The sequence below is a fragment of the Diabrotica undecimpunctata genome, chromosome 3 (genome assembly GCF_040954645.1).
Source record: "Diabrotica undecimpunctata isolate CICGRU chromosome 3, icDiaUnde3, whole genome shotgun sequence".
Lineage (NCBI taxonomy): Eukaryota > Metazoa > Arthropoda > Insecta > Coleoptera > Chrysomelidae > Diabrotica > Diabrotica undecimpunctata.
The window spans coordinates 48,081,509-48,369,866 of record NC_092805.1 but is presented as its reverse complement, the minus strand read 5'-3'; the positions used below and the strand labels follow the sequence as shown (position 1 = coordinate 48,369,866).

Below are 288,358 nucleotides of genomic sequence, written 5' to 3'. Positions count from 1 at the left end.
ATGGCAAAGGAAGATTTTGCATAAAATCGAACGTGAGAACAACTAAGTCCTCTTGATTTTCACAAATATCTCTCACAAAATTTATCTTGGAGAACGATTTGAACCTTTGGCGAGGTTGGATGTATTTAATTACCAGTCTAATCGCACCTAGTTTTTGTGCTTTTATTTATATCCACTTAATAATTAAAGTGTTGTGTTATTATAAATAAAAATTAGTGAACTTATTGGAGAAAATCTGTAAGTAATTTTAATCTAATTAGATACTTACTTCACAACAAGTTCATATTGTTTATATTACCTGATGTTATTAACAAACGAAAATGGATGATGTTAATAGTCCAGGGCCGTCGAGGCCCCAAATGTTATTGACATCACATAAAACTTCTTCATATTCTGCAGCGTTAATTAATTCAACTCCAAAATTCCCATCCAAGAAACAAGCTATTTTATATAATGCTCTGGAAAATGCCAAACTTGAGGAATATCTACTTGCACTGGGAAAAATTATAGAACCAAGATATATTATTTTTTCATCACGAATTTCAAATCACCGTATTTGTATTTACCTAGCTAGTGAAGAATTAGTAGAAACTGTCATGAATGCTGACAACGGAAGAATAACCATCAATCAACAAATAATTTATGCTCGACGCTTAATTACACCAAATGAAAGATTACTAAACTCTAATGTTTGCCCTAGTATTCCTCACACTTTCATAGAATCTGAACTTAAAAAGTTAGGCCTCAATTTATTAACTCCAATTAATTTTTTACGAATAGGTACAACAAACCCAGAATATAGACATATACTGAGCTTTCGAAGACATACATTTATCTCTCCTTTAGAAGGTACATTAATTCCTCCCTCAATTGTCATAAACCACGAACAAACATCTTATCGTATTTTCTTATCTTTAGAAAAACAGATGTGTTACTATTGTAAACAATCTGACAATTTTGTAGCAAATTGTCCATTCTGTACAAATCCAAATCAAAACTTAACAACAACAGTGCCAACTACTACTATAAATACAGTAGTTAATACTCTTCCACATGACGTCCCGACCACATCAGCCTCTTCAGCGAATACCTTATCCTTACAATCCTCGACTATACCTTCTTCATTAACTACACCAATATTAACTGCATCCCAAATATCACCCTCAACATCACTCCCAAGTTCTCAAACTACATGCACAGATACAAATATAACAACTACCCAATTATCAACAACACCTAATGTTTCACAACCTCATACATCAATCCCAAACTCTTCTTCAACACTAGCATGCCCTATCAATAGCATATCAATAGATACAACTGATACACTTGAAATAACTAATACACCTATTAAAGAAGTAAACACAGCTAAGCGCAGCCTTGATGAAATTTTATCCCCACCTTTACAAGAACCTAAAGAAAATTTCACAAAACCAATACAAAAACTTAAAAAATCCAAAACTATTGATAATTCTGAGACTATTGCTAACAGTATGGAACCCGTAAAAGATTTTATTACTAATAAACTTATAACACCGATATTAAATTTTGAACAACTAACTGATTTTTTTGAAAATGCTTTAGGATCTCCAGATAAATTGAGTCTATCTAAAACTTATACAGACGACACGTTAGGCTTACTTAATCTGTATAAAGAGATCTATCCTCACATTATATCAAAAAAAATGAAATCGCGATGTACTAAAATAATTAATTCAATTACTCGACAACTAAAACCTCAGCTCGATAGCGACTCCTCCATAGAACCTTCTACATAAGCTCACGTTCAAGTCTATTTTACAGTGGAATTTGAACGGTTATTATACCCGTTTAGAAATGTTACAATTAATAATTGCTCAAAATTCACCTTCTATAATTTGTCTACAAGAAACTCATTTTAAAAATAACAAAATTCATAATTTGAGAAATTATACAAGCGTATCTAAAATTAGGCAAAATCAAGAACATGCCAGTGGTGGAGTTTCAATTTTTATCGAGAATTCCTATGAATATTGCAGTATTCCTCTAATAACAAATCTAGAGGCTGTAGCGGTGTGCTTAGTAGGTCAACTAAAAGTTAACATCTGCAGTCTTTACATCGCACCTAATTCTGATCCAAGTATAGCAGATATTTCTAATCTTTTATGTCAGATTCCTACACCTCGAATTATACTGGGAGATTTTAATGCACATAATTCATTATGGGGCTCAAAAAAATTGACAAAAATGGGAAGAAAAATAGAAAATATCCTAAATAATCTTAATTTAAACCTACTTAATGACGGCAGGAATACTCGATATAATGCTGCAATAGGAGAGTTTTCAGCAATTGATTTGTCAATTTGTGAACCAAACTTGCAACCTAGTTTATCGTGGGACACTTTACCTGATCTATATGGAAGTGATCACTTTCCCATCTTAGTTAACAATCTGTTGTACCATAAGCACAATACACACATCACCAAATGGTCCTTAAATAAAGCCAACTGGACACTGTTCTCAACATTGATCTCTTCATCAGCTATGAATCTTAGAAAAATGTTAGACTCAGAACAAGATATTGACGAAAAAACATTATTTTTCAATGAAGTCATCATTGATGCAGCGAATAAATCCATTGGAAAAACAGCTTTTCATCCAAAACATTCACCTGTACCGTGGTGGAACGATGCGTGCAAACAGGCAATAAGGGAATCTAAATCGACTTTTAATAGATATAAACGATATAAAACTACTGAAAATCATTTAGAATTTAAAAGAATAAGAGCTAAATGTAGATTTATTATTAAAAAAAGCAAGCAAGAGTCATGGCAAAAGTTTGTTTCAGAAATCAATAGATCTACTCCAATTGGTCAAATCTGGAACATGATTAGAAGTATATCTGGAAAAAATTCACAACACTCTATAAAGTACTTAATAAAAGACAATCAGACATTTACGTCCGAATGCAATATATCTGAAATAATGGCAAATCAATATTGTACCGCTTCTAGTGATGAAAACTATTCAGTAGAATTCTTAAATAAAAAACGATTTGAAGAAAATAAAGGAATACCAATAATCAATGACACTTCACCAATAAACAATCCTATAAGCTTGACTGAACTTATTGAAACTCTTAACTCCGTTAGAAATACTAGTCCAGGACCAGATAATATACCTGTGCTTTTTCTACAGAACCTACCACTAGTAGGCCAAGAACTATTATTGCAACTATTCAATTTTATATGGATCAATAAGGTATTCCCACACATATGGCACTCATCAATCATAGTTCCAATACACAAACCAGGTAAACCTAAATTTGAAGCAGAATCCTATAGACCAATCTCTCTCACGAATGCAATGTGTAAGTTGTTAGAAAAGATCATTGCTAATCGACTCATGTGGTATATTGAACATAAACATCTTATTATACCCGAACAAAGTGGATTTAGGAAAAATAGATCAACATTAGATAACTTAATATCATTGGAATCAGAAATTCATGAAGCATTTATATGTAATCAAGAATGTTTAGCCATATTCTTTGATGTAAAAAAGGTTTTTGATACAGTATGGCGCTACGATATTTTAACCACACTCCACAATTGGAAGATTCACGGTAACATGTTTGCTTTTATTTCAAACTTTCTACGGGAACGATATTTCCAAGTTCGAATCAATAACCATTTGTTTGAATCTAAATTACAGAAAAATGGAATTCCACAGGGCTCGAATCTAAGCGTAGCACTATTTTTAATTGCTATTAACAATGTTGTGTCGGACTGCAATCGCACAATTAAAACTTTTTTGTATGCTGATGATCTGGTAATTCTAGCAAGAAATAAAAACATATTATCGGCTCATAATCGTATTTCTGCAGCTCTTAAGTCGATAGAATCGTGGTCTAACAATATTGGGCTCCAGTTCTCCAACACAAAAACAAAAGCTAAACAATTTTTACGAAAATCAAATCCACAAAAGCTCCCAAATCTATTTTTAAACAATTCTCCTATAGAATATACAAAAGAAATAAAATTCCTAGGGATGCAACTGGACTCAAAATTAAGTTGGACAAGTCATATACACTCGCTAAGAGTATCGTGCCAAGCTGGACTAAACATTATGAAATCTGTGTCACATAAAAATTGGGGAGCAGATTTTCCAACTCTAATAAATTTATATAGAGCTTTAATTAGATCAAAACTGGACTACGGATGTGTTGTGTATAACACCGCAAACCAAGCATTGCTTAAAACTTTGGATACTCTTCAGAGTTCAGCCGTTAGACTTGCTCTAGGAGCATATCGCACCAGTCCTGTGGACAGTCTACTCTGTGAAGCTGGAGAGCCACCCTTAAACCTAAGAAGAAAATACTTAACTCTATCGTATGTCTCGAGTATAAAATCTAACCCAAAAAATCCAGCTCTTCATCATGCTGTTGCTAACAGGTTCCAGGAGGTCTATCGAAAAATAAATAGGGGTCCTGTACCTTTCTATAAACGAGCTAATAGATACTTATTCGATTTTAATATTGAACTACCTCCCATTTATCCTATCTGTGAAATAAATTTATGTTTTCCTTGGGTTGTTCCCTCTCCGCTTTGTAACCTTAAACTTACAGCATATAACAAAAATAACGTGATACCAAATTTTTTTAAAACTCACTTTCTCCATGTTCTCACACAGTACAAAAATTACCATTTTATATACACAGACGCATCTAAGACCATAAATGGAGTAGGAGCATGCTTTGTGACATCCCATGAACATTCCATCTATAAATTGTCTCCTAAGACAAGTATTTTTACAGCAGAACTATTTGCCATCAATAAGGCCCTAACCTATATTCTAGAAAAAAAACTTCCCAAATCTCTTATAATATCTGATTCACTTAGTTGTCTGACATCAATTTCTCAGATTTATCCCTCTCATCCAACATTGCAGCAGATTAAGTTAATGTTATACCGTATATACCAAAACAATTTGACAGTAGAGTTCCTCTGGGTACCGTCACACGTTGGAATAGATGGTAACGAAAAGGCAGATAGTCTAGCTAGGTCCGCAGTAACCAATACAACCGCATCAGTGGAAAATCTAACGGTGCATTTGGATTTAAAACCTTACTTAAAATCAAAATTGTACGATGTTTGGCAAAACCAATGGAATAGAAGCACCACTAAATTGATAGAAATAAAATCTTCCGTCCTTCCATGGAACTCCTGGCCTTCAAAGCGACAACATCAAGTCCTATTAACACGTCTCAGATTAGGACACACTTCTACTACACATGAATACTTGTTGAAGAAAGAAGAGGACCCAGTGTGTTTTGTTTGTGAATGTAAAGTGACAGTGAAGCACATTTTAATTGAGTGTCCAATATACTCAGTGGAAAGACTATATCATCATTTTCCAAAAACATTAAAAGAACTTTTAGGAGAATCTAAATACGTAGCTGACTTGATAGAATTCTTGAAAACTATAAATCTTTTCAATAAAATTTAATACAATACATTAATAATTAAAATATATACTGTATACATTATTATGTAATTGATATTTTGTATATGCCTATGTATGTCTTTATCACTTTTGTATTTTTCTTATGCTAATAACCCTAAGTGGTTGAAGCAAAATAAATAAAAAAAAAAAAAAATTTATCTTGTGAAATGTCTTGGACCTTCTTTTATGAACCGCTAGCTCAGCTTGTGCGGTACGTTTGGCATGTGCTTCTAGGGACTGGCTGTTGATTTTTGTAACCAATTCTTCGCACTTAATACAGGTATCAACTTGGGGTCTACTAAGACGCAAAGATAACTGTTCTTTAAAATATTTTGCGTAGTATTTATAATTAACATCCACATTTGGATGTTTTTCTTTAAAAAGACTATGCATGGTTTTGACATATAGGTTTATATCAAGATATTTTATTTTTTTTTACTTGCATAGTGTTTCTTTTTTCTGAGAAATGACAAAATATGATCATAAATAAGCTTATAAACTTCAGGGGATTTGGTATTCCATTTTGGGTATTGTCCTCGCTTAACACGGGGGATCAAAGACTTGAGAAGCAAGCTGCAAATGCTTCTTACACCTTCCTGATATCCCATAAATCGAAGTGAAAGCCTTTTTACAGACCTTTTCATTCTTCTTTCGATTTGAAACATGATCGGTGAATTGAAATTCTTTCAACACTGCTCCTTCTTTTCGGGACGGTGTCTCTGAACAGGCAACTTTTCGATATTTTGCTGCAAGAATATATCTTGCTTATTTTTTGGTGGAAAAGTTGTTTAGTGTGTCAACACAAAAAGCCAATAATTCTTCTTCAGAAAATTTTTGGAAAAATTTTGCTCTGCATCTTAAAAGAAAATAGATTTTTAAGGAATGGTAAAATTTCTAGCACACTAGTACATAAAATAAGTTTGTAGCTAATAAATTCCAGTATAGTGAATGATTAAACCTCTTATTAATATTACAAAAAACGCCGATTTTTATTCTTGGAACAAGTGTTCATTGAACTGACACTAAGTTTATATTTTTAAAATTTGTAAAACAAGAACCTTAACGACAATAATACATTACTGTAGTTTGTTTATTTATTGCGGAAAAAATATGGTTTTATTAATTAAATAAAACAATAAAACATCAGAATACCCATAACCTATCTTGGATGTGGCTTGCTTTTTTACGTTGTCCCCTTGTAATAATTATATGTAAGAGTATTCAGGAAGGTAAACATCATTAGGGGGTGTTGTGGAATATACCAAAAATATATAAAAAAAACTATGCATGTGCAGAATCATGGTCAGCGCTCCATCTGAAGGGTTAATTGACTTTAAAATATTTAAAATCTCGTAATCTCGTTTAGCTGTAGGATTGCAATTTTAGATGTAATTTGTTACTTTCATTTTTTTTTTCAGCACACGAATACCCCGCCCCTCAGGGTGCCCAGCACGGTGCCCCACAAGCTGGCATCCCACAAAGCACCCCAAGCCCATTCCCTACAGGTGGAGTAGGAGGTGTACGAAGAACGTTATCTGGTTGGAGAGAGTGGAGAAGAGCAGATCCCACTCTAATCAACAGTCTTTGGAGAAGTAAGATGGGAAATGGTATTAGAAAACAATTGGGTAAGGAGTATCCTTTATTTTTTAATCTAGATTTTACGGTACAAATATTACATCTCGTAAATGTTTTGCTTTGCAGTGAATCTTTCGGTAAAACGAATTTAAAGATGCAATGTATGCAATACATAATAGCATACCACATCGCACAAGGCCATAATCTTGTTATTCTACCAGTACTATATATAGAGCATTTCTGATACAGACTATCATCTACCTCTGATTTAGCTAAAATATAAAAAAGCATGATACCAGGTTTATTTAGATTATTGTCTATCTTGTCATCATAAAGCATAAAAGACAGAAGTACATTCATATTTAAACTCGTTTCAGAAGAGACCATTGTTTCTGAAAAAGTTCTCTTATTTGGAATTACATATAAACAATAGAATCTCCCTATTATTTTTGTGTATCGTCCTAACGTAGGTTATTTTTGTGCGAATAATTGGTTCACCAGTTTAATTAAAATAAACCAGTTATTGATGGATTCAACCGTTACTTAATGGAAATTCATTTTATGTAACAATAAAACACTAAATTTTGTGGAAGTTTTGAAAACAAAGTTTTCAGTGTTTTATTGTTACATAAACCAGTTATCTTCAGTTATTTTTCCTTCAGTTTTCTTTACCACTTCAATAAGAAATAATACTGACAATTTTGGAACAAGAAGCTTCCAGAACTAAAGGAATTTAAAGTCTTAAAATCACAGAGAACATCACTTTTAGACCATTTGTTACTGTATTTTTTATGTAAACGTGGAAAGAATAATAACACTAAAGTCATGTCTTATCGATAATAATTAACCTTCGGGTAGTAGTGCTATAGCTTCTTACAAGTTTAGTTGCCTCGGTGTCGTAGACCATCTGGTTCTAAAAAATGGAAATAGAGGATTTTTCGTTTTTATTTTGTAGGAATTTAAATAGGTAAATATATTAAGACGTTTTGGTAAAAAAAAATAATATGAACTTTATTGACCTAAACAGAAGAAAGATTTGAATAGTTATTGAAAAAAAAATGTCGTTTGTATTCATTTTTCCTTACAAAATTAAAATAAAAAACGTATCGCAAAAAACATACTTGCAATGAACATAAATGCAACGAATAGCTACAAAAAACAGAACGATATACTTTAATTGTAGTCCCTACAGTTTTGGCTGGATGACTTCTAATTTAATAAATGAGGGAGATTTTATTAGAGACATTTTCAGATCTATAAAATATTCAGAAAGTCATGAGCTCAGAATACGGTATAACATTCTAAAAAAAATCATGAATACAAAGTTAAGTTAGCCAAGCAAACTTATTTTAATAATAAAGTGATAAATGCGCAGAATAGTACGGCTGAGGCTTGGCGCATCATAAATCGAAATAGTGTCGGAGGTAAAAATCGAAACTCTTCTAAATACCCAAGTAAATTTAAAAATAATTTGGGAATTTCTGTGGATGACCCTCTTGACATAGCAGATCTGTATTCTATGTTAACACATGTATCTCATAACATATATAAACAATTAACATTTCTAGTAAACCTTTCATTTCAGGAAGGGAGTTTTCCTCAAATTCTAAATACTGCTTTAGTTGTGCCTATACATAAAAAAGGTGACAAATCAAAATTTGATAACTATCGAGGCCTATCACTTTTATCTGTGTTTTCAAAAATATATGAGAAGGCATTTCATACACGTCTCCTCTCGTATATTAACAAGCACAACATTATAGAAAAGTCTCAATTTGGTTTCCGTGAAGGTATAAGTGTGCAAGATGCACTACTAGCGCTGTGCAATCATATTTTATCGAACTTTGATAAGGGTAATAAAGTTATCTGTTTGTTTTTTGACTTTGACGAGCTTTTGATACTGTAAATCATCCAATACTGCTGGAAAAACTTTATCGTAGTGGTGTTAGAGGAACTGCGTTAAAGTGGATCCACACTTGTTTATCGAAAAGGTTTCAAAAAATTAAGGTCAATGTAAATGGAAATATAATATTTTTTTCAGAAGAAAGTGTCCTCTCCGGAGTTCAACAGGGAAGTATCATTGGCCCTCTTTTATTTTTGATTTTCGTCAATGATTTAAATCAACTGATAAACGATAGCTTAACATGTTTGGTTCGGAATCCATTAGATAATGTTTTTACTAGAAAACATGGAACAGCAATTAGCCTGTTATGTCACTCAATTTGCTGACGATAACACGGTTGCGCTAAATTTTAATAATTTTTTTTATGTAGTACAAAAAGCAAACTGTCTGTAGCGTGCAAATCCGCTACTTTTTAGAATCAATTTTCAAATACCCACATTGCATTAGAGGTCCTCTCATTTAGCCGTGTTTATTTTCATTTTAGAAAATATTTGTTAGTTGGTCCATCTACATTTTGTGTCCGCCCGGTATAATACATTTTCAATTTTATAATGCACATAGTGAGACCCGATTCGGATTTCAAAAGGTATTTCCATTATCCCGATTTTTTTTTTTTCTTCGTGAGGCTTCAGTTGGTAGTTTTCATTTGTTGTCTCTGGAACTGTTGTTTGTGAAACTGCTGGGTTTTTTTAAAAGGATGGATCCATCTGGAGAACTGCTATTACATATTATATTAAATTTTCTTTTATTTTTGGGAACTGGTACCAATTACATATTTCCTTTATTTTTGGGCAACCGCTACTATGTATTATTTCTGGAAACGAAACATCTTAATATCAGGGCCACGCCCTTCTCCTGGGTGCCAACTAGGAACGCATTTTCGTTACACCTACTTGGCGACTGGAATCGATAGAAAAAAAAAATCGTAAAAAGTATGACTCATTACTGTTTAAATAATGCCCTAATCTTAAATGGATCAAAGGCCAATATGGTAACCTTTCACCTTCTACTATGCAGATGAGTCCATTAATAAAACTAGACATTGGGTCAATGGTAAATAGCCACTTTACTAAGTTGTTAGGTGTTTACCTGGATTCTAATTTGTCTTGGAGCTCTCACGTTGATTATGTAGTGGAAATATTGTCTGTGCACTGTTATAGTCTATGACAACTTAGGAATTTTGTCTCCCTAGATATCTTAAAACTTTACTATTTTGCTCATGTAGTCAATTTTGAAATATTGCTTAGTTTGTTGGAGAAATTGCTCGCGAATTAATGAGGTGCTTGTTCTTAAAAAAAAAAACTTATTCGTACCATGACGTTTAGAAGGCGCTTGGATTCCTGTAGACCAGTTTCTAAACAATTAAATATTTTAAATGTCATTTCGCTGTATATTTTCAGTTGTGTTGTTTATGTAAAGTCACATAGATGCAATTTTTTTTTCAGAAATGATGTTTCCTTAATGAATGGCTACAATTTTCGTTACAGAAATGATTTGGTGACCCCTGTTCGTCACTTGACCGTTGTGGACAAGGGTCTTTACCCAAGATGCGTTCGTTTGTATAATAAATTACCTAATTATGTTAAAGAGTCAAATATTTATGTATTTAAGAGAACAGATAAGGATTTACTTCTGGTTAACACTTTCTATTCGTTAGAGGAATACTTCCAGACATATTTTTAACAATTTGTATGTTTTTGTGTATATTTTACTGTTTTTATGTACTTATAGTTTTTACTGATCATAGATTGTATTTGACGCATTTCAATACTTGTAAAAGTCAGATGAAATAAAGAATATTGATTGATTGACAGACTCCTGCGATATGCTCTAAATAAATAAATGCATTGCGTTTGTAGCAGATAAAGAGAGTTTTTCTATTCTTTCTCCAGCCGCAGTAGATGCACCTTTCAGCAGGTAGTGGCATTTCTTGATTTTCCGGTGCAATCACACTTTTGGCTTTCGGCTTCAGCGTCTTCGGAATATTGCTAAGAGCGGCTTTACTTTTTAAATATAAATGAACCAATGCGTTTGCTAAATATCTTAAAAAATGTCGTCGCCATATATTTGGATCTCCGTTATTTCCTTCATATATTATCCGAGTATTGATTCCTTTAACATTTATTAATGTGTATAATATCACCAGGGGCCATCTTCTGCTATTTGGGATGCAATTGAGGACCTTGCTGCAAGAAGGGGGCAGCTCCATTTATAGTAACTTTTGGGAAAATAGAAAACATGTTTTATAAAAATTTACTTATGTATTAATTAAAATAAAGCAGTTTAGTTAAAAGATAATCATATCGGTACAGCTGCAAACTTTTTCCTTTATTTATAGAACTTCCTTTTTGCAGAAAAAATAAAAAAAAAATTGGAGCTGCCCCTCTCTTGCACCAAAATTACAAAAAAATGGTATCCATTGTAGTTATTATTGGAAAATAAAAAAAAGTTACTGCAAAATCTGTTTATTATTATTAAAAATTAACAAAAAAAAAACGTTTTTTCTTTTATATTCAAACAGAAAATCAGTCTATTCGTCTGCTTGGTCGTCGTCATCCGTGCCTGAAATCTGGGAATCATGGTTATCATTACCAACGTCATCACATTTGAGGGATTGGTAAAACTCCATTTCGTTGTCTAGAACGTAGTTGGTAGCTAACTGCATTACGTCTTTGTACTTGGCCTTTTTTACGGGTATTGATGACTCGTACACCATCAATTTAGTTTTAACTGAAAGATTATCTTTATTGTCCCTCAAAATGTAGTACGATTCAAAAATAGGAATACCAGTTGTAACAGACACATTAACTGTATCCATGTAACCCTTGCTGTATTCAAAAATCCGGTGTTGAGAAATCTTAAACCTCTGTTTCTGAGAATTTATGATAACTTTTTTAAAATGGTTCTCAAAATTACCACTAAAGTTAAAGATCATATCTTGATGAACCATAATGGGTATGAAATATTTGGATGTCTGTTGAATAAACTGACAGAATTATGTAGGAGAGAAAATATAATCTTTTTTTCGTAAAATCTTTTCTATAACACCAAAACAACGGTCACACGGTAGGAAACTGTGCCCTGGTTCAGGAAAACAATGTTGAATATTCTCCACAGACTTCTTATAAGAATATGCAGAAACTGCAGTATCGTTGATTTTTATTTTAAGCTGCAGTATTATCGGAAAAGAGGTACAGTTGTCTGACATTTCTTGAAAGAATATTTTTTATGTAGTGATAAAGAAAAGTAACAACTTCATTCGATGCTTTTCTAGTGGTTGTTTCATCGGAAATATAAAAATGAGCTTTGCCGGTTTTGCCTGAATGTATGCAAAAAGTGTAGACCCATAGTTGACCTTTGTAGAAGGCTTCGCCGGCCGGAATTTTTGGCAGAGGAAGATTCTGCTGAAAATCAAACGTTAAAATTTCTGTTATTTTGTTGGCTCAGTTTTGTCTTTTCTTTTAAGTCTGTAAAAAAACGACTTGCTTTAACCTCATGTACTTTCCTTTCAAGTCGTAAATTTTCCTTTTCAGTATTATCATTAGCTGGATCTTAAAGGCTATTGTGTATTATGTCACATATTTTGCAGGTGTCTAAACGAGGCTCCCTAAAAATACAATTAAAATTTACTTTAAAATATCTAAAATAAAAATCGCAGGTTACTTTAGGTTTATAGTTTTTATCAACAACACTTTCCAGTTCATTCAGTTACAAATAAAGTTCATGCATCTTTTTAACATTGAGATCAGAAGACAAATAAAAACGGGACGTTTTCACTCGGCTGTAGTGTGACTTACGTCGTGAAAAACTTTTTATGTGACTATCTACCTTTTGCAGTAAATCTTTTTGAAATACAGTTTTTTCCATTTATATGTTTACCTTGTTTGCTATTCGGGGGTATAATGTTGTTAATGTAAGTTCTAGCAATATTATCCACTCGTTTTTTGGATTGCTCCGAATGCACTACTACAAACTCGTATTTTTTCTATCCCCAGCTTAATATAGTATTTGTAAGTACAACTACGCCTCTTTCGCTCGCCAGTTTTAGCTCGAGTTCTGATTGCTTGTTGTTATTAAACCACCCAAGTAGATAGTTTGAATCTGTTTGTCTCCTATTTCATTAAAGTTTACTAAAATTGCTTGCCTCTGTTCTTCGTTCACCTTTTCAAAACATTTAAACTTACATTCACAATTAGGTCCACTTTGCCTAGGTCCCACATTACTAACTTTCCAGTTAACATAACTTTTTCCTTCTGCAATACACTTTTTCTTAATGTTCCGTTTACACTTAGCTGGATCAACACTTTTTCTATTCTTCGCAAACGAAACACTTTGAACCTCGTTTTGAACCGTATTGACTGAAAGCTTGTGTTTTTACACTCGTTCTTTTCACTGAAGGCCCTGCTTCATCAGGATCAGAGCTTTTTTCCGATTTGAATGAATTATACAGATCAGATAAACCTCTACTAAACAGACTAACATTGTCAAAATTGGATTTTGTACCACTCATAATACAAATAAATAATAAAAAACACCTAAAAGTACATAAACAGTTGTATAGAATCACACGTAGTCAACTTTCGTAAAATGCACTGCGAGAATACGTTAGACCGTTAGAGCAATGGACTTCAATCGACTGAATCATAGACTGAATACTAAACTTAAACTTCCGTTAGTTCTATTCGAGGCCAAGCTAACGGTTACAGCCGAAGTGTCTCGATGTTTGGCGAAAGAAGGGGGCAGCTCCGGAGCTGCATCCTTGTTGCAGCAAACAATTTCGGAGGCAGGTACATAAACAGTTATAGGTTTACCATTTATAAATGAATCTGCTTCTTTCTTGCACCAATCGATTCAACTAATTTTTTTACATAATATTCATCTATAAACTAAAATTTGACCAAAAATGGAGCTTACCCCTTCTTGCAGCAAGGTCTTCAATTGTAACAACTTATCTACAGCGCCAGCGTCGACACCCCCTTTTATATTATTATAAGTAGTGACTATTACTGGTTTAGATTTATCACCACTGATGTAAATATTATCATGATGGTTCATGCTTGATAATAAAATTACATTTTGCGTTGCTTTAGGATATAAGAAACGATTGTGATATCCTCTGTAAAGACAAACATGCTTGTATGGATCGGACGTTTAGTGGGATTTTAAAACTCTCCTGGCAGGTCTGTTTTATTCTTTTTTAGCGTTCGAATAGTAGTTATTTTGTAACCCCGAAGAAACTTTTCCACGAGAGGTGTAATTTAGTTATCTATTGTCAAGTTAACGCGTGAATTAGAAATATATGTTTGCACAATCTTAAAACTACATCACTAGGATTGTTAGAAAATTTATATGGTCTTGAGGGAATGTAATGACGGAACAAATATTTACCTCTGAAAGCAGGGAGCATCTCATTAATGATAACAAATTCTAAAAGACTAAAGCCATTTTGACAATTTCTTATGAACTAATCAAATATTACACGAATGAGAGCTAGCTTGTCAATTTTTGATTAATCTGCACGTATTTCCTTATCATCAAACCTAATGCAATGAAGAAGAAGTCGGAGCCTTTGTAGAGTCATTGTAAGATACAAAATTTCTATACGATAATCCTCTCCCTTCCAAATATCTTCAGCGCTGGCACGATTACAGTGACCTAGCCCAGATAAATACAAGAGTCCCATATAAGTACAGATTTACATTTCATCAGTGAGATTAGCATTTGGCTCTCGCGCATAGTTTTTGTTGAATAAAGGCTATGTATCTATTTGTATTTTCCACATTGATACCAATTATGGTAATATTCAAGAAATAATTCCAAATCTTAACAGCATCTTTTAAATTTTAATAATTTTTGTAGGCCCTGTGAAGCGAATTATTGGGAACTTGAAAATTGGTCCAGATAAACACAAGAGTCCTATAAAAGCATGGATTTCCATTTCATCCATGAGATTAGCATTTTGCTCTCACGAATAGTTTTTTTTAATGGAGGCTGTGTATTTATTTGTATTTGTCACAATGATACCAATTATCCTGCCATCCGAGAAATAATTCCAAATTTCGTCATCCTCCATTAAATTTTTGGTAATTTTTGTAGGCCCTGGTAAGCAAATTATTATGTTATCCTGTCTTGTTCTAGTGGTTCTTGGTTTAGGAGGATGCTTCTTCCAGCGAGTTGTACGGATCTTGCCTAGAACCTTAAAAATTTTGCATGACTTGCTTATACATATTCTAGTTTGTTAACAGACCTATATAGAAAAAAGAGCAGACCGACAAACCGCAATTGTCTTATCTGCATCTAATATCTCCTGTTTTGATTCACTTTCGTGATTTATAACATCCTTAATGTCCTGTTCCTCTTCCTCTGATTCATTTTTGCATAGTCCTACTTCTTCTAAAAGTTTCTGCAAGTAAGCTTGCCCGTGCTCGTAATCCCCCATTGCAAAAATCTAACAATATTTCAATTAAAATTAGAGAAATGCACAAATATCTAAGAGCTAACCTCGGAATATTTTTGTATCGATATTAGTGGCGCCGGTCTGACGAACCCGAAAGCTCGTTTACTATACCACACTATTAGACTGTGATGGTCACACAATGACTAACCGTCAGTCACAACGATAGATAAAGATACTAAAACGTTTAAAGTCTTACAATAACCGGTTTATTACCAACATAAAAAATACAGTCTACCCAGTCTCTCACACAGTGTCGCCACTATCCAAAAGTTAAACAGCCTCCTGGTATAAAACGCATTTTACAGTTTTCTATAATTGTAACAACTTCGTTGTACGAAATATGTAGCATTCCATGCCGTCACTTGCAAATGGTTCTTTAGTATCCTGATGATTTGATATAAAAACAGATGTGAGATATAAAGGTCCAAAAAGTGCTTTTTTTGTAATAAGTCGGTATACTCAACAAAGAGGCTTCCTTTCTTAGAGTGCCGTCCACCTACGGAGGTAGGCAATCATAATGACTAGACTTAAGCAAATATGCAAATTGCATATTTTGCATAAAATGCATAAAAAATGCAAAAATGTCAAATTTTGCATATTTTTATAAAAGTGAGCATAAAGTGCATATAATTTGAAGATTTGGTGTTAACTATATATTTTTATATTCAACCTTACAGATAGCATGAAAATGTCAATATTTAATTTTGTTTTATAATCACTTGGTATTCAAATTCTTGGTATAGTAACTAATAAAAGACAGCGGCTTATAGTTTTGCCATGTTTTGTCCTGGAATTAAGGGTTTGTGTTTGCCAGTTTATGTATCTAGGTAAAAATTTTTATTTTGACGGTCAGTTTCACTTGGTTTCACTTTTGTTGTAAAATTGGAGGCGTAAACAAGTGTATTTCTGATTGCGAATAATTATTGTGCTTTGAAAATGACGAAAATAAGCAATGTTTCAACTTGGATAAAACCTTACAAAGAACTATCTATGGATATGGATAAAGTTTATTGCTCATATTGTGGCAAAACCGTAAGTACATACGTATTATTTATTATTTTATTTTAAAAATGTACACGGTGGTACAAAGATTTTAAAATGGGAGATTATGTTTAAGAAAAGTACTGAAACAAGGCTAGTTCGCAATAAATCGATGTATTTTTTTTCAAGCATTTTTTAAACTCCTTGCGATAAAAAATGGGATACCTATTTAAAATTCAAATCATTCAATAGTCTACTGAAAGATCGCACATTTTTTTTCTAACAATAGCATAGTTTGCTTTTATTTTGCTAGAAACAAAAACATCATATATTGGACTTAAATAATTCAGTGCTTTTAATTTATGCTGACAGTATTTTTTCGGGCGGACGTAATTTCGGCCGGAAAAAGAGCAGGTACTAAAAGCCGGTAGGTAAATTCGGCCGGAGGTTTTAAGTTGCTTCCTTATCTCATAGGTATTTTCGGCCGCAAATCAAATAAAATAACAGAATGCTTTATATTAAAATATTTCTTTATTTCAATAAAATTATTACATCAACTTATTTCTATAAATTAAGTAAACTATAAATTTTTAAACAACGTTTTGATGTGATACAGATTTAACGAAATTAATTCTAGAAATATTGTCAGATCGAAGCATATTTACCATGTTTTCGATAAATTTTAGTTTGTTTTTTACTTGTTTGTCTTTAATTTTTGCTGGAATATTTAAATTTTTTATTTTTAAATATGCATCGATCTGACAATCTTTTAATTTTTCTATAAAAATAAATATAGAAGGGTGACTTGAATAAAAACTAGAATTAAAGTGCGAATGGAATGATTCGCAGGCATTTGTGGTTCTTTTAATTGATGGGTTTTCATATGCCCATATATTTGGTGGAAAATGAGATTCTGGCGCTATGTAGTTTTCTAATAAATAGTCTGCGTATTTATCTATAAGTTTATGGTCCGGTTTGTATGACATGAGATCAAATATGAAACAATCTTCAACTTCAGAGGGGTCTAAATAAGTTAGCCCAAAAGTATGAGTAAGCCATTTGCTTTCCTCGCAGTTTTTATCTTTATACATTTGGGTTAACCCTAATGATTGTATTTTCCTATACCACGCCTGGTGCAAGTGGAATCTACAACCATTTAGTTTGGTTTTGGGAAAGACAACTTTTAATGCGTTATGAATTGCGATTTCAAAATCCACAAATACCTCCTTCGGTTCAAAAACAATATTATAAAGTTCAAAAATTTTAGATTTTACCAACAGAAAAAGTCTCATATATGTGTCACTGGTCTTATTGGGCAACAGACAATACAAAAGAGGAACATAATGCCCATTTTCCAGTCCATGGATGGTAAATAACTGATAAAAATATTTTGTACAATAAGAAAATGTGCCATCCATGTAAAAATCTTTCATTTTACATAAACTTATTATATTTGTATGGCAAGAAAAAACAATGATATTATCAGCTGTGCTGTTAATAAACAAAAAATTTTCACCTGTTGTGGTTTTCGGTCCATAACTATCGAGTACAGAATGTACATCGTGAATATCCTTAGGCAGGGCTGGTAAGAGCTTACGGCGGCTGTTGTACAAATTTCTTCTTATTAGACTGACATCTATCGATGACAAATTCTCTGGCAAATGATTTGAAAGAACGCTTTTAATAATTTTTGAAGGTTTCTCCGATATGTCTTCCTCAGCTTTGCGCTTGCATGAAGTCGTCACTATTTTTCTCTCCAACGTAGTTTCATCGGACTCGTGGTTGTGGATTAATTCACTTCTAGTAACTGTGTATTCCGCACCAACAGTGTACAGTTTGGCTAAACATCTTAAATTTTTCTTTATACACCTCCAACGTACTTCACCACTTTTTAATACGTCCTGTTTACAAAACTGAAACTTTTCTACAACTAGTAAGTCACAACCGCGTGAACTCTTAATTACTGAAACAGATGCCATCGTATACAAATAATATATTTTATGCTTTCTATCGACTAGTAGCTTCAAGATATGTTATAATACTGACTAGCTATAATAATTTTATACCTGTTATTTGTGAATTTTATACATTTAAAGGAATAATCTTAAGTAGGTACAACATAGTTATTAGAATAAAGAGATAAGTAAATTAAAGGTATTTCCGACAGGTACACAGGATTAGGTATTTCCAAATAAATACACAATTAATATTTTACAGAAACTATGAAGCGTAATTACCAATATTTTAATCTCATCGTAAACATCAACCCCTCGGCCGAAATTACCCCTGTCATAAATGGTACCCCTTGATTTATGCAGGTAGGCCAAGGGATTACCGGCCGAAATTACGCCCGCCGATTTTTTCTTTAAATGTAAACAGAAAAGACCATGCGCCTCTTGTAAATATTTGGGGGTTTTTCCTTCTTGTACAGTCATTTCTTGACATTTTCAAGATTACTGCACCGATTTTTATTTGATTTAATTTAAATATTTTAATTGTTATGCAAAAACAGTTCATTTTTAGTTTATTTCTACAATCTTAGATTTTAAAAATGGGTACAATTATAGAATATTTATATTCTTTTTTGATTTCACCTGAAAAAAAAAATTCAAATAGATCAGCATGTCAGAACCGCGAAACATTTAGCTAAAAAAGTGAAAACCACATCCGGTGAAAAATGTCAACCTTTAGTGTCCAAGTGCTTACAGTCAAATTCCAAAGAACAAACCGAACAAGAAACTTTTAACGAAGACTTGTGTCGTGCATTAGTATCTTCTAATATACCGCTTTCAAAATTATCTAATGAAAACTTTAGTTCTTTTTTAAAAAAATATTGCAAAAAAAAACATTTCCAGTGAACGAACTCTAAAGAGAAATAATGTCAATTTGTTATATTCCTCAGTTATCCACAACATAAAAGCCGCAATAGGTAATAATTACTTTCACATATGTGTGGACGAGACCAATGACTCCAAAATCGTATTTAATTTCCTGTAAGCAAGAGGAAAAAACCAACGCTATAACAATATCTCGGTTTCTACAAGAAGCATTATCAAACTTTTTTCTTCCTGCTGCTGTGCCTAATAATAAATTATTGCTTATTTTATCTGATGCCGCACCATAATATGGTGAAAGCAGGACAAAATTTAAAAATATTTTATCCAAACTTAATACATGTCACTTGTTTAACGCATAGAATGAACAGAGTTGCTGAGGAAGTAAGAAAAAAACCCTTTCCACTAGTTATCAGTTTAACAGCGAGCGTCAAAAAGGTATTCCTGAAATCACCTGTAAGAATACAATGTTACAGAGATATGCTTCCTGCTGTTCCACGGCCACCGCAACCCATTTTAACACCTTTGGGATCATAGTTGAAAGCAGCTAATTTCTATGCTGATCATTTTGTTGAGTTAAAAAAAAATAATTAACCTTTTAACGGATGATAGATGCCAATCATTATTGAAAGCTAAGCAAGACTTCCAAAATAACATCCTCCAACAACAACTGTCATTCATAAAATCAAATTATAGTTTTGTCCAGAAAATTATAAATCAATTAGAATCCTCCAAATTATCATTGTTAGAGAGTACAGTTTTAATAAAAGAATTTGAGTCATTGTGTCAAAACGATAAAGGTACTATTGGAAAGAAAATTTTTCAAAAATTTAAAGTAATAGACTAGAGCAGTTCACATTGCAGTCTCGAGTATCACATTGTAATATTGTAATACAGCGCATTTGCCGTGTTTTACGTGTTTTGTATTTACATTAATTTAAGTAGTTTTTGCGAGATGAATTCAGATTTATAGAGACCGTGTACAACTTCTTAAGCCTGCTAGGCAAACAGTAATGAACAGTGCTATATTGTGTGCAATTTATTAAAATCTGAATTTTCAAATTTTAGTTTTTAAAAAAAGTGTAATATGTCTGTAGGCAAGACAAAACCATTCCTGGAAATTTAAACCAACTTGACAAAATGTACACGTTAGTTATTTTAACAAAAATATATACGATTCCTTTAAGTTGTTGACTGGGTATAAAACTGTCCCAAAAATTATTTTGTCGGCCTTGTTCACTATTTCATTTAAGTGAGAAAATTGTGTGGGTTACTCCGATTTAAATAATTTGTACAAATCTATAAAAAGGCATTTTAAGTAAAACACATATAGAAGCAATTATAAAAGAAAAAAAATTTGGGAAAAACACGAATTGATCACGCTTTAGCGTGATCGTGGCGTCAGCCGTCGCAGGCATAGGTAGGGGGAAAGTAAAAAAAATCGTGAAATATTAAAGAGATTGGCTCATGTTACATGTTTGCTTGGAGAACATAAACTTAGTACCCGAGGGTATAATGAAAGTTATGAATCTGTAAATAGTCAAAATTTTGTGGGTTTACAAATTTTTATCTGAATATGATAAACTATCAAAACATCATTAAGATCATTCTACCGTATTTTGAGGTAACTCGAATAGGAAACAAAATGATTTGATCAAGACTGTGGCAAATATTGTTCTGCAAAAAATCAAAGAAGAAATAATAGGAGCACAACTTATTTCCATTATTCTAGATGAAACTACTACCACTACGACTCTAATTTGAGTCAATTGTCGGTTGTTCCGAGTTACATCAAAAATAATGGGGAAATACAAGAACGATTTTGGGGATTTTTTGATATAATTGAAGATAGAATAGCAGAAAGTATATATAGACATGTTTGTAATATAATTGAGCAACTGAACTATGGCTCCAAACTTTTCGCTCAAAGTTATGATGGAGCGGACATAATGTCTGAATACTTGGGCACTTAACTTCAAACCAAAGTTAAGGAGACGTTTCAAAACGCAATTTTTGTGCACTGCTTTGCACACAGGCTAAATTTAGTTCTAGAGCAATTAGTCGCACTCAATAAGATTTGCAAAGTAGTTTATAAACCTTGGGAGGAATGGCTGCTTTTTTTTAAATTGCTAAAAGAGATACATGTTTAGATGTCATTCTTCAGAAAAGGTTTCCTCGAGCAGCTTCCACCAGCTGGAACTACAATGAGAGGTTAGTAAAAACAGTTTGCCAATATCGACAATTCCTAATAGAGTTATTTTAAAGCATTTTTAACGATAAAGACCGTTGGGACACTGAAGCTGTGAATTTCTCTAGAGGTTATAATTTAGAATTACTCAAACGAGATATTGATTTTAATTTTTTGCTTTAAGTATTTTCTTAAACAGATATTTAATTTGATGAGTTCTCCACTAAATGAAATCATATTGGAGTTTGTATTTAAAAAAAATAACGAATTCAAAGTCAAAATCAACAGAGAGAGGGAACAATTTGATATCATCTGGCAAAAAACTTGCGACCCCGAAGAGATAGAGCTCAAGCCAAAACACTAGAATTGACGATGTAGGTGCCAAAAAAATATCTTATCATTGACTCTTTTGTGAAATAATATATAACATTTTCCAGCAGCTTAAAGAGTTATGCAATTTCAATAAATATGTCAACTCTAGTTCCCAGGAAGAGGCTATTTATTATTCAAAAAAGCATTATGATAACTTTTTTGACATGCTTTCCCTGCATTCCCAACTGTGCTTTTAGTATGCTTCTAAACACTCTGTGCAAACTAACACTATTTCTAAAATACTGACAGTTCTTTAACAAACTAAACTGGATAAAGCATATGGTGAGGTTTCAAGTGCGTCTGTAGAATGAAGCTTTTATTTATTAAAGCGAATTAAAACCTTGTCAGAAATTCCAAGTGAGAAGAGGCTAGCTAACTTAGTGATGTTGTCAATTAATAAAGAACTTATTAAAGAAATGTCTAAAAATCTCAGTTTTTACGAGTCTGTCATAAATGAGTTTGCCTAGAAGACAGAAGAATAGAGCTGCAGTACAAGTAAAAAGCTTAGTAAGTCTTTTTATAATTTCATTTAATATGCATCCTTTTCTTTAAAGGCTACTGCAAGCCACTATTTTTCCTAAAATCATATTACGTTATTCAAAATTTACGTCATAATGCCAGAGAGTTACCAAAATATCAGAATAATAAATAAGTAAGGAATGTTCAAAAGTCAACCGTCAATTGGATTTTTAATAGTACAGTACATGTAAAGAATAGAAAGATTAGAATAGAAAGGACAAAAAAGGTCCGCCATAATTTAGTTCTTATTCAAAATAATCTATTAAATAAGCAACTAACTCTCTACACAATACACAACAATAATTAGTTTTCAAAGCTATTAAGCTATGTTTAATATGTATTCATATTGTAAATCAAATTACTAAAGAAATCAAAATAAAATAAATATATATATAAATATCTATCCTCTATGAATGTTGGCTACCACAATGGCCCATCGTATTTTATTAGCAGCTGTTCGAAATAGGTCTGTGGTGGTCATACCTGTCGACTGTCTCAAATTCTTAAGCCAGGATATTCGGCGGCGTCCTGGTCCTCTATTTCCTTCTATTTTCCCTTCTAATATCAATGGTAGGATTCTGTATTTATTTTCATTTCTTACTATATGTCAGAAGTAAGCTAACTTTCTTTCTTTAATGGATTTCAAGACTTTAGGTTCTTTTTTGTAAACGTTGCATTACTACGTCGTTAGTTATATGATGTACGTATGATATTCTGAGCATGCGACGATAGCACCACATCTCGAAAGACCGCAACCGTCTGCAAGACGTATCAGTGAGTATCCATGCCTCTGCTCCATACATAAGAACAGAAAACACATAACAATTACGGGTTTTGAGTCGGAGATGTAAGTTCAAGGTTAAATTGCAGAGAACTTTCTTCATCTTTTGGAAGGCACTCCTTGCTTTTTCGATCCTATATTATTTAATCTCGTGTAAGTGATCCCAGCTGTCTGTGATGTTGCATCCTAGGTATGTTATTTTTTCTGTTCTATCCAATACCTCATTGTCTGCCATAAACTTTGCATCTGTATCTTGGTTTTTGCTTATGATCATAATTTTCGTCTCCTTATTATTAAGTTTCATTCCATATTTTCTACTGATGTTAACTACTTGATCTATCGGTCTTTGTAATCCTTCAGCACTATCCACAACAAGGACAGTGTCGTCTGCATATCTTAGATTATTTATTACTTCACCGTTAAACAATCACGCCATCAGTCGTTTCTCCCTAAGCTTCTCGAAATACATGTTCAGAGTACGCATTAAACAGCAAAGGCGAGAGTATGTAACCTTATCGTACTCCTCTTTGTATTGCTTATGCTTACTATAAGATTGTAAATTATCGTCAGGGCTGTAAACATTCTTGCCAAATACTCAAATTCATTAAATTTTTATGTATACCCGTATTATTGGTGTACAATTGTCTAATATATTTTAAAAAATAAATTATTTTATGAAATATTGATCTTAAGCAATTGTTACATCAAATTTATATTATTAGTAATAAGAAATTTTTGTATATTTAAACAATATAGGTAATTCTAAAATTCTCAATGTAATTACGATTTTAGTTTTCTTCTTATTGTACCATGTTGACGCCTATGAAAGGTTGATGTTATGGAAATTTTAAATAAAAGTGACGTTAGTTTGTATAAATCGTGACGTAACATGATTTAAGTATAAAAATACTATAGAAGTAGCAGCTTTGCCACACTACTGAGGTATTAATATTTCTGAGTAAATAAGCAAATATATAAAATAACTTGTGATTTTCCTTTAACGCGTTTTAGTAATCAGAATCTTTAATCAGATTATGCATTTTTGGTATTACTTCATATTTCCAGAAATAGCCAATTGTGCTTAATGAAAACAGAAAATGTATAACAAATATGTTTTCTGTAATGATACGCTTTTATAATAACTTTTATCTGTTGTATTATATATGTCTATATTCCAATCGCTATACGATTGGAATAATTGTTCACGAACATCTCACGTTCTTCTTATTTATGTTATGTTACCTTTGGTTGTAATTAAATAATCCAGTCATGGTTTTGACTTATCCTATCAAATTATATCAAGCAAAACGAAATTACATTAGTGGCGAAATGCGGAGGCAAGCAGTAAGCAGCAAGCTGGCATACTATCTGAGTAAACAGACCAGAATTTTCCAATTGAGGAGAGCGTTAACAACTAAGCAAGCGAAACAGAGTAAATAGTGATAAATAGTGATTAAACTGAGCTCAGGGTAACCAGCGATGTGAAGTTAACCCGTTAAAATAAAAAGAATAATACGTTGTTCTATTTGTTTTAGCTGTAATTAATCCTAACTTCTTGAGATAAAGATATATTTTTTATGCTTTTCGTTGTTTTCAATGTTTTTATTTTGATATATTTAATACCGAAAGTAAAAAAACTACAATACAATTAAAAAAAAAATTGTTATTTCTCAAAGTACAGACATGACATCTAATTTTTAAGTTACTGAACAAACCCAAATTCTAAAAAAAAATAAATACTGCAACATTTATATCTTAATAATCATTTCTTTAATCTTTGTATGTAGATTATAGTCGTAAATTTCTTTTTATGGAATTTATTTTCTCCATTTTCGTCTTCATGGCCTTGTATTATATTTTATTTGTTTTTCTTCCGTTGAGAAAAAAATCTGTTTACATTTTTTATCTTTGAAAAGTTACTTTAAGAGTAATACAAAAGTATTTTAATAAGAATCAATATCGGTTATTGGGAATGTTTTAACAAATGTTACTGAATCCCTATATCTTTCATTTATTTCATAATAATTAATTCATTTGTTATTTGATGATAAGATTTCTAAAGTCTGCATAAATTACTTAATAATTCATCTTTTCTCTTCTGGAATTTAGACTTATGTTTTAGTTATTACAAAGGAACACTAAATTATACCATACTTTGTTGTAGGTACATTGTTTTGTATTTCCTTCATTTAGAGTGAATTATGTCTAACCTTTCACGTATAATGCATGCTGGTACATTTAAATTTATATTTCTAGCAATGCAGGAGGAAATATTTAATAAGAAAATAATGATATATTTATTGTGAGGTGTTTAAAATATTATACAGTAGAATCTTACTAAGGCGGTACAATAATTCAACACCTTTAATAATCCGGCACCCTACGCTCGCTGTCAAGCAAAGGAAAACACAAGACTCTAACTTTGAAAGATAAAATTAACATTTTAATAAAGTTAAATAGTGTAGAAAACATATTATGACGTTTAGCATGCTGCTATACACGGTCTTAAGAAAAAAAAACAAAAGGTTTTATTTTCCAGCTACACACCGGTCCTAGGACCGGTTAGGGACAGACAATTCCACACGGATTTCTTATATACAATCAAGTTTAATTTTCAAATTATTGCTCGTACTTTTTTCAGCTGAAAAATAGTGTCATATAGCCGATTTCATTTCTGTCTTAATAAGATCACATAAGAAGTTCTAGGTTATTTAACTCTTTGAGGCACAGAAGTCTGTTAATATTCTAGACCCTAGTTGCACACAAAATAAAGTTTTAAATAGGAAACATTTTTTTGTGTTTAGGTTGGAGTTGGTAATCAACAAAAATAAAAAATAAGAAATTTCATTAAAAACACCTGTCACTTTGACCTATAGAGGGTGGTACAACAGTTGTACCACTGTGCAGCACCACTATTTTCTTTGTGTATTAGAAATAATGAATATTGTTTTAAAAATCTTTATTTTCAGATAAAAATAAAACATAAATTTTAATGATATTGTTAGAAACAATCTTTTGTTTTGCTGAGGCATAAAGGAACCTTACAAATGGTACACGTCCATTCAGTACAGATTTTACTACAGCGGGCACACCTTCTTCTTGTTGACTGTATTGGCTGGTGGTCTGAAGACGTAAATCTTACTTCTTCAGGCAACCTTCTTTGTCGTTTATTTATTGGTACCCCACTACTTTCTTCCGAATTAGCTGCAGTTGAAGTAGAAAAAAATTCTCATCCACCATTTTTTGCTTTTCCTATCCAACCCATATGATGACTTCATTTCGTCAAACCTGTCTACAAAATTCATGTTAAGATTATAATCAACCAAAGCCGTATGATATAGAACAGACATTTTCAATCCATCTTTTTGCCTTCTTTGAACAGAAGTTGTCTGGGTGGGATCGTAAAAATTAGAAGGAATATAAACAGACCTCCTATCTTTCCATTTAATAAAAGTTATTCCATCACTACTTGCAAGATAATCGTACTCACCCTGCTTTAGTTGCTTATCTTGACGTAATTTTGGCAAATGCTGTCTGTTTAACATAACTGTTCCACATGAATAAAATTCGAGGTCTTTTAGTTTTATTTGTAAGTCATAGGAATTGAAGAAATTATCAAAGAATAAAATATGGTTTTTTTTGCGTCAAGTTCTCTGTCAACCTTAGAACTACTTTTTCGCCTAAAAAGTGTTCTACATAGTCGTTTGTTTTGCCTGTATAAACATCAAAATTATATACATGACCATTTTTATCAGCGAGTGTCCAAATATTGTAGCCTCTTTTTATTGGTTTTTTGGGCATATACTGTTTCAAAATATTTCTTTGTACTTTATCATAGACTCATCAATGGCTATATTAGCTGTTGATTTGTAGTGTTTTTGAAAATTATTCTCCACTTCATTGAGGAAAGGCCAGACTTTATACAGCATGTTATATTCATTCTCTCCTTTGGCATTAAGTTATTGTCATTTAGATGAAGAAGACTTAGCAGCCAACCAAATCTATTTACAGGCATGAATTTACAGATACAGTCATCATAAAGATCTTTACTTACACTAAAGTAATTTCTATAACTTGGCAGTGGTTTTATACCCATTAGCAGATTTAGACCAATAAATACTAAACTTTTATTTCCTTCACGGTTGTTGGAGTATATTTCTTTTAAAATTCCTGTTCTGCATTGTTTAAAAAGTAATTTTATCTAAAATATCATCAGATATAAATAGACTGAAAAAACTGTAAGGGGTAAGCAAGATGTTTTCTTTTTGTAACAATTCCTGACATATTCCTTGTTCATCAGTAAAATCTTTTACTGGTAGTATTTTTTAATATTCTGCGTAGACCATGAAATTGTCTTTTTTTTATTAGGAACTTTCGCAAAATTCGTCGGCAAGGGAACATCCACATCACTCAACACATTTTCCTCACTAGACACATCGTCATTATTTAGTACAAACTCATCACTCGGTGGTTCAAACGTCTCGTCTTCACCTGGTGGTTCAAACGTCTCGTCTTTAACCTGAATCATCACCAATTTCTGATTCTTGATCACTAGGAATTTCCTCAAACTCTCGGTACAATTTTTTCTCTGTCATCACTACTAACCTGAAAGATAACGGCTCCTTCCTATTATTACTGGACGCCATTTATTCCTACAAAGGAGAAACGTTAGCTGCACGTTGGTACATATTTTGGATTGCCGTATATATTCAAAAATACAAAGTTTGTATCAAAAATAGTATTGTTGTATGTTCCAGTGATTAAATAAATACACTACTAATCTAAAATAATATAATAAACAACACGCAATACTTACTTTTTAATAAGAAAATCACGATGTTAAAATTTGTTTTATAGATAAGTGCACTAGAAGTTATTAGAACTGCAACTGATATCTAAAGACACAAATTTTATGGAAAATATTTCTGCCACGTATTTTAAACATGTTTATTAGGTAGTTCAGTATAGTGGTACATTTTAGCCGTCGCTGTGCCGAACGATAAATCTATTTTGTTAGGTGGTACGTTTTATGGACCGTTGTGCAACATGGGACCAATTTTTAGTGGTTACAAAAAATATACCAGTGTACTTCAAAAACTTAATAGAACTCTGTGGATTAGTCAAAATTTTATTTCGCGCGTACAAACTATCGATTGGTTGTTTTATAACAATATCCGTTGTTAAATAACTAACGTAATAGTTTAATTGGTAGGACTTAGCAACGTGATGCTAAAACGTAAATACATGTGGGATTTGTAAGAGGATATTCGACTTAAGTAAGTGGTTATAGTGAATATTTAATTAAAAAAGTTACAAAACTTTAAGTAGAAATAATATATCTTAACGACATTCAGAACTTTTCAAAATATTAAAATATATATAATACTAAAAAGATTAACTCTTCTAGTTCATGATTGATACCCTGAAAGTTAAATCCATTACCAGAGTACAGCTTAAGAAGTTTCTTCTGCTTACAAAGCGCTTAAAAGCTGCTATAAATAAATGAGCACATAAATCGGATACAAGTTCTAAATGAACAGCACGAGTTGTGAAACACACAAATAAGGCTACATATACCTTTAAAAGTTTGCATCTACTCCCCTTTCGATCCGTGACCAAGAAATAACCCGCGTAATCTACTGTGATATAAAAAAAAGGGGATAGGCCAACACGATCCTTCGGTAAATCACCCATAATTGGAGACAGATTTTTAGGTGGATTTGCACGACAGCACCTAATACATTTATGGACGATACGCTTGGCTGCATTTTTGTCATGAATAAGCCAAAATTAATTTGCCATTGTAGATAAAAGAAGAAGAGGACCTGTATGACAGAGTTTAACGTACAGGTCTGAAAGAATTAAGTCAGTAAAGTAATTATTAGGTGGCAGCAAAATCAGATGTCTCTTCTCAAAAGAATAAGATGAATTTTTTAATCTACCAACAACACGCAGTATTCGATTTGAATCGAGAAATGGTTGCAACGAAATGAGTTTGATTTTTGAGCTTACAGGCCCCTTTTTGTCAAATTGCGAATTTTTTCTGAGAAACATTCATTCTGAACTATTCTTACTAGGTCAAACATAGCGTTCAAAACCTTATGAGAAGTTAAAGCAACTGAAACCCTCTTATAAAAGGAAGACTTGGATATTTTGCAATTATTAATGAATTTCAGAATGTAAGCATTTCAGATTTCCGAAGTGGAAATTGAAACGTCAATAAACGTATTTTAACTTTTAATTGTGGCTTATTCCCATTTAAATATAAATTAATTTAAAAGGCCACAAGAAAATAGCTTCAGAACAATAGTAAGCAATACATCTCTATAACTTAATCAAACTAGAGAATTGCTTTATTAATAAAAAGTCTAATGTGCCAGACAAAGTAATGACGTCGGCGGTATTTAACTCCGGAATGTCATCCGGAAGAGAAAATTGTGTAGGATAATTATTTGATTTCAGCCAGGAAGGTTCATGCCACCATAAGTCAAAAGACATAAGTAATTAAGGACTAATTCCACGAGAAGCAAGATCAGCAGGATTGTCCTTCGAAACTACGTGATGCCCACATTTCTCTTCCGTTTTGGTCTGAATTTCAGCGACAAGATTTCCTACAAACGTTTCTAATAGTTTTGACTGTGTGCGTATTCATGCCAGAGTGATAGTAGAATCAGACCAATGAAATACTTTATCGAAATTGATCTCTAAGGACTTGATTACCCTTTCAGAAATACGAGCAAGTAACAATGCTCCGCACAATTCCCAATGAGGTATGCTAATCACCTTTAGGGGTGCAACCTTGGATTTGCGCATAAAAGACGAACCAAAACATGTCCAACAAAATTAATACTCTTAACATAGATTGCAGCACCATATGCCTTGTTGCTGACATCAGAAAACCCATGTAGCTCACAAGAGATCGAATCCTTTAATTTTACGTACCTAGGTATTTCGACATTATTTAATCTAAGTAATTCGTTCTTGAAATGCTGCCACTGCGTAAAAATGATTTGGGGAACAGATTTATCCCAGCCTTACTTTTCTTGTCAAAGAATTTTCATTATAATGTTGGCCGTAATTGTGCAAGTGCTAAGCAGTCCAAGAGGATCATAGATCTTAGCAATACCAGAAAGAATTATTCTCTTCGTTACCTTATTAGGATTAGGAAATCAGCTACCTTAATATGTTAATGTGTCCCAATCACACATCCAGTTTAGACCAAGTACCTTTACCTTTTCTTCTCCACCGAATGATTTTAGATTTGATAGACACTTGGAACTTTGAATTTTATTAAGAACTACTAGATTATTCGATACCCACTTCTTCCTCAACTCAAAACATCCGCTATTTAAGATATTGTTGATATCCTTGCATACATTTGACAATGACTCTGCGCAATCTCCACCTGTTAGAAGATCATCAACATAGAAATTTCGCTTGATGATCTTGAAAGCAGTAGGGTGAAGATCTTTATTATCGGATTCTACCTGAAACAAGCAACTAATGACCTGAAACGAAGCTAAAGCTGTTTCATATGTGACCCTATTTAGCTGATATGTGCTCAGAGTGTCAAAAGGAGAAGAACTCCAGAAAATTTGACAAAGTGCTCGTTGTTCAGAATCCACGAGCATCTGACGATACATTTTTGTAATATCAGCAGATACAACAAACGCATGTTGTCGAAAACGCAATAAAATTAAGAATAAATCGTCCTGAATGGTAGGACCTGAAATTTAAATTTCATTTATTGATAGACCAGAAGAAGATGGAAAGAAACCGTCGAACACCACACGAAGGTTTGTGGTGAGACTGTCATCCTCTAAGACCCCGTGATGGGGAAGATAATACGAAAAGCTCTGTTGTCTATCATCAACCTTGGACATGTGACCACGTTGTATGTATTCTTCCATAAATTCGATATACATCATTTTAATGATGTCATTTTTATGAAGTTTTTTCTCCAAGTTGAGAAAACGTTTTGATGCCTGTCGCTTTAAATCATCTATATTTTTAACGAAACCCCTTTGAGGTGTGTTGATGATAAAGCGACCTTCGTTATTTCTCTTTACCATTGAGGAGAAGTGTTTTTTGCATATTTAATTTTTCTCGGAGAGTACAGGGTCCGTGTACTCTTCGAGTTTCCAGAATTTTTGTAGCTAAACATTTAACTCAGAATTTTAAAATCATTTCTACTGAAGTATGATAATATTAAATATGAAACTGATTCTCTTTTATCATTAAACTGACCGGAAACTATTCAAACAAAGCTTGTTTTTTGCATGACTGGAGCAGAAGGACCTAGACTGAATTGTCCTACACACAAGATTTTCCAGAAGGTATTAACACCTAAAGGAATGTCGATTTTTGAAGCAACATAAAAATCTGAATCTGCTAGCCTTAAATGACGTGGAATAGTTGAAAAATCAAAATTGAAAATTAATTTGAAAAATTCCTAAGTGATATGGCTGATCCACGACAATTGATATTACGACCAATTATTAGACCTACCTAATATACATGGCAAATTTCATAAAAATCAGTCTAACTGTGACACTAATATGGCTATTAAACAATAGGGGTTAGTGATAGAAGGGAGGACATTATGGAGTTGTATGTACTGTTTAATATCACATAATAAAGAAACAAAAATAAAAAATTTTGTCTGAAAATAAAAAAATATTCGGGTAGGTGTTTCATACACTTTTCTCTTAGGGGTATGAAAAAAAGATAACAATCTATTTTCAGACCTACAGAATACACATGTAAAATTGCATAAAAATCGGTTTAGCCATTTTGGAGAAGTATTGCAACTAACTGTGTGACACTAAGATGTCTATTAAAAAAAAGGGTCAATAATAGAGGAATGAAAATTAAGGGCTGCATTTTAATTGCCACATCACAAAAACAAAAATAAAAAAATTTGTTAAAAAAATAAAAAAAATGTTTGAGGTGAACCACCCTTACCCCTTAGGTTAGGGGTATGAAAAAGAGATAACAACCTATTCTTAGATCTGCAGAATATACATGTAAAATTTAAAAAAAATCGGTCCAGCTGTTTCGGAGAAGTGTTCCCAAGCGGTCACCTATCCAAGTTTTAACCGCAACTGCATAGTATATTGTGATTTACAATGAGAGAAAAAACTCCTATTCAAGTCTTTCCGTACAATTTTTTGAAAATTATCTTTTACACAATATATATAATAACGGATTTATTACGGCTGTCGCCGCTTCTCCGCCCCCAATTTCCATCTTTTTCTGTCATATGCAGTTGCCTCTTCTAAGTCTCTTGCCGCCATTGCTTCATCAATATCGTTGCGCTAACTTCTCCGTGGTCGTCCTCTCTTTCTTCTTTCAGGAGGGATCCATTCCAGTACTCTCCTAGGCCATCTGTACTCTGGCATTCTTTTAACATGTCCGAACCAGATTAATTGTTTTCTTTCTATGTCATCATTGATATTTCTCTCCATTTTCATTTCGTTTCTTATTTGTTCGTTTCTAACTCTCTCCAGTTTCGATCTACCGCAGCTTCGTCTCAGATAATCCATTTCTGTCGTCAAAAGTTTGTTTCAAAAGTCAAAAATTGTTTTTTGCCAGAGAAGAGAGTTTAAGGCACGGGTCGCTGCTCTGCCCTTGTTTATTCTTTCCCTGATTTCATCTGCGCTATTTCCCTTCTTGTTGAAAATGACCCCCAAATATTTGCAGGATTGCACGCCTTTGATTTTGTCGTCTTCCAAGACTAGGTCACATATTTCATCTGTTCCCACTAAGAGATATTCACATTTTGTCATATTCATGTTTAGACCTGCCACCTCATATTCTTCTTGCAGTTTTCTTACCATATAGCTAAGATTGTAGCTGTCTTCGACAATTACTACCTGGTCATCCGCAAAGAAAAGTGTATATAGCTTGTTTTCTTCCACCGTTATTCCCATGTTTCTACATTTTTTTACCCATTTCACTAAGGATCTGTCCAAATAGATTTTAAATAAGGTGGGTGACAGACAGCAGCCTTGTCTTAGTCATTTTGTTGTTTGAAAAGGAGAGGTGATTTCTTGTCCCATTTTAATTCTTGCAAAGTTTTGTTCGTAATATTTTTGAGTGGCGTTAATAAGAATTGGGTTTATTTTCAAGTTACCCATTTCTATCCATAGTTGGGAGATCGGTACACTGTCATATGCTTTTTCCAAATCTATTAAAGCTATATGAGTTTCTCTATTTTTCTGTACTCGTTTTTTCATTGCAATTTTTAATGTGAAAATATTATCCATAGTGGAGCGTCCGGCCCTAAATCCCGCTTGTTCTTCGGGTTGTTTGTCTTTGATATCATTTTCTATCAGGTTTCGTAGTACTTTTGAGTATAGTCGGCCTATAGTAGCAATCACTGCGATCCCTCTATAGTTTTTAGGATCCATCTTTGTGCCTTTCTTGTGTATTGGAGAGATATACGATTGTCTCCATTTTTCTGGAACTTCTTCTCCGTTTAAGCATCTTTCGAATAATTTTTGGATCATCTCAAACAGTTTTGATGATCCATACCTAATCAACTCTGGATGTATTCCGCCTGGGCTTGGAGATTTTATTAATTTCATTCCCTTAACTGCTTCATTCACTTGTTCTATTGATATTTCGATTCTTCCTTCTACTTCCACTTGTTCATTTGTCTGTTTAAACCTTTCTCTTCTCTCTGTTAATAAGTTCTCAAAATGCTCTACCCATGTGTTCTCTGGTATTCTATTTATTATGACTTGGTTTTTTGTCGTTGTTCTCATCGTTTTTATAGTTCTCCAGGCTTCAGAGCTCTTTGTCCCTCCTATATGGTTGTCTAGGTATTGGCATTTTTGTTCCCATGTACTATTTTTCTTTTTAACCACTTCTCGTTTGACTTCTTTATTCAAGTTTTTATATTGTTGTTTTGTATGTTCGTCTCCCTGTTGTAATAACTGTAGATATACTTCCTTCTTTCTTTTTATCTTTTCTTCCACTTCTTTATCCCACCAATATGGTTTATCTACTCTTCGTACCTGTGGCCCTAAGGCTTCTAGCGCTGCGTCTTTCATGCAGTTTTTTATATGTTCGTATTCATCCGTCGTTGATCTGTGTGTTTCCTGTAGTTTTTGTGTTAGTCTCCAGGAGTAAAGTAACTGTGTGCTCTCGTTATCTAGATTATCTAAGGTGTACGTAGTTCTCTCTATTTTTTCTCTGTGTTCTTTGTTGATGTCTGTGTGGTTCCTGTCTACGAATGGTGTATATATTTTTCCTATTATCAGGCAGTGGTCCGAGCCGCACTCTGCTCCTCTATTCACCTTTACGTCCTGTACTCTTAACTTAGTTTGTTGTCTTGTTATGAAATAATCTATTATTGATTTTAGACCTCTTGTGTGCTGATACCAGGTGTATTTATGTATGTTCTTGTGGGCGAAAAAACCATTCAAAATCTTTAACTCATATTGTTGGCATATATTTATGAGTCTTTCTCCATTGTTGTTAACAGTTTTTTCTCCATGCATGCCTACCACTTTACTTTGAACTTGTTTTCCTACTCTGGCATTCAGGTCTCCTCCGCATATAATCTCATGGCTGTTAGGAATTTCGTTCAGGATTTTTCTAAAGTCTTCTTCAAAAGCTTCCTTTTCTTGCACTGAGTAGTCATTATTTACGGCATATATCCCCAGAATTGTTATTTGTGTTCCTCTTAGGAGAACCGTCACTTTAATAAAACGTTCGTTGTATGCTTCCCAAGATTTAATATATTTTTCAAATTTCTTGTGTAAAAATATTGATATCCCTGCTCTTGCTCTTTGATCCTTTCCCACTCCTGAGAAGAAATGTAGATAGTCTTTTAATTTTTCGCTTCCATTTCCTTTTTTCTTGGTCTCAGAGAGAATGGCTATATCTAATTTTTGATTTACAAATTCCTGCATAATTTCTTGTTGTTTGTTCCGGATTCCCTGTATATTCCAGATTCCGTAATTCATGGTCCATTTTCGTTGCTGTTTTCGTCTACTGTAATTTCCGTCCGGTAACCGAGGCTCATTGGGTATTTTAGCACTGTAGAATTTTCACAAGTGTAAGGTCGCTGGCCTTACGACTTAACCCCCATCCTTGGAGGACCGAATTTTCTGTTGGGGTTTATTCCCCTAGCCGATATGTTCCAGTTTTTAGGCGCCAGAAACTCGCCTTTTACCCTCTCTCGTCTGCTACATAACGTACTCCCATTGTACGCCATGCACCCAGTGGTTACGCGACATGGTATGTCTTCGTGGACGTGAGAGTAGGATTTGCTGGCAGAGCTGAGTTTTATTCCTAAAACCTCCAACTCATTCGTTGGAAAACAGTGGGCATTTCTTAGCGTTTTGTTACGACAAAAGCATCGGCGGCTTCATGTCGCCCCCAAGACCCCTTACCAGCCTTTAACCACCAACCATCTTTACACAAACCTTCTAATAATAACAAACACAAAAATAAAAGAATTATCTAATTTGGTGCAGTCATTCTAAATGCCTCTACAAAAAATTTGGAGATTCATTTTTATTAATATAGTTATACACAATATATATATACATATATATATATATATATATATATATATATATATATATATATATATATATATATATATATATATATATATCTATATATGCATAACTATATTATTTCATAAAATATTTGTGATATTATACAAATAGAGACACGTCCTGTGTGTTTTTTAATGTTATTATATATTCGAATGTGTATAAACATAACAAAACAACAAGTAATAAAGACATATTTATACAAATGAATTTGAAAATAATTGTCAAATGCAAAGCATAACAAATGATATTTGAGCGAAAATTATTACCTGAAAGACTTCATCGTACCTATGTATTTAAGGAACTGTAAATTTCCGTTTCTCAAAATTAATGGTGACGGCTCATAATATGCATTTTCATACGTTGCTCATCATGTCTGTTGGGAAGTATAAACTTGCAGCAGCTGTTTGTAGGTTTCGACAATCATTATAAATTAATAATTGTTAAACACATGAGTGAATATATTAGGATTTGGAATAATAATAGAAATGAACTAATAATTTGCCCAGGGTAATTTGAAGGTTGAAAGTAGGCCAGTGAAAACAGTTCACTTTGATAATTGGTAATAATCATTCCATTTTCGGAAATGCTAAAACATATCGATTTTTGTTCTAAATGGAATATATATTTTAACGCTACATGCATCTGTCATTTCTCAACCCTCCTACCGTATCAGTTTTATAACTCTAATTAGGAAATATATATTATTTTTATCACATACTTATAGAGACATTTGAATGTAGTATATAGGCAATTATGAATTGTATTCCTAAATTCCATTTTTATAAAAAGAAAATGAATGCATTGAACACCTTAAAAATAAATGGCCCGCTTTTTCACCAAGGTATTTATTGTCCAGTTAACCTATTCTGAATTACCAAAATCTCCTGTAGAAGCAGATATGATACGGCAGTAAGATAGGAAAAATTATGAACAAAAAAAAAATAAAATTAGAGTAAAGATAAATTGGTGTGGACATTTTCAAATAATGCAAAAAGTAAAATTAGTCGAGCAAATATTGTAATAGACGCCACATCAAAAAAGAGAAGAATACTTACAAAGAAATGTGATCAAGGCATTAGACGACTAGAAAACAGAGAATATTGGGAATCACATCTGTACGACCACAAAACGCGATCAGGATGACCTAGGAATACAATAAAATTTTAAATAATTCAGTATTATCATTATGTGAAAGGTTTCTGGTGTTCTAAGGCAGATAAAAATATAACTATTTACAGGACTTGGGTTAAATTTTGTAAAAGGTTTTGTTTAATTTATATATTTTATTTTATATATTTTAAGATATATAAGCTTTAGTTGCCGGTTGTTTCCAATCCAGCTTCTTAGAAGGCTTAACTTTGTATAAGTATAGTATAGTTTCAAAATTGTAGGCACTAAATTCCAGGAAATATTGATGACATTTAACATTATTCTTAGTCTTCCAGTAGCGTGCACTATATTTTGTAAGATTTTGACGTAATGCTACTTTGATTGAAGAATTCTCACAAATTAAATATACTACTATTCTCTTATGATGTAATCATTCTCTAACTAACGGCTTCGATGATCTACTGTTTTTTTACTGATCAGCGTTGTCATACTTTAATAGATACTTTAACAAGTCCATTAGTGTATGACTATTTACATGATATGATCTAAATTATTAACCCAGATAACCCTGACATAAGAAATTGTATTAAAACTTTAATTTGTTGCTATTAATATCTTTTATTTAGAAGTACATTACTGAAATGATATTTTAAAAAATGGCAAGGTACACAAAAAAAATTACCGTCCTACATCTAGGACGTCAAGACCAAGCATTACCATTTATGTGGTAACTCACAAAGCAGCCTACATGGACACCAACATCACATTTTTGACACTTTGTAGTGGTTTTTTTCCGATTCAAAGAAAATCGGAATTTTCACTTTGACTTGACCGTCCACAAGCAGATGAAGTCGCTTTTGTATAAAGTTCAAGAAGAAGAATATCAACATAAATAAGTGTTGCGAATTAAAAGGGAAAAACAAAAACCAAAGTGTTAATCTTCTAAGGGGAAATTATATTTAACGAAGATAAACTGTAGTGAATAAAAATAGTAATGGTTCAAATAAATTGTCAAACAACAGGGAATGTAACCAATACAGAAGAAAATATGAAGCTTACTTAAAACACTACAAGAGAATCGGCATAGCTCAAGAGAATGAGAGTTGTGCTCAAAGAGAATGTCGGCACGTTTGCTTGCCTGTAGTAACTTAAGATAGTTAGATCAATCTTAAGATGATCGTGAGATGGGCGCCAGGGAGAATTTTGAATATCACACCAATTTGGGATATATGTAGTTATACATATCTTACTATATGGAATGAAAGCTTGGACATTGAAGAAACAACACATAAGAAAAATAGAAGCGTTCGAAATGTGGTGTTACAGAAGAATATTAAAAATTCAGTGGGTTCAAAGGATTACCAATGCTGAGGTACTACGACGTCTAAATAAGGAGTTAGAAGTTATAAACAGCATAAAAAGAAGAAAACTAGAATATTTGGGTCACATAACCAGAGGAGAAAAATATGAGCTGCTGAGAATTATTATGCAAGGAAGGATCCAAGGAAGAAGAAGCATAGGAAGAAGACGCATCTCCTGGCTGAAGAACCTTAGAGAATGGTTTAACTGTAGTTCACTACAACTTTTCAGAGCAGCAGCCAACAAAGTGACCATAGCCGTTATGATATCCAACCTCCGATAGGAGATGGAACTTTAAGAAGAAGTAGTTATACACTAACTGAAAATTAAAAGATTATAGGAAAACAAATAAAAATCTGTAATGCTCTATACACTATATTAAATATAATCTTAATTTACTTATATCCTTAAAACATATATGTATTATATACCAAACAATGTCTAAAATATATTCCCCAAAATATTTTTATACAAAAACAGTTATCTAAAAGTATGAAAAAAATAATATGACCCCAAAATATAAATATTTACAAAAAAATGTATCTACCCAGTCCTTTGACAATGAGGTAAATTGGTAAATATGTAAATTGGTATGAGTAAAGAGTATTTAAAATAGCACACAACAATTAAATAATTAGATAAATTAATAAAGGAGGCAGTTTTAAAGTATGACAATAGTCAGTTAAGTAACTAGACCAGTACACAACTTACATCAATTTAACAAAATAAAGGTACGTACTAGTAACCATAAAATGGGATAATGTATCCTGACAACTTATGTTGTTATGTAAAATATTAATAAATGAATAAATTAAAGATAAAGTAGAAATGTAAAAATAAAGGCAAGTAAAAGGATTCAGCAAGGTAAGAGTACTATCCAGGGATTGTGCACAAACCTGTTTTGTAACCCGCTTAGGCTGAAGGCCTAAGTATTCAAGGATATAATATATAATACAAAAAAAATTAAATTTAAATTATTAATAGTTTAGAAAAAATAAATAAATGTCCTTAGTAGCCTTGTTACTGGTAAGGAAGTTCCCTAAGCCGTGGTCTATTGTCCAGGTAGTGGATGGACTATAAGGTGGCTCTGCCTATGTTGGCTAATGTAACAGCTGACTAGGACTGGCAGACCAACCAGAAAATTCCAACTTAATATGGTTTCTTTGCCCAAAATCAACGTCCAACTCTTCCCAAATCCAAGTATTTCCCAACTTAAAAAAAATATTCTTCCCCAAAATTAAAGTCCCAAGATTGGAGCCGGCAGGCAGAACCTCGGAGGGTTTTTCCAATAAAAAAAAACAACGTAACTTTCTAACGAAAAACTGTACAAAGTAAATACTTATTCAAACTCAAATTTTTCACATTTTCCCAAAAATAATAACTTAAAAATTGTTCTATCCCTGCTCCTAAGTTCTGCCTGCCGTGATAACTTAACTTCTCTTCTCGAAGTTCCCTTCCAAAATGACCAGAATTCCCTTCAAGAAGGTTAAGTTTCCAATGACAAGGGTATCGATTATATTATCAATTGATATAACGATGTTCAAAAGTCATAAAATAAAATATTAGAGATCGTATTGTGGGTTGCACACTCCAACGGCGGCAAATTAGTAGCTAATGTAGGGATCCGGTTTGCTAACGTTCAAAATGTTAGATTATTAGCGATCGTATCGTTACATGAGGACCACATCTACACTAAAATCCTTGTATTTAGGCGATACGTGTATTGATGCTCCCTGATATGGTTCAAACCACGTCACGTATCCATTCATCAACGCTGTGGTTCTTTTCTATTGGATTTGACAACCAGTAAATCAAAAAGTCTTCATCAAATTCATGAACCAGTCTATGGGAGTATTTTCTGTATCAGTATTAAGATCATTACCCTTTAACCAATTATCAAGTATTTCTGCTTCCTCTGAGATGTTTGTTACTTCAGACCACTGGTACTGTCGTGGAACTTTCAAAACTTTCTCAGGTTTAACCAAATTTGATACTGGAATATCATCATCCGAGTCGGAGTCAACCGAACGAAGCACATGGATTTCAGCTACAGTTCTCAACATGTTTGAAGGCAAATTATCCAGAGACATGTTTTCTTCTTTACCAGAATCCTTATATGTTTCAGCGGCATCTTTCGGTGGTAACAGAACTATATCAGCTTGAGAATGGGGTAATTTATCTTCTTCCAACATATCCAAAGCCTCATGCAAAGAAAAACCCCTGAAACAATAAAATCGGTATTTTCATAACACTATTAAAAAGTAAAATAAGCAAAGAAAGCTATTGATTACTATATTTATTTAAATTTATTATTTTCGTGTCATAATAGTGCATAATCCTGACGGCCTACATGTAGGACGGTCAAATTTATCACCACCTGGCAGCCATGTGGCAAACATTTTGGTTGGATAAATGAACACTTGTGTACGTTTTTTGCAACCGCAACACAAGTAGACGTTTCAAGCGATACGCGATACGAACAAACTAAACGATAATGGGACAATTCGTCCTTGAGTAACAATTTGTGTTAGACGACGTTATCAGATTTTTTAATCCAGGGCCGCGTTCAGAAATTATTGAAATTAGCGTCCTCCAAGAAGAACGTCAGGGTTACTTGGGTTAAAATCGAACTTGATTAATTATCTATAATCGCAGCCTGATCTTAGTATTGCCGTTAAAACCCATCATATCTTTTTTCAAACCCATCAGAATTTAGTTCCTGGAATTTTAAAACTTCGTCGTATAATGGTATATTTAGTCCCGAACATTAACTGCTCCATTACTTCACTGCCTTATTTAGGAACATTTTAAAGAGTGTTGAAGATAGACTACCGCATTGACTTAGTCCCTCATTTACCATGACATTTTCGAACAACTGGTTGATAATTTTTATTTTTTTTTTTATTAGAAATTGTCGTAGAATCATCGTATTGCTTTTATAAGTGTATGATTATTAGATTAGCTTCCAATTTTCATAGCCTGCGTAGTTGTATTGTGTCATAAACTTTTATTAAGTCCACAAATATTAGATAAATCTAGCTATCTTTGGCTATTATTTTTCATCAGGCTTTTCAGAAATTTTTCATATCTTCTTCACTCCTTTTTTACACATATATGTACGAATTCAGTTAGATTTATATCGTGCAAGTAATGAAAAAACCTGTAGTTGGTAATGCAACTACTGCAGGACAGTACCCTAGGCCGTTGTAGAGTGTATTTCTGTAACTTACTCATAGATGGCAGCAGTAATCGTACAAAAAGTGTTCCATACCGTGTGATTTAAATTATCGTGGTAGGTAGTGTTATTATAACATAATTTTTAGTTGTAAATAGTACTTGGTCTTCTATTAATATTACTCTGTGTTGTCGAAGTTCCCAAATGTCTACAAAATTTGCAGTATCGGAAATTTGAAGACATAAAGAATATTTACAGATTTGTGTAATCAAAAACCCAACACCGTTTTAACTATAATTACTATGGCTAAGTGTTTGTACACTAGTTCCCTAGTGTATTATTGATTATTATAATTTACAGTGTAATTGTTTGGTTTAGATTAGAAACCCTAAAATATCTCCATTAAGTACTATTTAAGCAAAACACGCCAAGACAGGTCCATTTTTATTTTGGATAACTGCAACTACGACGACGTCATTCATCTGTTTTTTGTTTAAATGGTACTTACTTAATGGAGATATTTTAAAGTTTCAACCCAAACAATTACACTGTATGTATACACTAGTCGTAGTTAGTAGTAAATATTAATCAGCATCTAAAAACGCGATATTTTTCACAGACCGAAAAAACCTTTAAACCAAGAAGAACTTTTAGCTTTGCTTAATAAAAGTGACATAGACGAGTCTGATGACTCTATACCTATACACTATAAGTGACTTAAGCGATTACGAATCAGACAGTGATGGAGAGAATGAAAAGACAACTCAAAATTTTGAACAGAAGAAAACTCTTAATGCGAGTGAAAATGTAAGGGATTCTGAATTAAATGAATATTAAAAGGAGATTAGCCCAACAGAAAGTAGTTATGACAAACAGGAAACTTCTTCTTCTTCTTTTTACACAGACATAAACTCTGTCTGTTTTTTAATGTTCCTCCAGTAAGTTGTCGTTCTATCGTTTTCGTGGTCTTCCTACTGATCGTCTTTCTATTGAAGAGCCGTCTCTTGCCATTTTTACTACTCTATTTGTTGTCATTCGGCTTATTAAGATCGTTTCATTCTACTTTTCTGTTTCTGATCCAGTTCTTGACGTTCCCCACCTTGCATCTACGTCGTATATCCTGTACTTCTAGCTCTGTCCCATAGTGTCTTACCATCAATTTATCTAAGTGTTTTCATCTCTGCTGCTCTAACAGCATTTTAATCTTTCACTTCAGTTTTGAGCTTTCCGTAGCTAGATAATTTGATGCCTAGATATTTAAACTCTATCACTTGTTCTATTATCTGACCTTCCAGCTCCAATTTACATCCTAGTAGATTTGCTGTTGTAACCATATATTTTGTCTTTTTTGGGGAAATTAACATGTTAAATTTTCTGGCGGTTATATTAGATTGGTGCAGCATACGTTGTAAATCATCTTCACTTTGAGAGGGTAGTATTGCGTGGTCTGCATACCAGATTATTTTAAGTTCTTTTTCTCCCATTTGGTATCCTTTTTTAGTTCTTATGTTTTTATTATTTCATCCCCAATCAGGTTAAACAATAGAAGACAGGGAATCTCCCTGTCTTATCCTATCGCAAGCTTCAATAGGCTCGGTTAGTTCTTCTTCTACTTTTACTTTTATTGTGTTGTTTTGGTAGATATTTTCGATCGTTTTAATTATTCCTAGAACTATACAGAAGCGTACAGTAAGTGGATAACGTCTTTTAATTTGACCCAGTCAAATGCCTTCTTAAGGTCCACGAAACATAGATATGCCGGTTTGTTGTATTCTAATGATTTTTCTTGCCCTTGTCTCATTATAAATATAGCGTCCGTGCATGGTCTTCCTGAACGAAAACATTGTTGTTCTTCTGCTAGTGTTATAATTTCATTCGGTTTATTTATTATAACTTTGGTTGTTAATTTAGTGTTGTGTTTAATAAATTAATTCCTTTGTAATTTTCCGGGTCCGGGTTCATTATCGTCACCTTTAGCAAATGGGGATCGAAAGTAGTCTACCCATGTTTCTTTCTGAATGTGTTTCGTTTTTATTAGTTCGTTCATCTCTTTTCTTTGTCCTCTAATCATTCTCCATATTTCTTTTTTTTTTTCGTAGAAGTCGCGTTTTATCTGTTTTGAGAAGCTCTACCAGTGTTCCCTTTTTATTTGTCTAACTAAAGTATTCGTTTCATTTCTGATTCATTTATAGTGGTTGTATGCCTGTTGTGTTTGTTGTGTTCAGTATTGTAAAAAGGCTTTTTTCTTTTCTTCACATTTTGTCTTTACTTCCTCTCTACACCATGGTGTTTTCTTTTTTGATATGTTAGTCTTCGTTACTTTACTCTCTCCAAGTGATTCTGTTGCTGCGTTAATTATGTCATTTTTTTGTTTTTACCAGCTTTCCTTGATGTTATCGTTTTCTAATATTTCATTTCCAGCGATATTTTCTGATATTCTTTTCAGGTATAAGTATTGCGTGGATTCCGTATTTAGTCTTTCGACTTTGATTTTTGTTTGTGTTGGCGCCGCTCTTTTGGGTGGGAAGTATTTCAGGATAATTCTTATTTTACATAATACTAGGCTATGGTCGCTACCTCCATCTGTTGAGTTGAGGCATCTTACGTTGATTATTGTCGATGGATGTATATCTCTGTTGGTTATAACATAATCTATCATAGATCTTTGTCCACGGGTGTTATTAAATGTATATTTATGTTGGTCTTTGTGGTCAAAAAATGTGTTGTTTATTCTTAGTTCGTTATTCGTGCAGAAGTTTATCATTATTTCTCACACTGCCTGGACAGCCGGTCCCAAGCTCGGATAAAATGTGGAGGGTGATTGGCAAGGTTAGCAACCTACCAATCGTAAAAACAAATACTGCTCAAAGAAACAATGTACAGCTACGGAATAGGATTGATATATGGGATACATATGAGCAGGAAACTGAACATAAAGTGCACACACAGTTGAAGTTAAGACGAAGGGTAAAAACTCAGCAGAAAATGAAATTATTAATGGTGTCCAAAAAATACTAAAGAAGCTGCAAAAGCTTCTAAAAAACAGAAAACGAAAAAAATGAACTTTAAATGGGACAAAAAATTTAAACTGAAAATTAAATTTCCATAATTTAAAACTAACTTATCAGATTCAAGCAGCGAGTTTGAACCATTACCATTAAAAAACTTTGACAATTATTATAACAATGATTTTTTGAGTAAGTTGCTACAGAAACTAATTTTCAACAAGTTCCTTGGAAAAGTACTAAAAGTAGCGGTATGTTGTACTCTATTGTTTTTTCAATAACTTTCCGGATTGTGGTCAATAGTGCTAAAACCTTTACCTGCTTGCTCCACCGGTTGGTATGCATCTAGCTTAGCTGTCAATCTATTTGTTATTATTCGGGTTAGTAGTTTGTAAAGGTGTGACAATAAGCTTATCGGTCGGTAGTTTTCTATATTTGCGGCGTCCCCTTTTTTATGGAGTAGAATAACTTCCGCATTTTTCCATGCTTTTGTTATTTGTCACCCCAATAGGCATTTATTTAGTAATGCTCTCATTGCTTCTCCTAATGAAGTGCCTTCCATTTTTAGCATCTCTGAAGTAATTTTATCTTCTCCTGGTGTTTTCCCATTTTTCATTTGTTTTGGGGCGGCTCTAATTTCTGATGTTATTATTTCAGGGAGATCCTCTGAGCCCACATTTAAGATATGTTTTGTTGGTATACCGGGTTCGGAATAGTAGAAGTACATAGATTCTCATAAAATTTTCAGATTTTTTTAACGATCTCTTCCTTATGCGATCACAATGTTCCACATTTGTCTTTTATCTTTATGATTTTATTCCTGCCAGTGGATTTACATGTCTTTAGTTCATTCATGTTCTTATTGTTCTCTATGGTTTCAAGAATTTGGTTTGTTCTATAAGCTCTGAGGTCTTTTCAAATATTTTTCTTAACGCTTCTGTTGAGCGCTTTATAGTCTGAGTTATCTCTGTTCGTTCTTCTTCTTTTCTCTATGTGTTCTAGAGTCTCGGGTTTTAGTTAGCTTTTTTTTGTTTTCTTATTCTGCAACAAAGTTTCTTAGTGACTGTTTGTATGTCTTTAGTTATTTTATCAGCTAGTTCATCTATATTCTTGTGCTCAAAGGTATTTGCTACTAGTTTCCGTGCTAATTCCTCTTGGTATTTTTCTTTATTACTGGCTAAGATGTCTGCCGTCGGTAAAGGGTTTGCTGTTAACAGTTTTCGTCTTTCTCTCTTTACTTTAATACATATACTAGTCTATGGCCACTGCCGGTGTTAAATTTGGTTAGCACCCTGATGTTTTTACATATTTATCTATTACTGGAAAGGATAAAATATATTTCATTCTTAACCTGGCCCTCTGGGCTACGCCATGTCCACTTTCTTTGTATTTGTTTTTTATAGAACGTGTTCAGGCAAAACATTTTTTCGGTGCTTACGTAATTTGGTAATGTCTCTCCTCTGGTGTTTCTGTTGCCTAGACCGAAATTTCCTATGTAGTTTGAGTCGGCTAGTATTCGCCGCCCTATTTTTGCATTAAAATCTCCGGTGGTGATAACATAGTGTGTTTTTTCTAGGTCTTTAGCTCGCGTTATATCTTCGTAGAGTTGTTCTATTTGACTCGTTATCCGCAGTTGAAGTTAAACATAGAAATGTATTATCTGTAAGCTATATCGTTTATTCAGTTTTAATACAAGATATATTACTCTTTCCGACACTGCTGAGTATTATACAATCTGGTGTTCTATTCTTCGCTTGACCATGAAAGCCACTCCTCCTTGGCCGTGATTCTCTTCTGAATTATATTGGAATAGAGTGTGCCCAGATTTAAGGGTGGTCTTTTTCTCTCCTTGAAGTCTCGTCTTACATAAGCTTACAATATCCCATTTAATAGCCCCTAGTTCCTGCTCTAATTCCTCTACATGGTCGTTCGTTCTCATGGTTCTAATGTTTTATGTAGCAATTTTATATTTTTGAGAATTAATTTGTTTATTATTGTCATGTATTTTCGATCTTCAGCCTTCTTCAGAATCCGTGCGGCAGTCCATATTGTAGTGGGATTCTGAGTTATAAACTCTACCCATCTGGGGTACTATATTGTTGAATCTCGATTTATGTATGAATATATTGAAGAGAAAATGACAACTAAAACGCCACGTTGGCCGAGCGGGTTGGCGAGTTTAGATTTCAGCCGCTCCTAACTTGGAGTCAGACGCTGTTTGGAACCGTCCATTCTGAATCAGGCGCTGCTTGATTCTATACCAGCCCTAAAATCACGAGATTGCCACTTCCGCCATCTACACCGTACCGAAGGTTTGCTTCTTCGCCGTGGTCTGCCGTTGTGGTCTTCCGTTGTGGTTTTCGTCCATAACCCTGGACAAGGGACCCTAAACAGGTGCTAGTTTACCGGGTCAGGAAACTCCTGAAATCTGCGGAGGGCAGGGAACGATTCCTTTTCCCTGATAGGACTGTTCGAAGAGTTCCTATTCGCTACCCCATACCCTTGTCGGGATTAAAGAGAATATAATTTTTATGTGATAATAGATAAGTTAATCTATTTCTAGTAATTTTTTCTTTATCATGATGTTCATAATTTTTCATATAATTAACTGAGAGTACTGGTAACTGAGATGTAGCGGTAGTTCCTGCATTCTACGTTATTTTCTTTTTTTATTCTTTTTATCTTTCAGGTTAAATATATCCTGCTAAATATCTATTAAAAAATCAGCATATTAACAAGTCTTGATGTTGCATTATTTAAAAGTTTAGCAAAAACTCTGTATCCATATCCTCTCTTATTTTTTATGGTTTTCATATAGTCTACAGTTAGGTCATATATAATTTAAATTTGTGGTCCGTGGGTCTTATTTTAGTAAATTGTATTATATTACAATATGTATGTTGTAATGTATGCGTTCAAAAATTGCCTTTTACAAAGTAAAGTCAGCTTCGTTGCCTTAAAAAAAATTGCTTATCATATCTAAATGACTGCGGTAGATACATCACGTGACTACTAATTCTACAAAGAATTTAGGTCTATAATAAAAGTTCTCAGTTCTCGTTTCGCCTAGATTCAAACTCATGACGCCTGAGACTTTACACTTAGTAAGTTCATGCTCATGTACCATTGTGCCAACAAGGCAGTTTAACTCTGCGCGAGTGCACGATGTATTATATAATTAAATAAATATACGTAGACGGTTGCGTTTTGATTTAATTTGAGTCTTACCATTCTTTAACACGTGTTTCTGGGTCTACCCGTCATCAGAGAGACTCGTAAGAAGACTCAAACCAAATCAAAACGCACCGACTAGTATGGCAATTATAGGAAAAATAATTACCAGAGTATACTACTAGCGACGTCTAGTAAGGGAAGATGAAGTGAAATGTCGATAGAAATTAAAGTAAACCCAAGCTTAATCAAGCCATTATATAATTATTTGCTGTACAATATGCCTTAGTGAATCCGTAAATTTAGATTAGATTAGTAGTATTCATTTATGTTTAAACACAACTACTGGTTGATCATTTAAGTTAAATTGTAGTACTTTAAACAAACTGCTAAATATATATTAGGTAACGCAGAGATCCGAACAGTTATTATAAATTATTATATTTTAAAAATATTTTGTACAATTATATAGATAGGCACTTTAAGAAGAAGCAAAATAAACAAATGATGATAATTGAAATATTATTATAGTATTATTATAGTTATTATAGTAAAAATAACTAATCAGGGGATAATCAGGTGACTCGCTTTTAATTCGGTAATCTCATTCCATGTACTAATTATCTCCTTTCGAAGAGGTTTCAATGTTTAAGGAGGATGCTCTTAATTAAGAAGGTTTCGAACCATAATTTTCCACCAATGTTTAACTGTAAATAAATTAGAGGATCTCGCTAGCCAGGGCAAAATATTAACTCCAGCGTATTCAAATAAGTTTATGATGACTTCCGCAATGTGTGGCCTGGCTAAAAAATTGGATGTTATAATACCTGAAGGTAGGGTATGAGATGAGATTCCAGAATGTCTTCTACGTATCACTTAGTTGTTATGTTTCCTCTGACGAAGATTAATAGGGACCTTAAACCATAAACGGTGGCACACCATACGATAATCTAAACAATGTGGTGCTTGTGTCGTTTGACAAGATGTTGTGATGTTTGTCTTTCACCAGGTCGTCTTCTGATCCTGGGTAGACCATTATAGATCCCTAAAAAGATATTGGATTTATCTATATATATATATATATATATATATATATATATATATATATATATATATATATATATACATATATATATATATATATATATATATATATATATATATATATATATATTCTATATACATTCAGGGATTCTACAGTATTCACTGCCTTCCCTCGCTCAACCGTTTCCATCTTTCTCTGTTGTCCCATTCTCCATCGTTTAGGCCTCTCTTACTCATGGCGTCGTCTACTTCGTTCCTCCAGGATTTTCGGGGTCGTCCTCTTTTCCTCCTTCCTATGGGGCTCCATTCGATTATTCTCTTTATCCATCTGCTGTCACTAGTTCTTCTTACATGTCCATACCACTTTAGTCTTTTTTGTTCTATATATGTTAGTATGTCTGTTTCTATTGACGTTCTTTGCTTTATTTCGTCATTACTTCTCCTATCCATTCTTGTTACTCTGCAGCATCTTCGCAGGTGTTTCATCTCTGTTGCTATGGATTTATATCTATAGTCAATTATACATATAACAATCGTTCTTTGCAACATTTAAAATGGTTATGTCGATGTCCAGATGTAAAAGGTAGCAGCTAGTGAGGTCGAAATGACAAAGGCCAAAACTGTGAATTCGACGGTAAACTTTTTGTATTTTAATTGATCTTTATTGTTCTGCAAACTATTGATTTGCAATGTACCTGCTAGTAGAGAAGCAATCTCTGAGAGCCATCAACCAGAGGTTAATGATGAAGGCCACTATGCTGACACTCTGTTGTTCTTTGTGATGCCCTGTGTGCCTCGATCTTTGTGATAGGCCTTCTTGGTGTCACGTAATTTCCCAAATAAAAGGTCCGGCTTCCCTCTCATAGGCCAACTATCTGCCAGCAATTAAACTTTCTCAGCTCATGGAAATTTTTATATCTTTGTCCTTTAAGCATTGTATACGACTTTCAGAAAAAAACCAAAAACCGTACACCTCTAAATTTTGATCGATAATACATTTAAAAAATAAAATTTTTAATCTGCAGCAAATTTAGAAGAAAAAAAATATGAGGTGAATAGACAAATAACTAACTTGTTAGGCAGACATATTTACAAAACAATTTGCTTTGTACTTCCTCCACCTTGTTTATATCTACAATTGGACTGAGATTGCTTAAATTAAATCGTTGCGGTTTTATAATAGGAATACCTGTTTTTTATTCATTTTCTTGATTACTTTTAAAACTAACAATCCTTTTTTTATGAATGTTAAAGGTTTTAAATTAAATTCGGACTCTATTTTAATTTAAATATCCGCATCACTGAAATTGTAAAGCCGCAAAAAAACCAAAACGTGCTTCCCAATTATCTGTGCGTATTCTTTTAACTAAAAAGCTTTCGAAATTTATAACGACTTCCAAAGCAGACTGCCATTATCAGCTAACGGACGACCATTTATCTATTTGCACAATTCCTTAGTCGTTTTGACGACAATGCCTTTCCCAAATTCGGGAATTTCTATACTGTGGTAAGGGAATCATTAGTGAGTTTTATTTGTTTAGGTCGGAAAACTTAGGTGATCGTTAAAAAGATATAAAAAGTTTTGTCGAATTAAAAATAGATTAGGAAAATGTTTAAAATTTTTAAAAGGTTTTTTCTATTAGCTCAGTATTTAATTTTAAATTATTTAATTTGATTTAAATTTAGATTTATTATGAAAAATATTATTAAATATTATTGTTATTAATAAAAGTGGAAGATTTCTATAATTATTAACTAAATAATGTTATGAAATTTACAAATAAACACGAGACGACGAATATTATGGTAGACTTTAATGCAAACGTTAAAACAAGATGGATGAATTCACAAAATTCTGTGAACCACAAGAATTACCCACAAAGAAGTACTCAGAAGAACTTATTGTCACCAACTAACGCAAAATCATGGATTTTGCCAGCCTCCCAATCCCGGGAAAACCATTATCAAACGCCAAGCAATTCTACCTCCATCCTTTCCTCCTTTCACTTCCAAACCAACTCGTCAACATGCTCTAGCTAAGCGTGGTGTTTTATTGGCTTAAAACCCCAATAGGTATTTTATGATGGAATAACCTTCTTAACAGCCCTCAACAGTCTTCGGCGACTCCAATACCCCTAACGAAGATAGCGGTTAAAACAGGGTTGCACCTACAAAACAGTAGATATGCTAAGACAAGAATCCCTGCAAAAATCAGGTAATACAAAGAGTGACACATGTACATTACTTTATACAATGTTAGAACCCTCATAATATCGAACCAGAAGATGATGAAACTAAAGGAGGAGCTGAATACAATAAAATGGGACATGATCGGCCTTGACGAAATAAGACGTAAGGGAGAAGCCAACATTACTCTTAAATCCGGACACCTATTTAATTTTAGAGGAGAAGAAGACACTTCTAATTCACTTTACATATAAAGCATACAAAAAATAAAATTAAAATTGCCACCATAAGCTCGATGATTGTATATCTCATCTTTAAACTGAATGCAAGATATAACCTTTTATTTTTTATATAACAGATTTAATATAATAACGACCACTTACTCTAATAAAGAAATTAAAGAATTTTATGAGGTTCTAGAAACAGCATAATATGTTACACTAGCATATAACACAATAATTGTGGACGACTTTAGCGAAAATGGGCTTTAAACAAGATGGTATAGAAGTAGCAATGGTCAGATATAAATATGGCAAAATGAAATAGGACAAAAATTGCTGAACTTCTTACTACAAGAAAATTTATCCGCGATGAACTTTTTCTCGATAAAATACCTCTGCGTTTATGGACATGGATAACCCAGATGGTCATGTCAAAAATAAAATAGATTATATCTTTACGAACAGAAAAGAAATAATCAAAGACATCAATGTATAGTTTGCAACGAGGAACAGTGATCGGAATGAGAAATGAGGAATACGAAGTGATCACAGAATAATTCGAGCAAAGATTCGACTAAATGTCAAATTAGAATGACAGAAATAAAGAACCAGGATGATCCTATAAATGCAAAAAAAAATGTATTTCCCCAGAAAACAATGGCCTGTATCAAAATATACTTACCAGATATATACAAGATTTGGAAGACGAAATAGAATATGTAGAACATGCAAATGATTGCATAACGAGAACATTTAAAGAAATAGAAAGGCAGTGCTCCACGACCATCGCAACCCACCACGAAAAACTGAGCCAAAAGACCAAAGAAATAATAGGTAAAAGAAGACAGCTGATGAAAAAAATAAGACTTAATCTACACAAAAAAGAAATTAAATAAAGATATTCACCGATCAGTCCAAAAAGACGTAAGAGAAAACAAATTCAATAAAAATAACTATAATATTTCAAGAAAACAAAAGTTTAAGAGTTTTGAGGCAAAGCAACAAAAATATGTACAAAATAAGAAACAAAGATGGAAACATTAGCACGGATAAAACGGAAATCCTCGAGGTGTCAAATCCTTTTATCGCGAAATGTATGAGAGTACCGACGAAAGGCAAGATGAACTCTCTGCCCAAAATCACAAACCAGGGATTAGAATTTATGCCAGAATTAACACCATGCAAAGTCAAAACGGCTTTATTCGAAACGAATAATAATAAATTTCCTGGCGACGACGGAGTAGTGATTGAGGCGATCAAACTGGGTGAAAATAAAATCATCCAGGCTTTGGCCAAACTTTTCACCGAATAGATCTACCAAGGAAAGACCACTTTCCATTCCTTTCGCAAAAAACTACCATTCCTTTCAGTTTGATCTCATACATATAATAGACTTATATCAACCAAGAAAACAAGCTGGATTTAAATCGGAATACAGCACTAATGACTATAAAAAGTCTGCAGAATACAAAAAAACCATTATCACTGATATTCCTGGACTACGAGAAAGCATTTAATATCATAAGCTAGCAGAAAATATTAAAAGCATTAACATAATGTCGTATAGACCATCGCTACACTAACATAATCAAACATACCACAAGATGGAATTTGAGGAACGTTAGCGTCATGTAAGACCACTCAACTCGCTCTATATATTTCAACACCTGCAGCTTTTCGCATCACACGTAGTAACTAGTTGGCTTATTTGGGATGTACATATTAAATGGACAACGGTCTCCAAATCCTAAAAGCTTTTTATCAATTGTTACATATTATGATGAAGTGACCATTTGTCTACAGGATTTCTTGAACATATCTTAAATATCCCTAATAGCTGGAAATGTATCAATCTTTCTTATGTCTTCTCTTGTTTCCTTTTTATCAAACCTTAAGCAGTTGATCAGAAGTTCAAAACGGTTTTTGTTCATAATTGCCATAATGAGAACAAAAATTGGTAAACATAACTTACTTGGTGTGATATGCGCATTTTTTAAAACACTGCCCAACACTCGTATTTCGACATTATTGGTTGCTCCAAGATACCATAACTCGCTCTCATATTGAATTTTATTTCTTTCGATTTCCTAATTAGTATACTTCAGAGTTATATTCACCATTTCTTTGTTAAAAAATAAACTCCAAATTTTTTTTTGATCTATTACATTTTTTGCTAGTTCTTTTAATTCTGGCAAGTGAAGCAACAAGTTTTTCTTCGAAAGCCTAATATTTTGCTATGGAAACTATTTAGACCTCCATGACGCCCATTCTGAGCATATATCCCACTTTTTGTTTTGGGTTGATTTGTACTTGTACTTTGTACTGGTATTTACGGAGAGACATCAGGATTTCTTGAATTAAGGCATCAAATTTATTATTTTTTGTATCCTCCATCTACGTTCTCTCCGATTTCACTCTTATCGCTTTTTACAAACTCATCTGAGTGACTAAAACCTCCATTCTCCAATAAATTGTTCTTGCTTAAATTGCGCCAAAGGCCGTCTTCTCTAAGATCTATTGCTCCAATCGGGTGTAGCTACATCGAATTTAGCCCTCTTTGAATCCGTCTTTATTGTAAAAACTCTGCAAAAATTGTAAATAAATAGGTATGAGACGACAGGTATTGTAAACCTCATGACTGGCAAAAAATTGGTGCACTCACTCACTCGCCTATTAACTGATAACTAAAAATGCAAAAGGTACATAGACGCTTAGCCGCGCCCGCATAATGAAAACAATTTAAGAGCGGATAGTAGGATTCGCTGGTCGCGGGCGACGCCACCTTGTGGTTCTAGGGTTAAACTATGCATTTAAATTGGACCTACCCACATGACTCAAAAGAAAAATCTATGACCAATGTGTGTTACCTGTACTCACTTATTCAGCGGAAACATTAACACTCACAAAAAAGGTAGTGGATAAGATTCTTGTGACTCAGAATGCTATTGAGCGCTAAATGTGGGGTGTCTCTCTGAGAAACCGCATTCCAAACGATGAAATACGTCTCAGAGTAAAAACAATATACGCTCTAGAAAAAATTGCGTCGCTAAAATGGAATTGGCCAGGGCAAACAAATTATTAGACAACCGATAGAGAAAATGTATTGTCAAGTGGAGGCCAAGACAAAAAGCACTACGGAGCATGGGACGCCCACTAACTAGATGTACTAACGAGATGAAGCGTGTTAGTAGTAATTCGACGCAAGCCGCACAAGACAACAACAGATGGAAAGAGCTGGGGAAGACCTATGTCCAGCAGTGAACACTTACAGGTTGATGATGATAATGTGAGAATAAGGAAAATATGGGATAGCATTATACTTTAGAAAAAAAAAGGCAGAAGAGGTCCACTAAGAAGAAAAATTTCCTGGTTTGCAAATCTGCGGAAGTGGTTTGGAGTTACATCAATCGAGCTATTCTCCAGCGCAGTAAATAAAGTTCGCGTTGCCTTGAAGGTATTCAACCTTCCGAACGGATAGGGTACTTTAAGAAAAAGATAAACTATAATTTTATTTACGGGGTTAAACATGTAATTCTGGTTTAGCATAAATTACTATATGTTAGATAAAATAAGAAATTATTGCAATTGATGCTTAAACTTCCCAGTATTTTATAATTAGAAAAATAAAGTATGCCATACAGATATGTAGATATGAGAAAGCAAGAACTAATCAGACTTCCAGAATTGAATAAAAACTCTCAAATCTCTCAAATTAGCAAAAAATGAAAGACAGAACGTCAATATTAGTTAAAAGAAGTCAAGGCTACAAATCAACAAAGCCTACCAATTATAAATCTACATTAATTGCTCTTTTATGCATCTGCTACAAGATGTTTTAGAGAATAATTATACAAGACATTCTAGTTTACAAATGCAAATGAATCTCCGAAATAAGCTGTATTTATGCCAGAAAAAAACATCTGTCATCAAGTTCTCGTGCTAACAATATTTTTAAGAATGTATTCCAAAAGAAACTTAAGAGAGTAGTTATAATATTAAACTTGCGTTTATGACACAGAAAAGAAAGTGGGTGTTTTAATATAATCCTACCAGGTAATAGCTTGTCGATTATTCAATATACTAATAAACCAATTGCTAAGTGATAGACTTTTTTAACACGTTAATCGCCATGTGAACCAACATATGGTTTACAACCGAAAGAGCCGCCCAGTCTCCGTGACCCACCATATGGGCTTCAGGACTTGCTTTTACTTTCTGCTCTGTGAACCTACTTACGGTTCACTGATTACATTGTGATGTATGGAATACTAAAAGGTTGGGCCTGAGAGTATCAAACTAGTTATGAGCCCATAATTTTTTCGTTTTGTTATCAAGTATGAGGAAACTAGAAATTTTAATGTAAACATATCTTTATTAATAATGAAAGTACATTCTTATTAACAAAGTAAGTTATTGATGACATGTATAAACCTCAAAGAAACATTTTAAACAATAAAACTTTACGCATTTTTTACAAGAATACCTAGAAATTTATGTTTGCAACTGCGCCTTTTTTCGACCTTCCCTGTTACTTATTTTTTCGTAGCATGTAACACATCTACGACGGTCTTTGGATTGTACCTCCTCAAGAATGTGTTGTTCATCATTATTGACAGTTTGTTGTTTGATGCTATTCAATATGCTCTCAACTATTTTCTCTTGGAATGAGATAATAGATAATTTATCTTTGGTTATATTCTTATATGTATATAAAGTATATGCATTTAACACTGATTTGCTTAACAACAACTCGAACGCAAGTTTCCTATAAAATTGTATACCTTTTCTTAACGGTGACGGATAATCTTTTAGTTAATCGGACAGATGAATAAATGTATTGCTATTGTTTTAATCGCAAATAACAGTGTCTTTTGCAATTTTTTTACCTCGTCTTGTTTTCTTTGTACTAGTTTGTACTTGCCGTATGGTTTGTGCTCAGAAAAAGCACATCACGTTTGTCTTACCACTTTATAACAACTTCATTGTGTTCTCTTTTGATAATCTCTCGTAAAATGACAAAAGACTATATATCTGAGAGACCATATTATTTAGTGGAATAATTTCTTAACGAATAACTGAGAAATTACAGTACGTGTATGTTCAAGTAACTAAAGTATTTTTATATATATTTGGGTATCGCATACAGCAACTTAAACTTATTAGTTCGTAACCTTTTATTATGCAAATTTTGCATTGGATTGTGTGTTTTATTATCTTTTATTTTGTGATATTAACAATTTATGTAATTTCAGTAAATTTTAAATTGTTATTGTTATTTTCTTTTTGTAAGCTTTGTCCATAAAATTGTACAATTTTCAATGACAATCAAGCATATTTCTATTATATTCTATTCTATACTTGCTTGTTTTAAAATGTTAGCTTACATTTTATATAAATTGAATAATAATTGTCATATGGACTTTATTTATCATAAAAATATTTTTTTTTAGGTTTAAAATGTTTTTTTCGTCCAATATTAAAATCGGGAGTAAACTTAACGAACACAGCACTCCACTCTTCTGTTCCGTATATAAAGCATACAATTTCTGCAGACAAAACATAATAGAAACACCTCTTAATCATCGCACATTTTCTTGTAGTCTCAGTAAATGTTCACCCGAGCGGAAACTCTCAGAAACCGTCATAACGATCATTTTCATAATTGCACTTTTGTTTGGAAACGATAATGAACAGCTGGGACTTCTGAAAATCAAGAATGATCACTATTATTCATCAACACCCATTTTCGTTTGGGAAACTAGACGGGAGAAATCTTTTTACTTGCGCCAAATCGGAAAAAGCAGCAAAGATGAATCACCGGGGAATTAATATTGATTACCCGTTTAATCCTTGTATTTCAGGTAGATCATTAGGTTCGCTCTCGTTTTTATCAGCGGTTTTTATTCATATAACGTGCAAAAGCTCACTCTAAAAAGCTGACAGCTTCGTATAAAGTTTCCAATGGTTACTTAGCGAGTAACGAAGCGGTTCTAATGAGAGTCAACTTGCGAAATAAACTTTTCAGTACAGCTCTCATGTTTTTATAACTTTGTTAAGGTAAATTTTGAACATGAGTACTGTACATTAGTTTAATGTATCCTTCTCGCACATCCGTGAAGATGTAATATTATATTATACATGGAGTGTAAACAATATAATATTTGTGTATGTTAAAAAAAGACACTAAAGTTATTCATTTCATCGCTTCCCTTGTGCTTAATGAGAGTGTCAGAAACTACTTTGTTTGCAATGGACTGTTAGGCCAGAGAAATAAGCAAATAGGGGAGACTGGTACACAATGACACATTTTTTAGGAAATTTACTTTAACATCGGAATGCAATCTTCGAAAAAATCTCCATTTAGAGTTGTGTTATCTGTGTACATTTGTCTATAAAATTTGATAGTTATGATGAGTAAAGTAGAAATAGTAACATATAAATTTTCAGAAATAGGCAATACTGAATTTGTTTCAATGTGTACCACCGGTGGTACAGTTTGAAACATAAGATAGTATACTATGAAACATGTTAAAAACAGTAATGATTAAATATAAAAAATATTTATTATTTCTTTAAATTATAGTACAATAAAACTCTTAATCTCCAAATCAAATCTATAATAGCAAGATAGTCGTGTGTTTTCTGAATATACAGGTGCTGGCAATAACATAACAAAATCATATTTTAAACCCATATGAATATCAAGAACATCTGGAAAGTAAAATGAATTGAAAACTTACTTCTTCTCAAATATGAAATTTTAAATTTATGAGAGACAATTTTCAAAATTTTGGCTACATAATGGATGTTCCCAAATTTCACTAACACATACGAGTCTTTTAAAATTTTAGTATTTTCAGCAATTGCGTAAGATTCTGATTCATCCTTTTGTTTCATCATTGAAAGAGAATTTAATACATCATCTAAAGAGTCTACCAACTCCAAACTTTCGGAATCCGTTTTTTAATCACTTTCGCCTGGCTTGGTCTTTTTTCTGGGAGGGTTCTCATTACAGCCTTTTGTGCTTAGCTTTACAGATATTTCGTTTTATATTCTGGACTACTACTGTTGTGGAGGTTTCTTACCTTTCGTTTTATAAAAAAATTCCTTCGTTTTTGGTGTACTAGTTAAAATGACATTTTTCCTTGACTTCCGTCTAGGATTTGAATTTTTTCTGGGTGCGGCTTTAGGAAAACCTCGTACGTCGAATGGAGTAAAGGACTTCTTGATGTCGAAGGTATTTCAAGAGTTAGTGCGGTTCAGATTCTTGGGTTGTATTAGATGAAGTAGAAGCTATATTAAGTGAAAATAAAGATACATATACAATTTTTTCGTGATTGGTAAAATCTCTTAGTACAACTATAACTTTTTGTCCGTCATAGTTTTCAAAACCATCAATCTGTCTGTCAGTAACCTGTGATAATAGAAAATCAGTTTTACTAAAAATTTGTTTATTAAAAGGATATATACCTGTAGATTTAAAGCCGTTCATAATATTTTCAGGCGTCATTGATTTTGAGTGGGCAATACCAGCACATTCTTCTATTTGGTGTCATAGGAATGCCGAGGTGGTTCAGAAGCCATGAATCAATCGCACTTTTGTAATAGTTTTTAAAGGAAAAAAAAACTAATTTGTCCAAAGGCTGTATCTTATTCCTCGGTTGTGGAGTTAACGTTAAGATTATTATGCCATTAGATTTTGTTCGTGATTGTCATATATTAATAAACACGTTTTTTTTTCTATCACCAGTATGCTTATAAAATGATCGAATACTTGCGTGAATAGTTCGGTGGTCATCCATTTATTTAAATTAGTTAGTCCTAATGTTCGGGGTTGAAAGTCAAAGAATTGGCAGGACTAAGAAAACAAAATCCCACTTGTAAAATTCTGGATAGACACGGGACTGCTATAAAACATACGGACGAGAAAGTACAAAGATGGTCAGAATATATCGACAAATTGTTCGATAATAAAAAAGGAGATCTGGAGCACATAGAACTTACATCAGAAGAAATAGGTCCATATATTACAAAAGAAGAAATATTACACGCATTAAAAACAATGAAGAGTGGGAAAAGTCCTGGACCTGATATGCTTCCTATAGAAATCCTAAAAATTCTAGATGAGAAGTACATTGATGTTTTAGTGACACTCTTAAACCAAATTTATAGTTCAGGCGTATTACCCAAGAGTGGTTAACATCTATTTTTATTTGTCTCCCTAAAAAGAAAAACGCAAGAGAATGCAGCGATTACCGCACCATTAACTTAATGTCTCATATGCTAAAGTTACTACTTAAAGTCATCCATAACCGAATATATCACAAACTGGACAGAGACGTTAATAATACACAGTTTGGTTTTCGCAAAGGCCTAGGAACACGTGGAAGCCCTTTTTTTAACTTAATATACTAATACAAAGATGCCTGGACGTCAATCAAGATATATAAGCATGTTTTATTGACTATAATAAAGCATTCGATAAAGTACGACATAAACACTTAATGAATGTCCTGAAATCAAAGAAGATTGACTACAACGACCTTAGGATCATATCAAATTTATACTATAAACAGCGAGCAAAAGTACGTGTTAACGAACAGCTGTCAGAAGAAATTAAAATTAGATGTGGAGTGAGACAGGGATGCGTATTGTCGTCAATTCTTTTTAATGCCTACTCCGAAGAGGTCCTGAAAAAAGCTCTTGAGAGTGAAACAGCTGGAATAAAGGTAAATGGAGTTCCCATTAACAACATTAGATATGCGGACGACACTGTGATCTTAGCCGAAAACATTGAAGATCTTCGGAGACTGGTGACCAGAATAGCAGAGTATGGAAAAGAGTATGGTCTAACAATGAATGTAAAGAAGACGAAATATATGAGATTATAGAAAACAAAGAAATACCGAGAATCTTCTAATAAACGGAACCAACGTCGAACAAGTGGACAAATATGCATACCTGGGAACAATAATTAACTCCACAAATGATTACAATCAGAAGATCAAAATAATAATAGAAAAGGCTAGAGCAAATTTCAACAAAATGAGAAGAGTGCTATGTACCAGAGATTTAAAACTGGAACTAAGAGTTAGGTTGGCGAGGTGCTATGTTTTTCCGACTTTATTTTATGGAATGGAATTTTGGACCTTGAATGCGACATCAATGAAAAAACTGGAATCATTCGAGCAGTGGGTGTACAGAAGAATTCTGAAAATATCATGGACAGAACACGTTACAAACAAAGAGGTTCTGGGAAGGATGAACAAAGAAATGGAAATTTTAAATACAATAAAAACAAGAAAATTAGAATATCTCGGACATATTACACGTGGAGAGAAATACATCTTGCTCCAACTGATTATGCAGGGAAAGATCCAAGGAAAGAGAAGCATAGAGAGGCGTAAAATGTCATGGCTGCGCAACCTGAGAGAGTGGTACGGATGTACATCAAATGAACTTTTCAGAGCAGCCGTCTCAAAAGTCCGAATAGCTATGATGATTGCCGACCTCCGCCGTGGAGATGGCACTTGAAGAAGAAGAATGTTCGTGGCGGAGCACCACTTAGCATAATCGTATTAAACTTTTTACGAGGAAAAACAATGACCGGAGGTAGAAATGTTTCTTTTGCTCAAATTATTGCACAGGTAGTAGCAAGTATTCCTTTTTTTGCACTTGTGCACTGGTTCATCTCTTTAATATTTTTGTGCCACAACTTTATGTGGTCGTTGGACAGTCGCAGTAGCAGTTTCGTCTAAATTGTAGATGCGAATATCTTCAACAATTCATAAATGTTTTATCAAATTTATCCAAATAAGAAAGATTCTGGCCTAGTGACATTGTTTTTAGCAGCCATTATAAATGCCAATTCTCTGACTTTTAGAGTATTCAAACCAAGAACCAATTTGCTACAGTTCTTAATATAATCGCAATAGATATTGCAAAATTGAAATTTTTTATCATAGAAATCTTTTATCTACTACGGTATTATGCGTAAACTATAGACCCATTAACATATATATATATATATATATATATATATATATATATATATATATATATATATATATATATATATATATATATATATATATATAGGAAGTTAATTTTATTTATTCGAAATGTTGGCATTTTTACACGAATTTTAAAATAACATTTAATATCCTACGATTCTTAGAAACCGACTCGGCAACCATTTTTTGTTATTTCTCGATTATACTATTTTAAGAACTTCTGTCATAAATTCAAAATAAAACTCACAATATCTCTAGTCCTAATCAACGAAAATTGATATTTTTAATTTGAGGTACCCCGTTGCACATAATATAAAAATTTAATGGGTTAGTTTGTGAATTGTTTATTTAAACAATTAATTTGTAAACAATTTAAAATAAATAGTTATTATGAAAATTTTTACTTTTCTCTTATTATTAATATTATTAATAGAAAAGGTTATGAAAAGATAGGTAATTTAAATATTTATGTAAGTATTATAGTTATAAATAATATCCTTTAAAAATAACTTACAAAAAACATAAATTTTTTACTTGAAAATCAAATTTATAGATTTGTTATTGGTCCGATTGGAGCGTGTGATACGTTAAATAAAAGGGAAGGATATCACGAATATATTAAAATAGAAAAAAGAAACAAGGCAACTACCAAAAGGGGACCACACATTGTCTTCAATAATTATTAACGTATAGGTACATACCAGATATCATAGGGCATTATATATAAAAATAGATTTACTATAAGACACATTTTGATTTATCAACTTGAATAAGACCTCTGGCTGTATACAAAATAAAGAACTGATTTAGTTCTTACATGCGACATATCAAATAAAAGGGGCGGATATACATATAAGGATTTAATGATTCCCTTTTTAACATTAGTATTGTGATTTGATTTGAATTTTAAATATCTGTTGGTGCGTTTTCTATACACCTGAGTCTCATATCCAGTATCGTTCTTAGAGATTAAAACATCCAGGAAAGGTAGTGTGTTATTATATTCCTTTTCCATGGTAAATGTTATTGTCTCTTCTTTATCATTTATATCACTCAGGAATGTGTCCAAAAACCCTCATCCATGAGGCCATATCGAGAATACATCATCTAATCTCAGAGAATAATCTCAATATGGCCTCGCGGATCAGAGTTTTTGGACACATTCCTGAATGATATAAACGATAAAGAAGAGACAATAACATTTACCATGGAAAAGGAATATAATAACACACTACCTTTCCTGGACACGATAAGTAAGATACTGGATATGAGACTCAGGTGTATAGACAACCAACACACACAACAGATATTTAAATTTCAAATCAAATCACAATATTAATGTTAAAAAGGGAATTATTAAATCCATATATGATAGAGCCAAAGTTACTTGTTGTAACTAAAATTCGTTCTTGGAGGAAAAAAATTTGTTAACATCTGTTTTATTAAAAAATGATGATCCTTTATCATTTATAAATAAGGAATTTTTAATAATCGACCGAATAGAACAGAACATTTTAGAACGGGATCGTACAGCATACACAAGGACTAATACGAGGAAAATAACAATCGCATACATAAAAGGATTATCAGAAAGACTTAAAAGGATAGAAAATAAATTCAACGTTTCAACAACATTCAAAACAACAAACACATTGAGATCTATTTTGTCTAAAACCAAACCTAACAATGAACAAGAAAGGACAAAGAATTGCATTTATAAAATACCTTGTTAATACGATCAGCTGTATTTAGGTGAAACATCAAGGCCATTAAATGTTAGATTAAGTGAACATCAATCTTATATCAAAAATAAAGAATTTGATAGATCTCAAATATGTAAACACGCATGGGATAACGAACATAGGGTTCAATGGAATGATTCAAATATAGTCCTAAAAGAAACGGATGGTAAAAACACAAATATCAAAGAAGCGGCTCTAATTATGTTAAATGAGACCAATTGTGTCGCAAATTCCTCGGTCGAATGTAGTAGGATCTGGTTACCCATATTAAAAGAGGAAGTTACTAAAAGAAAAATACCAGTATTAGTAAGTTGGTAACATATAGAGGATACATTATTTATGTTTTTTAAATAACAAACATATAAAATCAGAATTTGGTATTTATTGAAAGTAAACTAAATGCACGACCAAATACTTACCATGTCGGGATAGTATTGTGAAGTTTTTTTTCCTGGTTTTTCCCTCATAATTGATTATGGAATCACTAACAGGAGATTCTTACTGTTATCATGGGATGTGTTTGTCTTTTTAAAGACGAATTAGAGATAATGCAAACACTCTTGACCATGGAGCTGCGCGAAGGCGTAGTCGAAATTCTCGTAAAGGCAGAAAGGTTCTATTGTAAACCAAATTGTAAGACCAATTGTGGTCAGGAGTGTGTGCACTATCTCTATATGCTATGATTTTTTCTGACGGATATTCTTAAGTTAAAGTTGATTTCGTGTAATCGAATGAACCATCTTACAAGTAAAGTCGTCCCAGGAACGCAACTCAACAATATTGGCAATATCATTTTAAAGTCGTCTACTTTAAAATGTATAATATATGTCTGAATAGTCAATATAAATGAGTCAGATAAAATTAAATTATTAAAAGAGTTTTTTTCACCAAGTAACCAAAAAACAATTTTTTTTTAATTTACTAATGTTTGTATTTTGAGAACGATTTCCGAAGTGGAACCTAAAACGTCAATAAACGTACTTTAACCTTTAGTTGTGGCTTATTTCCATGTAAATAGTAATTACATTCACTTACATTTTTGGTCATCTGGAATTTCTGCGTTTCTCCTCTGGGCCAAGAGGCCAGAGAAGTTTGTGTCTGTGTTGTTTTAGAACACTGTAAAGTATTATTTTTTAACTGTTCGTCACACAAAAACAAAATTAAAATTCAAATTCAAATACTAGTCAAACGTTGAAAGCCGTAGAAATAATTATTTCAATATTTAAATTTTTAAGAGAAAACTTATAAATGCGTCTAAACACTTTGACAGTTTTTGACGTGTGTTTATTACATTTATATCACCAAATTGATGAAAAGTAGTTGTTAGATATCGACGAATGTCACGGGAAAATCTTTGGTTCTCTGGTCTATGTATTATACTGGTAAAGAACTCCTCATGAAGTGTAAAATAACGAGACGTGTATTTTATCCAATATTTATTTTACAACTGTGCCTGACAGAAACAGACAGACTCTTTTAATGGTTGCTGATTACAATCGCGCTTGGCGACGTTAAACAGGGTTGCTGGCGCAATTTGACGAGTAATATGAATTAAAAATAATAAATAAAATTTAATCACGCTCCGCTTTGACAGGTCTTTTAACAAACAAATAAAAATCTATGCAATAAACGAAATAGTATTAGTTTGTGAGATTATTTTATTAGAATCAATCAATATTATTTGCACTTTCGTTGTGTTATTATATGATATAATAGATATTAACAACACCCCTACGACTCAAAGCTCGTACCTATATAAACTACTTACACTACATTATTGCCAGGATGCAGCTGATGAATATGTCCAAGACACCCTTTTGTAGTAGGGAGAGTCATTACTTTTAGAAGAACCAATGGGTTTAATTGGATGTTCAGACAATTTCGTTTCCATCTTTGACGCCTGTGCAATTTTAAGATATACTCAAAACTCCATCGTTTCTAGAAATGCTATTGGATAGATCAAAGTTATTTGTGCAATGAAAGTTTGTCTTTCATTTTCTTAGAGTGCAAATGTAGAGAGTGACCAGGATTGAAAAATGAGCAGGAGGTAAAGGATTTTGATCTGAAAAAGCATTAGGAAGAGGTGACAAAGGCCTCAAGTTTAATATTCCTCTATTTTTACCAAGAGAGTTTGAAAGTTTCTCATTTCTTAAATTAAAGCCACAGCTTTAAAGTATTTCAATAACTTCAGCGCTTAGACGAGAATGTTCTGAAGTTGAATAAAACCATTTAGCAAATCATCGACATAAAAATTAGATAAGACTATTTTGGAAGCTTTAAGATATTTTTTTAATTATTCTGTAAAAAGTTGGATTAAGCAGTCAAACAATTTTCTGAAGGATTGGTTAATTAAGATCTACTAGAGTTGGTCGGTATATCTTAGCTATGTCAGCAGAAACAACCTATGTATGCTGACAAAAGCGTAAAAGAATAGAAAGCAGATTACTTTGAACAATAGGACCCACCATTTAAAGATTATTGACTGATTTACCTGAAGTAGAAGAAAAGAACCGTATAAATTTAACAGTAAAACTTTTTTCCTTAAAACTGGGTGATGGGGTAAAAAATTATGACTTCTTTAACTGTATTATAAGGTAACTTAGACATATGATAATATAGATGAATTCTTGCATAAATTAAAAACATATTTTCTTAAAAAGAGGATTGGATCAAAATATTTGTTCAAGATTATAGATCTGCTTCGCAGCAGTATGTCCCAAGTCCTGCAGACCCTTCTTCTTCTTCACGTGCCATCTCCGCGACGAAGGTTGGCAATCATCATGGCTATTCTGATCTTAGATGCTGCTGCTCTGAATAGTTCAATTGATGTGCATCCGTACCATTCCCTCATGTTACGCAACCATGAGATTCTTCTTCTTCCTACACTTCTCTTGCCTTGGATTTTCCCTTGTATAATCAATTGAAGTAGGTTGTACCTCTCATTACGCATAACATGCCCCAGGTATTGCAGCTTTCGTGTCTTGATGGTTTCCAAAACTTCCATTCTTTTGTTGATTCTGCTCATGCCTTCGTTGTTTGTTACATGCTCGGTTCATGATATCTTCAGGATTCTTCTATACACCCACATTTCAAATGCTTCCAACTTTTTAGCAGTCGACGCGTTAAGTGTCCATGCTTCTATCCCATAAAGCAGAGTCAAGAAAATATAACACCTTGCCAGCCTAACTCTCAAGTCCAATTTTAGTTCTTTTGCACAAAGTACCTTTCTCATTTTATTGAAGTTTTTACGTGCTTTCTCTATTCGAATTTTGATTTCTTTGGAGTAATCGTTTGTGTGATTAATTATTGTGCCAAGATAGTGGTAGTTTTCAACTTGTTCTAAAGCACTACCGTTAATTGTCAGGCTTTCACCATTATTTTGGGTTTTTGAGATCCTCATAAATTTGGTTTTCTTGGTGTTTATTGATAATCCATATTCTTCTTTATACTCAACTATCTTGTTCATTAGCTTTTGGAAGTCTTGGAGGTTGTCTGTTATTATGATAGTATCGTCCGCATATCTAATGTTGTTAATTGGTGTTCCATTGACCTTGATTCCTGCTGTTTCTCCCTCAAGAGCTCTTTTCATAATTTCTTCAGAGTATGCATTGAATAGTAGTGGTGACAATACACACCCCTGTCGCACTCCTCTTTTAACTTCGAACTCTTCTGGTATGTGTTCATTAATGCGTACATGTTCCTGCTGTTTATAATATAGATTTGTTATAATTCGAAGGTCATTGTGTTGTAGTTGTTTTGCTTTGAGGATGTCCATTGGATCTTTGTGGCGGACTTTGTCGAAAGCTTTGCTGTAGTCTATGAAACAGACGTACATATCTTGGTTCACATCTAAGCATCTTTAGATTAGTACGTTGAATGCAAATAGAGCTTCACGGGTACCTACGCCATTATGAAATCCAAATTGAGTTTCTTCAATATCCATATCAAGTTTTTTGTAAATGCGTTTATGCGTTTATGCGCAGACCCTTAGGTGACTTTTTAAAGGGAATAAAAACAGTAAATCTAGCATTCTCAGAAAGAAAATTCTTAGTAATTTCTAGAAGAAGGACACTCTTCAATTTCCCAGAATTTAGAAAGGGCTTGACATTCAGAATTGCAAAAAAGATTGCACTGATCAGTATCTGTTTACCAGAAATTATTCAACCAAACCTTGTTTATTAAAGAACTGGCATTTCTTTACCCAATTGTATTTGCTCTACCAGAATACGATCCCAAAATGTAGCTGATCCGATAAGAATATAAATCTTAGATTGTTTGCAAACTAATGAATCGGCTAAACCTATAATGTGAGGAATGTGAATACTATTACTATTATCGGCTAATTAATACCAGAAACTAACATTTCTATAGATTCTTTCTTAAGTTCTAATTTCTTATACAACTTCCCAGAAACGAAATTAGATTAAATGCATATACAAACAAATGCATTGATTTTTAATTAATTTTTTGTTAATTTTAAATAGAAATTTAAATTTTTCAAACTTTTATTTCGAAATAGATTTACAAATAAGAGGCCGAAATTTCTCTATTAAAATAAAATACATGTTTTTTTAAAAGAAAAAAAAAAGATATGAAAATAATATTTCTATTGTAACTTATAGGTAATGCAGAAGTATATATCATGTTAGCCCTGTTGATTGGATTAGCAACAGTCGTTATTGGGTGCTGGCTATCAGACAACTGCTGGTCTCCCGAACCTGACAGTCAGATTATCACGGTGGCCTGACCCAAGCTAAAGCCGGCTTTAAAGCCGCTGCCGCCCTTACCTCCAGGAAGCGAATCGGCCTCTTCCACTTCGCCTTCTCCAGATTCGCCACAGTCACCAGGCTCACCAAGACAAATGAGTCTAGAGAGCAATTGGCCTCTAGTAGAGGTAAGTATAATTCTATAAGTACTTAAAAATCTACACACTTGAATAGCAAGTTCTACTAAGATATAAATAAAACTTAAATAATAAAACAAGAGTTATGACAATGCATGTCTTTATAAATAACGCAGTCTAGGTATTCATATTATTCGATATTGAGACCGTCGATAAAAACCAAAAAATTGAACTAAAAAAATTACTAAATTAGGTCTAAAACTGTTTTTGGATTGTCCCAAAACAGCAGAGTAAGGGCTGCACAGTTTTTCTAACGGCGTGAAGGCGCATTTAATTCAAACAAATAATAACCAACAGAATAACTCAACTCTATGTATGTTTGAACTAGTTTTACCAACCAATCGACAAACATTTTGTTGAATAATTTTTTTTTGTAATAAATAATTTATTAGTAACCTTTCAACAAAACGACAAATCAGGCAAAGATCAGGAGTTCAAGACGTCATCGAAAGAACCACGAGACTTAAGTGGAACTGGGCAGGACACTTAGCCAGAACACAAGATGGACGATGGACAAGACGAATTATGGAATGGAGGCCCAGAAATTATAAAAGAAGCCGAGGACGACCACCGACTAGATGGACCGACGACATAAAAAGAGTAGCGGGAAACTGGCTACAAGCGGCCCAGTGTAGAGAACACTGGAAAGAACTGAGGGAGGCCTATGTCCAGCAGTGGACGGGATTGGCTGATTGATGAACCTTTTAAATCTCCATGCTTTTATGTTCAATTCTTCATAGATTTATGAGCTTACAGATTAATTTTATTTATTTGAACCCACGAAATAAACAACTATACAGAGTTAAAAGTATTGATGTATTGTCAATAGTGCCATTACAGCTCGTTATTAGCCAAAGCCTTCTTCAGAACAATCTTCCATTCGCCCCTGTCTCTGGCAACTCTTCTCCATTCTTTAACTCCGATGGATTTCAGATCATTCTCTATGTTATCTTGATACCTAAGTTTTGGTCTTTCTCTGGCACGTCTTCCCACTGGTCCTCTTCAATTGAAAATTTTTCTGATCGTTGCATCTTCATCTCGCCTAATTACATGTCCTATCCATCGAAGGCGTGCTAATTTATTACATTTTACAAAGTCAGGTTCCCCAAAACTTCTGTATAACTCAAAGTTACGCCACAAACCCTGTTCTTAGACTCCTCCATATATTTTCCTTAGAATTTTTCTCTTAAAACGTTTAAGCAATTCTTGGTCGTTCTGTGTAAGTGACCACGTTTCTGACCCGTATGTAAAAACTGGCCTTATTAGTGTTTTATATATGGTAACTTTAATTTTTCTAGGTAGTTTTCGGGCCATCTGTTTCCTCAAACCATAATAGCACTTATTGGCAACCACTATTCATCTTTTAATTTCGTTGCTTACATTGTTGTCTTTGGTCACCAGCGAACCCAGGTAGACGAAGGTGTCCACCTTCCAGTTCCAGATCATCAATTTATAGTTTAGGTATATGGTTACCTGATCTAGTGCAATACATATACTTGGTACTCTGTGCGTTTATTTTTAATCCCATCTGTTCAGTGCGCTATGAAAATTAGTGTCGGGATGTTAGTAAAAATCTAATGCGGTATTGATTACGTAGTTACAAATTTTGAATTATATTAAAATATTTTTTGTGGGTTAGACTAAATTTGGACTTTGTTGTTATTTGTGATGACGTACGAGAGGGAACAGTAACGGTTACTAGCCATTTGGGAGGCTATAGAAGATGATATGCAACAGGATGAAGTCGATCAATCGGACACAGATGTTTCAGAGGCCGCTTTCTCAAATGACAAAATAGATAAAGAGAATGTACATGTAATTTAGAAAGATCTGAAAGAATTGGTTCCTATTATACTGGTAAAGATGGTACTAAATGGTTAGTGCCCCAAAATCAAAACAAAGTTGGACAAACCAGTCCTCAAGATATTGTTGCAAAACAATGTCGCAAAACAAGCCAAAACAATATTGGGTTGTTGGAAACTTTTTTTCTCGGATGAAATCATTCAATATGTTACAGATTGTATGAACAAGAAACTTTAAAAAATTAGACTCACCAGAAACGCAAAACATTACAGTTCTACAGATTTTGTCGAAATGAGTGCATTTGTCGGGCTTTTATATCTTGCTGGTGTAAAAAGAGCCCAACATTTAAATACTTTAGAACTTTGGAGCACGAACGGAACGGCCCCAGAATAATTTGCTGCTACTATTTCAGAACGTCGTTTTTACTCTTTGGTACAAGCTATTAGGTTTGATGATATTGAATCTAGAGTAAAAGGAGTCCCAGAAGAACTTTGTTGGGAAGTGTTTACAACATTACTCGGTGGGTAGTTACATAACAGTGGAGGAGATGGTTGTGGGTTTCAGAGGAAGATGCAAGTTCCGCCAGTATATTGCAAATAAATTTGCGAAATATGGCATAAAAATCTACGCTGTTGTAGATAAAGAGCATATTTCAGAAAGAGTTTTGACTTGCGCTGACTATATTAACAGAGGAGAAGATTCCTAAATTAATAACTTGTTATTTTTTGTTGTTAATTTTTTATGTTGTAAACAGTTCTTTAATAAAACCTTTAAAAAAATTGCATAAAGTTGTCATTTGCAACAGTATTATATTTTACAGTTACTAAATTATATTTTATCATACCAGTCGTTCAATTTTCCAATAAATATATTAAATACATAAATAAAATAACAATATAAGCTATGAAAAATACTTCCAAGCACCAAATACTTTAAAAAAGGGAACAACATTATTATGTTTGATAAAATCTAACACGGTACCTAGCGTACCAAGCGATACCGATCGCGGGTTAAATAGATTAATAATGTACCTAGAAGATAGAGTCAGTGATTAAGACTTGAATAAATAATAAAAGTATTAATTTAGCCAGATATTCCCTCACCGAAGCAAACTCTTAAATCATCTACCAAATCATGATTAGAAATAGACATGATTGATAGTAATTGGAGAAAGTTATAATACATAGAGAATTATACGGGTGCATATTTAATATTGTAAGGCAGTTTTAGTAAAGCCAAAAGGAAAAATATTCAAATACAAGAAAAGAAATTTATAAGAGATGACCCTGGTAAAATACTACAAAGCACTGTTCTCAAAAGAACCGTAAACTCTTAGGACGTACAACTTTATTCTTATATCTTTACTATATTATTTGAGCTTATAAAATTCATTAACCCATTTTTAAAATTGTATTAAATTTTTTTTTTTTTGTTTAGGTATCAGACAGAGACACGTTGGAACTCTGACACCACGCCATGTGCGACAAAAATGGTGGAATCCTGATCTCTTCCGAGAAGGAGGAATGTGAAGTACATTTTAAGAATAATATTCTAGAAAACGGTCATATCTGCCAACTTATTATCGACGATAAGTGCGAAGTACACGATACGAGATTTTTCGAGGAGAGCATCCAGAGCTGAGGAGAGACTTTTGTGCAAAGATAATAGACCTGTGAATTCTCGAAAAAAAGTTACGATATCGAAAACTGTGTGCCAAGACGTTTGTTTGCCAAACTGTGTAGACTGTAAGATCGATTAGTAAGTAAACCAAATATATAATTGTTTCCTATGTCTTCAATATAAGAAGATTTGTATATCTCGACAGTCTTTTTCACTTGAACAATAACTTTCGTATGTGTTTCCAATAAACATGACACTAACCCTTAAAACATTATCAACCAAATAAGACCTGTAGACCTTTCGATTTTATTTGGTTTTATCTTTTATTTTAATGATAATAAGAAAACACAAAAACTTTATCACCAAATTTAGATATTTACTTTAACATTGTCTATAAAATAATGACATAAAATTATAAATTATGTTATTAGGCATAACTTTGACCTTATTTTATATATATATATATATATATATATATATATATATATATATATATATATTATTTTTCACGAAAGAACTGAATGTTTTTCACTGTTTATAAGCCATTTCATCCAAGGTAATAACTATTTTCATTGTTCTAGTGGAGTTAATTAAAATCTAGATAAAATTACTTCATGCTATGAGTTAACAGAAAAACTTCTTATGAAAATCTCCCAATTTGTTTTATTATCAAACAAATGTAGCCGTCACTACCGCTTGCCTTTTCTTTTCAGAGCATGATGTATTAAATTCAACATGACTAAAGTTGTTTCTATTTGCAGTAAAGGATACTTCCAAACTGCTACACTAAAGTTTAACGCTGGTCAACACATGTTTCTGGAATTTTTTTAAATGTTCTTAAACAATTTGATTTCGGTTATTATTTTCCGAAATATTGGAGCACATATGTATTAGCTAACTATTATACTTGAGTATAAATTTAGGTTCGAATATAACCTAGAGAAAACACAAAAATAGTTTAATAGCCTATGTATTACATACATTAGAAAGAACTTAATTAGACGATTTCCCAATAGGAAGATGATCAATAGAAAGACTACGAAAACGATGGAACGACAACTTACTAAAGGCACATTAAAAAACAGAGCCATGTCTACATAAAAAGAAGAAGAAGAAGAAAAAGAGAGGACCTAAATTGTTACATGGGGCTTTATTGTCTCCTATGGTCGATATAATCACATTAAAAATGTAAACATGTAAAACTACACTCTGGTTCATAACGTAAAATAGTTTTAATGTTTACTTTATGTTTTCTTTTATAAAAAATTAGTCAGCATTGTATAACACCTTGCACTCACATCAAAAGCTTATTTTAATATTGAATATGCAATGATATTATAAATGCACTGGAAAAGGATGGATTGGATCTACAATTCTGTAGAAGTCAAGGCTATCATAATGAAATCCACTATGTGAGGCATACATAGGGCTATCCAAGCAAGGATCAAGGAAAAAGTAGCAAAATTATCTTTGAGTCTTACGCAAACCATTCTCTCAATTTGTGTGGAGTTCATGCATTTGCAATCAACCCTAGCTGTGCAAGTTTTTTTGCAACTTCAAAAAGTGTATATAATTTCTTCTCGTCCTCCTTACATAGATGGGGGATTTTAATGGAAGTTATAGGTGTATATGACAATAGATGGAATGCCAATTACGAAGTTGTAATACCTATTTCAAAACATTTTAATAAATTAGTTTAAGTTACAGCAAAATTGTGTGACGCCAAGGGAAATATTATAACACGGGCCTCTGCTGAAATTTTACTCTCGAATATTTGTAATTTCAGGTTATTTGGATTCCTTCATTAATGTACCACCATAAATCTCTCTAAAATATGAAGGCTCTCCAGTTTGCTTCAGAAAAATGTGATGGAAATCTTCCTTGAAAAAAAAGTAGCAGACGCTTAAAAAAGATAATGACTGCAGAAACAGCTGAAGATGCCAGACTATCTATCTATCTATCTATCTATACAGTCCTTGCTGTCCAATTTTGGACATAGGCCTTCTCTTCCTTCTTTCACGTCTCTCTATTGTAGGCAGTTTGTATCCACTTCGGGCCTGCGTGTTTCTTAAAGTCATCTGACCATCTCATTTGTGGCCTTCCTCTTTTCCGTTTGTAACTATATGGTCTCCAGTGTATAATCATCTTATTCCATCTGTCGTCCTTCTGTCTTATGGTATGTCCAGCGAACTTCCACTTAAGTTTTGCTATCTGCGTCAATACATCGGTCACTTTTGTTTTGTTGCGGATTCAAGTATTTCTTTTCTTTTCTGATAGCCTGATGTTCAGCATTTGCCTTTCCATAGCTCTTTGGGTCTTTGCTATTTTTTCCATGTTTTCCTTTGTAAACGTCCAAGTTTGAGAACCGTAGGTGAGAACAGGAAGTATGCATTGGTTATTTCTAAATATGGGGGTATTTTCTATTTTTTAGTATATAGGAAAGTTTTCCACAGGATACCCAAGCCGACCGTATCCTTCTCTTTATTTTTCCGGTCTGATTTTCTTTATTTAATTTAACTAGATGTTCCAAATTTACATATTCTTTTACTTGTTCTATAGTTGTTTGTGCAATTGTAATTATTAATTCTTCTGGTTGGTTGGCCATGATTTTCGCTTTATTATCATTCATTTGTAGACCTTTTTTTTGTTGATTCGCTATTTAATTCATCCATCATATTTTGTAATTCTTCCATTTTATCTGTTATTAATACAATGTCGTCTGCATATCTCAAGTGAGTCAAGTATTGGCCACTTATGTTAATACCCCGTTTTTCCCATTGTAGTTTCTTCATAACGTCTTCCAAAGCTTGAAGGGTTTGGGTGATATAGTATATACACTATATAAGATGCCGGACTATCTCTCAAAAATGAAACTAAAAGATGTATGCTTGAATGCATATAAAAGCTGCAAGAATAAATAAATAAGCAACAAATTGGACTACATTGAAGGCACAGTTTATTCTTGATATGAACCAGATGAAATATGTTCCAAATGTCTTTGGAACAGTATGTGTCTTTACTGCTTCTAATGAAAGGAGTTTTTCAAAATTAAAACTCATAAAAAGCTATTTACGATCCTCGGTGAGCCAGACCCGGCTTAATAGTTTGGCAACGCTCTCGATTAAACGTGAAGTAGTCAACAATATCAACTTCGACAACGTAATCACACAAATTTCAGAAATAAAAATAAGAAAAAAAATGTTAACAAGTAAAAATTTTCCATGATATCCTTGACTCTGTTTTTGAGGTATTTTTCGGTTCATAAGGGTACAACTGAGTCTTCCAAATCCTGCCCATACCAGTTCTGTTCTTCTAATAATTTAATAATTTCCGTATTTTCATTCTGTTTGTCAAAGAAAATTCTTAACAAAAATATTTGGAGTATGAAGAAGTATGGAGAATGAAGTCTAGATAATAAGACCAAATACAGAACTAGAAGAACAAACATAGAACAAAGATTGAAATGGTTGAGATCTATCCAAATAATGTAAAACACGGGACTATTCAGAAGTGTACTGAAGGAAGGAATAAAGGATAGGAAAAAAAAGGCAGTTTGAAAACCAGGTGGAAGTAGGTTGAAAAAGAAATCGAAAACCTTCAAATTACAAATTTAAAGATAAAGCAGCAAACAGGAATAAATGGAAATAAATAGTTCACCAAGCCATGGACCTTCTAAGCTTGGAGAGCTAAATTTTATGTAAGCTTCTGATTAGAAAGAAGCTTGGACAAATATAATTGTTTTATTTTTGTCTGTACATGGTATTGTTCTTAAATCTTCTTTCGACATTGAAACATTTTCTAACAAACACGGTAATACCAAAGGTTTCCATAAAGGTGTACACTTTTCTTACCTGTAGCGAGTACAACAGGAACCGAAGACAATAAAGAAAATCTTGAAATATTTCACGTGAATTAATAAAACTAAATTAGTAATCTCAAAAAAATTACTCTCCCTCTCAACATTTTTTTTATTTTTACATGCATATTTACAATCTACTCATAAAAAGCACATTGAGTAATTAGTAAATGTGATGACAATATTGACTTAATTTGGGTACCGTCCAGCGACGTGACGGTTCTCAATTTTCACCTATGTACCATGGTCTTGTAGCCAAGATCCCTTCAGTCTTCGTTCCTCTTTTGGCAGTTGACATAATTCACTGATAATTTGGCTGTGGTGCGTTGAATTACGAATTTTGGCCTTGTAGGCGTTGAATGATATGACATATTTTACGTTGTTGTTCCTATATTATTGTCGATGGTTGCATTGTTAACATACTAAGGGGCGTCATCTATCATACGCAATGTTTTTGATTGAAAGATCTGCAAAATTTTAGTCAAATTTTTAAAGATCATTGTGATTTAAGGAATTGAGTGCGTAATTGGCTTCACACCATATAAATTGTTAAAGATTACAAATCCAAACGGGCCACCGTTGCCCTTTGTGGCCTGTTAGTGGTCGTAATTGGTACAAATGATGATTTTTGTTTATATTTGTTTGTTTTTAATAGAGCAGTTTTCTTTTATATCCTATTATAAAGTAAAGTTTGTGTAACCTTCTGACTAAAAAAGTAAGTTTTATGGACCTACTATATTTAAAGCTACCATGAAGTTAAACTGATTCAAAAACTTGCTAAGATTTGTTCGATTTGACGATTATGCCACGAGGTCTGAACAAATAAGGAACGACAAATTAGCAGCAATAGGCAATGTGTGGAATCAAGTCAACCAAAACTTTCAGAAATACTATTTACCAGGAAAAAACATAACGGTAGATGAGCAACTTGTTCCGTATCGAGGTAGGTGTCCTTTTAAGCAGTATATTTCTTTAAAGCCACATAAGTATGGCATGAAAATATGGTCTGTGAGTCGGAAACATATTACCCTTTAGGTGGAATACCATATACAGGAAAAACGGAAATACAGTAGCTAAAGGTCTTGCATCTCAAGTTGTAAAGCAACTCGTTGAGCCTTATTATAATTCCAAGAGGAATTTGACTTACGATAACTATTTCACTGATCTGGCCCTTGCACATAAATTACTGGCAAGTTCGCTAACTCTTGTGGGCACAGTGAAAAAAAATAAGAGATTTGCTCACTGGTTTTTTCACAAAAAAAGACTCTGGTTTAAAGATTATCATCCTATTTTTCACAACTTCGTCGCAAATGTCGGTCAACTTTAACCGGTTGTATCTCAGCAACCACTGCTTGCAATTTAAATTTTTTTCTTCTATAAGAAATATAGTGCCCAGTCTTTTTCAACGCTGTTTCCTGAATTTAATTTAATAGCTACCTGGATATTTTATTTGTTGTTAAACAAAAAAATTGTTTATAATTTTAAAACATTTCTTAGGCCATCCAAATAATCCGATTTCAATTCTATAAAGTATGTTAGATAGGTTAGGCATGTTTTTATTATCTGCGATGGGGAGACGTGGTTGGTTATAGCTTGGGGGTCAGATAGGTACCACTTCATTACAGAGAGTGACCGGTTTGATCTTCGGACATGTGGGTTCCACTGTTGAATCGGAACACACATGTCACTAGGAGCTAGGGTTCTACAAAAATCGTTGTGTGTGTGTGTGTGTGTACGTTTCTATAAGTAAAATAATTGGCAAACTTCTATATAGACTAGTTTTTGTTGTGCAAGATCTAAAAAAACTTTTATTTTTTTTTTTTAATTTGGATTGCAAAATTATGCGAGATCTATAAAATCGATTTAATTGAAATTTGGTGGACTATTTTACTAGGTTATAGTTATTTTATAGATGAATAATGAAGGTCCTAACTGCAATTCATGTGGTTGAAAAACATCTACAGAACAATTATCACTATTTTATTTGATTACGACTTTGCTCCAAATTGAAATATTTTTATAAGTTATAAGCCAGGAAAGTCGTAAAAATATCGATGTTTTTAGTAATTTTTAAATATTTTAATTTTTTTACTGATGTTACCGACCTATTCGAGAGAGAGAATTATTATTACAGTAGTTATCACCTGACTATTTCTGCAAAATTCGAATGCCACCTCTCACATCCACCTCAAAACAGATCCACAACGATTCCTCTAATTGGTAGGTTTAGTACTTTGTTTCTTCGCCTACTAGTCGGTACAAAACCATTTAATGTGTGTGATTTTCGAATTATTATAATTTTATTGAATTTAATTAATTTTATATGATATAAAATGTTAACTGGAATATTACGAGAACTTAAAAAATAAAACTAAAGTAATATAGCGTTTAAATATTCTTATATACATAACATTTTTATCAATAAAATAAACAAACTACAGGTAGATGGAATATGGGAGATTAAAAATTAATATTTGTAGGAACACAGAAAAAAATTGCGACTTGGAGTTCAAACGAACCTAGGTCAGTCTGGGGTTCAACTAAGATCTGGTGATGCATTAGCATGGTACGATCTGATTAAAATTCTAAACAACTCATACTAATGAGATTGGAGAATGCTAAGAAAATTAAAATCAGAAAAACATTACATCTTGGACATCTAATACGCCACAGGCAGTAATATTAGAAGGAAACGGAGTATAGAAATAAAGAAAAGATAATAACTGCGTAACATTTTACACGATCCCGGCTTAACAACATGAAACCACTTAATTTATTAAGCTTAAGACAAGACAAATTTACCCAATTTGTCTCCAACCTCAATTGAAAAAGCACTTAGATAAGGATAACTTGGTTTAGCTAAACATATTACGTTAGCAAATAAATAAAGTGAAAATTTCCGAAATGGAGAGGTCCACAGGCACCTATTTACTTATTTATTATTTTTTCTAATAAACTAACGAAAAAATTTCTCTCACATAAAAGAAGTTTCCAAGTTAATCCCATTTGCTCTTTTTAATGATTTCTTAAACAATTTAGGTTTATTGTTTATTAATATTTTATTCGTTTTTACCAAGATATATCAGGACCGTGAAACTCGATATTGTTACTTTATTAAAATATGCTTTAGCATTAATAAAAAGCTTACACAACCATCTAATATTTGTTTTTATTTAAGTAGAGTGTAACATCAGGGGTATCTAGTGGCAACCTATTAAATATTTTCAAGGGACATTTGAGAAAATATTTAAATTAAACTACATTTTTATATTCAAGCAACTTTATTTAAAAATTAAGACCTTATGTTGCATTAAATCTATAGTAAATCATACTATATAATATACAATAAAAATTATACTACAATCAGTCTTTCTTAAATAAAAGATGCATGCATGGCTATCATAATATATATATATATATATATATATATATATATATATATATATATATATATATATATATATATATATTTAAATCAGGTATCTAATTTCTATTAAAATTTTATTTACTGTTTAATATGTCGTGTATTTATTTTTATGTTACCTTCTAAACTTTTTAATTGTATAATATCTCCCACGGGCCCATGGGAGATTTTTAATGGGTCGTTTAACTCATAAATTATATATAAAACAATACTACAATATATAATAACAAATTTAGAAACTATTCTGTCAATTCTTATCGGTACATGTAACTTACCACTCAATTATATTATATTATATTATATAAAACATTACCGCCTATTGTTCCGCCTACTATTCCACATTTTTTATTATAATTTATTACCATCTTATTTAGTTTATTTAATAAATAAATTTACTATCAAATGATATTTACTTAGTTATATTTTTATAATTTCAAAAATTCATATAAATACCTACAATTATTAAAACATTTTAAAAATTCTAAGTATTTATACATTTACAGCGGAAGAGTCCATTTGTGTACCTAAAGAGGCGATGGCCGTTAGGTATACAAAACGTCAAAACTGACCATAATTTGTTATTTTGATTTTTAAAATGTTTCGTAATTGTTTTAAAATTTGAAAATACAAAAAAAATATATGAAACTTCGCGCTAGTCTACATTCCCGCCTATGTACCAATTTTTTTAGTTATTTTCGGAAAACTTTTCCAAATTTTAGGTAATTTGACACAGTACTGTATTCATACGTAAAGTTTCGAATCGAAATGTAGATTAATTTTTTTACCGTACATTTTGGTGGGACAGGGATGAGAAATCTAAGGCGAACCAATAATTTGAACCCCAATGCTTTGCGTAACGATAATAATTGGCGTCATAGTTTCTAAAGTTGTTATTACATATTGTAGTATTAATTTATATGTGAATTATGCTGAGTCAAATGACCCAATAGAAATTTCCTTTTGGAAAAATGGGCTTTTGGTCTATTACTTTCAACTTTAGAGAATAGTTAAATTAGTTAGCTAAGCCAGAACTCCTCCATTATTAAAACAGGTTTATTTGATTGATAAGTTTTAAGGGAGGGACTAACCTCTCTCACATTGACTATATTGATTGTGTTTTTGGGTGTGGCATAAATAAAAAATTATTCTAAAGGAACTAAATGTCAAGTTTAGACTACTAATATATTAGATAGGTGACAAAAATGTACTGCATATGTCAATTACACCTTAGACTATTTGTGAAATGTAAATTGTATGTAGCTATTGATTTAAACTCGATACGACAAAATCAGTGATATGAAAAAATGTGCATTATGGATACATTTTTTGCAGTACAGTATTTAAAGCGTTGTTTTTACCAATGTTTTAGTAATGTTTGCTTTACTAAACAGCACAGCAAGCTATCTCCTGTATCAGAAAAATTCGGTTAACGTAAAAAAATGTTTTCCAATAAAAACGAAAGAGTTAAAGTTAAATTATTAACAGGGTTAAATGTTAGAGTTACTCATAATCTATTTTATTAAACTTAAGATGACAGCATCATAGCATAAATGAGCGTTCAATACGTGCCTACGTAGCTACATTCCTTGAATAGGCATGTAAGTACTTTTTAGGTATTCCTTCAAACCATGCAAATATGTAATATTGGCAATAATTATATCAGACACGATAAAACCATATTAGTTACAATTTGTAATTTTAGAATACTAACAATTAACGACTAATAACTAAGTACCAACTGGTTTACAAAAGATGGTTTGTCCAGAAGATATTTAAATTTGAACACCCGCGCACCTATAACTTATAAAAAAAAGTGTTCTATTTAGCCTTAATGACAGAGAAATTAAGCTACCTAAATTACAATACCATTCTAAAAATCTGAAACAAGCTAGAGGTTTTTTAGAAAATAATAATTATTTACCAGAATTTTACAACCGTCTTATTAAGAAGAGAAGTTGGATTATCAACAATCTGTCTAATTCCGATAACAATCCCAAACAACCTCAAACTATACCTAGCAAAAATGATAGTAATGGCACCAACTCCAACAAATACATACTAATTATATCCTTACCATATATTAATGGATTCTTTGAAAAAATTTCAAAAATGTTGGCAAAATATGACATCAACCTTGGACAGCAATCGTCAGAAACAACCGAAAAATATTTAAAAAAATTTAAATTCAATGTTACGAAAGTTCATTAGTCTAATGTTTATAAAATAAATTGTAAATACTGCGATTTAACATATATTGGGCAAACACACCAATATATATATGAAAGGTTTGCTGTACATAAATATAGTGTACAAACCAACAAATTAAACACTACATTATCTAGAAAATATTCTTTGATTTTGAAAATGTACAGATTTTGGAAACAGATCAGAATAATTACAACAAAATGTGTATATTGGAGATAATTCGCATAAAAAAGATCAACAGCTATCAATAATAGAACCAGTATAAAAGATGTCTCCAATATATATCACTAAATCTCCAATAATTTCAATAACTTAATAAATTGACTTTGTTCGTAAATGTACAATTGGCAGATATTTTAAATACGACCCTGAACCGGTAGTGGTTGCAAGTGCTGGCCATGTACCTTTAGAATACAATAATATTACTTTTGCATTCCATCGCAAACCAGCAAACAGTGCAGACATGTAAGGTTTGTATTATAATTAATGTGCTTATGAAACTGGCAAATAGACGAAACGTTTAAGCAGTAATTCACTATTTTATTTACAACAGATCGACAAACTCAGGAATTAAAAAGTTTTTATATATATATATATATATATATATATATATATATATATATATATATATATATATATACATATATTTAGTATGCTATTTTCACTATCACTGATTATGTTTAAATATCGTTTAGTGCTTTTTCTCTTATTTATACATCTCGCTTTTTAAAAAATCAAAATACTTTTTTGTTGTTTGATCATCGGAATATTATTATGTAAAAAAGTCATTCTTTATTTAAGTGCTGTAATAAGAGGAACAAAAATATGTTGCTGCTACATTAACTGCTGCACGAAAGATTTCTGCGGATGAGCGGTCGAACCATCTCCTCAGGTCTTTCAGCCACGAGTTCTGGCGTCTTTCTACTGATCTTTTGCTCTGTACTTTTCCTTCCAGTATAACCTGAAGTAATTCGTATCTTTCGCCTTTCAAAACATGACCCAAGTATTGCATTTTCCTCTCTTTGATTGTTCTTAGTAATTCTTTTTGTTTACACATGCGACGAAGTACCTCAACATTAGTAACTCTTTGTACCCATGAAATTCTCAGCATTCGTCTGTGTATATATATATATATATATATATATATATATATATATATATATATATATATATATATATATCTCAATATCTCAAAGGCATCTATTATTTTTTCTATTTCATAGTCCATTTTCCAACTTTCACAGCCATACAGTAAGACAGAAAAAACGTAACATCTGATCATTTGTATTCTAAGCTGCAAACTAAGGTCTGATCTTGTAAAAAAAATGTTTTCATCCTTATGAATGCTTTCCTTGCTTGTTCGATTCTTGATAGAATTTCTTTTTTTGGATATACTGACTATTGATATTTGCTCATAAATATTTTATGGAATTTACTTGTTCTATTATTTGACCCTTGACATACACATGTACGTTTATTGGTGTCTTTAAAAATACTAAAGTTTCAGTTTTGGAAACGTTTAGATGTAAAGTTAGTTCTTGTGCGTTGCTTGCTATTAAGACGGTATCATCAGCGTATCTGATGTTGTCTATGCTGATTCCGTTAGTCTTAATTCCGCCTTGGACCTCGTCTAATGCTTCTCTGAATATAGACTCCGAATATAAATTAAACAGTAGCGGTGATAAGACGCAACCCTGTCTCACTCCTCGTCGGATTTGTATATCTTCGGATGTTGTGTGTTCTATTTCAATTGTTGCCGTTTGGTGCCAGTATAGTTCTGAGATCATTCTGAGATAATAAGTCTTGTTTGTCAACTCCAGTTGTTCTCAGAATTTTGGCCAGAGGGACACAAAATCTCCAGGGAGGATTCGGGCAAGACAAAGAAATATATAGTGTATTGAAAAAAGATGCTATGCTTAGAATTCGTCAACAAGGCAAAAATTTACCCACGTTAATATCTCTGAATGTTTTTCACCAGTCTCTGATTCCGATTGATCGCGATCGGCCCAAAGAGAGTAGCGAGCGTGTTAACCGCTGCACCAATAAGTTTTGTTATGAAGGAGTCTAAGAGAACAGAATGATATAGTATTGCAAAACTCATCCAAAAACAGTTTTATTAATTTTTGAAATCGATAGATTTATGGGACCAAATGCTAAGGAAATAACCTAATTGTTTGGTGAATATTGTGTCAGAAATATATGTGTTAAAACATTAAAAACTAACGAAATAACTTTCAGTAAAAAAAGTGACAAAAAAATACTTTTACAACTACGTTTATTTGAATTTCGAAAACGATTTTCAAAGTGAAAAACGAAACATCAATAAAATGTAAAATTTTGATTAAAATTTTGTTTTATTCTTACAGAAATATCAATCAAGACAGATAAAATGTTTGTATACATTGGGATTTGAATGTCTGTATAGATTATAATACTTAAATAAAATTAAGGGACGCATCGAATATTCACATTTTTTATTCACATAGAACTTTCGTGATTCAGTCAGATACAAAATAGCTAAGGAAATATTCGTTAAAAAATGTTTAATAATGGTGTAAAAATTTGTAGTTACTGGGATAACAAAAATTTATTTTGTTGCGAAGAAAGATTTTGGAAGGATTTCTATTGTGATTTGATGATAAAAAATTAAAAACAATAAAATTATATTGCGCAAATTTTTGTTCCTTTTAAATTTGTGACATCAGAATATTCTACGTGTATAACACAATGCAGAATAAAAAATTACTTTATCATGTGATAACTCTTTTTAAGTTATTGGTTAAAAAGATAATAATTGTATTGAGCATGTAAATTGATCATTAATTAGGCTCGAAATATTATATTAATTTTAAGACCTTATCATATCAAGCATGCCTTTCCTAGTCTGTGCCTCTATCGTTATGACCGATAATTATTTAATTTTGTTAATCTCTTTTTTCCAAATTAAAAAAATCGTAACTGTAAAAAATGTAAAGTTCACATAAATATTGATAATTATAAACATTTTGGCCAAAACCACCATAATAATAATGTTAAAATTAAAAATCTGAAATTACTTCTGTAGGTTTTGGATGATGTTGATTTGAATTATAGTGTTATCCTGAATATGAAACTTCCAGTACTACCGGAAGTAGACGTCAACTTTGTTATTTTAAATTGAACCCAATATTTTTTATTATATTTTCTAATTTTAGATAAAACTTGTAAACAATATCCTTCAACAAAAAGTATTTTCGATATATTTCGATTTTTCCACATTGCATAACGATATCTCCAAATAATGAGGCCAGTGACATGGAATTGTAACCAATAAATAACAAGCTCTTGCCCGTTAACTACATAGGTCCATTTCATTGATATTAAATATAAGGTGTTTTAAATTTAGCCTCCAATATGCACAATTTAAATTATTTATTAAATATAACACCCTTTCTTTAAATAGAATACCCTGTATTTTATTACATTTTCCGCTGTATTTTTTAAGCGAATTCGTTTGGTATCGGTATTTTCTATATCAAAATTCAACCAGTTTGGAGATATTTCATGATCCAAGTTTCAAACTAAGTACCTATTTGTTTATAATAAAAGGGGCAGTAATGTTGATATTCTTGAACCTTATAGGGACTTAGAGCCCTAAAAAGCAACAATTTTAAGTTTAGTCCAGTTAAAGTAATTAAAAATTTTCTTCTAGAAGTATCGGAATGATAAATTAGCTTTTTTTTTTAATTTTTTATTGCTGAGAAAGATGGTTTGGTTACTCTTAAGATTCTATTTAAACAGTCATTAAGGCTACAGTTTAAGCAAATTTGGTTAAGCAAATAATTCGCAGTAAGTTCTTTTATAATGTTTATCCTGCAAATGTATAAATAACTGCTGAATATTTAAAACGATGGTGATTATTTTATGTACTTAGTGTCGTGCAGTGTTACTGTTTTTTTAAAGGGGTATACTCCGTAATCTTTTAAATATATATTTTGATGATTGTTTTATTTGTATTCTTTATACAACACTACATTTTTTATGTAGATTAAGAGCTAAAAACTACTTAATTTTTTTTAAAGTAACATTAAATTTTAAAATCATAATATGTTTGCCAGGTCATTGAGAGACATTTGTGTTAAACTTTATATAACGATGTACAAAAGTATTAATTTGTAATGACAATGCTGTTACCTACATCAATATGTCCAATTGTTTTATGTTTTTTATTAATAACAAATAATGCTTGTTTGTTACAAAAATTTTGTATTGTTTTTAATTTTTTTTAGTTCGTGGTCCAAGAGAAAAGAAGAGTCTTCTTTTCTCTTGGACCACGACAAATATTTGATAACATGTTTGCTTAACTAACATACATACTAGGTAAGTGTGATAAGTATTATTTATTTGTGTATGTATGTATGTATTTTGGTTATAGTTTATTGTATTTGTTTATGGGATATTTTGAGTTTGAGGTTTCTTTGTTTCTCAAAAAAAAAAAAACAAAGTGCTGCCCTACTTTTTGGCAAATTTTTGATAATCTTTTCTCTTTGTATTATTACCAATATCTCTGGTTTAGCTGGAGTAGCTTTTATCTTATAATTTTTTTTTCTTTTTCGTTTTTCTTTTGTGTCTAAGCAAATAAAAATCATCCAAAGGATCACGCCCACATCGCTGCCGATTTTGAGCGACGCTGCCTCGTTCATTTTGTGTGCCTCAAACATCGCCAACGTTAGTAGTGCTACAACATACCAACACTTAATATTTTAACATTAGTAAAGGATAAGCTATGATCTCAATTTGTATTTTAAAAGTGATATTTTAATATTTTTTCATATTATTATTTTATACCCATAATTAATAATTGTGGATATTAGCAAAAATATTGACTAGGAATTTTGTATTAATTTAATTACATAAATTACAAACTGAAGTAACTAAATGCAATAATAAATTATTAAAGTTTTATAAATTAGCGCCATCTACATCTAAATATTTACGAATAATTTTTATTAAGTTATGTCTGTAATTCTGGAAATATGGTCGGATGTCAGAAAATTAAAAGCAAATAAGACTTTTTGCATTATATCTTCCTTTGCCGTAACAAGTTTTTTAAAATACCTATTTTTATTGTAACCACAAATGTCAATATCTAAAGAACCCAAGTCAGGAGAGCGAACTGTACAATACAAAAGCGAGCAATACATATATCCTTTCAAAAAAGATCAAATATAAAAATTGTTTTCACTTTTGTTTTTCAAAAGTGCGATGAATTGTTTTCGTGGACAAAATCAGAACTCTTTCCCAATCTCTAACGAAGGTATTTGTAGAGGCCGTAAAATAACTCAAAACATTAATTTCGATTGTGTCATTGTCCATAATTGGTTTATTTGTATCTTAAATTGATCAAACTGACAGCTGTATATAAGCAATCGTCTTAGATTATCACCAGTTGCATTTGGTTGACTTGGATATATTTTTGGAAAACACCGGAAGTCCGTTCAACACTTTTATTACACTCACCGTAAATAATTTTTAAAAAGTTTTAAAAAATTATCATTAGTAAATCCTACATATTCCATTATTTAACACAAATTACAAACTGGTGAAGGAAACTGTCAAAACATTAAATATAAACAATTAATGTCCTAAATATCACATCTTTGACAGCCTTAGCCTACCCTTTACTAATATTGAAATAATTATGTGCTGTTATGTTTTAACTGTATTAAAATAACTACGTTTTTACGTTCATGTTTTACCGAAATATATCAAAAGTGATTTAATTAAGTTATAGGGAATACTGATACTAAACGAATTGTTTTATAAAAATGCAGCGGAAAATGTAATACAATACACGGTGTTATAAAATAAGCAACACATTTAATGATTTAAGTTGAAAGATAAGTTTAAAACATCCTGTAGAAAATATCAATGAGTTGGACACACAGAGTTAACGGACAAGCACTTATTCACAATGTTAAATATTTACAATTTCACGTCACTGTCCTTGTCATTAATGGAGATAAGTATCGTTATTCAATGTGGACTAAGATTTTTCAAAATTTTCAAAAAAAATAATTGCAATATCTCGAAAATACTTTATTTTTTAGTATAGGACACTGTACACAAATTTTATCTAAAATATGGAGTCAAATTTGAAAATAAAATACAAAATGTTTGGTTCTATTTAAAATAACACAGTTGACGTCTACTACCGGTATGACCGAAAGTGCCACATTCAGGACACCATTATATTTCAACTCGGCATCATCCAAAACCTACAGCTTCGTAATTTCAGGTTTTCAGCATAACTGTATCCGCTATTACTTTTAATCAAAACTTGTCGCGCCTCACCCTGTATATATTTCAGATTACATTATAATATTGTATTCATAGTAATGTTTCGCATGGCATATGTCTTCCAGTTTGTTTATTTGTTCCACCTCAGATGGAACTACGTAATCGATCGAACTAGTAGACATAATATCATCACGAAATTCTACTTTCTGAATGCATTGATTTATTTTTACAACTACCAATTATACTTGACTATGTATTTAATATAAAAATGTTGTATATTTTTATCTTAACAATGAAAATGCATAAAAATCTCACGGATTCCGTTAGGTATTTTTAATTAAAAATATTAATTATAAATGTACGTTTTACATTTTTTCGGAGCCGAAAAGAATCTAGCAGTATGCTCGCCGGGCTCATTTGATATTTTCTTTAATATACAATTTTTATAAAATTCATCTCATATTTACCTCCTAGGGACACGTCCGAAATTTTACTCTAAAATTTACATAATAATATCTAGTTACACGGGTGTAGCTAGGTGAAGGATTTTGGTGGTTCAACTCGCAACCCCTTCAAAAAGTTTAGATATTAATATTTATAAAACTAAACTAAGGGGATGCACGAGGCATATCTTACTCATCAGTATCATCATTACGGTGCTACAGCCTTCAAAGAGCTTCGACCATTCTCAAGATTTCTGCGCTATTTTGCTCAGTCCCTTGGTTGGATTTTCCAGTTGGCAACACCAGTCTTCTCAGCATCTTATAATACCCCGTGTTTTCATCTCAGCTTTGGTCTGCCTCATCTTCTTATTCCCTCCGGTTGCGCTGTTAAAATCTTTTTTAATATCTTCGATTCGGGGTTTTGTCTACATGTTCTGTTCACTGCAGACGGTTTCGATTATTGATAGTCTTAATATCTTTTCCACCAAACTTATGCTTTTAGATGTTCTTCAGTTTAAAGTTATATCTACGCCCATATAATATTCTGTTTTTACAGACCGCTCCGAATATTTTGTATAGTACCTTTCTTTCAAAAATCAATAAAAAGGATTGATCTGTTTTGGTTATGCCTCTACTTGGGTCCATGCCTCTAATCCATATGCGACAAAGGGACTATCTGTGTTGTATACAGATGTATCTTATATGAGTTTTTTGAGACCGACGTGTATCTGTCTCATTCATTACTATTACACAGGTTATGTAATATTTTCTTTTATTTCAAATTTTAAAACAGCCTTAGACACCACCTAAAGATTATTCTATAAATTTCTTATTTTTACAAAAACAAACTTCCGATTTTAATTAAAATGATTAAAAATATTTTCCTGGTTGTCATATTCTGAACAAAGAAGTAGAGCATACGTAAAGCATAAGTAGAAGAATGCACTAGAAATATTTGAAACTTATGCAAAATCAGGACATCACAAGCGTACTTCGGAACTCGCAGATAACTCCCTAAAATCTTCTCACGCTGGTTAAGTTGATGAGCAGTTGTCTTCTAACAGAAAGAGACAGCAACAGAAAAATCGAAAGAGAATAATTTCCATCGCAAAAGTAATATTTTTTGCGGCAAAGGAGAGCATCCCTTTAAAATGTAAAACTAAGTATGGACGATCCACGTTAGACCAGAATTTAAAAAACCACTTCACAATGATAGTAATTTTCGAGCACTGTTGCAGTACGTAGCTGAAGATGGGGATAAATATCTTTTTGAGCATTTAGTCATTTCTAAGAAGAATGCCCTTTATACGAGCCCACAAACCCAAAATAAAATAATTGACGTTTTTATAAAATGGTTCAACACAAGATTATCGGTAAAGTAAAGGATGCTAATTTTATTCTTCTCGGCAGCGTGTTTGCGATATATTGATTTAAAATATGTTAAATAACATAAAATGGTTACTTTATGATCATCTCTAGTTCCTTACAACTTCCTTACAACCTACAATTTTATTGAATATAATAGACCACTGATTCTTATTTTTGTTGACTTCACAAAACAGTTGACACAGTAAAAATAGCTAATAAAATGTAGAGTAGACCACAGGTGTACAAATATTATGTAAATATACCAAATGTGTACGAAAATGCAATAACAACTGTAAACCATCATTGCATGAATGGCAAAAAAAAATTGGCAGAGGAGTGCAGAAGTTTTCAATGTTTAAAATAAGCTTAACAAATAGACTACTGAGAACCAAGTAAGTTCGTATAAAAACCGGAGGGGAAGACATTGTCGAACATAATACGGCAAAATTAAAGATGGTCGGGATATTTTGCTAAAATAAAAGGCGACAGTTGGATAAAAAATTTGCTAGAGTAGAGACCAAGCGTATACAAGTAAAGCTGGGAAAGACCCATAATGCGATGGATTGACAACCTAATCAAAATGGTAATCAATATTGGACAGCATATGCGGAGAACAGAAATAGATGGAAATATCTAGAAGAGGCCTATGTTTAACATTGGACAAATCAGGGCTAATTAATGATGATAAAACAGCATAAAATTAAGGAGATGTTCTTAAAGTTGAAGTTGTCATTCAGTTTTGAAATTCTCATAAGTACATCTCGTAACAAGCATGTGCTTGACTGTTCTGATATGGTTGGTCAAAGTTACAATAGTTTGGAGCTATAACTGGGTATTTGCACGGTGTCCAACATATATTTAAAATAATGGGCAAACTGCTGCTTCTTCCTTCAGACATTTGGCTAAACCCACTGCCGTTCTGAAAGAAAAAATTCGGGATCTCGTACCATCTGATAATCCTGCTTGCGATATGCAAAACACAGTAAGTTCGCAAGCTTAAAGCAATAATAAAATATAAAGGAAATTTATTTGGCGATTTTGCATGCTCTCGAAGAACTTAAATCTAGTCATAGTAAAGAAAATTCGCAAAAAGCCGTTTAAATGCTTAACACACTTCGATTTTTTCTGATTTTTTTATGTGTCTAGTGATTCTTTAAAAAGTCATTAGGTGTATATTGTCATTATTAAAGCAAATGCAGACTATTAACACATATCTTGTAACAGTATTTAGCCACATGGATGATGTTATTATTGCTTTACAATTTTTGAGATCTCAAGTTAACGAAGAGTACATTAATCTCTACGAAGAAGCTAAGGTGTTGCTCTAGGAAAATACGTATACTGCTTATACTACGTATCGTCGGAAAGCAGTTGAATCATCGGTCTAACATTCTTGCGTCAAATATATTTACGTATTACAACACCGTAATTGCGATTGGTTCTGAAATTAAAGAGGCACTTTGTATATATGTGGCAGCACTGCGACATACAAAATACTGTCGTCAAAGCAGAATTTAAGCAGCTATAACTGTAACCTCCCCTACTCCAAAATAATGGATTACTTAGATATGTGCGACCAAAAACTATATCCAAATATTAACACATTGTTTAAAATCAATGGCTCAAAATCAACATAGTTTAAAATCAACAAATTTATTGGCTATCACACCTGCTTCCCAAGAAAGGACTTTTCTAAGTTGTTTAAGAAAACTTAAAAACTACTTGTGCAACAGAACGAGTGAAAATAGACTGAACAGATTGGCTCTCATAAATATTCACTATGAGATAGAAATTGATGCGACTAAAATAGTGAATAATTTAGTGAATATATTTAAAAAAAAACCATACGATTAATTTGTGTAATTCGCATATGTATATAACAAAAAGTTATTTGTTTATTTTACTATATTGTATGACTGTATTTCACCCAGTCCCTTTGAGTCTCTTCTCTTATAGAGATGTCTCCTTTTTACTGTTAACACATGCATAAGAACACAACCAGTGATATTACATAAGGTCGCCGCAGATACAGTTCTGTAGGCGCATGCTACTCGCAATAGACTCGTTCTGTCTACACGTCAACGTTCTGTCTAATTCTCCTTCAACGTGCTGACGCAGAGATGTTTGGATGTTAACCGTCCTCTTTAGGTCTGTTTTATAGACTTTAATAAAGCGTTTGATAAAGTAAAACATGACCGACTCATGGAAATTCTAAAAAATTAAAAACCTAGATGAAAGTGATTTAAGGCTAATAACAAACCTTTATTACAATCAGCGAGCAATAGTACGAATTAAAAAAGAGACATCTGAAGAAATGGAAATAAAGAGAGGAGTCAGGCAAGGCTGCATATTATCACCTCTATTATTTAACGATTATTCTGAAGAGGTAATTCGAGAAACTCTGGAAGATGAAACAGTCGACATAAGAGTAACTGGAGTCTTAGGTAACAACATCAGGTATGCAGATGATACAGTAATAATAGCCGATAGTTTACAAAACCTGGAAAGACTCATAAGTAAAATAGTAATGTGCAGTAGGGAGTACGGACTCTCGCTCAATATCAAAAAGACGAAGTTTATGAAAATTTGTAAAAATAACCATAATACTAACAAAATCTTGACAGTAGAAGGGCAGCAGATCGAAAGAGTAAAAAAGTACACTTACCTAGGAACACTTATAACAGAAAATAATGACTACACTGCAGAAATCAAAGTCAGAATCGAAAAAGCACGTTCTAATTTTATGAAAATTAAAAAGGTCCTATGTGGCAAATATTTAACATTAGCTCTTAAAGTACGCCTAACAAAATGTTACGTATACAGTGTACTATACTATGGAGTGGAATCATGGACGTTAAATCTAGACACAATGAGACGACTTAACACCTTTGAAATGTGGACCTATAGAAGATTTATGAGGGTTTCCTGGGTAGATAGAGTTAGGAAGAATGAAGTACTGAGAAGAATAGGTAAAGAGAAGAAAGTTGAACTAACAATTAAAGAAAGAAAGCTACAGTATCTCGGACATGTGATGCGTGGCGAGAAGTATGGCATCCTGCGACTCATAATGCAAGGAAAAATATATGGCAGAAGAAGCATCGGAAGAAGACGAATTTCATGGCTCAAAAACCTGAGAGAATGGTTTGGATGCAGCTCAAAACAACTTTTTAGAGCTACTGCCTCAAAAATTAAAATAGCTATATTGATTGCCAACCTCCGTAGCGGAGATGGTACCTGAAGAAAAAAAGTCTACTCGTATCATGAGCTCCTTGTAGGTCGGTATCTCCACCGCCTTACTTTGATTTTAGTCCCGCAATGTTACCCATCACCCTTCTCATCTCAGCCGCACTCTTCACTGCCTTCTGGGCTACCACTCATATATGCTCTCTTATTGGCCATATTGGTGTAGAGTCACTCCTAAATATTTTACGCATTTATTTGATACCCTCTTTCTCTGCATCCCGTCACATTGGACTTCCGTCCCCTGTCTTTTCCGTTATGATGGCTTCGGTCTTCTTTGCTGCAAGTTTCAGTCAGTGATCTGCTATCCAACCATTTACGACGTTGCCAATCCTAGTTGTTTCGGGGATAGGCTTCCCGATCTCTCAATCGTGTCGTCGATTCGTCCTCGCAGATCAAAACCTAGCTACGCCCGTGTCTAGTTATGTTGACAAACATGTTGAAAATAAAGTATTAAGAGTAAATTTAATCTTAAATATAGTTTTTATAGTAAACAACTGTATAATTGAATTGCGTTTGAGATTTAAAGATTATTTAAAGATTATATTATGATCTAAATGAATCATATTATGTAGAATCTTATATTCGGAGGAGGGGGGCAAGTGATTATTTTAATGAATCAAAAAGTTGAACTTTAATAGAAAAAATTTAATATTTTTTTAAATATATTTTTGCAGTTTTGTAACACAAAATGAATTGTCAGATTTTATTTAGTCTTAATTCTACTATATTCGAACTCATAATATTGTTGTGAAGCTACTTTTTGGTGACATCGTAATAAAATTTACTATTTTTACAGGAAATAAACCACAATATCGTACTTAAAGATAAGTTTATTTGAGGTTTCGATTATATCACGTAAGATTTCCATATAAGTTCGTGATATTTTTTTCTATTCAAATATTTATGTGAACTTTGAGAACTAAAAATTGTGTATATATGCATAAAGACTGATTTAATAATTATAATTAAAAAATATTGTAAGTTTTTTCCATAATATAAGAAGTACTATTGATTTTGAAGCTGATTTAACATCATTTACACTTGCCGGCTAATTACATAGGTATTAATAATATTAACTCACAATGGCGAAGTACGTTATTTAGTACACTGGAATTCTTTACATATACATATACAATCCAAAATGCACAATTGATAACTTGTAGTACCTATAGTAAGATGCGTTCAAGCAACTAAAAACGCATATAATTTTTTTTTTAAATAACTCATGCAATAAATTTTGTTTGTAACAGTGTACATAAGTAAATGATATTTTGTAACAGCTTTAATATCTACGGTATGTTTTTTTTATTATTCATAACCCATCTTTTGTAGTTAGATTTCAACAAACATAAAAACGTGCTCTGATTTTTCTTCTCCTTCAAAATGTACAAATAAAAAAGCATAGAAGAAATCAGATCAGAAGTATTCATATTGAGGGTGAAATTTTAATATTTAAATTAGTATTTAAACATGTTTTTGTTCATAATTGCTCATAATACAATATTTAATAAATAATCAATTTATTACACACTTTAAAATAATAATATTTGCCAAGAAAACAAAATATGCATAATATTTTTTTTAACAGAAATTATAAGTTTTTTCAACATGCTTAAGGTAAACCTAAATTAAATTGGAAATATGTGATATAAAACTTCAGCTACAGTTTCTTCAAATATAGTAACTCTTCAATGTCAACATGTAGTGGTCTAGTTGGTCTAGTTTTTATTGGGTTGAAACTTATACCGTCTAAATGTTCCCATGATTATCTATTATGTAACCTTGTCTCTTATTGTTTTCACATTTATAGACCGTTTTACCGTTTTAAAGTTCTGTAACAAAGCATATAATTATATGGCTATTATTCCAGAAACATTATAAATCTCACCCAATCTAGCTAGTTCTGTTACCTAGATGCTCCGGACCAAATACGTACGATGTTTGTCAAGGTTTAGATAAATGTTATGAACAGAAAGAAGTATATTAAAAACGATTTTTCCAAATTGTCTGATATTTTATTTAAATAATTCATTTAAATTAACTTAATATTTATTTCTTTTCTTGAAGTTTAAAATGTAGTTAAAAAACTAGCAAGAAACAAAAATCACCCGGAATAGATAATCTTCTAGCTGAACTATATAAAGCAGGTGGCCACAAGACCATATTGGCATTACAGCAGCTTATAAAAGAAATATGGACACATAAATCCCTCCCCAATAATTATTTAAATATTGGACAACTTTGCACCCTACACAAAAAAGGATATATCTTTGAATGCTCTAACGACAAAGGAATTACGCTTCTAAATGCAGCGTATAAAATATTTTCCACGGTAATATGTCACCGTATGGCACCATATGCAAAACGACTAGTAGGAAAATACAAGGATAATTCTTAAGATTGCAACCCTGTTACAAATTTTAGAAAAAACACTGGAATATGGCATAAATACTAATCACGTAAAATCCCTAAAAAAGGACTAAAAATGAGTTTCAGCAAAACTAAACTAATGTCAAACAAAGATGACAAACCTATGATAAACATCAAAGTGACAGAGATAGAACACGTAGATGAATATACATATATGGGTCAAAATGTCAAGGTAAGCAAAGAAAATAAGACTACCGAAATAAACAGACGTGTAAAAATGGGATGGGCAGCATTCGGAAGACTCTCGTACGTACTTAAAAATAAAAATATACCTCAAAGACTGTGAACCAAAGTGTTTATTTCCTGTATCCTACCTGTACTTACATATGGAGCTCAAACCTGAAAATCTACTAAAATAAACATGGAGAAGATCAGCAAAACTCAAAGAGCTATGGAACGACAGATGCTGGGTATCTCACTCAAAGACCATAAAACCAATGAAGACATTCGTAATAGAACAAAAGTAAAAGATGCTATCGAACGGGCAGCTAAACTGCAATGGAAATGGGCTGGACATAACGAACGTCTTAAGGATGGCTGATGGAATAAAGAAATCGGGAATTGGCGGCCATATGAAGCCAAAAGACTACGAGGAAGACCGCAGATGCACTAGAGTGACGATATTAAAAGAACTGCGAGGCCAATGTGGAAACGTCTTACAAACAACAGAGATGAATGGCGAGAATTAGGAAAGGCCTATATTCGGCAATCCGAATAGAGAGAAGGGCTTAAAAAAAACTCATCACATATTACTACAAAGCGACTCGACTTACGACTCTGTGAATAAAAGATAAATATTCAAAGCAATGATAGAGCTAGGAAGACCAAATCAAGTATGGTAAATTTAACAAAACTAACTCTTGAAAACGTTCAATGTAGAATATGAATTTAGGGGGAACTATCTGAAAGTTTGCGCCAGGGAGACTCTCTTCCCTGTATGCTGTTATATATGGCTCTGAAAATAGTAATACGTATCTCACAAATCACAACCATTGGTTTAATGTATAAGAAATTAGGGCAAATCCTTGCCTATGCTGATGATATCAATATTGTTGAAATAACGGAAAATGTTGTAAGAGAGGCGTATGTAGCATTAAAAGAATCAGCTACAAAAATGGATTTAATATAAAACGCCAACAAAACAACGTATATGACACTAAGCACGCAACCACAAATCCTACGACCACTTGTTATAGAAAACGAAGTCATCAAAGCAGTGAACTAATTTGTACCTTAACACTGAAAATAATACCACCGCAGAGATAAACCGCAGAATTTGCACGGCCAACAGATGCTATTTGGGGCTTAATCTCCTCCTTAAATCGACAATTATATTGAGAAATACAAAAATAAAACTCTACAAAATAATAATACGTCGACTCCTAACATATGGTTCAGAGACCTGGAATATAACAAAAAGTAATGAAAACATGTTATAATGTTTCGAAAGAAAAGTACTAAGGTGAATTTATTGAGCAGTGAATGACAATGGAGTGCGTAGATGCCGATACGTCTTCAAACTTTATAGAATATACCAGAAACCAGATATCATAAAACACATTAAGATAGGACATCTGAGGTAAATAGGTCACGTAATGCGGTAAAATAGACCCATTAGTCAGATAATAAGAGGAAGACGGAAGACCCAAAACAAGTTTTCTTGATAATATCGATAAATAGCTGAGAAATATGGGAATACGTGTTTGGCGAAGAAAGGCGATGGATAGGGATGACTGGAGAGAAATTTAGGAGGTTAGGACCGACACAGGGTTGGAAAGCTAGAACGATGATGAAATATTTATTTAGTATCATTCATATAGATTATAAATTGTAGAGCGCCACCATAGACATATAATACAAGATAAAATAATCGTTGCAATACCAACCCCTTTCCCCCAGTGCGAAAGAGAAAATTGACGGTAAGCAGTCTCTGAATTGCTTTCTAATTTTCCAGGTTTATCGGTCAAGTGAGTTAAATGACCGTTAGAAATTAGCATTAGAAGGGAAGGCAGGGACTGCTTTGAGTCTGTTTTCTCTATCGCACTGGGGGAAAGCGACTACATTGCAGTAGTCAGTCTGTCTTATATTATTTGTCTATAGGCCCCATAGGTCTTTGCACATTGGAACCTGAGAGGTCTTTTGGGTATACCCTACGTCTATGTTTACTTTTTATGTGGTTAATTTCTGTAAAGATTTAATCCAGTTTGGCTAAATTAAGGCAACTTTTCAGATAGTTTTGAGCACAATTATTGATTGCTAGTAAATTTGAGATATTTTAGTAGTAATATCAATGGGTATTCGCTATCGGACTATTGCTACAAAATCTAATAAATGTCTAAAAAGCCCTTGTTATTATAATGGTTATATTTGCAAGATGAGCATTCAAAGTTTTTTATCTAGGATAACTTAGAGATACTTAATCCCTCTTAAGAAAGATACTGTTATTCTATTCATGGTCGGAGATTACGCTGTTAATTCCTTCTATTTTCGAATAACAAAAAATTCATTTTAATAAAATCTACTGAGTCCTTCTTTAATAACAGCAAGTATTTACTTGGTTTAAGATACCTTGTATGCGATAGGCAATAATATCCTCATATTTGCCTCTATATACTAAAACTAGATCATCTGCAAAACCTGAGTAATAAATCCTTTTCTTTTGTGCTTTGTTTGTAGTTTGTAAACCGGTCTCTTCCTAAAAGACAATATTTTGCTGATCTTGTGTGTCTTGAGTGAACGTCTGATCTCGTTAAATTTTTTTGTGAAAAGAAAGTGGTAAATCTTAAAAGCACCATACCAAGCCCTGTTTCATTAGGGATGGCATAACGTGTATTGGATGCAGGATGAAAGGTCCATATGCACGCATTAAAGTCCCACAGATGAGTTATGATGACCGATCTACCCATAGCGTCATGTTTATCAACTAAAGTCCTTCCCCTCGACCGGACTCTTGCACACATACTTTACCTGTCCCTCTCTGAGATTGAATGAATGAACTTCAAAACAATCTAGATCACCCATGGGAGACACAAAATTAAGGCTGGACAAATCATGGACGAAATCAAATCAAATACCACAGTTGGACTTTAGATTCTCCTGGATGATAACCATATGTGATTTTTAAAACTCGGCCGCTTATTTTCCTATTAAAACCATGTCGGCTGACTTAGCCCTCATTACGCTGTTATCAAATCCCTTGCCACAGGATGCAGCTTACAACAAACGGTGATTAACTCACATTACAAAGATTGCCACATAGCATTTCGATCTCAAATTACCTTTTCACCAACTCTCATGGAATTAAGGGAGAACTTTACTGGTTTTTTAAAACTCTCCGTAAACAAAAATTACTACTCAGTCGCTGTCATTGCTTTTATACGGCTGTCAACATCGAAGTCCTGATGACCGATTCGGACTTGCACAATGAAAGCGTCTGCCTCTTAGGGCGCTTCACCGTGAAGTGTAATCATCCACCTAAATTGGTATATACATAACTGAAAAGATTCTTCTTTATTTCCTGGGCAAATATCTAGGCGGAATCGAGATTAATCTAAAGAACAATTTGTTTATTGTAAACAGACTCCAAAATGTGTTTAAATTATCAATTACGGAGACGCAAAAACATTAAGAATTGTCTCGGTATTATATAATTTACAGGGTAAAACGAAAATGCTACAACATCTCTCCTTAATTTTTTGTTGTATGATCACTACCTTCGATATACCACAGGACTAGACTTGCTCATACTTTTTCTCAATCTTCAAACGTATTAGTCTAAGATCCCTGATATTAGGCGTCATAAGAGACGTACACGTTCTGTATTGAGTTGATATTCAGTACCTCTTATCTAGTTCGAGTGATAAATGTAGGATTAGAATTTTGTTTATAGTTATAAAAAGTGACATATTCTAATAGTTACTTATCTTATTTATTTTGTATATGCTATCCCATATTAACATTGCAATAATTTGCTGCCAATCCAATGGATAAGTTGTGTTTTTTTATACCAACCAATAAGGTATTTAAATTTCTGTATCGCAGGGTTATTTCCGTCACCGAAAAACTAAATAATAAATTTTATATTCTGTATTTTACCTTTTTCGCCAAGAATTCTGCTTCTGCTGTGGTACGATACTTACGATATTTAGTGCTTGCGTTACTTACGATACTTACGATATTTACGATATTTAGTGCTGAATTTTGGAGTGGAATCAATTTGAAATGAGAAAAACAAGCTCTTGGTGTGTAATGCGTTGGTAAATAAATTTATTTATATGAGTTCTTTGGAAGTTTTTTAAAAAGTTCTTCGCATGTCAATGGCTCTTGAATGAATTCAATATCGGTTAGGTTTTAACAATATATATTTTTCAACCCATACTAGATCATCGACGACCACGTTGACATATAACGAAAGACTCCATATTTTTTAAAAGTCAATATTAAGTTAAATAGTACAACCAATTACTAATTTGGGGTAATTCCATGTCTGCCTCTAATTTATTTTAATTTCTTAATGCTTTTTTATCTGTCCTGTATATTAACAATAAATAAAAATGCTTTTAGTCGTCCATGGCTGCTTAAAGTACGTATATTAAAATGTGGGATAGTTCCTGCATAGAAAAACATTAAAGTTATTTTTAGTAAATGGTGCAGTCCTGTATTCAAAGTTTAAATAAATATAACGTGCTTGTTTAGACTGGAACCAAACATAGTAAAACTTAGCAGTTATATGATATAAGTATAATGACAATTTCAATCGTAGATATATTATTCCGGTTTATGATAAAGTTACAAAAAATCACAAGCACCTTTAAGTCTTATTGATGGGTAAATTTTTATTTATTTTTTAGTTTTGTGCAGATTTTAATTTTTTTATTATTAATTGGAAATTTTTACAGAACTCAAGTTGCAATTAAAATTTGTTTATAACGAAATAACAGTTACTGATCATTGATTCGGATACCAGGATTGGGCAGTGGAAGATAATAGGGCTTCCTTGGAGTTAATAAGCAAGAATTAAAATTATATTCGAAACACGAAGCTTAAAAACCTATTACATGAAACGGACAGCCCGATAACTCTGTGTAAGGAGCCTGCGAAACAAGGTGGCCAAACAGCAGATACTACAATTCTCAAAAAAATCAGATATATTCCTCTGTTACAAACGACGAGTGATATCAAAAGATATCACTAAATAACAATCATACTAAATAAATCGCTTGAACAATCTGTAAGAAACTTTATCCCATTATCAGATCGAACAATGCTAATACAATTAGCTCCATTTCCAATGGATATAAATATAAACCAAATATATGCATACACTGAAGACAAAGAAAATACTGTTATTGAAATATTTTACCAACTTTTACCCGAATCGTTAGCTATTACAAGAAAACACGAACTTGCTCTTATCATGGGTGACTTCAATGCAAAGGAGAGATCATAAGAGAAATAAGAAATAAGATTGATTACATAATAGTCAAAGATTGATTTAAAAACTATATAATATCGATAAAGACTTTGATGCTGACATTCGATCAGACCATACTCTACTGTAGTTAACCATCACAGTTAGGCAAAGAGAGTCTGTAAAAATTATACAACTTCCATAATATCACTGGATGAACTTCAGGACCCATGCACTCTAAGTAAGTTCTTCCATGAAATAAACAAGTTGTACAAAATTTGACTGGAAAATACTAACGATATAAACGAAATAGCACGTGCATTATTCGTTAGTCTTAAAAAGTTTATTTGTGGTCGGGAAATAAGGTTAGGACGATGCTTAGAAATGCTTCGGTGTTACGTATTAACCACTCTTCTTTATCTCTTAGATGCATAGACATTAAAACAAGTGCATCTAAATAAATTTGCTGCCTTTCAATTTTGGTGTTACAGAAGAAACCTACGAACATCATGACCTCAAAGAATGTCAAACGCAAAAAATACTAGAAGAATAGGAAGTGAAGATGAAATAATATTGACTATCAAAAGAAGAAAACTTGAGTACTTAGGCCATGTGACAAGAAGGCAAAGATACTCATTATTGCAGCTTATTTTGCAAATCCAAATTCAAGAAAAGCAAAATGTAGAAAGACGAAGAATATTGTGACTTAAAAACTTGAGGGAATGGTTTGAATTCAGTAGTACAGAACTATTAAGAGCGGCAGTCAACAGAGTCGGCATAGACATGATGATTTCTAACCTTTGATAGAAGAAGGAACTTAAAAAAGAAGATAAACGCTTACTGGAAACAAATGATAACCACAATAATCACTACAGCTCAAGAAAATCTTTTAATACAACTAACAGTTAAAAAAGACTGGATATCACAAGATATTATCTTATACCTAATGGATGTTCAAAGGCAATACAAATTCAGAAACAAAAAAATACAATTTAGTACCTTTTGAAAATCCGAAAAAGGATTACACTAGCACTTACAGACCGATGGCTTTAAGAATTTTGTCTAGAAATTGAAAAGCTGAAGCAACGACACCACAGCTTTTATTTGCATAAAAAACTAAAATAATTAACGGGTAAATGAAGAATTTACAGACATACATCATACAATACTCCAATGGTAGAATTTTAAGTGATATTAAAGAGCGCTGTGTCGAATTGGAAAATTACATTCTTCTTTTTGATGTGCCTATCCGTTACGAATGTTGGCGATCGTTATGGCAATCTTTATGTTATCTGCAGCAGCGCGAAAGAGCTGCATAGATGTTGTATTGAACCAGATTCTGAGGTTCTTTAACCAAGATGTTCTTCTTCTTCCTGGAACTTATTTTCCAAATATTTTTCCTTGCAGGATGGTTTGAAGTAGAGCATATCTGGATTCATTTTGCATAATATGTCCATATATATAATTTCGGTTTACAACGTTCTTCGACGTCTTTCGATTTCCAATCTCCATCTCATTCTATCGTTCCATAGATCGTCTTCCAGTTCTCTTTCTCTGATTTCTTTATCAACTCCTTCTCTCCAACTTCTTCTAGGCCTTCCTGGTCTTCGCCTACCTCTTGGTTGCCATTCAAGAATTTGTCTTGGTATTCTATTAGCCGGCATTCTCCTTACGTGTCCGTACCATCTAAGTTGTGTCGTTTTGATGTCATCAACAATATTATGTGTAACCCCCATGATTTCTCGGACTCTCTCGTTTGTTATTCTGTCGCGTCTGGAGATTCCCGCCGAGCGGCGCCAGAAGTCCATTTCTGTTGCTCTAAGCATTTTCTCTGATCTGTCTTTTAGGGGCCACACTTCGCATATGTTGTGATACTTTTTATTATGGTGTTGTATATTCTTCTTTTGTTGTCTTTAGAGATGTTTTTATCCCACAGTACACTGTTTAGTAAGGCTATGCCTTTCCTTCCCTGTGTATTTCGTTCCTTAATGGCTGCATCTAATTTTCCGTCTTGAGTGATTTTTACTCCTAGGTATTTGTAGTTATCACATAGTTTGATCTCTTGATTTTCCTCTACGAGAAGGTTATGTTGATCTCCTCCGATACTCATGTACTCAGTTTTTTCCATATTCACTTCCAAACCCCACTCTGTAAACTCTTCTAATAGTTTTCGCATCATGTAACTAAGGTCTTCAGAGTTCTGTGCGATGATATGTCCAAATAACTGTAAATTTCGAGATTTGATGGTGGTCAGTACCTCTCGGTTCTTATTCATTTACCTGAGGACCTCCTCATTTGCGACTCGGTCAGTCTACGGGATCTTAAGTATTCTCCGATATAGCCACATCTCAAATGCTTCCATTTTTCTCCAAATATCTTTGTTCAAGGTCCAGGATTGAACACCATAAAAAGGATAAAGAAGACATAGCATCGCAGCATTCTTACTTTTGTATCAAGAGAAAGGTTGTGAATCTTGAAAATTACATCAAAGCATTATTTAAAGATCAAAGAATCTACCAAAACATCTAACAGAGACACGAGCTCACCAGTTCTAGTCTCACAAGTCAAAAGGCCATTGACCAATTAAAAGAAAGGCTCTTGATCCTGACGAGATACATACAGAATTATTACAGTAGTCATATAATGAGAGTGTTACAATTATCACTTCTTGCTTTTACAAAATACACCAGATTTTATTAATACGCTACAAAATAAAAATGTTACATTTTAAACTGATTTATTAACATTAAAATTATAACAAGAAAGATTATCCCATATTAAAATAAAAACGGCTGGGGAAAATTATTTAATTTCGGCAGGAAGTTCCTCGGCAAGGCGATTTGGACACAAGGCCAATATAAGAGGGCAACCAACTTTAATCAGTCGAAGAAAGTTGGGAGTTACTAGAGGCTTAAAAAGATTACCATTTGGACGACCACCTAAAGATGAACCTCCTAAAAAAAGATTAAAAAGGCGTGACAATCTGTCATCCAACATCGCAGCAAATCAAACAAATGCAATTAAGGATGTCCAAGAACATCGAATTTCGCATAAATATTACATTTTAAACATTTAAAAAATTTTCTAATTTATTTAAATATATTTTGTTTTATTTTTTATTGCATTGTTATATTTTTTTAATCATACATTACAAATATTTTAAAACCAATCTTCTTTTAACTGATTTTAATAAAAAGTCATCTTTTTTAGTCTAAGAATATTTAACATTCCGTATATGAATTTCGCTGAATTTACTGAAAAAATAAAAGACAGAATCCAATCTGCAAACCGCTGTCTATTCGCACTGGATAAGCTCATAAAATTTTACAAGAAGTTCAAAGATCAAAATCTATAAATCCATCGTCAGACCTGTAATAACATACGGATGCGAAACGAGGACCATGACCAAAGCAAACGAAGAAAAGCTCAGACGCTTTGAACGAAAAATAGAAAAATTTTCTGATCTCTCCAGGACATCACCACAAACCAGTATAAGATCAGAACCAATATCGAATTAAAAGCATTAAAAGGCACAATGACGCCGATATTGTCCAAGAAATTAAATCACAGCGACTAAGATGAGCAGGCCACGTGCACAGACTGCATAACGATAGACTTGTAAAACTGGTATGGGAAGAGATTCCCAAAGGAAAAATACCACGGATGTGCGTCGGACGTCCCAGAATGCGATGGAGAGATAACATCCAAGCAGATCTCCGGAAAATGAACATTCCATTTGACCCTAGGTTGACGGAAGACCGAACAAATTGGAAAAAAGTTGTACATTCAGCCAAAACCCACCTAGGGTTGTAGCGCTACGTGATGATGATGATATGAATTTCGCACCAAAGTAACATTCCATATACCTGTTTGGCACCTCGCCGCCTATTGGTTGAAACATGGCCGCTAGCCGCAAAGGACCAATAGAAAAGTCCTAGGTGCTAGGTACATATACGGAATGGTTAGATGCGTGCGGTAAGCTGGACGTAAAATTTTCCACTTTGTTTATAACCTGGTCTTTCCAGTCATATAATTATAATTTAATACTAAACTAATGATAATGTGACATTCTAGAAAGTGATTTTTTGTAAAAGAGTCATTCTCCACTTTGTACATTATCTGTCATTATATTTAAAATCTCCTTGGTAGATAGATATGATACTATGGCTTCACTCATAGTACTTATATATAGCTACTATACGGCCTAAGAAATTTAAAATAAACTAGCTTCCAAGAAATATTATATTAGTTTATATTGTTGTTATTGCTTAGTATATTGGTTTGTATTAATTTGTATTAGAGTCAGGTAGAAGCATATTTTATGCCACATAAATTTTTTTAATTACAAAATTGACCCGTTTCAACAAGTGCATAACACATCACAGATGACTGAGGAACAATGCTTGAAACGACACAATAATAAAACTTTTTAAAAAAATGTTCACGGTCATATGGATATAAAAACTCTTTTACTTGAAATATAGAAAAAATGTATCTATGTGAAAACTTTTTACAGTTTATGATAGTGGTTACGTTTCTAAGGATTTGTTCAAATAAGTATCCATTGCTATTTCTGAAAAGTAAAATGCAACCTCCTGAAAACCGAAGACTGGAGATTCCTCAGATAATTATTTTAAGACAAGTTAACCCAATTCAACTAGTTAGAGAATGCTTTTTAAGGGAACTAGTTCTCTTTGAAGATGGCGCTTTGCAATTAGTTTTTTTTAAATACCTTAAAAAGGCTTCGAGTTAGAAAAACGAAAACTGGTAAGATTTTTTGTCATATAGAGTTGAATCGATTCCATCAATTAAGTCCAATGAATATACCATTTTCTAGAAAAATCGATTTAAATCTTTTTCGTTTTTTCGTCATAAAAGCTAATTATGATTAATTATTATTAATTTAATCAATTATTTTAGAAATTATCTTTAGTTTCTATAAATCCAGCACACAATTCGTAAAAAAAGTTTGGAAAAAGAAGCAAAACATTAAATTGAAACAAAATTTTATTTAAAGGGTTTTAAATACAAAATATTTATTACGATGAAACGAAACTAACACAAAAGAACAAGTATCACTTTTGCTTAGAGAATGCCAAATTCTTGCAAAAATTCCAAAGTGATTTCTAAATTCGTTGCAAGCATCTTATATCCTTAACCAGAGTTGTGCACGATTTTGTATTGGAACGGAATAGACAAATGCTTTTATGTATTATTAAACACAATAATCACAATAATTAAAATCTTATTATTGTAGTTATACTTCTATACGCGCGTTCGACGTTGAAAATTTGTACGGAAGTGAATCGGCAAAGTCATTACATATGTAAGATATAGGTAAGCCAGAGACAGAAGATATATATTTTCTCTCTTTCTTCCTCGAGAATAAAAATGTTCCTTTTGTAGATATATTTAATATTTATTAATATTATTAATATTATTTTATATTAATTCGATAGATATATACATTTGGCCAAAGTCTTTTACAAATACAATATTCTTCCTGGAACTTCTATGATTCGTAATAAGCTTTCCATTTTTGGAACACAATAAATAAATAAACACAAACACAAAATACAACCAAAAAACTGACATCCTAATAATGTTCTTGTCAAATAATTGTAATTGATTAGCCACCTTATTATTAACGAAACTGGTCGAAAGAGTTAAAGCGCGGTATTTAGAACAAGAAGTCGCGAGTTCGATCCCAATAAGGGAATATATTTTTTTAATTATTATGTTCTGATTTTTGTCATTTTGGTTTTAAAAATTAAAGAATGGAAAAATCATAATATCTTTTTTAATATTATTTCGATAATTGTTTACATTATTTAATTTTCCAAACTATTTTATTTTTTATCATTGAATATTAAGTACATATATAGTAGTCATGGGCGTAGAGGTGAAAGGGACAAATATAATGATTGTTATTTTAAATTTCTTTTATAATATGTTTATATGTATGGAGATAAATCTCAAAAAAGGTCGATTTTAATTTTAAATTAAGATTTTTTGGCATATATATGATACTAGTGACGTTATCTATCTGGGAAGGAAGAGTTATTCTTTCACCGAGAGTTAATTTAATAAGATTTTCCCAATTTAGTGTGGATTTTGAAACGGTGCCACAAAGAATCAAAAAAGTCAAGGGACCTAATGATTTATACAAGTGCTTTCAAATAATCAGCCCTAAATTGAATAGAGGTCAGCAAGTCGGATCGAAATTGTAGGAATCGGTATTCTGTAACTCATCTCGACCTCTACTATCGGAATGTTGTGTAGAAATTGATTTCGACTAGACAAGCTCTGTCGAGATCATGTTTCGACATCGAAATTGGTCTTGACGCTTGCGCATTGGTATCATTATTGTTTTGACATTTATTTGTTGACTTTTTTAGTCTGACATTTTTTAGTCTGTGGTGTTATTTATTTAGATTTATTTAGATAAAGTTTACTAAATAATTTAACTGCTCAGCAGATGTCTTTTATTTTGGTGTTCCGCTTGCCATTTTGTATTCTTGTAACGAACTTTTTAAACTTAACCAAAACAAATCAAAACTACTTAACGACAAGCTTGAAATATAGTCATCTTTTTTGATGAATTTTTCGCGCGCACTAGCCTTTTCAGTAACATAACGTCACAGAACACTTATTTCTCTTTTTATTGCGGGGTTGCCACTAACTTCTGAGCGCGTCAAATAGAAGTTGGCGTTTTCGATTTACACCACAGATCACCTATTTACACCGATTACGATGTGAGTTACAGAATGTCAATCCAAACACAAAAACGACGCGGTAGATATTCAACATTCCGATTTCAGGTAATTACGATTTGACTTGGTCATTTCTATTCGATTTGTTAAAAGTTACAGAATAGATCTGAATATATTAATTTCTCCATGGTGCCATTTAAAAGTATCTTACAAAATGGCGCCAAGACGCTGTTAATAAAACTGAGGCTTCGTTCAATTACCTAAAAATTTAGTAATTCCAGTTTTAAGGTTCAGAAAAATTTGGTTTTTTGGGTTATTTGGTTTTTTTTTCACGTTAGCATATTGAATAAATTCATTCATTTTCGCTAGAATATATGTTGAATATGTTATAATTATCTCCACAATTTATGAGAACAAATTATATATTAAAATTTTTGACCCTTTTATTATTTATTATTAAGGACTCAATAGTTATTGTGTGTCTGTTTTTGTGTCTTTATGTGCTATAACTATAAAGGAAAATCCTAAAAACTTGATACTTGATACATAGCTTGGTCCAAGGTCTAACCGTATTGAATTTCTTCTTCTTATTCTTATTCTTTGTACGCAATTCTGCTTGTTCATTGGCGAATTAATACATTTATGGAAGGTTGTAAATCCGTCTTTTGCCCTACCGTCCGATACTTCTGGTGACTTACCTCTTGCTATTTTGATGACACGGGTCTCCCCACTCTGCTTATGGGGCTATTCCATTTTATTTTTTTCTATTTATTGTCTATTCGCTTATACAGTGTACGGTACATTTTCTTCTAATGTCTTCGCTTCTCTCTCGATCTCTCAGCGTATTTTCTGTAACTCTTCTCAGTGCTCCCACTCTCATCTCTGCCGTTTCCAGTAGCTTTTGTGTTGTGGCTATGTCGGGTCTTGTTTTTGAGGGATATGTCATTATTGGTCTTACACTGACTTTATAAATTCTTGACTTCATCTCAGTGTTAATATGTCTGTTTCGCCATATAGTGTTAATAAATTATCCTGTCAGTCTATTTGCTTTTTGTACTTGATTTTTCACTTCTTTGTCCAAGACTCCATAGCTGCACAATGTAGCTGCACATTAGTAATAATGGTATTTTATTTCCATTACTTTTCATCAAAATATTGATTCAATCCTTCATTTACTATACTCCTATTACTGGTCAAATGTTGTTTATATACAGCATACGATGCACAATATACCTATATACCTAATTCTGTTTCTCTTTCTGCTCTCCATTACCTATAGCATTACATATGTAATGATTGTACATCTTCTACCGGCAGTCCCACTGGTTTACCTAATATTTAGGCACATAATCTAATGAATCAAGTAAAACATTTTGCAGGAAATGTAAGTAATTAGCACCATTTAAACGAGCAGGCAATTCCACAGGCCCAAGAAGATAATCGTTAACTACTCCTAAACCTTATGCTAAACCCATGCTGATGCTTAAATTCTTAAACAACGTGGCGATTGTAACCAACATACGAGTTATATTGTGCATTATGCACATTAAAGTTCAAATGTAATGTCAAAAATAAAATGTACCTTAAAAAGTACCATTTTATTTTTTTGATTTTGTAACCATCTAGCGAATTCTAGCAGGAATATCTTCTTGTAGCAGTACCTACTTGTATCTTTAAAAAATAAACTGGATATAAATTTTCGGAAGAAAGGTTTTAAAATTGTGGGATACATAGCAGATAGTTTTTGAACGCTAACTTCTGGATTTTCCTTAACTTCCATTAAAATAAAATCTTCATGTGCTGCTGTTACATAATTATTTTGTCCTCTTTCACTGTTGTCTGGTACCACTGAACTTGTTTCTCTTAAACATTGGTGAAGGGCTGTAAATATTGAGTTAGTGGGATCACGATTAAGAAATTTTTTAGGGTATGTACGTTGTGCTGATCGAGCGTTATTATACCTCATTTCGCCGTTAACTAAAGCATATCATTTTTTTTTAATTGAAATTGTTATATTTAAATGCCACAAAGTAAAACACTAAAAGATAAACTTCGCGAAACGACCACAACTTGACAATGAAAAACGTAGGTTAAACTTCTGTTGACATGTCAAAGCCAACTAGGGCAAAAAATACTTCATTTAACTTTCATGATTAAAAAACGAAAAATTTTCAAATCGATTTTTCTGAACAATGGTTTATCCTATCGACCTGAAGTAAGAGCATTTGTTAGTACTATATTACATGAATTTAATAATCTAGTATTACGAATGCTTTAAAGATAAAGACAAAAAAGTTATGCGTTAAAATAACCGTTGTCCTACCCAACACGGACGCCTATGATCGGTACTAGAAATTAGCAATTTATGCAATCCATTAAACTATGGAGGATATATAATCGTACCAGTTTTTGTTTTTTTAAATAGAAGCGTTCTGGAGGTAAAACTTATTACAAGGCGCCTTCTTCAAAGAGCTCTAGCTCGCTTAGGAAGCATTTTCGGTATAGATGAATTATGTTAAATTGTCTTAAAATTATTTGAGGAATCTTTGGTCTTCGTTTGTCAGGAGAGTTTCTGGAAACTTTGTATATCGCATATAGAAATTTGCAAGAATTTAAAATTATTTATTATAGAATAAAAATTCATCGTCATGTTGGACGATGGATTGAGTTATCAATGAAAAGATCTTGCGATGGGCTGGATTAACCAAATCTCTTCAATGTTGTAGAGCAGCAAAAGGTTTCTTATTTTAGTGACATTTTGGGTAGTCCTAAATATTTTTTTTAAAACCGAACAAAAATTATCCGTCTGGCTAACTTACACACGAAACTGATTTAAAGTAAAAGATGTTGAGATCGTTTTTTAGCTAGCGAAGACGTAATAATTTGTTATGACTAAAATTTAAACGTCTTTATACGACTAAAATAAAAATTTGCCAAAGCAAAACAGTATAAGTTAAGGTGTTTAGGAGCAATAGGAGCAATGACTAAATTTATAGATTTTTAGATAGCAAACTCCGTAATAGAGGTAGTGGAGGATAGCTGTCAAACAGTACATGTCTATAAAAATAATTATCCTTTCTTTAAGTAATTAAAGATATAAATAGCGTAATACAATTCAAAATAACTACCTCGCATAGATATAACGACGAATTAATATTACCAAAGATCTGGATTTCTTTCTTTATACATAATAAGGTCTATTCGTACTATTCCAAAAAAGAATAACATAAAGAAGCTTTTATGTATGAGAATAAGAAGTCGGGGTGGACCAAAGCTCAGGTGGATAGACGGCATAACACAGGAGAGTGAGAAGAACGGTGTTGCCAACTGGAAAATCCAAGCAAGGGACATAGTGGTGAAGTGATGAGACGGTCGAGGCCCTCTAAGGGCTTTAGGAGCAGGATGGTAAAAATGAAGATTATTATTATGGAAGTTCTGGGTGAGAGAAATTTAAATAAAATACATTGTTTTTAAGGAGAAACACTCCATGGTCCTGCACAATATTGGTGGAAAAAACCTAAAATACATATTTTATAAAAGATTGGTTCAAAATTAGGCTTAAAGACCATCAAAAATGTAGAAAGATAAAAAATAAATTAAGATGGCGTTCCCACTACCATTTAGAGCGTGAAAGGTAATGTAAAATTACAATTCGAAGGACCACCCAATAACATGGGAATAAAAGAATACAGGCATTAACAAATATGTAATTTAATGACTAACTTTATTACTATAACTAACTAACTATATGCTCAAAGTTTTTTCGTAAAGTTCTTCGATTATTGTCGATGGCTTTATGAAAGAAGAATAAGTTTACCGATTCAACTCTTCTAAACTTTTTCATATGGGGTTATTTAAAAATCAAGATTTATAATACCATTCTAGCTTCATTGGAAGAAATAATATAACGAATACTGCATTAATGTAGTATAGTAAACCGCAAATTATTCTTCGAAATTTCGAACAGCGGCTTTATAATTATATGGACGTTGGTGAATATAATTTTGAACATTTAAGAAAATAGTTATAGCCGATGAGTAAACTGTTTGGAATTATAAATTGAATAATTTAAAATTAAGTTTATTGTATTTACATTTAATAAAATAGTTATAGCCGATGAGTAAACTGTTTGGAATTATAAATTGAATAATTTAAAATTAAGTTTATTGTATTTACTTTACATTTATTAAAGTTTCCTGTTAATGTTTTAAATTTCGTTTTAATGCAGTTTTTGACAAGACCGGAAATCGACACTAGCAAAACACTTTCAATAAACGGATACTTTTTCACAAGAATAAAGTTATTATCGAAAGAAATATAGATGTGTGAATTCTGCAGACAAACACCTATCTAACAATGTGCCACACACGGTATATTCCTTATTTAAAATTTATGGGTTGAATACTGGAAGGGAGGGAGTTGACAATTGACAGATGTCTATATCGTTAAAAGATGAACCCTTTAGACTTAAAATCGACCTGTTTTAGCATTTTCACAAAATGCAATGAATATTGCCAAATTTCAGGGTTTTGAGTGACCAACCCTGTATAGTGATAGATTGAATAAATTTATTGGAACACGCGGCGAATTATCACAAAGAATGCCTAAGAGGAAAACTTAAAAATTAGTTTTAACCAAAAAATACAACATTTACTCTAAAAATAAATTAGTTGAACCAATATATTATAGCAAGAATTTATGTATATTGTAAAAAGTACTATCGGTACTTATTTCCTGTATTTGTCAGTGAAGGAATCGCCTTTGAAATTCCATAAAATGTGATGTAACTCTTTATTTTTAATGTTTTTGGAATGAGATTTGCTCAATATTATATTAAGTTAGATAATGAGAGTGTTTATGTTATTAAATAGAAATATTTAAAGAAAAGGCTAAAGTAAATAACTTATTAGATAATTATTGTGACATTTTGTTGTAAAGATAGCCATACAGATGCTTTAAAATATTGTGTAGTGGAAAAAATATATTGTGGTCTAAGCGGTAAGCGTTTTGTAAAATCAAAATTTCAAGTGGTTTTCAGTAATCAATATTTTTTGACAAATCATGATACAAATTAAAAGTAACCAAGCGAAATTTACCGACAAACACTCATGTTAACTTTGTTTAGCATTATTTAAAATGTTTCAGGTCATTTTTGTCTTAATTAAGCAGTCCATTGTTATTGCGCATTTTCACATTTATATGTATGGGTAGTATTTTCTGCAATTGTATTTATATTTAGTTTTAGTCCATTCTAAGTAGACTAACCATCATAATACCAGATTTTTTGTAACACGTAATACTAATAGGGTCAACAGTAACCCCAAAGATTTCCATAAAACAGTGGTAAAATAAAACAACAATAATAATAAATTTACAAATTGTTTATTCTACAGCCAAGGCTATTAGTTATGTGATGATCCTTACAATCAAATCGATTTTACTTCTGACATTTCTGGAAATTTTTTTTGTCCAAAATTCTGGGACATTTCCATCATCTATCACGTTTTAGTTCTTCAAGTTTTTGCGGATAACACCATATAGTATAAGAGTTCATTGCACTTATGTCAATCATATTATAAATAACTCACAGGCCATCTTCTTGTTTGCCCGTTAACTGTGTATGTCCGAACAAGTTTGTCCATGGTGTCTACAACTGATTTGTTTTATTGAAATCATGAATTATTTGCGGCTTTTTTTTTCACCTTTAGAAATTTCACCGCTATTATGCTTAGTAGCAATTTTGGCTTTTTTCGGACAGTAAAAGGCTAATATAGCTTTATGTTGGTGACCAAATTTTGTTGAATATGCATCCCTACTACGTGCATTTACTAATTCCTGGAGCAAATAAGGTTTATTTATTCAAATTATTCCAAACAATGTTAAGTTTGGCTTGTGAAGTTCTCTTACAAGATCAAGGCTTGTAAAAAATTGTTGGTAGTCACATTTCTTCATGACCTTTCTAGTCCATTTGCCGTCCCTAAGACTTGTTTGCAAATTCCTCGGCAGAATGTAGTAGGATCTGGTAACCCATATTGAAAGAGGAAGTTATTAAAATAAAATACCATTATTAGTAAGTCAGTAACATATAGATCATACATCATTTATGTTTTTTAAATCACAAACATATAAAATCAGAATTTGGTGTTTATTGAAGGTAAACTAAATGCACGACCAAATACTTACCATGTCGGGATAGTATTATGAGATTTTTTTTTCCTGGGTTTCCCCTCATAATTTACTATGGAATCACTAACAGGAGAATTTTACTGTCATCATGGCATGTGTTTGTCTTTTTAAAGACGAATTACATGCTATTATCTTTTCTGATGGATATTCTCAAGTTAAAGTTGATTTCATGTAATCTAATGAACTATCTTATAAGTAAAGTCGTCCCAGGAGCGCAACTCAACAATATTGGCAATATCATTTTAAAGTCGTCTACTTTAAAATGTATGATGTATGTCTGAATTGTCAATATAAATGAGTCAGATAAAATTAAATTATTAGAAGAATTTTTCACTAAGTAACAAAAAAACAAAAATTTGTTTAATTTACTAATGTTTGTGTTTTGAGAACGATTTCCGAAGTGGAATTTGAAACGTCAATAAACGTACTTTCTTTCTTTCTTTCTTTCTCCCCTTCCTTTTACCCTATCAGGGTGTCGGATTTGGGCTAGCTATTATAATTTCCATTTACCCACCTCTTTCATTCTTTTCTGTTTCCTGTCATTATTTTCAATTCCGCGAGTGATTTTTATTTTAGTTTTCCCGCCTCTACTACTTGCTTTATAAATTTTTTTCTTGGTCCGAATCTTTTTCTTTTTCCGATGTTTTTTGCTTCATAATTTTTTCTTGTTATTCTATTGGATTGCATCCTCATTAGATGCCCATACCAGTTCATTTGTCTCTTTGCTATTTTGTTCATTATCGGTCCCTGGTTGGCCATTCTCCTAATAGTCTCGTTGCTTAATCTACCCCACTTTGTCTTTCCAACTATCCTTCTTAGATGTCTCATCTCCATTGCGTTTATCCTGCTCTTATGTTTTTATAGAATTGTCCAGTTTTCCCTTGCATAGAGCACAGTCGGTATCACTATTGTGTTATATTTTTATTCTTGTTTCTCGTGCAAGTTCTCTTTTTCCCATTAATGGGGCTAACGCATAATATAACTTGTTTGATTTCTTTGCTCTATTTGTTATTTCCCAGTATATTTTTCTGTTATTAGTTATTATACTTGCCAGGTAATAAACGTACTTTAACCTTTAATTGTGGCTTATTCCCATTTAAATAGTGACAATTCTACATATATGAAGTTTAACTGTCGCATACTGTCCAGATATGTTTATCACTTATTTCCCTGGTTTTAAAAGTATGTATTGATTTAATACATGACAGGGCCCCTACCACAGAAAGTAAGCAGCTGCTCATCGACGGGTAAATTTTTGTATGGTATGTATAAATCTTGTAATGTGGATAACCATAATTCCAAAAAAATTCGAAATTATCTAAATCTGGATTTCTCCTTCTGGCTTCAGCATTATTCAACCTCAGACATTGGGAAAGTGTGGTGAATTTGTTTTTGCCCATCGTTTTATTAAATATTGGGTTATTTTGTTATGAGATTTCTAAACTCCTCCTGATCTCAATAAGCCAATAAAACGTAGATACTTCTTAGCATCCATATTTTTCGATAAATCTCCATGTTTTAGTTAAACTTATGCATAAGTTTATTAAACTACGTAGTTTACAATACTATCTCTAAAATATAGGCACCTATCTATTGAAAATTGTATCAATGTTTTGTTTAGCAGCTCCTCCTTTTTGATGCAAAACTTTTCGTTGTGCTTGGCGACCCGTTCTTTGTGTTTATGGCTCACAGTATTATTTTTCAAGTTTATTTTTCGACCTGCAGTACAATATAAATATTTCATATCTTGCCATTGAACATATGAACAAAAACTTGTAAAAATTATTTTGTTGGTCATTATTGCTAGATGTAGAATCTGCATCAGACGAATTTTAGAAGTCCTTTAGTAAAATCCTCTTCATTGCTACCATCTGAATACACAGTACCATCCTCGTCAACTTCATCATCACTACCACATTCTTCCAACCACTACAGCAAAATATTTCCTTAGTGAACTGAACTTCTTTCAGCCATAATTACTCAACGAATGTGCAAACCTAGTACGAACTAACTTAGCGCAGAATTTTTATTACTTAGAGAGAATTATGAGAAGCACCAGGCAGGCAGAGATAAGTTAGTAGCGAATTAAGCGATTTCTAGTAAAAAAAAAACACCTTTTTTTCTATGAGTAACACGGAAATCGGAGAACCACCTTACTAGCAGAGAATACGTTACAGAATACTTAATACGTTATAATCTCAAGAAACGTTTACACATTTAAGAAAATATTAAAATAAGCAACAGAAAATGGGCTCACTGTAAACCCCATGGTATTACGTAGCAAACATATGCAAGATACAAAAAATGTGCTCCAGCTAAACATAGAAAACAACATTAGAAAAAGAGATTTCTTTTTAGAGTTTTAAGTAAAACAATTTCAAGAGAAGAACACGTTTAAGTAACGTATGGGTCTCCAGTAACCTCGTGGTATTATAAGTGTTAAAAAAGCAAACTGCGAAAGCAAAGATATAAATAGATATAAACAACACTATAGCGCAATACGCATATTATATCGCACTCATTGCAAAAAATGCCTAAGCTCTTAGATATGATAATAAACGTATATGGGAGGAAAAGAAAAAAATTGAATATAAAAAAAGGGTTGGTAAAGGAAAAAGGTACACGTGAGCAAATCCTGAGCCTGAAACAACTCATTGAAAAGTCGAAAGAATTTGCAAACAAAGTACCTATGCTTTGTTAATTAACACAAGACATTCGATTGTGTGTGGTGGACTAGATCAGAAGTTCTTAAGCCAATTTAGAGCAAAGAGAGGGGTTAGACAAAAATACGTTTTATCACCTGACTTATTCAATATTCATGTTAAACATGTCGTGAGGATGACTTAAGAAAAAAGGTTCGGTGGAGTAACTATGGCTAGTAAAAAAAACTATAATTTAAAGTCTGCTGATGACACTACACTTATAACAGCAAGTAAACAAGCAATGCTAGACCTCATGCAAAGAGTTAAATGGTAAATTTGGTCTTAAAAATAACTCTGTCTGTTTTCAATGTGCCTCTAGCAAGTTCCATTATTTTCGTGGTCTTCCTACTGATCGTTTTCTTATTGGAGAACTGTCTATTGCCGTCTTTACTACTCTATTTGTTGTTATTCGGCTTATATGATCGTTCCATTCTACTTTTCTAGTTTTTGCAGTTTTTGCCAAGTTTTTGATGTTCTCGACCTTGCATGTATGTCGTATATCTATACTTCTAGCTCTGTCCCATAGTTGGGACATTTTTTTGCCATCAACTTTTCTAAGTGTTTTCAACTCTGCTGTTTCTAACATTTTTTTTGTCTTCTTTGCGTCAGGTCGTATTTCTGCCGCGTATATTATTATTGATCTGATGACTGTTTTGTAAATTCTGCCCTTAGTTTCTTTTCAGATATTTTTATTTCTCTATATTGTTTCATTCAGGCAGCCTGCGACTCTGTTTGTTCTATTCAATTGATGTTCCACTTAATATTTCGAGCTTTCCGTAGCTAGATTATGTAATCCGAAGATATTTATACTCCATCACTTGTTCTATTATCTGATCTTCGAGCTTCAATTTACATCTTAGTAAATTTGCTGTTGTAATCATGCATTTTATCTTTTTTGAAAAAATTAACATGTTAAATTTTGTGGTGGTTATATTAAATTGGTTGTAAATCGTCTTCACTTTGAGAGAGTAGTATTGCGTCTACATAACAGACTATTTTAAGTTGTTTTTTCCCATTTGGTATCCTTCTTTAGTTTTTTAGGAATAATTGTGATAGACTATTTGGCTGACTTACCATTTTTAGGTATTCCTAGAAAGTAGAAGTCAATATTTCTATACGAAACAGAAGCTTAGCGACACTTAACACAAGAATGGCGAAAAATTTACCTGCGCAAAGCATGCTGCGTACATTTACGTACACTATGACATTATTTTCTTCATTTCCATATTCTCGTCGACCTTATTTGTTACCAATATGTTTGTTATAGTATCATGATTTGTTACTGTATAGTAAGCGAGAACTGTAGTCATCCTTTTGTTTTTATTATAAATTATTCACTCTTCCCTTTACTTATGAGACTCTATAATGCTTAGTTACTGATTATATTTTTTTCAGCTCTATTTTAGTCTTGTGATTAACACAATATCGTCGGCAAAGCAATTCTTGTAAATAACGATTCCCTTAATGTCTGCTATATTTTGTAATGAAATAAATTTCAAGGTTGCGTTAAATAATGTTACAGAGAGAGGTTCTCTATTGCAGAGGTTCTTGGTAAATTTTCATGAACTTTTTCTTTGTTTCTAATTTTTTTACTTAATCAGTAGAACCCATTTGTACCTTTCGGTGTTGGGAATTTTACAATACAATTCATTAAATTACAATATTTTACAGTCTTCTGAGGTGTCCTAGCTCTTACGAACTTTCTCCATTCCTTCCTACTGGATGCCATCTGTGTTGCTTCCTGGCAAGTCTTACCCTTACTCTGCAGTATCTGCGAGATGTCACTGTTCCATTCTTTAATGGGTCTTCCTCTTCTGTTCTTCCCTATTGGTTTGGCGTCCCACACTCTTTTTACTTGTTTATTATTGTCCATCCGGGTTAGATGTCCGAACCATGCCAATTTTTTCTCTTTGATTGACTCGAGTATCGGTTTGATTTTGAGTCTTTCTCTTATTTCTTCATTTCTGATTCTATCAGTTCTTTTTACTCCTATCGTTCTTCTGAGGTATTTCATCTCTGCTGCCTGAATTCTGCTCTGATGTCTTTTGTTTAATATCCAATTTTCTGCTCCATATGTCACTGTAGGTCTATATATTGTTTTGTATATTGTCATCTTGGCCTTTGTTGATATTTCTTTGTTATTAAGGAATCCTTTATTTAGTGCTTGGAATAGTTTTCCTGTGTCTTCCATTTTGTTGTTAAGATCATCCTCGATGTCTCCTTTGTTGTTGATTACTGTTCCTTGTTTCTAATTAATCACTATTAAACTTATTATACAATATTACTCTAATGCCTCACTTAGAGTTATCTTGCATAATTTTGTTAGTTATATGGACATATTTTGTGAAATTATAGCTTCTTACAAGTTATCCATATCAACAGTCATCAGCTTGCTTACATTTTAAAAATTATATGCAGTACTAGATTTTGTTAACTTTTGAGTGAAAATATGATCGGTTTTTAATTAAACTTTCCAGAAACCTTATTATTAACAAGTTATTACATTTTCATAAATATTAAACATGTTTCTTATTAATCAATGTTATGTTATTTATGAGTATTTATGAGTACATTTTAAAATTTTGAGATCAACAATTTTGAAATGCAAATTAATTAATGAATTGATTAATTACTATAAACATTATATCGAAGGACAGATCAAACTAAATGTAAACCACTGGAAATGTTTAGAATCTTACAAACGAAACTTTGCTTATCATCTTGGACTAATAAAAATTGTATTAATTGAGTGGTAACATACTCTGAACTGGCAAATAGTAAATGTCTATATTTAGAAGGGATCAATATTAATGTAGCTACAGGATGTAATATGTAATTTAATCCGATACAACGTAATATGGAACCTTATACTGCAACGATATTTGTACCAAAGATGTATACCTTCCCCAATAAAGCAAATTGATAAAAGGTGTCTTTCTTATTTTTATGTTATATTAGATTTTACTTGATTAGACCTGTTTAATGGGATTATAGGTCGAGGTGATTAACAGAAAACACATTTGTGATAGTGGCTCCTGTTAAGTACATATTCCATATTATTCCGTATTATTAGAATTCAATATTTTAAATTAAATTCAGAGCGACATTTAAAGTACAGTATTTTTGTGGACGAAAACTCGATAAAAAGCTCAAAAGTTTAAATCTGCTAATGAAATTGGCCATTGATTTTATTGTCTTCAGTTGCACAAACAAACTTCACAGAGTTTAGAACTATTCAAATTTAGTCAGAAGTAGCAGGCAGACAATTGCGAAATTTAAAGTTTTAATTTAAAATCAGTTTACACGAGGAAAAATATAGAAAGGATAGACGAGAAAGGTTACGGGTAGATATAAGTCCAGCCCCGTAAATTGGTGGCGGGCTAAATCATAGTAGGTTCGCTACAACGGTGAAAGTATACTAGAGTTGGAACTATCGATTCCTACAGAAGGGAGAGATTAGATGGACTCCGATAACTACACATCTGAAAAATACAAAAAGAAACAGAGGAGAAGTTCTCCGTACAAGTTTATTTCATAGAAGCAAAAAACCAGCAAGAACTTACTATAATAACAAAAAAACGAAAAAATTCAATCAAATATTGAACATAATGCAGAAGCTTATAAAGAAAAACAAAAATTTATTACTGAAGTAAAATGATCAAAGAGAAATAAAGAGAATATATAGAACAGATAAGAGAATTGTGCAAGGAAATTGTCGAAATTAAAAAAAATCTAAGAATACTAACAAGAAATCCAAAAATTGAGAAATAAATGAAATAAGAGAGATAAGAGAAGAAGAAAAAAGCCAACAACGTAATTGTACAAGGTATAACGATATATGTACGCAACCAAAAAGAACTTTGGAATCTATTGTCTAGTCTATGAGAAAAGAAATGGGTATTTACGTAAAGACAGATGAAGAAATAAAACTTGAAAATAAAAAGTGTCTCGTGAAAATGGAAAGCAGCAAAGTAAAAGCTAAGGACATACAAAAAAAGTATTTAGTTTGCCACAAATGTCAGACAAATAAAAACTTTTATTCCACAAGGACCTGAACACATTTCTGAATATAGAAGAACAAAGAACAATGGTGACTGGGCCTATATAACTAAGCAACTTGCCTATAGATAATATTCTACTCACCTTTCTAGATATAGTACTCACCAAGAACCTGGGATTAAACAGAAATTTAGAAACTGACTGTAGGCGGATCATAACCATATTCTCCTAAAAATTGACATAGGGGAAGAAGTTCTGCTATATATAATAATAATAATGAAAAGTGTACTTAGATTAAGAAACTAGTAAGTGAAGTAGTGGTAAATACTTGTGGGTAGTAGGTAGACACTTTTCTACGATCTCAGTAGAGTATGGGTCTACTTCAGGGAAGCGACCCTGTCCACGCTAATTATGCTTTACTTTCAACTCCTCACTTAAACAAATCATGTCCCATTCCTCTATCGTTTCAAAAACTAGTTCCTTTTCCCTATCCCTCCGTGGCAGTAGCGATCATCGGTACCAGCTCAAGGCGCAGGGGAAATCGTCCTGGATCTGCTTGAAACTGGATTACCGCAAGTATGACTGCGGAGCAGTTATATGGTTGTGGTAATACAATGTAAAAGGCAACAGAAAATCACCCATTATGATTTCCTAGTTCATTTATAAGAGCACTGACATATGATAAAAAAAAGTATATTGATTACGGTCCTCGTACACCAAGATCTGGCAGGAGAAAACCAGCAGACAGGGCTTCCCAGGCCGTTATCCAGCAAAATCTCTGTGACCATAGAAAATAAAGTATGAATAGGCACATGAAATGTGAGAAGTCTCTACGAGTCTGGTAAGATACAAAACATGATACGTAAAATGTTAAAGGTAAATTACCAGTTCTTGGGGTAAGCGAGATGTGCTAGCCGGGAACTGGAAGTCTTTAGTTGTATTAAATCTGTAAGTTACATTGTGGACAGAGTCATATTCGGATATTAATCTAGTCAATGTCAGTTTCGGATATTAATCTTAGTCAGTTCTTATTAATCAAGTTCTTAACCTTAGTTCTTATTAATCAAGTTTATGCACCCACAGCGAACAGTAGTAAAGATAATATACAGAAATTTTATGATGATATAAAAATGATGATAATAAGTTATCTGCAAAATAAATTATTATTATAATAATGGTAGACTTCAATGTCAAAGTAGGAAAACGTAGACAAGAAAACATTATAGGCAATTTTAGACTTGGCCAATGTAATGACAGAGGAGATCTTCTTCTTGTAGAATTCTGCGTAAAGAAACAATTTAGGGCATACTATGGACTCCAATGCTGACCGAGTCACAAATGAGGAGGTCCTCAGAAGAATGAATAAGAATGCAAAAGTACTGATCACCATCAAATTCGAAAGATACAGTTCTTCGGACATATTATGTGAAATGAATCCAGATATGCTCTCCTACAAGCCATCCTGCAAGGAAAAATATTTGGAAAACGAGATCCAGGAAGAAGAAGAACATCTTGGTGAAAGAACCTCAGAATCTGGTTTAATACAACATCTGTGCAGCTTTTCCGCGCTGCTGCAGATAAGATAAAGATTGCCATGATGATCGCCAACATTCGTAACGGCACATCAAGAAGAAGAATGGACTCCAAAAACAATACCACCTAAAAGCTATCCAAAGAAAAACTGAAATTAATATATACAAAACACTGCTAAGGCCGGTTCTCATTAATGGGGCGGTCCTCACTTCTTTGAGTATTAGAGCATAAAATACTTCGCAAAATATTTGGAGCTATAAACTATTAAGGGCAATTGCGCAAAAGATATAATTTCGAATTATACCAACTCTTTTATGAACCAGATAACGTAACGTTCATTAAAACACAGCGACTTAGATAAGCTGGAGACATGATACGAATACCTGACAATGTGATGTCTAGGAACACCTACAGGAAGAAGAAACAGAGGCCGACCGCGAACAAGGTGGTTAGATGGAGTTAAGAGCGACGGAGGAATACTAGAGATTAAGGGTGGCAAGAAACTGAACTGAATGGAGACGAATCGTAGAGTAGATCAGGATCTACAAAGGATTGGCGAGCCAAAGATAATGATGATGATATTCTCTCTTCAAACTACTCAAGCGTCGTTTATACACTTGGAAACCACCAGCAAATACTAAATAGAAGATCATAAGAAATCAGATCAAATATATATCAATTACCTACTAAAAGATACCAAAATTCAATCACGATAACTTAAACACTACCTGGAGCAGATGCCCATTCAGATCAGAATAGTGACATCAAGTTTACACCTAAAAAAGTAAAACGCCAAAAATCAACTAAACAAATAAACACTGAGTGTATTCGAGATAATAGCCAGGAAATTATGCACCAGATAGAAAACAAATTCGAAAGATCAGAAGAAACACATAACATTCAAGACCACTGGAATCAGATCAAAACCATCATGCATGAAACAAACAAAAAGTATAAAACTATTAATAAACGCAAACAACAATGAATGACTAATAAAATATTAATAGTAATGAAAAACAGAAGAGAACAGAAAAATAAAAACACTGAAGAATACAACAAAATCAATAAAACAATCAGAAAAAAAAATCCAGGATGCAAGAGAAAAATGGTACAGCAGCAAATGTATTAAAATATTAGAACTGCAGAAAAATAATGACAAGTCTCTAAATATGTACAAAAAGGTGCAAGCAATAACTGGACCAAATAGATCAACTTTAATTAGTTTACTTGATAAAGAAGGAAATATTATAGTCAATGAGACATACTATCAAATAATATAGTCATGAGACTGTCAAATAGACAAACTAGAGAGGTAAAGGGAATATAGTGAGGAACTGTTTTATGACAAAAGACTAGAAACACAAGTCGAAATTATATTGACTGATCCAAACATATTCATAATGGAAATGCTACACAACTATCAAAGAATTAAAAAGTATCCGGTCCAAATGAAATTCCCAGCGAAATAATCAAATTACTCAACGATAAAGGCAAACATTCTCTCCTAAATCTCCTCAATAAAATATACGAAATAGCGCATATACCAAAAGAGTCGCTACTGTCAACATTTGTAATAATGCCGAAATAAATAAACGCTAAACAATGTAGCAATCATAGAACTATCAGTCTAATAAGCCATGTACTGAAAATTTTCTTAAGAATACTGGACTCGAAAATTTACAACAAAATAGAAGTACAACTAAGCGAAACACAGTTTGGTTTCAAAAACAACCTTGAAACCAGAGAAGCATTATTCAGTTTGCAGGTCATGGTTCAAAGATGTAGGGATATAGAACAACCAGTATGTATGTGTTTTATTAACTACGAAAAGACCTTTATCCGGATTACAACCGAAAAACTGATAGGTGTTTTAAAACAGGCGAGAACTGATGACTAAGAAGTTTGTATTATCAAAAATTTGTATTGGCATCCATGTACAAACATACGAATTAATATCAACATTATCAGATAGGCAGACAACTCGCTACTGATTGCTTCCAATAAAAAAGAGTTACAACGACTTATAAACATGGTGACCGAAAGATGTGTTGAATATGGGCTAAAGCTTAATACTTCTAAGATAAAACATGGTTGTCAGCAAAACAGGGTTACAACCAATTAACATTATAGCGTATGAAATAGGGTTAGACAGTATCACCTATTTGGGCACCAATGTTAACGATAACTTGGATATAAGCAAAGAATTAAGATATTGCATTAAACCTTAAAATCAGATTCATACGCTGCTACATATTCTCCACATTGTCGTAAGGCATGGAGAGCTACAGTCTTACAGCAACACTAATCAAAAAATTTGAGGATTTGAGATGTGGATTTACAAAAAAATATTGCGGATAAGTTGGGTTGATTGAATTACAAATAAAATAGTGTTACACCGAATGAAGAAGAGCACAGAAATATCAAAAAGAATAAATATTTGAAAGTTACAATATTTCGGCCATGTAATGAGACATCCCGAAAGTTATAACCTTTTACATTTCATAACACAGGGAAATATCCGGTGGTATTAAGAGACATCCTCTAATCTATTTTCGTAAACAAAGCTTTTATTATAATCGCCAACGTTCAATAATCGGTCAAAGTTCTACAAGAAGAAGAAAAAAAAGTAAGTGAGAAAACGGGAAAACTTTTAACTGTATACAGTCCAGAGAAAATAGAGGCAAAAGTTCTGGAAGAACAAAGTACAATGAAAAGAGCTCTAAATCACAGTACTAGAAAAGACAAACATACTTTACTCAGGGGCAGATTCCAAGAAGTAAGGTAAGTAAATAAGTAAAATAAGAAATTGAAGAAGGAGTCGGAAGAACACGAAACTAAAAGACAAAAACACGGTATATCAACTAAACCGACAAGTCAGAGAAAAGCTACAAAAATATGTAAGTGAAAGTGTAAATTAAATCAAACAGGAAGAAGAAGGAAACCTGAAAAATATTTAAAAAAATTCCAAAAAAATCCACAAATATAATAAAAAGCCAATATAAACTGCATGGAGAAAATAGCCTTCTATAGTTCGTACCGTAAGTCTACAAGTGATCCTAAAAGCCTAAATAAATTAGGCTTTAAACTACACAGAATTGTTACTCCCAAAGATTATATAGCAGAGGGTTTCAAAGACAAGCCTTACACAAGACAACCTTAGAGAAGCCTTGTATAAAAGAATTATGGATATAGAGGCACTATAATGAAACTAATATCTTTAAACCACGTTAACCAGTCGTTTAGAGTAAGGATAGAACAAGTCCTGTCCGAAGTAGACACAGGAAATCTGTCACCATTGCTAAGGTCCATTCGCTTAACTCGGGCATATTTTGACAGATTCATAGCTGGAAACCTACAACACAAAAGTTCCTAGCTCGCAGTATTAACTTAAAGCTTAAATAAACTTTTATTATAGACTTCTTTTATTGAAAAAAGAAAAATTATTATAAATAGTGGAAGTGTATATTAAACATACTAAACCCATAACATTTTGGGTAGTATATATTTAAAAAATATATTTGAGTTATTGTAATTTAACATACCTATTTATTATAAGGTGCAAATATATAAACATTGATTGTCGGTAATTCGTAAAGTTCCATTTTATTTACTATTTGGTTTGTTTACTATTAATATTGGCTATGAGTACGTGTATTGGGTTGTATGGTAATTTCCAGCCACTTTCCAGTAGTAATTTCCAGACACTAGTCTGTCAAAAAGTAACTAACTTCGCAAAAAAATAATTGCTAAATCCACTAGACAGTTCGGACTGGGAACAGCGAACCGAGTATATATAACATATTTATACAGCTGACGTTTCAGAACAGAGCAGGAACACTGCTTTACCTTTACGCAAAAGGTAACACACGTCAATACCGGCCGAATATAGAGACCCAAATATTTGAATCAACAAACACTACACGCACAAATATAGTAAATATTTTAAGCAATAAATAATTAAACATATCATTTTTTGTATATTTATTTATAATTTTAACATGCTGCATGTGAAGTAACTAGAAGAAAATATTATATAAGTGTTTTAGTTTTGTAACAAAAGTTGATTTAATATTCTAAATAGAATGCTATTCCAGATAGTAACCATTTATCTTTCTCATTCTTTTCACATGGTATTTGTAGAGATATAATTTTCATCTCCCTACTTGCTGATGAGTACAAAGGCACATCGATACTGTTTTCTTCCTGCAAAACTTGTCCCTAAAAATATTTTTATATTTTAATTAATTATTAATTTACTTACAACAATACGGCCGTCTAAATTCAAAACCGAGTAAGGGACATTTTTTCATAATCACTTTTTTTAGCTGTGTCCTATACTTGGAAAATTCTCTATCGAATGCGCTTATTCCGGTAGTCGTAGGAATCGTATTTTTAAAGATATACAATATCAAAACCTAGTAAGTACTCGACTGAAATGCATTTATAAAATATAAAACACCGTACAGCTCCATTGCAATTTAATAACCCAGTAAATACAAGGAGGTGCTAGGTTTTAAAGTAGCAAAATTCCCATACTTGGTTTTTCATTTTGTTATCGGATCTTACTAAGTATTTAAATTTGTAACTGCAAACGCATCCCACCCTAAATTAATTTTTCAACACACGTCTCGCCAAGTTAAAGGTCGGTACACATATACGAGCCAAACGGTATGCATACGGTATGCGAACGCTATATTCGTTAATGTGTACGGCAGAAAAAACAGCTTGCGTACTGTTTCGTCGTGACTCGTCGCGAACCAAATTGTTGCGGTTTATTCCACGACTTCAAAGGAAGCTCGTCTTTCAGTTTGGACGGCGCTTACTAGACGCAGCGAACATTTTTATTGTCTCATCAAATCGACATTGTGTGAATGACGTGTTCCTTCCTAGAGAGACGTGATAAAACAGTAAACTGATTATTGTACATATTTTTATCTTTGTTAAACAAGCAAAAACAGAAACATAAATCAGTACCCAAATTATAAATAAAATGAATCATTTCGAACATGTGTGTTCCTTGTTGGTTTGTCGCTTTCCATGGATCGAGATAAGTATGCGATCAGTACGATGTAGAATATTTTTCAAGGATCTGTACGCGTACTGTACGTATACCGTTTGGCTCGCATATGTGTACGGTACAAGACAAAAACTGTTTTGCTTTCTGCTTTGGTCAGTGTAATTTAGATAACGCGTGTGAGAAGTAGTATTACTCAGAGAAATTTAATACATCGTAAGTATATTTTTGTTTATCTATGTCTTTCAGGCTAAATTGTTATTTTAATTTTATTAAAATATACCAACTATTTTTAAGTTAAGTTTGTCGCAGGTTGGTTGAAATCGATTAGTAACATGTAATAAACAATTGATTTTCATTATTGTCACGGTGTTTGATTTGGCAAATAGGTAACTAGGGGAGATGGGGTAATGAGAGCCAGTACCCAATGGGAGCCACCTTATTATTACGGATTGGAATGCCTTAATATAATTGCTGAACGCACTCTACGGTTGATCTTGAGCTGTGATGGCTCATAGGTACTGCGATTATTTAAATCAGTTCGTATTAAACTGTTCACCGGAGTTAAGTGAAATTACGCAATGTTGTTCTAGTGATACGTGGTAACTATTGTCGCTGCTAGTACTGCTGGTTTTTCTCAGATCCATATTATTTTATCACCGTAGATTCTTAAGAGTATTAGTTCCATTGCATCAGATCTGATTTTCTGTTAAATTATGCTGTTTTTTATTTTATACATTTTAAATAAAAAATGCACCTTGGAAAAATGAGAGCCACTGTGGCCTCCATTACCCCAATGTGGTAAATACTATTGCTGTTAATGAATATTTCTTTCAGAAAGTCACTTATAAAAGCATAGATAGAAACAACGTGTTCGAATCTATTCAGTATAACAATGTCCCAATACCACCGTCGGACCCAATTAATGTTGGATGCTGTCAGGAGGTGCAAGAGTGGTTTAGATAAAGACGAAGAACCTGAGATATCTCCCCATATATCGTAAGTAATAATTATGTCTCGCTGATGATTTTATATGTTTTTATGAATATACAGAGTGGGTTTTATGTTTGGAGACACTCAATTATCTCAGAAAGGGCTTGCACGATTTTTATAAATTTTGGTGGGAAAAGGTTTTCTAATGAGGCCGATATTATAGTGCTAATTACATTGTCAGATTTTTCGTTTTTAGGAAGATCTAATGAACTTTCTTATTTCAAATGGAACACCCTGTATATCTTTTACGTTTTGAAGTCCTTAAAAAATACTGATTATTTTTCTTGTTATATTACCTATACCTAAATGCCATAATTTCGGAGATATTGCTACATTTATTTTACAAAAAAACTTTAAATAAATTATAAAAATCAATTCTTTGGGCCCGGGTAAATATTATTTTAGGTTGTTTGGATCATGGGTAACAAAAAACATTGTTTTTTAGTTGTTAATGCAGCCCGATGGCACGTCTCTTCATATGCACTTCATTAATAATTTAAAAAGCAATGTTTTAGAATAAGACGAACAACAAAATCTTATGACAAGCTTTTAGAAGAAGAGATAAGCTTGAATTTAGATACTTAGTAATTTCAAAAGTTATACTTTTTACTTGTGTTTTTGAACCTTGAGAATCGTCATTATTCGATTTTTTTTCAGTTTTAAATTGTTTATTACTCGAAAATGATTAACTTTAGAGAAAAATTACAAATCATTGTTCCCAATGATCCAAAAAACGTAAAATATTGTCCACCCAGGATGAAAAAATTGATTGTGTGGATAGTTTGGCCTTTTTATTATAGACTGTTTTGTTTATTTCAGAACATTGCCTACTAATGTTAATATATGCAGCACAAGCGCTGATACTTCCGATTTTATTGCTGCATATCCAGGCCCAATTTATGTAAATAATCCTAACTTTCGAAGCACTTCTACTAGCAAACAAAATAAAGAAAACAAGATCGTCAAACAAAAGTTAAAGCATCCCTTAATAGTTGATAGTTGCAAAGGAAGTTGCAAACGAAAATGTAGTTTATTTTCAATAGAAGAACGGCTTGCTCTATGGGAAAATTATTGGAGTATGGGGTATACTAGTAGACGTGTTTTTCTAAATAAATGTGTTCGTTTTACAAATGTTCAGCGGCGAAAAGTTAGAAATTATGGAAATTGGTATGCCAAAAATGAATCGCGAGCATATTTTCTTCCCAAAAATCAATCTGAAAATATTCAGGTTTGCCGTAAATTTTTCTTGGACACTTTAGGCTTTCGTAGTGATGGAGTAATTACAGAATTAAGTAAAGCTGTAAAGCGAAGCGCGATGTATGCATCGGTAAAAGAGAACAGAGGTGGTAAGAAACCAAAATTAGATAGATGTTCTATTGAGGAACATATTCTTAGTTTTAATCCCAATGTCAGCCACTACAGAAGGAAGCATGCTCCGCTTGCGCGATATTTACCAAGGACTTTGACATTTACTGCCATGTACAAGGATTTCAAAAGTAAACATACCACAACTAAATGCTCATCTGAAACATATAGAAAGACTATAAAAGAAATGAAAATTTCATTTTACGCTCCAAAGGGGGATAAATGCGTCGACTGCTTGTCATACGAAAATAAAGCAAAAAAAATTCAACCGCCACAAGTCTTATCAGAAAAGCTTATACATAAGCACGACGCACATAGATTGAAAGCAGACACTGCAATAGAAAAGTACCGCATGGACTCTGTGATCGCGAATTCGGAACAAATTAAGTATTTCTCGATGGATTTACAAAAAGTATTTTTATTGCCTGATATGCCAAACATCAAGGATTCTTTTTTTATTAGCAGGTTAGTAACTTTTAATTTAACTTTTAGGAAAAAACAGCAAAGAAAATCCAATTTGCGTTTTGTGGCACGAGGCACAAGCAGGCCGAACTGCCAGTGACATAGTTAATGCCATATGTGCAGTATTAAATCATGAAAGAGATTTACAACACCTCTACTTGTGGGCCGACAACTGTACGGCACAAAATAAAAATTGGACGCTGTACACTGCATTTACAACAATTGTGAATTCACCTTTATTCTCCACAAAGAGCATTACTATTAAATATCTTACAAAAGGACATACACATATGTCAGCAGATGGTTTACATGCACATATTGAAAAAAAAAAAAATAAACAAAATGATTTATATGATTTTACTGATTTTAAAGACATCGTTCATAAATCACGACCTAACGTAACAGTTTTAGAAATGAATAATTTTTATAAATGGGAGAAAAAAAGGAGACAGTCACGAAAAGATGATCTGCTAAAAAAATTTACATTAAATTCGGTGGTAGAGGTACACTTCGTCGAAGGAAGTAGAAATCTATTTTTTAAAAATTCTTTACTTGAGGACGAATATAAAGAATTAGATTTTCTACCAAAAAAGTTTAATATCAACGCTGAGCCAACGAGCACCGACCATCCACGGGGTATCAAGGACTCAAAAAAACAAACAATTATGACAAAACTTGTGCCCCTAATGCCAGAATCCAGAAAGCAGTTCTGAATCACTTTACCCATAAATAATAATTCAATTGATTTAGTCAATACTGGTGAATTGGTCGAAGATTACTAACTTTATTTACGACGTTTTAATTGTTACGGTTTATTTTGTTAGCCATTAGTAGCTGCAGCTGTTATTTAAAAAGAAGTTCATATTTTATTTGTTTTATATATTTTTTTATGTTGTAGAATCTAGATTTAAGTTGTAACTCAAAATGAAAGAATAAAGATTTTAATGTAATGTATGGAATTATGATTTTTCACACTTCGCCTTACTACCTTACGAGTAACCAAATAATATTACTGATTTACAAATGCATCACAATACAAAATCATAACCTAGTACGTGAACATACTAGGTTATCAATTTGTAAATAACTCCGAGTTATCATCATGTTTCAATTTTCCAATAAAGTATTGCTTGTAGAACTTGCTCCAAGCGAATATTTAGAGCAATTTATTCCTCAAGACAAAGAATACTTAATTGTTAACGAAATGTAACAGTCATATTCTAGAATATACTTCACCATCTTCTCCGGCTAAGTAAAAAGTGTTTTTTCGCTTTCCTCTAAACTTTTATCAAAAGCACATACTAGGTTTTGAATTTGGACGGCCGAATACTATAATACTGTAAAATGATATTTCATTTGCCGATGTCCTTAAGTAGCAGACGACGGAAGTACTAGATGCTAACATCGCCATGCATTAATTCAGTTTACAGATGGATCTACAATGTTAGCTTACAGGAAGAAAATACAAAGTGAAGGGAAAATACTACATTTCAAAACTACATTTAGAAAAATTATTTATTTTGGATTATTGTGTTGGTGTTTTGCGATACATTGCCTGTGCTGATCGCCCAAAAACCCCTTCGTCGAGTCGAAGATGGAATTTTAGGTAAACCTCACTCCCATTACTAGAGAAGAGTATTTAAATCAGAATGGTTACATTCGAGGGAAAAATTCTGTATAAGTATACGCAATGAAATTTTTACCCTAGCGAGCAAAGGCGTTAGCAATTTGAATAAATATACATTAGAGCATGAACTACACGTAAAATCAACCTGCAGGTGTGAGAGAACTGAGGAAGATATTAAAAAAAAAGATGAAACAAATGAAAAAAGAAGAAAATTTTACAAAATTGAACGTGGGATAGCGATACGAAAATCATACAAAGAGAAAATGTTTCAGAAACGTAAAATAATTACTGAGCTAATGAATTTAGGTTTAAAAAAAAAGCAGAACTGCAAAGAGAAAATATTTTAAAATTTTTAGAACTATTATATTTTTTTAACAAATAATACGTAACAGGTATTTTATTTCATAACACAAAAACAAAAACACTTTTTAAATGCGATAATCCTTAAAAATTTATTTAGAATAGTTTAGTTTAAGCTGGACTGTATCATGTATAACCAAGAATGGCCTAATTTAATTTGTATTAAATTTTCGTCCAAGGTTGACTTAAATGTCCACCACAGAACTCCACTGTCCAAAGTAAACTTTCCGTTTTCCATGCTTTTTATATGTATGTCCAGGATTCTATGCTAAAATCAGATCAATAGCAACGAATATACGATATATAGGTATGGTAATGGTAATGTCTATGTGTATTTGCTTTTGTCTTACCGTATTCGCTACCCCCTCCCCGTTCCAACGAGTCCTCTTACGCCACGACTGGACCAAAAACGGAGATATGACGTAATGCCCTTTTGGCAATGCGGCTATTTTTGTTTTTTTTTCTAAAAGTACTAGTTACCCCCTTATCTTCTCAACGAGCCATCATTAACCACGATCGGGCCAATAGAAACGAAGATATAACGTAATGACCATTTGGCATTGTTTTTGCAGTTGTTTTTTTTTGTTATCGTGTTCTTAGACCCCCCCCCCCCTTTTCAACGAGCCCTCACACGTCACGATATGACAAGCCGTCGCGCATCCACCACAAAACGAGACAAAAATGACCAGAATGGACCTTATCGTTTTCTTGTGGGATTTAACATGAGGAAATAGCCAGAAACCGTGCTGCCTTTTTACTGACTACTTACATATAATAATACAAAAGGGAGTGTCGACGTTGTAGATAAGTTGTACGCTAGTTACAACTACTCCCGGAATAGCAGAAGATGGTCCATGGTGATATTATACACATTATTAGATGTTGCAGGAATCAATACCTAGGTGATATATAAAGTAAACAACAAAGACCCAAGTATACATTAAGACATTAATTAATAGACATTAATTTGTTAAGAGATTTAGCAAACGCATTGGTTCATCCACATTTAAAAATGAAAGCAGCTTTTAGCAATCCTCCGAGGACGCTGAAGCTGATACTTATGGAAGTAACTTTAAGTAGTGCACCGGAAAATCAGGAAATGCCATTACCTGCTGGAAGGTGCGTCTACTGCGACTGGAGAAAGAATAGAAAAACTCGTTTTTTCTGCTACAAATGCAATGTATTTATTGGTTTAGAGCATATCACAAGTCAGAACTGTAGGAAACTAAAATAAAAGTATATATCGTTTTGTTTTTTGTAGCTTTTTGTTGCATTTATGTTTATTTACCATTTTTTTAACTATTTCTATTTTGTTACGTTTGCTTATTTTTATTTTATAAGGAAAAATGAATACACATGATATTTTTTTTTCAATAACTATTTAAATCATTCTTCTATTTAGTTTGATAAAGTTTAAATTATTTTTTTTAATAAAACGTAAATATATTATATTTATTTATTCTAAATTCCTACAAAATAAAAAAGAAAAATTCTCCATTTCTATTTTTTAGACCCACCTGGCCTATGACGCTGGGGCAGCTAAACTTGTAAGAAACCATAGCGCCACTACCCGAAAGTTAATATGTATGTAAAATCAACTAAATGATAATTAATTTACCTTTTTTACCCAGCCTAAATAGCAGTTAGGAATAGTTGTAACATTCTCTGTATTCGCTGTACATTGTCTTATGATACCATTTTCAAAAATACCTCCTTCAACCAGCAATTCAGATAGAATTAAACAATCTGGTTTAGGCTTCCAACTGGTATATAATTTAAGTTCATCCAACGGTACTTCATTGTTCCTACAAGTTTATAATATGTTTAGGTTTTTAGAGATACTGTAAAATTAACCATAGAATCACACCGGAAACTAGTTTTATAACATATTTCACATGCTGGCGTCATACACGACACACCCGGATATTGAAATTGTTCACTGCTGGAAATGACAAAAAAAAATCTTTTAGATGTTGTATATTACTTTATCTTCAAAGGTAACGTTAAAGTATAAAAACAATTTCTAGACTTAACTAATCTAATTTGTTATATGTATTGCATATGTCTTTTATTATGAAATATAAACAGTCCTCACATATTTCACGGCAATGTTCAGCACACATTTTTTTTGGTATGTGAACAAATATGACGTCCTTTTCGGTTAAGGCTTAAAGGATAATAGTGACACCTACATTATTCACGCTGCCTACTTTCAGAGGGTGATTCTTCGGAATATCCAAGATAATCTTTAATATTCGCTATTAATTTTCTTGATAATTGCTTATTTTTTTATCTTTTCATCATAATATATTTCTCCACAAATGAATGAGTCAAAAGTTTCAAGTATTGGCTTTAAAAATACTCACTGCTAACATTTTTTTGTATCAATAATAAATGCGTAACTTTAGCAATATCCATTATTCCTTAGAAAGTCCGTAATGGTCATATTTGAGTTTTTCTCGCCAGTCTTTTAGAATGACACAATTGATCTAATGTGTCAGTCAACGCTTTTTTTGAATTATAAAATAATACAATTGCTGGTTTACCAGGGTGTGTATTTACATCGTCGTGAAAATGCATAGTACCCAATAAAGGAACACATTTATTTTTTCTAGAACAGAAGGAGACAAGAGTTTCATCTTAAAAAAAAATGCAAAGGCTTAAGATGGTATTTCCTACCGGTTTTTAGGAGAAATTTTTCTCCTGACTTTACTATTACTAGTTTATTATTTTTTAGACTTTCTGAAAGATCTTTAAGACTCAACTATCTGTTTCTTAATTATATTAAACAAATTAGCTGCGAATTCAAAAAATCATTTCTCCTTTTTATCTAATCGTTCCAGAATAAGTTTCTATTTCTTTCAAATTTGTGTTAAAATTTTCAGCTTTTCAAGTGAGTAAAAATATTTTGTATAAGACACAGTTAAGACACACATGTAACAGTTTAAAGCTTATTGCTTGTAGTTACACAACAGTTTTTGGATATAAAAATGAATCTTTTTATTTTTTTTTGGAATTTATTAAAACTAAAAGTCCGATATAAATACCTAGCTATTGAAATGTCCTCAACCCTCTTAAATTTTATTTAGTTCCCTGGAGTATAGGCACTAAGCAGTCTATTATTATTTTGGTCTGTGTTAATAGTATTCTGATTTTTCTGTCTTTTTTTTGTTGTATCAAATTCAACTCAAAGGTAGGTATGCATAGAAACGATGTGTTTTATTTTTGTCTTTTTTAACAAAATATTTTCTAAAAGTAATTTTGTTTTTGGAATATTTTTTCCAGAATTAATTTTTATTAGGCTTACGTAGATACTTTGACATATTATGTTCAAGTGTATCCGTGTCATTTCCTAATACGAGTTGATTTTAATATTTTATTCATAATAAGCACAAATATTTTTTTCCACTTACCCCTCGCCATGTTTAATGTTATAAAATAGCATAACCTTACTTCATGTTTAAAAGATAAGTTCTATCAATTAGTCCTACATTATTAAATCTTATAGTACCAGATCCAACTGCAAGAGAGCTACGTTTATAAATCAAACTCAAATTACATACATTTAAAATTAAGAAAATACATTGACAATAGGTTGCCCAAAAATTGTATATCAATTTTTTTAAATCCCAAATTTAAAATAAAGATAATTTTTTTCTTAAGGCTGTTTTATCGGTGCACCAAAACCAAGGGACAGTGATTTCTCTGTTATTTACCAACAAAATGTCTCGAAATTTGGACACGTTATTCGAAATTATGTTGCCTTTAAACTGATGGTTTTACTTTTTTTATATTTTTTTGAAACTTCTGTTGAAAAATTGGATTATACTGTTTAACGTTTTATTATAACCAAACTTTTTACGCCCATCACTTCGAAGAGTTTTTTTTTTCTGTAATTGTTAATTTTTTTTTCACCTTTCTGTGTCCAATAATAATCGAGAAAAGCGTGTTTCAACTTTGAAGAAAATTGCTAAAAAATACTGAAATCTAATAGTGAAACTTGTTACTCATCATTGGCGCTTAGTTTCATCGTTATCGCCTTCGTGACGTCAAATCTCATGAACGTACGGTCAGTTAATTCACTTGAATCAGAATCCATTTTCAGTTATTTATTTTTATATTTTCTTCATCAACTTGCTTACTGTTTACAGTTACAGTATTCTTAGTTATTTTGAAAACATTGAAATTCTTTAGTTTACGGGTATGTTTAACTAATATATTATTAGTTTAATGGTATAAGTTACAAGTTCTTTAGTTTACGCGTATTTTTAAGTACTACATTAGTTTAGTGGTATAAGTTTTAAGTAACAATATAAGAAATGAGTCCCAGTAAACGTCCTACGCTAACAAAAAGGAGAGGAATTGCACTACAGTAAGTAGAACTAGCAATAGCTCAGAAAAAATATTGCTACTTTATTGTTTGGACACCTATGGGTTTCATTGTTTATAAGGTACATATTTTTATTAGTTTATAAACGTATTAGAAACTTTTTTTTCATGTCAGAATTTTTAGATTATTCAAAAAATATTTTTGTGATTACTATTATTATTATTTATGTATCATTATTTATCGTATACTTAATACTGATACCTACACATACTAAACTACACAAACTAATTTAAATATTTTCCAATTACAGATAGAAGTCAAGCCGGAATTTTGGTAGCAAATATTGCCAAAATTGAAAAAAAATTATATTGAAAATATGTTGCCACATATTTTAATTAGATAAATAATAAAAGTATTTTCAGATTACTTTCTTCTTTAGAATAAAACACAAAACAGGGTGTTTTAAAATAAGACAGAAAATTATACTACTATCCACGATTTGTGTTTTATTCATCCATTGGATACTTTTCTTATGTAACTGCAACCTATAAATTTATTAAAATAATGTATATTCCATTCAGAGAACTTTTTCCTCACAGTGCGTCGCCTGGAAATACTTGGCAGATACCTAAATACATTTACTATTATGATGGTTTGGCAGGTACCAATTTTTTATAGATAAATAATAATATTTTTTGTTTAATTTTTAGGCTAATATCAGTTTTTTTTAACAAATAAATAACTTCTTGAGATCATTTTCAAGCTATAACTGCAAAATCATTTATTTGTTTGTGACAACAAATTGTAATTTTTTTGATTATAATATTTTTATATTATTTTAAATTTATTATAAATTAACACCATGATGTTTTTTGCAGTCACGTTTCACAAATTTTTACTTAATACTATATTTAGCTAAGACATAAAAATTAAAAATGTGCTAATTCTTTTTAAAACATTATCTCCGATAATTAATCTAAAAAGGTATTCCCGACAAAACTAATTTGAAGGGAGAATAATGCATTTGTTGTCATTAAACTACCCGTCCGCCGGCGCCACTGAGTAAAGATCGAAACAACCTGTCTGGCGTAAGCAGTGTAGAAAAGTAAGTGATACACCCATTTCAAATCGCAGTGTGCTTTAACTGCTAAACCAGCCTTAATATGATGGTATAAGGTTGTTTGTGAAAAAAGGGTTGAAAATTAGGGTTGCTAACTGTTAAAAACACGGGGTACCAAAGATAAAGTAAAATAGAGTTAGCGCGCAATGGCGGTAGTTTGACAAGTGATAGTATGTATACAACTACACTATCTATCGACGCATGCTTTAAAAATATCACTCATACAATTGACATAGCGTTACGCTCTAGCTCTCTTTTACTTTATCTTTGATACCTCGCGTTTTAACAGCTAACAACCCTAATTTGCAACCCTTTTTTCTCAGGCAACCTTTTTCATCATTTTAAAATAAAAAAATAGCTTTAATTTGATATAGAAAACCATACATAGATTAACAGCGTATTTTATGTAAAAAATAAATGAACGAACTGAAATGTTTGTTCAAAATTAATTACTATTAACTAAATTAAAAATATTTGTGGCACTTTTTGATTGGCAACATGTTATCAATGTATTATTCTAATTTTAAATGTACTTATGTAAAAATTAGTTTGGTTAACTACAGCTTAATAGTGGGATCTTAGACTATTATTACAAAGGTGTCTATTGATGTAAGTAAGAAACTCATTGAATATAGAATTACCAGCTCCTCTTCTTCTAATATTTTTGCACATCTTTTTCTTAAAGAAGAAGTCCTAGAGTCCCAAACTTTTGTCTATGGGTTATGTCTATGGATAAGTAAGAATCCCATGGAATTTGTTAATATATATTTTTTCTTCTCATCTTGCGCGTTATATTTTTTTATCGTAAAAGCTGGAGAGTGCTCTATTATGGCACATAGGTTGTCATAGGTTCAGGAATTTAGTGAGATCCTTTGAAATTCACTTGTATTGTTTTATTTATATACCGTGCTTTTTAAAATATCTAAGTAATTAAAGTATTCCTCTAATTTTGTACAGCACTGTATTTAAGCTGGTAAATTAACAATACAATTGGGAAATCAATAGAAAATAACATAAGGTCAACAAAAAGATAAAGCCACGTTCAAAGCAAACCGTAAAAAAAATAATACTCAGTATAGCTATTGCAAACAAAAATAAATTAAAACGTTTATGTGGCCAGCCAGCTCACATAAAGCAGATACGTATAAAAGCACACGTTTAACCCTGCTGTCCTGTTAGGGTCTATTTGACCCAAAAAAAATTCTTAATTTGCAAATTATTACGCGGCGTAACGTTTTGGTCTTTCGTGACCATATTACCTAATATGAGGTCTTTCAATAATTGCATACGAGATAAAAAATCAACTTCCTGATTTTTTTGATAAAAATTAAATTGTTGCCTATAGTACGTTCGGATCAATATGACCCACGTCATATATCATATAATTTTTTAACCCTGATGAAAATATGGCATAAAAATTTGAGCTTTATGTGACAGTAAAAGTTTATATACTCTAAAATTGCAGATCTATACAGGAAAGGAAGCAGGTGCCATGCCGGAACGGAATCGGGGAATGCGTGTGGTGTGCGACTTGTGTAGTGATTTGAAAGGCCACAATAATACTTGTGGTAACTTTTTTACATCATACAATTTAGGACAAATTCTTCTAAAAAGAAAAAATACAATGCTGGGGACTATAAGAAAAAATAAGCCAAAGCTTCCAGTAAAAATTGCGAATAAAGAAGTTCATATTTCGTCTTTTTACTTCACGCAAGATACAACTGTTGTTAACTATATTCCAAAAAAGAATAAAAATGTTATTTTTATGAGTACTTTGCATCATGATAAGGCTATTAGTGATAAAAATGACAAAAAGCCGCAAATTATTTTAGATTACAACTCCAGTAAGTGGGCAGTGGATACTCCAGATCAGTTTGTTGGTACATGTACATCAAAGAGGAAGACAAATCGCTGGCCTGTGGTTGTTTTTTATAATATGCTGGACATTTCTGCCTACACTTCTTTATGAACATCAATAAATCTCCAATGGAATACCAACAAACTTACAAAACAGAGAATTTTTCTTGAGGAATTGGGAAAACACTGGTGAAACCACTTATCCTTTCCAGAAAAAAATTACAATGAACTAAAGACTTACAAGAACTGGTAAAAAGAACACGAACAGAAGCGAGTAGGTAAGATGAAAATTCTAGTGAACCATCTTTGGACAATCCAACTCCGTCTGCTAAACGAACACGCTGTAAATTTTGCTCTAAAGACGATCTTCTTCTTAAAGTGCCTATCCGTTCCGGATGTTGGTGATCATCACGGCTATATTTATTTTATTTATTGCAGCGCGGAACAGTTCAGTGGTAGTCGTGTTATACCACTTTCGTAAATTTTGAAGCCAGGAAATGCGTCTTCTTGGAGACAAAATACAGCCCTGTCGTACTCCACGTTCTATTGCAATTTTATCAGTTAACTGGTCTTCTATTTTGATTTTGGCCGTTTGATTGTAGTAAATGTTTCTGATAATTCTAAGATCTTTGTTGTCAATTCCAATTTCTTGCATTAGAGTCATTAATTTGTCATGATTTACTCTGTCAAATGCCTTCTGGTAATCTATAAAGCATACGTATATGTCACAATTCACATCCCTGCATCTCTGAAATAGCACCTGTACAGCAAAAAGGGCCTCCCGTGTTCCCAGAGCAATTGTATATATTCTTTTGTGAATGACCTTTAGAAATGTTTTAAGTAAATGGCTCATAAGGCTTATAATTCTATAGTCTTCGCACTTTCTCGCATTGGGTTTTTTTGGAAGATTTATAAAAGTTGACAATAACCATTGACACTAACCACTCTTGGGGAACCACGCCCGTATCATATATACTGTTAAATATATTTGTCAACCATTTTATGCCATCATAGTCCATAAGTTTTAAAAATTCTGAGTGAAAATTATCAGGGCCTACTGCTTTACCATCTTTGGTGCTTTTGATGGCATATTTTACTTCTTCGACTGTAAATGGTGGTCCAGATTCGCAATTGGTGTTTGTTGTAATACCAGTGTTACTTCGTATATCTTCAAAAGTTTTTTCTACGTATTTAATCCAAATATCTCTTTTATGCTCTATTTCCAGTACTATGTTTCCCTGATTATATGTCAGGAATCCAGTGTTCTTGTGTTTATATAAGCCTGCCGCTTCTTTAATCTTTTTATGGAGGTTAAATGAATCATGTTTTTGTTGTAATGACTCTATCTCTATTAGAGATGTGTAGTTCACCATCGAAATAGTTCAAATGAACGATTCTTTCAACTGAACTAATTGAACTAGTTCATTAATTTTCATAGAACTAGTTCACTGCGAACGATTTGCATTATAAATTGTGTCTTAACTTTATATATATATTTATTATTTTGAGAATGGGTTGTACTGACTAGTTTAAAAAAAGAAGTGTCGATTAGCCTCAGATAACAGATCATAATTCTTATGAACGTGACAATAACATAAACAGTCAACAGTCTTATCTTAATATCATAATGGTTTGGATCTTATGCCCATGCATTGGCTTGAACATTGACATGCTGTGTTGTTTCTCGTATTGTAATTTTGAAATAACAATTTTAAGTTGTGGTTAAAATGATTGATGCATCTACATAAAATATAATTTTTGAATGAATATGTGATATTTAATGTTCCTAGAAAATTCACTGATTTTTTTTGTAAGGTTCTTTTAGAAATAACCCAATATAGATACCTATGAGTTTAAATATACGTAAATATAAAAATAAATCATACGTGAACCATATTTATATTTAAAACGGTTAATAAAAAACAAATCTTAATAATTTTTTGCAAATAAAAAAAATGTTATTTGCAAAACATTTGAGAAATAAATTTAAAACATTTAAACCTAAACATACGATCGAAACAAATGGTTCCGAACCCGAACTACTTGTACGGTAGGGAAAGAGTGAAAGACTGACTGAAAACCGAAGAAAACGCGCGGCCGGCTCCGAGCTTGTGTGATAATAAGACGAGACATCTGGCAACCAGTTATGTTAGTGTTGGATTTCGATTTCGGTCCTACAAATAGTTCTTTCGCGAACTAGTTCACTGAACTAGTTCATTTTTGTGAAATAGTTCTCTTGAACTAGTTCGTCTAAAAGAACTAATAAGCACACCTCTAATCTCTATACACTTCGAGCTAAACTAATTTTCTTTTGCTATTTTAATAGCCCTTTTTATTTCGTTATTTATGTTGTTGTAGTAATTCTTATTATTTTTAGCGTTTCTTCTGTCTTCCATCATACATATGTGGTATTTGTGTTATTTGTTTCTGTACGGGCCCATGGTTTTTCTGTACGAGCCCACGTTTTTTCTTTTAGGCGTTTTTGTACCTTTTCCTTTACTGTTTTATTTTTCAGTTGGTTAATATCGTACTTCATAATTTTTGGTCTTTGAACTTTCTTTAAACTAAGTTTCATTTTGGCGATAAGTGGATTGTGGTCCGAATTTATGTCGTATCCCGGGTACGCTTTAACAGATGTTATAGAGTCTCTAAATCGTTTGTTAATAAGAATATAGTCTATTTAATTTCGTACTGTGTGACCTGGAGTATCCTGGGGAGATTTCCACGTAAATAGTCGTCTTGGAGGAAGATCATAAAAGGTGTTTGTCACTACGAGCTGTTCTTCAGTTGCAAATTCAATCAAACGGTCTCCGCGTTCATTACCTTCCCCTAGACCAAAGGATCCCACTAAATTTACACTTTGTCCTTTGCCAACTTTGGCATTAGAGTCTCCCATTATTAGTATTATTTCGTTTTTCCGAATCCTTTTGACAATATTAGTAAGGTCATTGTAAAATTCTTCTATGATTTGTTCTGGGGCGTCCGCTGTAGGAGCGTATACTTGAATAATGTTTGTTTTTATGGGAATTGTGTTTAGCTGAACTAAGAGCATCCTCCTAAAGACGATAACAAGACGAATATTTTATGTTGTATATGTCACAAACATATTTGTAAACCCCATTCTTTTTATTACTGTCCCAGTTGTATACTAAATTAAATTTTGTAGGTATTTGTTCTTAGGCTTTTCGGGGTAGAAAAAAATGCCTTTTATGTTTGTTAATAAGGTTTAATTTACACTAGCAACAGAATTTTTGTTTAACTAACTATAATGCTTTGTTAATAATGTTTTGTTTAGCACCATTAGCTTATTTTATTTCGATTAAGGACCGTAAAATATAGTTGGGTCATATTGACCCGAACAGTACATTTGCATAGTTGACTTGAACGTTACAGCAGGGTTAAACCAACAAATTAATGATTTATACAGGAGATCAAAAAGATACATAATATTTTTATCGTGTTAAGTCCAGTGTCCACAACAAATGGGAGTGACGACTAAATTAATAAATAGTATTGAAAAAATTAAGTAAAATTGAATTGTATCGTTAAACTAAGATAGTATAACAAATTAAATATTACTTTTATTTTATACCTTATAGGTTAAAACAACAATAATTAGAAGGTGAAATCCCAACAATGAGGTTTCAACAAATTTTGCTTACTTTGAAAAATCCTGTTTATATGAGGCAATAAAAGCTTCTGGATGAAATAACCCTGCTAGATTTATGGGTTTATCCAATAGTCGGTTAATATTTTCGTCTTTCCATTTTGACAAGGCAATTATCTTAGTCATACATATTCTCAAGTACTGTGTAGGTTCTTTGGGGCCGTTCCACAAGTCCAACCAAGGTTTTGGTGTCTGTGACATAAAAGAACAACGTGTTATAATTCAAATATGCATGTTATTTTGTTATAGCTAATTTGTTAAATTTATTTATTTGTTTGTTTCTATAATAAAAGCCCAAATATCTATTAAGTAGTTCAAAAAATTCAAAAAAATAGAAAGGTGTTTTTAATCTTTGGAAAATTACTTAACAATAAAAAAAGCAAGGCACAATTCAGTTAAAGTGTGTATTTCGTTCCAAAAAATTAAACAGTTAAAAAATACATAACGAAAATATTTCATTAAACGGTTAATACTTTGTATAATATATCTGAAGTTCTTTAACCTTCCGATGGGCGCGGCTGTTCAAATTGATCCAACGTAAATGTTTTATGCCAGTATATTTGTCTCGTAGGCAGTCGGGAATTGCCATCACAAGTAGCTTGCTATCTCTCATTATTTTACAGAACGTGACCAGCCATTAGTAAATATTCTTTACTAGAACGAAAATATTTGAATATTGTTCATTTTGATATACTGCGACCATTTGTGTAACAAAATTAATTTGGTTTCGACAATTAGAAATCTTCGGATTTCGTTTCGTGATTTATCATTAGATGTCACTATTGCGTCCATATCGAAGCCATTTTAGTGTTGCTGCTACTATGACAGGAAAGACTGATTTTACGTTCAGAGGGGTTGTGAATAACCGCTCCGAAGATTCCTTTTAGGATAAAATACGTATAAGCGGATACACAAACGCACTGTACATGAAATCAAATCTTAACTGTCTTTCCTTTAATTAATTTTGTTAATTTGTAACATTTATTAGTTTGGTAAGTACTATTTCTTTTACTACTAATACATTTCCTTTTTTTATTCAAAATTACATAATTATACTTATATTTACACTTACTTCATAAACATTAAACTTATTTACTGCGCCTGGTTGGAGATTTTTTTGTAAGTTAACAAAAGTATATCTGTTTTAGATCGGAGATACGCTTATCATGGTAAGTTGTAGTAAAAAATATAACTTGAAGGATCCTAAAGATGTTGAAGAACTAGAAAGATTGATGTTTGACGACGACGCAGGTAAGTCACAGGAAGATTTTAATGATGAAGAGAATACAGATGCAGAATATGAAGTCAAACCTCGTGACGGTGATTCAGATACTGAGTAAGAAGCTAGTGAAAATGATAATTATTATGGATCTAACGCAGATTAAAACAACTTTTTTTGAAAAAAGAAAAGTAAAGGAAAAAAGCTTTTAGAAAAAAAAACAAAATGGAATAAAAATCTAACATCACAAAGAGTTCGTTCAAAACAACATAATCTTATTCGCAAGTTACCAGGTGTAATAGGTACTGCAAGAATGGTAAAAATTCCTTTGAAATGCTGGAGTTGCATTAGGGTTGACGAAATATTGCGTATAATTGTACAACAGGCTAACCAATATAATAAAAGTGTTAAATCGCTATTCAAACACGATAGAAATGTCAAACATTATTGAAGTGGAAGTATTTATAGGTCTTTTATGCTGTGCTGGTGTTCACAGAACTAACAGACAGAGTGTGATAGACCTGTGGGTATCTCACGGGGATAGTATTGAAAAATTCCGACTGGTCATAAACTTTAAAAGATTTAAGTTCATTATGAATTGTATGCGATTTGAGGATGGCACTACCAGAAATGAAAGAAAAATAAACCGACAAAATTGCAGCAATTCGTGACAATGCTAGTGAACAATTCACAAAAATCCTATAGTTTGGGAATCAACGTTACGATTGATGAGAAATTGGAATGCTTTCATGGACGATGCGGTTTTTTGTAATGCATACCGAATAAACCTAATAAATATGGTGTAAAAATCTACGCAGTGAATTCCCAAGTTTTCTGTCTATATAATTTAGAAATATATGCAGGTGTACAACCTGAAGGCCTATTTTGATTGAGCAACTCACGATGTATTTTTAATTCCTTTCAAACGAGATATAATTTGCCATAAGGTCCCATCTAAAATTATCGGTCACAGTAGCTCTATAACAATAAGTATCACTATAACGTAACCTGATAGGACTAGTTGAGAAGCCTACGTCCATTTATTTCCTTCCTTTGTTGGTGTTATTTGTTTGGTTTTATTTAAATTTTACTATTATACGTATAGCCGTTTTTAACGTGATAAAGTGATACGAGGGGGAAGGGGACTTTTGGCTGTTACTGTATGCATCGCAGTAAACATCCCTTGTTTGATAAATAACAAAAATTCGTTAGTAAATATACTTACCTCATAATTAAGTAACGAATAACCAACACCTAACGTTTTTTCATCAGCTGTCAAAATTCCCTTACAAATCTTATTTAGTAATGTAAAATATTTGTGAATCGTCTGAAGCAACGTTATTGCATTCTCGAACTCTTCATTGAGGAATGTTTCTACGATAGAATTTGTTACTGGTTTAGTTTCAGTTGTCATTCTGATAAAATTTTGACCTTGATTTAACTTTTTCCAAAGTGAAAGGAAAGGTAGTAAACCTTTCTGGAATGTTTCCTGGTGAAATTTTGTAGAAACACTTTTTCGTAAATAGAAATCTGCAAATTAAAGAAGACACAGTAGTTATAAGGGAGAAACGTTTTTATTCTCACTGTTAAATTTTTAGAACGAGTTGCAAATTGTTTAAAAATATGAAACTCGTTCTAAAAAACGCAATACGTACGAAATACGTGGTACATGATGCTTTGGCGTCTAGGGCGGAAGCCATTTCCAAAATTCAGATTTAAAATAATTTTTTTTTATTTGTTTTGGAAAATAATTCTACTGACCTATTTTATTTATCTCACAAATGTTGAGTATTTAAATTTGGAATAAACAGTTTAAAGTAGAGAAGTGCAACGTCTTTGTTTGAGAATAGTTTATCCGATTACATTAGATTAATTTTAACTTAAGAATTACCGTCAGATAATTAATAATAACAGGTGATTTTTTTTAGCACCCACGATCATTTTTGGTATTTGGTATTTCTTTGATCGTGAAGCCGCTTTAGGATATTTTGCGCGTCAAATAAACAGAACTTTTTCCGTTTACGTTTGGTTTATACCGAGTTGGGTGAACGATTTTTAAAGATGATGAGATCACTATCGGGGAGCCGCTGTCAAGGGAAGTTGGTTTCGTTGTTTAGTCCAAATTTTCATCAAATTCTTAATGTTTTTTTCGTTATTCGTTTTTTTGTTATAGGAAATTAGTTAGTGAGCAGGTAAAAGAGAAGTTGGATTTTAAACTTGGAAAGGTAAAGACCACTGGTGTGTAATCTTCAAAAACAACAACAACAACCGGCATATTGTAGAGAGGTGATTTTTATACTCAAATGTAATGTGTCAGATTTGTCTGAGATAATCACCGATTTTGTTCGTGCTATGTTTTACGTGAGGAATTTGTAAGATGGCGTTTCGAACAGTTTAAAACATGTCCACATGGTTTTAAGCAGGAGCTTCAGTTTTTGAAAAGCCAAGCTTTGACGATTGCATAATCCAGTGCCTAGCTTCCATCGTCTATTTGTTGTCCCTGGTCATTTCATACCTTTTTGCAGCTTGTGAGACGCAATTGTGTTGTTTTGCATTGTTTTTAAAAACTAGTTCCATCCCCAAAACTTTTAAAGGAAATACAATAGCCAGTGATATCGGGTACTTTTTTGTTACAATTTTTTTAAAGTAAAAACAGATATGTTTCATTAATAATCGCTTTCATGACAAGTTGAAAAATTGTAATAAATAAAATTATAAATTTTAGGGATTGGCTAACTGTCATATTAATAATTATTCTTATAAAGTTTTAATATTTAATCTTGACATGCCTGTTAGTATTATTTTCTTCGTACATTTGGTACATACCTAACCATAAATTTTGAAATTGTTTTGTTTTGTTTTTAAAACGGTTAACCTTAGTAAGTAGGTTTCATTTAAAAAGATATTTTGATTTATAATAAGTACTTAAATAGATACAACTAGTTGTTGGAACCGCTACTAAATGTCGCCCAAATAGTGTCCCCAACGTCTAGAGTTGTAAACCGATAGTACCATTGTAAGTCGTTTTTTTTGTATTTTGTTATTATCATTTGTATTTGTAGCTGTTTTTCTATAACTGCAACTGTGTAACAGCAATTTCTGTCTCCAGTTTTCAACCCCCTTTAAGTAGTACCCTATGTGGTAGGCAATATAACCGCTACAAAGTTAACGACAGGAACACCTATAGGAAGAAGAAGCAGAAGCCGACCGCGAATTAGGTGGTAAGATGTAGTTTACGACCAACTTGAGGGATAATAGAGATCAGAGGATGGCGCATACGTTGCCAAAAATCGAACAGAATAGCGACAGAAAAGATAATGATAATGATGTACGGAACTGGATGCTGGGAAGTTAAAACAAAAGAGAAACAACAGATGCATGTGGCGAAAATGAGAATGCTTATATGGATAAGTGAAATGGTAAAAAAGATAAAATTAAGGATAAGTATAGTAGTCCAAGTCTAGAGGTGGTACCAATTGATACCAAAATGAGAGAGCATAGGTTTTGATAGTTTGGTCATTCTCACCGTCGATAGATTATACTCCCAATATGAAGAATTGATGATCTGCGGGTTCCGAAGACAAGTAGAACAGGAAAAACAAAGAAGACCTGGAGAGAGACGCTTAGGCACGAAATTTTGCCAGGAAATGTAATTAGGTAAGCCGATCCCGCATAGCGATAATAGCAAAGATAATGATAATGAGTCTAGACTTCGGCAAATATGCAAATAAAAATGTAGAAAATATCTGCATAAATATGCACGTGTTTACCCGAAAATATGCAAATATTTTACAAAATATGCATACAAATAAATAAAAAAATCGTAAAATAGTAACAATTTTATTTAAAAAAAAAGTGTACATAACTAAATATTTCCTACTATTCATTAAGATTTACATTTATTTTAAGTAACTACATCATTTTTAAGTATGAATAAACTTATTTAGAATTATGGTAACAATAAATGACCAAGTGGTGTTCAAAATTTTCTAACAAAAACTTGTGGCTTCTGTCTGAGTACATATATTTATATATGGAAAAAATTCGTTTAACATCAACTGATGTAACGGGAGCATTTTTCAAACTAACCAAAACATTTGGTTCTAAATTAATTGTTTCCGAAATATTTCCAGCTAGAACACTGACTACTTCAGAAAGAATATGGTAACCTTTATTTTTTTCCATAGTAGCTTCAAATTTTTTTAAAATATCTTTTCCAATATAACCTCTAACGTTCTGACAACATGACGCAAATTCTTTTATTAATGCTGTACTTTCGAACAATGACAGTTTTGGTGATTCTAACTGAGTAATTGTTTTTTGAACAAAACTAAAATTTGATTTTATAAATGAAAGTTCTTGTTGAAGCAAGTTACTCTGAAAAGTTTGTTTAGAATCCAAAAGAGATTGGGAACTTTCATCTGTTAACGTATCAATTATGTTCTTTATTTTAACAAAATGATCTGCATAAAAATTAGCTGCTTCTAACCATGTTCCCCATCGCGTTAAAATAGGTTGTGGTGGAAGAGGAATGTTAGGTAGCATTTCTTTATAAAGTTCAATTCTTATAGGAGATTTAAGAAATACTTTTTTGACACTGGATATCATGGTATTTACAAGAGGAAACTTTTTTCGTATTTCCTCTGCAACTCTGTTTAATCCATGCGCTACACAAGTAACATGTATTAAATCTGAAAAAAATATTTTTAAATTTTGTCCTGCTTTCACCATATAAGGAGCAGCATCCGATAAAATAAGCAGTAATTTATTAGAAGAAATAGTTGTCGGAAGAAAAAAAGTTGCTAATGTTTCTTGTATAAAACGCGAAATTGTTAAAGCATTTGTTTTCTCAAGTTGCTGGCATGAAATAAGATGAGATTTTGGTAAGGTATCTTCTTTAAGAACACCAATCAATAAATGAGCAATATACTTTCCTGAGGAATCAGTGGTTTCGTCTACAGATATGTAAAAATAATTATCTGCAATTTTTTCGTTAATATTAATTAACACCGACGAGTATAGCCCATTCACATTATTTCTTCTTAGAGACCAATCACTTGGAACATTAAGTTTGCAATATTTTTTTAGAAACGAACTAAAATTTACATTTGCTAATTTTGAAAGCGGTATGTTTGCCAGACACTAATGCGCGACACAAGTCTTCATTAAAAGTTTCTTGCTCATCTAATTTTTTTGAAGTAGATTGGAAACATTTAGCCATTGAAGTTTGATGTTTTCCTCCTATTTTTCCTTTTTTTGCAATGTGTGAAGCAGTTCTCACATGTTGGTCTATCTGAAATTTCTTCTCACATGCTATCTATAAATAAAAATAAAAACCTTTATTTTAACCCAACCTTTAAAATATAAAAATATACAAGGTGTTTTTGGTTAATCAAATAACTGGTTTGGAAAAAAAACACTCGCTAAGTGTTTTAAATGCAGTATTAATCCACAAATTAGTTCATGTTACTAACCATTAGTACATCATATAACTTATTTTAAAATTCAACAAAAGTTTTTTTTTTTGTTAATTCAATTACAATAAAAATAATTGTGTTTTAGAATAGCTGACTTCATAAAAAAAAGTAAAGGTGAAAAATTTTTCTAAATACACACCATTGTATTGTACCATGGACAATTTTTTCTCACTAAAGGAAGCTATTTTTATTTAAAAACAACCTACGAGTACTAAATTTCAAGTAAATACGTTTATTGGTTTTAAAGTTATTGTTGTTATTAACTAAAAGAATTTAATTTTTTTTAATTTTAACACCCTGTATCTCGAAAAGTAAATAAGTTTGACCCCTCATTAACTATATCGTTTTGTTCAATTTTTCGAGAAGTATCTACAGTCAAACGTTGTAAGTGTCATTTGGAAACACCCTGTATGTATGAAATATTAGATATTTAATAGAAAATATTAGATACTTACAATTTTGCCACAGACTGAACAGTAGATTTTTTCCATATCCATAGACAGCTCTTTATAAGGTTTAATCCAAGTTGAAGCACTGGTTGTTTTAGGCATTATAAAATCACAATCTTCCTTTTTGTTACGCACAACGAGTGTTTACGCTTTGAATATCAAAACAAAAATGATTTACAAATCTGAGCATCAAATTAGAAATGTTTAGGTACCTAATTCAATAAACTGGGAGATTTTGGAAAATCCCTAAATTAGGAACAAAACTATTAGCCGTTTACCTGCTGTTAAGATACAATAAATTGTAGATAGATTTGGGGATTAGATCATAAAATGCAAATGAGCGAACCCTTAGCGATTATCCAATAACTGAATGCCTCAGTGACCGAGACTTTCTAAGAATGTTGAGGGCTACTTAAATTGATCTTCTTTGAAATTGTAAATGTTTTGTACCTGTAGAGATTACGTACTTGAAATAAATTGGTATGTTTAAAAATTTTCAAATACAGTATAAAAATCTGAACTTTTATGCACTTTATGCAAACTTTTATACAAATATGCCAAAATATGAAATATTTGCATAAAATATGCACAATATGCAAAATATGCAATATGCATATATGCCGAAGTCTAATAATGACTCTAAATTAAATTTTTGATCTTATTTTTCTTTGTTTGTTATAAAATGTCTTCTCTGCCAATGTATACATCTAAATCCTCTATACCTATGAAATTTACTTAAATAAAATATAATTTTTTTACCTCCTTATTAAATTTACAAATATTTCACTGTAAATATTAGATAGCAATGGTAACAAAACACATATCTGTTACACTCTCTGTATTTTTATTTCTTAGGATATTTTTTTCTTCATTTTTAACTTTCTGTTTTTAACTCCAATTTAGTTTCAAAATTATTCGTATATTTTTATTATCTATATGATAGATTATTTTTAACAACGTTTTTTTAGGTTATTAGGTTAATTTATACAGTGATTGGCCAGTTAAGAAGGTGGATGCAGTTAATTTATTTTTTTTAAATAAAATTTCACTTACAGATAACTTAATATTATTTTTTGGTTTCTTCGGATTATTCCTAAAGGATTTTAAAAAATATTTTTGTCATTTAAATCAACGTTTATTTGTAATTTTAAACATTTTGTTATTTGTAAAATATTCAAAGATTGTCCAGTTTCAATTATTGGCCAGTTGAATACAAATAATTGGCATAAGCAAGTCATATTAATAAAACAATAGGTAGATACCTAGTTGTACTCTAGAATTAATAATAATAAAATAAAAAAAACAGAATTAAACCAATTTTGATTTTGTTTAACAACATAAGTCTTACAAAAAAAATTATCCTTATCTACAGAAAGAATACTTTTTTTAATGCACAAATTAAGATATATTTGGCTGCACTCGTAGTATCGGATATGTTTGCTTGAATTTATAATATTTTTCGTACAAATGAAACTATGTTTACCAATAGCTATTGAATTATAAGGAAAGTAATTCTGTTGGGGTTCATCATTACTTTCAGAACTGTTGAAAATTTTTCTTGTGTGACGTTGAGATATTTTTGTACGATTTGTTAATTCCATTGTGGTATTTGCTGCATTATCGTATGTGTTCAGGCGGTCATTGTCCATTTCAAGTCTTTTTGGGCATTTCTTTATTGTCGTATATAAGTCATTCTTCTATCCTGCCGTCCTACGAAAGACCCCCGTATCTCAAAAAATTTAAAAAAACGAGATAATTGCTTCTACACGTTTCTCTGAGACTACTGATGGTTGTTTTTTAAAGCTGACTTCTATTTGTAATAGATTTCGTATTAGTCCAGATGAAGAAGATAAAAATTTTTACGTAAAATTCTACTAAAATGGAGAATTAATTGAAACCTCTCAGTATCCAGAAAATACTAAAGGTAACAAATTTTACATATTAATAATGTATTTAGTTTTTAATTACTAAAATATTTACAGATCTGCAATTATCAGAAAATGGTCTATTTTCCGATAACATTGATGGAATGGAACACAATGATATGCAACCTTCTGAGCAGCAACAAAGTGATACTGATGCAATATCGTCAAAACCAAATAATGTTGGAGACGGTAATATTAAAAATACAATAAATAAAAATTAATTATTCCTAACAACATATGTTTTATTTACGGATGCAGAGAACGGACCTGGTTTGCAATACAGTAATATTTCTAACATACTTATGACAGAAGATAATAGTTCCAGTTCTACTTAAGTTACTAATAACAACCAAAACACGAATGATGATAATATAGTAAACTCTAACGAAACGAAACGCACACGGTATACAAAAAAAGAAATAAATAAAAAGTACTGGGACTTAAATGAAAGCCAAAATGTTTGCAAGATATTTTTCCTAACTACACTGGGTTATAAAAAGAACAATGATTGGCCAATTCATAGTTTGGTTAGACGATATTTTTAAGAAACGTCACATTGCACCCGAAAAAGATAAGCGTGAAAAACATCTCTCGCATAAAAAGATTGATACTGAAAATATTGAACGTCACATTGAACTATTAAATCCAACCATATCCCATTATCGAAGGGAACATGCCCCAAGTCGGCTTTATCTGCCAAGTGATCTAACTAATAATTTAATGCATAAAGACTATATCGAAAAACATTCAAATGATAAGTGTTCTTATGAAGTTTATAGAAAAGTAGTTAAATCAAAGAATATTTCTTTCACAAACTTATGACGTGAAGATTGTGAAACTTGTGAGGGATTTCAGTTACATAATACAATTCATTCAAAAGATAATTTACTTGAGACCTGTGAAATTTGTCAAAATTATAGCAAACATATTAATAAAGCAAAACTTGCGAGCGAATTATATCGACAAGATGCTGAGGGAGACCTTAATCAAGATACGATAAGTCTCTGCAGACCTTGAAAAAGTAATTATGCCTCCGCGAATCGACATGTTTGAAAAATTTATATTTACTCAAAGAATTGTCGTATATAATGAAAGTTTTGTGCCCTTGGGTAAATCTAGGTCTAGAAAACCATATGTAGCCTTATGGCATGAAGCCGTATCTGGGAGGTCAAAAGAAGATTTAATCAGCACATTTTATGCATTTCTTTTACACAACCGGGATGCTAAACACTTTACCTTTTGGTTAGATAACTGTTCCTCTCAGAACAAAAATTGGTCCTTTTTGTCATTCTTGGTGTATATAATAAATTCGAATAAGCTATCCGCAACAGATATAATTAATTACTTTAAACCTGAGACATAGCTTCATGTCCGCGGATAGCTGTCATCGCCAGGTAGAACTTTCTCTAAAAAGTATGAAAAAAGTGTATGACTTTTATGATGTTGTGGAAGCTGTAAAAAAATCCAACTCTGGACACGTAAATGTCAAAGAAATGATGGTGTCTGATTTCCGTGAATGGAAAAATTTTTCATCGCAAGCAAAACAAAAGAAGATCTGTTCACGAATTTATCTTTCTCAGATAACAAAAATTATAGTTGTACAAGAAGCTTTCACATTAAAAGTTCAAACGGATTATAAAGAAAATATGAGAGAGTTAGACTTTTTGCAAATAAAAGTAAATAAAAATGGTTTTACTGCTGTACCGGACCCCATGAGCGCTCCATGTGGAATACCAAAAACTAAAAATGAAAGTATTCTAAAAAACTTAAGTGAAGTTATGCCTGAAAATCGACGACATTTTTGGCAGAATCTTCCATTGTCAAATCCGAATTAGTAATTTTACTTACTGTGTATTTTGATTGAAATAAAACTACATAACACCATTTTATTTTGCCTTAAATTTTTCTAAACTAAAATAGCATCTTCAGTTTTCTTGTAAATTTTACGTAGTAAGAACCACGTAAAACACAATTTTTCGTTTTACGGGGTTTTTACTAAGAACTATTGCATGCTCAAAGAAATTTTAAATTCCGTAACTCCATTTTCTAGTAGCATCTGATTATTTATCATTATTTATCAAGTTAATTTTTACATAATAATTTTCGGGTAGCCAAAAATTATTATAATATTAATTTTACGCCAATACGACCGGTAATAGTTTTAGGGCAAAATAAAATATATTAAACCGCATTTTTTTCAAAACAATGTTACCTGGAGATACGGGGGTCTTTCGTAGGATGGCAGTATTATAGATACCTTCGGGGTTATATTTTTTTGTAATATATCATTTGTCTGCACAGTTTCTTCTAAAGGCTGAGTTTCATTTTTGTTCTCCTCTATAAGTAATTTTCTACAGACCATTTCTATGGAAATGTGTTATATTTTCTTCTAATATATCATTTGTCTCCAGGTATTCTAAATCGTCACGAATTTTTATATACAAATGGTTATTGCTCTTTTTAAACTCTTTATATAATTTATACAAAATAAACTTATGATAACTTGCTTCGTCAAACTTTCCTCAAAGTTTGGTGTGTAGAATGACCATCTACAAATAGGAATATTGGAAATGTAGTACCATTTTTTTTTTAATATGGATATAAAACATTTCCAATATATTCGTAAAATAACTTAACTTTTAATGTTATCACTATGTCCAATTCCCCTTAAAAAAGGCACTGAATTAACTTTAGAACTGCAAAGTCTTTTGTAGGGATAACTAAGCATCAGCTCAGTTACTTGATTGTATACAGAAAAGGTAAACATCACGTTGATGTTTTAATTTTGCCTGACCAGAATCTATCTCATAAACATTCCGTGCTCCACGAGGCGCAATAACTTTAAAATTTTTTGGGCACAGATAAAAACATGTTTCATCCCCATTAAAAATTCTAGTGGAGTCTTGCAGAATGTAATCTTAATTTTTACTTTTTAAAAATTCCTCGACTAAAACAGGAAACAGGTTTTCTCTGTGACATCCCATTTTCGATGGCCTTCAAGGAAAGCGCAACATCTTCAGCATATTTTTTTTGCATATTGTGCAGCCTCTTTTACTTTGGACATCTACAAAAAATACCTTTGTGCCTATGTTCCAATCACTAAACATACAATATTATCAATAAAATGTATTTTTGCAGTAATGGTCAAGTGGCTAATAACTGTCTAATATAAAAACATTACCACCAGTGACTAACATAGACAATTTAATGAAAAGAAAATAGTTTTGAAGAAGTTGAGAAAAACTCGAAACTACTTTAAAAACAATGACAGCGTACTACCTGTAGAATTCCTTGAGACCCGATCCCTCTAAAACCCAAGTCTGCGCTTTCCACCTTCGCGCAAAGGAAGCAAAGCGAGAACTCCAAATTGCGTGGAATGGTAATACATTAGAATACACAAACCAACCTATATATCTTGGAGTAACTCTTGACCGATCCCTCACCTACAGACAATATTGCATAAAAACGAGAGGGAAAGTAACAAATAGGAACAGCATGCGGAGGAGCGGCATGCCCTATACAAAGCTCGACCACCACGAAAGCGACTAAAATCCAGGAAAAGCTTCCTTGGAACAGTGTAGGATGAACCACCTCAGTATTTTCCTCTTCCCCAGGTTCAATGTGGGGAAAATAGATCAAGATGATGTGAACTGTGACTGTGGACAAACACAGATTATGGAACATCTTCTTACATGAATGAAACCGACGTAGCCCAATACTGGGCCGAAATTTTTTGAATGACATGTCCGGACACGATAAAGTAAAGTAAAGTAATGAAAAGGAAGCACATTCATGCAATTATTGACTTAAATTTACTCATTTTAAACATAATAAGAGTAGCTTACGACGATAAATTGTATGTAACAAAACGTACCTTATAAAATATTCGTTCTTTCAATACATTTTGTCTTTGCGATTTTTAAGTATTTTTGCTTAAAAATGTTAATACACAGTACACCATCTGATAGATCTCTCCATATTTTTTTAAGATTAGGTAGTACAATAAAATGAAGTTAGATACTATTTTTATAATGTTGCCACTGCCGTAAAATAATATCAGTGGTCAGTGTATTTCACTATATTCGTAAAATATTGTAAAAAACCTTCAATGTGCCAACAGCTGATGGTGACCAATCACTAGCAGCTTTGTGAAGTAGTATGTTATATTTTTTTTCCATAGAATTTTTTTATATATCACACCTAACGTGACTGTCCGACATACACTCATGGACAAAAATATCGAATATTTTGAAATTTTCAAATTTTTTTTTAAATAAATTCTAGTCAATCAAGTCGTTTATTGTGGAAAAGAGTTTATTTTAACAATGTTTAATAAACAATTTTTATGCGGAGAAAATTTCGAAAAAACAATAGTGCTTAATGCTAGATAAATAAGATTTTTTTACTCTAAAGTTAAATGCTAACTTAAATTGCTTAAACAAGACTTTTTAATTGAAACAAGTGCATGTTTAGTAACGATTATTCCTCCCTCTAGATTTTATTACAGCTTGCATCCTTCTTGGTATGCTTGCAAGTAAATTTTGGATATACCCTTGGGAAATAGCATTCCATTCATCCTGTGCAGCATGCCTAAGCTGCTCTATCGTATTTGGAACGGGATTTCTTTTTCGTATGTGGCGTTTTAGCTAATCCGAGATGTGCTCTATTGGATTTAAATCCGGACTAAATGGTGGCCAATCCAATCTTTGAATTTGGATCTCATCAATATATTTACTTATTATGGCAGCAGTATGTGGTCGAGCATTATCGTGCATTAACATGAATCTGTCATATCCAATGTAACCAACATATGGCAAAATATGATCTTGCAGAATATTTTGAACGTAAATGTCACCAGTCATTCATCCAATCACTTCCACAAGTGCGGTGCGTCCCTCCCAACTAATACCTCTCCAAAGCATTATTCCACCACCTCCAAAACTAACGATCTGGGTAAGATTTCAGGTGGCGAATCGTTCTCTAACTTTCCTGTAGACGTGGTTTCGACCATCTGACTTATATAATAGGATTCTGGTCTCATCAGTGAAAAGAACATTTTTCCAGTTGTCGATATTACAATGAATATGTCTTCTTGCAAATTCTAAACGACGAGCTTTATGATTTTGGAAAAGACGTGGAACTTTGGCAGGATGTCTATGCTTTAAGTCTGCTTCTTTTAATCTTCGTCTAACTGTTTTTGAGCTCACAGCTGTCTAACTGTTTTTGAGGTTCATCGATGTCAATGAACGATTTCTTGTAGAATTAAGAACCAAAAAAAGGTCAGCAATTGCGGTTGTGCACCTTGGACATCCTTGACCAGGCCTTCGTACAGAATTGCCTGTCTCATGGTACCTTTTTAAAATATTGGAAACTGTAGATTGACTTCTCCTGAGACGCCGTGCGATATTTTTTTGTGTATATCCTTTCTCGTATATAATTACAATCTGCGCTGCTTGGGCTTCATCGTCATTTACATAAAGAAGGTTTTTTATGATAAAATGCACGAATGACACTGCTGAATAAACGTCAAAATATTTTAAACCAATTGAGTATATCAGTCTACTATATGAGTAAAATCAGTAATCTAAAATTATTTTGAACTAATAGTGACTACACAAAAAGAATTGAAAAATTCCAAAATATTCGATATTTTTGTCCATGAGTTTTTTATTATCTACGATGTCTATAAAACTTACTTTTTAGTTCTGATGTTATTCTAAGTGAAATTTGTTTTTCCCAAGCTTTGTTAATATTTTCTGCTAGTCCAAACAAGGATGGTTTATCCGATGAAGGAAATTGTTTAATCATTTTTATGTATTCCTAGAAACAAATAAATAACTTGATTTTTAAAATGTCCTTTACAAGTTTGTTTAATCAAAAGTTTTGTTTTAATGTACTCTCTTCAACAGAAAAACAATGAAATAAAATTCACCAGTGAAAATTGTTTTGAACCTATTTTCTTGTGGCATCTTATACTCTAGTTCTCAGAGATGAAGATGCCACTGAACCTCTAACAATTATACAAACAAGCTGAATTTTGCAAAAAATATCAATTTTTTGAACTTGAATAAGATGCAAAAAAGTTTGCCCCTCCTACCCCAAAACTTCCCCCTAAAAACTAAGAATCTATACGCTATAGAAAAAAAAATGTTTAAAATAAGAAATGTAGCTGAGATAATTTCGAACAGAAATATTAATTAGCATAATTACATAAAATAAACCATTTTATTAGAAACAACAATTGAAACGACCGGAGATTTTAAATGTCAGTTAAGCGTTCGGAATCAATATTCTAAATAGGAGTCGCACTCGAACATTCGAAGAGTAAACTCGTTGTTATCATTTCGTAGTAATTGATTTTTAATATTAATGAGTTTTTAACTATCATATTAGAACAAATTTTTGAGAAAAAAGTGGTGAAGTGTTAAAATAGTATATCACACATCATTTGCGAATATTTAATTTACATCACAATATTATTAACATCCACAAAAAAATCAATATCTTTCCATTCACCTGTTGTGAGTGCTTATCTACCAACTGGTTGTTTTTTTTTCTCAAATTATCGTCTGTGGTTTTTCATCGCCAGAGGCGGACTTAGGTTAAATGTTTTGGAAGAAACTCCGAAAGAAAGCAAAAAATGGATAATCTTAAAACCATTTTACCATTAGATTTAAGAAGACAGGAATTAATGCTCTCATATGCATTAAAGCGGTACTCTTTACAATATCACCAAACTATTCGCTGCTCGAATATCGAGCAAGCAAAAACCCACATTTCCTTTTACGAAAGATGGAGACGAATCATAAATGAATTAAACATTAAAGTCCCCGTAATCTATCCTAGCAAGATGCCAACTTCCTCTCCTTGGCTAATGTCTTCTCTTTACATGAATTTGGATCTATTATCAGAAAATAAGAAAGAAAGCAATCGTCATTTAATTAATTCTAAATATCAAACCTTAATTTCTCAATTTTCCTCCTTCAAACAGTTTTTCACAGATGGATCTAAAACAGAACGTTGTGTAGCATCTGCCTTTGTAACAGAGGATGAAATAAAGAAATATAAACTAGCAGAGACTAATACAATTTTAACAGGAGAACTCTTTGCAATATTATAGCCATATGTTACGTTATAAAATGTCCTGAAACTAACTTCTTAATAATTACTGACTCACTAAGTTCTCTAGAAATCATCTCAAAAATCTATTTTTCCCATCCTGTGACCAAACTCATTAGACAAGAATTGCATAACCTAAACCACAGAAACATTGCTTTTCTGTGGGTGCCATCTCATGTTGGAATCACGGAAAACGATCTAGCGGATGAATATGCACGAAAAGCCTTCGAGGACACAACTATTGAATTCTATCCAAAAACTCCAGCGACATATCTCAAATCTTATTTCCACAGCAAAATAGTCAACATATGGAATAGCAGATGGTGTAAAAAACAGGCAAAATTACTTGAGATAAAACCAATATTTCAACCATGGTCTGATAGTTCCACCAATCGATTTTCTCAGGATATTATCACACGACTGCGGCTTGGTTATAGTCGCCTTACGCATGGACATCTGATGACAAGGGATCTACAACCGGAGTGTTATGCTTGCGAGACCCCGCTAACAATAAAACACCTTCTGGTGAAATATCATTCAGGATATCTCTGATTTAGTCTTTTTCAAGACTAATAAAGAGGATAAAACTGAATTTGTAACTAAAATTACAGATTTAATTTCAGGATCCAACCCATTCAGACAGGAATTCGCCATACACAGGAAATTCTTAAAGACCAAAAAATTCAGGCCCACCTCGAGGAGAGGTGGACCCACCCAGGAACAGCGACGAAATAACGAAGGTAAAGAAAAACAATCAGGAAACGGCGTAGAAGAAACTATGGCGCAAAATAACGTGAAAATAATGGATGAGGAGCCATTCCAAACAGTGAAATGTACCAGGAAGAACTCTAATGAAGATATCTTAGGAGCAAGACAGGGGGCGTCTACAAGCTCCGGAACAGAATCCGGAGTCGTCACGAAGAACCGTTACCAGGTCTTAAAAACGGTCAACGTGGAAGAATCTACATCTACAACGAACAAGAAGGAAAGGATCTCTCCTATCGTCATATCAGGACAAATAGGCAGCTACTCCACCTTCATCAGGGAAATCAGGACTCTTCTGGGACATAATAACTTCTAGATAGCTCCAGCTGACAGAGCAGGTACAAGGATGTACCTAAGAACAAACCAAGATTACGAGAAGCTCAAGCAGGATTTCATCTCTACGAGTACGGCTTTCCACACGTACACCAAAAAATCAGAGGTCACAAAGAAGATAGTGATGAAGGCAGCCCCTGGCATGGACCTGGAGGAAGTTGAAGCCGAACTACGTGATCAAGGAATTGTCGCAAAAGTGACAGAAATGAAAGATAGACAGGATGGAAGAACTAGTAAATCCTACCTATTCCAAGTCGACAAACAGCAGGATCTGAAGGAAGTAAAGAAAATCAACGGCCTCCAGAACATTAGAGTAAGATGGGATGCTTACTCAAAACCTTCAAGAGCTACCCAGTACTTCAACTGTCAAGAGTTCGGGCACTCGGCGAAGAATTGCTTTAAAGCTCCAAGGTGCATGAAATGTGCACTTAAACATCAAACAAGGAACTGTCCACTACCGAAGGGAAAAGAAAACAAAGTCAGATGCTGCAATTGCCAGAAAGAACATACTGCTAACTATTCAATGTGCAGGAAACACATTGAATACTTGGATCAACAAGCTGCACGAAGGAACAGGAACCAGCCTCAACCTAAAGCCACTCCAGCGCCACCGCATCCATCAACCTTCAGGACGACAGTAAGCGGACTATCTTGCGCTCAAACAACAAAGGGAACCCAACAGCCAACCTCCAAGCCAGAAGGAGTCAAGAGCGCATGGGCAGAAATCAACAAAATCGTCAATGTTAAAAAGATGATGGCCATACTTCAGGATATGAAAAAGGAATTACTCGCAGCTAAATCATTTGCAGAACATGCAATGATTTTCCTGAAATATGAAGAAATCTACAATACCAATTAAGCATCTAAGGATCCTGCAGTTCATCATAGCCTCACTCCGGCTAAGAATAAACGAACTTCGAGAGACGGTAATAAGACATAATTCAGATGTCATTTGCCTGTCGTGTGAAACACGCTACATGACGGAAACTCAACTACCAAGGATCACAAATTATGACGGATACGGAAGGAGGGACGTGCTCAACGACAGAGGAGTATCCATCTATGTTAAAAATAACATAGAATGGAACCAAGTAGTCATGGAAACAAACCACTTTGAAAACGTGGGAATCAAAGTAGGTAGTACTAATATCTTTTCTATTTGCAGGAAACAGTCAGAAGAATTAGCCATCGAAGAATTAGATGCTATGCTTAACTCATCACCAACCGTTGACTTAGCAGGAGACTTACAAACATCACGCCAAACATACATCATGGGGATGTGTGACGGACACAGCACCAGGAACAGCACTACTAAGGTACTGCGAAGACAGGGACAAGATGTTATTCGCACCAGACGAACCAACAAGGATCAGCCCCATAAGAGGACACAACAATTCAACGTTGGACTTATTTATCACAAAGGACGTCATTATAGAAGATGTTAGGGCCAACTTCGAATGCAGTTCGGATCACAAACCAGTCACAGGAAGGATGACATCAAGAGTCGATCTACCCACCATAGAACCAGTAGAAAGATGGCGATGGAAAGACGCAAGTTGGCCCAATTACAGAAGACAACTCAACCGAATCGAGATAAAGAGGGAATTCCATTCAATAGAAGAAGTCGAAAGAAAAATAGAAGATATAACTAGAAGAATTTAACAAGCCATGGAGGACAACATACCGAAATCTATGACGAACACAGGACTGATCATACCAACAGCACTTCAGGACATCATCAAGGACAGAAACAAGGCCAGAAGAGCATTCCAGAGGACCAGAAGACAGGAATTCAAGGAATACGGAGATACCCTATCCGAAGAAATAAGAGTAAGACTGAGAAGTCTTACTGAAAACCAGTGGTACAACAACATCAGAAAAGCTGAAGAAAACCATGGAAATGTTTGGAAAATGCTGAAAGCCAAGAGAAGAGGAAAACAAAAGATGCCACAAATTATGAACAACGAGGGAACACACTACGAAACCCAAGGACAGGATCAAAAGAAGAAATGAATTCCAAATAGAAGAAGAAGCCCACACCAGCCCATACGAAGTAGCAAGGATCATCAGAAAACTGAAAGGAAGCAGAGCGCCAGGACCAGAAGGAATCCATAACATCACCCTCAAGGAACTCCCAAAGAAGATCATAGTACATTTGTACTATATCTTCAAATACTGCTTGGAAAAAGGACACTTTCCGAACAACTGGAAACACGCCAAGATCATACTCCTTTTAAAACCGAAGAAAGACGGAAGAAGACCAGAAAGCTATAGGCTTATTTCTCTCCTAGAAACCATGGGAAAAATTCTGAAAAAGATCATCTACAAGAGACTGATGAAGCACACAGAAAGAAGAAGAATTATCCAAGAAGAACAATTCGGATTCAGAAAAGGAAGGAAGTGCGAACTTCAGTTAGCAGGAATCATCAGCGACACCAAAATAAAATTCAACAGGAACCAAAGGACAGGATTAGCCATACTGGACATAGAAAAAGCATATGACACGGTTTGGTAAAAGGCCCTAATCTTCAAGATGGACAAAGCTAGACTTCCTCACTACCTAATCAACATCTGTGACACATATCTAACTAACAGAACATTTCAAGTTTCAGCTGACCAAATGATGTCAACAATACAGGATATACACAAAGGAATGCCTGAGGGCAGCATCTTATCTCCAATTTTATATAACATTTTTGTTTCAGACCTACCAACAGATCCAAGAACTTCAACAGCTCTTTATGCAGACGATACAGCAGAGTATGCATTCGGAAAAGACGAAGGAAGAATCATCAGGAATATGGAAAACCACTTAGAGAAAACCACGAGATACACGGAAAAATGGAAGATAAAAATCAACGCCCAAAAGACGCAGTTCATAGTTTTCAGCCAGGGTACGAGAGCACCACAAAACGAAATCAGAGTAGAAGGCAACAGGATCCAGGAAGAAGACTCAGTCAAATACCTAGGAGTCCACCTCGACAGAAGACTCAACTTCCGGGTGCATACACAAAAAACTATGGTAAAAGCTAATGCAGCTAAAAGACTAATTCTCCCTTTCATTTTTAGGACCAGCCCGCTGTCCAAAGCCAAGAAAATTCAGTTGTACCAGGCCTACGTGAGATCGGTGATACTGTATGCAGTCCCAGTGTGGAGTTCCATCGCAGACACACTGGAGAAGATTAGAAGCTACCGAAACATCATGTTACCGGATCATCGACGGAACATCATGGGAAAACAGAGTAATGAATGCAACCATCAGAGAAAGGCTCCAGTACACACCACTGAGGGAGGTGGCCGAGAAAAGGACCAGTACTTCTTCCACCAGGCTACAAGAAGACTCTGAAAGACCAGGGACATCCTCGAGAAAAACAGGATCCAGAGGATGCACAGAACCACCCACAAACTGATCGACCATCTGATCAGGGTCTAGCCGGATGGTTGCCGGAAAACAACCAAGCAGGGAAGCAGGTACGGTGCCGTAATTAGTACCTACAGAAAAAGACGAGGATAAAATCACCCAAAGATGTCCAGGATGCCAAGAGGACAAATAACCAAGAAGCAGGCGGTGCAAGTGCGAAAAGCTGAAAAAAGAAGGCTAAAATGAATCAGAGCAATGTTAATTTTTATTAGGCAATAAATGTTTTTATTTTTATTTTTATTTTTTTATTTTTCATTATCAAAAAGTAATAAACCATTTATACAAAATTTAATTGTTACACTATTCAATTATTGTTAATATTTTTTTTTCGCTAATAGCCTTACAGGCTGATGCGAATTTGTAAATAAAAAAAAATATTCTAAATAAAATTTTTATTAACTCAACAATGAAAATTCGATATCTTTTGATCAAAGTAACTTATCCATAAAAATTGAAATAAAATGCAGCTTTCGTATGCAATTTTTGCATTTTGCCGCAAATAAAGCCAGCAGTCTAAATGAAAGTTAAAATATAAGGATGAAAAAGATCCATTTAAGATTATAAGGACAATAGCAAAAGCGTGTGATCTGTAAATTGATATAATATAAAAAACGAATACCTTGTATTGTGGCACATTTGGCACAGTAAAATTCAGACCAAAAGGTTTCCAACGGTGGCTTATCACGTCATCAATAAAATACTGTTTAGTATAGGAATGCACAATTTTTAAGTCATCTATATTTTCAATTCTACCTCCGTATACTGCATCAGAGGTCAACCCAGATATAAACCGCCACGGGATTTGTGGGCCTTGATTACTCCAGAGATCTTCCACTAATTTTACGCTTGTAGAAAGATCTGTATCACTGAAATCGTAGTATTTTGACCAACCTGAAACATGAAATCCTAATTATTAAAAAGTGTGATGTATATTGTTCATTTTACTGGACAACAGAATTTTTTTTATAGGTATATACGAAAACTTTGTTTTTAAATTATTTGAGATTGATGATTTCAAATATAAAATCATGTTTTTCCTGTAAGCTATACCTTTAAAACATTGTATATATTATTTTATAGTGCATATTTTTACAACATTTTGACAGTCAAAAATGTGAGATAAAAATTACGTGCTATAAATTATATCATTATGAAATCCATAAACTATCCTAGAAAGAACTTAATATTGTAAAGCTTCTGTTTATATGCTTTAGCAGAAGAGTCTCAATGAATACTTCAGTAATATTTGACCATCATATTAACACGTAAAATACCACGTGGTATAATGCGCGTGCCACACCCAATTTTGTTGTTCGGGCCGCGTGGCACATATGTTGTGCCTAAATGCAGTCTGGTATTTTGGGGATCTTGGTTTACACGGTGTGCCGCATGTTGAAAATATGTGGAGCGGAAAGCCAAATAGTGATTTTGGTCCGAAAAATATTATACCTATATAGTATTTTTTTTTCTGAAAAATGGCTTTTTCGGAAAAAAAAGTCACTTGAAAAAATACAAATTAATGATATATTCTTTTTTGTAATATTTATTCAAAAAATATAAAATAGGGTTACTTGAAAAATGTTTGAATACCTAAAGACTAAAACAAAAGCAAACGGAAAACATACTTTTAAACATAAGTAGTAATTCTTACGTTAACATTTACATTATATCCACGCAAATACAATAAAAAAATGTAAAGATAGAACTTGATGTTTATATACACTACCGAGTATAAAATTAGAGTCACCCCGTAATTTGAATTAATTTTAGAAATTATTATTCTGTTTTAACTATGTTCGGTTGTAACATAGTTTACTAAGGGATTGCTTAAAGAAAACAACGTTTTTGTCGTTTAAAGTTTATTAAAAATAATGGAAATGAAGAATTTTCCTTTGATATACTAAATATTGAAAAGGGACAATTTTAATTTGATGTACTTTCTGTTGAAAATAAGAAATTTTAAGAACTTCAGTAGTAGCGAGTATTCCCTTCTCTGGCAGTGATAACAGCTTGCAAACGAAAAGGCATGCTTTGGATCAGATTTTGGATCACATTCTGCGGAAGATTATTCCATTCTTGCACCAATATGTCACGAAGCTCTCTCGAATTTCTGGGGGTCGGCAAATGACTCCGTAAACGTCTCTTCATCTCATCCCAAACATGTTCTATGTGATTGATATCTGGACTGCGAGCAGGCCAAACAAATCGTGCGATTTGAACCTCGTCAAGGTACTCAGTAACTATCCTAGCAGTGTGGATCCGTGCATTATCATGCATAAATGTTGCGTCGTCTCCAAGAATAACCATAAACGGTAAATGCTAAAATAACACATGCTTGAGCATATCTCTCGCCTGGACGTCGCCACACTCTTACACGTTTGTCTGAGCTCGTAAAACAGAATCTCGATTCATTGGAAAACAATACATGACTCCAATCCTGCATTGTCCAAGCCAAGTGTTCTCGTGCAAAATTCAATCTGGCAATTCGGTGTTCACGGGAAAGCGGCGGTCCAGTTACACTAGTTCAAGAAGATAAACCACCAGCATGAAGTCGTCTCCTAACTGTCCATTCACTTATGTTTACATTTCTCACTTCTTGCAGATGATTTCGAAGAGAAACTGCCGTGACCGTTCGGTTTCTCAAAGCAATAGAAACGACAAAGCGCTCATCTCTAGCTGTTGTAATCCTGCCTTGACCTGAACCAGGTCTTCGAGTAAGCAGACCGGTCTCTTCGTACCGTTGCCATACTCGTTGCACACTCGAGAGACTTACACCAACGTTTCTCGCAGTTTCGCGCTGACCGTGGCCATCTTCTAACGCTGCCACAATTCTTGCCGCCACAACAGAATTTATGCTCATTGCAATACGCTGACAGTGATAACAATACAGAAACAATTTACAATTGACGTTAAAATCATAGAAACAAAAACTGTGCTGATAACGGTTTTTAGGAATTAGGTTAAGGGGTCCTTTTATCTCAAACGCTTGTCGAAACAACAACGACAATAATTTTTTGTTTCAAGAAATCCATTAGTAAACTACGTTACAACCGAAAATAGTTAAAACAGAATAATAATTTCTAAAATTAATTCAAATTACGGGGTGACCCTAATTTTATGCTCGGTAGTGTATTATGTATACAAGGAGACACTTGTATAATAATTATCCGTATTGGTCTCGTCAATGCACACTTTTTTACCAGGCTTTAACACTTTTTTAAAAGAATTGCAAGGAAGGGAGTAATTCTGCGAACTCTGCAAAAGCATTATAATTATTATCGCTAAAATGCCACTTACTTAGCAATAACTCAAAAAGGTTTCTCGACATAAGACGGCTGATTTCATTTTGATATAATAATGATTTTTTCCAATACGATTTTTGTCCACTTTTTGATGCGCGATTTTTGTGTCAGTCCTTCTTTTGCCAAACACTGCTCGCCATAGAGATTTAATTTCGTTAACCATGAGATTAATCACTTCGTCACAAACAAATAACTAAAAAAAAACTATAGGGATGCCTAATTATATAATCTTCATAGATTTGAGCTCTAACTCCTGTATCTTTTCTATCAAAGTCAAAATTCTTTAAGATGATCCGTCAACAGGTTTCCACTGTAAGTTATTCAAGTCAATTAGGTCATCTTGATAATTACTTCTATTTTCTGGGTCACTTTCAGCTCTGTACTAGAAAATTACGTATACAATAACATTGTCTACATTTTGTAAATTTGCTTCTTGACATAATTTAGGTTTTTTTGGGACAAAAACTGCACTAACATCGCTATTTTCATCTTCCGAATCACTCGAAGCTTGCGAAATAGAAGAGTAAGCATCGGACGAATAAACATCACCTATTATTCCAGAATCACTTTCTTCATCCTACAACTGTAAAATGCGTTTCTGTCCTTTTTTGTAATCTTTTATTATGCATAAACCTTGATTACATTCACTTTACTACACCGTTATTCTCAAAACTCTGTTCATCTGAGGTAATAACAGACTGGCTGAACGAGCCGCTTGATTCTCGAGATGGTTACTTTGTCCTAGAATACCAGGTAGTGCCATGGCACAACGTATGTACCACGTGGCCCCGTAGAAGCAATATAAATTCTTTGGGTCGCGTGGCACAAAACTTAGGCCACAAAAACCTTTCAAAATTCACTAAAAAAAAAACAGTAACCCAAAAATATTATTCAAATAGATTATAAAATACCTTAGCAAACAGAGACTATTACAAAAAAAAATTGGTTCCAGGGACCAACAATTTTCATTGTATGGTGGCGCTTAAGGTGTTAATAGGCCAGTAAAGGAAAAAATCTTATACCGGTTTTTAAAAACCGGTTCTAAAAGATATATGAGATATCGCTGATAACAAATACTTAAAAAGTAAAAAAAATTATTTTTTGCCAATTAAGTGTTTCTTATACATTTTAGAGAAACACGGTTTAATTAAACTTATACTACATGAACAAATGGCCAAGATAATTCTAAAAAATCTTAATTTTTTCAGTAATTTATAAATGTTAATAACTTTGTTTTTTGCATAAAAAAATTGTAATATAACTAATTAAAATTATGACAATAAATGAATTATTAAAGTTTGCTAAATATCTGCTAGATGGACCAAACAGTTTTTAAGTTATTCAGTTTCTTATTTTAAAAAATGAATATTCTGCGTACTATAGATGGAAAGATATTGTAAATTATTCCAACGCGTTTTAATTATATGTTTCATTCTAAAAAAAAAAGAAGCTCGAAAAGTTCTCTTCAAAACTTTAACGTGACGCTCTTTTAAGAGTACGATTATTCTAACGGGTTAAAACATTTTTTACCTATGCATTGCATATGCCATCCATAATTTGGATCATAAAATTTAGATCTTTACTTTTAATTTCCAGCTCTTAATGTTAATAAACCATGTAGTTATGATTTTAAGAAAAAATGCTATCTTGGTTTCTATTGGTCATAAAAGGTCCTTTCTTGTCTTAATTGTTTTTTGATTATCATCTCAGTGAGCTCCCTTACAAGAACATGAAATAAAAAATATCAAAGTTAACATAAATGTTTATATGCTAAAAAGTGAGCCCTCATTCACACGGTTTTTTCTAATAAGAATTTTGATAAAATGTTAACATTTTTTAATGTATCCTAAAACTAAAGCCTTAAAAAACCGATTGCAATCTGTTAAATCCCTCTCGACTCAGTATTTGGGCAAGTAAGGTTTGTTTAAATAATGGTTTTCCGGGATAAACAACTTAAATAACTTACAGAGTATTTTATCGATCTAGCAGAGATTTAGCACATTTTAATGACTGATTAATTGCCATTATTTCAATTATTACGTGTTATTATTCAAAGAACAAAGTTAACAAATTAACATTTATTAATTACTTCAAAAATAGGTTTTTTTTAAATTATGTCGGACATTAAAGGTCTTTTTAAAATCTACAACTTTTATTGAAACCATACCATATGAGATTGGCCATTGTAAACAATAGAAAGGCCGTTTCTAACTAAGAGATTACGTTATTTTTGTATACATGTATACAGAAAATATCAAACTGTAAAAAAACTACAATTTCCAGAAAAAATTCGATTTCAGATTAGAATTCAGTGCCAACAAAATATTCCAAAGTACTACAAAATTTTATGCACCAAAACAAAACTTTTTCCATTATTATAATGCTAATATAATAAGAATATTCATATGTGTACTTTTAATATAAATAAATAAATAAAAAAATACCTTGCGGAATATATTTTCTCCTTTCTTGAAATAACGCATGCACGCAGGCTAACACGAAAAATATTTTGGCAGAATTGGCATTTAACTTGTCAATATACTTTTCTCCAAACGTAGAGAAGGTTCTTAGAATGTTATTTTTTATTCCTTGTGATGTTTCGTAAACTACTTTTAAGCTATTTTGTGCCAAAACGAAGTTAAAATTCGGAGTAGGTTCGGACACCAACCACAATCTGGAGCATTAATAAAAAGGAGGTGATAAAACAAGATATTAAAAATTATCGTATACTATCTAAATTATTATATTTGTCCAATGTAGTCCCTCCTTTGGTATTAGTTATCTATATGTAAACTTTATCTGTAATATGAGCTAGAGAGTCCTTGTAAATATTTAAACAAAATAATTGATAACTCTTATTTAACCCGAACAGAAGACTGAATATAAATATGACTATTAAAAAACATTATATTTAAAAATTAATAACAACTTAACAACTCCGACAGAGCCGGTGTTTCATGTGAAGTTGAATTTCTTTTGGGAGACTACAAATCGTCTGCTTCCTGCGCTTGTCTTTCTCGGTAGCCACTAAGAAAATCCAAAGTCCAGATAAATCAAATCAAGTCCTTTATTAAAGACATTATTTTTTTAAGTTATTTAAGGCATTTATTGAAGTCAAACTGTTGACTTCAATAAATTAATCACGAACTTTGTCACTGTTTTCGATAATAATAATTTTATGTGGGTATTCAACATCCCTTTCGCAATTAAATCATTGCGTCTCGTTAAAAAAACGTAGGAAATGATTTTACTTTAAATTAACCTTCATAAACTTATGGTCAAAAAATTACATTAAATACTGAGTCAAGTACAAATGTACCCTAAGAGTTTTGGCTTATTTTTTTTATTAAAATTAAGGAATATCAAAAAGAAATACACTTTGATTAAATAAATAATATATATTTTTTATGTACTGCAAACATTGATAAACGATTAGACACATTTGAAAAAATAATATAAAATGATTATGAAATCAAGAAAAATAACTAAGACAATAGATAGAATGCTGTGAAATTTTAACTAATAGTTTAGTTATCACACTTGTTACAAACTGTTATACTTTTTGAATGTTTTGGATACACGTATCGATTGCACCGAATACAAAACTTTCGACATTTCTTATCTTTATTTCTGGTCCATAAAAAACATCGCTGCTGTCTAGCAATACCGAGAACAGCTTATTCATACGTTATGTTTATTTTTGACAAAATGGTTAGCATGGCTTACTTTACTTATCATTGAAATGATATTACTTGTAATTTTGGTACCTACAAATTATATTTTTGCTAATTAATTGTTGGCCAAACTTCAATAAAAATTTATATAAATTACTTAAATCAATTTGCATATAATGCCGAGCTACAATCAGCCAAACCCAAAATCTTCAAACCGTACTTGTACAGCTTTCTCTTCATGTAAATCCGAAAAGGAGCCTTAGTTTGGACTAAATGCTTATTAATGAATGAGTGATACAAAACCATCAAATACATCTCTGAGTGCGCAAAGTTATCAATGAATTTCTTTTATTCTCTTGTTTTAAAATAGTCTAATCTTCGGAAGGACACAATATGTTGGAATCTGTTGCGAGACATGATAGATCAAAGTAAAGGACGACATAAAGTTGGTTCTCGATCCCATAATACACGTATTGGTTTTCAAGCAAGATGCCAGGCTCTAAATATATTAGGTAAAATAAATGCCTCCCGTTCTTCTTGCACACAGAAAAATAGGCCGTTTCATTTATTGCATGCTATAATTCGGCTTTTATGTTCGTCTCCAATAAAATCACATTCATAATGTTGCGAAAAAAATTATTCAAAAGCTCATTTTATGGTGGAAAATTAAGAACTAGATCTAGTTAAATCTGTTGAAATACTTTGTATAAGTATTATATTTTCTTCTCTTTATCCTCACAGTAATTTTACTTCTGCTCACACACTACCATCTTTAAAAATATGTACTAGATTGAATTTTCAGTATAATTGACTTATACACTCGCGATCATAAAATCCGGGTCACCTTGAAAATCACCGATATTTCATTTTTTACGAGCTTTATCGTAAATATTAATAACACAAATATAAACTATTGCATGTTTCTGAGAATTGTTGCGGTTTCCTTTGGAACAAAGAATTCCAATAGTGCCGATTTCGCAGTAAAGTGCACACTTCCCAAAATTAACGCTACCTGTAACTCCGCTTGTTTTAAATGTCTCGTTTGTACTTCGACTTTCTGTTCAAATGCAACGAACAAACGTTTATTATTGCCACCATTAGTGTTTATTAGTGCCATTATTAGTGTTTATTTTTTGACAAAAATGCCTTTGACTGTTGTTGAAACCGCACAAATTGTTGCACTTGTGGAAGACGGTCACACTCAACGGCAAGTCGCAAGAACTGTTGGCGTAAGCCTTTCTACGGTTCAACGAGTGCTTCAACGCTTTCAGGAGGCAAGTTTGCTAACCAGGCGACCTGGCTCTGGACGAAGAAGAACGACCAAGGCACTAGATGACCGTTTCCTTGTATTTCAGGCTTTACGAAACCGGACCTCAACTGCGGTTATGCATCAAAATCGTCTAGAGGAAGTTCGAAATCGCAATTTTAGTGTTGCAACAGTCAGAAGAAGACTTCGTACTTCTTGACTATCTTCTCGGGTAATGGCTAGAGGACCGCCACTTCGCCGGGTGCCTCGAGTTGCACGACTAGCTTTTGCTCGACAATACGCGCATTGGGGAATTAACGATTGTAGCAAAGTGTTATTCTCAGATGAATCCCGTTTCTGCCTAACTGGATCCGATGGACGTGTAAGAGTTTGGAGTAGAACCAGTGAACGATTTTCACACGCTTGCATTGCTCCAAGAATGCCATTTGGTGGAGGCTCAGTCATGGCTTGGGGAGGTTTATCTTCCGACTTCCACACAGAATTACCCTTCATCGAAAATGGGTCCCTAACTGCACGAAGGTACATTACGGAGATTCCGGAAGAACATGTTATGCCCAACATGGCAGGGCTTGGAGAAAACGCCGTTTTTATGGAGGACAACGTGCGACCGCACGTTGCCAGGATCAGTATGTAATACTTGGACGAAGTTGGAATTACGAGGGTACCCTGGCCAGCTAGGTCTCCGGACCTGAATCCCATCGAACATCTCTGGGACGATTTGAAAAAACGTATTCAAACCCATACACCTCCTCCTAATAACGCACAGGAGCTTAAGGATCTGTTAGTGAGAGAGTTGAATAACATACCACAACATGTAATCCGGAGAAAAATTGAGAGTATGCCTCGTCGTCTGCAAGAGGTTATTAGAGCAAGGGGAGGCAATACACGATATTGGTCATTGAAATTTCACTGATTTTTTACCACGTTCTGTATTTTCCATTTTTTTTCGTATGTCTGTTTTATCAACAATTTGATTTGTTTTCTGTTTTTTTCAAGAAAAACAATAAAAAACCATTTTTTTCTTTCAAAACAAACGTTGATGACAAATAAAAAATACATTAGCCAAAAAAAAGGTTATTACTGCACCAGAGGCAAAAATATTTAAGAAACTTAAAATTTTCAAGATGACCCGGATTTTATGATCGCGAGTGTATATTACTGATCTCTCCATCACTAAATTCATCTCTCCCATCAACTTCTGTCAATATATCAGTCTCTTCAATATAACTTTAAACTATCTTCTAGTACCAAATCAATAAAATAACTACTGTAAGCGTATGTTTCTAATATCGCCAGTAGTTCTTCATCAGTTACCGTTTTCGGATTTCTAAACTTTGGTGTTTCACTTATTTTTATAAAGCACGTTCTTGATAATCCACTACAAACATACCTAAACACACAAGAACTTAAACTGCACTGAAATGGTGGGATAAACACCTCTGCGTAGCAGCTATGTGCGGCTAAACCCCAACGAACAAAACTGACTATAACTAGTTGAAATATACTGCAATCTATTAAAACTTCCTTATGCTAAATTACACATAAACATACCTGAAAGAAAATTAAATAAACAAAATTATTTTTGAAATTATCGCCAAAAGTTACGTCTCGGGTTCAACTTCATCCCGATCGGGTTTATGAAGGTTAACGCAGTAAAATATTTCGAAGTAACATGAATATGTACACTAACAGTATTTACAAATACTATAAACACATACAGACACATACATCATACCTAAACTTTTGATGAGGTTCAATACTTTTTTGGGTTTGAGTTAACACTGGCAACCAATAAGTAACCAAGTGTAAATTTTTCAAGATCAACCAAGAACCAGACTCTGAATATCTTTTAAGTGCTTCGATAGCTTTATTTTCTTGTCCTTCGCCCATAGCAACCTATAAAAACAAGATTGAATACTTATTTGATGTTTTATTTATTAGAACAAAGCATTATCAGTATTTACATTGTAAGTTTCTTACTCCAAGAGGTTAAATCATTTTTTTTTGCATATCATTTATCTAGTTTGAGATTTATTTAGTATTGATGAGAATTAAAGTAAAATGATGCTAACTATTTAGAAAAGTTTATATATAAAAATCAATAAAAAGATGAAATATTCCAATATTCCAAACTTCTGGACATCTGTGTAGGATATGCTTTTTGTGGTTTTCTGAGTTTGACTCCTAGTTGAATAATTTTGGTTTTAAGGAAAAACCATTATTTTGACGACGTTTCGACAAGGTCGCATTTGCCATTGTCAAGTCAGGTAGTAACGCTTCTTGCTGGTGCTTAAAGTAAACTTACTTGAGTTTGTAAATAAGTTAATTATTGTATGCATATATAATCAAATAAAACAATTTAATACGAATGAAAACCAATAGAATATAAATATAAAATAAGAAAAACGTGGTTGTAATCTGTATTATAAACAAATCGTGAAAATTATATATATTTTAATTCCTTTTAACCAAAAATAAATTTAAGACTTTTACCTCAATATATTGTTGAGACATATTGTTTGCTATTTCCCTTATTTCTGAAACTGGATCTGTACCAGACACCGCCAAGACTAATATAGGAACAGTGGGATTAGATTCTTTGTATATAATGGACAGATCCAGGGAGGATGGATCCAGGGATTTTATACCTGCAACAATAGAAAATTAGTTGAATCTGATTCAAAATTAATTTTTTTTTGTTGCGTTACAATCATTTCTTAATCGATAAATTTAAATGTGGGGAAGATTTATTTAGTTGTGAATATTCATTAAGATTAATTTAATGAATACTATTACAAGAATTAATATTACACTTAACAGGCTTCCAAGTTTAACCGCGTCGATTATCACTGAGCTTTTGACCTCCTCTCTGATGTTTTCTTTAGGGCTTCCGAAGTCTTAGTCTCCCGAGCCTCCATACACTACTACACTGATCACTTAGTAGTAATGCAGTAATGCATAGATTAGTGATCAGTGTAGTAGTGTCTGGAGGCTCGGGAGACTGAGACCTCGAAAGTTCTAAAGAAAATATCAGAGAGGATAAACACATCCAAATTTTATTTCAAAGACATTCAATCGGGATAAGATCTCGTGAACGAGATGGCCATACCCATGCTCCTATTCAGATCTGTCAATGATAATTTTATCTTCTCAAGAAGGTTTCAAGGAGTCAAGAAAACATTTCCTAAACAATAAAATTGATCCCAGTTCTTAAAATCAGCAGTTCTTTGTGTAAATATATAAAAAATACTTTATGTGCAAATAATAGAAGCTAAAGTTTAGAAGTATATAGTATATAAAATCAATTGTGGAACATGCCTATCAATCTTAATCATCATTACAGTTTAACAGTGAGCAAGTGAGCAAAACTAGACTGAGCTTATGGATGGTTTTTGACCAGAAAGCAACGACTGACATACAATAATAATTCTATTTAATTTTTTCCTATTGTTTTGCGCTTAATAGTCAGATTTCAAGGAGTCAAGAAAACATTTCCTAAACAATAAAATTGATCCCAGTTCTTAAAATCAGCAGTTCTTTGTGTAAATATATAAAAAATACTTTATGTACAAATAATAGAAGCTAAAGTTTAGAAGTATATAGTATATAAAATCAATTGTGGAACATGCCTATCAATCTTAATGATCATTACAGTTTAACAGTGAGCAAAACTAGACTGAGCTTATGGATGGTTTTTGACCAGAAAGCAACGACTGACATACTATAATAATAATATTTAATTTTTTCCTATTGTTTTGAGCTTAATAGTCAGTTATCCTTGTTCTTGTTTTCTGCCACTAGTTTATTCTTCAAATTTTAATCAAATAAAAGGCAGATATCGAGCACAGTTTTTTATTAAAGCTTACCCAAGTACTTTAGCTCCTAGAGCACCTTCAGTGGCATCTGAAATAAGTCAAGAAAGGTTTTTTAAACTAAAAAAAAATTAATTAACTTTTAAAAATCTCGAAATTGATGGTTGATAAAAATTTCTGTAATATTACGTTTTAGACTTACTTCGTCAAAATTAGACTATTCAACAATATGACATAAACATTAACTGATACATTTACATAACACGAGACTAAGGACAAACAGTTTGTGTCGTGTACCCTTTGCCTCGTATCAGCTAATGTTTTTGACATTCGCCATATTGTTGGATAGCCTAATTTTGACGAAGTAAGCCTAAAACGCGTTAGGCTTTCACGGTTATCGTCTAACTTGTTAAACTGTTTGTTCGGGCTGTTAGGCCGTTGTCTTCTGAGATTAGTTCTCAACGTTTCGCCAACACTAGGGGTTGGCATCTTCTGAAGATGTTACTGCTTCGCTTGTAACCTGAAACTGGCGCCGCGTTGTACTACTGAGGCCATATTTATATTTTCTACTCGGCTATCCTCCACTGGTGTCGACGTGAGGGGGCGTGTCGTCATTCGTAGCTTTTCTTTTTTCTTGTTTTGCAGGAAGGGTGTTTGTGGATTTTAATATTAAAATCCATGTTTTGTTAATTTTTAGTCTTCTATCCGCTTAAAATTATTTGGATGGTTATATATTTCCACCGCTTTCCGATATAACCGTGGGTAGTACTGCGATGTTTTATCCAGCATCTGCGTTTCTTCAAAGAGTAGCCGATGTTCTCCGCTACCCAAAGCGTGTTCGGCAGCGGCAGATTTGTCGATATGTCCTAAACGACAATGGCTTTTATGTTCGTTTATCCTTGTGTTTGTGTGTCTTTTCGTGGTTCCCACATATACCATTTCACATGTGCATGTTATTCGGTAAACTCCGGCCGTTGCTAATGGGTCGTGTTTGTCCTTCAACAATCTTTAATAGTCCTTGATTTTCTTTGTATTTGACAATTCTCTCTGTTACCCCCGATATATAGGTCAAGAACGTTTTGCCTATACATGCTGTTTCTTCGTCCTTTCTTGTAGAAATATTGTTAATCGCTTTATGTATTTCTCTTCTGGTATAACCATTAGAGGTGAGCGCTTTTTCAATATGAAGAAGTTCACTTTGCAGATGCTGTGGTTCACAAATTGTCTTCGCCCTCTCCACCAGAGTTTTGATGATACCTTGTTTTTGGCCTGGATGATGATTTGAGTTCCTGTTTAGGTATCTGTCCATGCGTGTAGGTTTTCGATACACTTTATGTCCTAAGGAACCTTCTTTTCGATTTACTAATACATCAAGGAACGCTAGTTGTTGATCTTTATCTGTTTCTATCGTAAATTGAATATTTTGATGTAGTGTGTTTATATAAGACAGGAAATGGTTAAGTTTTTCTTCTCCGTGACCCCAAATCACAAAAGTTTTATAGACGTATCTTAACTCTCTTGGCTAGCCCCTGGCTTATATGCCGACTCCATTACCCTCTTCTCTAGATGTTCCATAAAAAGGTTGGCTACGACCGGGCTTAGTGAAATTCCCATTGGTATTTCATCTACCTGTTCATAAATCTGGTCTTCCCATAACGTTCTGAATTTAATTGAGGGACTAGTTTCCAAGAATATGGTGAGATTATACCGTATTTGCCTCACTACCACCTACTTTTCATGGAAAGACCAGATTTAGGAACAGGTAGATGGAGTAGCAATGGAAGCCCACTAAACCCGGTCGTAGTCAACCTTCTCTTCTTCTCTTCTCTAGATGTTCATGGAGCATCTAGAGAAGAGGGTAATGGAGTCAGCATACAAGCCAAGGGTATGGTTTAGATATGTCGATGATACTTTTGTGAGTTGGGGTCACGGAGTAGAAAAACTTAACGATTTCCTCTCTTATATAAACACACTACATCCAAATATTCAATTTACGATGGAAACAGAGAAAGATAAACAACTAGCGTTCCTAGATGTATTAGTAAATCGAAAGAAATGTTACTTAGGACATAAAGGGTATCGAAAACCTATACATACGGACAGATACCTAAACAGGAACTCAAATCATCATCCAGGCTAAAAACAAGGTATCATCAAAACTCTGGCGGAAAGGGCGAAGAAAATTTGTGAACCACAGCATATGTAAAGTAAACTTCTTCATATGTTGGCGAAACATCCAGAACTAATCTCAGAAGACAATAGCCTAACAGCCCGAACAAACAGCTTAACAAGTAAGCCCAAAACGTTGTATTACAAATTTTTTATCTACCATCAACTTCGAATTTTTTCGAAGGTAATTAATTTTCACCTTAATTAAAAAAACGTTTCTTGGCTTATTTCAGATGCTGCTCCTGAAGATGCTATGGGAGCAAAACTACTTGGGAAAGATTTAATAAAAAACTGTGCTCGTTATCTGCCTTTTATTTGATTAAAGTTCATTTATTCGAAAATTTAACCTTCTATCACTTTATTCTTCAAATGTGATATGCCAAATGTAGTTGGATATTTTTTTGCACTAGTGAATATATTTTTAGAAGCGCCATGTATAAATAATAATACAACATCAACCACGTAAGAATTGGTCTAGAAAATCTGCAGTTCTTCGTATTGGGTAATAACCATCTTGACGTTGAACATCATCCTAATGTTTTCTCTTTAATTGTAGCAACAATCTCATAATTTAATTAAACAATCCTGATAGCTAGCTTTTTACCGTCTCACCTAAAACTCTGTAAACTTCCTCATGAATATTATCTGCCCAAACCCTTATCTTCTACGAACTTTTACAATGAATTCCCTGCCCTTTTTCAAGTAACGAAAAAAACATTTGTTACATCTCTTCATGTTACCTGCCGCTGGGTTTTCTCTCGTTAAAAGTATTGTTTTCTAAAAATAATCCACTTTAAATCGAAACGGTTCTCTGTTCTAACACATAAGTAGGTCTAATTTTGCGTCAGTACCGGAACTCCAACTCTTTGCATGAAAATATTTCTAAAGAAAGCTCGATATTACTTTACTTGTATAGCATTTCCTGAATACGCTACTTCGACCAGGATGGTAGGTTTATTTACTAATATTCTTTATCTATCTATCTATAGTTTAACTGTCCCGCTATTAATATAGACTTTGATGCCAATTCTATTTGTCTTTGTCGTAATGATTAAAATTACCTGTCACCTAACTAGCAACGTATTGTTTTTGATTGCTGCAATTTTCTGTCCGTATCATACTCTTCCTGGCATCCATCTGCAGTACTTACCTTTATCTTTATCTGCTGAAACTAGCGACGATTTACTTAAAATCGACCCCAAAACGAAATATTTATGACAAGAACACTAGTGTTAGCCTGTTTGAAATAATACCGTTCTCAAGGATTTTCCTCAAAACGTACCTCCGTCTATATACCTCCAGAAACTTTATTATTTACTGTATCCAGTAACTGTTAAATAGCTTTAAACATAAAAAATGTTTTTTCTTAGATATAAATAAATAAAAATATAATTAAATATATGCAAAACAAACCTGTTATACTAAGTGCACATTGAGACATAACGGTATATAATCTATCCGGTCTTAAAGCTTGTATGATTAGTACTTTTTGAAATTCAGACAAACTGCAGTGAGTTGGGTATTCCCTCTCGCATTCGCTAACGTTCATAAAATTTTTCCAAAGATTGTGTTCCTCAAGTTTCAATATCTTGTAGAAATCAGGTAAAGCCATCTAGAAAATATCAATGTGTAAATAATATTATACTTGCAAACTTTATATTTTCAAATTTAAATACAATTAGCTATGGCCTTAAACAACCTTCCAAATCATATTAATCGTCAAGAAAATAACATTTCTAAAAGGTATATTAATGTATTATAATACGTATAGAAAAAACCAAAATAAAATTAATAATAATATAGAAAACATGGTATTAAAGTTTGGCATGATGTTAATTTTGATACTTGGCACCGTAGTCATCAAGTAAATTTATTTATGTTGTTTTATAACCGATCTTTTATGAGGTTGAGCGCCGATGCACAAAAGCCAAAACTTCCCCGTGGACCAACACCGTTTTTTGTCACTTTCTTTTAGTTTTTTGTATCTTATGACTTCCGCGCGAAAATTTTTTTGTTTTTTTTGTTAGTTTTTGAGAAAAATCGAGCAGACACCGGTGTCTGCTTCGGCCCTACAGGACGGCGAAGAAGGCACCGGTGTCTGCTTTGGCCCAGCCGTTTGCACTTGTGTCGATCCAAAGTGTCGTCGAAAAGTTCCGATTCGATATCCGATCTTGCAATTTTACCCCTCATACACATTGCCTCGACGTAAATAAGGTTAGTTTATTATTGCACGTAGTGATAAACAGGTGCATGTATTGTTCAAAATGACGAATCGTGGAAAAAGGATGGTGAAAATGGTATTACATTCAAAAGAAGACTCTGGTGATGCTTCTGAAGGTAGGTAGAACGTCTATATTACTACACAGAGTTGTTTAAGTCAAACCAACAAACGAAAAGCGCAGCTAATGTCAACACATTTTATTGTTTTTTTTTGCACAAATGCTGTACTGTTTTACAAAAGCTTATCTACTATATTTTCCACGAATCTGATGATAGATTCTTATTTATTTTAGATCCTTACGATACGGATTCAGAAGAAGATCCAGGGTATATTCCTAATGGGAGCTCTGAAGATTATTCTAGTAGTGATACAGAGGATGAAAATGGTCTGCCTAAAAAAACATCCAAAATATGTGAACAATCAGATCCGGGCACATCCAGTTCTTCTCGCCAGATTTCTCCCATTCAAACTACAAGAAAGTTTACTCCTCAAGGAATGGAAAGTGAAACAGAAGCCAGTTCAACAGAAGAACCAAACTTGAAAAATACTGATAGTCGCCAAATAATGGAAAGTGAAAGTAACCTTCTTCGAGATCTCTCACAATCAACTTGTGGGCCTGTTTGTGGTAAGCATGCATTTTAGCATTGAAGAAACTTTTTGTGTAGTGGAATGAATGCAGTATGGCAGGGCGCGTTAAAAGGGAAAAAATCAATTCAATATTTTTTATCATTCCTTGATTTTAAAGTATTAGATTTAATCGTTGACCAGACAAATCACTACGCAACTCCATATGTTATAGAAAATGTTAGCCTTATTAATAAAGCCCGCATGCAACAATGGGAGCCAACAGATAGAACAGAAATCTTACATTTCTTTGGCATATTTGGGTTATATAGGCATTGTCAAGATGAACTCCCTCCGAGATTACTGGTTTACTAAATGGCTCCTAAAAAGCGAAGTTTGTCGCAGTGTAGTGCAGCAATCGTTTTGAAAATCTTCTAAAAATGCTCCACTTTTCCGATAATGATCTTTGTCCTGAAGGAGATCGCTTGTTGAAAATTCAGCCTTTATTAGACAAGCTAATATCAAACTTCAAGAAGTTGTATACTCCCGATAAAACTTTCTGTATTGATGAGACCATGATACCCTACCAGGGTTGTTTAATTTTAAAACAATATAACCCACAAAATGCTCACAAATATGGCATAAAAATGTTTAAATTACGCTGTAATAATGGCTATACATGGAATCTTAGCATTTATGCGGGAAAGGAGAAAGAACAAACCGAAAATAAATATGTATTGGTCTCAACACAAATTGTCTTGTCTTTGTCTCAAGAACTTCTGGGTAGTGGTAGAATTTGCATTACTGACAACTGGTACACAAGTCTACAACTCGCAAACATACTTCTCGATAAGAAAACTCATTGTTTGGATACCTTACGTGCTAATTGTAGTAAGAATCCTTCTGATGTTGTAAAAAAGAAATTGAAAAGGGGCGAAATTGCTGCTCAGGAAAATGAGCGAGGAATATGCATTCTGAAATGGTGAGATAAAAGAGATGTGCTAGTTCTTTCTACCTGTCACACCGATGAGACACTGCAGGTTCAAAGCCGTGAAAAAGAGATTCAAAAACCAAAAGCAGTAATCGATTATAATCGCGGAAAAAGCTCAATCGACATATCTGACCAAATGTCAAGTTATAGTACTGCTTTACGTCGCACAATTCGGTGGTATAAAAAAGTGGCCATTGAGGTAATCCTGGGTACATCAATGGTAAATGCTCATTTTCTTTACAAGGAATGCGAAGGGAGCACCATGTCTATAACCGAATTTAGAATGTCAGCTATAGAAAACTTATTGAAATTCGGAGATGACAATGAAATCAATTCTGGGCCGCAGACGCAGACGGTTCAGAATCTTCGAACTCATGTTTTTTCCAAATTAGACTGCAAAGCTCGAGAAAACAGAAAATACTGTCGAGGCTGTTACAAAAAAAAGGAGGAAGGAATATTAGCGAAAAGCAAGGTCAAACGTGTCACAACATTTTGTTCTCTTTGTGAAGGACAACTAAGATTTTGCTTAGAGTGCCTTAATTTTTTCCATAAAAAGTAATAATTTTACTGCACTGGAAACCTTTTATTTTTTTTATAAACATTTATGTTGAACCCTTATAATTTTAGTTAATTTGCTTCATTCTGTATTTTTTGCTTCATTAAAAGTGATTAAAATATTTAATTGTGTTTTTGTAGTGTTTTGAAAAAAAAATGAAAAAAAAAATAAAAAAAAAACAGCTACTAAAAACCCAGCATCAGATCACTATTCTTCTGGGCCACGTCAGACATGCTAGCATATTAAAACGCGTTAAAGTTTGTCTGCCATAGCCCGGAAGGAAAGTATCAGAGCAGACACTGGTGTATGCTACGGCGCTCAACCTGTTATATTCAGTATTGGTGTTTCTTCCAAACTATAAGGTTGGCTCGTGAAGCGCGCTTAATTACATTTTGCTCGAATTTAGGCAGGTTTGTTTTGGTTTGTTATTTCATAAACTTAAACTCATAGATAAGGTAAGTACAAGTTTATAATTTTATAATGAGTAACTCCTCCTACGGGGATGCTTCCCCGTCTGGAAAAGACCCACCAGATGGAAACGGTAGGCAAAACGAAATGGAAGTTGATAACAAAATATATAATTTAGACAACAAATATGTTTCGACTGACATTGGACCGTACTATATTGTTGTAGAACCAGTCGATAAAAATAGTCGATTATCAGCGGTAAAAGTTGGTCATTATCTATTTAAACATACTACTTTTAATAAAGATGTTATTGATATAAAATTGATTGGTAGAAATAAAGTAAAAATTATTTTTAAGACTTATAATATCGCAAATGCTATTATAGAACATAAATTAATAAAAGATAATAATTTGATCGCTTATATACCTATATTTTTTAACCATAAAAAGGCAATTATTAGAGAGGTTGACACTTTTTTGACCGAAAAGTATATATTGGAGAATATTGAAAGTGAGCAAAAAGTTGTAGAAGTAAAAAGAATGAAACGTAAGATTATTGATTCCGATAATGAGACACAGTTTGTCCCAAGACAGATTATCGTGTTAACCTTTTTAGGAAATAATTTGCCAAAATATGTTAAAATTGATTTAGTGAGATTTGCTGATGAGCCATACATATATCCTGTCGTACAGTGTTTTAAGTGCCTTCGAGATGGTCATACAGCAAAACACAGTCATACTGCAGAAGCACTATGACTAAATGTAAAAAATGTGGTCAAAACCATGATGAAAATGACGATATCGAATGCACTTCTAACGCTTATTGCATATACTGTGAAACGCATGACCATCAGTCCATATCAAAAAATTGCCCGAAATACCAGGAACAATTAAAAATTAAAAAGATCATGTCTGAAAAAAATGTATCATTTAAAGAAGCTGAAGGTATTGTAAGAAATCCGTCTTACGCTAAAATAGTAACACATAATAATTTTGATATTTTAAATAACCTAAATAATTTCCCTGAGCTGAATGGTAATATTGATACGAACAATTCCTCTTCCACGAACAATAAAAATTGGGTACCACGTCCTCATTTCCAACAGCCGAAAAAGCGTAAAGTAAGTTCGCCACTTTCAGTTAATAAACCCCCTTCATTTAAACTTAAAAATAGCGCACCAGATCCTGTTATTCCTAATCCACACAGGGAAGCCTTCCAGTCATACAAAGAAAAATTAGAATTACAGATCCTGCAGAAACTTCCTTGTATTTTTGAAAATATGTTAAAAAAATTTAATTTAGTAAACCCAGATCCACTAGTTATTCAGGAAACACAAACAGAACTCAAAAAAATATTAGGTACAATACAATATAGTGATAGTGATAGTGATGAAAATTATTATTAAGTAGATGATAAATATATTGCAATGGAATTGTAATTCCATTACTAAAAATAAAGCTAATCTTGCTAGTTTTCTTAACCATTACTCCATTAAATTTGATTTAATTATACTTAATGAAACTTGGTTATCTAAAAAGAAAATATTTCATTTACCAACCTACAATCTATTACATGTAGACAGAACTGATGGATTTGGAGGCACTGCTATACTTATCAAAGATTCCCTATCCTATCATAAAATTTCAATCCGTAAAAACTTTAATTTCAAAATAGAAGTATGCGCAGCATATATCGATGAATTTAAGATATCCTTAGCCTCCATTTATAAATCTCCCAAAATAAAAGCAACTAAGACTGACTGGAGTAATCTTTTTTCACAACTACAGGGTGATGTCATTATATGCGGTGACTTTAACTGTCATCACAGCCTTTGGGGTTCTACAATAGATAATTCACAAGGAAATCGACTTGTAGAGGCTATAGACGAAACTAACTTGATTATTTTAAACGACGGACGACCTACTAAGATAGTCAGGCCCAACGAACGACCTTCTGCCATAGATCTTACTTTTATCTCACCTAGTCTTTTAAGTTACTCAGAATGGAATCCTCTAAATGATACACTTGGTTCCGACCATCTCCCTATCCATATTAATATATCTCGGGAATATATCCCCACTAACAAAACACCCTCTAGAAAATGGATTGAATCCTCAGCTGACTGGACGCTTTTTCAAAACCTAATTGAAACACAAATTTATAACAATAACAGCAATAATAATTCCTTTGAATTTTTCATGAAAATAATAAATGATGCAGCTTCTAAGTCAATGAAATCTCGTTCAGGTAAAAGTAAAAAACCTCCAAATCCTATTTGGTGGGATAATGAATGCACCTTAATTGTTAATAATAGGAAAGATGCATATCTGCAATATAAAAATACCACGAATTACGAAAATTATCTCAAATTCAAGCATATTCAGGCCAAAGCTAAATTACTTTTCAATCAAAAACAACAATTATGCTGGAAAAATTTTATTAATAAATTAAATAAAAATACCCCAATATCAAAAATTTGGAGTTTTATAAAAAAAATATCTAACAAAAACTCAACTTTTAAAAAACATCCTATATCTGAAGAACTAATAAACCAAATGTTTGATATTGTAGCTCCTAGTTTTGTCCCAAATATGCTTGAAGGACCGAAAGAGAACATTGTCAGCCACTATATGGATGCATCTTTTGATACAACGGAATTTGAAGATGCAATTAAGACCTCTAGATGTACTGCTCCGGGTAATGATTTTGTTACATATGACATTATTAAAAATCTCCCCCAAGTTGCTAAAGAATTTATAATAAATATATACAATGATTGGTGGGTGAATGCAAACTATATCGAGCAACTTAAACAAATTACCATTTGTTTAATTTTAAAACCAACTAAAAATAAAAATATGCCTTCTTCTTATCGCCCTATATCTTTAATGTCATGTGTAACTAAAACATTTGAAAGAATGATAAAAACAAGACTGGAGTGGTACATAGAGTATAACAATATTTTACCTAGTACTCAATATGGTTTTAGAAGGGGATATGATACTTTGGATGCAGTAACTCATTTAGTAAATGACATCCAAATTACTTTTTCTGGTAACAAGTATCTAGCTTGTTTATTCCTAGATATAAAAGGGGCTTACGACTTTGTAAATATAAATATACTTAAACAAAAAATGATTAGTATTGGTCTTAGTGAAACGACTGCCCTAAATATATTGCAACTATATTTTTCTAGACATGTCTATATTAGAGATCATAGAAATGTATTACATGGTCCAAGGATTGTTTATCATGGGTTACCACAGGGATCAGTACTTAGCCCTATACTATTTAATATATATTCTGCCAATATTCATTCACTATTTCATAACTCCGTAAATTGCATACAATATGCAGATGATATATGTATATACACCATCCAAAATAGTTATGAAGCATGCACGGAAGCTCTTGAGAATATTATGCATAAGGTAAGTATATGGACAGAAGAAACAGGCATGACACTTTCAACAGAAAAATGCTCTATCATGTTTTTTACCAGGCATAGACTACGTGCTCCAGAGAGATTAACTCTGTGTGGACGTACCCTGTCGGTAGTTAAAGAGTTTAAGTATTTAGGTATTATTGTTGACACCAAGTTACTATGGTCGAGCCATATAAGTCACTTAATAAAAAAATGTGAGAAAGGCTACAATCTACTTAGGTGTGTAACAAATCGAAGTTGGGGTGCAGCTCCTGGTATAGCTTTATTATTTTATAGAGCCTAAGTGCGTTCTATCATTGACTATGGATGTTGTTTATACGGATCCTCTTGTAATACCAATTTAAACAAAATAAACAGAGTTCAATATAAATGTCTTAGAACTTGCATCGGTGGGATGGTATCATCACCGGTGAAAGCAATACTGGCAGAGTGTAATGAGTTACCTTTGGACTTACGTCGGCAACGGTTATCACAAAAATATCTTTTAAAACTAAAATCCCTTGAGTCAAACATGATCAACAAATTAAGTGATATTGCAAAAGAAGACCTAACAAACCGCTATTAGAAACTAAAAAATTCTCCCCCACTTGCAGAAGCTTTTGTTGAGACTAATGCTTATCACATTTCTTTTAGTAAAAATAAAAAATTGCTTATGTATAATATACCCTTTAGATCACTAATAAAACCACACAGAGTTATAATACCCCATTATACAGAATATGATCATATAAACCATACCCTTTTAAAATCTATATTGGATGGATTAGTGAATAAGATATTTATATATACAGATAGATCTAAAACAAAACACGGAGTTGGTTGTGGAGTTTTTATTCAAAATACAAAACAATCATTTATGTTTAAATTGCCATCAATATGCAGCATATATACTGCTGAACTTATAGCAATTTTGAAGGGCATTACTTGGTTAATATCAAATAATTTACGAGAGGGGGTAATACTAACTGATTCTTGTCAGTTAAGGCTTGTCTAAGTTAGCCTTGGAGTCAATAAAAAGTATACAATTTGAAAGAATGAAATGCCCTATATTATGCAATTTAAAAAAATTGATAGCAGAATTAAATATAACATTTGTATGGGTCAAAGGCCATATAGGTATACTAGGTAATGAAAAAGCTGATAGTTTGGCCAAGGAGGCAGTACAAAACGGAGTTTATTGTAATATTTGTACAATACGTGACATCTCTAATTTGATTAAAAATAAAATAATGTTAAAATGGGAACGACAGTGGGAAAACGTTGTAGAGAACTCACAAAATACGTATTTTAAAATACATCCAACCCTACCATCTCCACCCCAATATATTTTTAACTATTCCACGTCCAAATTCTTTTCGGCAAGTGTTTTTCGACTTAAAACAAATCATGGGCGATTTCCATCGCACCTTGCTAAGCTGGGCATTATACAGTCATCGGCCTGTAGTTGTGATCAGAACTCTTACGGAGATCTCAACCATATATTCTTCGGTTGCAAAAAACATGTAAAAAAAATCAGATGATTTAATTCGTAAACTAATTAAAATGAAATATTTTCTTCCATTAAATCTATCACATATTTTATTAACTGCCAATAGAAACACTTTAGAACTTCTAGTAAATTTTATTAAAGAAGTAAAAATAGAAATTTAAAGCAGCATAACCCTCAACTTTGTATTCATATTATAAGAAAAGTTCTGTATACAACTTTCTGTGGCAAATGGACTTGATTCCGTACCATTATCCTTCCACACACACACACACCCTGTTATATTACTTTATAAAAATTGACAAAATAATTAATTTGTTTGAAATGAATAACAACAATTGAGATTTATTTGGTAAATAAAGAGCAAATCAGTAAGTATATTTAAGTAAAAAAGTATTAAAATGTATACAGGAACTAGATTATAATCTCTACATATCCCTTAAAGAACGACGTAAGCCCTTCTGGGACCCTAGGACCATATTTATCAACCTCCAGCTGAATAATGGCCGATTGTGTCCCTAAAATCTTGCATAGCTTGGTTTTTAGGATTTTTAGACAACTTTTATTACATTTCATAAAATTTTAATAATTAACATCCAGGAAAATTGTTATCCAGTTAAAGATTTAAAAATGTAATTTTTGTTAATTTTTGGCCCTAATTAAGATTTCTACGTAGTGTTACTAATTTATCAAACAATGTAGTACATAGAAGACTAGTTTTTGAGTGACCTTGACATATTTCTTAAATAGTTCTATTATTAGCTGGCAATGCCGGCAACTCGGCGCGGCACTCAATCTGAAGTAATCAGAGTTACTAGACGGTTGTTTGTGTATTTATCTTATATACTAAAAGGCTAAGCCCTTTTCTTGTGCGCAATACTCCTCCTAAACGGTGATTGATAGGAGAATAATTTTTTCGAATAATTAAACAGATTGTTGAGTAGATTCCCCCTAAGGTTTAAAATTTAAAAAATTCGAACCGGTTTAAAAATGGCGGCCATAAAATGAATTTTTCCCATAGTAAAGTATAGGAATTTTACAGGTTTCATTCTTCAAAATTTAAAGTCCTAATTTTCAATGTATTTTTAAAATATGCCCACGTCTACTTTTTTCTTATACTTACTGATTGAATTCAGAATTATGAAACCGGAAGTATTTACTTCCAGTAAGATATTCCAGCCTAACCTAACCTAACCTAAACTAAACTAACCAAATTGCAAACAAAAAAACCAACTTCGAATTTCAAGTACAAAATATTTATTAATTCATTTAAGTTCAAAAATTAAAGTCAATCAAAGTTAGTTCAATACAATCACAATCAATCACATAAGAATAAGAAAATCACTAAATATCACGGAATATTTCGTTAAATACGACGTTTTTAGTCCAGATGGATCCATCTTCGTCGAATTTTTGCTTGGAATTCGGGGTGATGTAAACTTTGACGCCATCAAATGATTGAGATCGAGACATTGCAACGTACAGTTGTCCATGAGAGAAGAAGTTGTCCGGATTCGGAAGATAGATCCCAACTTTCTTGAGACTTTGTCCTTGAGCACGGTTGATGGTCATTGCAAAGGCCAACTGAACAGGAAACTGGAGCCGCGTCATTGAAAAACTGAATGTTCCTTCAGCCGGGGAAAGTTTGATGCGAGGTAACAGAATATATTATTAATTTTGTTGGGAATAAGCCACAATTTTACTTTAAATTAGGTTTATTTTAAATAAATAAATAAAAAATAAACTTATTATAAAGTAAAATTGTGGCGTATTCTCAAAAAAGTGGAACAGTAGGCGGTAGTGTATTTTTAGGATTTTTGGAACATTTACACCAGGCGACGGAAACGATGGATCGTTAGACTCCGCCCCTCTTAAATATCAGCAGTTTGTTGTTTGTATTGATTATTTAGGAGAATTAGTGTAGTAAGAGTGTTACAAAAGACATTTTGTACGTTAACAGCACAAAAATGTCCAAACGTTATCGAAAACCCTTAACTCAAGCTGAGCTTGACAGTAATGATCAAAGCGATACGATAAATCAAACTCATGATGCCGGTCGAGATCAAGATTTTGTGCTTGAATAGGACAGTTCATCAAAAATTAAAGACCATATTAACATAAGTGTTGAGGAGAACGAAGACGAACCGGCTGAATCTACGATAGTAAATAATAAGGTTGATGAAGAGACGGAAGGAGAACTTATATGGGAGGGAAACAGAAATAGCAATAAAATGTAGAGAGCAAAATCTGTACGTGTGTGGAGCTTTGACGTTTCTCCTCCATCTCGACGTTCTTCGAGAAATATTGGTTCTACCAAACTAGAGCCAACTGCATATGCTAGCAGTGCCAATGAAATATTTAAGATTTTTAACTTTTTCTTGACATGACAAGAATCTGAGCGTACCAACCAAGAAGCAACTCGTATATACCGAATTTACAAACCGCGATTTTTTTCAGTGAAAAACGTTAAAAAAACCTTTCCAGATTATATAGAACAACGTTGATACTACAGAACTCGATGCATTCGATGAAAGTGAATCTGATCCTTGATTTTGTATTGCTGGAATTTCTACCTCTGGAATGTAAGTGAACTATATAATGTTCTATAGTACTCTTCGATGATTTTTAGGATTTTTTGTTGTTAATATATGGCGGTGTCTTGTTTATTTATTAACTTATATAAATATTTCTCATTACCGTCTTCAAAATTCGTTTTAGAACATTTAGGCTTTTGTTTTGTTCTAATATTTGTTTTTTTATAATAAACATATACTATGTATGCATTATAGTCAATAATAAATATTGCCATTTAATAGATAGCTAAGATAGCTAAGATATTACACAACTTTAACACAAAAATTACAATTTGAAAATATTACAAATCACTTTTTTGGACGAAGCAATTTACAACTACTCATGCTAATAGATGCTCAAGCACAAGACAATTAACATAATAAGCTGTAGAACTTTAGCCTTCAATTATTATATCAGTCAAAGTTTAATAATAACATTTATTAAAAAAGTATAAACGATACCCTTACAAAATGAATTTACTGCAAGAACTAAACAAGCAACTGCAACTTGAAGATTAGAATTTTGCGAAGATAAGTTCCGTGTAAATAGAAATACTGTCTATATTCAATTCTTCCAAAAGATTAATGCATGAACAGGAATTATAAGCAATAAAATTATGGGTCCACTTCTAGTAGGCTGATCTTACTAGGCAAAATATTTAGACATATTTGCGATAGCAAATAGTACGAGAATTAATCAACCTATTTCCAAATAATAACAACCCGAACATCCCAAATAAAGCTTTGTAGTACCAGCAAGAGGGAGCTACTCCCCATTGTAATGCGAACATTAGTAATTATTTGAACGAAATATTAACAAATCAATGGATTTGGAGAAGAAACCTCACATAACGACCAGCTAGGTTGCCAGACTTTTCTTAGTTGGATTCTTTTTTGAGGATATATTAAATCAAGTATAAAGCACTCGATTCAATACTATCGACGAACTGAAGGATGGAGGGTGTACTGAAATTTGTTCCATTTGAGTTGAAACTCTTGAAAACCTGATGCGTGAATTCAGATAAAGGTCAGCCTAGTTTCAAAATTGGGAAATCTTACTTTTAGCATCTAATTTAAACTATTTTATATTTAAATTACCAAAACTTTTATGTGTACTGTTAAAAATTAAACACGCTTTCTTGAAACTGTTCTACTATTTTTTTTTTAATTTTAATATCTTGTATCGCAAATACTTCTTTAGGGAAATAGGGATACATATTGTGGTTTTTAAATTTCATTTTCTAGTTAATTTTAACAAAAAATATAGATGTGTTTAAAAAAATAGATGTTAACACAACGTTATGGTGACGTCATTATAGTTGCGGTTATTCAAAATAAAAGCAAGACTTAATTTAAAAATCGACCTCTTTTAGCGTTTTTGCTTAATTGGTAACAAAGAGAGATATTGTGAGGTTTGCAACCCAAATGTTCACACAGTATATGGCATAATTACCTTAATATATATAATATTATTATTTTGTAATTACCTGTATCAGTTGAATGTTATTTAAACAATGATTTGGTATCCAAGGAGGTTGATCCTCCGAAGTATTTTTGTTTGTCATAGCACTGCCTAAAAATACGTTCCATTCTGTTTCAGGCACGTCTCTTGGATACAGTTTGAAAATCAAATACAATAAAAATTTTAAACGGTCATTTTGAAACACTCCTCGACTCATATATCCATATACAACATGCAGCAGTTGTTTCTTTTGCGATGCTAAATTATTTTCTAATCCCTATAAAAGAATATAAATGAAAAGCAACTAGGCAATTTCTTGTTATTGACAAAAAAGTAACTTCAGTAAGTAACTTCAGTAACTAGTAACTAGTCAATTCTAGTTAAAAGTAAATATTTATATTTTATAAAATTTTTATAAATTGTATTTTTGTGTTAAATTTCAGAGTTTTAAATTTTTAAAGCTTTGGATTTTTTAACTAACTAAATAAGCAAAGACACTCTTGCGCATTAAAAACAAATATTGATATAAGTAGAACCGTAATTGCTGATCATTTGAAAATTTGCTTTAACGAAAGAAAGCTTTTTCAGAAATATTTTTGAGATAAGATTTGCTGCGGGTTGGGTTAAACACGATGGAGTTACGCAGGTTTGCTTGGTTATAAATGGGATTTAATGCATTTTTGTTTGGTTTTAGGTGAGGAAATAAAGCATTACACCTTTTACTTTTTTAACTCGTCATTTTTTGCGTTGTGAGCGCCGCACTCAGTTGAAATTAATTTTAAGGCTACAAAAGTATTCAGAAAACAACCGGCATTCAGACTCAGTGTCATCTCTAATGATGGTATGTAGGACGTAATTACGTCTAAATATATTGCGGATAAGCATAAATACCTCACCACTAAATATTTATTTCTTGTCAGGTCATAAGGTAAGCGGTGCGCTTAATACGCGAACAACCGTGGAAAGAATTTGTTGTGTGTTTAAGTCGTTCTGTTCATCACCGCGGAGATATAATTGTACCACCTGCGATTTTTATTATGGATCCAGCTCAAGAGAGACAAATTTTGGAAATGAATCAAATGAAATTGAAGCAGAGGAGAATAAACCAGGGAATAAAGCAGAGGAGGAAAAATACACCTGGTTTACAAAATGAAGAAGACAGTGATATATACCAGTGTGAAAATCTAGGCCATAATACAGACTGAATTGTCAGCAGATTCTGATGACAATAATGTGGCTTCTGTTTGTCGTAAAGGTGATCCAGTTTATCTTGGAAAACATGTTGTAGCAAAATGGGCTGTTCATTCGCACACGCAGCGAAAAACTAGTCGCACACGTAGGTGCAACATGGTGACTCGTCTACCACGTATAAAACAAATAGTGAAAAATATGTTAACACCAATTGAATGCTTGAATGCTGGAAAATGTTTATCTCTTACGAACTGATAAACGAAATTGTGAAACATACCAATACGTATTGGGATGCAGTTGTACTTAGCTTGTACTTGTAAATCTGGACGATCTTTCGGCTATAAATGGAACAGATCCTGAATATTTTCGGATAGTTATGTCAAAGAAGCGATTTTAATCCTCCTTCGTGTACGATGCTTTGACGATATCCACTCCAGAGCAGAACGACGAAAGCATCACAAACTTTCACGTATTAGAAAAGTTTTCGACGAGATTTTGGAAAAGTGCGTGGCTTGTTATACAGTTGGCATGTATTGTTGCATTGACGAGATGCTTGAAGGTTTTCGGGGAAAATGTAGCTTTCGTGCAGATATACCCAGTAACCTGACAAAATATGGAATAAAAATGTTCGCACTTGTTGATTCGCAAACTTTTATATAGAAAAGTTGGAAGAATATGCTAAAAATCAGCCAAAAGGCCCCTTTAAGATAGATAATAGTCCTAGAAGTGTAGTTAAACGTATGATAGAAAAAATTGCCCATATTGGATGCAACATTACTTGCGACAATTGGTTTACGTCTATTTTATTGGCTATTGACTTGCTACATAAGTACAGGATAACTCTGGTAGGAATCCCTAGAAAAAATAAACCACAAATTTTTACTTTTTTTGTAGATACAAAAGAAAGACCACTAAACAGCAGAATCTTTGGTAGGTAATGATAAAGACGGTTTTGTACTATCACACGTTGCCAAGAAAAACAAGAATATTCTGATGTTATCTACGATTCATAATGATGACACATATGAAGAAACAAGTGAAAACTTTAAGTCGCAGGTTATAAACTTCTACAATACGACAAAGGGAGTAGTGGACCGGATAAAATGTAATTAGGTACTCCGTTTTTCGAATAAGTTGCCGATGGCCCTTCACAGTATTTTTTTCATTGATGAATATTGTAGGAATAGATAGTCAGGTAATTTATTATAGCAATACTAATATGCTCAATTAGAATGCCGTAGATATCTAAGAGAAATTGGTATAGATCTCATCAGACCCCACGCGATAAGTTGGGCATTAACAGCAGCATTGCCAATATTATTACGACTTTAAATAAGATGCCAAGCAGATCTTCCTGATAAAGAAACTTTAGTAGCAACTGTAGAAACTAAAGATAGAGTCAAATGTTTTTACTGTTCTCGAAGTAAAAATAACAAAACCACTTCACGATGTGCAGATTGTTCAAAACCTATTTGTGGTAAACATATAATTATAATGTGTCAAGTATGCCACAATAAATGCTATGGGAGTCAATAAAGTGTTTACATATCCTTTATGTTATACAATTTTTTTTATATGTACAATTTCATTAATAAAAAGTACATGCATTCATGTTATTTATCACTAATAAGATTTTTAAAGAACCTGCAACCGACTAAGTTTCGTTAATTATTAAATATCCTACTAAAATATAATTAAATGAAAGAAAATAGCGACTGAGCGCAGCGCTCATAGGCGACCAATCGCGTCATTTCCTGATACGCGAACAATGACGAGTTAAAGTAAAACGGATCGGTATGAAACCTTTAGGATTCGATTCGGGGGAACTTCAGAAAAATTCTTGAATATATTATTTATATTCTTAAAAATAAGCATGGAAGTAAGTTCAGTTTTTGTACTCGCGGGCTTTTGAGGTCGCTGAAAGAGGATATCGGGTAGGTGAAGCTGTAAGAGATATTTGGTACCCGGTATCTACGTCGTCTCCTGAGGCCTTATAAAAATTCATTATAAAAATCGTTGAAACTTATTATCCCGAGGTTTTTTAGGTCGTTTAAAAATGTATATTACTTTGATTCGAAAAATTACAGAATTTAAATTATGCGAGAAAGAATTGTAATACGTACTTTGCAAAAATTTAATGAATTTTTGTTCGTTTGAGTAAACCCTTTCAGTACCGATTTTTTTTTTCATCAAACCAAAAAATATTTTTTGCCTAAAATGTACTTAAAAAAGTTAATACAACATTATTTGGACTTTAAAAAGAATATAACATGTATATATAAAAAAATTTATTATGGGTTCATTTGTATCCAAAACTAGCGATTATGAAACATAAAAACGCAATGTCTTTCCTTTAGAAGGCACAAATGGACATTGCACTTCTGACATTTCCATTTTGATTTTCCTGTACAAACAGGGTTTTTGCATCTTAAAGGCAAATGCACCTCAGTGAGATGTCTAATTTCAATATTTTTGCGTTTTGCAGCACCTATTACTGGACTAGATGTATCGCATGAAGGTCTTCCCTGTTTTAGGTTATTGAAAGAGTTGACTTGTGTGAGGGCTTCACCAACTTTTATCCTAAAGTGTAGAAGGTCCATAATATCTTTTTGAAGAATTCGAACATTAGTCGAACAATCCACTTTCTGCAACGATTTTTTTGTTCTGTAAAACGCAATAAAAACATCTGTTTTATCTATAGCATCCATAGGCTTATTACACTTTTGAGTTTACGTGAATAAAACATTTTGTTTTTTATTCCAACGTTTTACATCTTCTGTACTAACGAAGTTGGATACCATTATCACTGCCTTGCTAACTAATCATGTGGTTTCTAAAATTCCACCAGAAGAGATCATTTGTTCCGTTGCTCCTTTTTCTTTTTCTTTTTTAATTTTTTACATCAGTTAGAGGTGGTTTAGATAATCTATTGATCCTTGTATTACCAGCAACAAGTATTGGTTTCTGGTTGAGAATTTGTAAAAGGTTATAGCTGGTAACAGCACAAACATGCTTATTAGGTTTAAGTACTTTTAATAATTGCAATACGATAGCTACACTTTGTTCATATTTCAAATAAGAAGTTTTAATTGCTGTGGTACTACCTTGATAGATCAAAAAATTGTAAATAAATCCACTTTCACCACCTAATAAATACAGTTTTACTCCCCATCGATTACGTTTTTTTAATGTATTGCTTTATAGACAATCTCCCTTTGAATAGCATGATTTTTTGGTTTATGCAAACATTTGTTTCTATCTGCAGTTCTTTACATCTATTTAGGACTGATTCAAAAACTGGTAGAATTCCATAGTTTGTCGTTGCTCTGTCTGGGTTTCAGATTGTGAACACAATGTAAGTGGGTGCGAAGTTTGAAAAAACGATTCCATGTCATTGTGTCTGGAAAAATATTAATTTTTAAAGATTTGTTTCAATATATTCGCAGTCTTGAAAATTTTAGATGGCTTGTTAGAATACTAAGACCAAAAAACAATTTTATTTCTTGGTGTTTACATGGTACAAATTTCTTAATTCCAGTTTGCAAAGCATACATATTCGTGTATTAAACGAAATTTTCAAAGAACAAAATAACTCAAAAGAAAATATGTAACTGGATATTCCTCAGAACAGTTTTTATTGGACACCCGGGTTATTGTATTAGGTAATAATTGTCGTGGTACATATTAAACACTCTGTAACCATTTTACATATTTTTTTTATAGCGATGATGTTATCATAGCTACCATCGTTTTTGGCCTGTTCATTATCATCCTCCTTCTCTTCCTCATTAATCTCTTCCTCTTTCGCATCCTTCCCGTCGTTTTGATCTTCTGAGACATCATCTATCGTATGGCCAATTCTCTGTCTTACTTGTATTTCTTCTTCGCAGTCACTATCATTACTAACACATCCTTCTATGTTTGACAGTTTTTCTAGCTCTTCTAGCAGTTTCTTCTCCGTTAAAAATTTTATTGGAAGCATTTTACTCTAAAAATAAACACATGACTTTGACAGTTTGGATACAATTGTGCCCATCTAATATAAGGTACACTTTTATATTTGAAAAAAGTCAAATTTCAATAAAATATATTTACAATAAGTAAGACATAACACATCTTTACACTTACACAACAAGTAGACTTACTACTTATTTTAGAATAAAACCATCCATGCATCATCTGGGTACAAAACGCAGAAATATAATATTTATAGAATGTAAACCTCTTTAAACCGGTTTAAGTTACGTATTCCTATATAATTATATATGCATTTAAACTAATACACTTGAGTGCAAAACAATCGACTCAAAAGTGATATTTGAGATTACACCTTCTGTTTCAATGTAAGAAGTATGAAAATAAAAAGATGTAAGGTGCAAACAATAACTTTATTATTGAACTTACAAAAACTGCTATTGAATTATTTGGAAGACGCATTATAAAAACAACATGCAATACGAATAGAGTTTCCTAAATATTCAACATTGAAACTAACGCAAGAAAGATGTTATGGACAGAAAAATCATCAATTAAATAATGAGTTTCCTTTATTTTTCAGTATTTAATATTATCACCCCTACTCCTAATTACACTTTCCAATCGATTTCGCATGGATCGGATTACTTTTATAATAAATTCTTGAGGCATTTTTTCCCATTCATCATTAAGCTCAGCTCTTTATTCCATTATTCTCCTTGGTGCATGATTTATATCCTGAACCCTTCGTTCAAGCTCATCCCAAACATGCTCTATTGGATTTATGTCCGCGCTCAACGCAGACCAATTTATTGTAGGTATACCGATCTTAGTCAGATAGGTGGTGGTGACTCGTGTGGTAAGGCATCGTACCTCATCGTGCATTAAAATAATGGCATCACCAATAAATCCCGAGTATGGAACCATATGTTCCTCCAAAATGTCTCTGATATAACGATCCGTCGTTATAACTCCTCAACGTCCTCCACCAGGCACGAAAACCAACTCGGTTTTTTTATCCATGGAAATGCCTGCCCAAAACATACAAGATCCGTCTCCATATGACACAATTTCTCGTATACAACATTGAGCAAATCGCTTTCCTGGCTTTCTATCGACTCGACGCCTCTTATCGTTGCCATGTAGGTATTCCTACTTTCGTCGGAGATTAATACCTGACCCCATTGGTATCGTCCCAATCCAGATGTTCTCTAGCAAATTCTAATCGCCTTTTCTTCTGGACTGCAGTTAGTTTTTGACTCGTAGCTGCTCTTTTTGGTGTCAGCTCTGCTGCCTTCAGTCTCTTTCAGACTGTCCAAACACTGGTAACTACACCTCAGACCTCTCTAAGCTCTTCTTTGAGATTAGCACCAGTTAAATGCCGATTTCTCAGGGATTTTGATACAAGAAATCGATCGTCTCTCTCCGTTGTTATAATCACCAGTATCTTGGCACCGACTATACACTCGGGACACAGCAGGTTAGCTTAAATTTAGTCGATTTGCCACGGCCCTCTGACTCAGGCCTTCTCACAATAATGCTGCTGCTTGAGCTGCTTTGACGGATGTGGTATCCATTTGTAATGCAGTTGCGGACTTAGAGACTGATGTATTAGTGGGTTGCTATGGAAATTGATACGTACGATGTTAACCGAATGTGTTAAGTCGGTGCGTGTCGATTTCAATGAGTTAAATTGTGACCCCCTCTCTACGTGTTGCATTATTTACTTGCAATAAGTCATCGGATTCACCAAAAAAACAAATGAGGTTATTGATTGTACACTAAATATGTTTAAATTTACACTTTTTAGATTGAAACAGGAGACATACTTTCGCAAAAATTATTTTGAGTCGATTATTTTGCACTCAAGTGTAGTTACAATTATACCCCAAATGACTTAAAGGTTTAATCTTTTTTAGATGGTAAAAAATATTTTGTTTTAAATAGAAGCGTTGCGTCACCATAAATTGTAATCATTTTGCATTTTTCTTGTAAATTACGAGGTTGTCCCATTTTGAAAATTCACAATAAACAAATTTCTTTTAAAATAGCAACAAAACTAATATTCATACTATTTATTTATGATATCTTTCAATTAATTCAACAAAAACAATTTAGTTGCTACTCAATAACAGAAGATTATTATGTAAGTTTTTTGACCAGATCAAGAGGTACTTAGTTACATTAAAACTTTTTCTTGCATAATTTAAAATTTGTAAATTTTCGATCCAAAGTATTACCTATACATTTTTAAAATCATTATTTTAAAATATTCAAATGAGGTGTCACATGTTATACTTTCCTATTTAAAAAAATCAAAATTACGACTATCACCTGAAGAGGATCAAGTAAAGTTCGAAACATTTTATTAACGTGCTAAAAATAAACAAATTAATAGGTTGGGGGGTTCCACTTATTCCAGCGTATGGTAGATCTATCCCGTTTGTTATTTTTGAAATACAAAATTGTAGCAAAAAGCTTTGTTGTTTTGGTAATTTTACCATTTATAAAAAGTATTAATAATAATTTAAAACAGATTACTACTGTCAAATGCAAAATCGGCATAAAGTATCAGTTTAAGAATCATGACGTACCTGAAAACTTTGTAAAGATCTTAAAAATAGATCTGTAAATGCTGAAACTGACAAAAGATACAAAATGTTACATTTTGCAAATTCGTTACATGCAAAATATAGTAAACTGCCATAATTCGATAACTCTCTGTACGTATCATACTCTTCCTGAAGCTTCTTTTGGACTTCATTTGATTCTCGTAACGCTACTGCTATCGCTTCTGAACTCGCTTTGGTTTGATTAAGGGAATCAAGAAGTTTCTAAAATAAACGTTAAAATGGCAGCACTTTTAAGCTAGTAATATAGCAACAGAATACATACCTTGTTTTGGAGTATATCACCTGACGAATTAGCTAAATCTTCAAGAAGTTGATTTTGTAAATGATTCAGTTTTTCTTCCAGTTCCTCTTTTTCTTTAAGTAAGTTGTTTTTCTTTTTTTCTAGTTCTGGATTTTCCTGAGAAATTGCATGTGACAAAAGTTGTTCTGCAAAAAATAATTTAAAATAGTATAAAATTATTTTTTGAAGATGTTTTGAAATTTATAAACACAGACAAAAACTAATTTCACGAAGTTTTGTTTAAAATGTATTCGACAAATTCTTGTCGCTGATTATAGCAATGATAACGTATGGTCCTAAAGTTTTGGGAAAAATTTCACCTGGTCTGATTGAGAAGCAAAATGCATTTAACAAAGAAGGCCATGGAATTATAATGTCATCAGTTATTGACATTTAATAAACAAAGCAGAATATTCTGGTTTGTGCTCTGCAAAATGTCTTATAAAATTGATATTCGTCGAGGTGTTTATAATATGGTTGGGCGAATGTCGAAACGAGATATTGTTAATATTTATCGAGATCAAAACATAAGCAAGTCGACAATTTATCGCACAATCAGAGAATGTGAAGAAGGGATAAAAGTAGCCGACCGCGGATTTTGAACCATATAAGAGAGGCACGACTGATTGAAGCAGCTAAGAACAAAATTGGGGTCTCACAGCGAAATCTGGCCAGAAGATTTCATGTTGGAAAGACTACAGTATACAGGACCCTATAGAGTAACAATATTATCTGCCGGAAAAGAAGGAAAGCTACAAAATACACAGAGGATCAATTAGAGAGAATTCCGAGATGTTGCCGCGCGTTAAGGCGAGTGCATTTCGTCAACAAGTTGATCGTGATGGACGATGAAAAATATTTTACTTTGTCCAACTCTAAGATGAAGGGTAACGATGGGTTTTACACGAACGATTACGAAAATGTACCTGATGAAATAAAATTCAAAAGTAAGAAAAAATTTGAGGACAAAATTTTGGTATGGTGTGCAATTTCTGAGGCTGGCTTTATCTCACAGCCCTACATTGGTGTTGTTCGAGGCGAAGCCTTAAACGCAAATATTTATATTCAAAGATGTCTTTTTAAATTGCTTCAGTTTGTGAACACACATCATGCAAATGATCAAATAGTCTTTTGGCCAGATCTTGATTTATGTCATTACGCGAGGATCACAAGGGACTGGTACTAAACTAACAACATTACCTTTGTACCGAAAGCAGACAATCCCCCCAACCTACCTCAGGCTCGTCCAATTGAAGAGTTCTGGGCAATATTAAGTCGGAAAGTCTATAATAACGAATGGGAAGCACAAAATCAGGAACAGTTAAGACGCCGCATATATACAAAAATTAGAGAAATTGACGCCGAGGTCGTCCAAAGGATGATGCAACTTGTCAGGGAAATTATTAGGCAAATCGAAAATAATGGTCCCTTGTCTGTCATTTGAATTTTGATTTATAATAAGGATAGTTAAGTTAAATTGTTGAATAATTTAATAAAAATATAAGATTATTGTGGTCAGAGTTATATGCTTTTGAAATTTTTCCCAAAACTTTAGGACCATACGTTATATTATATTTTCCTTAAAATATATTGTCACACATTTAAATCTATTAAGAAAGTAAAAATATTTAATTTTTCTACTAATTCAAAGTTGTGTCTTTCTACATTTTTTATGTATTTTAGTAGTGGTCTAACAATGTAAATATTACATATGTCAAAAACTTGATGATATTAAAAAAAAATTAATTCTACAATTTCAATAGTTGTAACAAAAAACTATTTAAAATGTTAACTTCTTCATTTGTCATATCAGAATTATCCAAAGTTGGCGATCACCACTGCGAAAGCTTTTCGACCTTCTGCCACATGGAATAATTATCCCACATTTGATATCTAAGTCCATTTCCGAATGGTTTTTATCCAACAAACCTGTTTTCTTTCTACACCTCTACGGCCTTCTATTTTGCCTTTAATGATTAATTGTAATATTCCATATCGATTTTCCCTCACTATATGTTCCAGATAAGACATTTTCCGATGTTTAACAGTCTTTATCAATTCTCTATCTTTGTTTACCCTCCTTACTCCTTCTTTTCTTGATATAAGGTAATTTCAAGACAATGTTTGAAATTCATTTGCCTTCCAATAAAGTTGCATATATTTCAGATAAAGAAAACGGTAGTGCTACTGCGATCTGATCCTTGCCAGTAACAATACAATTAGTCGAAAAATTAATGGGAAAATCCCAGTAGTTGACTGTATACCATCGTTTAAAAAAACATACAGCCATTTCCAAACTTCCAAAGTTTGGAAAGATGTAACTCATATTTGGATGTCATAGCCACAAATTTTATTGTTAGTTTCAAGTACATAAGGCACTAAAGATGATCTGATTAGATCGAAAACGTTATGCTGCTACTGTATAAATTTTGACGACACTTGTAAAAGTTTTAACTATATGTTTATTTTATATACCTAAATACAATGGTGAAGTGTTTTAACTTCTGTATGTTTTTTTAATAAAATTAGTATTTTTATTATTAATAAGTGTTTTTCTGTTCATCCTCAACATCAACGAAGTAAATTCTACCAGATCCAATGTTCACAGCTTCTATCAAAGTATCGTATACAATCTTTTGTTGTTTATTCAATTGTAAAAACTTTTTACTAACTTTTTCAACAAATCTTTCAGAGTTGAACTGTTGTTCCTTTTTTAACTGTTGTTCTGTTTTATAAAGTCACAAAGGAAATTAATACCATTTACTGTCAAAAATTAATGGTGCGTCATACATTTTCCTTGAAAGATGCAATATAAAAAAACTATGTCTATATTAAAATAAAATAAAAAAATAAAATAAACGAGAGACCAAACAATTGAATTAGTATAGTGTGAGTATATTAATATTCGTCAAATTTAAGATTTGGTTTTATTGTATTTTATTTCTATTGTATTTTATTTTATTCCATTTTATTTCATTTTATTCCATTTTATTTTATTTTATTCCATTTTATTCTATTTATTTTATTTATTCTATTTTAATTTGATTTAATTTTATTTTACTCTATGACTAATGGACTTTTAGTCCATTAAATTCTATTTTTTATTTTGATTTATTTTACTCTACTTTATTTCATTTTATTATATTTAATTTATGTTAGTTTTACTTTTATTTTATTTTATTCTTCTTTATTCTATTTTAATTAACTGTACTCCATTTTTAATCTATTGTAATCTATTGTATCATTTACTGAACATCATCTACTGTACTCTATTTTGCTCTATTTTATTCTACTTCAGTCTATTTTATTCTGTTCTATTTCATTTTAATAAACAGGTTCTGACTTATCGCTTTACATAAAATCTATATTATGTTGTCAATTATCTCTTTAAGAAAAGGTGACACTTCAACGTTGTCCTTGGTGATGTTTCAGCTCTTTGCGTTGCATTTTCTTTTATGAAATAAAAGCGATGTCCATTCACATCTGATATGTTGAAACTTTATCGTTATTATTTGGAGCTGCATTACCAAATACGTACAGCAATGTCGCTATGTCAATCTACACAAATACTGACATTAGAGAGTTATTGAAGCCGTAAGGTGACAGCCGCCTTTATTACAGGATCTTTTAATAATGTTAATTGCTATACTCGGTTCGCTATTCCCAGTCCGAAAAGTCTAGTGAATTTAGTAATTATTTTTTGCGAAGGTAGTTACTTTTTGACCGACTAAAAGTGGCTGGAAATTACTATACAACTAAGCACACGTACTCATCATCATCATCATCATCCAGCCTCAAGAGTCCACTGCTGACCATCTTCTTTTGCTCTTCATGCTCTTTTCCTCTCTCGAGAATAAAAATGTTCCTTTTGTATATATATTCAATATTATAAATATATTGTATTATATATAATATTATATAAGTATATAATATAATATATATTTTAATATTATTATTTATGTGATATGTTTTGTATTATTTATTAAATGTTCATAATTATTTTAGGCTTTTGTATTTCAAAATAATCACTGTATGACAGACAACTGTCAATTTTGAAATCCATTAGTATCATGGCTATTTGGAAATCTTTTACGTGTTTGGTTCATACGCTGGTGTACATGAGTTCGAATCCCAATATGAATTTCCTTTTTTATTTTTAAAATATTTAAACGTTAATGTTATTAAATATAAGTAATATACGCAAAAATGCTAAATTTTAAAATAATATGAAAATTTACAACATAATCCGAGTAGTTGGTTTTTTTATTTTTATCTTCGTAAAGTAACTTATGTATATTGGCAGTTTTAAATACTTATGAATATTGCATTTTAATTTGTATTGTATTATTATATTGAATTATGTTGCAGTCTATTGTATTGTAATTTTTATATTAATAACAAAATAAACAATGAATTTTACTGCAGAGTATGTGTAAAAAAATTTTTTTGCATTCAACTCCTTTTATACATCTATGAAAATAAAAATATATATTTTTATTAAAATATTGATACAATCCTTCATTTACTATACTCCTTTTACAAGTCAAATGTTTATATACAGCAAACGATGCACCATATATCTATATACCTAATTTTTTTCTCTTTCTGCTCTCTCTTACCTATAGCATTAAATATGTAATGATTGTGCAGATTGACTCCTATATATATTTGTAACGGCAAACGCGTGTATAGAAGTATAACTTCTACCGGCAGTCCCACTGGACTGCCACACCCGTTTTTTTTTTATTTTTGAAATATTTAAAAACCTCACGTTAATGTTATTAAATATATGTAATATACGCAAAAATGCTAAATTTTAAAATAAAATGAAAATTTATTTCTAATAACATAATCCGAGTTGTTGGTTTATTATTTTTATCTTCGTAAAGTAAGATATGTATATTGGCAGTTTTAAATACTTATGAATATTGCATTTTAATTTGTATTGTATTATTATATTGAATTATGTTACAGTGTATTGTATTGTAATTTTTATATTAATAACAAAATAAACAATGAATTTTACTGCAGAGTATGTGTAAAAAATTTTTTTTGCATTCATCTCCTTTTATACATATTGTTCTCAAGCTATTTTCTTGTGGCATTTTAAATTAAATACTATTTAAATACGAATAAGCCACAATTAAAGGTTAAAATACGTTTATTGACGTTTAAATTTCCACTTCGGAAATCGTTCTCAAAATACAAACATTAGATTTTGAAACTAATGTTTGTACTTTGAGAACGATTTCCGAAGTGGAAATTGAAACGTCAATAAACGTATTTTAACCTTTAATTGTGGCTTATTCCCATTTAAATAGTAATTTCCTTTTATACGTATATGAAAATAAAAATATATATTTTTATTAAAATATTGATACAATCCTTCATTTACTATACTCCTATTACAGGTCAAATGTTTATATACAGCAAACGATGCACCATATACCTATATACCTAATTTTGTTCCTTTTTCTGCTCTCTCTCTTACCTATAGCATTAAATATGTAATGATTGTGCAGATTGACTCCCATATAAATTTGTAACGGCGAACGCGTGTATAGAAGTATAACTTCTATCGGTAGTCCCACTGGACTGCCACACCCGTTTTTTTTTTTTAAGAAAGAAGTCTGCAATAGTAGGATACTTGATCTATTAATACTGAGAAGTAGGAATTGTCGTGTTGTAGGTTTCCGACAATGAATCTGTCAAAATATGCCCGAGCTAAGCGAATGGAGTATAACATGCTAAACAAATCTTTTATTTTGACAAATGAGATTAAATATTTTTGTATAATAAAAAAACCTATAAATGTCTATAAGATCCTATTTGTTACTCATTTACCTAGTCCTGGAATAAAATGTAAAAGAGGTTCTTTAAAAAGAGTGAAACGTTAAATTTAATTAAATCGTTATTTAAAGAATACTATAATCCATAATACTCATCTTACAATATGGAAGAACCAGTGGAAATAGCTAGTTTAGCTAGAGCAAATAAATATCTATATAAATATAATTAAAGTTGAAGCTTTTTTCTTTTTACACGTTATTTGACAGGTTACGTCAAAATAAGGGATCTTTAAATAAAAGTTCTCTGGTCTGTTTATAATTTAAAAGCAGGCGGCGTTTATTTTATTAAAGCACAGTAATTGGACGCACAACTGTGCGTATGTATAAAAGTGCGTTTATTAAAAGATGACATAAATTACGTCTTCAGTAACTCTCTATTTATTTTGTTAATCACAGCTTCCTTTGTTAGTCATAGTATGGCGCCATCTATGAGTTATATTGCGATTTTAAATTACAGAAAAACTGTTTTTAAGGTGTTTTCGTGCAATTTTTTTAAAAATTATCGTCAGTTGTTTAAATGACGCCCCTACAAACATTTCGGCGGTTCATTTTTATCAATAAAGTTATGCAAATAATTAAAATAAAATATATTAATAAAAATATAAATAAAATATATAAAAAATGCCATAAGAAAATAATTTCGGAACCACAATGACATTCATTCTAACAAAAAAACTTACTAACCTGTAAAACCTGCAAGGGTAACGGTGAAATTTAGCAAATTAATAAAAGGTATTATTTCAGCGGGTAATTTCAAATGCTCATTTCGGCTACATAATATTAATTTAAAGTCGCTGTGGTAATCTAAAAGCTTGCCATTTAATTTGATAAGACGTCTTTCACCTATAAATAAAATATTTTTGATTATGATATACAATGTTTGATATTCTTTGTGCAAAGTTTATAAGAAAGGTCTGGTTGGTTAATTTTATATTATAAAATCGTATTTGAAAATATGTTTAGAAATGTACCATAAAATTTTAAACACTGTTGATAAATCTCCCAGATAATTATAACAAACTATGAAAACAGACGTTATTATAGTAAATATCAACATCTTCAATCAGTATAAAAAACTCGACTAAAAATACGAATTTTATTGTCCCGGTAATATTGGAGTAACAATCAGAAATGATATATCCCTAAACTCGTACGACAGAGAAGCAAATCGGAGCAAAATGATACTATGTGACTACCTAGAAGACAAAGGCAATACAATACTAACAGGACCGAAAGAACCAACCTTTTTTCCCGAAAGAGAGGTACCTTAACACCTCTTAACATAGTAACTCTGCACAATCGAGAAATGGTGTATAATATATAACCAGTATAGGAAGGTAATAAAAACTACAACCCAATCATACTAACCGTAGAAATATTGGAGCAAAATCCACTCCACACACACCAGAAGACGAAATCAAACTGGTAAACGTTCAAAATAATTGTTAGTAAATAAATTAATATAATTCCACCAATCTTTCAACTTTGCCAATAAACTGGAAGAAAAAGTTACAGAATTGGAAAAGTGAATACCAAATGCAGTTAAAAGAACATAGTAACTGAAGAAAAACCAACTATAAAAGGAAGATTTTATAAGACAATCAACGACTACTGCAAGAAGAAAATTAAAAACTAATAAGTGAAAAAATAGGATGCCAAAAATATCAAATATAACTATAAATCGAGAGAAGACAAGCAAATCAACTAAACAGAAAGGAAAAACAGCTACAAGGACATGGGAACAAATGCTGGGATAAACTCGATTAACAATTCGATCTAATCAAATCAGGTATGTGTAAAATCCCAAAGTTTCTAAGAAATGAGAATAAACATATTCCATATTGTTCTGAAGCTATTATCTTGTGGCATTTTAAATTAATTACTATTTAAATGGGAATAAGCCACAATTAAAGGTTAAAATACGTTTATTGACGTTTCAATTTCCACTTTGGAAATCGTTCTCAAAATACAAAGATTAGTAAATTAAACAAATTTTGTTTTTTGTTACTTAGTGAAAAATTCTTCTAATAATTTAATTTTATCTGACTCATCTATATTGACAATTCAGACATACATTATATATTTTAAAGTAGACGACTTTAAAATGATATTGCCAATATTGTTAAGTTGCGTTCCTGGGACGACTTTACTTATAAGATAGTTCATTCGATTACATGAAATCAACTTTAACTTAAGAATATCCGCCAAAAAAGATCATAACATGTAATTCGTCTTTAAAAAGACAAATACATGCCATGATGACAGTAAAATTCCCCTGTTAGTGATTCCATAGTAAATTATGAGGGAAAAACCAGGAAAAAACCTCATAATACTATCCCGACATGGTAAGTATTTGATCGTGCATTTAGTTTACCTTCAATAAACACCAAATTCTGATTTTATATGTTTGTTATTTAAAAAACATAAATGATGTATTCTCTATATGTTACTAACTTACCAATACTGGTATTTTCCTTTTAATAACTTCCTCTTTTAATATGGGTAACCAGATCCTACTACATTCTGCCGAGGAATTCGCGACAGAATTGGTCTCATTTAGCATAATTAGAGCCGCTTCTTTGATTTTTCTCTTTTTACCATCCGTTTCTTTTAGGACTATATTTGAATCATTCCATTGAACCCTATGTTCATTATCCCATGCGTGTTTACATATTTGAGATCTATCAAATTCTCTATTTTTAATATAGGATTGATGTTCACTTATTCTAACATTTAATGGTCTTGATGTTTCACCTAAATAAAACTGATCGCATTCACAAGGTATTTTATAAATGCAATTCTTTGTCCTTTCTTGTTCATTGTTAGGTTTGGTTTTGGACAAAATAGATCTCAACGTGTTTGTTGTTTTGAATGTTGTTGAAATGTTGAATTTATTTCCTATCCTTTTAAGCTTTTCCGATAATCCTTTTATGTATGGTGTTGTTATTTTCCTCGTATTATTCCTTGCATATGCTAAAGGATCTCGTTTTAAGTTGTTTTGTTCTATTCGATCGATTGTTGAAAATTCCTTATTTATAAACGATAAAGAATAATCATTTTTAATAAAACAGATGTTAACAAATGTTTTTCCTCCAAGAACGAATTTTCGTTAGAACAAGTAATTTTGGCTCTATCGTATAAGGAAATATATATATCTATATTCTTGTTCTAACGAAAATTTGGTCTTGGAGGAAAAACATTTGTTAACATCTGTTTTATTAAAAAATGATTATCCTTTATCGTTTATAAATAAGGAATTTTCAACAATCGATCGAATAGAACAAAACAACTTAGAACGAGATCCTACAGCATATGCAAGGAATAATACGAGGAAAATAAAAATACCATACATAAAAGGATTATAGGAAAAGCTTAATAGGATAGGAAATAAATTCAACATTTAAACAACATTCAAAACAACAAACACGTTGGGATCTATTTTGTCCAAAACCAAATCTAAGAATGAACAAGAAAGGACAAAGAATTGCATTTATAAAATACCTTGTGAATGCGATCAGTTTTATTTAGGTGAAACATCAAGACCATTAAATGTTAGAATAAGTGAACATCAATCCTATATTAAAAATAGAGAATTTGATAGATCTCAAATATGTAAACACGCATGGGATAATGAACATAGGGTTCAATGGAATGATTCAAATATAGTCCTAAAAGAAACGGATGGTAAAAAGAGAAAAATCAAAGAAGCCGCTCTAATTTTGCTAAATGAGACCAATTGTGTCGCGAATTCCTCGGCAGAATGTAGTAGGATCTGGTTACCCATATTGAAAGAGGAAGTTATTAAAAGGAAAATACCAGTATTGGTAAGTCATTAACATATAGAGAATACATCATTTTTATTTTTTAAATACCAAACATATAAAATTGGAATTTGGTGTTTATTGAAGGTAAACTAAATTCACGATCAAATACTTACCATGTCGGGATAGTATTATGAGGTTTTTTCCTGGTTTTTCCCTCATAATTTACTATGGAATCACTAACATGTGTCATCATGGCATGTATTTGTCTTTTTAAAGACGAATTACATGTTATGATTTTTTCTGATGGATATTCTCAAGTTAAAGTTGATTTCATGTAATCGAATGGACTATCTTATAAGTAAAGTCGTCCCAGGAACGCAACTCAACAATATTGGCAATATCATTTTAAAGTCGTCTACTTTAAAATATATAATGTATGTCTGAATTGTCAATATAGATGAGTCAGATAAAATTAAATTATTAGAAGAATTTTTCACTAAGTAACAAAAAACAAAATTTGTTTAATTTACTAATGTTTGTATTTTGAGAACGATTTCCGAAGTGGAAATTGAAACGTCAATAAACGTATTTTAACCTTTAATTGTGGCTTATTCCCATTTAAATAGTAATTAACATATTCCATATTCCAACATTTTACGAGAAAGTAGGATGGTTTACACGATAGAAGAAGAAGCTACAGAGATAAAAAAGCTCTGGATTTAGAACTTTCACAGAAGAAGTAGAGCGTAGCCACAGAATAATATTAAAAACCCCAGAAGAACTAGGAATAACTCACATCTTTCCAGAAGAAGTTAAATACAGAGTTAAATAACTAAAAGCCAAAAAAGCATTTAAACCACATGGAGTCACAAACAGTGTACTAAAAATTCTGCCCAAAGAAGCAATTGTATATTATACCACCTTAACCATAAATGGGATCCTCAGTCTAAAAACACTTAAGAAATCGAAAATACCAAAACTGATAATTCTTCGAAAAGCAGGAGAAAAGGAAATTTCGCCATAATTACAGACCAAAATAAGCCAACAAAAATACAGCAAGATAATGACATGACTTCTCTTTTAGATTGTAGCCAATAGAAAGTGTAGGGCTTAGATATGATACGTCCTGTCTAAAGTTGGTTTCATTGAGGCTGAAGTATCATAGGAAAAAGTAGTGGCACCATTTCTGTATACCATTTACACCGAGAATATATCAATTACTCCCCTAACCATGCTCAGTCTATATGTCGATCTGAAGTCCGTTTATATAAAGTCTGGATCCAAATGTCAAGCAAGATCGAATAAATCGATTCAATTTTGTTCTCTCTATCTGCTGCTTTAATTTCAGTAAAATTTGTCGGGTTCTGACACTCGGATGCTGACACCCGTACCATATCCAATTTTTTTAACATATTTTTTGTGACGTCCAGACTACAATCCTTTGTGTTTTTTTTCATTGACTTAAGAAAGAAATAAAAAAATAAAAATAGAACCAGCATTTTTCTGCTTACCCCATGATCTCCCTTAATAGAATATTTAATATTTGAACATAGCTCCAAAGATGGCTTTGTAAGCCGAAAGCTCTCAGCTAGAAATTAAAATCTTTTACACACTTCAAAAGTTTTTCCCTTTTTAATCTTTTAATATACTTAAATAATTTTAAAAGTAATTTCAACAAACTTAAATCAGTAGGTTCAACAGAAATATATGCGGACAAATACTCAGCGTGCCAGTCGCAGTGTCCAGATTGTAAGAGCTAGCTGTGGAAGATTATTAGGTTTGTGTAACAAATAAGCGCCAAAAATAACAAATTTTTAGAAAAGCAACTAAAAAATTAGTTGCTTAGAGGGAAAAATAAAAATAAAAATAGATCATTAATAAAACATATTGCTACGTGGAATGTTAGAACTTTATATCAATCAGGAAAACTAAAAAATGTACAACTCGAAATGAAACGTTTGGGCCTGCAAGTCCTTGGAATTAGCGAAGCTAGATGGACCGGATCAAGAACTGTAAAAAGTGGAGGTTATATTACTTATTACTCCGGAAAAACGGATGATGTTTATGAAAATGGTGTTGCTATAATTCTTGAGGAACGACTTGAAAATCTGGTTGACAAATTTGTTCCTCTTTCAGAGCGAATAATGATGATAACTATTAAAAGTAAGATTAATATAAACTTAATACAAGTATACGCTCCTACAAGTAACAGTACAGACAACGAAATTAATGAATTTTACCATGTATTAAAGCAAGCACTAAAAAACACAAAAAAACACGAAATTTGTGTAATAATGGGAGACTTCAACGCTAAAGTAGGAGAAGACATAACTCCCGGAGTTACTGGAGGATTCGGTCTTGGGAAAAGAAACGAAAGAGGTGATAGATTGGTGGAGTTCTTCCAAGAGGAAAACTTTGTTATCACCAACATATGTTTTAAACAACCAAAAAGACGTCTCTATACATTTATATCACCGAGAGATGGCCATGGTAGTGTAATGCGTAACCAAATAGATTATATCATGATTAACAATAGATTTCGAAACTCATGTAAATGTACTAAGACATATCCAAGTGCCGACGCAGCCACCGTTCACAATTTACTGGCATCTAGAATCAACCTAAAATTAAAGACAATCAAAAAGCCTTCCATTACAAAGAAATACGATAGACAAAAACTAAAAGAAGAAGAATTTAAACATCACTTTGAACAGACAATGAATGAAAAAATTCGAGACAACATCACACAAGTATACAATGTACCAACAGTCGAAGAAAGATTGGATAACATAAAGAATGGTATCATCGATACAGCAACGCAAAGTGAAACTGTCACCCATTATAAAAAGCAAGCGTGGATGAAATAATCGAAATGATGGACGAAAGAAGACAGCTTAAAAATAGAAATAACTCAGAGTATAAACGAAAGCATAATCTGATTCGAAGAAAAATCAGGGAAGCCAAAGAGTTATGGATGCGAGCAAAATGTGAGGAATTAGAAGAATTGCAACGAAAACTTGACGAATTTAACACACATAAGAAAATAAAAGAAGTTACAGTACACAAAAGAAATACACCAATAACATTAACGAATAATGAAGGTCATGCACTATCCCTAGAAGACGAAGTAATGGAGGAATGGGAAAACTACATTAAAGCATTATTTAAGGATGATCGAGGATCACTACCTAACTTAAGTGCAAATACAGGACCATCAATCTTAAACGCTGAAGTGGAAAAAGCCATACACCAAGCCAAAAACAACAAAGCCAGTGGACCAGACCAAATATACAGCGAATGGCTAAAATTACTCTCAAATGACAATATAAAAGAACTCACTGTACTTTTCAATCAAATATATGATACCAGTGAAATTCCATCGGACTGGCTAAAATCGATCTTTATTCCTCTGCCTAAGAAACCAAACGTTAAGAAATGTAGCGATTGTAGACTCATTAGTTTAATGAGCCATGCCGTTAAAATACTGTTACATTTTCTTCTAAACCGAATTAACAACAAGTGCGAAGAAATAATTAGTCAAGAGCAGTTCGGATTCCGGAAATGCCTTGGAACTAGAGAAGCACTATTTTCTATGCAAACACTCCTTCAACGATGTTGGGAGGTAAGAAGACCCGTATATATGTGCTTCATTGATTTTGAAAAGGCATTTGATCGCGTTCAGCATACCAGACTAATTACCGCATTGCAGAGCATCCAACTAGATGAGAAAGACATCAAACTTATTGCCAAACTTTACTTTAACCAAACAGCCATTATTAATACCAACAACAGAGAATCAAAGCCAATCAGTATTGAACAAGGCGTAAGACAAGGCTGTATACTATCTGCCACCCTCTTTAACGTGTATTCTGAGAATCTATTTAGGGAAGCTTTAAAAGATCAAAAAGGAATTATCATAGGAGGAGAAATAATTAACAATATACAGTACGCCGACGATACTGTGATTCTAGCTGAAAACATCGACGATCTGCAGGAGCTAATCAATAGAGTTGACATGGAATGCACAAATTGGGGACTGTCGATAAATATCGATAAAACTAAATACATGGTGACCAGTAAAGTGGATATCGGCGCAACCCAACTGATATTAAACCAACAACCGCTGCAGAGAGTTCAGAGATTCAAATACCTTGGATGTTGGATTATCCAAAATCTACATCCATCCTTCGAAATTCGATGTAGAATTGAACAGGCAAGAAACTCATTTCAAAAATTCAAGCCTCTATTATCTAATAACTCATTAAATTTGGAAATCCGTGAAAAGTTTACAAGATGTTACGTGTGGTCTGTACTTTTGTATGGATGTGAAACTTCCATACTTTAAACGCCGATATCATGAATAAAATCGAGGCGTTTAAGATGTAGTTGTATCGAAGGATACTAAAAATTCCATGGACTAGCAGAACTAGAAACGAAGAAGTTCTTCGAAGAATGGGACATCAACGAACTCTATTAAATATTATTTAGAGGCGTAAACTAGAATATCTTGGACATATAATCAGAGGACCAAGATATGAGTTCCTTCGGCTAATTCATAACGGTGAAATCGAAGGAAAGAAATGGATAGGACGGAAGAAACTCTCTTGGTTGATTAATTTGCGGCAGTGGACAGGTTTGACAGCGGACCAATTGCTACACGTAGCGCAAGACCGAGATCAGTATAAAAATATTATAAGCATGGTAGTCGCCGACGTTCCGTAGGGATATGGCACTCTAAGAAGAAGAAACTAAAAAATTGTTAATTTTAATCTTGCTAGTAAATAATACAACTGGACTCTGCAGAATATCGGCTGGGTGATACATGTAGCTATCTTGCTCGAGTTCTCTTGAAGATGTGAAAACTATATTCGAAGAAACACTCTCGAAATGAACCTTATTATTCTTCCTCATAATTAAAAAAGCCACAGTTAACTTTATATATATTTTATTCAAATTGAGGTATGTGCAGTAGAACTAAAATCTATTTAAATTAATTAATTAAAATAATACAACCAATTCTAATTTTTATTTTGAAGGAAAAAAGTGACAAATAATGCAAACATGATAAAGAAATCCCGATGTCAAAGGAAGACTATAGGTACAGCATTTCAAAGAAAGAATTTATAAATGAAATTTGAAACGCAATAAAAATTTGAAATAATATTTGAATATATGAAAGAAAATATGTCTAATTGATACTAACGTACGCATCTCTCGCATAGGGACACGTATGTAATACCACAAAGGAAAAGATACAAGCGGCCCATAAAAGCAGCTTAAGAGAAGCGATTAACGTTCCAAGATACGTCGCCAACCGATTCAGATCATAAGATACGACGCATTTCATCGATGGAAACACAAACGGTCAAAATACTAAATAGTGGAATAAAATAAAAGGTATCCAGAAATACAATAAAATAAAATAAATGCCATAGAGAAGAACAAACCCTAGAGGGAGAACAAAATAAAAATACCAGAAGAAACAAACCCTACGGAGAATTACCCCCAGAGAGACAGTAAAAGAAAGAAATAGGACAGTTGGTAGATCTACCAATACAGACAAGTACAAAAACACTGTGTAGGTCCCAGTAATCTATTTCATGACATTCTACAAATAAAAATTATAAAAAATCTAAAAAAACGGCCTAACAAAAAACTAACAAAAACCACAATATCTCGGTCACGTATGGCCCAACTCCTTGAGCACCAAGTCTCCGAACTAAGTGCGATCCAGAGCGGTGGCTTGAGGCTCAAGCAAGCAATTTCAGTTTCGCGGATAAGTCATAAGAGGATAACAGGAATAAACCACTGGCCTGACTTTAAAATCGGATATGGAACCATGTTGGAGTTCTATTACCCAGAACTCCGACAAGAAGACCATAAGGCTGACAGTTGTGGCCCTATCGCGCATCAGGGTAAGTCCTGTTTTACTCGAGTTAATAAACCTGGCTTCAATGAATTGTTACACCAGAACGTAATTTTAAGGCATGAACAGGTCTCACAAGCTGGGTTTAATTAAATTGTTTGCTTGCTAGGAATAATGTCTAATAATAAATATAAATAAAAACGGATTCCGGAGGAATTCGGATTCGGGGGATTCACATACAGTGATATTATAATTATTTTTATAAAATAAATTTAAAAATATAATATTTAAAAAAATAGGATCAGCAAAATTAAAATTACCTTGTAACGTAAATTCCCGTCTTAATATCTGTAACAGCACTGAAGATATTGTGTCGATTTCTTCAATGATAAAGGTTTTTCCAAACCTAGTAAAAAATTGTTTAATGAATAATACTACATTAATATCATATTACTTACCTAACAGCTAATTCAAGTGACCCCTTAAATTTAGGAGAATTTTGTGTAATACTTTCTACGTTTTTATGTCTTAGATGCTGCTTTAACCAGTTTATAGCCGACGATGTAGGATCAATTAACAAAGGTACCAGATCAGCCTAAAATTGAACAAAATTGATTAATAAAGCGATTGGGGATTGTAAAATTGCATTCCACGTCATATCGATCCATCTAAGGAAAAACATTTTATGAACTGGCTTCTTATATTCAAAATACGAGTAAATAAAGATAAAGAAAAGACAGTAAAGATTTCGACCCCTGCATAGAATGACGTTGTAACTAACATTTTTGGCGATTTTGAGTTACAGTGTTCTTCTTGGATAACTTTTTATGCTCTATCTGCCAACATGGTCGGTGTGGCTGTAACTGCCTTAATAAGAAAGATTCCGAATGGAATAATGCCGTAAATATAAAAAAAAATTGAAATATTTGTAGAATAACGGAGTAACTACAGATACGACGTTGAACCAAATCAAATTTTCGTCGAAAAATACTGTATCGTACGTACGTATATCAAAATAATTCTTATATTTCAAAAACTACACCGTAACTTTTGTTACAATTTTATTCGCCGCATTGGCTGCTAAGTTCCGATAATTATGCAGGTGGATACTACACGTCGTGTGTTAATATTCCGCGGCAATATTGTGAGAATAGTAGGGGGAAATAGACAAGATATATCTTAATTGTTTCCCGGTTCCGGTGTTTAGTTTGCAATTGAATAGTACACAGTACAGGTGTTGTTTTTTAAAACTCATGAGCAGACATCAACGTAGTTCTCGACTGATACAGTTGGCGTTACAACAAACAATTAGTATTTTATAATTTTCTAAAAATAAATAACGATTCTTCTTCTTTCAGTGCCTATTCGTTCCGAATATTGGCAATCATTCTGGCTATAATTATTTTATTGACTGATGCTTTAAATAGATTCGTTGTTGTTGTGGAGAACCATTTCCTCAGGTTCTTCAACCATGATATTCTCCTTCTCCCAATTCCTCGTTTTCCGAATACTTTACCCTGTAGGATTACCTTCAGTAATCTGTATTTAGTGTTGTTTCTCATTATATGTCCGAGATATTCCAACTTTCTCCTTTTAATGGTATACATCACCTCTCTTTCTTTGCCCACTCTTCGTAATACGGTCTCGTTGGTTATCTTGTCTGTCCATGATATCCTTAGAATTCGCCTGTATAGCCACATCTCGAAGGCTTCAAGTTTTTTCTCCATTGCTTCAGTTAGTGTCCAGGATTCAACTCCGTAATACAATATTGAGAAGATATAACATCGTAGGAGCCTTACTTTTATCTCCAGATTAAGATTGTGGCTTTTAAAGAGTTTGGCCATGTTATTGAATGCACTCCTAGCCTTCTCTATTCTACATTTTATTTCCTGTGAGTGATCCCATTGTTCATTTACTGTTGTTCCAAGATAGTTATACTGTTTTACTCGGTCCACTGGTGTATTATTGATAAGTAGTTGAGCGTCTCTAACTTTATTTTTGCTGATGATCATAAATTTAGTTTTTGTTATATTTACTTGAAGTCCAAATCTTTCACTTACTTCATTTACTTTGTTTATCAGTTGCTGTAAACTGTTCAAACTGTCTGCAAAAATAACGGTGTCGTCTGCATAACGGATGTTGTTTAGGCGTTCTCCATTTAGAAGTATTCCATGTTCGCATTTTTCCAAGGCTTCACTAAATATTTCCTCTGAATATAGATTAAATAATATAGGTGAAAGTATACAACCTTGTCTAACGCCTCGTAGAATCTGGATCATTTCCGTTGGTTCACCTCCAAAATTCGTTGTTATTGTGGCTGATTGGTTCCAGTATAAATTTTGTATTATACGCCGATCTTTATCATCCATTTGGGCTTTTGTTAGAATATCCATCATTTTTTGGTGTTGAACTGTATCAAATGCTTTTTGGTAGTCCACAAAGCAGGTGTAAATATCGCAAGTCATATCTCTGCATCTTTGAAATAATACTTGTAGACTAAACAGTGCATCTCTTGTACCTACGCCCTTCATGAATCCAAACTGTGTGTCTTGTATTCTCTCTTCGCATAGCTTGTATATTCTACGATGTATAATTTTAAGAAAAAGTTTTAATGTATGGCTCATTAGACTTATTAGCCTATATTCTCCGCACTTTTTTGCTCTCTGTTTCTTTGGTAAGGTAATAAATTCTGAAAGTAGCCAATCTTTTGGGATATTGCCTGTGTCATAGATATTATTGAAGATTTTACATAGTACTCTTAAAGATTCATCATCAAGAAGTTTAAGAAATTCAGATTGTACTCCGTCTGGTACTGGAGCTCTACCTTCTTTTAGTGATATTATGGCTGCTCTTATTTCTGCCACTAGTATAGGTGGTCCTGTTTCCGTAGGTATTGGGGGCTGGTTCTCTCTCTCATCAAAAAATAAATTTCTTATGTAATTTTTCCAGGTATCATTGATACTCTCTTTGTCCACGATTATCTCTCCATTGTCATTAACAAGTTTACTTATTCTTCTGTTTTTACATTTACCTGTAATTTCTCTTACCTTCTTATGCACGTTGAAGTCGTCGTATTTACTTTGGAGAATTTCGATTTCTTGGCATTTTTTCTCCAGTTCTTTCTGTTTGGCTTCTCTGATCTTTCTCTGTATCTCTCGCTGTAATGTTTTATACATGGAGTTATCGTTCTTGTTTTTCCTTCTTTCTTCCATTAGTTGCAGAATCTCTGTCGTCATCCATGTCTTATTCTTACCTTCTTCGTTCTTCATAAAATTGTCTTTAATGTCGTCTATTGTTTTCTTAAGGGATTCTATCTTATCTTCTGTGCTTTCCGTTGTATTATCGATTTCTTTAAATTTTCTATTTAATGTTTTGCTGACTATTTCTTTTACTTTGCTACATTTCAGTTTTCTCATGTCATGTTTTTTTACAGTTTTTCCGCGTAATAACGATAACAAGGTTAATTTTTAGAAGGTCCCGTAGAAGAACGTAATGGTAAAGAAGTGGAACTTGGACAAGCAAGTTGTTCTGATTGACAAGCATTTGTAAATACAGGTAAAGAATTTGTTCTTATATAAAGTGGTTTAAGTTAGGTCTTCATTAAATATTCTTTTTATTGTTCTGATCTTATTTTTTGGAGATGAACTAATAACTTTTAAAAAACATTAGAGAAACAAAATAAAATATTTGATAATTTTGAGCAAAGTGAAATCGAAAAAGCTTTTTCTCCCGTATATTCCTTCATCATCTGGTAAATTTATTGTTTTGTTAGTCATAAGTTTTTTAATTATTTTAATTATTTACAGAATCATCAGAAAGTTCTACTCTACATCAGAATCATTCCGGTTTGGGATTACCTCCGGCGGAACAATAATAAATCACATCGATATTTATAGCAAGTTCAATTTTAAACGACATATTAGGGCAAGTTGTAAGTATTAGCTTAAAAAGTATAAGACGGGGACGAAAACGTAAAGCTAATAGAACGGAATGGAAAGATGTAATTCGTAAACAAAAAAAAAACAAAGGAGAATAATTTATAAATTAAAAAGGTAAAGTTGTAAAACAACGACAACTTAAAGGTGGTTGTATGGACAAATGTATCCAAAAGTGCCAGGAAAAATTGAACAACTTTTTAAACAGTTTTGGAAAATAGTAGATCACAACCTTCAGACCCAATATATTAGTCGTTTGGTTACTAGACACACAAGAACTCGTATTTTAAATACTACCATTGAATCTCGAAGAAGGTGGACATTTCAGTATAAATTGCCTATAAATGATAGCCAGATTGTGGTATGTAAAAAAATGTTTCTTGATACGTTTGATATAACCGATATTTGGGTGATGACAATGTCTAAAAAGATGTCTGTTCCAGAAATGAACATATCATTTTAAAATATAAAATAAAAATATAGTTCTTTACACTTTTCTTAGTGTAGAATAAGTAAAATATTCACTAATATCAAGTTTGCTCGGGGACTTAATGTCGCCACAGCCTCTTAAATAGTTTTCACACCTAAATACAAGAGGCGTAATCTACACTTTTATGCATCAAGTAGTATTTTATCAGTTCGTTCTCACACGCCCTTGAGGCATGTGCATTTTAAAACACTCGCAATTCATATATAAAATATTTCTCTACGCCGAAATCGGGCATTTTTTCTCATAAATACGGTTTTCTCTTTTACGTGTGATAAAGAAAGAATTATTTGATATTGTACTGTCAGCTACGGTCGTTTTGAACCTCTTTACTCTAAAAATAGTTAATTATAAGTTGATAAACTAAAGGTGATTTTATTTCTCTGGAGTTATATTTGCTCACATTAACAATCCTTATCCTTCAACGGTCACTGAAGAACCAAACCTATGGAGATACATCCACTCACAAGTCCTTTGAAGTAAGGCTTGGAATCAAAAGATTTCCAACCCTCGAATGTAGGGATCCAGTTACAAGGCCCCCACAATGTCAGAGAGTGAAGTTGGTATAATTGTTAAGGATATGCATGGAAAACACACCACTTGGTCACAACGAGTAGCAGAAGAAATAAAAGAGACTGTTCAAAAACACATATCGTCTATGCCAGCAGTAGAGTCTCATTACCTTAGAAAAAAAAAACAACAAAATTATATTTTAAAGAGAAACAAAATATGTCTAAACTTTTTGATTTGTATACGGAGTGGATGCAGAAAGAACATCCTATTTGGTCTACTGCAATTTATTTTTACCAGTTTGGTCTACCCATTTTTAAAATCTAAGATTGTAGAAATAAACTAAAAATGAACCGTTTTTGCAGAACAATTAAAATATTTAAATTAAATCAAATAAAAATCGGTGTAGTAATCTTGAAAATGTCAAGAAATCACTGTTCAAGAAGAAAGAACCCTCAAATATTTACAAGTAGCTCTTGGTCTTTTCTGTTAACATTTAAGGAAAAAATACTGTGAGCATAAATTAAAAGCACTTAATTAATTAAGTGCTTGTCAAAGTGATGTCAATCCGAAAAAACCAAAACGTACCTCAACCTCGCACAATAAATGGGCACATTTTAGAACAGGTCAATAGATTTAAGTACCTGGGATGTTGGATCGATAGCAGCCTAAATCCTGTTCTAGAAATAAGATCGAGAATAGAACAGGCCAGAAAATCTTTCGAAAAAATAAAAAAACTGCTTTGTGATTCTCGAATAAAACTCGAAATTCGACTACGTTTATCAAAATGCTACGTCTGGTTGACTCTTCTATATGCAGTTGAAACGTGGACCCTTAAAACATCAACCGTAAATAAATTGGAGGCCTTTGAAATGTGGATCTACCGGAGAATACTCAAAATTTTATGGACATCGCATACCTCAAACGAAGATGTGCTGCATAGAATAGGCAAGGAAAGAGAACTTTTTAACACAGTAAAAGTTAGAAAAACATCATACCTAGGCTACATACTGAGACATAATAAGTACCGATATGCCCAACTTATAGTAAAAGGAAAAATCGAGGGAAAGAGAGGCCTAGGAAGGAAAAGACTATCGTGGCTCAGAAACATCCGACAATGGACAGGGCTAAATTTTGAACAGCTAATAAGAACAGCTGAAGATAGAGAAGAGTTTAAAATTGTAGTAGCCAACCTCCATTGAGGAGAGGGCACTTTAAGAAGAAGAAGAATGAATTAAGTCTAATTTATATGTTTTTGTTTTTAGCAAAATTAAAGCAAACTATGCTATTGTTAGAAAAAAAATGTTAGCGACCTCTCAGTAGATAAGTATCCTATTTTTTCTCGCAAGGAGTTTAAAAAATGTTTGAAAAAAGAAAAAATACATCGATTTATTGCGAACTAGCCTTGTGTCGGTACTTTTCTTAAACATAATCTCCAATTTTAAAATCTTTGTTTGTACCACCGGGTAAATTTTTAAAATAAAATAAAAAATAATACGTATGTACGGTTGTCTCACAACATGAGTAATAAACTTTATTCATATCCACAGATAGCTCTTTGTAAGGTTTTATCCAAGTTGAAACATTGCTTATTTTCGGCATTTTCAAAGCATAATATTTATTCAGAGTTAGAAATATGTACACGTTGTTTACGCCTCCAGTATTACAACAAAAGTGAGTCCAAGTGAAACTGACCGTCAAAATAAAAATTTTTGCCTAGAGACATAAACTGGCAAACACAAACCCTTAATTCCAGGACAAAACCTGACAAAACTATAAGCCACTGTCTTTTATTAGTTACTATACCAAGAATTTGAATACCAAATAATTATAAAACAAAAGTAAATATTCCCATTTTCATGCTATCTGTAAGTTTGAATATAAAAATATATAGTTAACACCAAGTTTTGAAATTATATGCACTTTATGCTCACTTTTATAAAAATATGCAAAATTTTACATTTTTGCATTTTTTATGCATTATATGCAAAATATGCAATTTGCGTATTTGCCTAAGTCTAGTAATAAATAACAAATACCTTCAACATCATAACAGCATTTTCTGTTGATAACTTATCCGATGAAAGGCCTTCACTCTGCCATTGCATCCGTTCCCTTTCAGTTGAGAAGAATGAACCAGCGTCAACTATATCAATATTTAACTCCTTGGCACAGTGTGATAAGAAATTACTAAAAGTAGAAAAAAAATTAAATAAAACCATTATTACCTACCATAATTTTGGTACAAGTTTTGAGAAGCAATAGACGTAATAGAAGTGATGCAGGATTGTATCGGACAATAAACATTAATTTCTACGCTTTAATGCGAATATAAATGTGCAAAAACCAATATGAATGATAAATAATTATTCAGTAATAAATTACTTTTAAACCCTTAGTCTGTGCATAGGTAACTAGGTTGTCAATATAATTGTCAATTTATTGCACAAATAGAATAACAAGGTAACTACATCAACTGATTTTTAACAGTTTCTGCGGTAACATGTTATAAGAATATTGTTCTGAAGCTATTTTCTTGTGGCATTTTAAAGTAATTACTATTTAAATGGGAATAAGCCACAATTAAAGGTTAAAGTACGTTTATTGACGTTTCGATAAACGTACTTTAACGTAAATAAAGGAAGTGGAAATTGAAACGTCAATAAACGTACTTTAACCTTTAATTGTGGCTTATTTCCATTTAAATAGTAATTATGATAAGAATTATCAGGAACTGTAGACTTTTTGGTTGGTCTTTTGTACGTTGTTTTAAAGTTTGGCTCGTTCTTAAAAAATTATTTATAAACCAATAGTGTGCAAGGCTATCCATACATAATGCAAAATTCATCAAATTGTACAATAAATGTAAAAATTAACTTTAATGACAACGCATATTTTGCTGTATTTAAACATGATTAGTAGTCTTAGTTCGATCATCTGAAGAGGACGACATAAAATTTGTGCAATATATTGATGAACATTTTGACATTCTCGAGACCGCTTCAAACTAAGCAACATATTTATCTAATAATAGGTACATACTTTATTTCAATACTGACATGCGTCACGATCACAGTCTTACATTAAACAAATGACGGGTACGTATTTTGGTTTATTCTTAGCGTAAATAGCCTTACCTAGGTGATAAGAAGATGCCCTCGTTTATCACATCGTTGCTTGCTATTTCTCTAGCACTACATTTAAAAATTTGGGTTATTATTTGCTTTAATTTTGGCACATATACAATTATATCAATTTTTATATTTAAATCTAAATAAACTTAATTAAAACGAATTAGGAAAAAGGATAATTTGGATTTTTCTCATAAACATTTTAAAGTGATAATTTGGCTTTTGGAGCTATTTGGATAATTTTTCTGCTTGACCTTTTACTACTTACGTTAGTGTGATAAAAAGTACAGAAAAAAATACAGGTGAGCTGTGAATTTCAAAGATGTGCAAAGTATTAATAGCTCCTCCTAAATTAAGTTTGGTTTTTCTTGCATGATATCTAATTTGATTCTTAGGTACTATTTTTAAAGTTTTCTCCTATGGCATATCGACGAAAAGCCTGGTGATATCGAAACTGAATAGCAAATTGTTAAAATTGTTAAAATTGTAATTTTCTTCTGTAAGTGTTTGCAAGAATTGTGAATTTTTTACAAATATGTGTGCTAAACACTACGTTATGTCTAGGAGTCAGAATATCATGGCTGCGCAACCTAAGGGAATTATACGAATATAAGTACATCTAAGAAACTTTTCAGGGTAGTCGTCACTAATGTCCGAATAGCTATGATAATTACCGACCTCCGTCGCGGAGATGACACTTGAGAAAATAAGCGAAAAATTACGTTTTTTAATTAAAAATAAGACAGTATTTGATCTTTTTCAAATAATACCTTCTGAAACCATATTTTTGTTTAGAAATTTTAAAAAGTAGTGGGTTGGAAAATAAAATTAGTTCTATAAAAATTAAATGAAATTAAAAATTAGTTCCAAAACTACTACTTTAATTAAAAATAATTCAAATGATGTATGGGTTGCACATTTTAATCCATTTCAACTGGTTTATGAAAATAAATAAATGACTTACTCACTCTATTTTATGTGAACCTAGGACATCGGTTTAGAACACTAAAATTTTCTCTTTATCTTTAGGTCTCTGAAAAAGGTTTGTAATTTTTTAGCATTTTAAGTTAACCTTTTCCGGATACCTGAAGATGAACAGGAAGTTGTAGTGTTCGACACCGGTCGTCCTAGGTTCAAATAAAATAGATTGTGAGTAAGGCTAATATTTATTTCTACAACCCAGTTAAAAATAATTCTGAAAAATTAGAAACTCAAAATGAAATAAAATTCGTACCAAATTAAATGTTCAAACGAAGCACAACCTTCTGCCAAGCAAAACAAATCTATTATACAATGCATTTATCATGGCGCTGGGTTCATTTTCTGATATGTCTTGGCTAAGTTCGACTATCTTTTACCTCAGTTGCTCCAAGTTGGTGGTTTGATCGAATTCATGGCTGTACAAATTGGTCTTTAGCGATCCTCAAAAATTAAAATCTAGTAGAGTTAGGTCGGGTGACCGAGGGAATTATATGTTTAATTTATTTATACAGTTTAATACATCTAAATGGTCTCTGAAGACCTATACATTGTGTAAGGTACATTCATCTTGTTGAAACCAAATTTCGTTTAACGTTATTTGTAGGCTTTGAAGTAAGCGAATAATTTAATTTTAAATTATTTCAGGATATTTTACAGCGTTTAGATTTCCTTTGATAAAAAGGACCAATAATAGGATCTCCCAATATTCTTATCCAAACATTCAACTTACGAGACCAATAACGTACAATGGGTGGATTATGTTTCCGATGAATTGAAGACCCTGGTGCAAGAAGGGGATAAGTAACAATATGTAAATTTTACAGGAAAAGCAAAAAAAGTTTTATTTTTTAATTTAAAATTTATGTTGTTCATGAAGTAGGGTCGAACTAATACAACAGGTAGAAATAATTTTGCTGCCATTGTATAGCCAAACAACAATGCTATTAAGGAAAAAAATTTTTGGTGCAATAATAGGATAAGTTGAAGCCTTTTTTGTACTGTAGTTTACAGCAGGTGCAAAAAGGGGATAAGTTACATTAAAACCCATTTTTAGAAGAAATACTTTACTATTATTAAATGTAAACTACTTATTAATAAAAATGAATATAAAATAAAGCAACGCAAATTTTAACAGAAAGTCTATTTCTTATACAAACAGGTATCCATTATAAACGTTTTAATAAAATAAAATTAATTAAATAGACTTATCATCCACAGAGCTATGTGTATCCCTGACATCTGAATCAACTTCTATCTCTTCTAATGTATCTTTGTCTAATTTAAGAGATTGATAAAAATATATTTTGTTCTTTCCGACATATTCATTAACTAACAACATAACATTTTGATATTTTGCATGCTTAATACGCAAATCATTTCCGTAACATTTTAACATTAAAGTTAAATTTGGTTTTGAGTTATTTTTAAGCATGGTAAAATGTGTAAAGAAAGGGTCACTGTAGTCTGACTAACTTCAACGCCACTTAAGTTTTTTGTGTATTTAAAAACACGATATGTAGAAATAGTAAACTTTCCTTTACAGACAGATTTCGGCACCGGAAGAAAATAATCTCTTAAATTTTCGACATAGTTATAGATTATGTCCTGAGTTACAGGAACAACAAAAATGTTTTTTGATGATGATATAACTATATTTATATACTTTTGTGGTAAGAAAATCCTCTCAATGCATTTCTTCTTTTTTTTTCAATTATTCCGAAGTAGCGATCGCAGGGAAGGAAGCTATGTCCCGGCTCAGGAAAACGATGAATTATGGTATCAATTTTTCCCTCCTGACACAATGCAACTAAAAACCTAACCGGGGTATTATTTTTATTTTACGCGCAACAGTTATCGTTAAATAAATATAATGTTTAGACATTTGGATTTAAAATATTTTTAAAATAGTAATGTAAAAGGCTTAACACATCATTTGATCCTTTTTATTAAGTTTCCAGTCTTGTTTTCCGCAGAATATATAAAGAAGTTATGTACCCATAACTGACTCAAATAAAAGGCATCTCCTGAAGGTACTTTCGAAAGGGGCATGTTTTGTTGGAAATTTAAGCACAAAACTTAAATTTCATCATTTTCTTGTGCTTCTTTTGACTTCCCTTTTAGCTCTTTGTAGAACACTTCAGATTTTCGAAGATGTACGTTCTTTCGTAATTCGAATGACTTCTTTTCTTCTTCTAAATCAACACTCTGTATTTTATTGTTTAAAATATTACATTTTTTGCAAGTATCCTTCCGTGCAGCACTAAAACTAATATTAAAGTTCTCACGAAAGTATCGCCCGTAAAGATCATACGATATTTTTGGTTTGTATGGAAGATGGTCTTGTTTTAATTTATGTATATCAGGTTCATACTTTTTCAAATATAAATCATACATAATGGAATTACTTAAATCACTTGACAAATAATATTTATCGGTTTTTTTTTCGAGTATAATGGGAAATGCGTTTTGGAAAGCTGTTAATGTGATCGCGTATTTGCCCTCTTAAATCTTCGGGAATTAAATTAGGCCTACTTGAATGACGACCTCTTTTATCCTGAACAGGTCTAATGTTAGTAGACAGGTGGGTTGCGATGCGCTCCAGACGTTTTTTTCCTATGCCATGAAGAAGGCACAATGCCATCTTGTAATTTTTTTCCAAAAATGTTTACCATAAAAACATCAAAAATACTCAATACAAAAACGTCAGAGCATTTTTAAAAGTTTGTAGATACACAATTTTTTTTTTGTACTTATGTTTTATTGGCACTGGTTTTATCAAACAACTGGTCAGTCAATGTGTGTTTTTATTTTTAATGTCTTATTAATCTAATTTTTTGTTTTTCTAGAAAAAATTTAACGAGATTTGAACCCGCGTCTATCGACGATTCTATCCTAACGACTGAGAACAGTGAGGCTCTCAGACAGCTAGGCTACCTGAGAGCCTCACTGTTAAAATTAAGAATAATAAAAAAATATTACCTTATACTTATAGGTATAGTTCCTTATTAATTTTGGATGTCCTTCAATTATTTTGCGCCTTCGAGTAATCTGCGAAACCTGTATCAAGCTTGACAAATAAGAGTCTTGTTTTTCTTGACTTGAAAGAGTATTAAAAACAGATATTATTTCCTGCTTCTCGGTTTCTGAAAGTTTTTTATGCATTTCTTACTACATTTGCAATCATCCTTTCTGGTACCACTTTTCCAGTTGTCGTAGATTTATAAGCTCTAGCTCTAGCTCTTTTTATTTTCTGCACATTTCTTTTCTAGCCCTTGGGATCTTTTATTTTCTTTCGTCCATGTTTATTATTTGCAGCCTCTTTATCAGCGGACTCCTTCTCTTCATATAAATTATTTTCAGATGCACCAGAATTATTCGAAGGCAAAAACTCGCTGCCTGAACTTTGAAATGGTTCATTCTCACTATTTCAACTCACAATAATATCCTATGATCTAGTAATAATAAAAAATCCTCGATATTTTACTAAACCATACCTCTCGCACTATGTTAACTCTCCAACAGTTTCTTGGTGACCACGTAACTTATATTGCGTTCGTGGCTCGTGTAGATACCGGTACCTTACCCAATCGCGGCAATTCAAAATTTGGTGCAGGAACGGAATAAGTTACACATTTCTTATACCGTTCTTGCACCAGACCATACCAGGGGATAAGTAGTTTGCTCTTATAATTTCAGTATCTATTACCTGTACATATCCTATACTTGCGCCAGGCGAGAATAGTTACTTTTTCAACCTAAATAAGCACCTATCTCACTTTTGCAGAATTTGGTACTTATCCCCTTCTTCCACCAGGGTCTTCAATTGTGAAAGAGGACTCGTCTGTAAACAAAATATTAAAAAAAAATATTTTCATTGGATTACTCGACCATAATTTCACAGAATTCCATCCGTTTAAAATAATGATTAAGAAATATTTCTTGAGTGGTCTGCATTTTAAACAATCGTAGTTATTTCTTTTTTAACAACTTCTTACTGTTTTTTCATTCAAGTCAACTTCAGTAGTAATTTGTCTACTTAAACACTGCATCGTTTCAGCCAAAGCACAGACCTGGCTTTCTCTAATGTTTCGTTGACTAATTTCCCTTTCATGAGGTTGATCTGATGGGAAGGAGTTTTGTTAATTGTTGAATAATGGCTAATACAGTTTTTCTACCGTTATTTTTCTATTTTAAAAAGCTGTAAAAAATTTGTTATAAGTTCTTATACAGAATGTCCCCCAAAATACTATTTCATTACGTGATTTATTTTTATGCCGGAGTTATTAAATGGTGTTGTAATAATAATGATAATTCTAAAGGCGGTGAAGATGACGAAATTAATATAAACATTTGATGAGGCGGACTTTAGAGGCGCACTGAATAAAAAATAAATATTATATAATAGAAACAAAATTCCAGAATTAAGTATATTCTATCGTATCCATATTACCCTTATAGTAAAACTTATTCTTTAATGATTAGTCAGAATATCAGCAAAAAGATTTATTTATACGTTACTTTTTTTTAATATTGAAAAATAAAATATATTTTGTATTTATTTGTACATTACCTTCTTTCTTCTTCGGTTTCGCTTGACATGTAAGTAATATAAGCAGCCATTAACAAACAGTTATTTGGTAATTTATCAATTTCTTGGGAAAGCTCCTTCAACTGTAAATAGTGTTAACATAGATACATATTTATGAAAATAATAAACATGCCGAAAATGTTCTTACCTGAGTTTGCCACCTATGATATTCGTCTCCCAGTTTGCCAACAAGCCCTTCTGCTGCAGATAGTGTACTTTGAGCTTTGGTTAAATCAATTTCGATTTCAGCTGCTTCTTTGGTGTATACTGATAATTGTTCCTTTAGCTTGGCAACAGTTGCGTCTACGTCCAACAAACCTGCACTGAGCTCTCCAAGTTGGTTTTGTGAATTTGATAAATTTCTACAATAGTTTTTAGTCAACTGCTTTGTTTAAAGTAACAAAAACGATCAGATACAAAATAGAAATTAAACACTTACTGTTATTAGACAGAAATGTAATATAAGTTAAAAACAATATATAACATAAAAAAATAAAACAAAATTAAATGAAGAAAATAAAACCTTATTTTTACTTTAATTTTTGCAAGATAAGAATACTTACTCTTTTAATTTCATTTGTTCCTTCTCAAGAGGTTTAATTTTATCCAAAACGTAAGAGTATTTAACATTAGCAGCTACCCACGCTGCTAAAGGAGCAGCGGCTTGAGACGCTCGTTTGGCAGATTTTGGGTCAAAAGAATCACTTTTTGTAGACATTAATTTTTCTACGGCCTGCCTGTTTTCTTTACTTATTCTGTTAGCGTTAAAAGCCCTATAACAAGGAAAGTAAATAAAAGTTAATATATTCAAATGTACTCAGTTGCAAAAAATTCGATCCATGATATATTTCCCATTCATTGCCAGTTTTAAAACTTATGACTTCTATACATTATTACATTAGATGATTTTTAATTTTTTTGGCATTTATTATAAACCATAATAATGTATGTTTTTGTTAAACTTTAAGTTGATAAGCAGCAAGAAATTAATTTGTTGTACTGATTTTAACAACCAGACCAATTTAGTATAAAAGCGCTTTGAGTTCAGTTTTCAACAATTTTAATTGTTTTAAAATGACAACACCAACGGATGATGCAATAGCCGTGGCTTTACTGCAAATGGTCGTAGCCAGTATTATGTCGTCCAGGTGCTAGGTGTAAGTCATTGTGCTATTTTAAGAGCTATTTAATAAAAAAAGAGATATTTAATAAAAACAGCAACTAAAAAGTCAGCATCAGGCCGTAGGGCAGCAACTTCCATCCACACTCGATGATCGATTTTTAATTTTCGTGTTTAGGAAATAGATATTTAACTTCAATTGAGCTAGCGAATCGCCTAAACGAAGTCCGAAATGTGGATGTCAGTAGGTAAACAGTTCATCTTTAACGTTATGAAGCGAATTTAGTATTCAGAGGACCAACCCTATCTCCACAGCAATGAAGTATAATAAATAGACCCAGACCCGCCTAAACTTGACACCTAAATAATCAGGGGTCGTAAACACCTGCTTGGAGGTATATTTAGTACAACAATGACGTACTCGTTTTTTTCGAATGAGTTTATAATATTTCTTTTTTAAAACGATATCTATAAAAAAAATACTAATTAGAAAAATTATATTTAAATGATTTTAATAATGAAACACAAAATATTCAATTGACATTATTAAGTATTCAGTATAATGCATAATAATTTAACCCATCTTTTACCAAAGCTTTAAAAAATTGATAAAACTTGACAAAATAAGTTTTATTCATTAAAGTAGAGCCTAATTGAGGAAAAAATACAACAAAAAAATTTTTCATGTACATAACTTAAAAGATAAACACTGGTGCCTATACGCACCACTGACTAAATCTGTTAAGAATGGTATTGCGAAAAACAATAATTGGCGTATAAATGTACTTGGCACTTTTGGCAAGTATACACTGTATCATTATGACATACTCTGCAACGTCTACGCTTTTCTTGCTTAAAAATAAGTTGATCCAGATGATCAGTCTGTGGCACACTAATATTATTTTTGTGGTCGGCTATATCTCTTTGCAGTTGACAATGGTTCAATATGGTAATGAGTGCTAATCAATGTAACTATTGAATTATCGTGCCATATTACTAAAGAAATGTGCGTATTCTCCTCAAAGTAAGAGTTACAACAAACCCTAGGGCATTTTTTCATAAAGTTTGTATACTCTAGAGGACACTCTTCTATTCTATCTGTTTTTATAGTGCCTTTTGAAAAAAACCCTTGTTCTTTTAGTGTCCGAAATAAACCATAGAATGAGAAGAAATTGTCGAAAAATATGATATGATTATTCTTACTTTTAATAATTATTGATAATAAATCCAGAACAACTCTAGTACCCAATGTTTGTTTTTTGTCTACTGGCTCAGCAGATGCACCTTGATAGGGCACAAACTTTTACATATATCCTTCACAGTGATAGACAACCCACGAGAAATAGAAGACAGAGTCCTAGAGTTGGAAAACATCATCCAACAAGCACTCAGAAACAGCACTACAGAAGAGGAAGTAGAAATGCACACGGGAAGATTTAAGGATATACCACAAGCAATAAAAGACTTAATAAGGGAAAAGAACAGAGCAAAGCAGACAGCGAGAAGGACAAGGAACCAGGCAGACAAAAATAGAGCAAATAGGCTAAACAGAGAGGTCAAAACAGCACTACAACAACACCGTAGTGAAAGCTGGGAAAACCACATAAGAGACATGGAGGAGCAAGGACCAAATATGCAAAATATTTGGAGGCTCCAGAGAATACTGAGAAACGACAGAAAGCAAATCCCTCCATTACATGGAGAAAACGGAATAGTCTACACCACAGAGGAAAAAGCAGAAGTAATGAGGAGTACTCTCGAAAGAGAGTGTACATTAAATTACCACCCAGATGAGGACATCGACTTCATAGAAGAAGTCGAAAGACAAAGAGGAAGACCCGAAAACCCGAACGAAATCATCCCTCCTACATCACCGGAGGAGATAAACGAGCTAATTAAAAATAGCTCGCCGAAAAAAGCACCTGGTCCTGATCAAATAACGAACAGGGCTCTAAAATACTTACCAGCGAGAGCCATAGTATATCTAACAAATATTATCAACGCGATGCTAAGATTCAAGAAATTCCCAAACAGATGGAAAGAGGCTCATGTCATAATGTTACCAAAGCCCGGAAAAAACAGCACATTCCCGCAAAACTACAGGCCAATAAGCTTACTACCTGCAATCAGCAAGATTGTAGAGAGAATAATACTCGTCAGACTCCAAGCTGAAACAGACAGATTAGATATAATACCCGAAGCCAAATTCGGTTTTAGATCAGAACACTCCAGTGAGCTACAAGTACTCAGATTAACAGAGTACATAGCAGCTGGATTTAATGACAAACAATTCACAGGAGCTGTCTTCCTAGATGTAAGCAAAGCTTTCGACAGAGTCTGGCATAAAGGACTTATCTACAAAATGAGACGATACGGCTACAGCGGAGCAATGACAAGACTAATTTCTTCGTACTTAAGCAATCGGAGTTTCAGAGTCCGGATAGGACAAGTCCTATCCGAACTCGGGAACCCGGAGGCTGGAGTGCCACAGGGAGCGGTACTGTCACCTCTACTGTATACGATATACACAGCAGACATACCTAGAACACCAGGTACACTACTAAGCCTCTATGCCGACGACACAGCGATAGCGGCCAAACACAGAAATGTAGACATAGCGGTAAACAACTTACAAACAGCGCTAGATGACATAGAAGAATGGAGTTTAAAATGGAAAATCGCTATAAACTCCGAAAAGACACAGGCTGTACTTTTCAAAAAGAGGCACCAACAACCAGAAGAACAGGTAACTGTGCAAGACAATCCTATCGAGTGGAAAAGTGAAGCAAAATACCTCGGAGTAATCATGGACAAAGGCTTAACATTTAGCAAACATGTAGAAGCTACAGTACAAAAAGCCAACATGGCAAGAGCATCAATAAGAGGCCTAGCAGGAAGAAAAAGCAAACTTAGATTGAAAACAAAAATAAGATTAATAAATTGTATAATTCTTCCTATACTAACATATGCGTCTCTCGCATGGGGACACATATGCAATACATCAAAAAAGAAAATACAAGCGGCACATAACAACAGCCTAAGAGAAGCAGTCAACGTACCGAGATACGTAGCAGAAAGATTTCTCTTTAGAGAACTACAACAAATCAGAGTGACCGACACAATGAAAGAAAAAGCTAGGACAAAGTTCGCGGAGATAGAGAACCACCCCAACCACATATTGCGAGAGATATTGAGGTATGACGCTTTCCACAGATGGAAGCACAAAAGACCCAAACAACAAATAGTAGAATAAAATCATAATACTAGAGAGAAAATCAACAATCACACCAGAGAGAAAACAAAACACCAGAGAGAAAACACTTCAAAAAACAACAACAACGCACAATGAAGATAGTTCGTAGCTCAAAACCCTTGTGGACAATCGCAACGTACAGCGTGGACCCAGTAAATTTTATGTAGATAATTTATTATATAAATATGCACTAATTCTGATTGTATGTTTCAGGCATCCTACAAAAAAAATCCAAAAAACAACAAAAAAATGGCTTCGGCCACCAAAAAAATCAAAAAACTACTAACAAAAACCGGCGCAAGCCACAAAAAAATATTAACAAAAACCACTAAAAACTCGGGCATGTAGGGCCCAACCCCTTGAGCACCAAGTCGCCGAACTGAGCCTAGCTCAGAGCGGAGACTTGAGGCCCAAGTAAGCAATTTTAGTTCGCGGATAAGCCACATTAAGATAACAGGAATATAGCGACAATGCGCTGTCCTGAGTTTTGAATTCGGTTAGGAAACCATGTTGGGGTTCTATTACCCAGGATCTCCACATGAAGAGCATTTGGCTGATAGTTGTGCCCCTATCGCGCATCAGAGTGCTATAGGGGGGAAAGGGATGGTCTGGAGCATTCGAGCGCGGTGGAGTGACTCCTGTTTTTACTCGAGTTAATACACCTCGCTCCAATGAATTGTTACACCCGAACGTAATTCTTAGGGGTGAACATTTCTCACAGGCTGGGTTTAATTAAATTGCTTGCTTGCTTGCCTTCACTTTCCAACAAACCTTACTGGCTTGCCTTTTATAAACATCTTACACGAGTGCCGTCCAAAGTATGGAACCACTTCTTCATCTATAGATATGTTGTGTGAGAACACACCAAATTGGATGAATTTCTCGTTGGTTTTGTCAAAAAATGGGCGCAATTTACAAAATTTATCACTTTAATCAAGCTGTCCACTATCGCTTAATTGCAGATTACGTTTTATGGAGATACATTTGTTACGGCTCACGCAGTCTTTTACAACCTGTACCCCTTTGTCTTCGTCAAGTGACCCATACATGTGGGCTTGAGGTAAAGTGTGGTATCCCGATAAAATTAAAATTTCGATAAAGTTAAGAAAGTCTTTTCTAGTTAGAATAAAATCATGTCTGTTATTGGCATGAGCATATTGTAAAGAATATTAAACTGTCATGTCTTGCATATCAAAGTTTAAAAATAAAAAGAATGTTTCTAACGGTGTGGTCCTTTCAAAGCCTTCAGAGATTCAGTAAATGCTTTTTCATTTGATTCAGGTAACTGCTTATGCAAAAATTGACTTTTTTTTTACTTGGGTCTCTCTCGAACATTTTTTCTTTCGTACTACTAGATTTTCTTTCTGTATGTAAGGATTTCTCAGTCAGAGATTCCGCAACGAAACGCAAATCGTCTCCTATATCATGTAAATCTTCCTCCCCAGTGTGGATTTCAAATGTCTTTTTAAACTTCTTCGACCAGAAATAAGACACTTAAATGGCACTTTACTAAACTGTTAAGTAAAGCACCCTCAAAAATTTAAAATTAAATTTGCTCTTTACATAAAATATGTAAACTTTTTCCCTTATAATTTACTATGGAATCACTAACAGATTTTTTACTGTCATAATGGCATGTGTTTGTCTTTTTAAAGAGTTACAATTACATTTTAAAGAATTACATGCCATGATTTTTTTCTGACGGATATTCTCAAGTTAAAGTTGATTTCATGTAATCGAATGAACTATATTAAAAGTAAAGTCGTCCCAGGAACGCAAGTCAACAATATTGGCAATATCATTTTAAAGTCGTCTACTTTCAAATGTATAATGTATGTCTGAATTGTCAATATAAATAAGTCAGATAAAATTAAATTATTAAAGAATTTTTCACCAAGTAACAAAAAAACAAAATTTGTTTAATTTACTAATGTTTTGTATCTTGAGAAATATTTCCTAAGTGGAAATTGAAACGTCAATAAACGTACCATTTAAATGGTACGTTTTGGTAAATTTATTCCCATTTAAATAGTAATTATTATAAGTACATGAACGTATGGTGGATGGAGAGAGTTATTTAAATATTAACCCTAGTAGCACAACATGGGGTCGCCCGTGACCCTGCAGTTTCATTTTTCTTAAGCACGCTTGCGCGCAGTTAATACACTGGGTTGAAATTTCACGTAGCTTTAGTTCTCGTTTGTAGGTTCTGGCGTTGATTGACGGTTCTGGTGTGTGTACGTATTATTTGACCTGACTTTCGTTTTCGCGGATAATAAGGATTTGAATTGGTTTTGACACCACGTTGTGGTTTACGTTATAATATTTTGCGGTAAGGTAAATTTATTATTTTTTGTATTGGTTGTTTAAATAATGATTTATTGTAGGAAAATGGCTGATAAAAATTTAAAACAAAGTTCATTCCAACTGCAGTATGAACGACGGTGTCGTCTTACTGAAACAGAGCTTTAAAACGAGTTATACAAAGACGAGAATGACAATCTGGCATCCGAGGAGTCCTTAGATGTAAACGATAGCGAAGACAAGGATGTCTTAATCAACGATTCTGTATGTGATGAATGTACTATTAGAGAATTACAGAAGGGAACAGACAACAATGAGGAAGCTATGGAAACAGGTGCTACAGATGACCGTCCTGGATTTTTTGCTCGTAATATATGAAAGAAATGTGGTATATGCCCAAAGAAATGTGGTAGCTATTTTTTACCGATGAAATTTTACAGATAATTGTCAACAGCACAAATAGAGAAATAGAAATTCAAAAATCAAAATTTACTTTGGAATAACGATACATACAAGAAACACATAAAGCAGAACTTCTGGCTTTGTTTGGGCTTTTATACTTTGCAGGACTTCTAAAAAAAGCACATCTTTCCCTCGAAGATATCATCTGGTCAGAAATAGCAATATTTCGCAATACTTCGCAATACACTGACAAAAAGCCGGTTTGAATTTCTTTTAAACTGCTTGCGTTTTGATGACAAAACAACCCGAACAGAAAGAAAAACTGTCGATAAATTCGCACCAATAAGAGAAATAAAAGATCTATTTATAGAAAACTGCGAAAGCTTGTATCCTCCTTATAAATACGTAACTATAGATGAGCAGCTATTAAACTTTAGGGGTCGCTGCCCATTCAAAATGTACTTAACTAGCAAACCAGAGAAATATGGTATTAAAATTATTATGATGTGTGACGCCAAAACTAATTATATACGTTCTGTAATTTCTTATACAGGAAAAGATCCAAACAGAAGGCCTGAAGATGGTTCTATTCCAACGCAATATTTTATGAAACTATCGAAAACAATAGCAGGAACAAATCGTAACATAACAATAGACAACTGGTTTTCATCGATCGAGTTAGCAAAAAAACTTCTTGAAAATAAACTTACCATGGTGGGAACTCTCCGCAAAAATAAAAGAGAAATACCGGTACAATTTCTAGATTTAAAACGTAGGGAAATCTCCTCATCGGCGTTTGCTTTTTCAAAAGATGTAACTTTAGTATCCCATGTTTCAGAAAAGAAAAAAATGCGTTCTACTTATAACTTCTATGCATTTTTGAGACGAAATAATTGCAGAAACAAAAAAGCCAGAAATTACAATGTTCTACAATTCGACTAAAGGTGGGGTCGATACGTTTGATCAACTCTGTCATTCGAAGACAGTTGCTCGAAAAACGAGACGGTGGCTAAGGATTCTGTATGGAATGTTAGATGCTGCTGGAATCAATTCTTTTGTGTTACATCAATGTCAAACATTGCCGAGTTGTAACGTCCATTCTACTTTTCTCAAAAACTTAGCTGATTCTTTGGTGGAAGATTATATGAAGCACAGAGTAGAAAATAATCGACTGCCAAAAAAGTTAAGACAATTTCTGAGACAAAACCTTGGATATCCTGACGAACTACCAGCCCAATAGCCACAACAGCGTTCACGTCGTTGTGATTTTTGTCCAAGATCTCGTTACCGTAGAGGACGCCATATTTGTATTCATTGTGGAAAAAATATATGTGCAGAATATGAGTTTAGAATTTGTGAAATATGTAAATCTTAATCTTGATTTAAATATTTTGTATTGGTCAGATTTGTTTATCATGTTATTTTTACTACTAAAAAATGATTATTTTTATTTTGTTGTTTATTTGTTAATCATACTCTTATTTCGGTATTTACTGTAGAAACATTAAACTGTCATATAATAAACTATTTAAAAATGAAATAGTACCAAATACGTTTTTTTATTTGTCATATTTGAGTTAGTTTAAGTTTTTATTAGGGTCAAAGGCGACCCCACGTTGTGGTTTATGTTCCAGTTCCCTCACGTTGTGGTTCTAGTTTTAATGTCTCTTGACAAAATACGGAAAAACAACAAAATTGATGGTCGAAGGACTCTGTCTGGCCAAAGTTATAGTATATGTAATGTTTTATTGTTATTGTGAGATGAGAAAAGACTGGATAACAAACTGTGATCTCCAGAGTTCCGAAACCATAAAAACTGTCCGTGTATTTGTTAATTTTTTTTATATCTAAGTGTATTTGTTGATTTTTAATTTCTCTCACACCATATTCATTTTTAATAATTTCTGTTTTCAAGATTTACTCTTAAATTTTTTTTGTGTCCCAATTTTCCACATCTCTTTAAGTTTCCTATTTATTTTCAAGTTGTGTTGAAAAAATTTGGTTTATACCAAAATTGGTTGGATACCAATCTTTTAGTATCATTTTATCATTCAAGTTAAGATGAAAGCCAGTGACTTCTAGATTGACCTTTCTTCTTTCATTTTATAATTTGACTATCCTAGTACTTATTTATATTCTCTATTTTTGAAAGGAAAAAGTAAAAATCCTAAGATTTCTACTTGTACGAAGCCAAAATTCAGGTTCTTGCTTAAATCAGTGCCTTGTATGATTTGCAAAGCAAACATACCATAAAAAAAACTGACGCGGGATTCTTAAATTGCATTACATATCATATTGATTAATCTAAGTAAAAAATTTCCATGAACTGGCTTCTAATACTAAAAATACTAATTAATAAAGATATAGGAAAGACAGTTAAGATTTGATTTCAGGTATAGTGCATCTACAATTTGCTTTGGCGTATTTTGTCCTTTCAGAACTCATTAGAGCGCCTTAGTAGTAAGTCCTAAAAGTCAAATTTAATTTTTTGCGTCAAAGAAAGTAATAATCATAATTTCCTAAAGACGCATACGGCGACATCTAAGAATAAAGCAAAAAATAAAAATTCAAAGATTTCTACTTGTTCGAAACCCAAATTACAGACGAAATGCATATAAGCCAATTGTAGAGGCTATATACGTAAAATTAAATCTTAACTGACTTTTATATATCTTTATTTACTCGTATTTTGAGAATTAGGAACCAGTTTATTAAAGGTTCTTATCTAGATGAATCGATACGATGTGAAATGCAATTTTAGATTTTTAATGTCGGTTTATTCATCGTCTGTTTGATTGACCGTTTATTATACCGTAGAAGGCATATATTTAAGTAAAAAACTGAATTTTGGTTTAGAACAAGTAGAAATCTTCGGATCTTTACCTTTTGCTTTATTATTAGGCGCCACCTTATGAATCTTTAGGAAGTTATTTTATTATTACTTCCTTTGACGGAACATTTGATTTCACGTTTAGAGCTTCCTACTGAGGAACTCTGATAATTAGCTTGTGGTATTGACAATTCAGCCAATACATTCTAGAGTTTGTTCCTTTTGACTGAGTCGTATGTTTGTTTGAAATCTACAAACACGTTGTGAATATCAATGTCATGTTCCCAAGATCTGCATTTATTCTGCATTTTCTTATTAACTGCATATGTGTTCTGTTCTTGGACACTTTAACCTTCTTTTGAAAAAGGGAAAACTGTGTCACTGCTGAAGACGCTCAACCTTAATCAAGTCGTTCCAACCACAAAAGATTTACTATCTGGGAAATACTTTTGTAAAGAATTGGAACAGTTCCAAAAATCATTCCAAAAGACCGAATATTAGGTTATAAAAAATAATTTTTTTTAAATATGTAAAATGAATCAAAAATACTTTTTTCAGATTTAGTGTAAATAGGCAAAAAAGTGTTAGAACATAAAAAATACGATAGCAATATACGATCCGTTCACCTACCACGTAAACTAGCAAAGTTTTTTTTTTAAATAATACAAAGAAAATTTTGAAAATAACCTTTGAAAAGGTAAATAATATTTAACATGTTATTTATATTAACAGTTTATCTGTTTTCCAACAACTTATTAAAACGTCACTCACCTGATATCCTCTTTTACACCTCTTTTTGAGAGGAATGACTTCATGCTGTTCCAAGAAGTATCCTGGGTTCCCATTAACCTTAGCACCCCTTCCAAAATATCCCTTATTATTTCTGGAGGAGCTCGCAGTGATCTTATTTCTGATAAGGACTCAGATTTAATATTTCCTACGGCTGATCTAGCTTCTTCCATTAAAGGTTCAACCTCAGCAAGTTCTGCCTCTATATCCTTTTTTCTAAACAAAAAAAAGTATCTATCAGGGTTTAAAATGCAAATATAATAATTTTGGTGCTTTAGTCGGTTTTGATTTTTCAAATCACTTGACTGAAAAATTATGTTTCCGTTTCTTAGTAGCTGATATTTGCTTCTAAATTTTGTATTCTTAAATAAAAAATAAATAACTATATTATAGTATATTCTGTAGAAGTCTTAAAGAATGAAAATCCAAATTAATTACATATTTTTAAAACAGGTATGATAAGACAGATAGGATCTATCGACTGAACACGGTTTAGGTATGCATGTATATATGTGTATTTGGTGTATGTGTGAGTGTGTGTAGTCAAAGAACTACAGTTTTTTACATTTTTAAACTTTTTAAAGATAAACATAAGCAATACCAAAATATCCTAAAATATAAATGTACCGAAATGAAATATTTTAAAAAATATAAAAATAGTATAATAAAAGAGTTCAAATTAATGTCAAAAAGGGCTAAAACATTTAATAAAAAATAGTACCTTCGTTCCAACTGAACATTTTCCTCTTCAGTTTTGCCTTTTAAAACTTCCATTTCTTCTTTGTGAACGTTTGCATTTTTCATGGTGTTGCTTATCATGTCTAAGGCTGAATTAGCTTTGGATTGCTTTTCAGCTAGTTTTTCTTGCTTTTCAATCGCATCTTGTTTTAAGTCTTTTACCAAACTCTCCGCTTCAGTAAGTTTGGACACCCCAGCCTAATAAATACAGTTATAAAATAATGTAATATTTCAAAAATATTTCCATACAAGTACGATGCAGATCGCACTGTATAATAATGAACGCCAACCAAACTGTTAGCACATAACAAAAAGAGAAGAAGTAGCATCCCTAGGTAAGAGAAAATCCAAGCTAGATGAAAGAATATAGGACATAATATTGTTCTGAAGCTATTTTCTTGTGGCATTTTAATTTAATTACTATTTAAATGGGAATAAGCCACAATTAAAGGTTAAAATACGTTTATTGACGTTTCAATTTCCACTTCGGAAATCGTTCTCAAAATACAAACATTAGTAAATTAAACAAATTTTGTTTTTTGTTACTTAGTGAAAAATTCTTCTAATAATTTAATTTTATCTGACTCATCTATATTGACAATTTAGACATACATTATACATTTTAAAGTAGACGACTTTAAAATGATATTGCCAATATTGTTGAGTTGCGTTCCTGGGACGACTTTACTTATAAGATAGTTCATTCGATTACATGAAATCAACTTTAAGTTGAGAATATCCGTCAGAAAAGATCATAACATGTAATTCGTCTTTAAAAAGACAAACACATGCCATGATGACAGTAAAATTCTCCTGTTAGTGATTCCATAGTAAATTATGAGGGAAAAACCAGGAAAAAACCTCATAATACTATACCGACATGGTAAGTATTTGATCGTGCATTTAGTTTACCTTCAATAAACACCAAATTCCGATTTTATCCTCCTTAGATCCTCAGTATGGTGGAGATATGTAGATGATGTATTCTCAATATGGCCTCATGGATCAGAGTTGTTGGACACATTCCTAAATGATATAAATGATAAAGAAGAGACAATAAAATTTACCATGGAAAAGGAATATAATAACACATTACCTTTTCTGGATGTTTTAATCTCTAAGAACGATACTGGATACGAAACTCAGGTGTATAGAAAACCAACACACACCAACAGATATTTAAATTTCAAATCAAATCACAATATTAATATTAAAAAGGGAATTATTAAATCCTTATACGATAGAGCCAAAATTACTTGTTCTAACGAAAATTCATTCTTGGAGGAAAAACATTTGTTAACATCTGTTTTATTAAAAAATGATTATCCTTTATCGTTTATAAATAAGGAATTTTCAACAATCGATCGAATAGATTAAAACAACTTAGAACGAGATCCTACAGCATATACAAGGAATATTACGAGGAACATAACAATACCATACATTAAAGGATTATCGGAAAAGCTTAAAAGGATAGGAAATAAATTCAACATTTCAACAACATTCAAAACAACAAACACGTTGAGATCTATTTTGTCCAAAACCAAACCTAACAATGAACAAGAAAGGACAAAGAATTGCATTTATAAAATACCTTGTGAATGCGATCAGTTTTATTTAGGTGAAACATCAAGACCATTAAATGTTAGAATAAGTGAACATCAATCCTATATTAAAAATAGAGAATTTGATAAATCTCAAATATGTAAACACGCATGGGATAATGAACATAGGGTTCAATGGAATGATTCAAATATAGTCCTAAAAGAAACGGATGGTAAAAAGAGAAAAATCAAAGAAGCGGCTCTAATTATGCTAAATGAGACCAATTGTGTCGCGAATTCCTCGGCAAAATGTAGTAGGATCTGGTTACCCATATTGAAAGACGAAGTTATTAAAAGGAAAATACCAGTATTGGTAAGTCAGTAACATATAGAGAATACATCATTTATGTTTTTTAAATAACAAACATATAAAATCGGAATTTGGTGTTTATTGAAGGTAAACTAAATGCACGATCAAATACTTACCATGTCGGGATAGTATTATGAGGTTTTTTCCTGGTTTTTCCCTCATAATTTAGTATGGAATCACTAACAGGAGAATTTTACTGTCATCATGGCATGTGTTTGTCTTTTTAAAGACGAATTACATGTTATGATCTTTTCTGACGGATATTCTCAACTTAAAGTTGATTTCATGTAATCGAATGAACTATCTTATAAGTAAAGTCGTCCCAGGAACGCAACTCAACAATATTGGCAATATCATTTTAAAGTCGTCTACTTTAAAATGTATAATGTATGTCTAAATTGTCAATATAGATGAGTCAGATAAAATTAAATTATTAGAAGAATTTTTCACTAAGTAACAAAAAACAAAATTTGTTTAATTTACTAATGTTTGTATTTTGAGAACGATTTCCGAAGTGGAAATTGAAACGTCAATAAACGTATTTTAACCTTTAATTGTGGCTTATTCCCATTTAAATAGTAATTAATAGGACATAATATTCAAACAAGGTGAATTTTTGGGCCGGCCCTATAAAAAATCATGTAATAGGGATCTATTTTATTGAGGAACTTAACTGCTTCTCGTTATCTGGCATTTTTTCCTGATTATCTGATGCCACAGCTAAATCAGCTATTTGCAAAATAGAAACGACTTGTGCTGTAAATAGGATAGGGTTCATCCACTCTACCGTGTTAAGGTAGGAAATTACTTAAATAACGTTTTTCCAGATAAATGGATAAGAAAAAGGGGATTCAGTCGAATGGCCACCAAGGTATTCAGATTTGACTTCACTAGATTGTTTTATGATGATTTTAAAGACCAAAGTGTATTGAAGTGGACTGAATAATGTAAAAGAATTGAAGGACCACATCAGAACGAAAATTACAGAAATAAATTCTGAAGTCATCAAAAACGTTAGGAAATAATTTATTGCCCGGCTTTCCGATTATATCATTGTTGAGGATATTACTAATTATCCATTACACGTTAATTGCATTAATAAAATAAACAGCTTTGGTTAACATTGTAGAAATAAATATTTAAGTAATTGCATCGTTGCTAAAGCGATTAGAAGACCTTTTCAATAAGGTATCCCGTGATTTTGTCACGGGATACCTGACACAAATATACTTATGCACATAATTTTGTATAACCCTGTAGAAATAAATATTTAAACAGAACATCGTTGCAAAAACGAGTAGGAGACCTTTCAAATAAGGCATCTCGTGACCTTGGTTTCTATTTAAAAAAATCGTCGATTACATCATTACGCTAACACTAACACTAAAGTCGTCTGCTTCTGAAATAATGAATGTATTCCATACTTTTGCGTCATACTTAAGCACATAATTTTGGTTAGCCCTGTAGGAATAAATATTTAAACAAAACATCGTTGCAAAAACGAGTAGGGGACCTTTCAAATAAGACATCTCGTGACCTTGGTTTCTATTTCAAAAAATCGTCGATTACGTCATTACGCTAACACTAAGGACATAATGTCTAACACAATATCGACGGCTTTGGGACACAAAAATGTAACTACATTTGTTTCCGTTAGGACATGTCCACACCATTGAACTTACCTTAGTGAGTTCTTTTGAGTGACACAAAACTGTATTTCTCCAAACACCTAAAACCCCAGTAAGGAGTTTTCGTCACTACATTTCTTACCAATCCTTTGGTGTCACAGAAATGTAAGTGGTGTTACATTTCTGTGATACTATGTTTTTGTACCATAAATAAGATTGAGTTTACATTTACATTTACTGAGTTTACATTTATTAAGTTACATTTTTATAGCACAAATTTTATTACACTGAATGGTTACAGGTGGCGACAGTGGATTTGATAATTTGTTTCGTTTATTTGGCAGCGTGATCCGTTCCATTTCATGTTATGGTAGCATAAACAAGTAAATCAGTTTTAAGTTAATTATTGTAGAGATCTGTTTTATAATTTTATTATTAAGCAATAATGGATTCAAGACGAAAGAAGTTAGTTGTGTTAGCTCTTAATAATTCTATACGAGTTACCGCCCTCATCACAAATGACACATTCAAATAGTGCCTCACATGTTTCTACTAGTAAATCTGATGTATCAGGAGATGAGCAATGTGAGGATATATTTTTTAGCTAAACCGACAGCTAAAACAGACGTGAGAAATAAAGGAAGCATTGTATTAAAGCCGAATATGAATGCAGTGGGTACCACTAATGGTAGTATCGGTTCGCAACGTAAAAGAAAAAAAAAAGGTTGATCCAAGTACTTAGAAGAATAATTTGCAAGAGGTTAATACAGACTGATAAGTCCTATATTTCTATACGAGGCAAAAATGTTACTGCGAGGCTTGTAATACTAAAGGATTGTTCTAAATGCTCCAAAAAATGTAAAAGTAAACGTAATGAAAAATTTAGGAAGCGTTATCACTGTTCATTTTGAAATGACCTTGGAAATCTTGAAAAGCAAAAACAGTATATTTCTTCTTTAGTTGAAGTTAAACCAAAAAGTTCAGTTACAAGAAATATTGAGAATTAACGACGCTCAAATACCCAATAGTATTATTTAGTAAAAGAGGGTAATAAAATCCAAGTTTGTTAGAAATTTTTTCTTGCCACATTCAACATATCAGAAACCTTTGCTAAATATACTGAAAAATAGATCCGCTTGTCATGTTGTTCAGACTAATAAAAGAGGTCATTCCCCTGAAGTCACAAGACCTAAAGACGCTAGAGAATTTATCAGAAGCCATGATCTTTCTACAGTCTGCTAACTACCTATTAGATCTATCTACAGACAGGACCTTAGCGTACAAAAAATGTATGATTGTTATGTTCAAAAATGCAACAAAGAGAAGATAGTGCTTGAGAAATCGTGGTTGTATACACAAATTTTTCCAATGACTTTTATTTAAAGTTTTAATTCTCAAGAAAAGACATGTGTGTTATATGTTTTAGATATCAAAATTCAACTGAAGATGAAAAGACAGAACTGCATGAGAATTATGAACAACATATCAACAGGAAAAATGATGCAAAAGAATTGGCGGATGCGTTTGCAAACAAAATAAATTTCGTTCAATTTGATCTGGAGGCCCTTCCACAAATACTTAAGAAATATTTTACAAAAGACGACTGGCCGTGTAAAATTTTAATGCTTACGATGTCAGGACCAGAAACGCTACTAATTAAATGTGGCATAAAGGAGTGGCTGGTAGAGGTTCGATTAAAGTGTCCTCTATCTTGTCGTTATAATATCTACAAAAAAATTGCGATGATTAAGAGTTTGTTTTAAAGACTGACACGTGTGGTGATCAAAATATAATGTAAATGTATCTGCTATGTTGATTTATGCTGTTCAGACATGAGAGATTCCAAAAATAATCATAGCTTTTTTTGAGTCTGGCCAATCGATGATAAGTACGACTCAGTCCATGGACATATTGAGACAGAATAAAAAAATGTTGACATATGTGACCCCACGGGGTGGTACTCCCTTGTAAAAATGACGTCAAAGAAATTAAAATGTACACGAGATTGGACAGGAAAATATTTATAACTTCAAAACTGTTGGCTCAATTATAATAAAAAATAGACAAGTCGACATTCATGGTCGTAGTATAAATTGAATATAATTAACATGGCTACAGAACAGAAAAGACAATAATAAAAATATTATATTTTTTTTAAGTACAACAAGCAAAATGAAAATTTCGTATCTATTGAGGTTACCCGAAAGGAAACTAGGAAATTTTCCACGCCAAACTTAACTACGGCATAAAAGGATGATGGAAAATAAAAGAGAAACAATATAATGATTTAGAAGAGCTGTACAATAAAGGTATAATTTCTTCCCAGTATCATCTCTTCTATAAGTCTTTGCTCACCAACAATAAGAACAATCAATCAGATGGGCAAAGTAATTAATATAATTAAGATTAATGTATGAAAATGTTTTGAAAGTTTATATTTAATAAAAAAAAACAAATGATACATTATTAAAACTGTTTATTACAGCCCATTACTTCTATTTTGTGATTTTATTTAGAAAATTTGGTAACCCTCAGTTGTGAAATTAGGTTATAATGCTACAGCAACAAGGAATTACAAATAAATTACTGATACCCAACAGTAAGTCTTTATCAGTCCAGGTAGACAAAAATCTATTGCTGCTACTTTTTCTAATTTTTGTTATTTTGAGAACACAATTCATCCATTGTTACGCACGATTGTATTACTGTTAATTAACAAATCGGAACAAAACATTTGAGAATAACCTACAGGTCATTCCAAAATGCAAATCATTTAAAAAAAACCTTAAAAATAAGCTCTGCCGAAAAATAGTCATTTCTGAAATACAATTTTGTGTTCCTAAGCCCACGATATATACCAATTGATGACTATTCAAAAATTAAAATGGGCATGTAAAAATCACCTGTTTCTAAAATATAGAATTATAGTATCTAAAAATATCAACGAAAATTTTATTTTGAGGATCTAGTCATCGGTTTAGGACAGAATGAAGTTCAGCGTCAGCCGCTGAACAGTACGGACGTGCAGTAGAAGCGACACCTGAAGACCGCCGAGGAGCTGCAGCGTTGAGTCGAAGCCGGACTTATCAGTCTGTGCCGTGAATGTAAGCACGGCAGAGCGGAGACTTGCGTTAGCCGCGGCCGAGGCCACTAGAGGCAAAAGCCTATGCCGAGACAAAGCTGAACCGGGGAGATTTGTATTAATCGAATCTTCACGGAGGCCAAAATCAAGGCATAGGCAAGTGAAAAAGTAAACGGGCTTAGCCCGTCGGGATACTTCCTGTACTACGATTGGGATGACACTGTGAGGTGTAATATTTTAGAAATTACACCTGGCAGACACGGCCCCAAGGTCAGGGAGGTAAGAAATTCAAGCGGATCCCACTCTAGTTCTGCCTAGAGCGTGAACTTCCGAGTAAAGGTACTGGGTGGCACCCAGAAGCCGTGCTGACAACGGGTCAGACGGTCAAAAAAATAAGCTTTCCTCCAAAGATTAGGACTTCCACCCCACGCGATTATGGATCGGTCACGATCCCCACCCTGCCGAAAGGCCACTCCAAGCCCCAATGGTTATAGTTCGAGGTACAAACTCAACTATAATATCTATGATGCCCTCCTAGAAGACCAGGACACAAATTACGAGATCTTTGAAAATCTCCCCACCGAGGACATACACGAAGGGGACTTCAAACGCCCCAAGACCAAGAAAAAACGAACAAAAGACCGCGCGGAGGGAAACCGCGAAAAAGAAATGTACTCCACTGACGACGACGTACCACTCGAAAAACGAGCCACTACAAAAAGGATGAGACAGAGGAGCAGTGAGGATGAAAAGTCCGCACTGGCAAAGATGAAGATGATATTAAAAGAAAAGGACGCCGAAATAGCAGCACTAAAACAGAAAATTGAAGAACTGCAGGATACGATAGTAACCTCGCAAAAAACAATAATTGGCCACATTGACTCAAAGTTCCAAGAACTTAGCAATGGAAAAGAAAATAAAAAAACCAAGAAGACAACAGAAACGGTCTCAAAAGAGAGCAGCAAAGAAGATACCTGGGAAACCCAAGCCAAAAAGGCGTCAAAACCGGAAAAGTCTACGGGAACAATCCCAAAGACAAAAGCAACCGCAGAAAAGTCCACGGGAACAATCCCAAAGACAAAAACAACAATAGAAAATACAAAAAAGGGAAAACAAGCAGAAGAACCCAAAAACAGCAAGAAGAAGGCCGTGAAGGAAGACTTCCCTCCACTAGCGACCCCTAGTGCAACAGAACTAGAGTGTCATCAGGAAAGAGATGCGCGCGCTACACCACGCCCTCCGACTCCATGCCAAGCACAAGCAATGGAAACCGACGGAGAACAAACCACGAAACAAGATAAACCAACGTGGAAACCAAAGCCGCCTGTAATTAAATTACAGAGCGTCAGCCAGACAGGAGCAATACTAGACATTGCTCAGAAAAAGAAGGTGATAACGTCGAATAGACTATCGAGAAGTGGACGAGAAACGTTAATACAAGCGAAAAATCCAGAAGATTATAGGTCTATGGTAAAAATCATAGAGGAGTATAGTCAAAATACACCTATACAGTGGATTGCCTTCCCACTAGAGGAAGACATAAAACCAAGAATGGTTTTAAGAGGACTACCTCCAAACACAGACGTTACAGAAATGTTCAATACTCTCAAAGAAGAGTATGATATCGAATGTGAATCAATAAAGAATATGATTTCCAGAAAGAGTGATAAAAGAAATCTACCAATGTTTGTGCTGACACTGGAGAAGGAGGACGTGGAAAAAGCCAGGCGCATTACCAATCTGATGCATATGAAGGTTCACATCGAAGACCTCAGAAAAGCAACTGGGCCCACGCAGTGTTTCAACTGCCAGGGGTACCACCACGCGCAGAGAGCGTGTTTTAAGACACCTCGATGCGTACGATGCGGAGAAAATCACTCCACAAGAAACTGCCAAATGCCCCGAGAACAAAAGGCAAAATGTGCCAACTGCCAGGGTCAACACCCGGCAAACTTCAGAGGATGCCCCAGATGCCCAACCTGGGGAAGAAAACAACCACAGAGACAACAAGCCCCGCAAACAAGGCCGCAACAAACATCAAGCGGACCTTCCTACGCACAGGCAGCAAAAGCGCAAAATACCGAGAACACCATCTTGATCTCGAAACAACAGCAAGACGGCCTAGTGAACTCAGTTAAGGAACTGGTCACTAGAATTGTCCACGAGGCGATTGCAGATATAAAGCTAGCACTGAACTAGTGCAAGCAAACAGAGGATACTTGAGGATAGGCTCCTGGAACCCAGGAGGCATAAGGACCAACCAGAATATACTGGACGAACTGGTCAATAGATATGAAATGGACGTCGTGGCAATACAGGAAACAAAGCTCACGAACAACATCAACATCAAGTTTCCAGGCTACGACATATACAGGAACGACAACACAGCAAGATCAGGTGGCACAGCAATATTAGTGAAAAAAGGCATAGGTCACATCAGAATTCTAACACCACAACTAAATACTATGCAAGCAACAACAATAAGAGTACAAATGAGGCAAGGAGAAGTCAGAATTACCTCCGCCTACGTAAGACCACAAGACCTACTGATTGAAGACGACTTAAATATGTTCCTAAACAACGAACCCTCAATCATAATAGGAGACCTAAACGCAAGATCCCCAAACTGGAACGACAGAGCTACGAACAGAAACGGAAGACTACTAACCACATACATAGAAAATAATGACGACGTTATGGCAATGGGCCCCACAGACCCAACGCATTACCCAGGAAACGGACTTCCTACACACATAGACACTGTAGTAGCAAGAAACCTAGGACTACAAACAGAAATACAAACATTAAACAAAGGCACAACGGACCACAACCCCATCCTATTAGAACTAGGAACGTGGGAAGAAGAAAGTACAATCAAAAGAGTTAAAAAGAAAACAAAGTGGACAAACTTTAAAAGACTCGTGAGCACTGGAATTAACATAGTTCCAGTGATAGACAACCCACGAGAAATAGAAGACAGAGTCCTAGAGTTGGAAAACATCATCCAACAAGCACTCAGAAACAGCACTACAGAAGAGGAAGTAGAAATGCACACGGGAAGATTTAAGGATATACCACAAGCAATAAAAGACTTAATAAGGGAAAAGAACAGAGCAAAGCAGACAGCGAGAAGGACAAGGAACCAGGCAGACAAAAATAGAGCAAATAGGCTAAACAGAGAGGTCAAAACAGCACTACAACAACACCGTAGTGAAAGCTGGGAAAACCACATAAGAGACATGGAGGAGCAAGGACCAAATATGCAAAATATTTGGAGGCTCCAGAGAATACTGAGAAACGACAGAAAGCAAATCCCTCCATTACATGGAGAAAACGGAATAGTCTACACCACAGAGGAAAAAGCAGAAGTAATGAGGAGTACTCTCGAAAGAGAGTGTACATTAAATTACCACCCAGATGAGGACATCGACTTCATAGAAGAAGTCGAAAGACAAAGAGGAAGACCCGAAAACCCGAACGAAATCATCCCTCCTACATCACCGGAGGAGATAAACGAGCTAATTAAAAATAGCTCGCCGAAAAAAGCACCTGGTCCTGATCAAATAACGAACAGGGCTCTAAAATACTTACCAGCGAGAGCCATAGTATATCTAACAAATATTATCAACGCGATGCTAAGATTCAAGAAATTCCCAAACAGATGGAAAGAGGCTCATGTCATAATGTTACCAAAGCCCGGAAAAAACAGCACATTCCCGCAAAACTACAGGCCAATAAGCTTACTACCTGCAATCAGCAAGATTGTAGAGAGAATAATACTCGTCAGACTCCAAGCTGAAACAGACAGATTAGATATAATACCCGAAGCCCAATTCGGTTTTAGATCAGAACACTCCAGTGAGCTACAAGTACTCAGATTAACAGAGTACATAGCAGCTGGATTTAATGACAAACAATTCACAGGAGCTGTCTTCCTAGATGTAAGCAAAGCTTTCGATAGAGTCTGGCATAAAGGACTTATCTACAAAATGAGACGATACGGCTACAGCGGAGCAATGACAAGACTAATCTCTTCGTACTTAGGCAATCGGAGTTTCAGAGTCCGGATAGGGCAAGTCCTATCCGAACTCGGGAACCCGGAGGCTGGAGTGCCACAGGGAGCGGTACTGTCACCTCTACTGTATACGATATACACAGCAGACATACCTAGAACACCAGGTACACTACTAAGCCTCTATGCCGACGACACAGCGATAGCGGCCAAACACAGAAATGTAGACATAGCGGTAAACAACTTACAAACAGCGCTAGATGACATAGAAGAATGGAGTTTAAAATGGAAAATCGCTATAAACTCCGAAAAGACACAGGCTGTACTTTTCAAAAAGAGGCACCAACAACCAGAAGAACAGGTAACTGTGCAAGACAATCCTATCGAGTGGAAAAGTGAAGCAAAATACCTCGGAGTAATCATGGACAAAGGCTTAACATTTAGCAAACATGTAGAAGCTACAGTACAAAAAGCCAACATGGCAAGAGCATCAATAAGAGGCCTAGCAGGAAGAAAAAGCAAACTTAGATTGAAAACAAAAATAAGATTAATAAATTGTATAATTCTTCCTATACTAACATATGCGTCTCTCGCATGGGGACACATATGCAATACATCAAAAAAGAAAATACAAGCGGCACATAACAACAGCCTAAGAGAAGCAGTCAACGTACCGAGATACGTAGCAGAAAGATTTCTCTTTAGAGAACTACAACAAATCAGAGTGACCGACACAATGAAAGAAAAAGCTAGGACAAAGTTCGCGGAGATAGAGAACCACCCCAACCACATATTGCGAGAGATATTGAGGTATGACGCTTTCCACAGATGGAAGCACAAAAGACCCAAACAACAAATAGTAGAATAAAATCATAATACTAGAGAGAAAATCAACAATCACACCAGAGAGAAAACAAAACACCAGAGAGAAAACACTTCAAAAAACAACAACAACGCACAATGAAGATAGTTCGTAGCTCAAAACCCTTGTGGACAATCGCAACGTACAGCGTGGACCCAGTAAATTTTATGTAGATAATTTATTATATAAATATGCACTAATTCTGATTGTATGTTTCAGGCATCCTACAAAAAAAATCCAAAAAACAACAAAAAAAATGGCTTCGGCCACCAAAAAAATCAAAAAACTACTAACAAAAACCGGCGCAAGCCACAAAAAAATATTAACAAAAACCACTAAAAACTCGGGCATGTAGGGCCCAACCCCTTGAGCACCAAGTCGCCGAACTGAGCCTAGCTCAGAGCGGAGACTTGAGGCCCAAGTAAGCAATTTTAGTTCGCGGATAAGCCACATTAAGATAACAGGAATATAGCGACAATGCGCTGTCCTGAGTTTTGAATTCGGTTAGGAAACCATGTTGGGGTTCTATTACCCAGGATCTCCACATGAAGAGCATTTGGCTGATAGTTGTGCCCCTATCGCGCATCAGAGTGCTATAGGGGGGAAAGGGATGGTCTGGAGCATTCGAGCGCGGTGGAGTGACTCCTGTTTTTACTCGAGTTAATACACCTCGTTCCAATGAATTGTTACACCCGAACGTAATTCTTAGGGGTGAACATTTCTCACAGGCTGGGTTTAATTAAATTGCTTGCTTGCTTGCAGGACAGAATGAGAGAAACTTTATGTTAATATCTAGCTTTGGCAAAATTTATCTGCTTTTTCAGTATCCCAAAGAAGCAAATTAATTTTGAAAGCCATCCATTGGATTTGTACAAGCTGATAGAGGGATTCAGAACTTAAGTTATTATTATATAGAACGGAGCTCTTACACAATTATTGATTAATTTTCAATTAAATTTAAATATTTTTTAGGTGATTAAAAGACCAAATTTAATAAGTATATCAACAATTTTACTTACTTTGAGCTTTTTTTGTTTTGATTTAATACCGTCGATTTTCTCTGTGAACAGTTTTCCATACAATTTTATAAAGGAAATATATCTGGATGGCGTATTTATTAAAGATTGGGTAGCACTGTAAAAAAATGAAAAACTTTGACCAGGAATATTAAGACATCCTTCATCAATTGATATGTTCCTGAAATAAATATAGCGAAATTAAAAAAGCAGAGACAAACTAGATTACGTTTTTATTATTTTAGTATTATACTATTATAATATTATAACATAATTTATAATAGTAGATTCAACGAAATTTCTTTACAAATTACAACAGGCCACAAAATTACAAAATGTAGATCGAGAAAATATATGAGCGGAAGAATTATACCACCAACTTAAAAAATGCATTCATGAGGCTGCAAGTGAAGCTTTGGAGTATAAAGACAAACATAAAATAAAAAAGTAAGAATGGTGGTCGGAGAATATGCAAACGTTAGTATACAAGAAGAAACGCTTATCACAAATAGACGTCAACGAGAAAGAAGGAAGATTACAAGAGACATAAAAAATTTAATCGAGATGTAGAGAAGTAGTGAAAAGTAAAAACAAGATATGGGATTGAAGATGTACAGAGGTGGATAGGTATATGGGTGGAACAAGAGTTGGGCAAGCGTATAAGGTGATAAATTCTCTCCGGTGGAAAGAAAAGGAAAAATCTAACTTACAGTTGTCAATAGATCTGAAACAGTGGAAACAGTATTATGAGGTCTTACTGACAGAGGATAGATGTAAATTCCAAGAGATATAAATGGAAGAAATATCCGAACATACACAAATAACTTAGATAACAACCGTAGAGTTATGCGATTGCCACAAAATATCAAAAAATGGTAAAGCAGCAGGACCTGGAGATATCCCAATTGAGTTGGTAAAGTATGAACGAAATATATTACATGAGATGTTGGTTCAACCATTTAACAAATGCTAAAAAGTATAAAATATTCTTGATAATTGGAATGTTAAATACATCAGCTTAATATTCATGAAAGATAAACGCAAATGCTCTAATTATAAGGGAATAACTGTTATAAGCTCAGTGAAAAGGTTGTACGGTCAAATAATAAAAGAAAGAATAGAATCAGAATACAAAGACATAGAAGAACAAGATGGATTTCCTGCAGGAAGATCGTGCACTGATGGTATATTCGTTCTGCAGTCAGTAATCGAAAAACGGAAGGCAAGGAATCTATCCACCCACCTATTGTTTGTAGATTTAAAAAAGGCATACAATACGGTACCTTTGAAAAAACTGTTTTAAACATTGACGAAAGTAGGTCTCAGTAGAAAATATGTGGATGCGATCGCAAATATATACAAAATTGCAAGAAGTGTTGTTAAAGAAGGAAACTTTATATCTGAATCATTTTCAATAATAAAGAGGCTTAAACAAGGGTGTTGTCTATCTCCGACCTTATTTAAAATATATATTTAATTATCTATAGAGCAGTGGAGGAAACAAGTATCCGGAATGGGAATAGACATAAGCAGTGGTAAATGTCTAACAACTTTATTTTTCGCAGATGATCAGGTAGTCGTAGCGAATGATGAGGAAGACATGGACTACATGTTTAGAAAACTAAAAAAAGAGTATCTTAAATTAGTAGATGATGAAGAAGATCCAGAGTTAGAAATTAGGAACACAAAAACATGTGAACAAGCAATGAACAGAAATATCTCGGATCTATGATATCTAAAGAAGGAACTACCAAAAGAGACATGGAAAATAGAACGCAGCAGGGAAATAAACGGTAAACATTCTAAATTCTCTACAAGACATTAGACGATAAATGAAATCCACAATCTATCGAATCTTGGTAGAGCCTAATATGACTTATGAGGCAGAAGTTTGGTATATCTCGAAAAAAGATGGAAAAAAAAGAAGTAGTAGAAATGGATTTTCTAAGGAAAGCGTGTAGTGTATCCAAAAAAGATCATATCAGGAATGAAGATATTAGAAGGAGGACAAATACTGTATGTTCTAGTGTGAACAAAATTGAAACGAGACAACTAGAGTAGTATGGTCACGTGAAGTGAATAAATAAAGATAGATGGCCAAAGAAAGCTTTAAATTACATACGACAACAAAGCGGAAGAAGGGAAAGGCCTTCAGATGCCTGGGAAGAAGATGTACGGCACATAATGAGAGATAGAGCTATTAAAGAAGACGAATGGATGGACAGAAAACGATGGTGGTCGAAATGCAAGAAGCGGCAGAGGCTGTAGGAACCTCGCTTATATATATATATATATATATATATATATATATATATATATATATATAGTAATATAATTTTAGTATTTTTAGTATTTTAATATAGTTTAAACGTATCAAAAACAGTATCAAATTAAAATTAAAGCTGATATGTAAAGAAAGAGTAAATATCATATTTCCAACATAATAATTATCTTCACGATATAAAAAGCTAAAATAGTAACCTATTCGTTACTGTTTATTCAAAAAGTAAAAATATACAAAAGAAAAAAGAATTTTCAATCTTGTGAATCTTAAATCATTTAAACCATCAAATATATATTATATAAAATGTAAAACCACCATTTTTAGATGCGTTAATAATAAAGAAGGAGGACGGACACACAGGATAAACAGTATACCAAAAACCAACACATACTGATATTCTACACGCAGATTCACATCATCATCCCACACAATTACATTAGGTCATTAAAACCCTAATTACAGGATCTAAAAGACTAACAGACGAAGAACATCAAAATGAAGAGATTCATGATGTAAAAACAGCGTTGAGAAACAACGGCTTCTCAACATATACCATCAAAAAACCTTAGAATTCCCAAAGAAGAATTAAGGAACCAACAGACGATGAAAAACCGAAAAACCATTCTACTATAGGTAAAGGGCACAGCAGAGAAAATGGGATGAGTGCTAAGAAGAAACAAAATAAAAACGATATTTAATACCGACAGCTCAATTATTTTATCATTCACAAAAAAAATATCGTTAGAAAATCAAGGAAAATACGAGATTTCATGTGGAGACTGTAACAAATGGTAAATCAGACAGACCAATCGAAGAATCCATGTGAGACGAGAAGAACATTAAAATGCCATCGAAATGAGGAAAAAACGTCTTCCCATGCACAATATCTCTCCAAGAGAGTGTGTTGGAGTTCTATTACTCAGGATTCCCACATAAAGACCATTTGGCTAATATTGTGCACCTATCGGAATTAAGTATTTAAGGTCTGGAGCATTGGAGCGCAGTGGAGTGGTCTGGTTTATTAGTACACATGGTACAATAAAATGACTCCCTTGATCACCAGACTTAACTCCCCTAGATTTTTCTATTTGTGCAATGCTAATAACCAATTTGTACAGGCATGAATTCGAGCGAGCGCGAACTTTAAGCAAATAAGACAAAAGTTAGTGAAACCTAGCCAGAACAAATACACAAACACCAAATAATCCCTAATATTTTTAATTAATAGACGTAACTTGTCGCCCATATTAATCTTAACTGAGTACAGTCTACTGTAAGTGATAAGTCTGTACTGATATTAATAATAAAATTAATTTTACTTGCAAAGGTGAGTATCCACTATGTTCGTGAACTTCGCACGCTCCGCGATCCTCTAACTGCTTCAATGGATACAACATGCGCTCTATATATGAAACACGCCACCTCCTTATGCGCTCCACAGTTTTGAACGAACCTTTGAGTAAACATGTAGTCATCATTAGTTGCTAGTGCAGTAAATAGTTTATTTCATAACTTCTCGAATATTATATTAAAAGCCCTCTTCGCTTTTGCTCGTCTGCTGTGTTTTATTTTATACCACTTAATAATTCTCCAGTTACCTACCTTTACCACTGCTTTTTTTTGTTTTGATTTCTCTCTTCGAAATCCCGAAAGCATAATTATTACCTTATTAATGCCTATTTGCATGTCCATACCTCTTTTGATTTCCACTCAGCCGTCTTCTTTTAAAATTTTATTTTTTAAATCTTTATCCTGGGGATCCCACAGCAGTATAGTTTGGGTACAACCTAATTAGAGTTAAATATTTTTCTTCCAACAACTTCATTTACTTAAGCCTTGAATGTGATATACGACACGTACGCATTTCGTGATATCTTTCTTGCGTACACGAACAGACTGAGCTTGCGTATCTATTATGTGGAGCAGAATGGTGGAGCGCAAAAGGTTCGCGAATATAGTGAATGCCCATCTTTACAGAAAGCTACAAATGAATTCAATTAGTGGAGCCGCCCCCCAAACGAATGTGAGGTCGCTATTGAGACGCTGCCATTTTATCGATTTTCCCAAATTTGATTGTCTTAGCATATTTTTCAGATTTTAAAATGCTATAATAGATGACAATGGTCAAATAAAAACAATCAGTTCGTCAATAATTTAAGCCTGTTCTGAGGGTGAAATATAATAATCCATGGCATAAATTTGTATTATAATTAAAGGAATTAAAATATAAAATGCACCCTACTTTATCCTAAATTAATTCCTACCTGCTTAACAAAGTATTTGGTACTGTTTCAATGGTATGTCTACTCCAATCTGACTGCCAGATTATACTACAATTTTGTGTAAATGCCGGACAGTTTTGAATAATGTTCCATAAGTTTATATTGTCAATGTCTAGACATATAATAATATGCAGATTTTTTTTTATTCCTAAAAAATAAATGTTGGAGTTTATACAAATAAACCTCGTATAAATAGAGTACTAATCAAGTACCTGGTATCTACAAGTACAATGGGACCTACAGAAGCCAGCTACGTTACGGAAAATATTATTTTATAAATATTTTATGTTAAAATCTTGAATATGTTTCCTGTGTTAGTCCATTTCAAATTAGGTAAAAGAAATAAGAATAAGATAAAAAATATAATGTTGAACTTTTTAACTAAATCTTTTAACATAAAATAAAATATACCAATCCTTACTTTCAGCGTAATACTGAGTTAAATTTCCATCAAAATTGTCTCTATCTGAATCTTCTTTTAAACCTTTAACTAGAGATTCTAATTCAGTTGATGCGTAGAGACCAGGAACCTGTAAAATAATTTGTATTGATATTTGTTTAATTCCAAAACTATACAAATACCTCTCCTGAACATATCAGAAAATTGAAGAGATTTATGTTGTTCTGTTCATTTAGAATATAGTCTTCTATTAGCAGGTATGTTTCTTCACCATCGAGACCAGAGTATTGCATAGCCTATAAAAATACGAAGTACCGTTAGAGTTTTTGTCTATATCAAACAACTTTGATATTTTTAATTTGCCTAGGACCTTTCTATAATGAGATAAATTTTTACCCAGGTCCAAGTAAGTTTTAGAAAAATATAATATACGATAGATTCCGATATCTAATATTTTTGATAAAAAATAAAGTTTATATAGCTTTAAAATGGAAATTAGTTTTAGGTTAAATTTTAGTAGTGTTTAATTGTGGCAATGATAATTTTAATTGTTTCTGCTTGAAAAAAATCTTGTGAAGGATATTAAAATTTAAATTATCATTATCTAGGATAGTCGTCTTGTCATATTTCTTTTATCATACACTGTTGCTTGCAAAATGATAATTTTATTAATTTTACCCTGAAGCAAATCTGTATGTGAACCAAATGAGAATTGAACGTGTCTCACAATACAACTACTTGGGAACTATAATTAATGAGTCGTGAAACAATACCCAAGAGATTAAATGTCGCATCGGAAAGGCAAAAAGTGCATTCTTGACTATGAGTTCTGTGTTCAAGAGCCATGACCTCACCCTAGAAACAAAAATAAGGCTCCTTAAGTGTTATGTGTACTCAGTGCTTCTGCACGGAGTAAAAACGTGGACATTGAAGACGGAAACTCTATCAAAACTTCAGGCTTTTGAGCTATAGTCATACAGAAGGATCCTGAAGATACCATGGACAGACAAAATCACCAATGAAAAAGTACTGCGGAGAATGAACACAACTGCGGATTTGGTCAACATCATGAAGAGCCGTAAGCTGCACTTGGGACATATAATGAGAAATCAAGGCTGATACGAGCTACTTAAATGCATTTTGCAAGGTAAAATTGAAGGAAAAAGGGTCCCAGGACGAAAAAGAATATCCTGGCTTGCTAACCTGAGAGCATGGTATAGAAAGACCTCAACACAGCTATTTCGTAGAGCAACCAACAAAGTCATTATAGCTAGAATGATCGCCAACGTTTGGAACGGACAGGCACCCTAAGAAAGAGGAGAAGAACCCTGAAGTTAAAATGACCGGCGGAGATATCATCTCACCAGACTTTTAGCAGAGATATTTATTTAAAATCCTAGGAATGCTGGAAGTAAAGTATGAGATACATATATATTTCAGTACCCAACATCTAAATTACAAGACTTGAAGATCCTGACACCCTACAACATTATAAAGATTTTGAGAGTGTGAGTCAATTTTTGGTAGCCAGAGAAGCAAAAACTAGAGAGAAAAAAAATCGGTTATGGTGAAAAAGTCACACTCTAGCTAGCAACAGTAACTACGAAAGAAACGTAAACCAGTCGTTCTAAGATAATTAGAACAATGGAACTTTAGTTTAGATAATAATCAAAGATACAGCGATAATAATAGCTATAATATTCGGAACAGATCAGAATTTCAACAAAATCATTTCCTGGGTAATTCTAAAAGTAATGAAAATCCTTCTTAATAAGGCTACAATTAAAAAACAGCGATTTATGTTCATCCAAGGGAATTTTTCTCCGAGAAAAGTTACTAGACAATATCCAGAAAATTTAACAATAGTTAGATGATGACTGCTGTAGAAATTCTGTTCATAAAATATAGCTGGTTTTATGCTTATTCTATTTTATTTCTTAGTTCACATAAATAATTGAAAGATATACACATTTAACCTATAATAAATAACCTGATGTATTAATTAGTACTAAACAGTTGTGTTATAAGTACTGCTATAAATATCAGTGGCACCCATCTTAAAAATAAAAATCATCCAGTTATTTTATAATAAGGAAAATTGACAACTCTGCTCTGTCTTGTCACACTTTGATTCTGAAGAAAGGAAAAATTCCTTTACCTATAAAAAGCATGCTTCAGTTCAAAATTCATTTTAGTTATCTTTTTCTCGGTTTTTTTGTCTAATTTTTCCTGTTTCTCCTGTTAAATGAAATTTTATAATTCAACAGCACATGGTCGACCACGGGATATTATCTCCTAATATGTAGAACCCGCTGGCCATCTCAAGATGGAAGTATCTAAAGCCAATAACTAATAACTACATTATCAGCAAGTTATCCTGTGAAGCCAACATCAACAACTAACCACTACATCATTTTATCATCATTTTATATTGGTACCCATTGTTTTTATTGTTCTACATCGGCTGGCAACTTTCGGAGATAGTTATGTTGTCACCCATTGGCACCCACCGTTTCTGATGGGTCGTTCAAAGGTTATTATATATATATATATATATATATATATATATATATATATATATATATATATATAAGAGTAAGAAAAAAGAAGTACTTGTGACTCGTTTGGAAAAAATATATTAATGTTTTGGATGGGTTGGAGCCATATGTAGTAATAGATTTATAAGCTATTACTCTCATCATCCAAATAAGATGAAAATGAACCTTATAACAGGATTAAAAGAACGTGTTTTAAAGCTTTCTCATCCAGATTATCTACATGAAGATCTTCAATTGTTATATTTTAATTGAAAACTCTTATCCTCCAGATATGCTACATAGGATGCTTTTTTTAATATTGTTAATATAAATAACTTAACACCATTTTTTGCTAAATCACAAAACATTGTATCTAACAACCAGAACATCTATTATCATTCACTACCTTTTATACCATCATTAACACCTAAATTAATACAAACAGTAAAGGTTATTGACAATATAAAAATAGCAACAAAGAACATCAAAACTATTTCATCTTTATATTCCAAAACTAAATATTCTATAGACAAATTTGAAAAAACTCAGTATATTGGTGAGACCGGAAGAAATCTTTCAAATCGCATTATTTCTCACAAAAGTGATTGCAGAATTAAAAAACCGTCTTGTGCTTTGGCAGAGCATGTTATCGATAAAGACCATATTATGGATTTTGATAACATTAAAATTTTATGTAGTGAAAGTAATTAATTCAAAAGGACTTTTTTGGAAATGGTTTGTATTAGCAAAAGTGATAATAATTTAAACAAAAGATCAGAAATTCAAAATCTAAGCAAAATTTATAATTATATTATTTCTTTATAATTTATATATGAAACTTGAAAAATATCACATTTTGATTTAATTTTCCATATAACTGTTACATTTTTTCAGACATCTATCAATGGTAAATAAATCTTCTTCTTTTTTGTTACTAAACAAAAAAGAATTTTTAAACAAAATTTTATTTTTGGCAATATAATTCTCAAAAGTAAAAATTTTAAGTTGGCATTTATGACATTGAGGCTTATTTGTAATTGGTCACTACTTTAAATTATTTATAAATTCAATTGTTTTTGTGTTAAGAAAATGTTTTCAAAATTATATTAAAATTTCAGGGAATCATTTATTAGATAAGAACATTTTTGTATTAATTCTTTTTGAAATGTATTTGCAGCAATTTTATTAACCAAACTAATTTTATTTGATGAGTTAACAAAAAATTTTTTCTTTCTAGTTTAACTTTGTAAGATATTTTGTCTTTTTTAGCAGCTCTTGATAATAATTGTAAACACAATTAAAAGCTATTAATATAATAGTTAACCAATAGCCCCTTTTATTGACTCCAACCCATCCAAAACATTTATATATTTTTTCCATATAACGTATATATATATATATATATATATATATATATATATATATATATATATATATATATATACGTTCAAATTATCGGGTAAAGTGGTCTGTAATAAAAATCTTTCTTTTTTCCAAATTACTCAATATTTCGCCATTTATTTAAAAGCTTCCTCAGGAGTAAACTAAAAACAATTTGAACATTACAAAAAATGGCGTACAAATACATTTTAAAACACTCACAGAATTTAAAAGATTTCGCAAATAAAAACTGACATTAAAGTATTTGAAATATTGAATGTCAAGATTAAATTGTCTTAAGCACGTTCGTTACAGCTATACGATAAAAAATTAAAATTATTTCAAATGTAAAAATAAAAATAAGAATAAAAGAAAAGTTAGAAGAATAATATTTATTTGATGAATTATTAAGGTTAGTTGTTATTAAGATGAATGTTGGCTATTTTTAATATTTATAAATTTTGTTCAATATGTTACAATACATGTTACTTAACTGTCCAGTGTCCGTTTTATAATTTAAAGAGTTTTTATTTTTGTTAATGTAATACATTTCAAGAAATAATCTACTTTTGTAGTAATCAGTCTGTGCCAAAATGTGAGCTTTGTTATAGTCTAGCATATGTCCAGTGTTTTCACAGTGCTCAACCACTGCGCAAGTATTTTTTCTCAAGCGGCAATCACTTTTATGTTGTGTGAAGCGTTGTTTTAGCCATTGTGATGTTTGACCAATATAGCTATTTTGACATCCTAAACAAGGTATTTCATAAACGACATTACTTTTATATAAGGTTGGTACTGGGTCTTTGATTTTTGAAAATAGTTGTTTGCTGTTCATGGTATTATATTTAGCTATACTAATATTAGGAACATTTTTAAATATGGATATGGATATGGATGAATATGGAATCATGGACGGGACCGTCATAGAAATTAGTGCTGTAAATCAGTTTTTTTTTTAAATTTGTTTAGGATATCCATTGTTACGAAAAATTTTGTATATTATGTTCAGATTTTTTTGTAAAAAGTTGTCATCAACAATGGACATTATCCTGTTTTTTATACCTAGTACGGTATTATATTTTTGACGGGTGGTATGGTTTGAATAGTAATTTATATACCTGCCTGATGCTGTCGGCTTTTAGTACCAATCCAATGTCAAAAAATTGTCAAAATATAATATATATTGAGCTACCGGTTATACTATTTACCAGCTTTTAAAGCATCTTTAGGCCCTCAAGGAACTAAAGTATATCAGTACAAGGTGGTGACAAAAATTATCCAATGTAAAATTATTTTATAGATAATATGTGTTTGTATTCGTGTATATGTTGCCCAAAGAGAAAACTACCATTTTCACTTCAAAATTTTTAAGCATTTTAACAAATTTTACAAATTAAAAAATTTTAAAAGCTGTATATAAGAGAACGCATAGGCAACAATTATTGTAATTCAGCTCTTTAAACAAACAGCTGAGGTTATCTACAGTGGCTTAGTTAAAGTACCCTAAACGCATGAGTTATGCTCTAAAAATCAATAAGTACCATCATTCATACATCTAATGTATCGAGACAATTCCTTGTACTGATATCCTTTAGTTTCTTCAGGGCCTGAAGATGCTGTAAAAGCTTGTAAACAGCGAAACCGGTTACCCAATCTTTGTTTTAATAAAAAATTTATTACGAATTGTAAGTATAAGACTTTTGTCGCTAACGTTTATAAATATTTGCTCACATCAGCAACCCTTTCAGCATTTGATTAAGTTTGGCACGCTGGTCTGATCGAAAAACACACTAAATATAAGTGCCAATTTTCTTCCTAAAAATAATTTGCTTCAACTGTTCTGATTAAACTATCCGTGTTAAAGTTAAAGTCGCTCATAAGTTATCTCTAACATTCACTCTTTTACAATATTGCTTTGAACACGTGGCGCCTTAGATATGTGTCATATTTACACTTTGACCTTTAACTACGGGCGCCCAACCATGAATCTCAAATACGGGCGCGGTGTAATCTATACACCAGTTACAAATAATTACAGAAACAAAATTTCTTTAATAATTAGAACTATATTAAATTGCGCAACTTGTGTTTAATCAATAACTAGTTATTATATAATAAAAAATAATACTAAAAAATAAATCAAAATGGTAAACCAGTGAGAAAAAACGAAAACAGTAATTTATTACATATTGAAACACCAACCTAAAAAATATGCAAAAATTTTTAAATTTTTAACTAGGTAGAAAAATTAACACAAACGAGTCTTTATTTACTTTCGTCTTCTTCCTGGTTATTTGAGTTAATAAACTCAGGACAAATAATGGTGGAATGTTCTTTGCAAACCATTCTCCTGCATGTCCGACACGAAATGGTTGTCACTCTATTTTTACGCCTTACGCAGCAATAGCACCTTCCTCGTATTTTTTTTGGTGGTTCTTCTTCTTCTTGTTCCATTACAGTAGCTTTATATTTCTTCAGGAATAGTTTTAAATCTAAGGGCAAACTCTGTATTCCAGCTCATTCTGAAAGGTGTGGTCTCAACAAAGATAATTCCTTTAAAAATATCCTTCTATATTTTTGAGGACTGTTTATATTTGCAGCATTATACAGGATTTGGCTGTTAATTCCTGCGATGTTTAGGAGTTAAAAAAATATTACCATCGACCACCTTTGCGTTCTCATTGATACCGAGTATGTACCGCACATTATACTACTGACACCTCCTTTGTGAGAATTATAATCTAAAATTATATTTGGCTTCTTTTTCTCCGGATCTACTGCAGAATCATTATGCATGGTTGATATCAAAAGCGCAGCTTTATTTTTTGCAGGGACATATGACACTATAGTTACCTCTTTTTGAAATCCGAAAAGGGACGATCCAACTTCTCTTTCTTTATGTGGTAGGAACTCCAACGGCAGCTCCCGTTTATTTTTCATTAGTGTGCCAACCATTGTTACTTTATCTTTCAAAAGATCATTGGCCAATGAGTAACTTGTGTACCAATTATCACATGTCAAGTTCCGGTTTTTCCCTTTGCAATGTTGAAGTAAACGATTTACAATATCAGCAGGTTTATTTGATTTGTTGTAAGGTCCTTGTGACTGATTACCATAATACACCTCTAAATTTGGAACATAAAATGTCTGGGCATCACACAATACAAATACTTTTAACCCATACTTTGCAGGCTTGGACGGAATATATTGAATAAAACTGCATCTACCTCTGAAAGGTATTAACATTTCGTCAATTGTTACTTCTTCTCCTAAACAGTAGTTATTGTTGCAGTTCTCCACAAAACGATTTAGTGTAACACGAATAGCAGCAAGCTTATCAGTTTCCTTGCGTATCCCTCTACTATTTTTGTTATCAAATCTTAGAGCAGCAAGCAAAAATAAAAATCGATTAGCACTCATGCACGCTCTAAATATATCTGAGCCGGTTCCGTCTTTAGTCCACAATTCAAGAAAATGTGTATGGTTTTGCTTTTTAGTTCCTGCAAGAAGTAGTAGTCCGATAAATGCCATAATTTCTGTTTTTGTTGTGTCTTTAGCCCGTCTCGGCCGGTTATACTTTATTCGCATATTTGCAATTTTTAAGTTTGTACACTCAACTATATTTTCAATAATGTTGTCACTAAAAACTTTTTCGAAAACACTTCTTTCATTGGTAATATCTCTAGCACTCAGCTTTGGCCCAGGAAGTATTTTTACAATATTTTTGCTGGAAGTTTTGCTACATTTGCTCACCACTGAATATTTATACCACTTTGTTTGTTTATCTTTCGCTATAAAATACTCCGACTCGGTGTTATAATTTGTCTTTCGTAATCTCGTTGTCTTTCGTAATTTCTTCCTCTTCTTCCGACGAACTAGCATCCTCTTCTCCTCTCACTTCTTCCTCAGGTTCTTCTTCGAACAATGCTTCAGTCATAGCTCTAAGCTCATCTTGTGTGAGACTTTTAGGGTTTCTAACACGCACTCGATGCCTACAAAAAATATTTCTCCTAAGTTTCCATTTCACATTTTTGTATAAAAAGTACAATGTAACATTTACTGCACAGAAAATAACTCGTTTGCAGGTAATTTAAAGTTAAACATTCGTTAAATTTACTTACATAACTATGTGCGTGGTGTACTGAAGGCACCGTTCGGGAACTCACTTTGATATTTTTTATCACAACTCAACTATTCGATCAAAAATCACGTATCGACTATAACAGACAATGGTTGATACTATACTGATAGGTTACGTCGAGCGCCCTAAACGCAGAAAATAGTTTTAAGAAATGGCAACCAACTTAACACGAATGGTGTACTGTGTACACCTTAGCCCGTAGTTAAAGGTTAAAGTAAAACTCTAAATTACTCTGATAATTTCGATTTTCAAATAAAATTTTGAATAATAATACAAAATACTAATTATACCTACCTGTTTTAGGTCATTATTTAGCAAAGGTTGTTGTTCGCAAGTAGGTACCATAAGCTTTGCAGATTGTAAAGTCGCTGAAATTTTTACAGCGCTCTTTCTACCGACTCCGGATTTACCAACAAGTAGTATGTTTCCTTTGAAACGGCTTAATGCTTTAAAAATGCTTGCGGTTAACTGCAGAAGTTCATCATTTATAACTAAGTCTAAAATTTGACCCTCTCGTTCTGTAAAATATTAAACTGTTACAAGAATAATATTAGAATATATATTTTTGTGATAGATTTAAATTGTGTTATTACAATAAGAGTTCTGATACATTTATATAAAATATGGAGGGTTTTTTTTAGAATATATTGACAATGAAAAAAGCAAAGGTGCAGTCTCCCTTATAAAACTGTCGCTTGTATTTGACGTAAGCAGCAGTCGCAAGCGCATAACGGAGTGACGCATAACAGAGTGAGAAAAACATTGAAGTGGTACAAGAAACTATTCTTTCACCTTCTTGATCTATGTGTCCTGAACAGTCATGCATTATTCCTTACGCAAAATTCAGGGCAGTTGCCCTTGGCAGATTTCCAATTGAAGCTAACTTGACAGCTGCTTGAATGGTAATTTTGTGAGAGACTATAAATTTATTTTATTTACGAAAATATTTTGTTGCAGTTATAATGTACCAAAAACCATACCCAGGACGTTGAATACATCAAAACATCAGCGTCTGACGGGGCGACATTTTCCGGCTATGGTACCAAATTAAAAAGTTCGAAGATGCATTGTTTGTTCACATTCTAAAATTCGTGACCAAGAAAAGAGGCGAGATTCAAGATATATGTGCAATGAATGCGACGTGGGTCTATGTGTTTTTTCTTGCTTCGGAGAATATCACACAAAAGAAATGTAATAAAAACTTTTGACTTGTAGTTGACTATGTACGCAATCCTAGATATTTGTTTAAATTTTTTTTTTCAAACTTATTCTTATAATAAAATATACAAGGTGAATTAATTTTTCATATCAATAGTATTTATTATCTCCTCATAAAACAACTCTTGATCTATTTTCTAGAATGCCGTATATATATGGCACTGGGACTCATGACTTTTTAAAAAATCTGGATCTGGCAGTACTACCTAGGTGTTGACGACCGGTAAAGAAAGGGTTAAAAGTTATATTTAGACCAGTGAGGACCTGTACCAGTCAAATTGGGCTCTAATGGAGCACATTGAGAGCTAATTTAAATAAAAAAAAGAGAGTAAGCCTAATACTCATCTACCCAAACGTCTTTTACTACACTGTTAATCATAGAAACTTGCTGCAGAAGGGCTATGTCATTATTTAGGACTACCAACTCGCCAAGTAATGAAATCACTACTGCACAATAGACAATTCTACGTAAGTCTTGAGGGGAACCAATATCGCTGGCGAACTCAAACAAATGGACTGGTTTAGGATAGCGAGACGACTTTATACGTGGAAGTCACCTGCAGATATAGCCAACAATATCATCAGAAACCAGATACACTCTATTCTCATTAACAAAAGATTTAAAAAGAGCTTGACTTCGGCAAAGACCTTCCCAGGAGCAGACGTCTCATCGGACCACAACCCATTAGTGGGTCAGATAGAACTCAAACCAAAAAAACTCATCAAAAGTAAACCTAAACAGACCGTGGATTATGACACTCTATAAGACCCCGTAGTTTGTCAAAACGTAAGAGATGTAATGAGAGAAAAACTAGAAACCACTAAACAACAAGAACAGAGTGTAGAACAAAAATGGAGTTATATCAAAGATGTTATGCTTAATGCGAGAAAATAACATCTAGGAAAGAAAACAGGAGTAAAAAATAAAGAATGGATGACTGATGACATTTTGCAGATGATGGACCAAAGGAGATTAATGAAAAACAGGGACACAAAGAAATACCAAGAAATCAACCAAACAATAATTAAAAAAGAAATACAAAGAGCCAAGTAGAAATGGATGCAAGAAAAATGTAAACTAATCGAAGAGCTCCAATTGAAATACGATCATATAAATATCCACCGAATGATTCGAGAATTTATTGGTCAATACAAGAGGAGAAACACACTCATCTTTATAAACAAAGACGACAACCTAGCGACGACAGTTAACGAGAAGTTGGTGACCTGAAAAATGTACATCGGAGAACTTTTCTGGGACTACTGAGGTAACCTTCCAGCAATAAATTCGATGACAAGGTCGTCAATACTAGAAAGAAATGTGAAAGCAGGTTTAAAGCAGTCTAAGAATGGTAACGCTACAAGTCCAGACAAAATACCCGTTGAACTTATTAAGGTGATGAGTGAAGTGAGCACGAAGGAGTTAACTGAACTGTTTAACGCCATATACGATTCAAGTAATATCCCAGAGGAATGGCTATTGTCAACATTTGTAACACTACCAAAAAACCGATCTGTGAAAACGTGCGAAGATTTCCGAACTATCAGCCTTTATTTGTTTTATTGACTACGCCAAGGCATTTGACCGTTGTCAGCACCAGAAGATGGTCGCCGCTCTACAAAAAGCAGGATTGGATGAGAAGGGCATTTGGATTATCATGAATTTATACTGGAACCAGTGTGCTAAAGTCAAGGTCGAAGACCAGCTGACCGACCAAGTGAAGATTATGCGAGGAGTAAGGCAAGGCTGTGTGCTTTCGCCGAGTCTTTTCAATATATACTCAGGAAATTTTTAGTGAAGCCCTCACAAACCTAGAGATGGGAATCCAAGTGAACGGTGAATATATCAATATGCCGTAGCGGAGCTATACGGACTAGACCTTAATATTAAGAAAACTAAATTCATGGTTGTCAGCCGTGCAAATTTAGATCCCAGGGTACTAATGGCAGGTAGCGAAGAGATCCAGAGAATCAACAGATTCACTTACCTCGGAACCACCCTCAACTCACAATGGGACTACGGTCAAGAGATTAGATCCAGAATTGAAATGGCACGGTCTACATTTATCAAGTTGAGATCCTTGCTGTGTTGCAATGATCTCAGCTTAGGAACCAAGATGCGGATAGTAAGGTGCTACATTCTTCCAGTGTTACTATATAAAGTTGAAGCCTAGACACTGACGCAAGCGACAGAAAAGCGTATTGAAGCCCTCGAGATGTGAATCTACAGTAGGATACTAAAAATATCGTGTGTGGATCATGTCACCAACGCTGAGGTCCTACAGCGCATGACAAAAGAAAAAGAAGTGCTTAATTTAGTGAAACAACGTAAGCTTGAGTATCTCGGCCACGTGATGCGGAACGAAGAAAAATATCGAATTCTTTAACTCATTATGCAGGGTAAAGTATTTGGCAGGAGAGGATCGGGACGCCGTCGTATCACGTGGTTGAAAAACCTCCGATAATGGTTTGGGATAACATCCGGGGAGCTGTTTTGCAGAACAGTCAACAAATCTATGATAGCCTTGATCATCGCCAACATCCGAACCGGATATGGCACGGAAGAAAAAGAAAAAGAAGAAGGGTAGCGGACTAATACCTATATTTTTCCACCTATACACTAATAATAAACCAATGCCAACTTTTTTAATAAAAACTTCATATACGCAGACGATTTAAGTATCACAGCCCTAGGTTTTGAAGAAGAAGAAGAAAAACAAAAATTAGAAGGTGCCCTAAATTGGATGTCCGATTTAGTTAAAAAAAGTTTGAGAAATAAATCTAACTAAAACTCTTCTGAACTTTTCACCTTCAGTTTCGACAGGTCAAAAGGTAACTTAACTTTAAACCCAACATCACCTGGAATAATACAGCACACCCAAAAACCGACTTACCCGAAGTCACATTAAGATTTATGTTTCATTGCAAAAAAAAACAAAAAAAGATTGAAAAGAGATGTAAATGGGTCACCAAACCTACAGTACTAAGATCAGCTCATGTCCGTTATGGAAAAGATTTAAACATTTCAAAAAAATAAACGACAGTCTGAATAAAACGTGCAGACTCATTATTGGCTGCATGATATCAACGCCTCTGGATAAACTCTAAAAGGCCTCTTGGACTTGACTCCCATAAAATGGCCCACAAATTCATCGGAAGATCCAAACAAACTTTCTTCACACGCCAGTCCCTTTTTTGGCAACAAACCGTATCCTGACAGAATAAAATTAACAAAACGATTTCTTAGCGTCCTTATAAACGAAATACAAGCCTGTTATCAACAAACAGAAATTTGATCAGATAAAAGGCATATATCGAGCACAGTTTAATTAAATCTTGCCCAAGTACTTTCGATCCCTAGATCATCTTCAGGGGCATCTGAAATAAGCCAAGAAACGTTTTTTTATAACCAAAGAAATTGATTAACTTCGATAAAAACTCGAAGTTTATGGTTGTTTTATCGAAGTTAATCAATTTCTTTGGTTATAAAAAAACGTTTCTTGGCTTATTTCAGATGCCCCTGAAGATGATCTAGGGATCGAAAGTACTTGGGCAAGATTAAATTAAACTGTGCTCGATATATGCCTTTTATCTAATCAAAGTTCATTTATTCGAGCATTCAACCTTATATTTATTTAAACAGAAATTTAACAAAGCGGGATTTTAAGCGTCTAATGGACGTGGAACATGTTGAACCACTTAAGAACTGGCATAGCACCGACCAAAACAAACCTTATTAAATGGGCATGCAGGACAGAAATGACGATAATTGTGATTGCAGGGTAATACACATCATGGAACATCTACTAGCTTGTCCAAATTAAATGCATAGATGCACTTGACGATTTATGAACAGGCAACTAACTAACAGTGGACACAGTTTAATACTGGAGTCAAAAACTACAGTTTTACGAACACGAAAGAGTAAGGTGACTATCACTGTATCATTTTTATTTTATTCTTTTCTATTCTGTAAACTGCTGCAAATATATACTTGGACGTGCCAATTCTGTCATAAACGTGTGTATTATTTATGGTTATGCTAATGAAGTATTTACTTGTCCACATTTGACGGAAGAGATATTCAGCAAACCCGTCTAATAAAATGAGGATTAATAAATAATCTTTACGTTTACACTATTATAATCGCCCCCAATAATACAGTGATGAGTATCTTACCACCCGGCAAAATAGCGGAAAGGATAGAAGACAGATTAAGTTATGAGATAGTACGAGATAAGGCTAGTTATTAGACGTGTCTATTTGACTTCAGTCATAATTATACGGATGACCTCGAAAATATTTTATTTTAATAATTTATGATGTTAGAATAAATTATTAAATATATTAAGATATATTATAGTAAAAAACATTAATTAGTAGCGATTTTAAATTATAAATCTCTAAGTTTATTTAATAATAAAAATAACTCAACTGAAATATTTGACTAAACTAAATAGGTATGTTCAGTCCAAAAACAATTATTGTTGTACGTGGAGTTGGCGTAATAGTTAGAGACGTTGTCTATTGATAAGAAGACTGGGGTTCAATTCACACCAAGGGTAAAATTTTTGTTTTACTCAATCAAAAATAATAGAAAATATGATACATATTAGGTAACAAGTTTTCGAAAAACTCAATATTTACAATTTATTCTTATTCCAATTTTACAAAATAGAAATACAATATATTTCAAATTCAATTCCAGTTTTACAGTCGTCAGTTGTGAATGGAAAATAATCCATTGAAGACTGTTTAATGTCAAATCCATCAATAAATTCTCAGTGTTAATATCCATTCCTCTATACAGGTAATGATTTTCAAAACAATTGACGACATTGGAATGGATGCGCGCAAACAGCTACCTGCTTTATAGCTAACCAAATCATCAAACCTTCAAGTTATCAAATAATAACACATCGAGAAGTGTTTTTTACGGTAAACAGAAACTTTTTATTGAAAAAACAATTTGTGAAAAGGATTTTAACGGTCAAGGAAAAAGTGCAAATTGTTGTCTGGCATGTGAATGGATTATCAGACAACATGATTAGACAACAATTTGTAAATATGTTTCCAAATAGGCCGGCTCCAGCACGATCAACAATTTAGTCTATTATACGTAATTTTTTTACTTATGGATCCGTGTTCGATCCAAGAGGAGTTCGCAGACGAAGGGAGGTAAATCCAGATTTGAAACTAAGGGACACTTTGATGTGTGCAAGTATTGAGCAAAATCCTACGAAATCAACACCTCGTCTCGGAGAACAATGTGGAATTTCAAGATTTAGAGTAGGTGAAATTTTGTAAAGTTCATTGCATGGCCGTCACAATTCAATCAATGTTAGGCATTGATCTCGAGGAAATCCTCGTCAGATTTATGTCGCTCGTACCCAGCGTCTTTGAAAAGTAAATGTTTGGGGAGGCATAATAGGGAATCATGTCATTGGTCCATTTTTTATAGACGGTATGTTGACTGGGCGGAAATACTTGGAACTTCTGCAAAATGAAATTGTCCCAGCCCTTTGTAATTTACCAATACCTTTCGATTCCATATGGTTTCAACACGATGGTTGTCCTGCACATAATTCTCGCATTGTCAGTGAATATCTCAGTGCAACTTTTCCTAATCGATTGATTAGTGGCCACGGATATTTTTTTATTTTTGTAAAATTTTTACTTATTTAAACATTCTTTAAAAGTTTTGACTTTATTTTCGAAAGTATGACGATACTGTCTTGTCAAAAGGATTTTTTGTTTTAACTTTAGTTTTTGTTTAGTGATTCAAAGCAAAACGATCTTTGCATAATTTCAAATTATTAAAAAAAAAAAGAAAACCACATGTGGGTTTTGAACTCTAATCGTCTGCGATGTCTGTATCGCATTGTCGAATTCTTACCACTAATCCACGAAGGATTTATAATTATTCCGTGACAAGAGTGTATGAAACTCTTCAAATCATAGTAGAAATTATTCTTGGTTAATAATTTAAAACTTTAGATTAAATAATCACTATTAATTAAATTATTTTATTCACATTTTTGTTTTATTGTGGTCAATCAGTTTTTACTTTATGCGAAATTAAAAAATGAAAATACGTCACACATTCGACGTTACTCATAATAATTATAACCGAGGTGATTTAGCTCGAATCTAACGTCTAAAGGTGTGAGACTATCGATAGTGGTAATGTAATGTAATATAAATTATAGGTTTTTCCGATTATTTCTCACCTCTACGAGTTTCATCTCTTTTTATTTCACAAGGTAACTGTGTTTTCTATCTCTTACGTTAAAAAGCCGGGTGGTAAGACACTCATCACTGTATACTTGTCTGTTAAAGACCTATTAAGCATTCTTTAGAAGGTAAATATTAGAAGTTTATTTATTATTTATACCATATTGTTGTATTCCACTTTCAACCATTTGCTTCCAATCTTCGACAGTTAGTTTAATTAGTTCTGGTTGTTTTAAACTTTGTGTTTGATTGTCCACTGGTACATAAAAATAGTTTGTTGGGGTGCTAGAAAACGATGAACCCCAAGTTGAATTAAACGTGTCATTTAGTATTTTGTTAAACAAATTTCTGTCCTCTTCATTTACTAATTTATTCACGAATATATCTTTAGCTTCATATTTAAGGATCTGAAACAAAATCATGGTTAGTATTGTAGAATATTGTAAATGGTCGCAAGAGCTAATATTGGTATTTTTTTTATGCGTTGGTAAAACAAAATATCAAACCTTGCATCAGAAAAATGTTATAGTATTACTTAGATTATAAATTTTTATATAGAATAGAATAATGATGCTAATACACTACTTAAAAATAATTTCGGAAGCTTTACTCTCTTGAATTTGCTATTATTTTGTTAGTGCTTGTTTATGTCAAGATCCGTGACTCCAGTCCATAGACTAGAATCTATACAGAAAACACATACCAAGCAACATTTATTCTTCAATTGCTTATAGTCGAGTAAGTGCGATTTGCCTTTATATGAGCACTATTTTGTGATAATCAGATACTGCGGATCTAAATCAATCATCACATATTTTACTCATTTTGTTGTCTTACCTCAATCACAAAATCTTCTGTAGCCATATTAGCACTATTCCTGTAATTAAGCATTCCTTGACACCAGTTAATCACATCATGTGGAGTAAATATGTAATGCTTGTTTTGAAAACCACTAAAAGAGTTTTTTACCTAAAATAATAAACAATACAAAATAATGACTCACCACAAAAAGTTTCAGATTTAAAACTTACTTTATCATAAACAGAAATGACCAACGCTGCTAATTTGACGATTTTCGCTTTTGGAAATGAATTTGAAATATTTTTCAATACAGACGTTAGGTATGTCACGATGATAACAGAAAAATCTTCTTGTTCAGGTAAACTAAAATAAAATTTTCAAAAATAAACAGTGTTAAGAAATAAAGTTTATAGATAGATAAAAATAGTTTTATTTCTATATATAAAAATACAATAGTATTTTCTATAGTTTACACGCAAAAATGCAAATAGTGATAGCCACCATCAAGTACCAAACAGTTTTTAATATTATCTTTCAAAAATCTTTATCAAATATAGTGAAGATTATTTATTGTAAATTTTAGGTATAGTACACTTCTTTAGACACGTATAACTTTCTGGATGCCTCCTTCTACTACGTTCTTTTTATTTGATAATGATCTATTATTATCTCACCAGAAGCTGAGAAATGGCCAGTCACAGTTGGTAGAAATTTGCATATCAGTAAAAGGCTAATGAAAGCCATGTGTCGTCTAATACTCGGTGTTAAGCCGTCCTTAGGTGTCACTTACTCATGTAAGTATTACTATTAAATTACACAATTAGTGACTGTGACCGAGAATGAAGAGAGCATTTTATGATATAGGAGCTCTTTATATGAAATGGACCCGCTCCATCAATAGTGCCGTCAAGCAGATTGGCAGACCTCTTCAAGGTTTTCAATACTCTTGAAATTGTTAAAAAAATACTCACTTACACAAACAAAAGGGGTAGTTTAGAAATACAAAACCGTAATATTGAAAATAGCTTGGCGTGGAAATATGTGCATGAAACATAAAGATACGCGGTCATTGGTTTATTATTATATACTGGAGCTCTGAAAAGTAAGCGCAAACCAGTAAAGAAACTGTGGAATGACGACTTCTGTTTCATGGAGCCTATATCATTATCATCCAGCCTCAAGAGTCCTCTGCTGAACATAGGCCTCTTCCTTATGTTTCCAACCCCGTCTATCTTGCGCCGATCTTATCCAGTTTTTATTGAGTCTTCTTAAATTGTCAGTCCATCTTGTAGGTGGTCAACCGACGCTTCTCTTGTCTTCCCTTGACCTCCATTCCAATAACCTCTTTGTCCATCGCCCATCTGTCATTCTGGCTATGTGTCCTGCCCATCTCCATTTTAGTCTGGCTATCTTCGTTGGTTATTCTGTCTCGCAGAGTTATTCCTAACATGGACCGCTCCATTCTTCTCTGCGTGACTCTCAGTTTGGTAGCTGCTGCTTTTGTTAAGGTAAGTGTTTCTGCTCCGTACGTCAAGACTGGGAGGACACACTGATCAAATACCTTTCTCTTTAGGCATGTGGGCAGCTCACTTTTAAAAGTTTCTCTCAGTTTTCCAAATGCTGCCCACCCAAGGCCGATTCTTCTCTTCAGTTCATGAGTCTGGTTATTTCGCATGTCCGCAATTTCATGTCCCAGGTATTTATATCTATCTACGAGTTCTATTTCTTTCCCACCAATACTGATGTTCTGGTTGGGTACCAAATTGGTCATGATTTTTGTTTTCGAGATATTTATATTTAAACCTACACTTTCTGTAGCCACAACGAGTACCTGTACCATCTCTCTTGCCATACCTAGATCTTCAGCTATTATATGTATATCATCGGCGAAACGTAAGCTGTTTAGATATTCTCCATCTATTTTTATTCCCTTTGTCAATATACTCAGCAGTAATTTCTTTAACTCATTTTTTTCAAATATTGAGTTTGATGTGATTAAATGACATAAATAATAAAGGCAAGAAAGAAGGGAGATAGATAAACTGAAACCAATCCGCGATCTATTCGAAATGTTTGCAAAAAATTGCCAAAAGCAGTACAATCCAGGCTTTCACCTAATAAAGTTGGAAAAGTATTTTTAAAGTATCTAGAAGATTTAAATTTGCAGCTGAGCGCTTTCGGCTTACAACGCCATCTTTGGAGCTATGCTAAATCAGAGCATTGATAAAAATAACTAATTTTAATTTAACAAAGATTCACTTACGTCAAATATAAAGTATTCTACTAGGAGAGATCATGTGTGTAAGCAGAAAATTTCTTTTTCTACTTTTTCTTTTCAATTTTTAAACAATGAAAAAAACATACAAAGGACTGTACACTGAACCCCATAGAAAACACGATAAAAGAATTTTTAGGTTATGGTAAGGGTGTCAGAACCCCACATTTTTACTGGAGTAAAAGTAGTAAATAGAGTGAGCAAAATTAAATGCCAGCCCTTTGAAAAAATTGTTGAATTGGATGTAAAACATAATGAAAGAAGCCCTGTATCAAAGACTCACAAAATTTAGTTTTTTTATAAAAATTGCTTTTCATAGCCTCATAATGATTTCGTTGAAAATTGACTGAAGGTCAAAGTAGGTTCAATCGACCAAGTTATCCCTAAAACAAATTATTTAGATATAAAAAAGAAACCAGATTGTGATGTTTCTTAGGATAATACTTGAGTGTTTTTAAAAAAAAATTGTATCTCTTGATTGGAATTAAAATTTGAATTGAAAGATTTTTAAGTGAACATTGGAAATTTTTCTTGTTTCAATGAAGAATAACTTGTCACATGATTGATTACAAATAATTGTTATAAATTAATAATGAAATTTAGAAAATTTTAAAAATAAATATATAAAGATAACAGTTTTAAGATTGCATGAGTTCAGTTTTCTTCTTCTTAAGTGTCCAACAATAGTTTAAAAAGAGATTTATAATTGTAATTGAGATTAATTTGTGTGTTTAAGCAACAATCAAGTTTCAGTTTTATTTCTTTAAATATCTCAAGGTCTTCTTGAAGGTTTAATAAATGTGATATCTTTCTGATAGTTTTATTATGACATAGGTATGTTAAGAAATCTATGGACATCACTGAATAGCTGTCATCTTACGTTGAAAAGGATGATTCAAATATGTTTATTAACCATATATATATATAACCAGTTTACGTAGGTTTTCTAATAATTGAAAATTCTAGTGCAGGAAAAGAAGAAGAGAAAGAATTGTTTTTAATGATTAAATCTAAAAAGTTGATTATGTTATTTCCTAACTCTAAAGTAAAATTAATTGTAGGATGTAAATTATTAATTAATGACAAGATGTTGTGTGATTCTGAAGGTAGACCTTCTATAAAAGCTAAAATATCATCTATATCTCTATACCATAAGAGTATTTGTGGGTGGGAATAAACAAAAGTATTTTCAAGAGAGTCAAGAAAAAGATCTGAAAGTCGGGGAATAAGTGTATGTCCCATTGCTAAACCTTCTGGTTGTCTATAAATTTTATCGTTAAAGATAAAGAAGTTTAGGAAAGTCAGAATTGGAGTAGTGAGGTAATTTGTGAACAATTATTGGGGTCGATGGCTTTTGCGAAGAGGTTGTAGATGATTGGAATGGTATCTTGTCTGGGAACATTAGTGAAAATATTTGTTACATCGAAAGAGACCATAGTAAATTTATTTGGAAGAGTATTTTAAGAAATTTTGGAAGTTAAATCTTAAGTTTTGGCGACAGTGTATTTGGGAGTGTACCCAATTAGATCTTCGAGAAGAGTGTAGATAAATTTTGCTAGTGAAGCTAGTGGATTATTAACAAAACTAACTACAGGTCTTATTGGAACCTTAACTATATGAATTTTTGGATCACCATATAGTCTTAGCAACAAGGGATTGATGAAAATAAAATTTTGAGATTAATTTTAAGTTCTTAAAACAGCCACATTGGGTTGATTCAACACTCTTGTTTATTCCCAATTAAAAATAATTTTATGGTTTAGATATGTAGATGATATTTTAGCCTTTATAGAAGACCCACCTTTAGAATCACACAACATAAACATATTGTCAAGAATTAATAATTTTCATTACGTACTCGAACTGATCATATGATACCATTGTCGAATTATTCTTTTTAACATAAGATGGCAGCTATTCAGTGTTATGTTTATAGACTTCTTAACATCCCTATGTCACAAGAAAACTATGATATAGAAGTTACAATTATTATTAAACAAATAGCCAAAAACAATGGTTTTGCTGCTTCTATTGTAGATAAGGTCATTACAAAGTCAATACTTAAAAAGAGACTTGACCAAGTTTTTAATATGAAAAATAAACCCAACACTACATCCATTTATAAATCCTTATCTTATTTAGGGACAATTTCCAAAAAAATATCAAGAGCACTTTGCAGTAAAATCAGTAACTTAAGTCCATTTTTAGCAAAACTAAGGACAAAATTGATCAACAAAACGAAAGTGGTATTTAGAAATTGTATTGTGGTGATTGTAACATGACTTATGCGGGTAGAACAATGAGAACCCCGGCTCAAAGAAGTTGGCTTTTAGAAGACCTTGAGATATCCAAGGAAATGAAACTGAACTCTGATTGTTGCTTAAACACACAAATTAATTTCAATTAAAATTATAAACCTCTTTTTAAATTATTGTGGGAGACTTAAGAAGAAAAAGTGTATGAACTTCTGTTAGAATTGGCAATTAAGTTAGCAGAACCCCGTATAAGAAACAGAAAAAGAGATCCTGTTATATGCTCTAGACTAACTTAAAAGACAAAAGATAATATAAAGACTGTATTGGATACTATTGGGACCAACGGAGATAAAATCAGCTGGAAGCATATCCACTCGATCTAAATATCATACAAGTATACGCGCCAACAGCAGACAAAGATGACGAGATTGTGGAAGAATTTTACCAACAACTGGAGACCCTGATGAGAATGACCAAGAAAAGCGAAGTGACATTAATAATGGGCGACTTCAATGCAAAGGTCGGCAGAGGTAAGGTGTCAAACGTTGTGGGCGGTCACGGATTAGGAACTAGAAACGAGAGAGGGGAACGTCTCATACGCTTCTGTTAGGAACAAAAACTATTGATAACTAATACTTTTTTTAAACTGCCCCCTCGCAGACTTTACACCTGGAAGTCGCCAGCAGACTCGAAAGAAACAAATGTAAGAAACCAGATCGACTTCATTTCCATACCAGAAAGATTCAGAAACTCAATCACATCAGTGAAAACCTATCCCGGGGCTGACGCTCAATCGGATCACAACCCAGTGGTGGGTAAACTGGGAATCAAACTAAAACGTATAGAAGGGAAGCCTAACAAAACCAAGATAAACATTAGGAAATTAAAGGATCCCAACATTAAACAACAAGTACAGGAATCCTTAAGAAGAAACATTGGAAACTTGAGTGAACCCGCACAAGACGCAGTTGCTAAATGGGAAGAAATAAAAAGGGCTGTTGAAATGACAAACAAGACACTTCTGTTAAAGGAGCGCGTAAAGAAGAAAGAATGGATGACGGATGAAATCCTTGATATGATGGAAGAAAGAAGACAACACAAATGCAAAAATCAAGTGAAGTATCAAGAAACAAGTCACAATATAAAAACAAAGATAAAGGAAGCCAAGGAACGCTGGCTGAAGGAGAAATGCGATGAAATCGAAGAGTGCGACACAAGATATGACTACCATAACATGCACAAAAAGATCAAAAAATTAACAACTAAAAAAAAAACCAATAATCCCCACCCGACACTAATTGACGCAGACGGTAACCTTATATCAGACGACTTGAAGCTCATTGACACATGGAAAGATTACGTAGAACGACTTTTTAACGATAAACGCAGAGCGACAGTAGACCAAGATGACGACATGACTGGACCTGAAATACTAAGGTCTGAAGTGGAAAAAGTCATTTCATCGCTAAAAAACGACAAAACACCAGGTCCCGACAACATACAGGGCGAGATCAAAAAACTCCTATGCGAAACGGATGACCACTTCCTCGATTTTCTGACAGGCCTTTTTAACACATTTTACGACAAAGGGGAGATTCCGGAGGAATGGCTTCGATCGACCTTTGTAGCCATACCTAAAACACCAAGTGCAAAACACTGTGATCAACACCGCTTAATAAGCTTGATAAATCACATTACCAAAGTTTTCACCAAAATCATACACAATAGAATATATAACAAATGCGAAGCAAATATATCGGAGTCACAGTTCGGATTCCGAAGCGCATTGGGCACAAGAGAGGCGATCTTCAGTCTGCAAGTTTTAATTCAAAGATGCAGAGACATGTACAAGGACGTCCACTTGTGCTTCATCGACTTCTCCAAGGCGTTTGACAATGTCAAACATGATAAACTCATGAAAATGCTCAGGAAGATGCATATTGATGGCAAGGATCTGCGCATAATAACCAGTCTCTATTGGAACCAAAGTGCTGAGATAAAGATGGGCAACTTACACAGTGGGAAGATAGATATTAAAAAGGGTGTACGACAGGGATGCGTCCTCTCGCCGCTCCTGTTCAATATATACTCTGAACAAATCTTCAGAGAAGCACTGAGAGAAGTTTTGGAGGGTATCAAAGTAAACGGAGAGGTAATCAATAATATTATATATGCTGACGACACAGTTATTATCGCAAATGACTGCAACGAGCTTCAAAGACTCATGCAAAGCATACACACAGCAAGTCAAGAATATGGTTTAGAACTCAATACAATTAAAACTAAATGCATGCTCATCAGCAGAACATAACAACCTCCGATGCAATTGACATTAAACAACCGAAAAATAGAACAAGTGGAGGCATACACATACCTTGGAAACACAGTCAACACAAAATGGGACCAGTCAACAGAAATAAGATCACGAATTGAAAAAGCGCGAAACGCGTTCAACAATATGAAAAAGTGGTTCACAAGCAAAATCTCAATGGAACTAAAATTAAGACTGGTCAAGTGTTATGTCTTCCCGGTCTTGTTCTATGGAGCAGAGGCATGGACCACAACGGAAGCCACCCTGAAGAAACTAGAATGCTTTGAGCTGTGGATATATCGCCGTATTCTTCGGATATCCTGGGCAGACCACATCACTAACGTGGAAGTAATGCAGAGAATAGGCAAAAGCAAAGAAATAATCTTCACCGTAAAGAAACGGAAGCTTGAGTACTTCGGACATGTCATTAGGCATACTAAGTACCGGCTGCTACAGTTAATAGTCCAAGGAAGAATCGACAGTAGGAGGGGACCGGGAAGAAGACGACACTCATGGATGCATAACCTGCGACAATGGTTCGGACTAACATCGACCGAACTGTTCAGATGTGCCGTAAACAAAGTCAAAATAGCCTTGTTAATAGCCAACGTCCGAAACGGATAGGGCAAAGGAAGAAGAAGGAGATAAAATCCCAGAGGACCACATTCAACCCAACGAAGAGCAGCCAAAAAGTGGAAGGTGCTACGGGTGTCCAAGGAGCAAAGACAACAAAGTGAAAAGAACATGTGTCCAGTGCAAGAAGAACGTATGTCTACGATACAGCACAATTATTATAGTGTATTAAGATTGTTAAAACTAAATTGTAAATATGTAAAATTTGAATATTGGAATATTGGATAAGGTAAATGAAGTTCCCATTAACAATATTAGAGATGCGGACGACACTGTGATCTTAGCCGAAAATATTGAAGATGGTAAAGACTGTGGTCTAACAATGAATGTCAAGAAGACGAAATTTATTAGATTATCAAAAACTCAAAGAAATAACGAGAATCTTTTAATAAACGGAACCAACGTCGAACAAGTGGACAAATATGCATATCTGGGAACAATGATTAACTCCACAAATGATTACATTCAGGAGATCAAAATCAGAATAGAAAAGGCTAGAGCAAATTTCAACAAAATGAGAAGAATGCTATGTACAAGGGATTTAAAATTGGAACTAAGAGTTAGGTTGGCGAGGTGCTATATTTTATGGAATGGAATCTTGGACCTTGAATGCGACATCAATGAAAAAACTGGAATCATTCGAGCTGTGGGTGTATAGAAGAATTCTGAAAATATCGTGAACAGAACGCGTCACAAACAAAGAGGTTCTGGGTAGGATGAATAAAGAAATATAAATTTTAAATACAATTAAAACAGGAAAATTGAAATATCTCGGACATATTATACGTGGAGAGAAATACACCTTGCTCCAACTGATTATGCAGGGAAAGATCCAAGGAAAGAGAAGCATAGGGAGGCGCAGAATGTCATGGCTGCGCAACCTGAGAGAGTGGTACGGATGTACATCAAATGAACTTTTCAGAGCAGCCGTCTTAAGAGTCCGAATAGCTATGATGATTGCCGACCTACGCCACGGTGATGGCACTTAAAGAAGAAGAATATTGGACAAATTTTGTAAATATCTGTAATAATTTGTTATCTATTAAAAGTTGTGCTCTGTGATTCCAGTAAAGGTTTGTTATTATTTTTAAGTACCTTTTGTCTACGTTTTTTGTCTTTAAAATTTATACTAATTTTTCATGTCTTACTTAGTTAAGTGCTGTTTTAAAATCAACGCAACGAACATGCATATCCACATTTATATCCACGCATCTTTAAAAGCAACTAACGCCTCTCTGGTCTCTAGTACGTATCTGAACCTAAGCTAACTATAATGTATTTCTTCTTCCAGTTTTTTATTTATACGACCATGTATTATTTTTAAAAATAATTTCAGAACATGACTTAATAATGATATTCTTCTGGATTCATTGCAGTCTTTACCGTTTGGTTTTTAAGCTTTAAGGGATAGCACAAAAGGTCGAGAGTATCCATTGTTTTGGTATATGTCCTGTTTTGTATATTGTGTTAAATAAATCTACTATAATGTCAAAGGTTTTTTTATTATCCATTTTAAGCTTGTTACTGGGATTTGTTCTGGACCCAAAATTTTGCCACTTTCGCTGTTTTTAAATCCTTTTTTTATTATCTGTAAAACCACAACATCTTCTACTTCTACCTCCATCTTATCTGTTATATTTTATTTGAACTACTCATTGATGTATTCTGTGCGTCTCTTTAATTTTTCGTTTTTAACACAAGTTTTTCCCATTTGTATCTTTCAGTATTTACGATTTTTTTTCCATTATTGCGAGTTAATTCTTTAAATATTTTGAGTGTGTTAAAACTATCATGTCTTTTATGGTATTCTTATATTTCTGCACATTGTTTTAACTTCTTTGCTTTTCGTTTCGTTTGCTTAATTTTGTATTTTATTTGTTTATACATTTTTTTTAATATTTTATATGTTTGTTTTTAGGTTGACATATTTCTTTTATTACATCTAAAATTTCCTCCGTCATCTAAAAACACTTTAAAACACAAATATGAGCCATTTAACTGATTCCAAGCTTTATGATGAAGGTTTCACTTCAATGTTTTATTTAATTGGTAAAAATTTTTAGTGATCATCCATGTGAAAACAATTATTGGATCGTGATTGGGTAGTTTTTGACAAGGCGTATAGCATTCTCTAAAATAAAAGATGGCTTATAACATGACAAATTCATTTTGACAAAATTATTCACATGTATTTTTAAAAATATAAAAGAATTTTTAATAGACGTGAAATATTTTTTAGCCCAAACAGAAAAACGGAAAGCGCATGCAATTTATATGAAACAAGTATAAAATGATTTATTTCTAGAAATAAAGACATTATAACATTAAATTTGACAGTTTCCGAAACTTATAGTGAAAACCTACCTTACATTGAAGATCCGCAAATTGGAAGTAAATCTTTGAGATAGGTTATTGGTGGCTTCCAAAGATCCAACAACAGTTAGGTTGTCAATTCTGATAAATTCGACATTTGAGTCAAAGAAACCTTCATACACAATCAACTAAAATAAAGTTGTTAGTGTTAAAAGGGTATGTCAAAATTTATATATAATTTCGTGTTTAATGAAAGATTTTTTGTTATGGATCTTTTACGGGTAAGTAAATTGTTTATTTGTTAATAGAAACATATTTATGAGTTTCAATTAAATCCCTAAATAATTAGTAAAAATAAAAGTATCAACAGCTTCATATTACCTTAATATTGGTTTTAAATAAAAAAATGTGATTTAGTGTTGAGGAGACTCTGATAAAAAAATATATCTGCAATATTTCCCGTTTGGATAACATTTTTTATAATAATATATGTTTTAGTTTAAACTTAAAAAGGTTCTACAGTGTGTTTGGACGAATGCCCGAGAAGAGAAATTTTTTTATTTTTATATTTAGTGAAAAATGTCGTTTTCAATGTTATGTTTGTTTTAAAATCTCACAAAATAAATTAAAATTGACGCTTTTTAAAAACTAATTCATTTTTTAGTTCATTATAATATGTAAACTCTATGAATTTTGCAACAAGTTCGGAAATGTACTAATAATATAGTGAGTGACGTTTACATCAATAATATATTGGATGACGTTTATGTTATATCGTATGACGCTGTCATACAACAATCAATTTTAATTGTAATTAATAACAAAGAAAATAGTTAAGAATAAGGTTAACAGGATGACTGCCATGGCGTGCGTATACGCTCGCTTCGTAATTTTCCCAATATGCCCCGCCGGACGTATACGCTCGCTAAAAATTTTAGGTTTATATTTGCCAGCGGTCCTATTTAGAATGGTTTTAGATAAAGTATACGACCGCTGTGGTATACAAGGTTCGCATATAATTGCGAGTTATATAATTGCTAGACAAATATTGAAGAAAACTGCAATTTTTATTTTTTTTTTGTTTTTTAAATAAATTAAAGTACTTCTATTACATAAGAAAAAGGCTACAGAATACTATAAACAAATAAATATAACTATTTTGAATGCATAATATAGCAATCTCAACAAACATGAGGCTTGTCCTTGCAGATACCGCAATAGGTAACAACTTTGTTTACATGATTTTTGGATATCTCTCTACGAAGTTTTTTTGCATAACTAGCCCAGTCTGATTATGCAAAAATCATCGATTTCATGGCAAAATTTTTCGCAGGTATCTGAAGCTTCTAAGACATAGGTGGGGGTTACTAGATGACGAATAGATGAATAAGTACTCGTATTTTTATCTTGTGTTTTTTTAAACAGTTTTTTTACTTATATTTTACATAAACAATATTTATATCATTTTTTTATATAAGAATATCTTTATTTTCCCGTTTTTTAAATTAAAATTAATAAATAATTTACGGTGACATTTGCAAAACAGGAGTTTTTTTTGCACTAATTTATAAATTTTAATAATTTTTTTATTAAGAAAATAAAATGTTACAAAAAAAACACACATTTGAACATCGAGAAATTAGCGTCTTTTAAAGTTGTGCGAAATTTCCCCCCAATCGATTAAATAGTTTAATTAAAATTGAAATTTGCTAAATGTTTCTAGCATCATTAATAGAGCAAGTTAAATAGTCTAAATATTTAGCCTCAGGGATAAATAATTTAAATAACTTTTAAACTATTTTACTGATCGGGGGAAAATTTCGCACAAATTAATAAGATAAGATAATTTAGTTAATAAAAAATTAATACGATTTATAAATTAGTCCAATAAAACTGCTTTTTTGCAAATATCTCCGTAAATTATTTATCAATTTTAATTAAAAAAAAAAACGGGAAAATAAAGATATTCTTGACATAAAAAAAATTTTTTCGACCTTTTTAGACTAAATTAGACTAAACAGCCTTTACAGTATTTTTTGTCTTTTTTAAAAGGCCCCCTCTTTTTTAAGCAACTTATAAATTTGTGCTAATTTCTTTGATGTCGTTTTTTTTTGTTTCATTTTTATAATTTTTTTTATCATAAGTTAGCAGGGATCTCAGTAATTCTTCCTGAGACGCTGTAATTTTTCCTTTTTTTTTTGTCAGCAAGCTGGCTAGTTGCTATGTGAGAATTTACAGCCGCTGTCCCCAGAATAAATTATATCGCTAGTTTTGCCACTTTATTAATTTTCGTAACACTGAATTATAAGAGATCATCTGATCAGATGAATCAGTACATTTCCTTTTTTATATTCAATTATTGTCTTCGGTTTATAAACCATACCACTGCGTCGTTACATGTCCACATATATAGTTTTTGAGACTTGGTGAGGAACATAATAATAATACAAATAACCGTTTTTGTTATTGTATGAGTTAGTGAGTATAACCAGTCTAAAGAGTAAAAAATACAATAAAATGCTGCAAATAACTCAAAAATAAAAAAAATTGACTTATTGTGTTTCGCTTGTAAGGGGACGCTATGAGGTTTCGGAAGATAGTAGACGTCAAACAACAGTAAGCTACACCCTACCCAATGAATATGGAGCCTTTGCTTAAGTGTGTAAAAATACATTCATGAATAACTTTGCTGTAACAAGGAAAAATCTGGAAGTTCTTGTAAATAAAAAGAAACTTGGCAAAATTTGTTTCTCCGATAATAGGACGTTTCCTAAAAAATCTCTATATTCTGCAGATAAACGCTCTGCTATAAAAGAGCACATTAATTTAATACCCCGCGATGTGGGTCATTGTACGAGGGGAGACTCCAGTAAATAATACTTAAGCTGGTGCATAAATATTATTAGACTGTTCATAGCTTATCAAGAACGATATCTAGATAGTAAAGTAACATAAGTCCTATAGAGCTGTTTTCAAACGCGAATTTCTAAATTTGTCTTTTTGGCGACCTCGAATGGACACATGTCACACCTGTGATAGATTGTACTATGCAGTCTGTATAAACAAAGGTAGTAATTAGAACTTTGCTAAAGTCGAAAAGGCAAGATACAATAGAACAACTTGGTAGAAAGGTTTGCTGCTTATCCATGGATCTGTAACAGGTCATGTTTGGAATGCATGTAGGGGACACAAATAATGCCTCCATATTTCTGTGGCAAAAAAGATTTTTGGAACGTGGCGCAAACGAAATTGCGTCGTGTCTACGTTTCATAAATAGTGGCTTTACTAACAAAAAAGACGTCATTATTTGGAGCGACAACTGTGGTGGCCAAAATAAAAGTCAATTTATTTTGTTTGTGTTGATGTTTTTGGTATCTAATGGCGTATACGAGTCTATAGAGCAAATATTTTTAATAAGCAGCCACAGTTTTACGCCTTGTGATAGGAGTTTTGCCCTAATGAAAAAATGGAAAAAAACTATTAAAGCATTCGTATCAAAGACTTAGATCAACGTCATTACTTCGGCAAGATACACTTCACTTTTCGATGTCATCGACATGAATAGCTTTGGTTTTTGGAACATCAAAGAGGCTGCTGAGAAAATGTTTAATACTACTAAGTTACACGTGATTTACTATCAGTTAGGATATGTTAAAGAAGAGAATCCTAGAAATATCAAAATCATCCATTTATTTTCGGATTTTAAATCATGGCTTGAATTTGAAAAAAATGAAATTAGTGAAAATGTAACCCGAAAACAAGGTATTAGCGAACAAGAAGAAGAGTCTTTAATCAATGATACCATACCTCAACAATCCTAAGCACCAACTGTTTTACAAAAATTTACTACGAGTAGTTGAAACTGCACAAGAAGACCCTGTTGAAAATACTAACATGCAAAATTATGATATATTCCGTCCAGTTACTGAAGAAAAGTAGGTGGGCACTTAGCACCTTTCTATTTAAAAAAGAAAAAAAAACGAATTTTCTTTGTTTCGTTTCTTTTTAACATTATTATGCTTTTAGATTAAGTTTTTCGTTTTGTTATATACAGTTTTTTTTGTATAAATTAACAAACAAAATTAATCCTTGCGTTTTCTTAATGTTTTTACTAAATATCTCAACATTTCATCATATCAACTAGCTCATTTGAAATACCTATTATTTATTTCTTTTTAAATAAAATGCATTTATCGTCAGAGCCAAAAAAATTGATTAAATCAAACTAACTTCTGTATGAACTGAATTTTTGAAAACTTAAAAAAATAAATTGAAAAGCTTTTTTTTCATTCAGAAGCGACAGAAGTTCTTTTCTACAAAGTGCCGTCCAATTTTACATATAGTTTAACCATCCAAAAGTTGTAGAGAATCTTGTAAACTTCAAGTCTGTAGGATAATTAAAACCTTACTACTAAAACAGTTTCCTAATGAGGACAATGTACGACTTGTTCATGAGTTTCATATCTAGTTCAGACTAAATTCTGTATCGATATTGATCTATATACATTTTCTGTATATGCAAAACATAAATATTTCTTTAGGAAAAACGTGTTACTTCTGCATACTCCATTTATCTGATTTCTAGTTTTGTTGTAACGATGACATCTAAACCTCATATTTTTTAGGTCATTGGCATCGATTTTGAATAATTAAAGATTGAAACTAACTGTTTTGATGTTCCATTTCAGGAAATTGATTTATCATTAAATGAAGTCTATTATCAGAGATACACCTGTTCACTTTATCGTCTTCTTTCTTAAAAGAAAACATGTCCAGTCTGTAATATTATTAGAGTGTGTAAATATGGAACTTTTCCATTACCATTATTTTCTTTTTAAATAAAAAATAATTCTATATGTGAATATGAAATAGTGAGTGTGTTAAATAATTTTTATAAAGATTTTGAGATATTTCTCAAATACAAATGCCAAGAAAAAATGTTTGTGCTTCGTTGAGAAATGTAGGTGAAATTTTATGGCGAGTTCCAAAGCAATGCAATGTAAGAAACTCACTGTTTATTTTATTATGAACTTTAAAATTTAAATCCTGTCATAACATTTTATTACCATATATTTTTTATTTATTTATTATGTGTTTATTTCTATCATTGCTTCTAAAATCTCTTTATCTCTAAAACCCTTCTTATATGCATGTAGTAGATAAGTTGTTACTTTTGTATTTTTTTTAAGCAAATAATATTTGTATTACTTATACTCTCATTTGGTAGCATATTCATGATTGTCTTTTTTTAGGCTCGTAACACTATCTGAGTAGAGTTTATTCCGTTCTTTTCTTCCATGATTATTGTCCATACTCCTACGTAATATGTGTGACGGTAGTTTCGACAATGTTTCAAAATTACTTTTTTACATTTTTTGTTTTTATTTTTTACTAATCAGTTGTATATTACAGAATTTAACCGTTTATTAACAGAAGTTTATTGAAAATCCTTTATAAAAGGTATATATTTTAAAATCCCTTTCGGGCTCAATCACAGAACGTTTTACGGCCAAAAAGCCTATCATCAGTGTTCTGTGACTAGGTGCACATGAGTCAAGCCACTAAATACCTGGGTATACCTTATAAAAGAATATTCTAAAAGACATGAGGAAAGTTGTGAAAATTGGCAACGTAAATGAGGGTCCGACTGTCAACAAAATTGTGAAAAACCAACGATGCTTCATGGTTTCATTAAAAACGATCGAAAATGTGAACACGTTTGTGCACGGTGTAATGCATTTATTTGGAAAAAACATTTAAATTACGTATGCAAAACATGCTGTTGAATTAGGGTTTCTTTATATCTGTTTTATTATATATTTAAAAACTAATTGCTCAATAAAAACCAATATACTAGTCGGGGATTTTTTACCCATGTTATGTAGATGTTATTAGATTGTATGTTGT

General features: G+C 32.7%; 1 protein-coding gene across 2 annotated transcripts; it reads right to left on the bottom strand.

Annotated features, from left to right (window-relative positions):
- Positions 1–124,820: 124,820 nt before the first annotated feature.
- Positions 124,821–282,732, bottom strand: LOC140436773 (cytoplasmic dynein 2 heavy chain 1-like). 2 transcript variants are annotated; one of them, XM_072525859.1, is made up of 31 exons: positions 282,503–282,732; positions 272,895–273,027; positions 272,701–272,832; positions 272,024–272,270; positions 264,706–264,929; positions 256,536–256,649; positions 256,375–256,483; positions 255,936–256,101; positions 251,391–251,568; positions 238,857–239,071; positions 238,118–238,351; positions 228,001–228,210; positions 227,586–227,799; positions 227,420–227,520; positions 220,777–220,927; positions 214,264–214,400; positions 214,126–214,211; positions 204,860–205,018; positions 198,309–198,472; positions 198,008–198,247; positions 190,273–190,524; positions 177,954–178,152; positions 173,053–173,207; positions 172,295–172,455; positions 168,063–168,292; positions 162,936–163,207; positions 156,375–156,498; positions 144,053–144,357; positions 141,604–141,800; positions 132,253–132,439; positions 124,821–125,031 (listed from the first exon to the last, which is right to left on the bottom strand). In XM_072525859.1, the coding sequence occupies exons 3-31, from the start codon at positions 272,752–272,754 to the stop codon at positions 124,879–124,881; spliced, it is 5,238 nt and encodes a 1,745-aa protein (XP_072381960.1). In that variant the 5' UTR covers positions 272,755–272,832; positions 272,895–273,027; positions 282,503–282,732; the 3' UTR covers positions 124,821–124,878. The 2 variants fall into 2 exon arrangements, with proteins under 2 accessions (XP_072381960.1, XP_072381959.1); XM_072525858.1 differs by lacking the exon at positions 282,503–282,732 and adding an exon at positions 281,287–281,765.
- Between the last annotated feature and the right edge of the window lie 5,626 nt (positions 282,733–288,358).

Excerpts from the sequence above, each read along its gene's own strand:
- LOC140436773 (XM_072525858.1), bottom strand. The coding sequence starts at position 281,336 with ATGTGGATATGCATGTTCGTTGCGTTGATTTTAAAACAGCACTTAACT. Across the intron at positions 264,930-272,023 it reads AAGTGGAATACAACAATATG|AACGAGAGGGTCAAATTTTA; the intron begins GTATAAATAATA and ends AATATTTTACAG. Across the intron at positions 227,800-228,000 it reads GAACAAATGAAATTAAAAGA|AAATTTATCAAATTCACAAA; the intron begins GTAAGTATTCTT and ends AAACTATTGTAG.